This window comes from Perna viridis, chromosome 11 (assembly GCF_037379345.1).
Source record: "Perna viridis isolate PV_CMFRI_1.1 ecotype Kerala chromosome 11, ASM3737934v1, whole genome shotgun sequence".
In the NCBI taxonomy this organism is placed as follows: Eukaryota; Metazoa; Mollusca; class Bivalvia; order Mytilida; family Mytilidae; genus Perna; species Perna viridis.
The window spans coordinates 8,958,074-9,246,431 of NC_142455.1; the positions used below are offsets into that span (position 1 = coordinate 8,958,074).

Consider the following 288,358-nt stretch of genomic DNA (forward strand, 5'->3'; position numbering starts at 1 on the left):
ATACAGTTTTCTACAGGTCTTTGTAACAGCAGACACTGCGTCCACTCCCACAAGAACAAATATCCCTGTCTGCTTTAAAGTCCGGAGGACAGATAACAGAACAAAACCAGTTCCTATACTTCTTGCATCTGATTGTACCTAGGCAAAAAAAAATAAAAATAAAAAAAGAAGTAATTTAGTTTGAAGTGCAGTATCAATCTACCAGTAATTCTTTGTAGACTAACACTTATTCATATCAGTAAAATTAAAGAAAGAATTACTTGTGAAGGTTATCTCGTACTAAATTTGACTAGTGTTGTTTTTACACAGTATGCATGGGCCAAACAGTTATCGTAATAAATTTAACTATAAGTCAAAATATGTTTCTTCATATTATACATCGGTGAAACAGTTATAGCCAGTTTTGTGATATGTACTTATAAAACTGTAGATAGAAGATGTATGCAATATTAGCTCGAATGAAATAGACATTATGAATGAACATATACAGTACCTGAACCGATCCGTGCAACAATAATTGCGATCTGTCATCGATCAACGATCAGTTTCCGTCAAACCGATCCATTTAACTGGTGATCGCGTCAATGTATTTTACGGTTTTTGTTGTTTTCTTTGTCTATCCAAAACATATTTATATAATGGCATAAATTTAAACAGCAATTTATACTTTTATATTACCTTTCTTTTATTAAAAACAGATCTTACGTCATTTTACATAACAAAACTGCGATCAGATCGGCCACTGGTCATCGGTCATCGATCCGTCAGCGATCAATCAATCAACGTTTATCGATCCGTCAAATCGTTGCGTGGATCGGTTCAAGGACAGTAAGTGTATTCCAGAAAATCGGCCCCTTCCGGTCCGGGTGTCCAAAGAATAGGCCAGCAGCAGCGCTGAGCTTGTCGTAAAAGTCGACTCAATAGTGCTCAGAATCCTGGCCGGGGGCTATGGCGATCTGCCCACAGAGCTACTGGGTTGTGTGCCCCAGAGGGTGGAATAGGAAATCCCTGTCATGTTACATCCTGGAGTTCTCAAGCCATAATACGGAAAATCTGTCCAAAACCATAGTGATGCAAAATGTTGGGAAAGATGCTACGTTCCCCGCACGTTAAAGAACCATGCTGTGGTTTTCAATCGAAGTAGGAACCATTTGGCTCCGCCATAGGAGGCTAAATTGCCCGAACCTCACTACCCATCTCGCTCTATTTCCAGTGGCAATCAAATATTGTCGACCCTATTATCCTTGTGTCCCAAACCATATTAAAACATTTGAAAATAAAGTGTAAACCCATTATTTTCATGGCCAACAATAGATCATGCTTATGATAAGAATTATATTCCAAACAGGTTGCGGATTCAGAGATTAACACAAAAGAATAAACTTTCCTTGGGCCAAAAATACAAATAGAATTCACTTTTACAAGGCAAAACAACAAAGTGTTTAATTTCTTTATATCAAACTTAATGTATTTCTAATTTGATTATTTACTGTTACAGTGTATCACACAATTTGAGGTAAGGGAGATAACCATAATTTAAAATACTGACTCTGAGATTCTTTCGTTGAGTAAGAACGTTAGGTGCGTATGTTAATTATCCGATTGTCTCTAGTACAACGTATGAGTTGTGATATGAAAACTCCATACACAAGAGCTGAGGGGATGTTGCGACTGATGAAAGTAAAGTTTGTCGTTAAGTTTGGTAATGAGTTTCCTTTTCCATCAATCTATAAGTTTAGGTCAAGATATGAGGCCATCTACACAGTGTATGTAGTATCCTTTATCTGAAGATCCTTGGAAGAGATGCAATGTACAAAATCACAGAAACAAGGATTGTTTTACGAAAATACGCCATCTATATAGCGGATAACGAATTCAAATGATATGGTAAAACTACGTTCCATCTATCCATCTATTCTATCAGCTATAAAGTAAGCCTCTTAAGAGTGAAGGAATAAGTCGGTGAGTAGAGGAGCACAACACGTTCCCATTTAAATGCAGACCGCGTATTGTAAAACGCGTTCACTACACTTGACAATTGTGTTGTCGACAAAAAATTCTAGCTTTTTGAAAACATCTTCGGTATATTTGGAAGGTTAGTTATAATCGTCCCTTTACAAAGTAGGAGGAATTTCTACCAGGCACTACGTATCTGTATCTAGGTGTACAGTCTCTTCTTTAGTAGTAAAGATGCATATTATTTTTGAGACTAGAATTAAACTGAGTTTTAGGAATAGAGGTATAAAGGTTTGAAAAATCAAAGGTCCTGATTATTGTGTGTGTGGTATTCTGTTAAGAGTGGAGACCATATTTGACAGCTGTGAGTATGGAAATTATAAATTTTGAAAGCGGTTCATTATATACTATATGTACAAAAACAAAACCTTAAGTAATTACCAATAAAACGAAACATTACCCAAGGCGTTAAAAATTGGCTGGACAATCGCACATTTTATTTTTGTCAGTGAAAGGCAACGAAAGAAACTCCGCAAACATTGAAATACAATGGAACCATTGCTGAAATGAGAAAATAATTCTGTGACACCACCTGGTGTGAAAACTACTCGGTGTCTCCGATTTCTCTGTCGCACTCTTATTAGCTTGTTCGTGTTAACTTCGTAATACAACAGCAGAAAAAAAAGATTGTTCATCGTCTTCAAAACTGTTGATCGATGTCTCTTACAGAAACTGGATTCTACTTGCTCGACTAAAAACATTTAAAATAAAATAACTTTGAATTTTGTGCGATATATTTCTTAAACATTTTGATTTTATTTAGTTTCGAATGAATATTGAACATGATGCATTTAATAATAGTTCGTTAGTTCCATTTGTTTTTGTTTAGCTTAACTAACAGTATTCTTGTATAAAGGATTTTTATGGCGAAAATTATCATTGTAATAGTTTGGTATCCTGACCGTGTATTTAATTCGTGATCAACACAGTTTAATTACTCTAGGTCTTTATAACAGCAGACACTGCGTCCATTTCCACAACGACAAAGACCACTGTCTACTTTAAATAGTTGAAGACAAACATCAGAACAAAACCTGTTCCTGTACGTTTTGCATCTGATTGTGCCTAGAAAAAAAGGAGACTGTTTAGTTTGAAATGCAGTATCAATTTACAAGTGAGTAGTTTTTCATTAATTTATGTCAGTTAAATAAACAGGGAAATACCTGTAATGGTCATTCTACAGTAGATCTTTTCGCCATCACGTTCCAGATTTTATTGTCGTGTAATAACACCATTAATATGATATATTTGGGATATTTGATATATTTATGAAAACAGTTACGTGCCAAGTAATATGTACGTATAAAATGAAGAGAAATGATGTTTGGAGTAGTAGCTTGAAGAAAATATATAAAATATGTAATTACATGCGTTTCTTATTTTAAAAAAAAACTTCAACGTTTCTATGAGAAAAGTTGAGCGTATCGAAGCATAATTAAAAAGAATAAATTATCATAAATATTACATGAAAGACAATAATTTGGTAAGACCTTTGATATCTCTTAAGGTGCTTAAGGTTTTATAAAGTGTTCATCACGATCAATGTCATGTATTTGTTCCTTTTGGATCGCCTGTGTTCCACGTGTAGAAAATATGCAATGAATTTTCTAGGCGTTTTTGTTCCGATTACTAGATCGTATAAAAGAACAAAAATATCATATCATTCACTAGGTAAACATATTCTTATTGTTTCTTAACATTCATATTTATTTGTTGTAACAAAGTTAATTGCTGCAGATAATGTTATTTCCTCGGTAATGTTCAATGTACTCATAGGAGGTAGCAGTTTTTTTATATTTAGTCAGTAGGTTATCATGTATTTCCCCTATTTTAGCCACCGTCGTCTCTAGGTTGACATGATCGATATAAATTCCATTAGAACACTTCATTCAATGAACTCAGGCGCATACGAAATATGCAACGGGAGGAAACATATGCACAATTTATATTATACACATAATGCCTGTAGTAGAGAGTGTTACGCTGTAGTATCACACGAGGTTAAAATATCACACGAGACGAAGTCGAGGATGATATATTTACAGAGTGTGATACGATGCGTAACACCTTCTATTATATCGATCCACCAATCACTGTTCAGTGGGGGCGGGGCAAGTAAGACTGTACAGGGAAAAGACTAAAATAAGTCATCACCTATTACCCAATCAGAATTTAAGATTTTTGTATGAAGTGTAATATATAGAGATAAATAATTAGTTATACTTATATAATTTGACAAACAAACAGAAATGTGTTTCAAATTAATAAATCAATAAAAAAATCGTATATAGGTCTACACAAATCCCTCTGGAGAAAGAGGGAGTTATGCTGTCCCACAGTCTAAAAGAGAGTGGTCAGCTCACATTAATGCCCGTACACTCAATAACCAAGTAACTAAGTCTGTAATTATTTTATCATAGTGGCCTCTATTAACATATATTATAATTAAGTTTCATTAAATAAGTATGTATCAAACCCCGGACCTATATGTTGCAGTTCTATGCTTAATCGGATGGATAAGACAGACACTCGTATGATTAAACAGATGCAACTCATTTCGAAAGGCATTGGTATTGAGTTTTGCTGGAATAGGAATGTGGACCCGTTTATTCTTATAATGCTCGTTACTGTTTCACCATATATATTTATTAATGGCATATATTGAATCGAATATGGATTGTTGGTAAATATTGATACGTGTGTGCTATAAATAGGTAAGATGTTTTGATTAGTTAAAATACGCACGACTTTTTCGTGTCTCTTTAAATTGGAAAGTTATTGTAAGGTGCGAGGTTTTTATCATTCGAGCCATTGCAACTCAAGTGTTCTGGCAATTTTTTTCTCTTGAAAATTATTATAATAATTTTGTTTTCATTACAGATGTTCTATCATTCCTACAATCAGGACAAGCTCAAATATAAACGAACTTGACTTCAACCACACGTCGTGTTTCAGTATTTCATTTTTGTAATAAATGCAGCACTTTATGCTTGCAGGTGGCCCTTCAAATGTGATACATGTAGTTCGTTATTTAATTGATAAATATTTTATGTTCGTTTGAGCAGAGCGAATTAGGACATAACTTATGTTTTCATTACACGAATCAAATACAAAAAGGTCGACGTTGCTGACTCATTAATTTATCAGTGTTCAAGTATATATGCAATTGACATTTAAAAGGTTACAGCTTGAAAAAATAAAGTCTATAATTAAATGCTTGTTACTTTTTCTTTGTTTTGTTCAATATGTCGATAAGTTTATTCAAGATTAGTATGCACATTGAAATGATTCATGTTTTTCAAAGTTTACTCTTCTTCCTTTACACTTTATTTATAAAAAACGAATTTGATAATTGATCATTTTATATAGAAACAATAACACGGATTGTGAGTCAACACATTAGAGATGATAAATTGGATCCTTAGTTAAGTATAGGTTTGTATACCATTTATATCGTTGTTATTCCTTTATCAGTTACTTCTATTTTCAAAGAAATGCTTTTTTTTATATATAATCCGGTGAAGTAAAACTACCAATTATCGATGATTTAAGTGAATAAATACGGGGATAATTGATATATGCAATAAATACGTGGGCTGAGATACCTCCTCCCCCCGTGCATCCCCAACTCATCAACCAACATATCATGTTCAGGTACCTTTATTCTTCTAACTTCTTATCGTCGAAACAAAGTGCATTACATTCTATAGGTATCATCATGTAGCCCAATATCTCAGTCTTCCATTGGTACCACAAAAATTGCAGTAAAACTTATGGTTTTGGAGTGAAATGAAAAATATGACCCTTACCCCACCGACAAAATGCTTAAATTGACATATTTGTCAATATCAAATCCCCTAGAGTATTTATGTTTCAGTTTAAGATGTTTTATCTTAAACAATGTAATCAGAAACAATTGCAGGAAGATGTTACAGAAGACAACAGCGATAATCACTTCAATGTCTGTTAAACTTGCCATTCGTTATCTTGTTTTTTGAGTAATCAAGGGAACCAAGGTTATAGCGGTAATCAAAGAGTAATCAAGGGAACCAAGGTTATAGCGGTAATCAAAAGAATGTAATCCAGGGACAATGACCAGACATGGAAAACAGACATACACAACAAAGAACATAAAGTAACTAAAATCTTACTTACAAAGTAACAAAAGTAAATAAGCAACTCAGACTCCACTAAAAACTGGGAGCATGGACCAGGTGCACCGGTAGGGTAAGCGTCCTCTGTTTTTCTAGAAACACCCGCCGAGTTGCTCATAAAAAATCAAAAAGTTTAAGACAGAAATCTTAAAACAGTGTCTGGGTGTATAGTATTATTGTATACCCGACTTTTGGTTGTACTGATAATAGTTCATATTCCTTCATGAATATCTTTACTATATCATATTAATATTGTATTTCCTCAAAATTTATGTGGTCAGTCGATTCTAATTTTTGTCTCGCAATGGTCAAGTTTAACCGAGATCAAATAATTCAAACACTGAGTGTACCTACAGCCATCTAAAAGCTCTTCATATCAGTCCTGAAAGCAATTATAAAAAAACTATTTTATTTTTAGTAAGGTTTTTCTCATAAATTTCTTTGAGTTTGTATTTCACCTCAACCATAACTTTAGAATTAATATGTGTATTATCATCCGCAAGATCATGTATCCCCATTGAAGTTATAATGTTCTTCATTATTGCATCCTCGGATGATATAAGTTTTATTTAACAAGCCTTTGTGACCAATATTCTAATAATACATACAAATCTATAAAAAATATCAACCTGTTCTGCTTATGTTCTTCATACTACCTTTAATAATTCTACTTTTTTCTAGAGTATGCAAATGAAATTAACACTTGCCATCGTAATGTTTAAGCCATTTTAAATACTTATGTACTAGCTTAAAACACGACAATCTCGTGTCGTAAATACCGGTGCCATCATTAGTTATTTGTTTACTTAATATTCATTATACATGTACTAGATATGTTTAGTTGCTTGGCATGGAGGTACAAGGATTTTGGTCATTGGAAGCAGTATATTAACAATTGGGATAATTGCTTTTGGGCAATAAATTGGGCTCAGTTAAATTCACCGCACAACATCTCTTTTGTTTTGAATGGAGACGACAATAACTAGTTTTGTTGTATTGGTTTTTTTTCCGACCGCGTTCTGATCAACCATCTCTTTGTTTTGTGTCATCAGACCACGGGTAAGGGCGTGGGTTGGCCTTTTCTCTTCTATTTTTGCTTTAAGTTTGCATGGAACTCAATAAAATTCCTGTACTTCTTGCATCTGATTGTACCTAGACAAAAAAGTGGTAATTTTGTTTGAAATGCAATAATTATTCCAAGCGAGTAGTTCTCTGTTTATATCAATAAAATTAAAGAAAAAAAAAAGAAAATAAAGGTTATCTCGTACTATACGTAATTAGGTTTCATTACACAATATAGATAGGTTAAATCATTTATAGCCAACGTTGGTATAAAAAGTTTATCATGAAAAATGAAGCATGTACTATGATATCCATTGTTAGTAAGGCGTATTCTATTTGAACTTATGACAAAATTTTTATACCAGTTTTCGACGGTAGCACTTACAGTCTACAAAACACTTCCGTGGAAGAAAACAGTCAGAATGCCATAATTCGACAATAGTTCCTTTATCAAAACTTTTCATGTCTCTGGTGCTACACTCACCATTTACAACAGCACAAGAATGAGTACCTGCATCCCCTTTTGTAACAGAAAACGAAAACAACATAATCTTTGTTTTGTTGTGCCACATAATCAAAACAAGGATAAACATTACATAGTCAAGCATAGGTTACTTATATATACTGCAATAGTTTTCAGTAGTAAATACATGCGTTTTTATGGTAAAATATTATATTCAATAAACTTGTGATTGACTGGTAAAAAATAATTCCTATCAAATATCATGTCGGGGGGGGGGGGGGGGTTGAAATTATAATTTGGAAAGACATTCGATATATTTTTCTGTGTTTAACTGTTAAAGATTCCTGACGATGAATGAAGTTTTATTGTTCTCTCTGGATCGTCTATGTGGAAGATGAAACCGTTTCAGGTTTGATCGATTGTAAAAATGAAAGAAAACATTTCTCACAAGATAAGAAATTAAGGGAGATAATCCAGTGCAGTATAAAAGTATTAAAGTAGAATAGTAAAATATTTTTTTTTACTGTGCTGAATTATTTTGAATAGACTTACCGAACTGAACAAAACAAAGAAGCGATAAGTATAGAATTCTAGACATCATTTTCTCCAAACTTTAATTTTGTACCTGTTAAATTGTATATATATACATATACCTGAATGCTGATACATTGATGAGTCTGCAACGTCCAATTTTTATTATTTAATTTATGTTATGAATACATAAGATAAGTAAACAATAAACAGGAATACAAGAATGAGGTTTTATTCTTACACATGCTTAGAATTAGAAATAAGACAGGTAATTTGAAATTGCATTGAGATTCCTGTCATTTAAAAATAAATCTTTTGGCGCATCAATTTCTCAAGTCCATAGTTCGATAATTCACCAAACTTCATTAGTAAAGGAATAACTAAACAAAAAGGAACTGATAACAGTCTGGTGCACTATGGTCTGGTAATTTATCTTTTCATATCCTTGTTTTACCAACTGTCATTTGTCAAATGTTAAAATCGACATAGATTGCCAGCTCTTGGTAAACAGAATGGAAAACTAGATACTAAATGAAGAATGGCTTAATTATACCAATTGTTATTTTGTGATCTAAGGCTTTATCTGGGGTTGTAACATTGTACACGATGTATGGTCAAATTAACGACACACGTCACAACCAATAGATATGAAACAGACGTCTCAGAATGTGACATGTCTAATAACTTCATTTGTACTGCTCCAGCGAATAATTTTTGATAAACGGAAGATAAAGCAAGGGTTGTAAGGGGCTGAAAAAATTCTAACGGTGTCTGAAATGGCAAATCTGGGAAACAAATTTGTGGCATTTTCCTCTACGGGTACTACTGTGGCAGCAGTGTCTGTATATTGTCAAGAGCCTTAGATCAGCAAGTTAGGCTACATTTTTTGTAACTTAGTACACAATGTATCAAATATGATCCGATGAAGCAGGGTAGCGAAAGAAAAGTGGGTGTGTACTGGTCAGAAAAAATGCATAAGCAAATCCAATGTCGAGAAACTTAGATGTTGAAAAAAGTGCCGGTAAGTCATGACAAACATTCTGACGGAGCGTCAAATTATCAAATATTAACAGAAATAAATGAAGACTTAACAAAAGACAAGTAGAGATCATCACTGCATTATTATACTTGCCTTTTATTATCTTGTTCATAATTATCTACCAAAAACTACTTTGGTTAATAAAATACCTTTTAAAATGTCTTTTTGAAGTACCAATACTAACTCTAATTCTTTACTATATCTTTCGTCAAGTTTTATGTGGTCACTCAATTTCATTTTTCTCTTAATGACAAAGCTTAAATTTCTCTTATTACTAATTTGTTTTTTTTTAAAGATCTACCGATTCTTTCACTGATTTTGTCCACAGACAGTTATACTAAATACCATATTTACCATATTTTGACCTCGATTTAATGGGAGTGTATTGTATTACAACAGAAATATGGTGACACCGAAAGTCAAAACAAAAATACAACAAGAAAATTAAAAATTTCAATTTATACCTTTTATACTGTTTTATATTTCATAATTAGCATTTTAGGTAAACAAAAGTAACAAAGGGAAAACAGTTTCAAGCGAAAATACAAAAATGCTATCCAGGGATTAAAACCAGACAGGAACAAAAAAACAGAGACTCATAACAGGGAACACAAAATAACAAAGTAACACGTACAAACAACAAAAAGTAAATAAGCAACTCAGACTCCAAAAAGAAAAAAAAAGAAAAAGAAAAAAAACTGGAAGCATGGACAAAGTGAACCACGCTCCATCAATTGGAATTATAACTTTAAAGTTCTTATGGATGCCGTGGAGGACTATGCAAGAAAATGGATAAAACGAGAAGAAGACATTGATTCTCTGCCAGAGTGGTTAAAGGCAGTGAGGTCTTAAATTTTGAAACGAATGAAAGTTTCAAGTAGGTCAATGATTGCAAAAACTACATCAGTTTTCAAAAACCCCGATGTAGCAAAAACATTGTCTACTATACATGACAAATATGTTCTCGTACCAGCAGACAAAACCCAAAACAACATTGTTATTGTCTGCAAAACGTTTTACATTCAATGTTTATGATCAGAGATAGACGTAGAAAATAAAAGCAGTGATAAAACCTATACTGCTACAAAACTCTCCAAAGAATAGATTGTGGAAAACCACAAATTTGTGCTATCCTCTTTTGGTTTCTCTGCCAAGGACAAAGATAGTGATTTACCGTCTATGTACTGGATTCTTAAACTCCTCAAGTTGACCTTTCATTCAGAATTGTCAACTTTCCTTTCATCTGTGGCAACATCCTTTCAGCACCTGCTTTTTGTATCGCGCTATAACTCTAACAAATAGGTTTCTGGAACATGGTTATGCTGCTATAAGATTGAAGTCATCACTACAGAAGTTTTATAGTCGTCATCATGAACTCGTGGATCGTTATGGTGTATCCATCTGCACCATGAAAACTGATTTATTCAACGGGGCATAGTTTTCCTTTCCTCGTTTGTCTACCCCGGACTTGACTTTTTATGAGCAAGTTTGCGGGTGTTTCTAGAAAAGCAGAGGACGCTTGTGCTACCGTTGCACCTGGTCCATGCTCCCAGTTTTAAATGGAGTTCGAGATGCTTTATTTTTTTTATTGCTTTAGTTTTTTTGTATGTATGATTTTAGTTACTTTGTGTTCTTTGTTGTGTATATTTTTTCCATGTCTAGACTTTGTCTCTGGATTACATGCTTTTGATAACCGCTATAACTTTGGTTCCCTTGATTACTCTTGTAAAGATCATGTCGTACTAAATTTTCTCGTAGGTAATTAGGTTTCATTACACAACATACATAGGTTAAACCATTTATAGCCAACGTTGTGATACCTGCTCATAGAACTATAGAGAGTGGATGTATGTAAGATTAGCTCGAATGAAATATACAATATATTTGAGCAAAGTGTATTCCTTAAAAAAACTCACAAAAAAAAACAAAAACAAAAAGAATAAAACAAAACAAAAACCGAACAAAAACCAAAACAACATAAAACAAAAGAAAAACAAACAAACAAACAAACAAAAACAATATAGCAAGATCGTACTGAAAGTTTCTCATGAAAATTGAGGTACTCCATTTTTTATTAAGTTTTATTTCATTGAACATATAACGCTCACTTATCTAAATACCAGTTAACGACGATAGCACTTACAGTCTACAAAGCACCGCCGTGGCAGAAAACAGTCCGAATGCCATAATTCGACAGTAGTTCCTCTATCAAAACTTTTCATGTCTCTGGTGCTACACTCACCATTCACAGCAGCACATGATCTATAACCTGCATCCCCTCTTGTAAAAGAAAGTAAAACAAAACTTTCTTCGTTTTTGTTGTTCAAAACAAGGATAAACATAACATAATGTCTGTCAGGCATATCTACAACAACAATTTTCACTAGTGATTACATGCGTTTCTGTGGTTGAATATTATATTAAATAAACGTTTCTACGATGAGCGCACGGAAGAATAATAATAAAAAAAATCATTTATATCAAGGTGGGATTTAGACATACTAGATTGAAAAGACCCTCGATATCTTTTCAATTTTAAAGTGTTCATGACGATGAATGTGATAATTCCCATGAGTCGTCTATGTGGAAGATGAAGGCTACTTAGTTTTAATCGATCATGAAAATGAAAGAAAACAATTCTCACAAGATTAGGGATTAATGGAGATCATACAGTGCTGTATAATAGTAGGAAACTAGAATAGTATAATTCTTATCTTTATAATTTTTTATTGAACTTATTTATTTTGAATAGACTTACCGAACTGAACAAGCCAAAGAAACATTAATAGGTAGAAAATTCTACACATCATTTTCTCCAACCTATAATTTTGTACCTGTTAAATTGTATATATATATATATATATATATATATATATATATATATATATATATATATATACATTAATTTGCATGCTGATACATTAATGAGTCTGTAACGTCCAATTTTTGTATTTAATTCATGTTATGAATACATGAGTAAACAATAAACAGGTATGCATTAATGAGGTTTTATTCTTTTATATGCTTAGAATTAGGAATCAGACAGGTAATTTGAAATTGCAGTGAGATTTCCATCATTTAAAAAAAAATATGTTGGTGCATCATTTCAAGTCCATAGTTTTGATAATTCATCACGTTTCATAAAGAATAGAATAACAAAAAAAAGGACCAGTGAAAAGCCTAGCTTATAATCGACAGCTCATTGTAAACATAATGGAACACTAAATAGAAAATAAAGAATGGCTTAATTATACCATTCACATACGTTATATTGTGATTGAAAACTTTATCCAGGTTTAAAACATTGGACACGATGTATGGTTGTACATTAGACAGCTCATCTAGATGTTGCTATTTAGAATATAGAATCAGGGATACATGTCACATCAAATAAATAACATACTTAGAATCTGACGACACTATTCGCTACACAGCTCCATCGAATCAAGTTTGAAACAGGGAAGAAATCGGAATCATATTTGGGTCTGAAAAAATCCCAGTGATGTCGTTCGCTCCAGATCTCGATTTCACAAAAAGTCGTAAGTGTAAAGTTGATCGTAAGTAATGACGTCATAAACTAAAATAGCATTGTGACGTCATGAATTACGATCAATTTCACACTTGCGACTTTTTGTGAAAGCAATGCCAGAGGTCTCGAACTCGTCCTACTGTGACACCTTTCGCAAAACCACCTGCACTAAGTCCAGCTCCCGACTCAATTTATATTTTTTCTGACCGGACCATTCCTCTTCATAGCAAAAATCTAGGTTGGAAACTTAATACACAATATACGGTAGTACAGTGAAGCCAATCAAGGTGTTGTCCTCATATAGGATAAAAAATCAACTTATCGACACGTCTCAACCAATAAATATGAGACTAATGTCTCAGAATGTTAGTTAAAAAACTGAAGATGAGGAAAGGTTATCAGGGACTGAAAATGTAACGATGTTAGAACAGCCAAATCTGGGAAGCACATTTGTGGCGCCTTTCCCTCTGCTTCCGCTGGACCCGAACTCGTACTTCTGTGATATCAATGGCAGCACTGCCTGTAATTTGTCAAACGCCTTAGAAAAATGAGCATGTCTATGATAAAAGATGAGCGTATCGAAACAAAAATATAAGAAAAACTTAATCCTCAATATCATATGAAAAGTAGATTAAGAGACGAGGATTTGGTAAGATCATTAATATCCATTTACCTGTTTAAGGGATTATAAAGTGTTCATTACGTTTGATGTCTTGTATTTCTTCGTGTGGAAAAGGTGCAATTAATTTTCCATGCGTTTTTGTTCAGATTACTGGATCGTAAAAAAGCACTTAAATTTTACACCATTCATTGGGAAAGGTAGATAATTTGGTAAGACCTTTGATATCTATTTAAGTGCTAAAGGTTTTATAAAGTGTTCATCACGGTTAATGTCGTGCATTTGTTCCCTTTGGATCGCATGTCTTGCATGTGTAGAATGCATGTCTATGATAACAGAGGTGCAATTGCATATATACCGGAAAACTGATACATTAATGAGTCATCAAATTATGTCTCATATATACTTTATTTTGACAGAGAACACTTATTGCAAAATATATTTGGCTCTATTGATATGAAAGGCTAGAGTACCTGAGGAGGATGTGCAGCCTTGGTCGTCTTGACCCAAATGTTATCCGAAACATAGTGTGAACAGAAAAAAAGATTAGTTCATACCGACTAAATATAAAATAGAGCTAACTGCTACCTCTTATGAGTACATTGCAGATAGAATAACATTATTAAGGTAACCCCTGTGTACAGAAAATTAATGAATACAAACAGATAATCAACTCCAAAAACTTATTTGAAATGTGCAGCAAATAGCTTACTAGAATCTCTGTTTAACCAAACAACTGAAAAAAAAATATTATGAAACAATATAATCAAATTAAACGTAAACACGTTGCAGTTGCATGCTTAATCGGAGGGGGGGGGGTAAAACAATGCACTTCATTTCGAAAGGCATTGGTATTGAATTTTGCTTGGATAGGAATATGGACACGTTTATTCTTAAAATGAACATGTATGCATGATTGAGTTTTGTACACATTTTGTTTTTTTTTCTTATGTATGCCTAGAATTAGAAATTTAACGTGCATTTCGAAATTACGTTGAAAATTTCTGTCATTTAAAACGAAATTTGGTCACTACTTTGACGGAACGTCCTTAGCTTGTAAATTCCCATGTGATAGTAATACCAGTACCGAAATGTATAAAACTTAAAAAGAACTAGTTAAGCATCTGGTTTACTATAGTCTGGCAATTATCCTGTATTCCCCCTTACTTTATTAATCGTCATATCTATGATGATAGATCGATATAAATTCTATTTTTATTCCATTAACTTCTTAATTATTTTAGCAATGTTTTTTTCTCTTGAGGTTCGCGGTTTAAGATTAATCAAGGAAACCAAGGTTATAGCGCTAATCAAAAAAATGTAATCCAGGCACAAATACCAGACATTGAAACCAGACATACACAACATAGAACACAAAGTAACTAAAAGTCATACATACAAAGCAACAAAAGCAAATGAGCAACTCGATTTCCTCAATCTTGTAGCAACATAACCCTGTTTCAATAGCCTATTTGTTAGAAGTCTAGCGCGATACGAAAAGTCTGCGTGGTTTCGGCAAGCTCTGGCATAACGTGTGAGTTGTGATATGAATACTCCATACGCAGATGCGGAAGGGATGTTGCCACAAATGAAAAGAAAGTTGACAATTCTGAATGAAAAGTCATCTCGTTTTCGTTTGGTCAATAGTTTTCCTTTACCATCAATTTCTAAGTGAAGGTCAAGATATGAGGCTGACTTCACAGTGTCTATAGTATCCTTTATCTCAAGTTCTTTATGATAGATGCCATGTATCAAATCCCCGAAATTAGGATTGCTTTATGATAATACATCATCTTTATGGCGGAAACTGAGATTAAAATACTGCTTTCATAAAATGTAATATTGGTATCAACTTTTGTATTTAAACTTTCTGTGAGTTTGTATATAATCGTAATCAAACCTTTTGAATTAGGATTTGTATTATCACCTGCTGAAGGGATGTTGCTACAAACGAAAGGAAAGTTGACAATTCTGAATGAAAAGTCAACACGTTTGTCGTAAAGTTTGGTCAATAGTTTGAATTAGGATTTGTATTATCATCTACGAGATGATGGTTCCCTCTTCAAGTTATCATTTTCTTCATTATTGCTTCCTCGGATGATAAATTTTTATTTAACACGCTTTAGTGACCAATATTCTAAAAATACATGCAATAAGTATTAACAATGTTCTCCTTGTGTTCTTCATACTACCTTCAATAATTAAAAAAGTAAAATTCAAGAGTATGTTAATGAACTAGACACTTGTTATCGTAATGATTTAACCATTTCAAATACTTACGTACTGGCTTGAAACACGAAAAGCTCATGTTGTAAATCCTGGTACTATCTAATTGGCTATTTGTTTAGTTAATATTCATAATATTAGAAATGTTCAGTTGTTTGGCATGGAGGTACGACATTTTTGGTCCTTAGAGGCATTTCATTAACGGCTGGGAAAATTGCTTTTAGGCGGGAAATTGGGCTCAGTTAAATTTGCTGCATAACAGATCTTTTGTTTTGAGTGTAGACGACAAGAACTTTTTTGTTGTATTCGTTTTTCTCGACCCCTTTCTTTTAAACCACCTGTTTGTTTTATTTCACCAAACCCCGAGTCACAGCGTGAGTCGGCTTTTTCTCTCTTACTTTTGATATAAGTTTACTTGGAAATCAATTAAAAAAATCCCAAAATACGGTTACTTTTGTGCAAAGGTGGAATTGAATTCAATCCCGGTCCATGTAAAAGAACATTTACGCACGTAAACATATGCACTCACGTAGATATGTGGATATGTGAACATTAAAAAAATGGATGAAAAATTAATACAACTTAGCCAGAACTCAAAAACTTTACAAATACAAACTACGACCGTTACACGATTACATTTATTTTAAAATTTGTAGTTTAGAATATCAAAACTGATCACATAATATTATCTCATGAAAAGTTATTCGTTTACTTATAACTATACCGACTCAAAACTTTGAATAAAGCATTCTGGTTGCCAAAATGATCTTTGTATCCATTCGGTGTTTTAATCGGTATCCAAATTCTTGAACAATACAGTTTTCTACAGGTCTTTGTAACAGCAGACACTGCGTCCACTCCCACAAGAACAAATATCCCTGTCTGCTTTAAAGTCCGGAGGACAGATAACAGAACAAAACCAGTTCCTATACTTCTTGCATCTGATTGTACCTAGGCAAAAAATAAAAAAAATAAAAAAAGAAGTAATTTAGTTTGAAGTGCAGTATCAATCTACCAGTAATTCTTTGTAGACTAACACTTATTCATATCAGTAAAATTAAAGAAAGAATTACTTATGAAGGTTATCTCGTACTAAATTTGACTAGTGTTGTTTTTACACAGTATGCATGGGCCAAACAGTTATCGTAATAAATTTAACTATAAGTCAAAATATGTTTCTTCATATTATACATCGGTGAAACAGTTATAGCCAGTTTTGTGATATGTACTTATAAAACTGTAGATAGAAGATGTATGCAATATTAGCTCGAATGAAATAGACATTATGAATGAACATATACAGTACCTGAACCGATCCGTGCAACAATAATTGCGATCGGTCATCGATCAACGATCAGTTTCCGTCAAACCGATCCATTTAACTGGTGATCGCGTCAATGTATTTTACGGTTTTTGTTGTTTTCTTTGTCTATCCAAAACATATTTATATAATGGCATAAATTTAAACAGCAATTTATACTTTTATATTACCTTTCTTTTATTAAAAACAGATCTTACGTCATTTTACATAACAAAACTGCGATCAGATCGGCCACTGGTCATCGGTCATCGATCCGTCAGCGATCAATCAATCAACGTTTATCGATCCGTCAAATCGTTGCGTGGATCGGTTCAAGGACAGTAAGTGTATTCCAGAAAATCGGCCCCTTCCGGTCCGGGTGTCCAAAGAATAGGCCAGCAGCAGCGCTGAGCTTGTCGTAAAAGTCGACTCAATAGTGCTCAGAATCCTGGCCGGGGGCTATGGCGATCTGCCCACAGAGCTACTGGGTTGTGTGCCCCAGAGGGTGGAATAGGAAATCCCTGTCATGTTACATCCTGGGGTTCTCAGGCCATAATACGGAAAATCTGTCCAAAACCATAGTGATGCAAAATGTTGGGAAAGACGCTACGTTCCCCGCACGTTAAAGAACCATGCTGTGGTTTTCAATCGAAGTAGGAACCATTTGGCTCCGCCATAGGAGGCTAAATTGCCCGAACCTCACTACCCATCTCGCTCTATTTCCAGTGGCAATCAAATATTGTCGACCCTATTATCCTTGTGTCCCAAACCATTTTTTTTATTTCATCATCATTCCATATTCATCGCCTGAATATAGCTGAAATGTTGTTGCTCGGGCGTTTAACACCAACAATCAATCATTCTGACAACACAAAATCAGATAATTTCCACCATCGTACAAAGAGCATCCCATTGATATTATCTACGATATAAATTGTTGAGTAAGTTTTATTTTATTTGAAGCTAAAAAATCCTTTAACTAGCCGTTTACGACTATATAACTTTCAGTCTGCGAAACACTTCCGTGGAAGAAAACAGTCAGAATGCCATTATTCGACAATAATTCCTCTAGGAACTCTTTTGATGTCTCTGGTGCTACGTTCACCATTCATAGCAACACACGACCTAAAACCTGCATTCCCTTTTATAAAAGAAAAGAAAACAACACTATTGATTTTGATGTGCCACATGTTCGAAACGAGGATAAGCATAACATAACGTCATACATATATACAGCAACACTATTAACTAGTGATTACATGCGTTTCTATTGTTGAATATTATATCAAATATGACGAGCATATGGAAGAATAAATAAAATGTTTCATATCTAATATCATACAGAGAGGGGATTTAAAAATACTAATTTGGAAAGACCTTCGATATCTCTTTAGGTGTATAGATTTTAAAGTGTTCATGACGATGAATTGGTGTTCTTGTTTCCTCTGGATAACGCAGGCATTTCAGTTTTGATTGATCGTGAAAAAGAAAGAAAACAATTCTCACAAGATTGGGGGAAAAGGTAGATTTAACATTAAATAGAGTACAGTATACTAATATAAAAGTAGAATAGTATAATTTTGTGTTTTTATATATTTTTACTGTGTTTACTTATCTTGAATAAACGTACCGAACTGAACAATGCAAAAAAACAAAAAAACAAAAAAAAAAAACAATATGTATCGGATTCCAATTATCATTTTCCCAAACCTGTAATTATTTTTCGGTTAAATAATGTATATACCTGCATGCTGATACATAAATGCGTATGCAACGTCCGCCTTTTTTTATTTAATTTGTGTTATGAATACATTAGATGGTTAAACAATGAACATGTGTGCGTTAAGGTTTTATTCTTACACATGCTTAGAATTAGAAATAAGACGTGCAATTTGCAATTACGCTGACATTTCCGTCATTAAAAAAAATCTTTGGGCGCATCATTTCTATGATGGAAAGTTCTTAGATTACTTATTCCCAAAAATGCATATGCTAGTAATATTAGAATAAGAATAGCTTTAAAAGAACGAGTTAATCATGGTTTATAAAGTTGTTGCGATTTATCATATAATTCTCCTTATTTTAAAAACCCTTATCTCCAATGTGTCGTAATCTAAATAGATTGCCAGCTCTTTTTACAAACTAGATACTAAGTGACGAAAATCTTCATTATATCATTAACAGAACATTGCTCTTCTGAGAACTACGTCTTTATTTAGGATTGTTACTTTGGACACGATGTATGGTTGTACATTAGACAGCTCATCTAGATGTTGTTATGTATGATAGAGAATCAAGTTAAGGATACATGTAACATCAATAAATATCATACATATGTCTCAGAATGTGACGACACTATTCGATACATAGCTGATTCGAATCAAGTTTGAAACAGGGAAGATAACGTACACACATTAGGTTCTGAAAAATTCTCAACGATGTCAGATCTATCAAATTTGGGATGAAAATTTTTCGTCGTTAATTCCAGGGGTCTCGCACTAGTAGCGCTGTTACATCATTGGAAAAACCGCTTGCACTCCTTGCAGTTCAGTCTCCTTTTTCGACCATTCTGCCATCTAAGCAATTTAAACATAGCTTTTTCTGGGCGGACCATTTCGTAGGATAAATCTATGTTTGTAACTTAGTACGCGATGTATAGTAGTACAGATACTAATCTAAGTGTTTTCATATTGGATAAAGGATCAAATTAACAACATATGTCAAAGCCAATAGATATGAAATATATGTCTAAGAATGTGACGTCTCCATTTGGTTCACTGCTTCATCGAATAATACTTGATACAAAAAAGATAAACGATGTGAGTTTTTTTGTGTTCTAGTTATAAAAATGCATATGCAAATCCAATGTCAAAATTCTTAGATGTATAAAAAATTGCCGTTCAGTGATGACAAATCTTCTGACGGAGCATCCACTAAGACAATTCTAAAATATAATATCAAACAATATTATCAAAAGCAAATAAAGACTTTACAAAAAATACCCCCCCCCAAAAAAAAAAACAAAACAAAACAAAACAAAACAAAACAAAACAAAAGAATTTATTATCTTATTCATATATTTTCAAAAATACGGTAGTTAATGGTATACTTGTAAACGAAACCATTTTGTAGTACCAATAAGAGTTAATATTCCTTACTATGACATATTGATATTGTCTTTCGTATAGTTTAATGTAATCACTCACTCTTATAATAATTTTTTCCAAGATCAACCAATTCTCTCATTGATTACAGTTGTACAGTTCGTAAAGATTTTGTCGTAAAGATTGATCAATAGTTTTCTCGATCTGTAAGTTTAGGTCAAGATATGAGGCCGAGTAGAATACAGATTGTGTATTAAAAACGCGTTTACAGCACTGGCAAAATATGTCATCGACTAAAAATTTGAGCATTTTAAAAACATCTTTGGTATATTTTGAAGATTAGTTACAATCGTCTCTATACAAAGTAGGAGGAATTTCTGTCATGTTCCATGAATGTTTCAGGTGTACAGTCTTTTCTTGAGTAACAACGATGTATAATATTTTTGAGTCGAAAGTTTAACTGAGTGTTGTGAATGGAGGTATAAAGGTTTTGAAAATCAGAGGTCTTGATGTTGTTGTATTATGGTAAGACTGGAGACCATCTTTGACAGCTGTGAGTATAGAAAGTTTTAAAATATGCTCATCGTGTACTACATATCCCTCAGTTTTTTGTAATGAAATTTCTATTCAGCCTTGGTAGATTTCTCTATCTATCTCACAGATGATCTACATGCAACGTGGATCACAAAAACCCACCATAAGGAGGTAGACCTAGGGTAAGGGACACAACTCATGAAGCCAGTGATATGTTTGTATCATATTCAATTTCACGAAAGGCTATCAAGCTTTCATTTCACACAGAATAAAATCAGTTAAAGTAACTTTGACGCTTACATGACATGATGTAAAATGATGAATACAAACGTTCCGATGATATGTAAGGGTTGTGTCCCTTACCCTAGGTCTACCTCCTTAAGTAACTACAAATAAAAACATGACCTAAGGCGTTTAAAACGGGCTTTTTCGTTTTTTGTTCAGTGTAAGGCAAAGAAACAAACACCGCAAACATAGAAGTACAGAGAAAGCTTAGACGAGATGAGAAAATAATTTTGTGGTACCGCCTGGTGAAAAAAAGAATTGCTTTCTCCGATTTTTCACTTGCACTCTTGTTGATGTTAAATTCTTATATATCAGCAGAAAGAAAAAAATGATTGTTTTTCCTATTCAAAACTATTGATCGGTGTCTCTAACAGAAACTGGATTCAACTTGCTGGACCACAAACGTTTAATTAGGAATATTGATCACAATGCATTTAATAATTCAATAGAATTCATTCGTTTATATTTAGCTACACTAACAATAACAATATTCATGCATAAAGCATTTTTATGGCGAAAAAATATCTTTGTAATAATTTAGTATTTTGACCGTTTGTTTTATTCGTGATCAGCACAGTTTATTACAGGTCTTTGTAACAGCAGACACTGTTTCCATTTCCACAGTGACAAAGGCCCTTGTCTGCTTTATATAGTTGAGGACAAACATCAGAACAAAACCCGTTCCTGTAATTTTTGCATCTGATTGAGCCTAGAAAAAATTACTTATAATGTTTATTCTATAGTAAATCTGTTTACCATTTCTTTCCAGACTTTTCTGTCGTGTAACAACACAATACACATCAGATGTGTAGTTCAAAACAGTTACGTGTCAAGTAAAATGTACGTATGAAAATAAAGAGAAATGATTTTGGAATAGTAGCTTGAAGGAAATATATAAAATATTTGAGTAAAGTGTATCCTTTTAAAACAAATACAAGAATTTAAGTTAACAGAATTGCACCAATTTCTCATGAAAAAGAGAAACATTAACTATGATATCTTTATCCTGAGCAAGTTTTATTTTATTTGGTACTATAAAAAGCATTTATTTAAATAGCTGTTTATGACGGAGACACTTACAGTCTACAAAGCATTTCCGTGGGAGAAAACAGTCAGAATGCCATAATTCGACAATAGTTCCTCTAGCAACGCTTCTGATGTCTCTGGTGCTACACTCACCATTTAGAGAAGCACAGGATCTAAAACCTGCATTCCCTATTTTTTACAAAAAAGTTTTCCTATTTTTTTTTGTTATACTACTTATGCAAAGACGAGAATAAAAAGTACAAAAAGCCAAACATCGGTTAGCGAGATATACAGCTATGGTTTTCACCAGTAATTACATGCGTTTTATAAAAAAAAAAAACTTGAACGTGTCTATGGTAAAAGGTGAGCGTATCGAAGAATAATTTTAAAAAAAGGAAATCATCTCAAATATCATATTAAAAGCAGATTTAGAGACAATGATTTGGTAAGACCTTTCATATCTCTTTAGGCGCTTAAGGGATTATAAAGTGTTACATCACAATTAATGTCTGGCCTGTGTTACACGTGTGGAAGAGGTGCAAGTAAGGAGGTAGACCTGGGGTAAGGGACATAACTCTTCAAATAAGTGATATATTTGTATCATATACAATTTCACGAAAGCCTTTCAAATCAACAAATATCTTATTCTAAACATTATTTTCTCAAGCTGTAATCTTTTAAATGTCACTCGCTTATATACCTGAACATCTGAATTTGATTCGTGTAATGAAAACAGAATGGTTGAACATTAAAAAGGTATGCATAAATGAGCATTGTAAAAAAATATAATTTATTCTCATGCAGGCTTAGAATAAGGAATAAGACATGCAATTTGAAATTAGGTTGAAAAGTTGAAAATGTACGTCATTTAAGATCAACAGTGAAGGTCCTAAGTCTATATGACTAACGGTTTAAAAGTTTAGTGACCAACCGAACAATTTCATTTTAGGTCGCGAAATCGCGTAACCAGGGAAACCTCAAATCTTTTCGAACCTTTGTCAAATGGTACTGCCACCCGTTTCTGAAAAACATGGAGCTTTCGGTTTGTGTGTATCTACAACCGTTTACGAAATTTCCCAAAATTAGTTTTTCCACTACGGCCCAGATAAATCTGGAACGACAAATGATCACGTCTCTGAGGATGAATTCAAAAGTGTTATCTCAGATTGCAAAAGATTGTCAAAATCTTGTCGTGATACTATCAGCCAAAAATTTGGCAAAATGTCTGGCAAAAAAAAGAATAATAATAATCAGAAGAAATACAAGTTTTTGAAAATGTCGCCTATCGGTGTATTTTTACTGATTTCTGAAAATCGTCAAATTTGATCGGAAGTATGTATTGTGGCATATCATTGGATGTGAAATCATGCTTCTCAATTGATTAGAAATAGTTTGTGTTGTCTATCTTGAACCATATTGCAAAAATGGCAAAAAACATTTTTTGACACAGGTTTTGGACCATTAAAACAAATGACCTTGACCTTTGACCTTGGTGTTTTTAAGAAGAATTTATTCTCCTGTTCAAGAACATACATAGTCTGTAGATACTGTTATTAGAAATCAATTGAAAGAGTAATCAAGGGAACCAATGTCATAGCGGTAATTTAAAGAATGTAATCCAGGGTCAAAGGCCAGACATGGAAAACAGACATATACAACGAAGAAAATAAAGTAACTGAAATCATACATACAAAGTAACAAAAACAAATGAGCAACTCGAACTCCACTAAAACTGGGAGCATGGACCAGGTGCACCGGTAGGGTAAGCGTCCTCTGCTTTTCTAGAAATACCCGCCGAGTTGCTCATAAAAAGTCAAGTCCGGGGTAGACAAACGAGGAAAGGAAAACTATGACCCGTTGAATAAATCAGCTTTCATGGTGCTGATGGATACACCATAACGATCCACAAGTTCATGATGACGACCATAAAACTTCTGTAGTGATGACTTCAATCTTGTAGCAACATAACCCTGTTCCAGAAGCCTATTTGTTAGAGTTCTAGCGCGATACAAAAAGTCTGCGTAGTTTCGGGAATCTCTGGCATAACGGATGAGTTGTGATATGAACACTCCATACGCAGGAGCGGAAGGGATGTTGTCACAGATGAAAGGAAAGTTGACAATTCTGAATGAAAAGTCATCAGATTTGTCGTAAAGTTTGGTCAATAGTTTTCCTTTACCATCGATTTCTAAGTGTAGGTCAAGATATGAGACTGACTTCACAGTGTCTATAGTATCCTTTATCTCAAATTCTTGTGGGTAGATGCGATGTATCAAATCCCCGAAATTAGGATTGTTTAAAGATAATTTGTTTGTTTTGTTTGTTTGTTAGGGTTTAACGTCCGACCAGCAATATTTCAGCTATATTCAGACAATGAACATGAAATGGATGATAAAATGAACATGAAATGATAAAAAAAGGATGGGTCACAAGGACAACAGGGTCGACAAATTTTGATTGCCACTAGAAAAAGGGGGGATGGGTAAGGTCGGGCAATTTAGCCTCCTGTGGCGGAGCGCAAAGGTTCCTACTCCTATCGAATACCACAGCAGGGTTCTTTAACGTGCGGGGAACGTGGCATCTTTCCCAACACGGTGCACCACTATGGTTTGCGGTCAGGTTTTCCGTATTATAGCCTGACAACCCCAGCATGCAACACGCCAGGGTAACCCCATTCCACCACCTGGGGCACACATCCCAGTTGCTCTGTGGGCAGAGCGCCTAACCCCCGGCTAGGTTTCTGAGCACTGTTTAGTCGCCTTTTACGACAAGCTTAGCGCTGCTGCAGGCCTATTCTTTTAACACCCGGACCTGCACGGGGCTTAAAGATAATACGTCATCTATATAGCGGAAACTGAGATTGAAGGATCTAGCCAAACGATATTCTTTCTTTCTGATCAGATCAACTATAAAGGCTGCCTCATAAGAGTGAAGGAATAGGACAGCAAGTAAAGGAGCACAATTTGTTCCCATTGGAATGCCGACCGTTTGTTGAAAAACACGTCCACCACACTGGACAAATATGTTGTCGATTAAAAATTCCAGCATTTTGTAAACATCTTCCTCTGTATATTTGGAAGATGATTTGGAATTATTTTTTACAAAGTATGAGGAATCTCTTCCAAGAACTATATATTTGTATCTAGGTGTACCATCTTTTTTGGAAAATCAACAATGTATAATGTTTTTAAGTCGGAATTTTAACTGAGTATGGGGAATAGAAGTATACAGTGTTGAAACATCATAGGTTTTAATGCTATTATATTCAGATAATAGCCTTGAACTGATTGTCTCCAAAAGATCTTTCGAATTTTTCAGGATCCACATTGAATTAATACCACTACGGGAGTAACAAGTGTTGTTGTAGGACTGCAGACCCTCTTTGACAGTTGTGAGTATAGAAGTTAAAAGTTTTGAAAGAGGTTTAGTGGTACATTTTGCAGATGAAACGTTGTTTGTATGGATTATTGTGAAGTTTAGGAATCCAGTACATAGACAGTAAATCACAATCATCGTCCTTGGTAGAGAGACCAAAAGAGGATAGCACAGAATTTTGTTTTCCACAATCTCTTCTTTGGAGAGAGTGGTAGCAGTATAGGTCTTATCACTGCTATTATTTTCTACGTCTACCTCTGATTATAAACATTGGATATAAAACGTTTTGCAGACAAAAACAATGTTGTTTTGGGCTTTGTCTTCTGGTACGACAACATATTATATATGTCATGAATAGTAGACAATGTTTTTGCTACGTCGGGGTCTTTGAAAACTGATGTAGCCTTGGCACTCATTGACCTACTTAAAACTTTCATTCGTTTCAAAATTAAAGACCTCACGGCCTTTAACCACTCTGACAGAAAAACAATGTCTTCTTGTTCTCGTTTGATCCATTTTCTTGCATAGTCCTCGACGGCATCCATAAGAACTTTAAAGTTATAATTCCAATTTATGGAGCGTGGTTCACGGAACTTGGGACCTTTAGAAAGGATATTACGCACAGATTCGTTTTCGATAATGGTTAAATCTCCCGTAACGACGTGACCAGAAGGACCATATTTGAATGGAGAGGTTTTGCAAGAACAGTCAGGTGGTTTAGCCTTGAAGTTCTCAATCTCGAGGATCTGCAATAGCCTTTTATAATTTAAAATTTTGGATGCGATGGGTGCAGTATAGGATTATGAAATAATTGGTATGGATTTGTTCTTGAAATATGGGGAATTTTGTTGGTAACGTTTTTGTGATGGAGGATGTTAGCCAAATTAATTGCATCTATACCTTTGTTGACAAACGGCAGTGGAAGAAATGATTGTTCTTATTCATCTTGACTTTTCACACAAACTGGTTTAAAAAGTCACCAAAAGTACTTGTTTTTGGGCTATAACATCAAAACGCCTATTTTTTTACATACCAAAAGTAGATCTTATTTAGATACACATTTTTTGAGTGCTTCATTTTCTTCTGTCTCTAATGGTTTCGGAGTCCATCCCATAACAAGGCCAAGGTCAAATTTCAAAGTGACCTTTAAACTTGACATTTTTAAACATACAACATATCATCTAAGATCAACAGTGAAGGTCCCAAGTATGTACGACTTAAGGTTTTAAAGTTAGGTGACCAACCGAATTATAAGTCGCGAAATCGCGTAACCAAGGAAACCCCAAATCTTTACAGAACCTTGTCAAATAGTACTGCCCCTTGTTTCTGAACAATATGGAGCTTTCGGTTTTTGTGTATCTAAAACCGTTTAAGAAATTTTTCCAAAATTAGTTTTTCTACTACGGGGCAGATAATTCTGGAACAACAAATGATCACGTCTCTCAGAGTGAATTCCAAAGTTTAATCTCAGATTGCAAAAGATGGTCAAAATCTTGTCACGATATGATTTAATGCGAAGCGGGGAAATTGGGCGGCAAAAAAAAATAATAATCAGAAGAAATACTAGAAGGTCTTTCCATTGAAATGGGAAAGACCTTAATAAAGAAATTAAGGGGTTCATCCGGATGACCGAGAAATTAACATTAGCAGGCATATAAATTTAAAATGTGTTCACGGAAAGATGGCTTAAATCACCATAAGTATTTAAAATAATAGATGTGCTTTTTATGCATGCATATTCATCTTATGTAAGAAACTGTTAGAAATGAAACATAGAAACAAACTAAAAAATATTCCGAAATATTGCGTGAGTTCCACTCTTCTCTGTACTGTATAAAAAGTCATTTAATAGGAATATATCAAACATATATAGCTACGTGGATATGAACATTTATAGGTACGTGGATATGAACATATATAGGTACGTGGATATGAACATTTATAGGTACGTGGATATGAACATATATAGGTACGTAGATATGAACATGAAAATAATGAAATGAAATTTAATTGTTAATTAGCCAGATCTGGCATCAGGTTGAAAAAGAAAACAACTTAAGCATATGCTAATAGCATTATTACACTGATATTTCTTTTTTGCCACGTGAAATTTTATTTAACACACAGATGATCTACAGATTTTGTGAATCTGCCTTGTAAGAAAAAAAAAACCAAATGTTGATGTTACATCCTCAATATCTCAGCAGTCGGAAATTGATTATCTATAGTCTTTAAATCTTTGATCGGTATTTTTTAAAACTACATTGATTTTACTTACTCGAACACAAACAATTCACAAACACAAACTATGACTGTTACGAGGTAACATTTATTTTACAATTTAATTTGTAGTTTCGAATGGATATCAAAACTAATCACATAATATTATCTCATTATAAGTTCTTGGTTCATTTTTAACTAAACTGACAAAATGCTTTGAACAAAGCATTCTTGATTGCCAAAATAATCTTTGTAACGATTCGGTATTTTAATCGGTATCTAAACTCTTGATCAAAACAGTTTACTCCAGGTTTTTGTAACAGCAGACACTGCGTCCACTTCCGCATCGACAAAGATCCCTGTCTGCTTTAAACTGCGGAGGACAAACATCAGAACAAAACCCGTTCCTGTACTTCTTGCATCTGATTGTGCCTAGACAAAAAAAGTAATTTTGTATGAATTGCAATATCAGTTTTCAAGAGAGTAGATCTCTGTTTATATCAGTAAAATTAAAGAAAAAAAAAGAAAAAAAGAAAACAGTTGTAAGAACTTGAGATAAAGAACTTGAGATAAAGGATAGTACAAACACTGTGAAGTCAGCCTCATATCTTGACCTACACTTAAAAATCGATAGTACAGGACAACTATTGACCAAACTTTACGACAAGTGTGATGACTTTTCATTCAGAATTGTCAACTTTCCTATCATCTGTGGCAACATCCCTTCGACTCCTGCGTATGGAATGTTCATATCACAACTCATACGTTATGTCGGAGCTTGCCGAAACTACGCAGACTTTTTGTATCGCGCTAGAACTCTAACAAATAGGCTTCTGGAACAGGGTTATGTTGCTACAAGATTGAACTCATCACTACAGAAGTTTTATGGTCGTCATCATGAACTTGTGGATCGTTATGGTGTATGCATCAGCACCACGAAAGCTGATTTATTCAACGGGTCATAGTTTTCCTTTCCTCGTTTGTCTACCCCGGACTTGACTTTTTATGAGCAACTCGGCGGGTATTTCTAGAAAAGCAGAGGACGCTTACCCTACCGGTGCACCTTGTCCATGCTCCCAGTTTTAGTGGAGTTCGAGTTGCTCATTTGTTTTTGTTACTTTGTATGTATGATTTTAGTTACTTTATTTTCTTTGTTGTATATGTCTGTTTTCCATGTCTGGTCTTTGTCACTGGATTACATTGTTTTGATTACCGCTATAGCCTTGGTTCCCTTGATTACTCTTGTAAAGGTCGGATTGTGCTAAATTTTCTCGTAATTAGGTTTCATTACAAAATATACATAGGTTAAAACAATTATAGCCCACGCTGTGATATCTGCTTATAAAACCGTAGAGCGAAGATGTATGTAAGATTAGCTCGAATGAAATATACAATATATTTGAACAAAGTGTATTCCTAAAAAACTCACAAAAAAACTCACAAAGAAAACAAAACAAAAACAAAAACAAAACAAAAACAAAACAAAAACAAAACAAAACAAACAAACAAAAACAATATAGCAAGATCGTACTAAAAGGTTCTCATGAAAATTGAGGTACTCCATTTTTATTAAGTTTTATTTCATTTGAACATAAAACGCTCAATTATCTAAATTCCAGTTAACGATTGTAGCACTTACAGTCTACAAAGCACCGCCGTGGCAGAAAACAGTCAGAATGCCATAATTCGACAATAGTTTCTCTATCAAAACTTTTCATGTCTCTGGTGCTACACTCACCATTCACAGCAGCACATGATCTAATACCTGCATCCCCTTTTGTAAAAGAAAGTAAAGCAAAACTTTCTTCGTTTTTGTTGTTCAAAACAAGGATGAACATAACATAATGTATGTCAGGCATATTTACAGGCAACTCAGTTTTGATCGAACATGAAAATAAAAAAAAACAATTCTCAAAAGATTAAAGATTAAGGGAGATCATAGAGTGCTGTATAATAGCGGGAAATTAGAATAGTATAATTCTTATCTTTATAATATTTCTATTGTACTTATTTATTTCTATTGTACTTATTTATTAATTTCTATCGTACTTATTTATTTATTTCTATTGTACTTATTTATTTCTATTGTATTTATTTATTTCTATTGTACTTATTTATTTATTTCTATTGTACTTATTTATTTCTAATAGACTTACCGCACTGAACAAAACAAAGAAACAATAATAAGTAGAGAATTCTACACATCATCTTCTCCAACCTATAATTTTGTACTTGTTAAATTGTATACATACATATATGTACATCTATTTGAATGCTGATACATTAATGAGTCTGTAACGTCCACTTATTGTATTTAATTTATGTTATGAATACATAAGTAAACAATAAACAGGTATGCATTAATAAGGTTTTATTCTTTTACATGCTTAGAATTAGAAATAAGACAAGTAATATGAAATTGCAGTGAGATTCCCTTCATTTTAAAAGAATCTTTTGGTGCATCATTTCTCAAGTCCATAGTTTGATACTTCACAAAGTTTCATAAAGAATAGAATAACAAAAAGAAGGACCAGTGAACAGTTTAGCTCATAATCGACATTAATGTCCAGCTCATTGTAAACATAATGGAACACTAGATACTAAATGAAGAATGGCTTAATTACCATTCACATATGTAATGTTATTTTGTGATTGAAAACTTTATCCTGGGTTAAAACATTGGACACGATGTATGGTTGTACATTAGACAGCTCATCTAGATGTTGTTATTCAGAATAGAGAATCAGGGATACATGTCACATCAAATAAATAACATACTTAGAATCTGACGACACTATTCGCTACACAGCTCCATCGAATCAGTTTGAAACAGGGAAGAAAACGGAAGCATATCTGGGTCTGAAAAAATCTCAATGATGTCATTTGCTCCAGGTCTCGATTTCACAAAAAGTCGTAAGTGTCAAGCTGATCGTAAGTAATGAGGTCATAAACTAAAATAGCATTGTGACGTTATGATTTACGATCAATTTCACACTTGCGACTTTTTGTGAAACCAACGCCAGGAGTCTCGAACTCGTCCTACTGTGACACCTTTCGCAAAACCACCTGCACTAAGTCCAGCTCCCGACTCAATTTATTTTTTTTCTGACCGGACCATTCCTCTTCATAGCAAAAATCTAGGTTGGAAACTTAATACACAATATACGGTAGTACAGTGAAGCCAATCAAGGTGTTGTCCTCATATAGGATAAAAAATCAACTTATCGACACGTCTCAACCAATAAATATGAGACTAATATCTCAGAATGTGAGTTCAAAACGGAAGATGAGGAAAGGTTATAAGGGGCTGAAAACGTAACGATGTTAGAACAGCCAAATCTGGGAAGCACATTTGTGGCGCCTTTCCCTCTGCCTCCGCTGGACTCGAACTCGTACTTCTGTGATATCTATGGCAGCACTGCCTGTAACTTGTCAAACGCCTTGGAAAAACTTGAGCATGTCTATGATAAAAGATGAGCGTATCCAAAAAAAATAAGAAATACTTAATCCTCAATATCATATCAAAACTAGATTAAGAGACGAGGATTTGGTAAGATCATTGATATCCATTTACCTGTTTAAGGGATTATAAAGTGTTTTTTACGATTAATGTCTTGTATTTCTTCGTGTGGAAAAGGCGCAATTAATTTTCCAGGCGTTTTTGTTCAGATTACTAGATCGTAAAAAAGGACTTCAATTTACACCATTCATTGGGAAATATAGATAATTTGGTAAGACCTTTGATATCTATTTAAGTGCTTGAGGTTTTATAAAGTGTTCATCACGGTTAATGTCGTGCATTTGTTCCCTTTGGATCGCATGTCTTGGATGTGTAGAATGCATGTCTATGATAACAGAGGTGCAATTGATTTTTTTGGGCGTTTCTAAAATAAATTTTCCAAACATTCGCACCATTCATTGGGAAACATATATTCCATAAAATAAAGTGGAAAGGAAAAATAGTACAATTAAAAAAAATCATTTCTCTTTGCGAACTAATCTTGAATAAACGTACCGAACTGAAGAAAACAAAGAAAAAATCAATTCTAAACTAATTCTAGATATCATTTTTTCAAGCTGTAATATTTTAAATGCCAATTACATATACAGCGGAAAACTGATACATTAATGAGTCATCAAATTATGTCTCATATATACTTTATTTTGAGAACACTTATTGCAAAATATATTTGGCTCTGTTGATATGAAAGGCTAGAGTACCTGAGGAGGATGTGCAGCCTTGGTCGTCTTGACCCAAATATTATCCGAAACATAACGTGAACACATTAGAAGATTAGTTCCTACCGACTAAATATAAAAGAGAGCTAACTGCTACCTCTTATGAGTACATTGCAGATGGAATAACATTATTAAAGTAACTCCTGTGTAGAGAATATAAATGAATACAAACAGATAATCAACTCAAAAAACTTATTTGAAATGTGCAGCAAATAGCTTACTAGAATATCTGTTTAACCAAACAACTGAAAATAAATATTATGAACAATATAATCATGAATCAAATTAAACGTAAACACGTAAGCGGATGGGGATAATTAAAAAAATGCACTTCATTTAGAAAGGCATTGGTATTTAATTTTGCTTGGATAGGAATATGGACACGTTTATTGTTAAAATGAACATGTATGCATGATTGAGTTTTGTACACATTTTGATTTTTTTCCTTATGTATGCTTAGAATTAGAAATTTGACGTGCATTTCGAAATTACGTCGAAAATTTCTGTCATTTAAAACGAAATTTGGTCACCACTTTGACGGAACGTCCTTAGCTTGTAAATTCCCATGTGATAGTAATACCAGTACCGAAATGTATAAAACTTAAAAAGAACTAGTTAAGCATCTGGTTTACTATAGTCTGGCAATTATCCTGTATTTCCCCTTACTTTATTAATCGTCATATCTATGGTGATAGATCGATATAAATTCTATTTTTATTCCATTAACTTCTTAATTATTTTAGCAATGTTTTTCTCTTGAGGTTCGCGGTTTAGGATTAATCAAGGAAACCAAGGTTATAGCGCTAATCAAAAAAATGTAATCCAGGCACAAATACCAGACATTGAAACCAGACATACACAACATAGAACACAAAGTAACTAAAATTCATACATACAAAGCAACAAAAGCAAATGAGCAACTCGATTTCCTCAATCTTGTACCAACATAACCCTGTTCCAGAAGCCTATTTGTTAGAAGTCTAGCGTGATATGAAAAGTCTGCGTGGTTTCGGCAAGCTCTGGCATAACGTGTGAGTTGTGATATGAATACTCCATACGCAGGTGTGGAAGGGATGTTGCCACAAATGAAAGGAAAATTGACAATTCTGAATGAAAAGTCATCTCGTTTTCGTAACGTTTGGTCAATAGTTTTCCTTTACCATCAATTTCTAAGTGAAGGTCAAGATATGAGGCTGACTTCACAGTGTCTATAGTATCCTTTATCTCAAGTTCTTCATGATAGATGCCATGTATCAAATTCCCGAAATTAGGATTGATTTATGATAATACATCATCTTTATGGCGGAAACTGAGATTAAAATACTGTTTTCATAAAATGTAATATTGGTATCAACTTTTGTATTTAAACTTTCTGTGAGTTTGTATATAAGAGTAATCAAACCTTTTGAATTAGGATTTGTATTATCACCTGTTGAAGGGATGTTGCTACAAATGAAAGGAAAGTTGACAATTCTGAATGAAAAGTCAACACGTTTGTCGTAAAGTTTGGTCAATAGTTTGAATTAGGATTTGTATTATCATCCACGAGATGATGGTTCCCTCTTCAAGTTATCATTTTCTTCATTATTGCTTCCTCGGATGATAAATTTTTATTTAACACGCTTTAGTGACCAATATTCTGAAAATACATGCAATAAGTATTAACAATGTTCTCCTTGTGTTCTTCATACTACCTTCAATAATTAAAAAATAAAATTCAAGAGTATGTTATTGAACTAGACACTTGTTATCGTAATGATTTAACCATTTCAAATACTTATGTACTGGCTTGAAACACGAAAAGCTCATGTTGTAAATCCTGGTACTATCTTATTGGCTATTTGTTTAGTTACTATTCATAATATTAGAAATGTTCAGTTGTTTGGCATGGAGGTACGACATTTTTGGTCCTTGGAGGCATTTCATTAACGGCTGAAAAAATTGCTCTTACGCGGGAAATTGGGCTCAGTTAAATTTGCTGCATAACAGATCTTTTGTTTTGAGTGGAGACGACAAGAACTTTTTTTGTTGTATTCGTTTGTCTCGACCCCTTTCTGTTAAACCACCTGTTTGTTTTATTTCACCAAACCCCGAGTCTCAGCGTGAGTCGACTTTTTCTCACTTACATTTGATATAAGTTTACTTGGAAATCAATTAAAAAAAAATCCCAAAATACGGTTACTTTTGTGCAAAGGTGGAATTGAATTCAATCCCGGTCCGTGTAAAAGAACATTTACGCACGTAAAAATATGCACTCACGTAGATATGTGGATATGTGAACATTAACAAAATGGATGAAAAATTAATACAACTTAGCCAGAACTCAAAAACTTTACAAATACAAACTACGACTGTTACGCGATTACATTTATTTTAAAATTTGTAGTTTAGAATGATCACATAATATTACCTCATGAAAAGTTATTCGTTTACTTATAACTATACCGACTCAAAACTTTGAATAAAGCATTCTTGATTGCCAAAATGATCTTTGTATCCATTCGGTGTTTTAATCGGTATCCAAATTCTTGAACAATACAGTTTTCTACAGGTCTTTGTAACAGCAGACACTGCGTCCACTCCCACAACGACTCTCTGCTTTAAAGTCCGGAGGACAGATAGCAGAACAAAATCAGTTCCTATATTTCTTGCATCTGGATGTACCTAGTCAAAAAAAAAGAATAAAAAAAGAAGTAATTTAGTTTTGAAGTGCAGTATCAATCTACCAGTAATTCCTTGTAGACTAACACTTATTCATATCAGTAAAATTACAGAAAAAAATACTTGTGAAGGTCATCTCGTACTAAATTTGACTAGTCTTGTTTTTACACAGTATGCATGGGCCAAACAGTTATCGTAATAAATTCAACTATAAGTTAAAATATGTTCCTTCATATTATACATCGGTGAAACAGTTATAGCCAGTTTTGTGATATGTACTTATAAAACTGTAGATAGAAGATGTATGCAATATTAGCTCGAATGAAATAGACATTATGTATGAACATATACAGTACCTGAACCGATCGGTGCAACAAAAATTGCGATCGGTCATCGATCAACGATCAGTTTCCGTCAAACCGATCCATTTAACTGGTGATCGCGTCAATGTATTTTACGGTTTTTGTTGTTTTCTTTGTCAATCTAAAACATATTTATATAATGGCATAAATTTAAACAGCAATTTATACTTTTATATTACCTTTCTTTTATTTAAAACAGATCTTACGTCATTTTACATAACAAAACTGCGATCAGATTGGTCACCGGTCATCGGTCATCGATCCGTCAGCGATCAATCAATCAACGCTTATCGATCCGTCAAATCGTTGTATGGATCGGTTCAAGGACTGTAAGTGTATTCTAAAGAATCGGCCCCTCCGGTCCGGGTGTCCAAAGAATAGGCCAGCAGCAGCGCTGAGCTTGTCTTAAAAGTCGACTCAATAGTGCTCAGAATCCTGACCGGGGGATAGGGCGATCTGCCCACAGAGCTACTGGGTTGTGTGCCCCAGAGGGTGGAATAGCATATCCCTTTCATGTTACATCCTGGGGTTCTCAGGCCATAATACGGAAAATCTGTCCAAAACCATAGTGGTGCAAAATGTTGGGAAAGATGCTACGTTTCCCGCACGTTAAAGAACCCTGCTGTGGTTTTCCATCGGAGTAGGAACCACTTGGCTCCGCCACAGGAGGCTAAATTGCCCGAACCTCACAACCCATCACTCTCTATTTAAATTGGCAATTAAATATTGTCGACCCTATTATCCTTGTGTCCCAAACCATTTTTTTATTTCATCATCATTCCATGTTCATCGCCTGAATATAGCTGAAATGTTGTTGCTCGGGCGTTTAACACCAACAATCAATCAATCTTACAACACGAAATCAGATAATTTCCACCATCGTACAAAGAGAGTCCCATTGATATTATCTACGATATAAATTGTTGAGTAAGTTTTATTTTATTTGAAGCTAAAATTTCCTTTAAATAGCCGTGTACGACGGTATAACTTTCAGTCTACGAAACACTTCCGTGGAAGAAAACAGTCAGAATGCCATTATTCGACAATAATCCCTCTAGAAACGCTTTTGATGTCTCTGGTGCTACGTTCACCATTTATAGCAACACACGACCTAAAACCTGCATCCCCTTTTGTAAAAGAAAAGAAAACAACACTGTTGATTTTGATGTGCCACATGTTCAAAACGAGGATAAACATAACATAACGTCATACATATATACAGAAAGACTATTAACTAGTGATTACATGCGTTTCTATTGTTGAATATTATATCAAATATGACGAGCATATGGAAGAATAAAAAAATGTTTCTTATCTAATATCATACCGAGAGGGGATTTAAAAATACTAATTTGGAAAGACCTTCGATATCTCTTTAGGTGTTTAGATTTTAAAGTGTTCATGACGATGAATTGGTGTTCTTCTTCCCTCTGGATAACACAGGCATTTCAGTTTTGATTGATCGTGAAAAAGAAAGAAAACAATTCTCACAAGATTGGGGGAAAAGGTAGATTTAAATATATAAAAGTAGAATAGTATAATTTTGTGGTTTTTTTTATATATTTTTACTGTGTTTACTTATCTTGAATAAACTTACCGAACAATGCAAAAAAAAAAAAAAAAAAAAAAAAAAAAATATGTATCGGATTCCAATCATCATTTTCCCAAACCTGTAATTATTTTATCGGTTAAATAATGTATATACCTGCATGCTGATACATAAATGCGTATGCAACGTCCGCCTTTTTTATTTAATTTGTGTTATGAATACATTAGATGGTTAAACAATGAACATGTGTGCGTTAAGGTTTTATTCTTACACATGCTTAGAATTAGAAATAAGACGTGCAATTTGCAATTACGCTGACATTTCCGTCATTAAAAAAAATCTTTGGGCGCATCATTTCTATGATGGAAAGTTCTTAGATTACTTATTCCCAAAAATGCATATGCTAGTAATATTAGAATAAGAATAGCTTTAAAAGAACGAGTTAATCATGGTTTACAAAGTTGTTGCGATTTATCATATAATTCTCCTTATTTTAAAACCCTTATCTCCAATGTGTCGTAATCTAAATAGATTGCCAGCTCTTTTTACAAACTAGATACTAAGTGACGAAAATCTTCATTATACCATTCACAGAACATTGTTCTTCTGAGAACTACGTCTTTATTTAGGATTGTTACTTTAGACACGATGTATGGTTGTACATTAGACAGCTCATCTAGATGTTGTTATGTATGATAGAGAATCAAATTAAGGATACATGTAACATCAATACATATCATACATATGTCTCAGAATGTGACGACACTATTCGATACATAGCTGATTCGAATCAAAATTGAAACAGGGAAGATAACGTACACACATTAGGTTCTGAAAAATTCTCAACGATGTCAGATCTATCAAATTTGGGATGAAAATTTTTCGTCGTTAATTCCAGGGGTCTCGCACTAGTACCGCTGTTACATCATTGGAAAAACCGCTTGCACTCCTTGCAGTTCAGTCTCCTTTTTCGACCACTCTGCCATCTAAGCAATTTAAACATATAGCTTTTTCTGGGCGGACCATTTCGTAGGATAAATCTATGTTTGTAACTTAGTACGCGATGTATAGTAGTACAGATACTAATCTAAGTGTTTTCATATTGGATAAAGGATCAAATTAACAACATATGTCAAAGCCAATAGATATGAAACATATGTCTAAGAATGTGACGTCTCCATTCGGTTCACTGCTTCATCGAATAATACTTGATACAAAAAAGATAAACGATGTGAGAACAGTCAAATCTGGGAAGCGCATTTCTGGTCGTTTCCCCTACGGGACTCGAATTTCTACTGTTATGATAGCTATGGTTGTACCGCATGTACAAAGTCAAGCGAATTAGACCACTCGGCAAACTAGGCTGTATAAAAAATACCTTTCATGGCGGGCATCCTGCCTTGATATATCTGGGGTTGTAACTTCATACACGATCTATCAAATATGATCCAATGGAGAAGGGTATAGCGAAAAAAAATGTTTTTGTGTACAAGTTATGTTTTTTGTGTTCTAGTTATAAAAATACATATGCAAATCCAATGTCAAAATTCTTAGATGTATAAAAAATTGCCGTTCAGTGATGACAAATCTTCTGACGGGGCATCCACTAAAACAATTCTAAAATATTATATCAAACAATATTATCAAAAGCAAATAAAGACTTTACAAAAAATAACACCCCCCCCCCCAAAAAAAAAACCCAAAAAAAAAACAAAACAAAACAAAACAAAACCATTTATTATCTTATTCATATATTTTCAAAAATACGGTAGTTAATGGTATACTTGTAAACGAAACCATTTTGTAGTACCAATAAGAGTTAATATTCCTTACTATGTCATATTGATATTGTCTTTCGTATAGTTTAATGTAATCACTCACTCTTATAATCATTTTTTTCCAAGATCAACCAATTCTCTCATTGATTACAGTTGTACAGTTCGTAAAGATTTTGTCGTAAAGATTGGTCAATAGTTTTCTATTTCCATCGATCTGTAAGTTTAGGTCAAGATATGAGGCCGATGTCACAATGTGATATCTTTTAGCTTGAGTTTCTTGGAGGATCTGTGATGTATACAATCCCTGAAACTAGGATTGTTTCACAATGATAGCTCATCTATAAAGCGGATGGTACTGAGATCACATGATCTCATAAGAGTGAAGCGAGTAGAATGCAGACTGTGTATTAAAAAAGCGTTTACAGCACTGGCAAAATATGTCATCGACTAAAAATTTGAGCATTTTAAAAACATCTTCGGTATATTTTGAAGATTAGTTACAATCGTCTCTTTACACAGTAGGAGGAATTTCTATCATTTTCCATGAATGTTTCTAGGTGTACAGTCTTTTCTTGAGTAACAACGATGTATAATATTTTTGAGTCGAGAGTTTAACTTAGTGTTGTGAATGGAGGTATAAAGGTTGTGAAAATCAGAGGTCTTGATGTTGTTGTATTATGGTAAGACTGGAGACCATTTTTGACAGCTGTGAGTATAGAAAGTTTTAAAATATGCTCATCATGTACTACATATCCCTTAGTTTTTTGTAATGAAATTTCTATTCAGCCTTGGTAGATTTCTCTATCTATCTCACAGATGATGTACATGCAACGTGGATCACAAAAACCCACCATAAGGAGGTAGACCTAGGGTAAGGGACACAACTCATGAAGCCAGTGATATGTTTGTATCATATTCAATTTCACCAAAGGCTATCAAGCTTTCATTTCACACAGAATAAAATCAGTTAAAGTAACTTTGATGCTTACATGACATGATGTAATATGGTGAATACAAACGTTCCGATGATATGTAAGGGTTATGTCCCTTACCCTAGGTCTACCTCCTTAAGTAACTACAAATAAAAACATGACCTAAGGCGTTTATAACGGGCTTGACAATCGCAAATTTCATTTTTATTTCAGTGTGAGGCAAAGAAACAAACACCGCAAACATAGAAATACAGAGAAACCTTAGACGAGATGAGAAAATAATTTTGTGATACCGCCTGGTGAAAAAAAGAATTGCTTTCTCCGATTTTTCACTTGCACTCTTGTTGATGTTAAATTCTTATATCTCAGCAGAAAAAAAACGATTGTTTTTCCTCTTCAAACTATTGATCGGTGTCTCTAACAGAAACTGGATTCAACTTGCTGGACCACAAACGTTTAATTTATAGCACTATGAATGCTCTGCGATATATTTTTCAAATATTTGAATTTGTGTGGTTTATTAGGAATATTGAACACGATGCATTTAATAATTCAATATAATTCATTCGTTTATATTTAGCTACACTAACAATAACAATATTCATGCATAAAGCATTTTTATGGCGAAAAATTATCATTGTAATAATTCAGTATTTTGACCGTTTGTTTAATTCGTGATCAACACAGTTTACTACAGGTCTTTGTAACAGCAGACACTGTTTCCATTTCCACAGGACAAAAGCCCTTGTCTGTTTTATATAGTTGAGGACAAACATCAGAACAAAACCCGTTCCTGTAATTTTTGCATCTGATTGAGCCTAGAAAAAATTACTTATAATGTTTATTCTATAGTAAATCTGTTTACCATTTCTTTCCAGACTTTTCTGTCGTGTAACAACACAATACACATCAGATGTGTAGTTCAAAACAGTTACGTGTCAAGTAAAATGTACGTATGAAAATGAAGAGAAATGATGTTTGGAATAGTAGCTTGAAGGAAATATATAAAATATTTGAGTAAAGTGTATCCTTTTAAAACAAATACAAGAATTTAAGTTAACAGAATTGCACCAATTTCTCATGAAAAAGAGAAACATTAACTACGATATCTTTATCCTGAGCAAGTTTTATTTTATTTGGTACTATAAAAAGCATTTATTTAAATAGCTGTTTATGACGGAGACACTTACAGTCAACAAAACATTTCCGTGGGAGAAAACAGTCAGAATGCCATAATTCGACAATAGTTCCTCTAGCAACGCTTCTGATGTCTCTGGTGCTACACTCACCATTTAGAGAAGCACAGGATCTAAAACCTGCATTCCCTAATTTTTACAAAAAGTTTTACTATTTTTTGTTGTTGTACTACTTATGCAAAGTCGAGAATAAAAAGCACAAAAAGCCAAACATCGGTTAGCGAGATATACAGCTATGGTTTTCACCAGTCATTACATGCGTTTATAAAAAAAAACTTGAACGTGTCTATGGTAAAAGTTGAGCGTATCGAAGAATAATTTAAAAAAGGAAATCATCTCAAATATCATATTAAAAGCAGATTTAGAGACAATGATTTGGTAAGACCTTTCATATCTCTTTAGGCGCTGAAGGGATTATAAAGTGTTACATCACAATTAATGTCTCGCCTGTGTTACACGTGTGGAAGAGGTGCAATTAAGGAGGTAGACCTGGGATAAGGGACATAACTCTTCAAATCAGTGATATATTTGTATCATATACAATTTCACGAAAGTCTTTCAGGCTTCCCTTTGAAACAGAATGAAATCAGATTAAGTTACTTTGATGCTTACATATGGGTATAAACTGGTGAATACAAACGTTCCAATGATGTTTAGAGAGTTGTGTTCCTTACCCCAGGTCTACTACCTTTATTTTGCAGGCGTTTTTGTTCAAATTACCAGATCGAAAAGAAGAACAAAACTCTTACACCATTTATTTGGAAAACATATTTTTCATGGAAAACGTGTAAAGGAAGAATAGTTTAGTTTAAAAAAACATAAATCATTTCACTGTGCATACTAATCTTGAATAAACTTACCGAACTGAACAAAACAAAGAAAAATCAACAAGTATCTTATTCTAAACATTATTTTCTCAGGCATTATTATTTTAAATGTCACTCGCTTATATACCTGAATTTTTGTATTTGATTCGTGTAATGAAAACAGAACATGGTTAAACATTAAATAGGTATGCATAAATGAGAATTGTAAAAAAAAAATATAATTTATTCTCATGCATGCTTAGAATACGGAATATGACATGCAATTTGAAATTAGTTGAAAAGTTGAAAATGTACGTCATTTAAAACGAATGTGGTCACGTCACCACTGTGAATGAATGACCATAGCTTGTAAATTCCCAAAATTTCAAATGCTTGTAATATAAGTATCGTAAAATATAAAACTTAAAAAGAATTTATTAAACACCTGGTTCACTAGTGTATGGCGATTACCATGTATTTCCCCTTATTGTAACCACCGTCATGTTTAGGGTGACATTATCGATATATAATTCAATTAGAACATTTTATCCAATGAATTCAGGCGCACATGGAATACGCAACGGGAGCAAACATAAATACGCCTGTTTGCCGAAAAAAAATTAAAAGGTCAATTGTTCCAGAACAATTGAAAGGTCTTTCCCACCAAATCTCTCCTGACAACAATCATGTTCATGAGAAATGACCTTTGCCTCACGGCTAATGGCTTATTGTGTTCTAGCCTGTAGAGACGGCTCGATCGACAGTATTTATTTCTTATTTCTTGTATATACTTTAAAAGGAAAGATATTTGACAATTATTAAATTTGCAAAATAGTTCTAATTCTTATAAGAAAGATGAATTCTGTAGTAACTGTGTTGTAATAAACCTTTTTTTTCTATCAATTTTATCAATACAATAAATTGAGAACAAAATGAACTTGTGATTTTCATGAAAATAGATAAAATTTAATATAAAGGGAGATAATTATAAAGTATCCCAAAGCAAAGGTCTCAATTGTCACTGCCAGGTCAAATGGCCACCTCTCTATGAAATACTAAAAATATTTGACCTAGAATTATGCATTGTAAAGGTACTATTTAAGTATGTCTTGAACAAATGTGGTCAAAATAAAACTGATTGTAAACTCTAAATTCGTATTTTTAAGTCTCTACAAAAGTATGCGTATTGTGTGTAAGTGTAAATAATTTGCCTCCATTGTGTAAGTTGGAACAACAATGTCGGAACAAAGTGACTTTACAAAATTACTCTACAATAACTGTTTAAATATTTTGATAACCAAGAAGTCGGTCTCTGTTTTTGCTATTTTACATGAGTACTTTGATTTTTTTTCTATTTTAATGACAATTGTAAAAATTTTTAATACATGTTTGTTTATCGTGATATTCTCTCTATGCTATTGTTTAAATGTTAGGCCATACACGGGGAGTTTTTGCATTTAAAGATCGTAAATAGTGTTTTTTACTGATAAAAAGCTTGACATCCCCGATTTAGGTGCCGATGATAGGTCTAAGGCCACTTTTTAAAAAATGTATTGGAAGTATACTTTTAAAGACAGTTTTCAGAAACTAACATTCACGCATGTATTAACATTATTTATTTATTGTCTCATAATATATGGTTATTGCATGAATACTGGTGAATATTGTCCCTCGTAGAATATTATATTGCACTCGCAAGCTCGTGCAGTATAATATTCATGGAATAACCCTTTTATTATATAGTAATACATATTTCAGTTAACATTATACTAATTTGTTGGATATAATGCATTTTACAACGTTATATGTGTTTTATTGCACTAGTTCAAATATGATGCATAGTAAATATATGAACTAGTGCAATATGAATTTATGAACGTTTGATGAAATGTAGTAAAATTGAAAGGAATGGATATTATTTGAAAGAAAAATGGAATTACGATAACTGTCATCAAACTCAGAAATATGTTGAACAGTTCAAAACACATTTTAAGAGAGTTTTATTCCTGGGAACTGTGATAGATCCAGTGGAAGTATTCGGTTGAACTTTTTATGGGTGGTAGTAACGATTCAAAGTTCGCCGGGCGCTGACGCTGACCTTCAGATACAGATTTCTTTTTTCTGCTTTTCTATAAAATCTTTGACTCCTTGTCTGTCAACATTTAATACAGCATTATTTGCCTCTTCTTGTGGTATTTCTTCAAATTCCGTATTTCGTAACAACCTGTCAATATCCCGTTCAGCCATTTCTTTAAGGAAGCAGACGACAACGGTGCAATAAATTTAAAAACGTATTCGGAATGTCTCCGAATTTTTCCGGATACGAATGAAAGTTTGCGTGCAAATACCGGGATATATTGCATGCTTTGTTTTCTATTGATTTGAATAGGAAAATATTTATTACTATATAATAAGAAGATTTATCATTTCTCTGTTTAAGAGATGTCATGTCTTACTGCGGCTATTTTATAATATTGCACCATGGTTCATCGTTACTCAAGTATGGTACTTGATCTTGTTATTATTTTTATTTTTAAGGATGAGTGTGAGAAATCAAAATCATATTTTTTTGCAAACTTATTACTTCATTAATATTTTCAAAATAAAATAGTTTAATTTGTTTTATTTATCGAAACGATACGCAAATGGTGAATACATAATACTGGTAATACTAGAGGTCGCAACAAACAAATTAAGTTTTAATTAAACGATAGTCATCAGTTTGAAAAGAAATAACATACAAAGAAATTTAAACTTCATTATTCAATATTTCCGTGATTCATTTTTTCCACTTAAAATTTGGAGTTACGGCGCTTTGATCGCATATGTTATAATGATTACGTAAGCTGTTTCAAACAAAATAAATATTTGTCATGCAACTAAATATGCATTCATGGATTCATTTGAACCTTTGAATAAAAATCGTGAATGTTTCTGATTAAAAGCAGCTAAGAAATTACCCTTGAGCACAAGGCAATCATACTCCATTATCACATTTTCATTACATAAATCATGATTGTTGGATTACTTTAGAAAAATCTTTATCCATGTTCTTTTTTAGATTAGTTTTATAAAGAAATGCACTTATTACGGTAAGAACTGTTGTTTTCGTATCCGGAAAAATTCGGAGACGTTCTGAATACGTTTTTAAATTTATTGCACTGTTGTCGTCTGCTTCCTTAAAGTAATGGCTGAACGGGATATTGACAGGTTGTTACAAAATGCGGAATTTGAAGAAATACCACAAGAGGGCAAATAATGTTGTATTAAATGTTGGCAGACAAGGAGTCAAAGACTTTATAGACAAGCAGAAAAAGAAATCTGTATGTGAAGTTCAGCGTCAGCGCCCGGCGAACTTTGAATCGTTACCACCACCCATACAAAAGTTCAAGCGAATACTTCCACTGGATCTATCACACTTCCCAGGAATAAAACTCACTTAAAATGTGTTTTGAACTGTTTAACATATTTCCGAGTTTGGTGACAGTTATTGTGATTCCATTTTCCTTTCAAATAATACAAACAAAAATGCATTCCTTTCAATTTTACTACAATTCATCAAACGTTCATAAATTCATATTGCACTAGTTCATATATTTATTATGCATCATATTTGAACTAGTGAGCAACTCGGCGGGTGTTTCTAGAAAAGCGGAGGATGCTTATCCTACCGGTGCACCTGGTCCATGCTCCCAGTTTTTTAGTGGAGTCCGAGTTGCTCATTTACTTTCGTTAACCTTGGTTCCCTTGATTACTCTTTCAAGGTGTACACCAATCTTCAAAGAGAGAGGTGACATTCAATAACCAAAACGGACGTACACCAACCACTAAAGGAATTCGTTGTATAGTTCCAAATGTCGATGGAAAGTTTTCCTATGTAGATACATATTTGGACTGTAAATACTGTCTTACTAGTAGTTATAACTCAGATTATAAAGACATTAACAAAAATCTACAGCAAAAAAGTGCCTAATAAAGATTCAGAAATGACCCTACAAATGAGGTAAAATATCTGATCAAAGTTTGACAAAGAACCATGAATTGCATAACATACTGCAAATCATTTAAGATCAACAGTGAAGGTCCCAAGTCTATACGACTATCGAACAATTTCATTTTGAGATCGCGAAATAACATGACCAGGGAAACCTCAAATCTTTTCGAAACTTTGTCAAATGGTACTGTCCCCGGTTTCTAAAAAACATGGAGCTTTCGGTTTGTTTGTATCTAAAACCGTTTAAGAAATTTTCCCCAAATTAGTTTTTCCGCTACGGGGTAGATAACTCTGGAACGACAATGATCACGTCTCTCAGGGTGAATTCCAAAGTCTTATCTCAGATTGCAAAAGATGGTCAAAATCTTGTCGCGATATGATTTAATGAGAAGCGGGGAAATTGGGCGACAAAAAAAGGAATAATAATAATAATCAGAAGAAATACAAGAAGGTCTTCCCATTAAAATGAGAAAGACCTTAATAAGGAAATTGAGGGGTTCATCCGGAAGCCTCCGAAATTAACTTTTTGTTGGTATTTAACAATTCTTTGTATCCATGTTGTCTTCATCAGGAAATTCATTTGTTTTACCAAATTTCGTCATTTTCATGACACAGCCTTCACTATTTCTTTAATTCTGTGCTAGCACTGCACTCCGACAGAGATATTTTTCCAATAAATAATTAATCATTAATGCATGATATTCTAATTGAAGTCAGGCAAGTGAAAAACATACCAATTATCATTGATGTAAGCGAGTAAATACTTGTATAATAGGCACGTACTATATATAGTACTCGGAACATGCAAACTTTCAATTTTTTTGGTATATAGTGTTTCGTAAATAGTACATATAAATGATAAACTTTTCTTATTGGTCAATATAAAATTTTGTGCCGCATTTTTTTTATTGTTTACATTGAAGACTACGACTATTTGGAAATGAAAGCAGGCGTATACGGACATCTTGTAGTTGTATTATACTTTCTTTATACTACATGTATGACATATAAAGTCGCAAAAATGTACATGCCCATGTACCTCTACTTTCAATAGGTTACAATGATTGGCTCAATGGTATTCGTAGTCTCCACGGTGCACTTATTTTATTATCTTTGAATACACTAAACTTGTACAAAACCGAAATAAAACTATTTTGAGGTTGCCATGAACTGAATTGAAATATCCCAATTTTCTAAATTTTCTATTAATTGAGCAAAAATTTTTGCAATACAGCCTGTATTGTAAAGTTAACATTTTACGGACTAAATTAGATATATTAAAGGGTTTTAAAGGAAATAATATCACATCCATTTAAAACACTATAATTTTGTAAAAAAAAAAAAACAGTAAGTTTTTGCTTCAATTTCAGATTTTTAAGTTTCACTACTTTTAAGGGGTAAAAGAAGTTCTCAATAAACTGTTTTTAAGACTGAAATTATATATCGTGGAATTTTACAGACATTATAAGTTAACGCACCCACCAGATTTACTAAATGTTAGAAGAAAGGTTCCTTTTTGTATGATTGATAGTTCTATAACTTTGGTGATGGAATATCGAGTATACAATATTACCGAGCTTCAACAGTCTTCAACTGACACTGACAAGAAACTTGACTTATTAATTGTGAATAAATATTCCCTGGAACTTAGATACAGGATTAAATTTTGATTTCAAGAACTGTTTGCACAGTTAACAGAAAGAAGCATTTACTTGCCATAATTCATGTTTACATTATTGGAATTAGATGTATTTGTGAAATACAAGTAGTTATGTGTTTAATGAAAAGTGCATTTGAAAAAAGTTTTGTGCCAAATTGTGTTTAATTATAAAAGACTATTACAGAACCTCGAGATTGAGGACTCCAAGGCAAAACCACTTGACTGTTCTTGCAAAACCTCTCCATTCATTCAAATATGTTCCTTCTGGTCACGTCGTTACGGGAAATTTAACCATCATCGAAAACGAATCTCAGCGTAATATCCTTTCTAAAGGGTCCAAGTACCGTGAACCATGCTCCATAAATTGGAATTATAACTTTAAAGTTCTTATGGATGCCGTCGAGGACTATGCAAGAAAATGGATAAAACGAGAACAAGAATACATTGATTCTCTGCCAGAGTGGTTAAAGGCCGTGAGGTCTTTAATTTTGAAACGAATGAAAGTTTTAAGTAGGTCAATGAGTGGCAAGGCTACATCAGTTTTTAAAGACTCCAATGTAGCAAAAACATTGACAAATATGTTGTCGTACCAGCAGACAAAACCCAAAACAACATTATTTTTGTCTGCAAAACGTTTTACATCCAGTGTTTATTATCAGAGGTAGACGTAGAAAATAATAGCAGATAAGACCTATACCGCTACCACACTCTCCAAAGAAGAGATTGTGGAAAACCATAAATCTGTGCTATCCTCTTTTGGTCTCTCTAACAAGGACAATGATTGTGATTTACCATCTATGTACTGGATTCCTAAACTCCACAAGAATCCATACAAGCAACGTTTCATAGCTGGATCTGCAAAATGTACCACTAAACCTCTTTCAAAACTTTTAACTTCTATACTCACAACTGTCAAAGAGGGTCTGCAGTCCTACCACAACACTTGTTACTCCCGTAGTGGTATTAATTCAATGTGGATCCCAAAAAAATCATTAGATATTTTGAAGACAATTAGTTTAAGACTATTATCTGAATATAATAGCATTAAAACCTATATTTTTTCAACACTGTATACTTCTATTCCCCAAACTCAGTTAAAATTCCGACTTAAAAACATTATACATCGTTGTTTTTCCAAAAAAGATGGTACACCTAGATACAAATATATAGTTCTTGGTAGAGATTTCTCATACTTTATAAGAAATAATTCAAAATCATCTTTCAAATATACAGAGGAAGATGTTTACAACATACTGGAATTTTTAATCGACAACATATTTGTCCAGTGTGGTGGACGTGTTTTTCAACAAAACGATCGGCATTCCAATGGGAACAAATTGTGTTCCTTTACTTGCTGACCTATTCCTTCACTCTTATAGGGCTGACATTATAGCTGATCTGATCAGAAAGAAAGAATATCGTTTGGCTAGATCCTTCAATCTCAGTTTCCGCTATATAGATGACGTATTATCTTTAAACAATCCTAATTTCGGGGATTTGATACATCGCATCTACCCAAAAGAACTTAAGATAAAGGATACTACAGACACTGTGAAGTCAGCCTCATATCTTGACCTACACGTAGAAATCGATGGTAAAGGAAAACTATTGACAAAACTTAACGGCAAACGTGATGACTTTTCATTCAGAATTGTCAACTTTCCTTTCATCTGTGGCAACATCCCTTCAGCACCTGCGTATGGAGTGTTCATATCACAACTCATACGTTATGCCAGAGCTTGCCGAAACTACGCAGACGTTTTGTATCGCACTAGAACTCTAACAAATAGGCTTCTGGAACAGGGTTATGTTGCTACAAGATTGAAGTCATCACTACAGGAGTTCTATGGTCGTCATCATGAACTCGTGGATCGTTATGGTGTATCCATCTGCACCATGAAGACTGATTTATTCAACGGGTCATAGTTTTCCTTTCCTCGTTTGTCTACCCAGGACTTGACTTTTTTATGAGCAATGCGGCGGGTGTTTTTTAGAAAAGCAGAGGATGCTTACCCTACCGGTGCACCTGGTCCATACTCCCAGTTTTTAGTGGAGTCCGAGTTGCTCATTTGCCTCTGTTATTTTGTATGTATGATTTTAGTTACTGTATGTTCTTTGCTGTGTATGTCTGTTTTCCATGTCGAGTCTTTGTCCCTGGATTACATTCTTTTGATTACCGATATAACCTTGGTTCCCTTGATTACTCTTTAACTTCATTCCAATGACTGGATGGAGGTGTTGATGGAATCATATCCTATAGGACAGGTACAGTGATCAATGTGATTAACATAACTTTCTATAATTGTGTTAACACTTAATATTGTTGTGTATGTATACATGTTAAAAAAAATAATTCATATCAAAAATATTTTGCAAGGAATTTTGTTTGCAGTACATGTTCAAAATGTGTTTATTCATTAAAACATATCATACCTTTCCTTTTGCAATCTTAATTTGAACAAAAGTTGAAAACTCTGAAAATTTAAAGAAGCATGACCCTTCCTGTTAATCATACATGTATGTGTTAACTATGAACTATAAAACAGACCGTTCAGAAAGTTCATAGCCATATTATATAAGAGAAACGTATTGAATTATTGCATGAATATAGATGTACATGTATCAACACTTATCCCTAGCATATTTACACAAATATACATGTAGTGATTTAAAGACACATATAAAGCTAAATAACGCTAATTATGTACACCCTTAAAGTAATTGTTATATACATATATTCTTTGAATGATAATACTTCCTCCGCGACTATAGTGAAGTGTATTTGTGCATGTGTGTGTTTTAGTGTGTTTGTGTGTGTGTGGGGGGGGGAGGGGGGCTAAGTCAAAGTCACTAGATCTATGTCTTTAATTGAACTATTTTATCTCTGTATGAAGAAAAAACACCATAATGTTGTCTCTTCTTATTTGGCAAATTGTTCATCAACTTTAAGTTTCTATGGTGATACCTCATGTTCCTTATAAAACGAATACTTCAGTGTTCAAATTGTACATGTACACTCGTGCTATGTCTTAAACATATCACATTTACACCAAATACTATGCCGCTACATACTAAATTATTTTTACAAAAACTTTCTATATTCATTTATGTAGATTTCGGAGATTGGCAAGTCGTAACAAATTTCTGATGTAAGGAATCATTGCCACGGAATTGTTGGATATAGAATATTTTCTACGATACCATACATAAAAAGGGGGGGGTAAACCATGTTTTGTTCAACAGAAAAAGGAGACATCTTTAAAACAATTATTAATTTTTCTGTAAGTTATATTACAAATAACTACAATATTCAATGAAAAATGTTATTTATTCAAAAAATATGAAACTTGAAGCGTAGTTTGTTATCGCAAATAAATCGGTTATTCACACGTATCAGAGGTCGCCAGTGCGTTTGTTTCTATGTCGCCGCTATGTGCAAAAGTATATGGTTTAGAAAATGCAGTGGCATGCGCTATGTCGATTTACCTGATTTATACTTCATTTTAAAGAGCATATTTCATTTTACCAAAAAACTGCTGCGGGGAGTTATCTGTCGGTAGCGTTTTGTTTTAATATTCGTTAAAATACAAGGAAGCGCCAAAATATCTCATCTCATGCAAGTAACGAGCCATTTTTTAACTTCCATGTAGGTTTTTCAGACTTACCGCAGCACTTTTTGCAAAATATGCATATTCATTGACCTAACATTAAAATTTGGATCTACAAATTTGTCATCTTCCCACTGCACTTTTGACATTTATGTGGTCCGACCAAGGCTTGAATAACCGATTACGTGACTCATTTTCATTGCACATTTTGACATTTTATTGATCCTTTTGTGTTGTGGAAGTTTCATTTTAGCCCTTGTATACCTGAAATATGAACATCGACGAAATTAAGATGAGTTTAAAAGTAGCTTGTTTTCGTTGATGAAAATATGAAAATTTATGACATTTCTCCTTAACACCCCCGCGTTGTGACATGCATCATTAATTTGATCCTCTATCCTACATAATAACACCTAAATGGACTGTCCCGTACTATCATACATCGTGTATTAAGTTACAGCCCTAGATTAATCCTACGAGAAGGAATGACCCGGCCAGCGAAAGCTATATTTTTATATAGCCTAGCTGGCCGAGTGGTCTAGTGCGCTGGACCTTGTGCAGGCGGTTTTGTCATAGATGTCACAGCGGTACGCAAGTTCGAGTCCCGCGGAGGGAACGACCAAAATGTGCATCGCAATTCTAACATCGTTGGGTATTTTTCAGACCTTTCTATACATTTTCTTCCTGTGTTTTCTTACTCGTATGGCATGTACGTCATATTTGCCAAAACAAACTTGAATTTTCAGTGGTAATCAACATAATTTTCGTATTTTTTCTAGGTTACTGGTAGATTGTATTTAGTTTTTTATACGCATTATTATGGTTATATAATGTTATTTGTTCTGTGTAGGGACATCGTATTGTGGAATTTGTTTTCATACTGGTATGACATCTACTTCGTGTTTGTAGAAAACAATTGAACTGTCGTTATGCAGTAGTAATTTCCACATTTTTCGTTACATTTTTCTCTGCTACTATTGATGAAATGATATTTATGCAAAGCTTCATATGGGTTTACTTTATCGCGGAATGACTTTCCATACTCATATGACATATACGGTTTGTTGCTGAAAAACTTTAATTTCCGTTATATATGCAATGTAATATACACAGTTTTTGTCACATTTGTCAGGTACAATTAGTTATAGTGTTCCCAATTTATTGTATTGTATTCCTATAGGGATGTTTTATCATTGGATATATTGTTGTTATTATACCTCAGTATATAAACATCAATGCAAAATTTTCTACAGTAAAATTGCTATTATTCTCCTTTTTCCGTCACCGGATTGGACAAAAGTTTTATATATTTTCGGAACGCTCGGACTTCACCCTCTCTTAATGAAAACCCCGAAATTATTTTGGTGGATTTCCATCTGGCATAACAATTAACAATTCGACAGTTAATTTTTATGTTCAAAAGTAACTGGTTATAACTTTTAAAACACATAAGTGTTACATTTCATTGTTATTCAATAATATTGTTAACTCTTTATTGTTTTTATGTTACTCACTACTGCATACTGGCGCCCTCTTCAACAAGTCTTGCACTTTAACACAGATTAAATTGAATGTTTGCGAGACAATATTCAAATGTGCAGATTGTTGCTGTTCTTTATCTTACAGACACCATGTAATTGATGTTGAAGGCTACTTTCTGCAAATTCAAACTCCTATGAATTACTTGTGAAAAGGTCAATGAGACAACATTCAGATTAAAATATTGCCAAAAGATGCATGGTTTTCTGGGTTCTGAACATTTTGAGGTGATAAGGGGAAAATATCAGTGACATTCAAATTGAAAATATTGTAAAGACGTTTTTCTTGGTTATCATTTTGAGATGATCATTCAACTATGAACAATGGAGGGATATGGAGTAAATGTATTACAATTAATGTTTTCAGTATAATAAAATACTTATAGACTGGGTATTCGGGAAATAACAAGTTTAGTGTTCCCTTCGACTGTGACTATTGCTCTCGGCTACGTCTCGGTCTATACTCACAGTCTTGGTGAACAATAAACTTGCTATTTCCCTCATACCCAGTCAATAAGTATATATTATTCATATGACTACCTGTTTTATGAAAAAAAGGCATATTCTACCTCTGTTTTGTGTGTATGAAGAACTCTATTTATAAGCAGTAAATATGATTTATATTGGTCTATTTAATTTATTTCTGTCTTGTCTGGTCTTGTAGAGAAAATAAACCATAACATCCGAGGTAAAGAAAAAAAGTGCGAAGACCTCTGTGTGGGAATATCAAAAGATTCGTTGCGAAGAACCAAAATCCGAATTTATTTTTTCATTTCTCGATTGTTGCCAGATGCAACAGATTTCGAGACAATCAAATTAGAATTAGACCAACTGATTTGTCAGTGTATTTCGATGTTAATATGGAGATGCTTCAGGAAGACATCACTTTCATCAGTTGAGAAAATGCTTATGCACTATCTCAGTGATAAGTTCATTGAGGCACATGAACATTACAATCATATAAAGTAACAGATCTATGGAGACTCTAAAATCAGTCTAACTGTAACACCAACTGAGGTTAACCAAGAAGAAAACATGCGCAGTAAAACGATGAGTAATATGGAGAAAGTCGCACTTGTCATGGCGGCACCATTTATAATTCAAACAACATTGGTCAGTGCAGCTATAGTTGCGGTAACAAAGTTGCCGATTCGTACTGGAGTTTTCGTTAAAGATAAAATGAAAAATATGTATATTAAATATAAAGAAAATAAACAAGAGTATGCAAGAAAGAGGATCATAAAACCTTTTGAAAAAGTAACAGAAGAAAGTATTTACGAAGAGTTAATGCGAAAAGCTATTGAACAAGTAGAAGAGAGAGTTTCAAGTTTCTTTGATGACGAAATTCCGAAAAAAATTCAAGAGAGAAGACAGCATATTAAGCGATTACAGACGGATTCCAGAGAACCAACAGAAATCCAGCAACAGAACAGGTCAATAAGGAACATTGTTATGTCAATTTACGGTAAAGTGCTAATGGTATCTAGAATGTTCTTTGATAGTAACCTCCTCTATGTTCAGGAGATAAAAAAATCGAGGGATTTTGGGATTCAACCAGTGAATATTCATATTGACGGCAAGATAATAACAGCCATAAGTAAAATAACACGCTGTAAAAGTGAGCACCAGGACATATTCACAGCCGTTGCTGAGACAAATGAATTGACGTTAGCATTTGAAGTTAATTAAACCGAGTTATAGTTCCAAGTTTGATACTTAGAGTTTTACAACATATTTCAAATTTGGCGTACAACAACTTCAAATGAAAATTCACATTTGATTAAATTCATTTGTTCGATAGGTGATAATTATCTCAAAATCAATGGCATGCTTGATGAGTAATTTTAACTCACAGTTTTACAACATAGTTCTTAACTGAAACGACCAAAAGAAAAGACAGATTCTTCAAAAACATATGTTTTGTTTTTTTTTTTGTTTGCTCATAATTTAATCGTTTGATGTTATAATTATTTTGCCTGTCTGTCTTATTCAATCTCTCATGCGATGTTGGTAGTTAACATCGCCTTCGGTGTTTTGTTTTTGTTATATTCCAGAGCCTCGTTTTTATAATTATTATGTATGTGTAATTTAAGAACTCTTCGTCATGATAATGTTATCAAAGTGTATGGCTTGGATTTTGTGCAAGCTGGCGAGTTTACTGAATTGATGGTGTTCTTTGAAGAATTTGATACAACTCTCGAGGAGAAAGTGTTTCAAGAACATCTTAATTGGAGAAAAGGCAAGAGTTTCATTAAGCAGAGTCTTGAAGGACTCTCGTATTTACATCACTCAGGGATAGTTCATCGAAATTTTAGAATTGAGTCGATATTGGTATGTAATATTACTTATCACAGATATATTTACTTCAGTTTTCCATAGGACTAGTCATCGTGTCTTATGGAGTTTTCCAAAAGTGTGCAAATAGATGATATGTAGAATCATAATTTGTGTTACAAATTTATTTGTATGTACTGTTTGTATGATTTGGTTTTCATGTATTTTTGACACATCCATATTTTGTGATATTGCACACTTAACGTTTTGATTATAAGTAAAATTGTGTGGCTGATGTTAATTGTTTACATTCACAATAAAAGTGTTTTATGTAGCTAAATTATCAGAGTGAATATAAATTGGTCAAATATAGAACACATGTATCTAATAGGTATTTGCCGAAATGTGCTTACTTTGAAAAAAAAAAGCATACAAAAACAAATATATAAAGGTTTGTTTATACTTGACTCGACCATGTTAAATATATAGCAAACTACTGTCTTGTAAATAGTGATAAAGATAAACACAATCAGTGGGAAGTTCTTTAAATTATATCGATAAATATAATACCACAATTATGTCAAATTGGTGCATGCAGTATCATGTTTAATGGAACACTTAAAAGAGATATCGACCCCGGCAATGGGTGTGTCTCGGTCAATATATCTTTTTAGTGTTTCATAAAATATGATATCGCATGAACTGAGCTGCAAAATTGCATAAATATTTTTTTAGTTTTGATTTTGTTCTTTATTTATTTGGTTTGTTTATTTAAAACATATACAGAGTATGGCACATGTCAAAGTATTGTCCGTAATTTTGTGATTTGTTTATAGAACATACCCGTTCAGTTAATAAATAAGAAGTAAGCAAAATCAGCATTTAAATACATACAGCACCTGAACCGATCTGTGCATCAAAAATTGCGATCGGCCATCGATCACCGATCATTTTCAGGTCAGTCATCGATCTGTCAAATCGGTCCTTTAACTGGTGATCGCATCACGTGACCACAGAGCGGTCAATGCTTTTTACGGATTTTTTCTTTGTCACTTTTACACATATTTACGAAATGTTATAGATTTAAACATCAATTTATACTTTTATTTTACATGTCATTTATATAAAACATATCTTACGTCATTTTACGTAACAAAACTCCGATCAGATCGATCACCGGCCATCGGTCATCGATCCGTCAGCGATCAAACAGTCAACGGTCATCGATCCGTTAAAGCGTTGCGCGTATCGGTTCAAGGACTGTAACAACGCAATTGTTATCGTCAATTTAGAGCAGAATACATGCAATTTTCTTGAGATATTGATTAAAAAAATATATTATATCAACTGACACAAAACTATGGAACAGCATGTTATTTTTATATTCAAACTACACCGAAAGAATAAGCTGAATTCTTGGTCGAGGGTTTCCATAAGTGGATTCATGTTTATTTGGTGCGAAAACAGTTTTATTATAAGTCATTTAGGGTGAGTTATGCACTTTTTGTGATATTTTATTTATATCATAGATTTTAAGCCATTATTAAACAAAACGACCAAACAATGTGGCTCAAGTTAATAACATCCTTACTTTTACTTTACGTGTGAAAATGATAATTAAGTACAATTCTTTGGAAAAATTAGGCAATGGGTGGCATATAATAATTCTCAATTTTATGTCATAACAAATGTATTTATACTGTTTAATTGATTATCTTTAGATATAACGAATCATCCCTGCCTGGTTTGTAGACAGAACCATAATTAATTATATTTATATTTTCTTTATTTTGCAATTAATTAATTTATCTTATATTTTGTGATCCTTCATGTATGCTTAATGTGATATTTCACGTTATCGTTTCGTATCCTTCAAATATATTACACATTGGGTTTGAATGAAAGTACTAGTTAAGTTTTCATATCTGAAATAAAATCAGGTTTAGAACTTAAAACTAAATTATATGATTAAATTACATTTCTGATAAAATGTTACAAAAGAAAATTTTGAAGTTAATTTTGAATTTCCCTAAACATGACGTCTTCGAAGCCACTATCTTCCGTTTTTCATTAAAATAATTGCTTTCTTTTTTTTTATTTTGAATATCGCGCATAGTCGTAATCATTAATATGATTATATCGATTAGACGGTTGATATAAGTTGAAACTACTGTAAAAAGCTGCTTTTAATTACAGATGTGTGCCACAATAAAGTTTTGCTTTGATCGTGGTAAGTTGACATAATTACCCATTGGCCCAATGCAAACTATATGTTACAAGTGGTATACATGTCTAAATATCAGTATATTTCTAAAACATGAGACTTTTCTGGGAAACAATATATTATAAAAGTATTAATTAAGTGATCATTTATGGATACTACAGAAAATATATTTTGTTTTTGAAATTTTAGTGTAGAGGTAGGCCGTATTAATAGGTCATCGCAACCCGTTCTTTCGTTCTACATGAAAACAAAATTCCCATATGACGACATTTTGCATTTTACAAACTGAGCTAGAAAAATTTATATGAAAAAATTTGAACAATTTTAATGAAGTGAGTAGCGTTTTGTTTTTTACTGAATGATTCTTGTTGTTAATCGTTGTTATTGTAAGTTTTTTTTGGATTCTATTTTTTTTTTTTTTGTGAGTTTGTTTGTTTGTTTGCTTGATTTTTCTTATTGCAAAATGGGAGAATTATTTTGTATTGGAAAGTCATTGTTTTTTTTTTATTTTCATGTAGTAATTTTATTGTGATCTTTTGTTTGTCTTTCATACAACTTAGAAGTAATTAAAAAGTTCCAATACACACTTGTCTTTATTTTGATCATAACGCCAAACATTTGTTCATACATAATTTCATGTATTCTTTCACTTTTAATCTTTTCAGTACTAGCCACTCTCTGTTACAGATTCATAAACCTCTATTGTCAAACGTTCATTGCCATCACTTGGCGTCCATCGCCGTCGTAGTCCTGGTTCGTCGTCGTTAACAATTTTTCAAACCTTTACTCCTCTGACAGTACTTGACCAATTGGAACCAAACTTTGTATGAATGTTTCTTGGGGTATCGTGCATAGAACTGTGGTGGTGAATTTTGATCCGTCGAAACACATGGCCGCCGTAGGTCAATTAATGAGGCTGACTTCACAGCGTCTGTAGTATCCTTTATCTCAAGTTCTTTGGGGGTAGATGCGATTTCTCAAATCCCCGAAATTAGAATTGTTTAAAGGCAATATGTTATCTATATAGCAGATACTGAGATTTAAGGATCTAGCTAGACGACGTTCACCACACTGGACAAATATGTTGTCAATTAAAAATCCCAGCGTTTCGGTAAATATCGCTCTCTGTATATTTGAAAGATGATTTTAAATTATTTCTTACTAAATATATGAGAAATCTCTATCAAATTATATATTTGTATCTAGGTGTACCATATTTTTTTTGGAAAAAAACAACGATGTATATTGTTTTTAAGTCGGGATTTTCACTAAGAATACAGTGTTGAAAAAAAAAAAGGTCTTAATGCTAATATATTCAGATAATAGTCTTAAACTAATTGTCTTCAAAATATCTATCGATTTTCTTAGGATCCACATTCAATTAATACCACTACGGGAGTAACAAGTGTTGTGATATGACTGCAGACCCTCTTCTGACAGGTGTGAGTATAGATTAGAAGTAAAAAGTTTTGGAACAGGTTTGGTGGTACATTTTGCAGATCCAGCTATGAAACGTTGTTTGTATGGATTCTTGTAGAGTTTAGGAATCCAGTACATAGACGGTAAATCACAATCATCGTCCTTGGTAGAGAGACTAAAAGAGGATAGCACAGATTTATGGTTTTCCGCAATCTCTTCTCTGGAGAGTGTGGTAGCAGTATAAGTCTTATCACCGCTATTATTTTCTACGTCTATCTCTGATAATAAACATTAGTTTAAAACGTTTTGCATACTTTTTTCAGGCTTTGTCTGCTGGTACGACAACACATTTGTCATGTTTAGTAGGTAATGTTTTTGCTACACCGGGGTCTTTGAAAACTGATGTAGCTTTGGCATTCCTGACCTACTTAAAACTTTCATTCGTTTCAAAATTAAAGACCTCATGACCTTTAACCACTCTGACAGAATTCCTGTTCTCGCCTTATCCATTTTCTTGCATAGTCCCCGACGGCATCAATAGAACTTTAAAGTTGTAATTCAGATTTATGGAGCGTGGTTAACGGTACTTTGGACCTTAAGAAAGGATATTACGTAGAGATACGACATAAGCAGAAGGACCATATTTGAATGTAGAGTTTTTGGAAGAACAGTCGATTAGTTCAGCCTTGAAGTCCTCAATCCTAAGGTTCTGCAATAGCCTTTTATAATTGAAAATTTTGGATGCAATGGGTGAAGTATAGGAATATGAAATAATTGGTATGGATATGTCTTTAAAATATGGGTGAATTTTGTTGGTAACGTTTTTGTGATGGCGGATGTTAGCCAAATTAATTGCATCTATACCTTTTTGAGAAATGGTAGTGGAAGAAATGATCGTTTTCGTCGTCTTGAATTTTCACACAAAATGGTTTAAATAGTCTGTGGAGACTAATATTCAAAAAAAAAAAAAATCCAACAAGTATCTATAATGATGAAGTGGGTCAGAAACAAGAGTGTCAAGACTTGTTTTGCAAAGGGAGTGTAGTAGATTGAGAGGTATAGAATAAAGTTTAGTTCTAAGGTAATGAAGCCCAAGAGGTTTTTGTATGAAAGGAAGGAAATCATCTATGGAAACACCATGTAAATTAGGTGACGTATAGGGGCGATCGCTATGACTGTGGATTGGATTTTTGTCAAATAAATTCATCACATTTATGCTGTTGTTATATGTTTGAAAGGTTTCCTATATTTTTGATATTGTCATTGCATCCGTAAGGTATTGCAGTACCAAGTCTGCATATCCAGTACTCCTCACTTTCTCTACGATAGTTTTTATTTAGTACGGATGGTATTTTTTTTTCTAAAATACGAACTTTCATAGAGAGGATTGAATTATCTTGTTGATTAAAATGTTGATAAACTGTCGGAAATTTGGTGGAAAATCCCAAACGATGACCAAACATTCTTTTGTTTAATCGTTCTTGAATTTCTCTGACAGATACTAATCCACATAAGTTTTATTTTAATCCATATATTAAGTTTGTTGATTTGCAACTTAAGTCATCGTGACTTCTTGTATGGAAGGTTTTGTTTGTAAGGGAACTGGAGAAATTGAAGTCAGTTTTAAACTAGAATGCTGCATATTTTTTTCAATTTATAGTACCACAATTTGATATATATACTTTTATTTGCATCGTATTGAAGAGTTTGAAACGATGATAAACAAGTTTTTCGAAATTAACAGAAATACAATATGATATTATATGACAATAAGTATTATTCCAAGATCCATCTTTAGAGTCAGTTTAATTTAATGAAGCATGGAAGAGAGAAAATGAAATATGAAAGAATTGTACGCTGGCTTAAATCAATTCAGGCTGAATTGTTCAATTTCCTTTTTGATAAGCGAGTACTCGGTTTCACATGACAATATACTGCATACGAAGTCCTGAAATGACATGTTTCCTAGGTAGACACTAATGGTAATCGGATTTATGTCTATAGTTCTTCACCAGAAAACATAACGAACATCATCAATATAATCGCATGAACTAAGGAAGTGGATGCATGGATCAGATAATAATTTCCGACATCTGAGTTTTTTTAAGTGAATGGTTCAGTTTGTATGAGGTAGCATAATGAAATCACATAATGCACTTGTAAACGAAGGCTAGGATTAAGCTGTGCAACTTTCCAGACTGCGTGAGGTTTACACGAGGGATGAATTGTTTTAAACATGTTGAAATTGGGTTCAATGTTCATTCGAAAATTCTATTCAGATGAATCAATTTCGGACACGGCTAATTTTATTATGTTTTTCCACAACTACTTCGACGGAAATTTATCTTTGTGTATGAAAGTGTCAACATATTCGGTTAAATTTCATCTATTTAGTAAGTCTAAAATGTCAGTAAAAATCCAATATTTTTAGTGGTGTCATATCTGGTGTATCTGATCCTCCGAAGAAGAATTCTAAAGGAAAGTGAGCATTTTCAAGGTTACGAATGCGATTAATGGTTTCTTTCTCATAAATAAAGCTAGAGATTGGAAACCAGCCTAATAAAGATACACACATGTCACTCCTTGTTAATCTAGGGAGTCCTTGATTGACTTATGACTTTATATATGTGGTGCTGCGCTCTTTCAAGCACAACACATTCAGTCGATGATATTCTACCCCATTGTTCACAGCCATATATAGCTTTTGAGTACACTAGTCGTTCTATTATCTTTGAACACACTAATGGGTAAAGTATTGCAGTGTGAACGTCTAGTCGGATTGTACATGCAGGCAGAGCACGTGACGACCGACATGCTTTCATGGTTCTGTCGAAACTTTTCAAGGATAAATCGTGTATGATTCCTATATGTCATGCAGATTTGACAAGTCCAATATTGGTGTCATATAAAGAACGTTGGTGTAATAGTGCGATGCTTTCCCAATTGTGACCGTTTCCTCGTTGATGGGGAGAAGGAAAATCCGGCGAACTTGTTTCAATATCATATATGTTAGCGTCAACATTGGTTCATTAATAAGATCGCTTATAAATATGAGATATAATTTAGCTAAAAAAGCACTTCCCTGCCGAATTCCGCGTTTTCGTTCAAAAGTTTTTGATACTGATCCCTGTGATAAAACAGATCCACGGAAACTGCGATACATATTGTTAAGAAGTAACCACAGTTTGCCACATTCTCCATACTCATAAAGAATATACGTAGAGCATCATGTGGTACTGTATCAAATGCCTTGGCACTGTCTAGCAATACAACATATACAGTGCCATTACGTTCCACATGGTGATAAACTAACTCTTGAATGAGGCATTAATACAGCATAAATGTTTTTGATAGGCAACTTGTTGAGGGTTTGGGAACTCTCTCCGTATTTCAGTGAGCTTTATGTCTATAAGCTTTCCAAAAACTTTCGTTTCACATGGAACAAGAGAAATGCCTCTGTATGAGTTCGTATCAGTTTTTGTTTGGTATCACCTTTATAGGATGTATGATCATACTCTTTCGCCAATCATTCGATATCAAAGCGTTTTCCATAATGATGTTGGATAGGTGGCACAGATATTTCACTGAAAGATTACCCCATACCGTATGTGCTTATAGGTTATTCCATCGTGCCCACAGGCTTTGTTTGGCTTCAAAGTTTTGTAAATTTTCAGGAATTTATCTACCGAGAATATTAAGGCTTCCGAATTGTCAGCTTTTGCAACATCACGAATTTTATTTACCTGTTCAGATATGGTTTTTTCACGGTTTTTATCTTTATAGATTGTTGATGAAAACCTATCATAGAAATGTTCACACCAAATCTCGTTGATGGTCTCCGGTTCTGAATAAATAAAACTGTTCTTCCTGAGTTATGTGCACATCGGAGATTTCTTTTACCGCTTATTAATTATAGACCATACATGCTTCTGATCAAAAACAATGTCTGATTCAAGTTTTGCAGAAATGGCAGCCTGGAAATTATCGTAAGCTCTGCAAAATGATTTTCGGAAATTGACTTTTGCGTGTTTATACTTCGTAAAGACAGCACAATCACACAAATGGCAGTTACAAGTAGACTTCCAGTAGGAATGTGAAGTTCGTATTTCATTCCTTAAACAAGTCAATTCCTCGGACGAGCAAGGTTTACAATTTTTCTGTATTTAACATGCGGTAAAACTTCGTGTTAGGCTTTTGTTCATCGCTGACACTTTTTTTCCCAGTTCGAATCAATCGAGAAAGAGTTAGCATTTCGATCAGGAAATTCTAAAGTCCACATATTCTGAGGAACTGCAAAAGTATAATCTTCAATGAGGTTTTATCTATAGCTCGGTCCCATGCGACTTTATTGGTATCGGTGGTTTTTGACGGTTGGACGTATGAACATCCAATTTCAAGCGAACTTATGACAGGGAGACGATCAGAGACGCCAATTGCTACATCATTACATACATAAGTTTTTTTTAAATATAGGTAAATTGTCAGAGTTGATTATAATGTGGTGGATCCCTATTGCAGGACCATCTTCGCAATATTGAAATGTACATACTGGTCCCTTGCTCATCGCTAATGTAGAGGACAACATTGCCTTTAATAGTTTAAGAGATTTAGCAAAGATGTTCTTGTTGATTTTTTATATAAACCAACTTTTATATACCAACTGTCATCTTTCACATTGTGCGTAACAATAGACATGATAAAGCCAAGTCTACATTGAAATTTACCCGTATGATCCTCATCAATACCCGTTAAAGTACACCGGAGAATGTTGGGTACTGTATAAACATCATTTTCCTTTAATTTACTTTTGTTACTATGTATGTATGATTATAGTTACTTTGTTGTGTTTGTCTGTTTTCCATGTCTTGTCTTAGGTTAATAAATGTTCCTTTTTGTGTTTGTACTTTTCCATGTCTGGTCTTTGTCCTTGGAATATATTCGTTTGATTTCTGCTAGAATCTTGGTTTCCGTGATTATTCCATTACATGGTTATCCATTTTAATAGCGGAAACGTATGTATTAAGGAGTGAGGGCTCTCTAAGAAATTCCCTGGATGATTTTCTATAGTTTATAGTGTATTACTCTCCCAGCCTCCTCTTTTTAAAGTTTCAAAGCAACCCCCTTTTTGACAAATATACATTAATATGTGTTTGATCACTACTGACTGAAACAAACTTTGGAGACATCTGTAAAAAATAGTTTTTGCCGAATTTAATAATAAACTGTAGTGGAAACATTTTATCGAGTGTAGAGATTTTTTAAAATCATACGAAAAATATAATAATTTAAAAATAATTTTAATTATACACAAATATGTTTCCTCAAGTATTTGCCATTTACTCGTCTCCATTGCTGTATACCACTTTGTGTAATCACGAAGCAAATTTGAGCCACAGTTTAGTTTACTTGTGATTTTTGTTCCAATATGTGAGGTGCAAATTTGAATGATTAACAGATCAATATGAAGACTAAACAAATATAAGACTCAAACTACAAGTGACTATGCCATATCGTTTGATTTTAAGTAATCAACTGAACAATGAAATAAGTTAAACGATGTTGATTCATTTTTTTCCTTCTTAAATGCAACAGTAAACTTGATACATTCGTACAAAGATAACAAAAAAGCAATCTTGGTATATTCAAATATGCCTTGTTGACCTTGACCTATACTGATCGACTGCATCTTATTCGGTTGAACAGTCGTATTAAATCTAAAAAAAACCAAAACGTTAAACAATCAAAGAACTCGCAATTGATTAGGGTAAATAACAATAGATAGTGACAGATGAAAGGAAATAATACATATAGTGTAACATTCATATTTTTTCATTGGTTATCATGATCACGTGATTCAAAGGATATTCAACGGACGTGCAACCTTGTTTCTGCTTTAATCAAAAGAATACATATAAAGACTAGTGTCGAAATATATAAATTCCATACAAATTCTTATCTGATCAAAGAGTATAATAAAGTGAAAAGTGAAAGTAGATCCGAAATTCCACCAAAAGCAAACACTTAAAATGTAGATTCAGTAAAAAAAAACCCATTCCTTGTCCCCACCACCTAACATTTTACTATGCTAGCCTGATACCGTAATATTGTTGAATCAGTCGTTGCTACATGTAGACTGCTTTTTTAGTTCTATGTGAAGGACCGAGTTTGTGAGGTTTCATGTGCAATACTTCAACTACCATTAATTATTTACAGCTTTGTTCTATTGATACCCTGGTGTCTGTTTCACAAAATGTCGTAAGTGTAAAATTGATCGTAAGTAATGACGTCATAAACTAAAATATCACTGTGACGTCATGATTTATGATCAATTTCACATTTACGACTTTTTTTGTAAAACTGAGACCTGGTGATAGCTAGGAACAGTTACATTTTTCGTTTATAACAGTGTAACAAGTCCATAGTCACATGCAATAAGCTTCTCAAACCAAAAACAAAAACTTTTGTGCTGACACTAAATATGATACCAGTGGCAAAACGTGTCTTGGTTGTTCAGTTTATTCGCAAAACACTTTTTGAAAACTTGGTACAGAAATACAATAAAGTGAAAGTACTAAGATTTTATTTTGGGCAACACAGGTAGATTGGTTTATTCAACACAAATATTATCAATTCCGACTGACTGACCCAATGATCAAGAACACATTATTTTGGATACCTCAATGCATTTCATTGATTCTATGAAAATTTTGGTCAATTGTATTGAAAAAAAAATAGTGTCGCTGATTTTTCCCTGTGAGTTGCATAACATATAAAAATATTGTCTTTTTTGATATAAACATAAATACGCAACCTCTCAACAAAATGTGATACTTTATGTCACTGCTAGAACAACGAACACATAGAGTTTCGTTGGTTTTCCTTTGGGTTAACAGTACGACTGATATTCCATATTTTTCTTTTGCTTTTGTTACTTTGTATGTATGATTATTTTAGTTACTTCCTGTTCTTTGTGGTGCGTGTCTGTTTTCCATGTCTGGTCCTTTTCCCTGGATTACGTTATTTCGATTACCGCTATAACCTATAACCTATAAAATTACTACAGAATATGTATTTTTTGTATTTTTTTTCTTATTGACTTGCATAATTTTAACACATCAAAAGTCAAGATCGACCTATATCTCGGACTGCTAATAAAAGTTTTGTATGTCTACCATAAACTGCTGATTCGTGCATGACACGATATATGAGCTAACCTTGTGTGAAAAGATTGGAATAAGAGAAATAAGTCGTACAAAAATGATACATGTACATTATTTTCTTTTAAACATATACAGGTATGTAGATTTATTTGCTAAAATTGAAAAATGATAACATTATTTCTGGTCCTACGAATAGATGATACAAAGGACGAACAGAACTAGTTCGTTGACATAAAGGGAGCCAGTTTTGTATACAAATCAGCATTTGGATTTCCGGTTTGGGTAGAACGAAAAACTGGTGGGGTAATCGGTCTATAAAAATCCGCAGTTTCTGTCGCAGACCTAAAACGACCAGTTGATTTCAAAATTATATCCATTTTTTCCCATCTTTTTAGTGAAATCTTTAGTCTCGTTTCCATACTTATTTCTTCAAACTGTGGACGTGTAACAAGATTATCAAAGCATTTTTTAGATGCAATATCCACACACTGGTCTAGATAACTGACTAACTGGTATCTTTCTGCTTGTAGTATGTTCTTAACGATCTGAGCCGAGCTGATTCCATTTCCAAGTTGTTTACATTTTTCTGCTAAAAAATTATCTGCCTTTTCTAAGCTCCGTTTTGTGTTATACTCTGCTGCTAGTGGTAGTATATCATGGACTGTTTTGTCTAAAATTAGACCAAATAGACAATTAGTAGTCTAGCAAAGGCGTACGGACATACGACCATGAGCATAGCCCAAAACTACCAACTCAATTTTAATGAAAAATGTTTATAAAATACAGTAATACCTGCATGTGTACAAATGTTCAATATTTTGTGGTTTGATTACAGTTGTAAGACTTTACAATGTTGGTCACATGTTGATGCTATTTAAAAAAAACACGGTAGGGAATGGTACATTTGTATTTGCTGTTTTTGGATACATTTGCATTCAGAAAACAATTTCCGCGCCCAAGAAACAAATTTATATATTCCTTTATGATAAACTATGTCATAATCAATGTATTTAACAAATATGCAGTAGTTTCTTGGCCACCATCTCTTTGCCAGATAGTGACCTAAACGTACAAAAAAACCAACAGAATTTATGAACTTGGGTTCACTTCAAGCAATAGTTTTATTCTTCCGATGCATTAGATTTCGAAAATCTTTTTGTTTTCTCAATTCTTACGGGCTCGAGTCTCAAAACTCACAATTAACATAATGATTTCAGCTTTTGATGAGTACTTTCAGCCGAAATTTAGGTCAATAAGTACAATTACCGCCCTTCCTAATTTTGTTATTATAATTCATTTACGATATTACATACATGTGCAATTACTAAGAAATCTATAAAATACTTAAATACGAATATTATCTTATCTTATACCGGTAATCGTTATTGAGGATAATATCAAATAATAAAACATGTTTCATTTTTAATGTAACAAAGTAATTTGCCTTGGAATTTACCCGTGAGAGCCTCATCAATTCCCGATAAAGTACACCGGAGAAAATCGACTACTGTATTAAGATCTTTCCCCTCTAGGTCTAATTCCTTGTCTTCTTTCTTGTACTCTGCCGAGGACAACAAATCTTTAAACACTGGTGATTCAGTCATTAGTTGTTCCTTGTTGACATGTAGTACAGTATCGTCCACTTTAATTGCCAGATCTTGTTTGTGAAAGAGTGAAAGTCTTCTTAAGGATTCTTCCGGAGAGATTTGTGCAGTATATGGTTCAATTATGCTTTCTTCTACCTCTGGGGAAGCAATTTCTCCAAATACTAGTCGTGTCGTACTTGAATTAAAACTGAATCCACTAGCCTGTGGTCCAAACATCTATAAATAAAAATAGTTTTAAAAAATTATGTTAAAACCTAGCCAAAATTTATGGACAGCTATCGAGTGTTGAAATTTTTCTGAAGTATATGAAAATTATCATTTATAAAACGAAAGAAACCTTTTGATATTAATCACTTGCGAAGTATCCCTTATCTATCAACTACTTTCCTTAAGTAAACGCCAATGCATGCCATCAATTTAAAGTTTGGAATTCTTATTGATATCAAATGTGTATTTTACGGAGAAATTAGGATTGCATGTAGAAGAAAAGTAGTAAAATTTCGTGAAACTACAATTTGTTATGCCTAGTTATTTAGTTAGATTCTTCAAAAAAAAAAAAAAAATAGTTGACCGCAGTTGTATATTTCTTTACTATTCATTGTGTCTTACAATTCATATTTTCTCAGAAGATGAAAACAAAATCGGTTAAAATCTTATTTGGTTTGTTGACAAAGACCCACATATATAAAGATCGACTGGAATTAATTCGACTTGTCATGAAAATCATCTTATAGGTATAGGACAATACACAATTAATTAATCGATAATTTTTCATCAGCAATTTACATAAGGGTCTGACATTTTGCAATGCAATGTTAAAACTGTCGAATTTTTAGTGCAAATGCTTGAACGTAACCCGCCGGGGCTCGAACTCGTGTCATCTATGGCAACATCACCTGCAATAAGTCTAGTGCTCTGCACCATTCATCAGACAACACATTATAATCGAAATAACATTCGCTCAAAGGGTGATTATTCATATTAAGTTTAACCTTGGGTTGCTATGGAAACTATGTTATATAAATTTTCACTAGTTGATAGGAAAAGCCATGGGATATAAATTTGCACTTCCTCCTCTGTGTTTACAGAGTATACATATCTATTGATATTGAACACTGTGATTCCAAAAAAAAAAGGTCAAAATAAGCAGTAAAAGTAGGAAACGTGTTCAAAGTATAGAAATATAATCAAAATTTAATATTTTACCTTGATATTATCCGCGGAACTAGACTTTATATTACCATTTTCTGTAAACTAAAATAACAACTTTCTCTTTGTCATGACGTATTAAATCTAGTTTTAGTTTCACTATTAGTTCAATGACTTTCTGAAAATATACGTGAAGTACATTGTACCGGCCACCGTTAGAATGGCACATAAGGTGTTACATTCTATTCATTTTCTATAAGTGATAAAAAAACATGCTAGAGTAGTCATGAATAACAGGGAAGGATTCAGGCAGAGGCGTGGCGGGCGTGCCCCCATCCCCACAAAAAAATTTGCAAAGCATGGGTGTTAAGGGGTAGATTTATGCTGTTTTAGGTTGAAACCTTAAATTCTCGCTAATATTACCACAAAAGATATCTACATTGCACCTACCCTAGAAGAATATATCAAAAATTTAATTTTAAATGTGCCCCCCCCCCATCTAAAATCCTAGATCCGACCCTGAATAAGAGAAGATAAGATAAGAAAATACTTTATTACAGAAATACATTAATGCTGTAGCAGTAATACCATAAATCATTTATGAACAGCATGACAGTTTAAGACAAATCATAGCAGAGTTCAATCACAATATTATGTTAATTATCTGATGTAATAAATTCCAAGCATCTTTCAAAAAATATTATAAACAATTCACTTTCTAGCACATTTTAACAATGATATGAATTTATTCACATTTGACCATGAACAATAGTACCTTGGTAGATATTTCAGTCTAAGCTGTTTATAAGCTGGACAAATCATAAAATGGTATTCATTCTCTGTACACATCATATTACAACGTTTACAAAGTCGTTCATCACGAGGCATGTTAACGTGTAGTCTCTATGTTGGCCCAACATGTAGTCCCTTACGTTGGCCCAACGTGTAGTTCTTTATGTTGGCCCAACATGTGGTCCCTTACGTTGGCTCAACATGTAGTCGTTTATGTTGGCCCAACGTAAAGGACCACACGTTGGCCAAACGTTTAGTCTCTACGTGGGTCCAAAATATAGGATCTACGTAGGCCCATCATGGATTTGTTTAAACCAGATAATCAACTAGCACAGAACTGACAATGTTAATCTTCTACAGATTAAACACCAACATTAATCAAGTAAATAATTCACGTATTAACCATTGGCCAGAGTTGGGCCAATTTTTGTCTATATATTAGATTGAAAGCCAACTAAAGGCCAACCTTTTGCCAACATATCAAACCATTAGCCACTGTTGGGCCGACTTTTTTTGCAATATATCACAAAACAATGTGCTAATTTATCAAATTATGTTCCAATGTTGTGCCAACATATCAAACCTTTAAAAAGCACACTAGCTGTGATATTCCACTTGTAAGAAACTTTGTAATCTTCACCCAGTTGTAACAGAACCACTGTATGACAGATTTACAAGATCAAACTTTCAGTATTTATTAATCAACTTTTCATGCGTATGCAAACTGATATTTTTAATAGAACAGTTTAAGAATTTTGCTCATTGCCATTGTCATTTGTTTTCAATCTTCCCTTTCTTCCTCCACTTTGGTCCTTGGCGAAGCGAAGCCAATCTTTTGCCACATCTTCAATATCCTTGTCAGTAGCACCCAAGCATAGCCTGTTAAAATGTGCTGCCTCTAAAAAAATTAGAGAATAAAGAATTGAATGCTTGAACTTAAGGATATGAGTAATGTAATAAATGTTTACATTTTGTAAAATATTGGTAAAGTGGCCTCTCACAAACATTTCGTCAATCAACATAATGTATGTAATAATCTGCAAGTTTAATTGATGACGCTGATTTATTCCATTGTTTTTAGGTGCAGCTATTTTTAAAATAAGTTTTTTTTCTAAAGCGCATGACTTGTGTTAGCTGCACTTCATTTTATGTCAATTGCCTAAAACATTTTTGAGATTTATTATATGAGATGACAAATACCAAACGATGCTTGATACAATCCATCCACTAATGTTTTAAAGATGAGAAGATTTTTATACTTATTTGACAATAAAATACTTTGAAGGGTGCACCTTGATAAGACTACACACTTCAAGTCCTGAAAAGTTGGGTCAAGTATGGGCACATCAGTCAATCTTGATACAGATTCAATCGCAATTAAACATTCCACACAAGATGAAAATCTGACCAGTATCAATGTAGATCCTTATTCATATATGGTTCCAGTCACAACCCCCAAATCAATAGCGGCCTTCTTTTAGGTGTATAGCACCTTACAGTACAATTTCATAGACATTCATTCACATACATGTGTCGTCATGTTATTATCCAAACAACAGGAAAATGCTTGTTTTTTTTGTCTCTTTTTGGTCCCTCATTCCTCGACAGCTACAGTCACAACCCCCAAGATAAATCCTTGCTCTCCATGGTATGATTTTAAAGAGATCCGTTTACTCATGTTTATTTTTGTTCTAATGTTTTTCTATAAATCATTTAAAATACTCACTGAATAGGGCTTTCTTTAGCTTTAAGGTGGAAAAGGACATTTTATTTCCTTTTCCCATCCAGTTAAGCTTGATGGCTAATTGGTTATTGATCATAGCAGCCATAAGCCTCCTTACAGTCTCCTTAATATCTTTGCCACCAATGGTGTTGAGCAGTCTAACCTATAAATATTCATTCATTTTCTTAAGTAATATTATTTCAAAAGATAAAAATGAACTACATACTATATACATGTAAGTCTTATTAGACTTTTCCATTTCATCAAAATAAAACTACTAATTTGGAAAAAAATAACTCTGCAGGCATAAATTCTGGCCCGTACACTAAGGGTTGTGTGTGACCACTCCCATTTTTTAGGTAGTATTTCAAAATCCTAATGATGTTTGCATCAAGACCCCTTTTTCTTTTGTAATCTTCCCCCTCCCCCCCAACACAACATTTTTTGTAATGTACATGTAATTGCACCCCCTTCAGTCAAACCATGAACTGTACATTAAGAAAGCAATGCATCAATTATTGTGACTTTATCTATTACCAGTTAGTTGAAAATTTAATTGTAATTACATGTATTTTGATTTTCAAATGTACATGTATATGTTTCGTTTCCCTTCCAATTTCGAAAAACACCTAAAAAATTCTCTTATTTTATAGTATTACGATTTTGTCTTTTGCTGTAAAAATGCAAACTTTTTTGGAAAAATGATAGAAATAATAAAACATTATATTAATTTCTACATTCAAAGTCCTTGTGTCAGTAGAATATCAAAGTGTTTTCAAAGGCAGAAAATGGTTGAAATAATCAAAATACCCAGGGTCCGGTCTCTAAACTTATACCAATCAGGTTGTTTGAAATCCAAGATTGAAGAAACACTGATTTTTTTTTTATGAAACTGGACTCAGAAGGCAAAATATAATGAAGCAACTTCATTATTTACCGACAACTTTGTATTATCGACACTAGTGAATATGATGCATTTGCCATTAAAAAACATTGAACCTTGAGTTTGACCACCCCATTTATACATGGAATTCCCTGCTTCCACTACATGTTTTAAGGAAGTAAGTAAATGAACTTAAAATTTAAAAAAAAATCATTGTTTTATCTTAAAAGGATATATTTGTACAAATATATTTATATGTACATGTATGCATCCATTTTTGAATATTCCATAATACTGTCCTGATAAATGGGCAAGCAGAAATTCATTAGATACATAAGTTTTTTTTATCAAAAAAGAAAACTATTAATTCAAGATAATTACCAATCTTTTGTCGATTTTTTCATCATCAAGTTGTACCTCAGCTTGATGGATCTGATCAATTGGGGTGACCCGCAAAGTTGGCATATCTTCCTCGGTCACCTCCATGTCTGGTGATCCTTGTGCAAGATGTTGTCTGCTGTTGCTGTTGTCCAACCTTGCCAAAACATTTTGTAATAGTGTGGTGTTTTGGTGCACTTGTGTTTTAATCTGCTCCATACAAGTTAACAGCTTTATTTCTAACCCTGAAATTGCATTTATTGATGGAGATAAATCAAAGGTCAAAGGTATGACAAATGTCATATAAAAAGTTAACAAGTCTTGTATTCCGTATCAATTCCATTGTAAAGTGGACTAGTTACACAAAGGAACCAATATGACTTGTTTTTTAAATTTTGATACAAGTGCATGTACATGTATTCTGAAAACTATTTTTACAAATACTAGTTAATATAGATTTTTAGTACTGGATAACCGGATATAGATTTCCCTTTTTCTCAAAGATGACCTTAAACAAACGATGTGCTAAATTTTCATTTTACACTTAATTTTGAGATATTTAAGTCTTGAATAAATAGTTTTATGTGAGAAACTTCTTTTTAAATTACTGAAGTTTTGACAGTTTCAAACTCTATTTACTCATTACTTCAGTAACATTTTGCAAGATGACAGAGAAAAATTCTCTGAAATATAAGGTATAATCTACCTTAAGATACCAGTACACCAAACAGTTCAAAAGCTTTTACACCCCAACTATTTTATGTGCATATATACATCGTAGGTAAGTACATGTATATTTACCTTGAACTTGTTGAAAACCAGAAGAGGATGCTTCATTTCTTGCACTCCCAACCAAATCAATTATATTTGTTCTAGAGTCCTTAACTGATGATCCTGGAGATGGTGACTTTGGTGGACTGGGTGGTTCTGGACTTGGGAATTTCCTAAAAAACTTCTGTTTCCTAGGAGATTTTCTTGTTACAAGTAGGTCATTTCTTTTCTTCTTATGGAACTCTTCAATATCCTCTTCAGAAGAACTTTCATATCTTTGATTTGGTCTTAAAAAACAGTACTGGTACATCAAATTCAAAATAACTTAAAGATGTGAATTTATACATGTATTTGTCATTGTAAATGCTCTCTGATAGCATTTTTTGTTTGTGTTTTATTACATTGTATGTACGTAGCAACCATTTGATTTTTTACACAAAAGGTCATCCTGAATTTTATTTACCATAAGCTACCATCCTATCTTTTTCCAAATTTAATTATAAGCCCCCGTCCCTTTTCCCTCTAAAAATTAAATGGTTGCTCCTTAAGTCCATCTGTTGGTCAAATTAAAATTTATTTATTTGCTGAATTCAAAATTACTAGATGTTTAACTTAATCACATAAAATTGTGACATCATAACTGTTTTACATAATTGTAAAAGGTGAGATAATATCATACCAGTACATGTAACAATCATGCATTAGTCTCATATGTACAATTGTTCTCAGGGGCGTAGCTAGGCCTGTTTTAATTGTACGCAAAATTACGGCAAGGGGTCTTTGGGGGGGGGGGGTTCGCTCAAGGCCCCCAGTGAGTCATTGCATAAAACCTTTATTTCATCTTTAAAATGTGTGTTTTTATTTTTGTTACTTTTTCCGAAAGTACGTAACTGCGTATTTGCGTATAGGCAGCTACGACCCTGGTTCTCCTCAGTTTTTTCAAGTAACAAAAAATTTGGATAACATCTCTTCCTGTGAAATTAATAACTTGTCCTACTTGTGTTTCAGCTTGTAACATAATCTACAGGAAAATCAGTTCTCAAATAAAAATTGTATAACAATGCCAGCTAGTCTGGCAAATCAGCCGTTGGACGTCAGAGCAATCTCGGACAAATTGTCATGATGCCAAAGGCCTCCGGAGCATTGGTCTCTTCCATGCCTGCACTACTTTTGCCATTCCAGAATTAGTGGAGGAACGTCAACGGTACGGAACTGGAGCTGCTTTGGAGTTTGCATTCTTACGAGGTCCCGGTACGGGGTTATTTCCAATGTTCAAAATGGACCGGTAGTAAATGGATGGAAAGCCGTTTCAGGTTAACAAATGTTCTAAGTTCTTGAGATATGTGTCAGAAGAAAACTCAGTGAAATTGCTCACTTTTGCTTTCAAGTGTTTACTTTGATTTGAGTGATAATATGAATATTTTTAGCTACAAATGATAAATGTGCACGGCCTTGAATCTCGCACCCCTAACGACCCTGTTGAGAAATATTTCTTGTATTTCATAAGAAATACATTTTTCAATATTTTGATATCTCAAGCTAAAGTCATAATATAGAACATTACCTGTCAAGATACGTTTTAGTCATGGTTATCATACACTGTGAAGCTGTAATTTCAATAATGCAAATATCACATGCATGTCCCTGAAACTATGTTAAAAGGCTAAATTCTTCTATGCTCAGTATTCTACACATACATGTAAGCAACATTGCCTTCTTTAATAAAAAAAATAACATTTAAAGATTTTAAAAATTATGACAACTACATGTATTCACGGAAAAGGGGGGGGGGTAAACTCAACGGGTAAAAGGGTACTGGTGTGCGGCCCAGAAAATTTTTACCCACCCCATTTTTATATTCTGGCAATGAAAAACTGACACCTATTCATTCATATGTAATGTATTTATGTAACCAATTAATATATATGTATCGTTTTATTGTTATTCAAAGCGAACTTATTAAAAATATCCATCGCCATTCAGCAGATTTTTCTCTTTCATTTGATATTAATTTCATTTTAATAAATGCAATATTTTTCACAAACATTCAATGACAAATCATACATGTAATTTATGAACCTTTAAAAAGGTGATTTTTTTTTTGCTTTAATATGTGTCTAAAAAGACATTTTATTGAAATTTTGAAAATATTTAAAAAAATATTTGGAAATATTTACATTCCTCTTATTTTGAATAAATAAAAAATAAATGTGCAATTCTCTAATCTTTTATGTTTAATTTGAGGCATCACTCATCTAAGTCCATCCACTTGTTTTTACAAATACCCTTAGCAAAGTTACCCTATTTTCAACACAGAAGTTTGAGAAAATTGGCTAATAACCAGCCAATTAGCAACGGCAGTATTCTACAGTATATAGATTATTACAAGTGAGTTCTCCCTCTAATATACACTCCCTGCTATGATGTAGTTTGCACTGTGTAACGCATTTATGAATAGACCTACAAGAATTTCAGACAGGGACCTTACATTTGTATTACAGATTTTTAGTATATATACCGGGTAGTCCCTGTTTTTCGGACTAAAAATTTTGTTTTTCATGGCTGTCAACCAAAACTTTAATTCCTCCACTCCTCACAGTGGATTCACTTGCAGGGTAACTCCTCCACTGTGTCTCCACCAAAGTAAAAACTGTGATAAAATTGATCCATTTCAATAATTATCAATATTTTTTTTCTGTCCATTACTGAAATGTTATTAAACTGGCAGATCCTTTGAATATATCTTGGTCTAAAAATTGGAAAAGTAACCACAGACAATTTTTCAAATGGTGACTCCACTGTGTTAGAAGGAGATACTGTGACTTCACTGACAATACAATCTGTGCCCCATGTTTGGCTTTGACTTAGGATTTTGATAAAGTTCTCTCAGAAGATTTGAAACACAGATAGGCATAACCTCTCTCCTCACAACCACTACTGAGTCATCTACTCTATCTCTATTAAGACGACGACTTTTTTTTCTGAGGTACTGCTCATGACTCCAGGCTCCTCATTCTGTATCATTCTCCAAAATAGTTTCTATTTGGTTTTCCTAATAGCACTAATGTGAGCCCTTTGCCCTTCACATAGCCAACTTTGCCTTTTTGCATTGAGTACAAGAACATTCCAAACGCATATCCCAATCTACTTCATGCTCAATGTCTTCCTGATGGTTTGGCCCACTTTCATAGCTTTTGAGATTTTATAACTAATCTTTAGTAACAGCCAAAGAAAGTACACTTGCATTCTGCAGATTTTCTATTTTCACTGACGTTTACAAAGTTTATTTGTCATCATTTAACGAAGTGGGTCAGAATCAACTTTATGGGCATTTTGGGGTATTCTGTGGGTAAAGTGTCTATACAATTTACTATGAATTACTTGTTGGCCAAAGATTACCACATGTCACTGCTAGAAATTTATTTATCATTGTTCGTAAAACTTTATTTTCTCGGCAGATCATTTTTTTCATTATTAGGCGACTTAATTAAAACCTATCATCCCCTCTAATGAAACAAAAATGCATGACCTTTGACACCGAGGTTATAGAAGGATAGAGATTTTTAATCATTATCCCAATCCTCAAAACATTGCAACAATCATCAGATGGGAGGTATATACCTGTCAAAAATAAAATGTTTCGAAAGGTAATAGTAATCCTTACAAAATACATCAATTAATATGAATAAAATGCTTAACTATAAATTCCTTGATGGCCCCATATTTAAGTGGGAAATTTGTAACCGTCACAGTTTGGGGGGGGGGGATTTTGAACAAATGAAAATAAATGTATCATCATGGAAGCACTACGACTTCAGAATATTAATATAAATATAGAAAATAATCAACGGCCAGAAAAAAGGAAATACGCAAAAGATAATTTTAAAAGAGTCAAGAAGAGAAATATTGCCAGAAAAGATAAAGCAAAACCAACTGATGGAAAAATTAATTTAACATGTGAATCAATTGATATAAAAGACCATATATATATTTATATATATAAAATGGCCAATGACATCAAGTGTGCCATGGGTGGTGAAAGTCCTAATAGAACAACAAATAAAGACATGCATTTATAAGTATTTTCTTTTTATATAAGAAATAAATTAACACAAAATTTGGATCCTGAGAACCAAAATGATGATAATGATGTTCCATTTTTAGACTGTTTGTTTACAGCTTGTGAAATTGAAGCATCCCAACAACAGCATTCTATTCAAGTCTATTGTAGCAAACAATAATTAACTCTAAAAGTCTGCATATATTTACCTAGACAAACGGTCGGCATTCCAATGGGAACAAATTGTGCTCCTTTACTAGCTGACCTATTCCTTTACTCTTATGAGGCTGACTTAATAGCTGATCTGATCAGAAAGAAAGAATATTGTTTGGCTAGGTCCTTCAATCTCAGTTTCCGCTATACAGATGACGTGTTATCTGTAAACAATCTAATGTCGGGGATTTGATACATCGCATTTATCCAAAAGAACTTGAGATAAAAGATACTACAGACACTGTGAAGTCAGCCTCATATCTTGCCCTACACTTAGAAATCGATGGTAAAGGAAAACTATTGACTAAACTTTACGACAAACGTGATGACTTTTCATTCAGAATTGTCAACTTTCCTTTCATCTGTGGCAACATCCCTTCGGCTCCTGCGTATGGAGTGTTCACATCACAACTCATATGTTATGCCAGAGCTTGCCGAAACTACGCAGACTTTTTGCATCGCGCTAGAACTCTAACAAATAGGCTTCTGGAACAGGGTTATGTTGCTACAAGATTGAAGTCATCACTACAGAAGTTTTATGGTCGTCATCATGAACTCGTGGATCGTTATGGTGTATCCATCAGCACCATGAAAACTGATTTATTTAACGGGTCATAGTTTTCCTTTCCTCGTTTGTCTACCCCGGACTTGACTTTTTATGAGCAACTCGGCGGGTGTTTCTAGAAAAGCAGAGGACGCTTACCCTACCGGTGCACCTGGTCCATGCTCCCAGTTTTTGGTGGAGTCCGAGTTGCTCATTAACTTCTGTTACTTTGTATGTATGATTTTAGTTACTTTATGTTCTTTGTTGTGTATGTCTGTTTACCATGTCTGGTCTTTGTCCCTGGATTACATTATTTTGATTACCGCTATAACCTTGGTTCCCTTGATTACTCTAGATAACCACACGCGCATTTGTTTTTATTTTACACACAGCTGTTTGTTTAAGTACAGCCCACATGTCCTTATGTAATAAAACGTAATTGCGCGTGTTCCCCGATCAGGCTGATCGGATGCTGCTGGTTTAAGTGTAAGTTTTGTTTCGTAAGAATCAGGCAAAATGGGAAAATCAGAAACATGCATGTGGAAACCCTACCAACCTAACAATATCAAATCACTATCTTTCTCTATCTAATGATAAATATTATAATGACAAACACAAACTTTAGCTTGTAATCTCTCCTTTGAAATAGAAAAAAAAGCAAATGCGTTTATAAAATAAATTACTTTGAAAAATGATTATTGAAAATTTTATTTCGAAGATTGATGAAACTCAAATGGACTATATATTTCTTTGTATCATCTCGCCGCCATAAAGAATAGGAAAGAAGAACCCAAAAATTGACATCGCCTAGCTTAGAAGACAGTATGTCTTAAAACGGAAAACCTTTTCGGTATTCAGATGATTACAAATGTGAATATGTATATATTTAAGTACCAGTCCACATTAAATTTAAACACCGTCAAAGGTAAAGTGTTTCACTATGAAGATAAACCCACCGAAACAAACGATACCTTTTCAATCTACATATGCTATACCTTCACACAACGTTAACATTTCTGCATTCAAATCTGCACTTTTTAGAAAATCACACATTTATCCCCCACTAAAATCAACTACTTGCAAGGTTCAAATTGCAAGTATAATCTATATAATTTTTATCCCAAAAACGAGACAATCAAATGAAAAATTAAGACTAGTTATAAAATCAGTAACTGTTTCTGATCAAGGTCATACATATTTTAGTGTTATAGTAACAGGAATTAAGTGTTTTGTTCATTGATTCGATAATTGGGTCATTCTGGTTTATCACTTTCACGTATACATGTATACAACACTCTTATATTATATAATTGTTGACCTGTTCAAGCCCATACCCATACTTATGATACACTCCCTATAAGATATTTGTTCATGTATAGTCAGATAATAGAAACACATATATTTTATTCAGAAAATTAGCTAGAAAATTGAAGTATAATTCTAGTTTCACTTTCGAATTCTTATCGTTTACGACCAAAATAAGATGTGAATTGATAGAAAACAGGTTTTTTGTTGTTGTTTGTTATCTCTTCTATTGTTGATAATGATTTAGCGCTTGAAATTACTTTAGTACTAGAACGAACTGAAAATGAGAAATGAAAAGTAAATGCACGAGAAATGCCATGACCTTAACATACAATCATATTAATAAAATTTAGTACAATATACTTTACCTTTAAACTACGATATACTAGTAGAAATCAATACATTCAATTTTTCATAATAATTTATATCACGAGTTCCTAATAATGTTACATAATACAGGAAAGCGTTTTGTTCAACATATATTGCTTTGGTGTATAATGGTTAGTAATGTTATTAACCACTTCAAGCATTCTATGCACTATAATCATGCTGAAATTATTTCATGTGATAAAGAAAATTATGCGCCAAGCAAGATTTCGTGAGAAGTGGAAACAATTTTTTGACTTGTAATTTAACATAATCAAAGAAACTAAAAGTTAAGAACACAAACGGATTTAATTCAACCTATCTTTCTTCCAGAATATACAGTTTGTCTGTTCATTAGCTAGCAAAAATCGTAAATCTATCCATTTTCGATTATTTATATGATATTAGACAGGCTAAAGAATCTCGTCTTTGAATGACAATCCAATAGGGTGATGCTCGGTTATAGGTTGTTGTCTTATTCATATTAAGTCAGTACGTCTTATAAGTGGTATAACATTATGATGTTAAATACAATTTAGCGGAGAGCTTGTTAAATTGCTATGCAGAAGTGATGACAAATAACAGTACATTCGAAAAATAACATATATTGAAGATAAATATCAACACGTTTTCGTTTCTAGTTGATACAACTACATTCATTCACAGTATGCTGATAAGAAAACTTTCTCTAAATTGCGTACAAACCTTTTTAATTAGAAAAAAATAGTACAGTGTACAGGGAGTAGATAATGGAGAACTTGCAGAGGAGACATTGTCTCGGTCAACATGGAAAAGCAATATCCCAAATATCAAAGTATTCCAACAAAAGGAAGCGAACCTTAGAAATTTGTTACTTAAAAGTGTAACGGACAAACGGACTAAAATATGGTATCTTATATGACTATTTAAATTTAAACGACCCTTAAACGTCAGATATTTGCATCTAAATATAAACAGTAAACATAAAATATATGACTATTGACATGCTGATTGTTAAATACACCAATTATTTGCATGAAAACTACTAAAGCGATGAACAATATATTATTTACAATGATTATTATATTCAGAGTCATCACGCACTATTTTTACACTGTAAATGTTATATATTCGGGGAGCAGGCGTATGACTGAGTTTTAGTATGGGTCTAGCTGACAGACTGTTAGTCCTTTTATAAGCTTTCTGCCATTGTCACCAAAAGCCTTCCATATATTTGGCTAGCCGTTTCATTGATATGATGTGTTGCAGGCTGGTGAAGGACGTTAGTTGGAGTTTTCATAGATAAAAGAGTATCACAGAAAACAGTGACGACACGGTTCCTATGGTGTAGTCCTACTGGTATTGTATCAATGTATTTCGAGTTATATATAAATGGATAATTTGATAAAAGAAAAGTATAGATGACCATGACACTGCCGAAAGATCAACGTGATTACATCAAAAGTTTTACAACTGACAAATTTACATCTATGGAGGCAAATTTTGTCGACCATTATGACAGAATTGGTTTCTTTATAATGTAGTAGTATGAATCTGAATTCAACATTATTCTTAGAAAAGATGCTTTTAATACTGAGAGGGTGGATGACTGGAACTATTATGAAAAAAAAACAGTAAAATCACAATTTGATGCCAACAATTTTTGTCACTCAATCATGGAAAAAATCAGATTTTTCCCCCATTACTAATAATGTGGATTTCAAGTACAATTTTGAACTCCGACTTCTGCTGAACGAAATTATTTATTATAACTTTGCACGTGTGCAAAAACAAATCTCAGAAACTCAACATTTAATCCTGTCTTCCCGATATAAAAGAAGTCTTACTAGTATAAAATTTCTCCTCCCATAGGGTTGTTTGGTTTATTAACTACATTGAAACTTGGATTTCTTCCAAGGAGGTAGCATACAACTTTGATCCAGCGTTTTGCCTCACTTCAAAATTATAAAAGCCTGGTCTGACAGACGGATTCCGCAATATTGTATAGACTTTCTGCCACCGACGCTGAATTCGTCGATGTCTTTGGTTTGCCGTTTCATCACTGCCTGGTGTAGTTGGCCGTGGAAGAACGTTGATCGGACTTTCCTTGGATAACAATATATCACAGAAAACAGCAACGATGGGGTTTCGATGATGAAGTTCTACCAATATCACACCAATATATGTCGAGTTACCTGAAATAGGAGTATTACCACAAATCAAAACCTGAAATAGGAGTATTAACACAAATCAAAACCTGAAATAGGAGTATTATCACAAATCAAAACCTGAAATAGGAGTATTATTACAAATCAAAACCTGAAATAGAAGTATTATCACAAATCAAAACCTGAAATAGGAATATTACCACAAATCAAAACCTGAAATAGAAGTATTATCACAAATCAAAACCTGAAATAGGAATATTATCACAAATCAAAACCTGAAATAGAAGTATTATCACAAATCAAAACCTGAAATAGGAGTATTATTACAAATCAAAACCCGAAATAGAAGTATTATCATAAATCAAAACCTGAAATAGGAGTATTATCACAAATCAAAACCTGAAATAGGAGTATTATTACAAATCAAAACCCGAAATAGAAGTATTATCATAAATCAAAACCTGAAATAGGAGTATTATCACAAATCAAAACCTGAAATAGGAGTATTATTACAAATCAAAACCTGAAATAGGAATATTATCACAAATCAAAACCTGAAATAGGAGTATTATTACAAATCAAAACCTGAAATAGGAATATTATTACAAATCAAAACCTGAAATAGGAGTATTATTACAAATCAAAACCTGAAATAGGAATATTATCACAAATCAAAACCTGAAATAGAAGTATTATCACAAATCAAAACCTGAAATAGGAGTATTATTACAAATCAAAACCCGAAATAGAAGTATTATCATAAATCAAAACCTGAAATAGGAGTATTATCACAAATCAAAACCTGAAATAGGAGTATTATTACAAATCAAAACCCGAAATAGAAGTATTATCATAAATCAAAACCTGAAATAGGAGTATTATCACAAATCAAAACCTGAAATAGGAGTATTATTACAAATCAAAACCTGAAATAGGAGTATTATCACAAATCAAAACCAAAACGCATTCCCATTAGTTAACAGAACTTCAAAAACAAAAGTTGATGCACTTATTTATCATTTATATACAAAGTCAATCGAACTTAATAAATGGTTATAACCGATAACAAATTATATGACAAGAAAACCAGACCCCAAAATCTGTCCTTTGTTTAGAAAAAGACATACAGGTTATTTGTTGTTATTCTTAGAATATCTTAGAAGTAACATACATGTTTATTTGTTTTTCAGTTCTGAATGAATTTATGACCTGATAAACCAGACATCTGTAGTAATGCATTTTTTTCTGTCTAATTATCTAGTTTGCATAAAATGGAATGAATATAGTAGTACCAACAAATGTTTAGTGACTTCCAGTTAATTTTGGCCTACGTGTGTTTGTTCCAGGAACCATTTGATAACCGACGATCAGATTTTGGTGAAAATTGTTTGGTATGAGTAATCATGGGAATCAAGATTCTAGCCGAAATCAAAAGAATGTAATCCAGGGACAAAGCCCATACATGGACAACAGACAAACACAACAAAGAACATAACGTAACTAAAATAATACAGACAAAGAATCAAAAGTAAATAAGCAACTCGGACTCCAATTATAAACTAGGAGCACGAACCAGGTGCACCTGTAGGGTAATCGTCAAATTTGAAAAAGAAAATGCAATTGATATCACACATCTTATTGAACTAACCTGTTACTTCTTTGATACAAACTAATTTCATTCCGTTGCAGAAGTTTAGAAATAGAAAAAATATCCAAAGATGGTTTTTGATTTACTGCAGAGTACTAGTATCTTACGTTTAGTATGATTTGGCATATGCCCGAGTAAAAAATTGATAAAACAAAGTTAGATATGAGCAGGTAAAATGCAATATTGTGTGAATAGTGCCTCGTTCTTTACAGTTTTGAGAGTGACGTTATGGGATGTTATGATCATTTTCGATATATTTCAATACTACGGCTTAAATTCCATTTTACACATTTACATCAAGATACCTTTATCAAACTTTTTAAACCCAACTGGTAACATGCACTTATCAGTTCTAGCCAAAGCAATCAAACTTATTATTAAACCAATCAATGTTCGGCGGAGAACAGCTATAAATCCAATGATGACATGGTAGAAAAATGAGAAAAAAGTCAGCGTCATCGCCTGTAGAAAAAAATCAACTCTTTTATTCGTGCATTGCAGAGCTTAATAAAAACGCTGAGGTGACAACTCAATTATTATACTATACGAAATCATCGAATAATTTGCAATGTTATTTTTTTTTAACATAACTGACATGACTACGTTAACTATATGTAACATGTGCCATCTACAATTGTTTATAACGACTCTATTCACTTTACTTCCTCTATTGGATCAAACTAATAAAAGGAAGATAAGGTTAATATATAAGGGTCTGAATAATTCTGTAAGATGTTATGAGATCTTAAGGTTGTTTCTTAATCAAAACAATTCTTTGTTATTGCTAATTTTTAACTCATGCCGGAGCTTGCCATAATAACGCTGACGTTTTGTAACGCCCAAGACATCAAACAATTGGGCATCTTCATCAGGGTTGTGTTGCTACCAGATTGAAGTTACCACTAAATAAATTTTATGGTCGTCATCATGAATCGTGGATCGTTACGGTGTATCTACTGCACCATGAAAACTTATTTGTTTAACGTGTCACAGTTTCCCTTTCCTATTTCATCTAAACTAGACTAGGATTTTTATGAGCAGTTCGGCAGGTGTTTCTAGAAATAGAGATGAAGCTTACCATACCGGTACAACTGGTTCATTCTCTCAAATTTTTATTGGAGTCTGAGTGGCTTATTTACTTTTGTTGTGTTGTACGTATAATGTGAGTGATTTTAAGTTCATTGTTATGTGTGCGTGTTTTCCATATCTGGTCTTTTCCTATGATACACGCCTTGAATAGTTAACATTTCTCATTTTGGCGTTCATGCATCGTTTATCGTACGTTTACACATCGTTTGGCGTTTGTTTAAACGCACGATAAAGCACGATAGGAGCGTTCGTTTAAACGCTTGATACGAGCCTTCGTTTAAACGCATGATAGAAGCGTTCGTTTGTTTTTGTACTTTGATCATTTCCTTGATTTAACTGTTATTTATGTATTTTTTTACTATTATTTATTTATAAAATTTCATTATTTCTATTTTCCTTTTTTTCTGTCTTCATTATTTGTCAATATTATTAGTTTTTGTCGTTCGTTTATCGGTAAGTTTAAACGCACGATAGAAGCGTTCGTTTATCGTGCGTTTAGTGAGCGTTTAGCGTGCGTTTGGGTATCGTGCGTGCGGAAAACCTTAACGTCTCAAGAAGTGTAACATTCTTTTAAGTACTTCTCCGTCTAAGAATCAAACAAAATGTGCATAAGGTGTGGCAAATGAGGAAAAAAATGCAGAGATTGTATTGACTCATGCTAGTATTTATACCTTAAAATCTACAGAAATAACCATCAACATGTTTGCCTTTTTAGGATATTAATAGATCAAATTTAGAATTTAGTTGAAATACTCTATGGAAAGACGCGGGAAATTTTTCCACACTTTTTTCTTACACAACCAGTAAAAAAAATATCTACCTCACAGATACTTCAGGATAAATTTGAATAGCTTTTCGGTAGTTAACTAGATGTATTGAATATATTTGAGGCAAAAAGACTAATTTTAGAAAAAAAATTATGTGCCACCCATCGCCTGATTCTAAGACAGAATGGTACTTCCACCAGAATCTTGGTTCCTTTGAGTACGCTTTATATAGAAATCGATGTCAATCTCACAACACATTGGTCGATTCAAAGGTTTATAATTCATGTAACATATTTATAGACAGTATAGTATTAAAAGCTTATAGATTTGGGGTTTGTTTGTTCTTTTGTTTATATGTTTGTTATGTCTTATTTTGTTCACGTATTTGTTGTTGTTTTTTGTGTGTATGTTTTGTTTTTGTTGTTGACTTTTCCGTGTGTTTTTTGTTTACAAACCGTTTTATCTTCGATTTTGTTTGTTGGTTTGTTTTGATTTTATTTTTCTTGTACCGCTATTTTGAATCGACTTCTTGAAACGCATGTACCAAATGCCGCAATTTGCATAATGTATCAAAAAATGGTATTTTTGGTATTTTGCAACAATGAAATAGATACTCCTTAGACTGCTGTCACAATGGAAAATGTTTTATCATCATATACATATCATACCTTACCTATCATCTAAATGACCTCTGTGACAGCTTGCTATGGATCTTTTCTACAGAGTATTCTTGTAGAAAGAATTTCTTTGCTAGGAGACGATGGCCTCTGATAATTATTTGCGCAATCACGAACATGAACCTAGAATATGAGCTGTGGTTTTTGAAGCAAATGTTTGTTCGAAGTCAAGCAATGATTGGTTATTTTTCCTTAATTATCAATGTCCAATTCCAAACAGAATGGCTATCATTGCGCTAAGGATTGACATCTGATTTGTATTTTAGGTCATATTTCTCGAAGGCTAATATCATTCCTTGAACAAAATATAAATTTAAGGTTCGATGTTTTTTACCCTATACTACACCTGGTGCTTTTGTATTATTATAAGAATTATTACAACAAAAAATGTTTTATTGTCTCGAGGAAAAACGGTTAAAGAACTGTTTGACATATTCCTTCAATACAAACATTCATTAATTAATGCAATTTACAAGAGTTCAACCAAAAAGGAAAATTCGGTGTACTTACAAGAATCCTAAAACCCATTCGAAGAAGTATAATGGAACATCTCCTTTCAAGGGCAATACAACCATGTAAGCAACGAGACCACAGATAATAAATATACTCAAGTTGAACAAGATGTAACCTATAATATAAATGGAAAAGAATGCTAGAACAATTGGTGTCTCTATCATTGCGACAAAAATGGTACTGACTGAAAAAAAAAAACAGTATTCGGATAGTAGTCAAACCATCATCCAAGCACAACGTAGGAAGAAGTAAAATGACATACACAACAAAAACATGAAATAAACACACACACACACACAAATACCAACAAACAAACAAAAACGTGCACATAGAAACAAAAGGAACTATGAAACCCGGACTGAACTAGAAACTAGAGCATGGACTAAGTGCACCGGTTAGGAAAGCGTCCTCAGCTTTTCAATAGCATCCACTGAGTTGCTCGTTAGTCATGTCCAGGTTAGAGGAAAGAAAAACTATGAGACTATAAACAATCCTCTCGACAAAAACATTAATGATAAAAACTCGCGCTTTGTATGTGTTTCTCAAGATTGTAAAATTTAGAATCGTACTGTCGATCGCAAAGAATGATGCATGAAAAAATAACTCAATTTCAGTATTTGGACAAACATTATGAAAGTTGTGATATTCATAGTACGCAATAGAGAAAATATCATAAAAGCGTTGATTTCAAAAGGGAAATTATTTTGAGAAAATAAAAAATGATTATGAATTATACAAAGTATGAAGACTGTACGGAACTTTTCAGTTCAGTACGCATTGAAATAATAGATAAATTGACATTCTGATGAGTGTATGTATGGGTCCATAAGTTTTTTTTGGGAAGAACCTCAAAACTAAGAATAGTTGTATTATCTATACCAGTAAGATAATCACAAAACCGCAGAAATGGTACCAGGATCTAAGAAATTCCTTTTTTTTTGTGTATCAATATATTTTCAAGAAAGTAGCCATTAAATTGTTTATGAAACAATATGGTGTAGGAAAATCCACCAACAAAAGTTTTTTTTCAGTCTATATATGATATACTTATAATAATTCTGCATTCACTTCTGCACTATTTAGAAAATAATACATTGATCTACCACTAAAATCAACAAAATCGAATAAAATCAAGAACAATAACTCTTGCAAAGTGCTATTTCATGTACAATCTTTATACTCAAAAACGCAAACTTAAACCTACGCCAAACTAGTGATGCTGTTTGGAACCCAGCATACCGGAGACTTGCTGCCTAAAACAAAAATAAAACCATTTTAAGACGGATAAATCAATCAATAAGTTTATACAGTACCTAAACCGATCCGTGCAACAAACATTGCGATCGGTCATCGATCACCGATCAGTTTCTGGTCAGTGATCGATCCGTCAAACCGATCCATTTAACTGATGATCGCATCACATAACCACAGAGCGGTCAATATATTTTAACGTTTTTATGTTATTTTCTTTGTCAATTTCACGTATATTTATATAATGTAATAGATTTAAACATCAATTTATACTTTTATTTTACATTTCTTTTATCTAAAACAGATCTTACGTTATTTGACATAACAAAACTGCGGTCACCGGTCATCGGTCATCGATCCGTCAGCGATCAATCAGTCAACGGTCATCGATCTGTCAAATTGTTGCGCGGATCGGTTCAAGGACTGTATCAGTGAAAAATTGATCTAGGATTCAGTATATATAAGATGTTCTGGTTGTAACCAATAGCATTTCTAACATTTCTAAAATAAAATTGGGGACAAAATTAAGTTTTACATGGAAAACCTGCTATATGAAAAATTTGCTTTAAAATGGTAAAACAGAAAAGATTTTTTTTAGCAATGATGGATAATTAGAAATTATCGAGCTGATATATTCCAGGCAATAGTCAAAGTTCGTTTACATTCATTATAACAAATGACGAAATGAAGGTAACAAAAACGGAAAATTGGAAACCAATCAAGTGGTCCTGATTTGTTACATATATAGCCGATAAAAATGGTGGGTTAAACAAGGTTTTACAGTGCGGTTTATATTAACATCCTAAGTGTCATCAATATTTAAAATGCCAATTGTACATACATGTATCAGTTTTGTATTTTGTTTCTCGATCAAACAAAGTAAATATTTAGTTATATAACTATATCAACATTAAGTGAAGAAACCAAGTCATTCAGTTGTAATTTATGGAAGAAACAGGTAAGCATGACACATGCCTAATTTTGTTTCCAAAATTTCATATTTGAAATCACTCAATAATGTTGTCTAAAAACGGAAGCTGGTTTGTAACTTTTTGAAATGGTGAGAATGAAATTAAATACATAAAACGATACAAGAAACTACAAAAAACTAACAATTTCATCTGTTCAAAATTTAATTGATTTATAGCTCATCCAAATCTCTGTTCTTACTGAAATTGCATTGAATTTAACATGGGGAAAAGGGTGGGAACAATTTGACACTATGTCGTCCTTATCATAGAATCGGCCTGGTTTCTCATAAATCATGTAAACAGATTATACATTTAAGAATTTTAATGTATACAGAGATAACACTATTTCTGAGCATTTGTATTTGCGATTTAGGATACGTCTGAGCTTGTAGAAGATTCCAAAGGTCCAATTGGTTAAAAATTCTCTTTAAATTCTGATCGAATTTTGATTTGGGCTCAAAGGATAATCTGTTAACATGACTGGTTGAAGATCTTTTCAGAAGAACTGAATACGGAAGATCAATATCATAGAAGATAACCACCACATTTTGCCTTCCAGTTTTATACCTAAACCGGCCTGTTTTGAAGATAAGTCATATATAAGAAGTTAAGTAAATAATACTTACAACAAATTGATCATTCATTGTTTTTCTCATTTTAACTGGCAAGAAGGAGTAATCTCCCCTGTGCATTTTCTCTAGATCTTTCCGATAGTTTGCATATATGACCAGTATGTGCAATGCTATTAAAATACTGGATATTGTGATAGAGATGTAAAATCCCACTTAAATAAAAATACATTAATCATTTACATATTCATATGAAGCATGTTTCCTTTAGACAAAACAAACTACATTTTCTGCACAACAACATATACTATAAAACCCAGGCGGCAAAGTGCATGCTAAAATTTGTCATTTTAAAAGACTTAGCACTTTTAGTAGGTAATTTTCACGGTTATGTAATCAGAAGATATCTTTCATTATCTTATACCTAAATTTTAGGATAAAACATAACGATACATTATAATACCTCGAACATACTTTGTGAGGAATTGTCTTACGTATCTCTTAGTTAATTGCTTTGATTTTTTCTTATATTAAATATTTGACGCATATCTATCCATAACATTGAATTAAGCGAGGAATATCGTGTATTTACAGTTCAGGCCAGATAGGCTGTAATATGTTAGATTGAATTGGGATTAAAACTAAGTACAGTTATAGAAGCCAGTTCATCAAAGTATCGTTTAATTGTATGTTAGCGGAAAAATTAACGGTGCAAGTCAAGTGAACTTAAATTATATATACGTCTAAGAATTTTGTCTACTCAAATGGATACACTGATCAACAACACTATACTATACATCTCGTACTTAGTTACAATTATAAGGGCGTGTCACTCGATCAGAGAAAATTATACCTTATAGCTCCACTGACCGGCTGGTCTAAAGGGCTATTATTAGTATAGAGGATTTTTGTTCACAACCGGACTTGTGTGCATTGTTAATACCAATATTTAAACATCTAGTATTTACCATTTGTTTTATAAAGGGGTAAAAATCTTTGCTATGCTTTTAATTGATTTGCAAGTTGTCAGCATGGTCTAATGGGTTCGGAAATAGTCTGGTCTGTTCTTTTTGGACATATAAAAGTAATGAGGTCAAAGTATGCATATTTTTTTCCCTTTTTTAACTGTTATATGTAGTAACTGTGTGCAAAAACAAAAAATCTTTAAAATATCATACTTGCCATCTACTACAGTTATGTAGGTAGTAATGTGTTGTATAAAGGGTTCAAATGATGTGTTGTACAGTTGATTCGGAATATTAACCAAGGTAGACCTTAGTGAGGTAAACAATACCACTTCCTGTACTCCAAACTGAAACAAACTCCTTTATAAACATTTGTTTACTTATATCAAATTGAACAGATGAAATCCCAAAACGACATTTCGAAAAAAAGATTTGAATTCGTCTTTATTATGCTTATATCGATGTAAAATACTCATTCGCTGTACCTATGTGTAATGATGTTGTGTGACCAGTTGCAGCGTTCCTTGTAGTATGAGGGTTTCCTCGTTATTCATTGAAGACCCTAGGAAGGTTTTGGGCTGATATTTTCCTCCCAGTGAGATAATTGTCTCTTTGGCATATACACCATACCCAGTCTCATTATATTATTCCTAAGAACAACGTTTTATGGAATCTTTCAAATTCATATTTTAATATGCACTTTTAATATCTTAAAATTTTTAATATTCAAAAAAAAAATTGAATCTTAAAACATGTTTGGAAAGAAAAATTTTACAAAAAACACAGTTTTCATAATGAAAAAGAGAACTTGTTTACATGAAAAAAAACAAAACACTTTTTTGACCATTTAGATATAGATCGTTATATATCGTTAAAGATAACGATAAACTGTATTATAATTTTTTGCATATGTCTATTAAAATTCTACAATACAATTTTGCTGCACAAGAAATGTGTAATATCTAGTACATAGCCACATCAACGTTTTGATTAAATACATCTCAAGATAAAGGCTTACTGCTTCTTTTTTAAAATCTTAAATAACCTTTCTAAAGAACTGACAAGTCAAAGGAGAACTTAAAAAACAGACCTGTTAGTATTTGTTTCTTACAATTTGTTGTTTCAGTTAAACGAAGTACTTTTCATTATTGTTATTTACCTAATGTTCTTACCTCAAACAATGCGATGCTTGCCATCACAAAAGTTGAAATAACCCTTGGTGACCCCCGTATCTGGGAGTTAAAACCGGTACGTTCCTTTAAAAACGTTTTGAAAGATTCAAACCTAAAATATCAAATCAGTCTTATTACAAAACATCGAAAAATGTCAATTGTATAACCTTGATGCACAAGAAGACTGAAAAATAGATAAACATTTTAAGTGTATTTGATGTCTGAAACATGAATCGATAAATAATTTTTGTGTTGCAATTTTATTGAAAGTAAATGTCTTAACTAAGATTGCAAAACACAGATAAATTGTGCAGTGTCGAAAATATCTCACATCTTTCTATTGGCCAAAACAAAACATATGATAACATTGTAATGCACCTGCAATAACGCAGTCAAACAATTCGTCGTTTGAATACAAATATAAATATTTACGTACCATTAGAGTAGCGATCAGAAAGGCGGAGGATGCTTACTCCACCTGTTTTTCTTAAGTGGAGGCTGAGTTGCTGATTATAGAGGTTGCTTTCCCCACCTTTTTTTTCAGGTGGAGTCGAAATACTCCTTAAACGTGTCTTTGTGTGTTCCATGTTCTTTGTTTTATGGATCTGTGATCCCTGTCTCATCTATATCCAGGGAATATTTTTTTTTTATTTTCGCCCTTGATTATTATCTCACGCATCTTCACAAATACTATATCACATTCAATTGTTATATCAGAAATCAAGTTTCATTTTTTAAGATAAAAAGTATCGATAGTAGTGCTTAAGGTTGCTAACATATAGTTAACCAACAGCAAACATGAACTTCTTTAATATGTTATATCAAACACAAATTGCTTAAGCATGGTACATATAAATCATCAAATATCACTCTGCTTAAAAAAGCAAATCAAAGATATAAAATCAGCTTGCTTAGTCATTGTACATCATCAAAAGCACAACATTGTATATATGATAAGGTTCAACAAATTACAATTTAGTGAAGTTAATTGTGTACACAGCACACTACATGAATTAATGAATTAATACTTGGAAATGAAACAAAAAAAAAACATCCAAATCATAGAACTTGTCAATGAGATTTGAAAAAAGCAATCTTTTGTTGTCTTTTTCCAAAAACGTATGTTTTATATATCTTTGTGGTGAAATATTTAAAGCATTTTGCATGTTTGACCTCTAAAAAAAGGACAATATTTTTTTAATGTTCAACTATAAAAACGTTCATTAAAAAGGGCTTCTATAAGAGTAATCAAGGGAACCAAAAGTCAAGCACAAAACATAAAGAATGAAATCCAGTGACAAAGACCGGACATTGAAAACAGACAAACACACAAAAAACAACGAAAACAAAAAACAAAAAAAAACTTAAAATAACCAAATAACAAATACAAAGTAACAAAAATAAATGAGCAACTCGGATTGCTCTAAACACTGGGATCATGGACCACGTGCACCGGTTGGGTAGACGTCCTCGGCTTTTCTAGAAATACCCGCCGCGTTGCTCATAAACGTCAGGTCGGGGTAGCCGAACGGAAAAGGAAAACTATAAAATATTTTTGCGCGTTGCATAATCCATAAGGACAGGTATAGGTCCTTGGATTATCATATTTGTCTAACTTGCCAAAATCTTGTTCTGCAAGAACATGTGAACATCATAAATATTGTCTATACACGATCTACACAAAAGGTAATGAGTACGTTATCCTCAACGTCCCGATAAATGTCGGCAACATGACCTGTTTTTCTTACTAGATAGTAGAGCAATCTGCTTAACTCTATCCGTGCAAAATGCAAAAAATCGCCGTATAAGGACAGAAAGCTTTCAAACTACAGCAAATTCCAATAACAGATACCTGATACCTGATACATGCAACAAATTTGATTTTATTCATTTTTTTTTCTTAATTTTATAACGATGTCGAACACTAGATTATAGCAAAGATACAAGGGTATTCTGTCTAGATAAGTTAATAATGCCATGGACTACACAACTTATATATTATTCAAACAAACAAAATAATATCGATATATTCAACGTACTATAGTGGATGTCTTATCTGTTCCTACCATAAATGAAAAACACTTGTGTTCATATGATTATAAACAAAAATGAATCCACATGTAATAGCAAAAGAATGTGGATGCAAATATTTCTTTTGACTAGCTTTTTCGATTATGACTATCGTTCATGTTATGTGGTCAGTTTACGCTTCAGGTGATTTGCTTGTTAAAAACATTTTCTTCCATGACTGCAACAGCCATGGCCTGCAAAAAGCTAGCTCAGCCGCAGGATGTTTGTTTGCACTATGTTGTTGAGCGGTTTAAAGTCCGACAGTCAAGATAGTCTCACATTTCCTTAATCCAACGGGTTTTCCCTGAAAAAATTGAGTTGAAAGGTAAAAAAGCTGTTCATGTAATAAGACGATATTACCATTTGTAAAGCAATGTTCAAATGTATAGTTCTAATTTTTATTATAAAATACTGTAAATATGCCAATATAAAAAAAATGTGTGATGACAAAATCTAGAGAAGTATTAATGTCGTCATTAAAAAGTAGCAGTTTACAAGTTGAAAAAAACCAATTATCTTATCTTTCATATAATTTCGGTTTTCAAAACTTCTGTATTATTCATGTATAGAAATAAATCTACATGTAAGGCAGAAGAAGATGTTTCTGTTGTCTCTTTTTTATATATTCATTTAGGAGATAAAATGTTAGTAACTCCTGTAATAAGGATGATTAAGTAATACGATGTAATATATCATCCATTGATATAAAGTTTATTTAAAGGACGGCTTCTCTCTTGCTTTTTTTCTTAATGTTGCAGATAAAAATAATACATAATAAACATATATCCCTACTCCTCAATTCAAAATACCCTCTCCTCACATTAAATCTCGTGAAAAATTCCAAATATACCATAAAAGGAAAGTCAATGTCATTAAAGTAATGTAGGAATAGTCATATGGTCTGAATATCGTCAACACTATAGTAATTTCCAGTAAGTTGTTACAATATGGGAAGTTTCCTATTCTAATTGTTAAGATAACATGTCAATTTGACGGTACAAAATAATTTGTTCGTTTGGTTAAATTTTGAAGTGAAAATATGAAAAATTCCTTTTTTTTTAAATTACAAAAAAAATCATTACGTAAGTAAGATTCACAACAAATGACGACTTTTCAACATGTTGATGGACTTTTCCACCAATCAACTGAAAAGGGTATGTTGTTATTGCCTATGTGGAAAGGATTTATAGAGGCATTACCTGCTACATACATGTGTATGTACAGTATTCCAGATTTTTTTCATCTCTAAAATTTGTGTACACTGAAGAACGTTGTCCTTTTGCTTTGAATTTAAACTGTTTTGTGTAAGGGAATATAAACATTGACAAGTTATGTAGCTTAAACATAAATGTTGAAACTTTTCGCCCGAATTGTAGCAGACATTGTTGCAATCGTAGCTTTGGGGAATTCTGATAACATGAATCAACACACCACAAGCGTTTGGTTAAATGATTTTTTTTAAATAAAAACAATTTTATTTTACCTACAAGTTTAGTTTGTTTTTAGGTAAAATTAAACAATTAAATAAATCATTTGTTACACTTAATACGGTGATTTTTTTTCTTAAAAATAATAATCGTTTACTCTGTATTTGTTCAATAGTAATTGGTCTAGATCCCCAAATTTGCACCTAGCAGCATGTTAGCTTTGATCCAATATGACAATGTTTGAATATAAAAAAAATAAAATTAAAAATCCATTTGAAAACACTGAAATATATATTTATCCTACAGAATTCAAAAGTAACAACGATCATCGCATTTATACGTACTTAAGTTGTTGCGCCATCAACTTCGAAATAACAGACTTGACTTTTTCAGCAGATGGACGCGGGATCGGGTCGTTTTCCCAGCATCGCTTTATTGTGTCCATTAGCACACTGGGGGGAAGTGGAATATCAAACTTAGGTCTGTGTCCCTCCAAAACTAAAAGTGATATATCTCCAGATATTCCACCTGACACTCCTGATTCATCAAAAGCTCTTTTATTATACCAGCATTCCCACATAACAAATCCGAATTGGAAAATATCAGACTCATATCCAATTTCAGTTGCATCAAACACCTCTGGTACTTGTATAATTTGCTTTGTTTTGTTCATACAAGTTCCCTGATAATTTTCTTCTAATTCAGCAAGCTTTGCTTCACCGTTTTTTATCTGAAATCAAATTGTTGAATTTTGTTAATATGGCATTTAAAGTATTTCAATCAGAAGGTTCATTACAGACCAGGTGAATTGTTTTCATACTAGGGAGTTCACTTAACAGTCAGTAATTAGGTATTTACATTATGGACAACATGAATTTATTTCTTATATTCATTTGCTGCATAACACTTTATTATTGTTTCTGTAGATTGCATGTGTATATTTACCATGTGAAAAATAAAAGAAAATGCTTTCCATTTCTTATTGAAATTATTGAAGTTTTGATAATTCTTCAATATACAACTAAAAGAACGCCTGCAGTAACTTGAAATGACAACACTAGATTTTTCAGCTTTAATCTATACGATGGTCTATGGGTTAAATTTTCATTATAGAAAGGCCGTAGTTATAAAACTACTATAATGTTATGAATTTATATGATATTTGTTTTTACTTAACCGTTTAATTCAATGCGGTATTTTTTTTTTTTGGGGGGGGGATTTTAGTATCACAAGATACAAGATATGAAAAATACTATTTGCATTGTTACCCATAAAAAATAAATAACACTTCATACAAGCATAAAGTCGTCTAAAACAATGAGTTAAATTCAATATTTAAGACGGCATGTGGTCTATTTTCAAAATGGTATTCAAATTAAGAATTAATCTTCCAATACAAACGACGCATTATAACAATCCTACAAATATTCGCAATGTTAACAGAGTGAGAAAAAAAAACAGATGAAAATTGTCCGTTGAACGTCATATTATCGAAACATAATACAGAGAGATCTCATATGTATCGCTATAGCACAGTCTATTTCTTGATTTCTTTATTAACGCGTTGTTTTAATATAACATGAACCATTTATAGAAAGTCATAATAGATCTGTCAGGAAATCCACAATCATACAAATGTAATAAGTCACACAGAAAATGAGGCCTGCGACAAAAAGTACTAAATGTTGAAAGACAGGTCACTTTTGACCCATACTATATAGATCAATAGATCTATGGTGGACTGACAAGTATGTTGTATAAATCAAGCAAATACATTCAAAATGTAATCAACTGCTTAATTAATCATTGTTGGAATAGGCACACTTTTTATGTAAAATCACGCCGTTTGATGATGTATGGTTTAGTGCTCAATGTAATATTGTGGGCAATAATTCAAGGAACCAGTAGAAGTAGATAAATGTCAATTTATTTGGCAAATCAGATATGCCAATAATAGAATTAAATTCAATTAAATATCAAACAATCCACACAATATGCTTCAAATAGATATCTAAAGGTTGGAGGGACAGTGCATGCTAGTATATGCAAATTTACCTAGAGACTGTACAGGATTCAATCAGCTGATTGTAATAACCACGTAACAACGAACGCCTTTCCAAAAACTAACAATCATTTAATAGTGTCTTTTTACTCAACATTCCGTTCGCAACCCCAAATTACTATATTCGGTTAACAAGGTCAAGGACGTAAATTGTAGTTTTGGAAGTAAACAGAACGGATTCACAATGAATATCAATGATTAAAATATAATAACTTTGAAAGAAAATCCAGCTCGTAGGTAAACGAGTTACTGACTCAGATCATGTTACTAATAAATTTCACACGCCATATATTGAAAACAACAATGTTACGTCCAGGAATGACAGAAGTTCGCGGAAATGTATATTTGCGGGAAATATGAAACTGTCTCGATGCACACAAATAAACTAATCGAGTATCAGATTCATCCTAGCACAACATAAGGTTTGCTTTGAGCCTAGAGGAGCAATTTCATATGAAAAGCATCAACGTAGTAATTGATACTTAGATGTCTAATCAATCAAATGAGTGTTGAATGGTTTGTGTTTTTTTACTAATCCAAACGATGTTTAACCCCTTGGTTCACACTTCAAGTTTTCATGATAGCCGAGGTTTCATTTTTTGTTGGTATAATTTGTATAATTTTATAATAATAAATCTTGTAATAACAGTAAAGCTGCGCATTAAGTTATTGCAATGCAGGCAATATTGACTGTCTGTGTATTTATATTTTCTTTTGTTAATTTATTTGTCTTATTTGATACTAAATTAATGATATGTATAATTGAGGGCTGGTCTCTTATTCACATAATTAAGTGTGAGAATCTGATGATTTGTGTATTTATACCAAAATAATATGATAATCCTATTTTCCTTGTGAAGATTTTTTGACAGATTTAGACCAGTTAAAGAGCAGCTTTAGAACTGAATCGTTTATATGTTAAGTTATATTTATTTGCGATTATCTGGGAATAAGACAGTGGGACTTTGACGACAGGAAATAATACATAAGGCGATTGGGCATTGAAAATATGAAAATCAAATAAACCGTATCGAGCACTGTTGTTAACTACTGGTAAGTACGGAATTTTATTATTCTTACTTGAGGAGAAATATATTATGCAATAAAGATTTACCTACCAGTATTGATTCTAATTGTACTTGTTGGTGAACTAAGCCATTCTTGTGAAGAAACGAGAGTCCATCGAGAGCATCCAGTAAATATCGAGCGATGTCATCCCATTTCATCTTGTTCAAAATCGCTTCAGTGAAAAGATCCTTTTCCATATTTTCTACGAAGACATTCAATTGTCTGCTAAGATTCGATTGTTCTAGGACACTAACTCCATACACTTTCCGCAGATTTTTGGGCTGACAATTCCTTAATTGTGAAAAGAAATATTTAGTTTAACAAACGTTTATAAATGTTCCCTCTAATATCAGGAATAGATGTTATTGCCGAAAACTAAAATATATTACTACTAATTGAATATCAATCTCGAAGTATGAATTTCAAACTTTAACGAATATTATATAGTTCATATTCGTAAAGTATATGGCATACCTAAACTTAATACCACAAATTCATTGTGTGTACCTTACCTGAAAGAAGTTATATCTGCAAGATATGACCATCCTATACTACTGTTGTCATCGATTGGAACTTTCTTGAAAGCACAAGTGACACTAAAACTCCCCAGGTTAATTGTTGCGGTAAGCCCTTTTCCCTGCTCCTTGATATCAGTTAAGTCGTTTGGGTCAATCATACCTTCACCAAATACATCCATATACACAAACAAGATTTGCCCATAGATGGGTTTAACAAGACTTTCAACATAGTGACAATGTCTACGTACTTCAATTGGTTTTGTGATATCTTGTTCAAGGATTTTGACCAAACTTTTAGCACTCTCCAGCCTTGCTGGTAGGATTTGGTTAAAGAAATGGTTAACACTTAACTGAATGTTTTTCAAAAAAGATCTTTTCATCTGTTCAATGAGAAACTCGACCGTTATTTTGTTTAATAATGTTTCAGCCCTTTCTCTTGCATATTTCACTTTGTTTTGCTTGTATAAAGAAATTTTTCTGTATTGAACGATCGCATTTTCTAACATGTGATACTCATTAAATGAAAGAAAAATAAAAGAAAAAACACTAAGCAGAACCTGGTATGGCGCTGTATTTGTCTTTAAATCTGTTTGGACAAAAGGAAGATTTTTATAACTATCTCCGATAAAAACCGCTTCCATTTCATCGACTTCCTTGGTAATTTTGTAGAATTGTTCATTAAAAAGGAGATTAATGAAGTTTTTAAGGAATTCAATTTCCTTAGACTCAATATGTTCTTTTATTTCTCTAGTAATAGCATCTTGTATTATTTGATCAACATTTGTTTGTACGTTAAAAAAGAAGGATCCGTCGGGAAGATTTTCAGGACTCCAATTAAACATATTATCTTTAACGCTGGGTTCATTGATTCTTGCATGTAATCTCCTTGCTACCTCATCACATTTTGTTGAGGCGTCATCAATTAATGTTGAATATCTCTAAAAAAAAAGGACATTAATAAACATTCTATGTTTGATATCTTTAAATAGTCTTTTGTTTTAAAAACCGCCATTTAAACATCTCTATTCTTATATCTTACATATTCAATTCATATTGAAGATTTATGTTGTAATTTTGTACTTGTTATTATTTATGTCCTAGCAAATTTTTTTCATATCGACCTTATATCAATTATGAATATGAGTAAAATTAAATATAACAAAAGGAATAACATTGTCTTATATATTCTTAATTAATGAAAACAAGTATATTTACGTTGCGACTGGGTGTGGAAAAAAATCGAAACTTTAATTTTGTGAAGGGCTTGACGGACGTACGAGGATTCTGACCACAAAGACGACAGGTTTTAAATCCTCTTTGATTGTTTATTTTGGTAGCTGTTAAGTTTTGCAATTTAGGCAGACAGTGAAGGAGTAATCAAGGGAACCAAGGTTATAGCGGTAATCAAAAGAATGTAATCAAGGGACAAAGACCAGACATAGAAAACAGACATACACAACAAAGAACATAAAGTAACTAAAATCATACATACAAAGTAACAAAAGCAAATGAGCAACTTGGACTCCACTAAAAACTGGGAGCATGGACCAGGTGCACCGGTAGGGTAAGCGTCCTCTGCTTTTCTAGAAACACCCGCCGAGTTGCTCATAAAAGTCAAGTCCGGGGTAGACAAACGAGGAAAGGAAAACTATGACTATGAAAATAGGTTAAAAGTGGCGCCCGCGATAACTACCCGCTAAACGGTATCCGATATTTTCTTTGCAATTTGTAGGAAAAGAATGCTTAAAGTCAACTAAGTAACAAGTAAAGAATCTGAAATCCGAAAGTAGCACTGTTTTATCCAGTGCAAAGCAAGTGTTTCATGTTTTGTGATTTACAAAAAAATCGACACTATCTTCAAAGTTCAAGAAGGTGTGCACGATGTACAGGTGAGATGCAAGTTTTAGTAAGAAACAAATAGCATGCTATATGAAGATGTTATGACAAATATTCATGAAGTCTCTTTTGCTCTTCCGACCGACTAAATATGGGCATAAAAACAAAGCGTCATCAAGGAGAGAAATCAAATATACATACATAGCATGAAAATGAAAACAAAAAAATCAAAGAGAATCCGCATACATAATGTTGCAAACCGAACAAAACATAACAAATAGAACTGAAGATAAAGAAAACAAGAGGTAAAACCAAAAAAAAAATAAGATAAAAATTTTAAAAAAAATAAATAAATAAAAATACAAATAAAATACAAATAAATAAAAACAAAAATAAAAATAAAGCAGTAGCAATATGAACTCCCTTAAAAAACGAAAGTGGCACCAAATGCTCCGGAAGGGTGTGCATCTTCTGCACTACAAGTGACACCCGTCATATTACAAGTGAGAACAAATTAAATTAAAATAATAAAAAATTATCATAAATCATTGGACCATACCAACTACATGTTGAAGATAAGTATAAAGGCTGGTTTCAAACCTCGTTGACTACCGTATGTCAGTTTATTTTGGTGGCGGTTAAATTTGTATTTATTCAATTCGCGTTAAGTGTTGTCAGTAAAGTCTACATTATGTTCAGTTGTCCATTTAAATTAACTAGTGAATAAAATTTGGTTCAGTATGTTTCTGTATACGGAAATATCAATTTGGTTATCTCCCTTTGACCACCAATATAACTTATATACATTAATTAGTCGTACATGTAACACCGAAAATTCGTCTGCTACAATGTAACATTTTGTTAAATTGATCAATTGCAAATATGAAAATTGAGTTTGCCAGCTTATTTTGCATATCCTAAACCATTAAAAAAATGACTTGAAAGAGATTATTCTGATAATAAATCTTTTTCTGTTCAAAGATTGGTTACATATAAATATATATTTGCTCAGATATATAGGCTAGAATTTCTTCAAACGTATTGATATAGTGTCCAAGCTATACCATAGGATTCGAATCTATTTTGACCACTGTTATAATGTCATTTTGTTAATCTTAAAGTTCTTGCAATGAATATTTCCTTATAGGTCTTTTCTGCTGCACAATATTTTACTATAGATTCTAAAATATTTCTTGGTACGTACATCTCCTGTGCACCTTTTACAAACTTATTATGTATTAGGTGAATCAATCAGACTGTAATTGCATAAGAGATCGTATTTAAAACATGTTTGTTAAAATATTTTGGAATCCGGAAATTCCCCAAAAGGGACTCGTCGACAAGCTTTAAATGAAATGCCCTGGTAATTTCCAGTGTTATTCAGTATTGTGGAGTAGCTTACTATGATTAAATTACTACTATTATGACGGTCTTGAATACATTTTTGGGTCTCTCACTCACGCTATTTTAAGTTGATTCTGTTAGTATATCTGGCTGCAAGTAGATACCGATGGTTGTAGCTGGAAGAACCCAACCTTTGGGATAGATTAACGAAGAACTCTGTCAGTAGCGGTTGGCCTGATTCCAGCCCCTACGTGGGTTCGAGAGCGTTTTCCCATGCTTACTTTCTGGGAGTACGTCAAACGATGAGTGTGATTAAATAATTCCTATGCGTACATTATGTATGTAGTGTATTCTATTGGTTTAATAGGCATGTACCACAAGTTTGTTTAAATTGACCACGAGTTTTTTCTTCATTGCATGGTCACTCAATATAGGTTTGAAAGGGGAGACCTTTAAATCAACATTCTACTCGGAATCCTATTCGTTTTCTTTCAATCCTTTATTACAAGCGTAACTATAAAACTAAGTATTTACATAAGGAAGACTAGCTCGCATTTAAATTGAGGAAGCTAGCTCCCATTTGGTAAGTGTAATGCCAATGAATCAAATGGGAGAGAGCATGCAATAGACTATAGTATGTTATCAGTGTGTTGTCATGGAAATCAATTCCCTAATGATTAAAAAGTAAACATCATCTTAAGAATACTATTAAAATGTAGCTAAAATGAACAGCACAGCTTCTCACACAATGACTATCATAAGCAATATAAACAACAAGACACAACATTATATTTTGATCTGCGTCGCTTGATGTCAACCCTCCTTTTTATCAAGTGCAAGTTACCAAAGTTCAATGAAAATAGGAAGTTTTATGAATAAAATTTGATTTTATAACAATATAAACAATATTACTTCGGAACTGTTTTACATTAAAAGTTACCCTTTGAATGCTTTTGATGACTAAATACAATCACGAAAACAGCGACCAAATAAACACAGCATATACTGTCTGCTTAACTTATTCTTGAAAATGTAGTTATTAGTAGTAGGATGTTTAAATACATGTATTTTATGTTTAATTGGGTAAACTGAATTGAACCAGGGAGTTAAAAAAGCCCCTTATTAAGCTTTGCATGGAATTATGACTAAACCCAAAAAAGAAAGCCCTTCATTAAGAAATATTACATGATATACGTAACATGATATAATTGTTCTACTCGATTTACTACTGATAACAAATATAACTGATGGTAAAGAAAACAAGAGGTAAAACCAAAATAAAATAAATAAATTAAAAAAAAAACAATTGGAAAAAATAAAAAAAAAATATAAAGCACAATCAATATGAACTCCCTTAAAAAACGAAAGTGGTTACAATTTATATTTCGAGCAACATTTTAAAGTCCCGTCGATAAAGTGGTCATCGAATATATTATATAAACACTCAAAATGTGAATCTGTAGAAAACACAACTATACCGGTATTTTCGTCATTTGACAACAGAAAGTTTTAAGATTTATTGGTTGAAATTTTAACTCGCTCGGACTTTGATGCGAATCTATCCGACTATTTGGAAATACGTAATATTTATATTATTTTTCTTTCGCATTTACCAATACAATGCACGTGAAACATTCTTATGGTCTCAAGGATCTAAAACGGTTTCTACGAAGTCTAGGAGCTCAAATCGTGTAAACTACTTTCTTTCTGACACCAATATACTATTTTAAAAAAAAAAAGGATGATCCTCGTATCAGTATTTAGCCGAAACTATCATTTTAACAAAAAAATAAATAGGTTCTTGATCGTAGAAACAACGCAAATCCAACACAGACACAAATACAAACACCAAGGGACTAGGATTACTGTGATTTGCTGTTAGAAAGTTCAAACATTATAATAAAATATGAGCAAACTGAAACGAGTACTATGATGCCATTTTCTGGTAATAAATAAATTAGTGATACATGTAGCTTGAATAATTATACAACCATTTTATTTGCTTTTAATGTAAGAAAGGTGAGATATTCCCCAAATCTTTACTAAAGTCAGATGTCAAAGAAATAACTACGAAAACGCATTAGAGGCACATTAACTTTTTATTATGTTTTTCAAATGATTCAAAATATAACAAATATTGTTTTTCGTTTTCGTGTTATTATAAGAAAAAAAAAGAAATTTCGTTATGCAAATCAGGCTCTTGATATTGTCAATTTGAATGTTTAGATGTGGCTTGCCCCTTTTAAATAAATGAACTTGTTAAATTAAGAAACGAAATGGCTTCCTTGCCACTTGGAAACAAATCTATTTTTAACTGTTTTGTTTTGATATTTCAGGAAATAATTGTTTTTTTCTTATTCAATTATTCTTTTTCAATTTTTCCGACATAAATTTGCAAATATATTATAAAATTATTTAATTTCATTATCAAAATATATGAAATGTATAATATATAAAATACTTTTTATCATTTACAGTTGATATTTTCCATAAAAATTTTTCCCTCCATTCCTATATATTTCTTGTCAGTCAAATTATCGCTGTTACAAGTGTGTGTGTGTGAACTCCAAATGACTTTCACAATAACAAAAAAAACCCTCCTATAAAAATCGATATACAACAATTAAAAGGTCAATTGTTCAAGGTCTTTCCCATCCATTCTTAATCTGCTCTGCTTTAAAGTATTTGACTTAATACCACTAACCCTGTAAATATAGGTACCATATCCAATAATTCCTGAAGTAGGCAATGGGACATGTCATGACTTATCGCTTGCATATAGTCTAAAGTCTAATCTCAGATTGCAAAAGATGGTCACAATTTTGTCGTGATACCATTTAATCATCAGTGGGCAAATTGGGCAGCAGAAAGATAAAAAAAGAAAAAAAGAGAACAATAATAAACAAAACAAATACAAGAAGATCAGTACCATAGTAAAATTAACATCAGCCATTATGTGGAAACGTACACAAATTGTAACGATGTTACATAGATATGCCAAGTAGAAAATTTGATTTCAAAATTGTGCTTTTTCTTGTCTGAACTTGATAAGATACAACTTAGAATATTGTATTGTTCGACGCTAAAGATCTGCTTAGGAAAGGCTTAGGAACAGAACGGAACATACAGACTTAACATTTTAATCTTTCTGTTTGCGATATGGGAAAAAACATTGTATTAATTGACTCAACAACAAATTTAAGAAAATGACAAAAAATAACATTGTGTTTATTCAAATTGTAGTTTTTGTATCGAGGCACTAAGTGTCACCAGAACTTTGAAACTGCATCATATATTAAAATGAAATCGTTTTCGTCTTATATGACCACAGTTACATGTATACAAAATACAATATTGGTTGAATACTTTCTTTTGGGAAAAATATTGTTTATCATAAATTGATTGAAATAAGGAAAAATTTCATTTGCGACAATTGCAAATATTGGGGATACACTTTATAAGTGGAGTAGCGGTTGAATGAATGCGATGAAATAAATCACATCATGCTGTTTAATACGACATATTTTTCGTACAATACTTAAAATCAAAACAAAAATAATACTTTCCAAAATTAATAACAACGAGTTTTCAAACCGATCTTAAGACAAACTGTGTCTTGTACTCCGTCGTTTCAAAGTCTTTTAAACAAACTGCTTTTTAGTTTAAACTCGTGATAATACCTTAATAACTTGTTGTTTTTATTTTTTTCTATATAACAGTATGTAATTTTGTTATTCTGACCTGTTGAGTTTCTTTTTCAATCTGTGTAATTTTTTCCTTCATGCTTGCAATCATTTCTATTTTTTCGTCTTTTGTCTTCATTGTAAATCTAATTCTTCCTGTCAAATATTTTTGAGCGCTATGTAGGAAATTGTGTTGTTTCCTAAAATAAGGTTGTTTTTAATATAAGTACATATATGAGTAGTTTCAATTTAGTACGATATTAATTTTTTGACGGTCAGTAAAATTGAAAATAAAATCTAAGTAAATATGACAACAGTCATATGGCATTATCATAATAAGCTGAAACTTATAAATATATACTGGGCATTTTAACAGTAGATTTTTTAAACCTGAACATTTCCTTCTATCTTTTATGGTTTGCCAAATATTAAAAAACTTTTCATTTGTTTTATATTATTCAGGGTAATACTACTAATACAATTTCTCACCAATTAGACTGTCGTAGAAGCAGACCTAATCATTTCAACAATTTTAAGTGTCAGAGGTATTCTATCGAAAGTGATACACAATTACATTATGTACTAATATTCACGATCTAGATTATTTACGCGTAAGCATCTACATGTTAATGAAAGTATATTGGCATTAAGCCTGGTTGACCGAGGGATCTAGAGCGTTGGACGTAGTGCAGGTTGTTTTGCCATGAATGTCAGAGTATAGAAGGGGTTCAAATCCCGCTGAGGGAGCGACTAAATTTTCATCGCGAATATGCACTCTTTCATTAATTCTAGAGTTCAGATGTAGCCAAAATTTGACTACATATTTCTATGCATCTTCGTATCAACAACCTGCGTGGATCCTAGCCATTCATACAATATCTCTACATTTATATAGTTTTTTACAAGCAAGATGGTCAAGTTTTCACATCCCATTATACGTGTATTTTACTTTGCTTGGCTTAATATATATTTCGTTGCAGATCCTCTGCTGTCTTTCCAGATGTCGAACGAGGTTGTCCTATCAAAAATCGCTATACAATTACATCACGTGCTAATGTTCACGTTCTAGATTTTCTGCGTTCGAATTTTAGTTGGAGTCCGCCGGAAAGAACAACCAAACATTTGCTTTTATACCTCGGTTGACTTCTTACAATTAGGCTTCATGAACTCAATCTGCACCATGAAGACAGACTGATTTGTTTACCATGTCATAGTTGTAAAACGATTCAAAATCATTTTGTTATTTTATTTTAACAGGACGTAATACGAAACATTCTAGGACATTATTAGTGGAGAAAGTAAGGCCAAGGTATGTGGACAAAGGGAAAATTATTGTTATATACCCCATGACACTTCCGGACATGGGAGCCACAAATTAATGAGAATTAGTTTTTTTCTTTTTTTCTTCATTTTTTTTATCTATTTTCTTGTCAAAGAATTAAGATATTAATTCATATAATTTTTAAAATACTTTATATGACGTGTTAGTTTCTCCTCTATAGTGGCTGGAACCATGTTCTGTATTGCATCTAAAACTGCACTAAATTCAGGAGTTATTCTTTTCTCCGATGTACTGTTTGCCATTTCCTTTAAAAATATGACAGATATAACAGCAGAACAAAATGTTGAAATTATATAACAAGGGGCTCCCAGGAGCCTGAATCCCTCACCTAATTAAATGTTTGGCTTTCAAGAGTAGTAGATGACGTATTATCTTTAAACAATCCTAATTTCGGGGATTTGATACATCGCATCTACCCAAAAGAACTTGAGATAAAGGATACTACAGGCACTTTGAAGTCAGCCTCATATCTTGACCTACACTTAGAAATCGATAGTAAAGGAAAACTATTGACCAAATTTTACGACAAACGTGATGACTTTTAATTCAGAATTGTCAACTTTCCTTTCATCTGTGGCAACATCCCTTCGGCTCCTGCGTATGGAGTGTCCATATCATCAACTCATACGTTATGCCAGAGCTTGCCGAAACTACGCAGACTTTTTGTATCGCGCTAGAGCTCTAACAAATAGGCTTCTGGAAAAGGGTTATGTTGCTACAAGATTGAAGTCATCACTACAGATGTTTTATGGTCGTTATCATGAACTCGTGGATCGTTATGGTGTATCCATCAGCACCATGAAAACTGATTTATTCAACGGGTCATAGTTTTCTTTCCCTCGTTTGTCTATCCCGGACTTTAATGAGCAACTCGGCGGGTGTTTCTAGAAAAGCAGAGGACGCTTACCCTACCGGTGCACCTGGTCCATGCTCCCAGTTTTTAGTGCAGTCCGAGTTGCTCATTTGCTTTTGTTACTTTGTATGTATGATTTTAGTTACTTTATGTTCTTTGTTGTGTCTGTTTTCCATGTCTGGTCTTTGTCCCTGGATTACATTTTTTTTATTACCGCTATAATCTTGGTTCCCTTGATTACTCTCTAACAAGAAGTTGGTGGACAATTTTGACTCCATGAATCCTTTGGTAGAACTTTTCATAAGGATCACTTCTTCAACTGAAAATGTCGTTTTATCTTTTATTATTTTCAAGATATTGGCTGAAAACAGCTCAAAAACATATTTGTTTGTATTTCAAGAGCAATGAACTCTTACACGGAATCATCTGACAACTTTGTAGGCATTATAAGAATCATTTCAGTAATTGAAAGTTTCATTCTGCCTATCACAGTTTTCAATATATTGGCTTAAAACTGTAAAAGTCATATTTCTTCTTTCAAAGGCAATAACTCTTAAATGGAGTCATCTGACAACTTTGATCCCTTGGAGACTTTTACAGGCCTTATAATAGGGATCATTTCAGCAATATTGGCTAAACCTAAAACATATATGCAAAGAACTACTATCTGACTACGATTTTTTTTAGTAACGGCGGCCATGTTTTTACACGATCAAAAGTCCAAACGGCCATTTTGTTTAGGATACCCTAAAAATCAAGAATACCAATTTTCATTGCATTCTGTATAGTAGTTTCTGAGGAGAGGATTTTTGATAGTAATAACATCAAAAACAGCAAAAAGTCCAAAAAGGGCAATAACTCCAACATGGTTCAACAATTGTTTACCAAGGTTGACCACAGAGAGATCTCATCATGCTGAATATTTTTACTCTTGTGGCAGAATCTGGCTTGAAGTTATGGATATATATGTAAAAATCTGCTGTCTGCTCATGCTCTATTTTTAGTAAGGGCGGCCATGTTCATCAACTGATCAAAAATGTAAACGGTCAGTTTGTGCAGGATACTCTTAGAAACACTCATCTTAAGTTTCATGCAAATTTATTCAGTAATTTCGCCAAGTGATTAGGACCAGTAAAAATTAATCGTTGTTGCTTACACAAAATAAAAAAATATATAAAGTTAGTACAAATTTTGACATTAGTAACAACCATTGAACATTAGCAGATTAAACAATCTGTTATTTTCAATAACTGTCTGCTGTTAAAACATCAAGAAAATGAAATTGAAGCACGTGGGTTGGAGTATAAAATTTATCTATTTCAAAACTGAGGAAAAACCTATTTACATTGGTACAATGGGTATTTAATCATAATAACTTTACAAATACATGATTGGTAACTATTTTGGTATCAGTCTTGTATTACATATTTCCGAGCGGGTACACTTCAAAACATGGAGGCTAAAAAATGTGGTGCGCTTTCTTTTTGCCTTTTCATGTTTTTGTTTCTTTGCAAATGATTATCATTCTTCATCAAAAGTACAGGGTAAATATCAAGAATGACAAAGAAAACTTGCTTTTTTTAAGGAAAAACAGGATTTTTATGAAAGTAATGCTTCAGACAAGGGGTCTATTTTATGAACTCAAATAAAAGTGAAAGTAGAAAAAGTTTATTTTAGTTCCACATGTCCTGGTGTACAAAAGTTCGTGCCTTTTTTTCTAAAATTGTCTAAAAATTATTTTTGACATTTCCTTAATGGGAAAACATGGTCAAGTATTAGAGTAAAACTCCTAGTCCATTTTTTGAAAATCATGAAATTTTAAGGTGTACTATAGAAGCCTGTGGGGCAAAGAATACAATACTGAGACCAATTCTAACATTCAAGCATTCTAAATTCATAACAATATATATATGCATTATTGAAGCAAAACAATAACTTACCTTACTGACACTTAGCTTGAACAGTTTTTCTGGATTGAACCCGTACCAGTTTTCTTTCAATTTATTTGAAATGATCTGGAATATCTCATCAGGTTCTTCATCGTCAGGTATTTGGTCCCACTTGTTACAAATGAAAATAGCTCTTCCCGTGTCGAAATAAGAACATGTTTTATCTTCTTGACCTTTTCTAGCGAGTTCTCGTTGAATCCGTAGAATCTGATGAAAAGGTGAAATATGTAATCATTGTCCTATATTTTCTATTTCTATCTTCATCTGCTCATTACAAAAAGCAATTATATTTGTTAAATAATGCAATTAATTAACACGTTTTTGTTATTATTATTGCCCATGAAGCTAACAATAATAACGAGAAATAGATATTTTGTTAAAAAATACTGCAAAAGGTTTTGCGAATATTTTTCATTATGTCATGTTTAGGCTTTAGAATGTGTTTGTTATTCAAATGAAAACATCAAAAGATAAATGACGAAACATTCAAAATATGAGACAGGTGTAGCATGTAAAAGGACGAAATTGATATTTTAAAAACTAATCGTAACTGTAAAAGCTTTATTAAATGTGTTAACTGAAATTTGGAAAAATCATCAAATGATGTAGTCCATTGTTTATTACATTTTCTACAGGAATAAGGACAATAACTTTACACTTTATTATAACAAATTTCATGTTTTGGAAAGCATTTTGAAAGAATTTTCTGCATTTCACCAACAGCAAAATCTCACAGTAATTACAGTTGTACAGTCGATTAACCCTTTCGGTTTGCAAATATAACTTATGACACAAGCTATAAGATACATGTAATTTTCATTTAGACTTAAAGGTGTCGAAAACTTTAAAGATAATATCTGCTTAGTTTGAGAGTATCACATTTAATTTCACACGTAAATATATCAACCTTAGAAACATATATATCTTCCCTAATATATCTGTATGTTTTGAATGCGCTCAGTCGAACATCAGCATAATACGAAAATGTTAAAACAAACAACAGTAGCAATAAACATAATTTGGACATGCTTACCCTGTCCTCTTGTACACCCCCATTATTTGATGAATTCAGGACATATATAAATGCCAGAGCATTTGGTAGAAAGTCGAACAGTTTGTCAGTGAGTTTTGGATTATCCGGTCCAATTCCTGGCGTATCCACTATCAAAATATCTTTCTAAAATATGATTTTATCAAAATTAGTTTTGAGACGTTATCATTATATGTTTTAATTCATTTAGTAAGATTTAAAAACAGTTTTGTCTTTATGGAACAAACCACTGCACCACCCACAAAAAGGCAAATAAAGTACATATACATAAAAAATAACACAAGTGTGTGTGGAACAGTATGACTAAATTAAGAAAATTTAACCGGGAAATAACAAGAAAGACAAAATCAATAAGGGAATATTTGTAGAATCTACTTCTAAATCGGCTCTATAATCAAGTTTAAAGCTTACAGATAAACCATCAACTTAGTTGTCATTTATACCATTATATCAAAATTATGTATTTCATCATTAGTATTGACGATTAATCCTAACAAACACATATAAGAATAAATATGTTAGAAGAAAATATAGACAAAACGCATAACCAAAGTTCGTTTTTTTGAAATTTTGAAATTCATATTCGCGACCATCATGTTATCATGTGTTTTGTACTAAAAGATTGGTTTAATATCAATTGCAAACTGCTGTTCAATTGACTTAGCTCATGAAAGAAGTATTTTCCATGAGTTGCACTTAGTCTGATGACTTTGCAACTATGTTTTGCAGTGTTGGTCAAACCATAAATTCCAAATGTATAAAAGAGTAAATTTAAAGATTTGTATAAGTTAGCTTATAAGTAAGCATGTATAGTTTGTGTTTCAACATTCGTCCAAATGAAACGTGATGACCTTTCATCTGTGGCAACATCCCTTCAGCTCCTGCGTATGGAGTGTTCATATCATCAACTTATACATTATGCCAGAGCTTGCCGAAACTACCCAGACTTTTTGTATCGCGCTAGAGCTCTAACAAATAGGCTTCTGGAAAGGGTTATGTTGCTATAAGATTGAAGTCATCACTACAGATGTTTTATGGTCGTTATCATGAACTCGTGGGTCGTTATGGTGTATCCATCAGCACCATGAAAACTGATTTATTCAACGGGTCATAGTTTTCTTTCCCTCGTTTGTCTACCCCGGACTTGACTTTTTATGAGCAACACGGCGGTAGTTTCTAGAAAAGCAGAGGACGCTTACCCTACCGGTGCACCTGGTCCATGCTCCCAGTTTTTAGTAGAGTCCGAGTTGCTCATTTAGTTTTGTTATTTTGTATGTATGAATTTAGTTACTTTGTGTTCTTTGTTGTGTATGTCTGTTTTCCATGTCTGGTTTCTATCCCTGGATTACATTCTTTTGATTACCGCTATAACCTTGGTTCACTTGATTACTCTTATACCCCCGTCCAAGGCCGTAAGTCTGACTTTTTTACCTTTAGATCTCCTAATTTATCATCATTCACGTTATATTTGTCAGATATTTGTTCTTCGTTCTTTTGTTAAATTTTTATTTTTTTAGAAAACGAGTCAAAGTTCACCTTTATGTCTAACAGGTAGCTACCCACATCATATTAGGCTCGGTATAATTCAAAGATGGACACGTATTAGTCTACAAAAGTATTTTTGTGTCAGATTTTTAATCTATTTTTGTATTTAAGTTGAAAGCATATATTTTCGAGCATTTGGGCCACTAAATTACCGAATTAATCTTTAAAGGTTCGAACACTCGTCTTAAGGATATACTTTACTTACTGGGATGTTTTCATTTGGCCACCATACGTCAACATACTGTATTTCATTCCCCTCATACATTTTATCCTTTGCAGTTTCGCTGTAATGAACTTGCACATGCTTTTTCATATATTTCTTCATTTCTACAAGACTTATGTCTTGTTTAATATTTAGGTCTAGCTTGTTACCATTTCTCTGTGTAAGCACCACTTTCTTTTCTTCGCTGTTGTGAATCATACATATTGCAGCAGTGCAAGATACTGCTGACCTTGGGAGAATATCAACACCCAAAAGCAAATTAACAAAGCTGCTCTTACCAGCACTCGTTTCTCCTAGAGTAGAATCATGTATGTATTTATGATTTATTTTCAATTACACATATTTTCATGATCTTTATATTCTATTGAATGTCATATAGCAGACTATCGATCTTTGAGAATGTAATGCACCGGAATATAATAAGACTAAATTATATATCGATGGAAAGCTAATTTCAAGCTCTATCGAAATATCTATGTGGTACGCATCGATTATGGTCACGTCTTTTACAAAATGGGGTCAAATGTCAATCATGATTTTCAAAGAAATAATGTGTCATTTTTGTATGACCGCTTAAATTCCATCTTCTACAAGGATTAATACTATATTTAATAAAAACTAGCAAATAGTGTCGTCCGCAGCAGTTTTTGGTAAACATGACAAAAACTTATTTTAGCAGTTCAAATCGAAAGGCCTACCTTGACCTTTGAGGTATCGAAATGTAAAATTAGAAAGTTAATATGTCCATAAAAAAATTCTGAATTTATTTTTAATATCTAGCATTTGCAGTAAAATATCGAATTTTCTATTTAAGTAGCAGATTTGAAAGTATCATTTCTCCATTAGTGCAAATACAAGTTCCCAATTGGTCCATTTTGTGAATATTTCGTATATTTGCAAAGATAATCATATAATACTAAGTAAAACTTTTTAGTACGTCTAAGTTTTATATAATCTTTATATCTATATATGTCTCAGTTCGTGACAAAATTTGTGATCAAAATGGAGTCTTAATAACTCAAAAGAGCATCAGCGAAACTGCTTATAATTCATGCTGACCTAGGTACAACGAAAGCTATCATTTTGTTGAAAGCATGTATTAATATACAAAAGACAATACCAATAATGCAAAAATGCAACTCAAAGAAAAAAAGCAAAAATAACACTTCTTCATCGGTTAAACTTGATGTTATTGCACATACCAATGCTGTGCATTATTGTATCCTATTGATTTCGTATTAGTTTTTGTTTAATACATATATTAGCGAATATATTACAAACGTATTACGATATTCGTCTTAGAAATGCCAGTTCAAGCCAAAAGAAGAAATAAAAAACTTTCATTGTATTGTATTGCAGTATCAGGTTTTTGAAAGGTCATGAAATGCGACAAATACTACACCGCCAAAACATTTATTCTGACGAGTTTGATTATTTGTGTCAGTGGCAAATTTATTTCGGTTTGAAAGGCTTATTAGCCATTAATGTGGAACACTTTCTTTCAAATAAAAAAAACATAACTGTTACTAATAGTACCCAGGTGTGGAAAGAAAAGGTTTTTAACAGAGTTAAGTGAGTAAAAGTATTGAACATTCTAGCAATAAAACCCGTACCCTTCACATCTAACTCCTAGTTAGTTTGTCTCTGCGTGTTCAGTTTATGTTCCCTTTGAGTCTAATGGTAAAGCAAAATGGGTTTGCTACATGTAGCATCAAGTAAAACAAAAATATTACGATATCAGACCGACATAGACCTGACAATGGTTTTTTATTGCTTTTTAAAGCGTTCGTTCGCTTAGGTATACAGTGGATTCCTGTTAATCGCATAACTAATTTGTCAGAAATAGAAACTATGCAGGAATATGCAATTAAAAGAAATGATCATTTTCCGGGGATTTTACTTAGTATTTTCAATGTTTAAGTGTAATATATATTCTTTTATCATGTTTAATTAAGATTCATGTCTTAGTGTCTATTCACAAGAAAAAGAAAATAATGTTGTTAAAACAACATTCTTAGGAAACTTTAGGTATTCCACTTACAGTGTACGATTTACTATTGTAATTTTACACATTTAGATACTTTTTAGTAAAGTTTGAAAAGAAATTATGCAGTTAGTAGGAATTTTTTTTTATCTTGTGTTATGCAAATAAGAGATTTTTACAATGATAATATGGGAAATGTTTTTGTTTTTTGAGTGTCTATGCAATCAACAGGTATGCAATTAAGTTGAATCCACTGTATTACGCTCGGTTATTGCATGCATAAGCGGCAGAGAATTTTTAAATTGCAATTCCTTGTTTCCTTGTTTATAAATTTTATAATGAGATAAGATTCGGTTTATTATACAGCTACAATTGCAAATAATATATGGAGTCCATGTTCTTCACAAGATACAAAAAAAGTACTTTAGAGAAAAGGGGGGCTTCTAATATGTTAGAAATTTGAAATATCATGCACATTGATTTTTATAATACGGAATTAAAATGTATCATAGTAAGATTAGTCCGAGTATTATAAATGTCACTTGAAAAAAAAAGCGGATATCCAAAAAAATGACACGAATAAAAAAATCTACCGAAGACTTCTTGCAAACTAAAGATAATAATCGCAGCTAAATAAATAGTACGCAACATATCATTAGCAAAATGCAACAATACAAGAGTGTAATTTTGACTTGTCACACTAGTTATTAACAAGGTACAATATGCGGTAGATTATACACGGAGCTCGTGAAATTCCGCATTTAAGAGGTAGCTTATACAGATATTGACCTTTTTGTTTACTAATTAAAATACTTCTTATCATTACAAAAAAAAATGAGAGTTCATTCAGAAAGTACCTGGTTACCAAATCTATACATTTAAACCCACTGTGGTCAATGAACGTGCACGAGTTTCAAACAATTGACGAAAATTGGCTTAAAATTAGCACACAAATACGGTCCGCAATACTAAGTCAATATTTTTTACATGACAATTTTCAATTAAAAAATCCAGCTCCATGTAATCCTTAATGCTTACTTTGAAAGACACTTAGATCATTAACAAAATTATATTACTTTTTCATTATCAAAATTGACTTTTAACAACCGGTATTTGTGAAGAAAAATAGGGCGCCCTCACAACACGCAAAAGTTTAAATTTGTTTCCACAATACGTTTGTACGACAATTCTAATTTGAAAAGTAGAATAGTTTTCCTAAACAATGATACCATAAATAGCCGTATTATAGTTCGCTGCATTAAACTTCGTTATTTGAAGACTTTTTAAACCTCTGCTATCCTACTTATACCAGTAACAGTAAGGTTCAATAGTTAATTGTAGTTCACCACAACTTGTTTATAAAAATAAAATCAGGGAGTACATTGATTTTTATGGTTAACTGAAAACTAGTAGTTCCAGCCACTCATATTACAACTGGAAAAGTTAAAACGAGGCGATTCACAATCAAGTAACGTTAGCGAAATTTCACTGATAGCATTATAAATTCGACAGAGGCTTGAAACAAAATATTATTTATAAGTAATACCTGCAACCACAATAGGACACAAGTCATCTGAAATTTCCTCAACTCCTTTTGCTAGGAATTCATTTAGATCACCATACTCATTCATCAATTCATTTCTCAGTTGTGGGAAAAAGGACTGATTATCCAATAGTCCTCGAAGTTTGCCATATATTTCCTTTAGTACACGCTTTGCCTTTTGTTTTTTGCTTACGATTCTATCAAACAGCGCTGCAACCTTCCTCTTATTTGAAAAATGAAACAAACTATTATTTTAATATATCAATTGAATTTAACAACCAGAAGAAATAAGAGTTTTTAGAATTATTTTAAATTGTGGAAATAACTAGCAATGAACATATTTCGTATCAATGCAACCTGTATAAGTGAGACTGACAGACAGCTTCACTAATGATGACACAATACATTGTACATGCATAAACTCAATCATTTTATAACCTTGTCAATTTAGTTTGAACCGTCGGACTACTGGATTATATAAACACCGTGGATTGCATTTAAAACTTATTACAGAAAACAAAACGTTTTGTCGTAATTAAATAATTTTTTTAACTTTTTTAACTAGGGAATTAATCTCTGCAAAAACACAACCAGAGGCGTGGAATTTTTTTTCCGCATTTTCTCGGAAAAGAAAAAAATGTGACTTGTGTAATGAATAGCAGAGCAAGTGAAAAACGGAAGACTATCGATATCGATGAAATTTATAGACCTATCAAAGCAAGCATTATCATAAAATCAATCTTATCTCATTATATTACAAGTAATACAAGTGAACACCGGTGTTGAATGATATTTTAACCCAATGAAATTTTGACCTGGGTGTAATACTGGAACTTTGTTTTTAATATCATTTGAAATATTGACCCCTTCGGGCAAATTTATCATAGAGGTTAAAATATTACAGCACGGGGTTTATTCATCACAGCAAGTGGGTAAACAATCACTATATGGTGTTATCTTTCATGGGGATGGGGTATATTTATTGTAACAAGGGGTTAAAATATTGTAAAAGTGAGTTAAAGTATTGCAACTGTTAACCTATCACACCGGGAGGTTGAAATATCGTAACATGGGTTTCATTTTTTAACAGCATGTGGTATATAAGGGGAATTAAACCATTGCAACAGAGGTTTAATTAATCATATTGAAGGTTAAAATTTCGATTTAAAATATCACACCACTGCATAATATCGCAACCAAGGGGTTCTGTCAACACAGCGAAGTTGAATATTTGCAGCATGAGGGAGTAAACTGGGAGGTAAAAATACTGCAAATGTCATTTTATGAACTTTTGAGATGATAGTATAGTTAGTAATTTTTAGTTAATGATATACTTAATTTAATATTTCAAGAATTTTAATATTTTTTTAATATTATTATTTCCACTTTCTACTGATAATGACAATATGGATGTGAAATTTTGATTTGGACAGATAATTGAATGAACTCAAATTACTTATACCATGTAGAATCAAGTGTGTAAAAATTTAGCTTTTCCTTAAAAACGTACAACAGAAATGAAAAGGTCATTCACATTGACTGTTGCGGCCATGATTTCTCATTATGATTACTATTTTTCCGATAATGAAAACCTGGGCAAAAAATACATTGCTGGTCCAATATCTACTTGTAAACGTATGTTGCAAGATATTTTGAATGAACATCATGTATTGGAAGATAATGAAATGTCTAGACAAATTTTGTTTAATGGAGTGTTAATCAAAATATATATTGCAAAGATTTGACATTGTCTCAACTGAGGAAGATTAAAACGGGTGCGATATGTTCACTTCCCTGTAAGACAAATCAATCCCTTAACTTGTTTTATGGGAGGATAAACTATCATAAGGAGAGCAAAATTATGCCATCAATTCAAAGTTACTTTTTTTCTTCGTTTGAATGATTTTTCTCGTTGCCTTTACAAGTAAAATTTTTCACGCTATCAAAGTTGTTTTTACTTCCTTTATAAAAATGCCTTAAAGTGCATTATTTGCATTAAATATGTGTAATGCAATTCTACACCTGCTATACTATTTAAATCTGACATGATTTGAAGATAACATAAAACGGGATTTCTAGATTGAAAGATTGGTGTATACGTGAATATGTATTTAAATTTCCAATCATGTGGAATCAAAAGGTTGCTCCTGCTTTTATCTAATGTGACGCATTTTATGGTTCATGATATGATTCCATAAACAACCATATTTGTTAAAGGTGCATAATGGATATTTGAAATTGATTTGATTATTTCTACACTTGAAATTAATTGAGCTATTGGTTGCACTCAATATACAAGATAAAGAAAGATGTGAAAAGTGATCTCTTTGTATAGGTCCGTCTCGTTTAATAACGATTATATCTATGGCACATCTAAGTCGATCAAATTCCGATTTCTTTCTTCTTAAATTAAAAGTTTAATTATCAACGTTTCATCAAATTAATACTTACACATGCTGTTTCTTTAATTTCATCCTTCAAAAATGATAAAAAAAAAACATTACTTATCAAATGACACATTTCCATAGGTTTTAAAGATACTTCTGACAAAAGTTCTCGTCTTCTATAAAGTAGCTCAATGAAGTTTTGAAATATTCTTAAGACGATCATAATAACAATTGAAATAGTTAACGCAAGTGAATAATTTAATATCACAATTGAAATGATAGGGTTATACTGACATCAAGCAGCTATGTAAATGTAGCGTACTTGACTGTACACTACTAAGTTATATAAGTCTGAATAGGGTACATTTTGTTCTACCTTGTGATAACTCTGTCTTAAATTCTCTAAATATATCTGAACAATACTTGGATTGTCTCGACTGAGTCTCACCATGTCCAATCAAGCCTCAAAAAGTCTTGAATGTGTCTCGACTTGTCTTGACCCAGTCCCGACCTGTCTTATCTTGTCTTGACCAGTCTCGACCAAGTTTTAACCAGCCTCAACCTGTCTCGAATAGTTTTGAACAGTCTTACCAGCCAAGAATAGTCTTAAAGAAGTCTCGACCAGTCTCAAATGAATCTCAAACTGTCTCGATAACATATATTCAATAATCTAGGACTGAATACAGTCCTAATTTAAGAATTCAAAGATAAAACCACTGTATCTCTTTTATGCATGAACTGCCTTTTGCATAATTTTTATGAAGACAGTTACTTGATTATTCAGGTTATAGGAAAGAACATTCATAGTGATACTTTGATATGGAAAACATCAAAGTTTGGATGAAAGAACTTGAAAAGAAAGTCAAATATAAATAGTTTAATTGAAAAAGTTGATGTTTCCTCGCTGCCTGTCAAATAAAAAAATATATTAAATAGAATTTACTCTGCCTAATTTAAATCAATGCATGCATACAAACATTTACAGTAGATAACAGATTCTACATACTCTTAGATTTAAACAGCAATAGTGTGCTGAGAAATTGAATCAGTAACAACTGAAAAAATGTAAAAAATTGGCCAACATTGTGCAGATTATAGCTTGAAAACCTATTCGGTATAACCTCTGAAGCCCGACTTTGGTAAATACTCCTATTCAGTCCCGAAGTTATTATCAAAAAGAATCTGAATCGTTTTTCGGTGCATCTTAACACCGCTCAGGAGTACTGGGTGCACACAGGACCAGAAAAAAATTCTAAGTACCTGTATGTGACGTTCATCATTATACTAAAGATAATTGTATACTAGTATTTACGCTATACAGCCAATATACAATATACCGTGCAACCGGTCCAGGCGTTTGGCATTTATTACAATCCTCGAAACCACAATACACATATAACTTTCATAAATTTTGAACTAAAAAATGTGCAGATTATAGTTTGAAAAGCCTTTCGTAGTATCATCTGAAGCCAGTCTTTTTTAAACACTCCTGTTCAGCCCCGAAATTATTTTTTAACAAGAATCTGAATCGCTATTCGGTGCATCTTAACACCGCTCATGAGTCCTGGGTGCACACATGACCAGATGAAAACGCTAGATACATGTACCTGTATGTGACGTTCATCATTATACCAGAGAAAATTGTATACAAATATTTACGCTATTCAGACAATATACAATATACCGTACAATCGGCCCGGCACGTGTCATTTATTACGATCCTCGAAATCACAATACTTACATGAACACATGTACCTGAATCACATAAGCGATAAACATGGTACCGTATAAAATGATAATATTGTATCATTATTATACAGATTTATGTTGATATATAATGTTCGTGTGATAGATTAATTACATAAAAATAATAGAATTCTTCTTTTCTCTTCTTTTATTTGTTTTTTATGTTGTGTGTGCATTTTTTATGAAAAACAAATTATAGTTTATAAAAGGATGTATATAGAGAAGGAAATGGGTTAAAATCATGCCTGTCAATAATAGTATTATCTTTTTAAATTAATTTGCAATTAATTGTCTATATCTTAAGTACATCTATATTTAGTCGGAAGTGACACCAAAATATGTTTTAAGCATTTTAAAAAATAATTGAAGATATGAGAGATGCGAGATGCATCCCCTATTGCATAAGGAAGGAAGTTAGTATGGACTGACGGAAGCACGGACACCCTACATCTTTACATAGTCTCGCTTTGCAAGATTAGGTATAACAATATTCAAATGCCTGACCATTTAATGATATGGTTTAACGTCTTTTGGCAGAAAGGACGAGAACGACTTTACCAATCGAACAGGCCCTGCTTTAAACTAGTCGTACAACTAAATAAAAGAAGTTCACATTCTCGGTTGCATCGAAAACAATGTGTGGCTGTCTTTTTTTGTTAAGATGTAACTTGTATAAGTATTACGAGATATGTATTCAAAATCTGTAGCGGATGTTCCGCGTTGATGTTGTAGATGCATAATTTCGCATGATAACGCAAAAAAATATAATAAAAAACAGTTTAGTTGACGCTAATAAGCCTCTGTGGTTATATGTACATGTTTGACATAATGTACAAAAGGTTTATGAACTTTTTCAATTTTTAATCTAGTAATAGATAAGTGGCATGCAGCAAATTTGTATCAGTTTCATGTTTACCAATATACATGTTATATAAACATGCAATTATTGACTCCTTTTAGTTTGGCTATGAATTATAAAATCGAATGTTTGAATTTGTTAACAACAAAACAGAGTCATCATAATCATGTGAGATGTAAGCAGGTTGTTTCTATGCTTTATAAGCTATTCTTTTTTAGACAGCAGTTTCGGTGTAATACTTAGATCGATTTTATTTTAAACGAACATGTGTCTACTGGTGTTAGAGAGGAGCCAGTAGCGCGGGGGTATAGAGGTGAAAGATGTCTTTTCTGACATTTGTATAGTTATTGACCTGTATCAAAATATGAATGACTTCGTGTATGTACATGTACATGTATGATGAATTGTTAATGTGAACATTTGTATTACTGTTTCTCTATATAGTAATCTTTATAATATACAGGTACTGTGTATGTTTTATCGCTAAATTTAGGGCGATCCTTTCTTGGGATAGTCCCAATATCATAAAAAAACCTTAGTCGGGGGCTTATTATTCCTCAATTAATTAAGTTTTTAGAATTTAACATAAAATACATGTATTTAGACACATGGTAGTTAGCTGACAGTTGATAAGTGACACGCGTGTATATTGCGTCTTCAGTGACATTATACAGATACTGAGTGGAATTATTTATGTAATTCCACTACTAGAGGTATACTTGTACATGTATATATCGTTCATTTTTGGTATCAAAGTATTGTTATAAAATCTAGTACTGACCAAGTGAATCGAAGACGAGAAATATGAATAAAATTTAAACCTTATACACATGTACTTACACTTGTAACGACGAATTTAAAACAAAATGATAAAATTCCGATCTGAATAGAGATTTAAGGCTCTCCCCTTACTCCACTTTTACATGTATAAAATTTACGTGAATATTTCTATTTAAAGATTAAACAGCTCAACTATAAACGTACAAATTACTTTAACGATTAATTATTTTCATTGTGTGATTATTGGTACGGAGACTCATTTCCTTTACATCACATGTATCGTACATGTATAATTCACAAGCAAAATTAATATGCGCGCTGGGTTACATGGGCTATGAATGCATGTGTCTAAAGAATATGTGTTTATATCGAATGAAAAATAAAGCGGAATTGGCGAGAAAACAATGCAAGTTTTACAGATGTCTCATTGGAATAAATATAAAAATAGAACTGCATATATTTCAGTGATAAACCCACCTCTACAATGCAACCAAATTTGAGATAATTAATTAAAAATTTGTTTACTTGTAATATTAGACTCAGAGCTTGAAACTAGTATTTCTATATTTAATAATTCTTTTAAAGAATGACGGTTTGTGTCGATTGTGCTACAACCCTGTTGTCGGCTATTTATTTTATATCAAGCATCAGACTTCATTTGTAGTTAATTCAAGGGACGATTTTCCCTCAATTAAAGATAGCGTGGGCAGCTCCTTTTTATCTTTTCGCGGTTCGAGGATCTGTTGACACAGGTCTGGGCTTGCAATTAACAGACAGGTATACACGTACGACTTCATATGGTGCAACATGATTATTTAATTATAAAACAAGTTGCAGAGTTTTTAAATCAGGAAAACAATACGTTTTGATCTACCGCAGTGGTTTAATGTAAATGTTTCATAACAAGAACAATGAGCATTTTACAAGATTTTTTTAAAATATGTTTTGGGGAGGAAAAAATTGTCACGCAAAATCTTTCACATAAGAGTTGAAATCAGGGAAATCTCACCTATACCGACTGTCAAGTTACACGACCTCAAGTTAGGGAACCCCCGCATGTTTGGGATACTACCCCTCATATGGCAGTTTTTAAGTTCATTGTAAAACTTAAAAGTTATCTAAATACATGCATGCAATTTGTTAAAAAAGTGGGAATGTTAATTTGTGTAAGTTAATGTGTAATTTTAAGTAACTTTTGAAAAAAAAGTACATTTTTATTTTCATTATTTCATAAGTTACCGGCCCAAGTAAAACGCAATATTTCAAGGCCCACAATTATTTAGATATATACCGGGTAGGAAAAATAAGAATATTATATGTTTGAAGTAGCTCAAATAAAGTGTTAATTACGATAACGAATAAGTGAACAATAGGCACTTTTGAAAGGTAAACAGGAACTACATAAAACGAATATAAATTAAAGGTACAAAATTGACAAAATGACAATATGTCGTGAAATGTTAAAGTAAAGGTATATCTAATATTTAGATATTAGAATAAAAAGTATCTTTATTCAGAAAAATATACTTCAAATACAATAAACATTCCCACTTTTAAATAAATTAAGACAATTTCCAAACATTCTAATGCTATAAAGGATGAAAAATTCATGTCGAGACTAATAAGGTTGTTTAGAGCTTTGAATTAAATTGCTGAGACAGTTTAAGACTTAGTCGAGACTGGGTGAGACTAAGTCGAGACTAGTAAGACTGTTTGAGACTGGTCGAGACTTGTTAAGACTTGTGAAAACTTGGTCGAGACAGGTCAAGACTGTGTCAAGACAAGTCGAGACATGGTCGAGACTACTTGAGATTAGTTTGACAAGGTGAGACTCGGTCAAGATAATCCAAGTATTTTTTAGACATATTTAGAAAAGTAAAGACAGAGTTAGCACAAGTTAGAACACAATGTACTCTATTCAGACTTATATAACTTAGTAGTGGTAGCTATAGACGACATGACAGATTGCTGCCAAATGTCTGTCGCCCTTTTTCCTTTTACATCAGTCTAAAGTACTATAACATTATTGATTTTTTCTTCATTAAAAACTCTATACCCATTTTTCTTTGTTATTAAAATACAATGGCCCTTAAAATACATGAACTATTCAAATATTATTCAAATGTGTTCATTCAAGGAGGTATAAGAACCAATCAAGTCAACCTCTCATAATGCATGTTTTTATAACGAGTTCTAAATGTATGTATTGTTTGAAAATAAATACCACACTTTGTTGTCCGATTTGAAAAGAAAATATCTAAAATGTATATGAAAGCAAATTAGGAGAGGTTGGTATTGCTAATTTTGTAATGATCTAGGTGATCACATATATACAAACCCAAATGTCAAACAGTTGCATTGGAATGCTCGCAATGAGTTTTTGGGTTATGATACAAGAAAAAAAGGATTCTGGCAAAATAATTCAAAAAGCTGGGATTGGCTTAAGAAGGAATTCGTATATCTATATATATTCCTTAATAAAAAAATACATTTAACTATGTCAAAATTCATGCAGTATATGAAAAAAAATTCATGTCTATTAATATGCATTTTATGAAACTTAATTTAGATAAGCCGAAATATTTTAGACATTTGGTGCAGTTTCTAAACAATCTTGAATCTAATACGTACATGATGCAGTTTTAGATGTCTCGCATGGATGAACTCGAGGGTGCTAGGATACTTAGAACTTAAGAGAGTAACAAGCGACATGTGAGTGCATTTTGAAATTATATTATTAACAATTTATAGTCAAGTAATCAAGGGAACCAAAATTCCGGTAATATTTCTCTTGCAGTTTGCGTTAGCTTAAGTATTAAGAAATGTTATGTTAACTCAAAGGGGGAATGATGTAGGGTGTAATTTGAGCTTGATATTGATATTGAGGTCACGTGGTGAAAGAGTAATCAAGGGAACCAAGATTCTAGCCGAAATCAAAAGAATGTAATCCAGGGACAAAGACCAGACATGGAAAACAGACAAACACGACAAAGAATATAAAGTAACTAAAATAATACAATCAAATTAACAAAAGTACATGAGCAACCAACTCGGACTCCATTAAAAACCGAGAGCATGGACCAAGTGCACCGGTAGGGTAAGCGTACCCTGGTTTTCCAGAAACACCCGTCATGTTGCTCATAAAAGCTCAAGTCCGGGGTAGAGGAAAAAAATCATGATGACGACCATAAAACGTCTGTAGTGATGACTTTAATCTCGTTGCAACATAACTCTGTTTCAGAACCCTAATTTTAAGAAGTCGATACTAAAAGTCTGCATAGTTGTGGTAAGCTCGGGCATAATGTATTATTTGTTATATGAATACTCCATACGCAGGTGTTGAAGTGATGTTGCAACAGACGAAAGATATGTTGATAATTCTGAATGAAAAGTCATCACGTTTGTCATAAAGATTGGTTAATAGTTTTCCTTTACCATCGATCTCTAAGTGAAGATCAAGATATGAGACTGACTTCTCAATGTCTGTAGTATCCTTAATCGCAATTTCTATGGGGTAGATGCGATGTATCCAATCCCCGAAACTAGAATTGTTTAAAGATAATACGCCAACGATATAGCAGAAACTGAGATTAGAAGATCTAGTTAAACAATGTTTTTTAGGATCAGATCAGCTATAAAGTCAGCCTCATAAGAGTGAAGGAATAGGTTAGAAAGTAGAGGAGCATCATTTGTTCCCATTTGAATGTCGACCGTTTGTTGAAAAACGTTGTCGATAAAAAATTCCAGCATTTTGAAAAAAATCCTCTTCTGTACATTTGGAAGATGGTTTGGAATTATTTTGTACAAAGTATGAGGAATCTCCACCAAGAACTATATATTTGTATCTATGTGTACCATCTTTTTTGGAGAAACAACGACGTATAATGCTTTTGAATCGGGGTTTTTAAAGAATATGAGTAATAGAAGAATACAGTGTTGAAAAAACATATGTTTTAATGCTATTATATTCTAATAATAAAATTGAATTGAGGGTCTCCAAAAGATCTTTCAAATTGTTCAGGATCCACATTGAATTAATACAATACGGGAGTAACAAGTGTTGTGGTAACATTACAGACCATCTTTGACAGCAATAAGTGTAGAAGTTAAACGTTTTGAAAGAGGTATTGTGGTAAATTTTGCGGGTCCAGCTATGTAACGACGTTTATATGGATTCTTGTGGTGTTTAGGAATCCAGTACATAGACAGAAAATCACTATCATTGTCTTTGTGGAAAGACCACAGAGGATAGCACAGATTTATGGTCATCCACTATCTCTTCGTTGGAGAGTGTAGTGGCATTATATGTCTTACAAATGCTTTTATCTTCTTTGTCTACCTCTGATAATAAACATTTGATTTAACACGTTTTACAGACAAAAACAATGTTGTTTTTGGCTTTGTCTGCTGGTACGAAAACATACATCGGGGTCTTTGAAAGCTGATGTAGCATTGACACTCATTGATCTACTAACAACTTTCTTTCATTTCAAAATTAAAGACCACACGCCCATTATCCACTCTGACAGAATCAATGTCTTCTTTTTCTCGTTTTATCAATTTTTTGCGTAGTCCTCCTCGGCATCCATAAGAACTTTAGTTATAATTCCAATTTATGGAGCGTGGTTCATGGTACTTGGAACTTTTAGAAAGAATCTTACGTAGTACGTTTTCACAGGAATATGAAGGAATCGATATTGGTATGTCTTTGAAATGTTGTCTGTTGGTTACATTTTTGTGATGAAGGATGTTAGCAAAATTAAATGCCTCTATACCTTTATTGACAAACGGTGGTGGAAGAAATAGTCACTTTTTTGCATCTTGTCCTTTTACAAAAACTGGTTTAAAGGGTCTGTGGAAACCAATATCCAAAATGATGTCAACAAGTCTGTATAATGATGAGGTAGATTCAGAAACAGAAGTGTCTAGACTGGTTTTGGTAAAGAAAGTGTAGCAGAGTGAGAGGTATAGAATAGAGTTTAGTTTGAATTTGATGAGTCCAGGAGGTGTTTGTGTGAAAATAAGTAGACCATTTATGGAGACATCTTGCGGAATCGTCAATTAAATTCATCACATTCATACTGTTGTTATATTGGTTTGAAAGGCTTCCTATACTTCTGATGTTGTCGTTGCACCCTCAAGGTATTGCAGTACGTAGTCTGCGTATCCAGTATTCCTCTCTTTCACTACTATAGTTTTCACTTAAGACGGGACTGTTCGTCGGATGGAATTTTTTTTTCAAAAATACGAACTTTCATTGAGAGGATTGAATGATCTTTTTGATTAATATGTTGATATACTGTCAGCAATATGGTGGTATTAATACCTGAATGATGACCGCACATTCGTTTGTTTAATCGTTCGTTTGTTTCACCGACATAAAGTGGACCGCATAAGTTAGACCTAAGGGTTTAACATTTGTTGTCACTACTTCTCGTATAGGCACTCTGTGTGTTGGATTTACTGGTGTTTTACTGTTCATGTGTCCGAATATTGTATTTTAATTACTTGACATGTTTTGATGATTTTTAACCTGTTGAAAACTATAAAAAAAAATTAAAACCCAGCTATGGTGTCTGTATGTTATGATCAATTGGTCGAAACCATAATATCCTAAAATGTTTGAAATACTGGCAAAGAATGTGATTACTTAACTACTCAATAATTTGAACTCTTTTACATTGTGTTGACGTTTTATAAGAATTTTGATTTTTTTTGTTCAATGATCTCTGATAAATATACAACCTGCGAATATAGATCAATCATACGACGCTATTCGTATTGAAATTTCAAGATCAGATATTATTTTGGCGGTCTTTATGATTTAGATAAATGTACAAATACGACAAATGATTAGAGTTGTTTAGAAAAATAAGTCAAAAAAACAATAAGGAAAAATGTTCACCAGTGCCAGATATAAAGGGGGGTTCCGGGGGTAAGAACTACCCCTTGATAAAGTATCCTCTGAAATTGTTCAAAATGTGGACAATTAGTGCACGATGACCTGGACCTTACCTTTTTGATAAATGTCTGGACAAATCATCTTCTTTTATAAATTTATAAAATATATTGTATCTAGATACTCTCTAACTTCTCTAGTTAGCCATCAAAGATTGGGAAATCCTAACATTCTTTCTTCAGATACAAACGCTTGCTCTTTGTTCTTTTTTCCGTCTTCCATTCCGGGATTAAATATGATTTCAACACAGAAGCACTCATTTTGTAATGACTGATTTTCATATATAAACAGATGAGATGCAGAAAAAAACAATGGGTAAATTATGACTACGACATTAAATGCCCTTTAAATAGAAATTTCCACAAATTTTACGGAACTTGCCGAAAACGAACGCAACTCAACAAAACTCGCCCTAACAGAACATTATGCGACAGACCGTGAACGACGGGAGATATTCTTAATAATTAGTGCAGATAAAAATCGTGAACCATATTCATATCTATTTCACAGTTCATGACTTTATAAGAGATCAACAATATTAACACAACATTTTGAATGTCATATTCTTTGCAGTTCTTCCGATAAGCAAATCTCGTGGTTAAAAAATGAGGGTAGACGGGAGAATAAGCGGGATGCAAGGGTATAAAAAGCTTTTTTTGTCCTAATTTTGCATAAACTTTTCGAATAAAAAAAGTTTCCAAACATCGGACCCCTTCCGGCTCCGCCACTGCGATAATAAATGTAAAATACATGATTAACTTAAGTCATACCTATTTGGTTATAGTCTAGAATTAGTCATTTATCAACCTGTACGTAATTATATAATAATTTTTGGCGTTTTCAAAGTAAAAACTATTCTGTTTTCTTACACTATTTTTTTTTTTTTTTTTTTTTTTTTTTGAGTTTGGTTTTATTTACTGTTGCTTCTTTCCTATAAATACTACATGTGCACGTGTATTGGTTTAAATCACCAGCTTCCTATACATTGCATTTTTGTCCGAAAATAATTCAAATTTCTTGTTTTCAAACCTAGATCTTTCTGATTGCTAAGTGTCCGCATGCGAGTAACTAAATACAAATGCGCTTAATTTTAGCAGGCTGATCTCCTACTAAAGTGTAGAATAAAGTTATGAGTATTATTTTTGAATAAACATATTTAAGCAGATTAATGAGTCGCAACACACTACATAATATGTGAGGTAATGCATTCAGGCGCGGATCAAAGGTGCAAAGGCGAAGGCCCATTCCCCCCCCCCAAAGAAAAAACAATATGGGGAAGATAATTTTATATGCATGAAATCCTAATTTTTCACGATATCTACATCCAATCGTATTTTGGCTCGTTTCGCTTGACAATGAACACTAACCTGAAATCTTTGATCCGCCCCTCGCCTTAATAATTTTTTGAATATGGTTTAAGTAATGAAAAATGAAAAGTTACCAAAAAACAATCAAATAAAACAAAACAAAAAACTACATCAAAAAACAACAATGACAAAAACTATTACAAAAACAACAACAACAAACCAAACAATTATGCATCGAATTAGGACTCTTTTGTGTTTTTGACTTATTCATGTTCATTGTTGGTCAAGTAGTTCATGCTCATCACAGCTGAAGATTGAACTTTTTGTTCCTTTCTCATTGCTACGTTTTTTTTTAAATGATTTCGCTGATGATAAGATATTTATTGTAAATAAAAATCATCGGCAATTTCCGCTCCACTGAAATAACCCTATACAGATCATATGTATATATTTCGCTCGAACTGTAACGACTGAAATTAAAAGATAGCAAATAAACTTTTCGGAAATACACCCAGACAAATTCTTGAGAATTTGTGCGAACACGAACATAGATATATTCTGTATAATTTAACAGACATTGACTGCAGTTGAGGGAGGTATCCGTGCACTATATCGCCATATCCAGACTTTATCTCGGGTGATTTCTCCCTCCGTGAAATAATTTAGTACCAAATTAGTCATTCACCTAGCTATACATATTTACAAGATGTGACAACGTACCCTTATCAAAACATCCGTGTTCAACGTAATAACATCGTGCAATGCATCTTGAGCAGGGCTGACTGTAAAATGCTTAAACTCATGAATTCATGGACAGATCCCATTATTGGATATATGTACTACATGTCTATACGATTAGTTCAGATGAAAGATAGCCAATAGCAACAACAGTAACTAAAAAGATTGATAATGACATTCATAACTTTTATATATAGTTCCACACATTGCCTATATATTGTGTAGCTTTTGCAAAGGAAATACAATTTACATTTTGGAAATTCAATATACATTATTTTTTCTATTCTAGTAATATAATAAAATATAAGAAATATGAAAAAGCTATAAGGAAAATGAATAATGATCAGACATAATGGGCGACAACTAACATTTTAAGGTTTCCTACTCTTACATAATCCTTGGCATATGTTTTTCTTCGTTACCGATCGAAAGATACGTATGCTATTATAACTAGATTTTCAGTCTAATAAATAAAAGGCCCAGTTTGTAGAGGCATTACATTAAATTTGATTATAGTTTCAATAAAATCGAAATAAATCAAACCTTAGTTTGAGCACTATTTCTACTATAAGTGTAGTCATTCCACGGAACAAAACAGATAATTCCTATCGGTACGTCCGTCCGTTCGTAAATTTAGTGTAAATCTCATTTAAGTGAAGAACTCCGAAAAATATTATAAAACATTCTCAAATTGAGTATTTCCGAGCTGGTGGATTGGAACAGTAACATTAAAAAAGACTTTTCCAAAGATCCTTATCTATTTCCTTATCGTTTGTGTAATTTGCAGCGTATTTGCAAACCTACCCTTTGAAGAACTTGGCAATTTTCCATCAAAACATTTATCAAAAGTATCTGGATTATATCTTGTCGGATTTTGGTCATTATTGTGGAAAGAAATACAAATGAGTGTAAGTTAAATATCGCAAAAATCAATTAGGAATAACTGATTTCAACAGTAGCTAGTTTGTTATGGTGTTAACATAAAGCGAGTTGAAATTTTGCAGTGATATATTTTTATTAGTTATAAAAGCTTTTTTCCTATGATTCCTACAGAAAGTGTTGCTACAAGATTGAAGTCACTACAGAAGTTTTGTTGTCCTCATCATTACCTCGTGGATCGATATGGTGTATCCATCTGCGCCATGAAAACTGATTTATTCATTGTGTTATAGTTTTTCTTTCCTCTTTCGTCTACCCCGGACTTGACTTTTTATGAGCAACTCGGTAGATGTTTCTAGAAAAGCAGAGGACGCTTACCCTACCGGTGCATGTGGTCCATGCTCCTCCCAGTTTTTAGTGTAGTCCGAGCTGCTCATGCTTTTTTTACTTTGTATGCATGATTTTAGTTACTTTATGGTCTTTATTGTGTATATCTGTTTTCCATGTCTGGATTACATTCTTTTGATTACCGCTATAACCTTGGTTCCCTTGATTACTCTTTCTAGCTATGGTACATCTCTGACGTCACCAATACTGTCGGGAGAACAACGTCGCTTCCGCACAAATCATCATTTTGTGAATCTTTTTTTTTTTTAAACAATCACGTCTTATAGAAAATAATACACAATCACACAACACATAATAACAACGTCGACTTGTTCATATCACAAGTTCGTATCACATTGTTCATGGTGTGATATCGCAAATAAGTCCAAGAAGTAGATAAAACGACATTATCATAGAAAAATGCTTCGTATTTTAATTTGTATCCACGTTATGTCAGTTAGTTAAGTCGGTTATGTGGCTATTCTCTACGAGAGACTTATTGGTTATTGAACTAACGTATGTATAGAACATTGTTCTCATAAACATATATTATGTATGCTATGAAATACACTAGGATTGTCTTCCTATTGCAACAAACACTGACTGCAAAGGCTGAGCACGTAAGTCATGTCAATAAACGATTAATCTCTCTTACGGTTCCACTAAAGTCAACATCTTCTAAATTTCTTGTTGAATTGTTTACATTCATCATTTTAACTATTCGTTTTACGTTGCTCCAAAACTTTGCTTTATATATCTCAAAGTTTCATTCGACAAAAAAATACACATGCTACTTTCTGGGAATTTAAGAACAAAGCTTATTTCACAAAAGATAAACCACTTTTATTTAGAAAAATCTGCAATATTCAAGTTTCAAATAAAATGATTGAATTTCAGTTACTTTTGATATTAAATGTATTCCACAAGGCAGGCGGACACAAAACGTTTCTTTTCACCATAATTAAGTAAATAGTTTATGCTGCGGTCAAGCTTAATACCAACATCAATTATCGCAAAAAATTACAGTTTTTATCAAAACTTTTCTTTCAATTAGCATGAGCATTTCTAAACAAAAATATGCCTTGTATGACTTATTTCCCTTAACTGGTAAGAAAACTTTCAAACCTTTTCACCAGATCACTTCAAATTCCATCTCATACAAGAATCAACAGCTATTTTTTTACGAAAAACTAGCAAAAAGTGCCGTCCGAGGCAGTTTTCGGTAAACATACAAAACACTCTCAAATTATAGCAGTTCAAAATGAAAGCCGACCTTGATCTATGAGGTATCGAAATGTTATATTAGAAAGTAGATAGGCAAAAAACACTTTCTGAAAATATTTTTTTAATATCTAACATTTGCAGTAAAATATCGACATTTCTATTTAAATAGGGGTTTGAAGTGTCATATTTACATTAGTTTTAATACACGTTCCAAATCGGTCCATTTTGTGAATACTTCGTATATTTGCAAAGATAATCATATAAAACTAGGTTAAACTGTTTAGTACCTCTTAGTTTTGACAGGATTTGTGATAAACATGGAGTCTTAATAACTCAAAAGAGAAAAATCTGCCTACAATTTCTTTTTGTCCTGGCTACAACTAAAACTATCATTTTATTGAGCGGAAAGCATATATTAATTTTGAACAAATAGACAATACCAATAATGCATATGATGCAATAATGCAACTCAAAGAAAAAAAAGCAGAAATAAAACTTTTTTATCGGTCAAAGTTGATTTTCTTGCACATAAAGAAACAATGCACTATTGTATCCTAATTGGTTTCGTATCAGTTTTTTTAAATAAAAAGACTTTCAGTGCATTGCGTTGTGGCACCAGGTATTTTAAAGGTTATAAAATGCGGCAACCACTACACAGCCAAAACACTTTTTCTGACCACATTGATTATTTGTGTCAACGGAAAGTTTTTTTTTTCGGTTTGAAAAGTTCATTAACCATTGATTTGGAACACTATCTTTAAAATAAAGACGCAATGGCTACTAATAGTGCCCAGGTGTCGAAAGAATAGGTTCTTTAGAGGGTTAAGCTGTCGTAAATTAAAAGCGCGTAAAAGTATTAAACATTTTGGCAGGTAAACTCGTACCCTTCACACCTAACTATTAGTTAGTTTGTCTCTACGTGTTCAGTTTATGTTCTCTTTGAGTCCAATAGTAAAGCAAAATGACGTTTGCTACATGTAGCATCAAGTGATAAAACAATATTATGATTTCAGCTTGACTTAGGTCTGACAATCATTAGTATGGTTTTGATTGCTTTATAAAGCGTTCGTTCGCTGAGGTATAAAGTGAATTCCAGTTAATCGCATAATTAATTTGCCAGAAAAAAAATTATGCAATTAACAGGCATATGTTGTTAAAAGAAATGATCATTTTCCAGAGATTTTACTTAATATTTTCAATGTTTAAGTGGGATATACTCTTTTCTCATGTTTAATTAAATTTGTGTCTAAGTGTCAATTCAAAGGATAGAGAAAATATTGTTGTAAAAACAACATTTTTAAGAAAACCGAGGTATTTCACTTACGATGTACTATTGTTATTTTACCCATATAGGTACATTTTTGAGTAAATTGTGAAAATAAATTTTGCATTTAAGAGGAAATTTTTTGGTCTTATGTTATGCAAATAAGAGATTGTTTTACATTCGTAAGATGGATTCTGTTTTTGTTCTTTGAGTTTCTATGCAATTAACAAGTATGCGCTTAAGTGGAATGCACTATATCACGCTCGGTTACTGCATGCATAAGCGGCAGAGAATCTTTAAATAGCCAAGACTTTCATGTTTATAAATTATATAATTAGATAAGATTCGTAATTATTTTTATAATACAATTATATTTCCAAATAAGAATCTGCTTACAAAAGTTATGACACACACACACACACACACACACACACATATATATATATATATATATATAATGTCTCAGAATGTGACGACTCTATTCGCTACACTGCTCTATCGGATAAAATTTATACAGGGAAGATATGTAAACGTATAGAAAGGTCTGAAAAATTCCCAACGATGTTAGACCTGTCAAATTTGCGATGCCTATATATTGCGATTTTATATAGCCTAGCTGGCCGAGTGGTCTAGGGTACTGAACTTTGTGCAGGCGGTGTTGCCATAGATGTCAGAGCGGTACGAGTTCGAGTCCTGCGGAGGGAAAGACCAAAAATGTGCATCGCAAACTTGAGAGTTCTAACATCGTTATTATAGAGAAAAGGGGGTTCCTAAATGTCGAAAGTTTGAAACCCTATGCGCATTAACTATTATAATCCGGAATTAAAACGTATCTTAATCAGATTGGTCAGATTCTATTAAATGTCACACTTGAAAAAAAAATAAGAACACGAATACAAAATTCTATCGAAGATTTCTTGCTAACTAAACAAAATAATCCCAGCAGAATAAATAGTACACAACATATCATTAGCAAAATGCAACAACACAAAAGTGTAATTTTGATTTGGGGTACTAGTTATCGACTGGTCACATTATGTGGTATATTATATACGGAATACGTGAAATTCCGCATTTAAGAGGTAACTTATACCATCGATATTAACCTTTTTGTTTACTAATTAAAAATACTTCTTGTCATTAAAAAAAAACATGAGAGTTCATTCAGCAGGTACAAGATATATACATTTAAACCCAATCTTGCCAATAAACGTGCATGATATTAATCATATAAAACAGAAACTGAAGTTTGTAGAAGAATTAAAAAATATCATATTGTTCACAGAAAGCGGCCAGTGGAATTAAACTAAAGCTTTGATACTCATGAAATTGTCTGTAAGGTCTGTTAAAAAATTCCCTTTCAGTGCACGTTATTGAATGTGGGACAACAGATAAGCTTACAAAAGGATGCTACATATTAAAGGAATAAATGACATTTTGTTTTTCTTAGTGACATTATCACGGTTCATATAAGGTGAGCCCGATAGGGCGAGCCCTGACATTGGCCGTGATAAAGTCTCTATCTAAAACAAAATGTCATTAATTCCTTTTATCGGTAGTTTGCTCTTTATAAAAAGAATGATGCTCGTTATATAAAATATGTTAAATATAACCCAAAAGCATCACTATTTTATCGAATTACCATTCTTCCTCCTGATTTGTGGTACGGTCCAGTTAAAATTTAGCATGTGCGTCAAGTGATGAAATAATGTGACAAAGAAAGGTTGGCATACCACAAGATTAATTTGTTAACATCTGTTTTTCATCATTATCAGGATTATTATAACGATTATATAAAGTGTACTATGAAGACTTCCGATTTTACTAGTTATTTTGAAAATAGCGTCACTCCTATGAGAAATTTTCGAGATCCAAAGGACGTTAAGCATAGTCAGTTATCTAGTTAACATCTGTTTGCTATATTTAATTTGAAATAGTAATTTATAGTAACTAGTTAATAAGACAGGATTTACATCAACTACCTAACTCGTAAAAGCATCATTGATTTTTTCAATTCTTTTTTCTTCAGCTCGAGAGCAAAAGATGTTCATGTAAGAATGCAACAAATCATCATTTTAGCTGAAGTAAAACATACCGTATTGATTTATCATACAATTATACCATTTATGGATAAATATTTTAAAAGCTATTTCGTAGATGTAACGTATTTCTTTTGTACATGTTTAAAAATATTGTATACAGTAACGGTTGCAAGTACAAATCATTGCAAGGGGTTGCAGCGTCATAGTAAATCACAATTGCATTGACCTCCTCCAACATGTGATCCATACACGGGTAATCGGACCATGTTCATTGGAAAACCCGATAATTTCTTGTAAATTCAAGTCAATTTGCCGGTCTTAGCATTATCAGCAAATAAAAATCAAAGGAATTTGCTAAAATTATCAATACATGTTCTTACATGTTCTTCTCTTGTCTTGTTTAAACAGCCTTTATCGTAATGCCCTGGATCTTTGTTTTCATTTGGTATCTTTTCAAAATCTGATCCGTTGTCAGAACAATCGTCTTCCGTCTGTCTTTTCAAATGTTTAGTCCCATCTCTAACTGGGCTATCTACGTATCAAATAAAACCAATTATATTGCACATTTGAATTCAAACTGTGATAGAGCCATTTATTAAAATTACGTCCCGAATCAATTATATTTCTTGGCTGAGAAGGAAACACCGGGATAAAAGATGTTGTGAAACAACAAGAACTGTCCTTTGACGAAATGAGACTAATCGATCATTTCAACTGCGAAATGACAATATAACAAAAACATTTTTACCAAAACAAAATAGTAATGATAATATTTTTTATTTATTTATTTAAATAACACAAAGAAATAGTATATGCGATTGTCAGGCTCGACCTAAAAACCTTAACTCTATGGATGAAACTCTAAATTGTTCAAATATAAAGTCGGTTTGACTACATAGCTAACAAGTAGTAATAAGCCAGGTTTTATGCTTCTTTATTTTTATCATCAAAAAGTTACATTTTCATTTAAAAGCACATTACCAACCACCTTGCGCTTAGGATGATGTGTTTGTCTAAAATTTACAAAAATGCAAACTCAGTACAGAGTATTTGCAGTGCTGCTTCTTTGGAAATTCCCGTTTCTAAGTTTTCAATTTAGAGCAAAAATGAAAATGTATTTTCAACGACTTATGTTGCTTACTTTAGAAATATTCCTTCATCCGATTTTTCACAACTTTATATTTATAGGAACAATAAGGTTTTTTTTCCCGATTCTAATGCAAATTTCGGATATTTGTACAATTGACCCTAATTTTGGTCAGACTCCTGGGGACCAAGGTCCATGTTCTTTCTGAACAACGTCCCTATTACCTCACAAAATGCTATCCATAACAAAATAAAAATGAGGCGTTGCCTGAACAACATATCATTAAATTCTTACTTTTGAAATTCGCTCTGGTTGCATTTAATATTGTCTTTCTATTTCCAAATTTCGAGATACCAATTTGTTCTAGTTCACCGTCCGTCATCTGAACTAACTGTTGAAGGGAAATTTCCTCATTTTTAAAATTATCTGCCAGATGCTCAAGCTGAATGTCTTGTAAAAACATCACCAAATCATCCATTGTATTTGATAACTGAAATATCATAAAGAAAACCACTTTTAACAGAAAAATTACACATTTAAATGCAAATGAAACATAAATTATAACGAATGTTTATATTATGTGAATGTGTTTGAACATTGGATGTTAAAGAGAACCGAAGTTACAGCAACTGGCTAGTTTAAATATTTAATTAAAATTAATGAAAGAAAGCAATATTCAAAGAGTTAAAGAGAACTTAATACAAATAAATTATAAATAAAAAGTAATAAAACACAAAAAGTGTGGCCCAAATTTTCGGATACAAAATGATGCAAGAAACATTGTCGACTTAGTTTGTGCAGACATGGTGTCCTTAAAAATTGATATTTGTCATTGCGGAAATGACGCGTCAAGTTCAAGATGAAAATAATGAAACTGCAGATTTATGAAAAATGAGGGAAAACTGTGCTATGATAACTGAAACATGTAGGCGTTCACATTATTCAAGGGGATGGGCAGTCTCAAGAAAACTGAAAATCTGTTTTTTCAAGGAACTCACAGTTAAATGAACATGTTTCCAAAGACCAGTTACTTTTATGCCATTAACACTTAGGTGGCCTCCCGAAAATGTTCATTGATCGGACAATCTTTTCCATTGTGACGCTTTGTATTTGTTCTACAAAACGACCACCATACCTCCGACTAGTCTTGTCCGTATAAACCATGTTGCAGTGTTTGAAAACACAACGTAAATGACGTTTAATGAAACCATCTTTGAACTTTCAGAAGTGGCTGCTACGACGAACAGAATGATGGCTTATAGTGTAGTTTGCTTTTGTAGCTGACAGAAAAGCGTCTAATGGTATTTTTGAAAGAAGTCATTACAAGGTGCGAGTTTATAATCTTACCTTTTATACGGGGAATAATTGGAAGCGAATCCTTAATACTGCTGTCAGTATTTCGTTTATGAGAAATATAGATTTAGGATTCTGGATTGCAAAATTGTAAGGATGGTAGGTCGAAACAAAAGGGACACCATCATTGGTGTTTCTCATCCGCTTTTTCATAGACTCAGAAATAACGGTCCAGGAAACTGATGTGATGGCTTGATCTAAAACTCTGCTATGACAACCTTTCTTGACAAAGGAAATTTCATCATGTCACATCATGAGCCCTGAAATTTTGGTCACCGCTGAAAATATGACGAAGTCTCAGACATTGAGGCTTTGGAATGCCATTTTTATGATGAATGAGGATGACAGGACTGATTATTTAAGTAACAGTCTTTGTCCCTGGATTACATTCCTTCGATCTCCGTTGGGGCCTTGGTTCCCTTGATAACTCTTTCAAAATAGATTTGTCGGCCGAGATTTACTTTCAATGTTTGCCAAAGTTAAGAAAAAATATTTTCACAGACAGTTACATTATCAATTTTCCATTATGCTTGTGCAAAAGGAGCTTCGGATTTGGGAATATGTTTTTTTTTCTCTCACAAGGACAAGCAATTGCAATTATCGGCCATAAATCGGCTTCGGTGTTAGCAATTGATCAACGTGTGTCTTGTAAGGAAAAAGAAGTAATGGGCGATGATATACGGTGTGCCATGAAGGATCAACCACAGGCTTGAAGCTAATCCCGTCTGTAGCTACTTCCGCTTAGGACATTTCATTTGCCGTTAGTTTCAGATTCAACTGCAGGTCACCAATACAATGTAGTGGCTTCGGGTTTTTCTAACGACCTTGATGATAGGAGTATTTCTGACCGTTTCAACGACTTTCATGCACGGAAATCAAATAGCAACTTCTGTATCCAAAAAAGTAAAGCTAGTATTTTATTCAACACAAAGTGAAGATTGGCGAGTAAAAACACAAACCGTTGGGGGTTTCTTTAAATATTTGTTGATTTAATTGATTAGGTTTATAAAAACATTCAGTTTTATTATCTGATTCAACCATCATTGGTGTTCTCTTATTACACTTTTATGTATTATCAAAATCAATATTCAAGAGATAAATGGAACATCCACACAAACACAACACTTTACATACAAACAACGATACATCAGGGCACACACAAAATTATATATACTCATTACATATATTATATGATATTGAACCATCAAAACATAATTGATTTACAACACTTAAACTTTATTGACTTAAAATCGAAACATTCCTGTAAAAAATATTTGTTTTTCGGGATCATCACTGTGGATACGGCACAATAGTCCCAGTCTGAGTTTTATATCTCTTTCACCTGCGACTCAAGGAATTAAAAAAACAGAAAGGGAATATGATCCTGTATCCCTCGTAAAGATCCTTAATAACATATAATACGGCAAGTGTTTAGTAGTAGTGTTGAATCATTGAATCGCAAATGTATAATTGTATTGTTAGTATGGAAAATGTTCACGAAAGCGCAGATCCAATAACTCTGTGATATGTTAATTTTATTTGTAAACATTTTCGTTTGAATATAACTATACATAATAATTTTTATACGTTTCATAAATTAACAATGCAAAACAAAAACGATTCGTATATCTCAATTTCACACTGTTTTATATTAGACGAATATTTTGTCGATTGTTTGTATTGTTTTGTTTTTTTTTTTTTTTTGTGTGTGTGTGTGTGTTTTTGCTTTCTTTCATTTCATATCTTACGCCGTATGCATTCTACGATTTTCATAAATATTATTCAAGAAGTTGTCAAGTATGAGACAAATCTATTAATAAGAGATATTTTTTTTATATTACAAAACTAAAATGCATCTATGTCACACCGGTACGAGTTCGAGTCCCTCGGAGGGAACGACCAAAAATTTGCATCGGAAGTTTGACAGTTCTAACATCGTTCGGGAATTTTCCATACCTTTCTAGCTATACGTTTACGTATCTTCCCTGTATCAATTTGATCCGATGGAGCTGGGTAGCGAAAGAGTCGTCACAATCTGAGACGTTTATATATATATATATATATATATATATATATATATGTGTGTGTGTGTGTGTGTGTGTGTGTGTGTGTGTGTGTGTGTGTATTTTGCATGGCTGTTAAAATAGATAATAGGACACAAATGAATGATACTTCTCTTGTAAAACATATGCTCGTGCACTTACCTTTCCTATCTTGCCTTTTAGTTTAGTTTGTTCAACTCCGTCTCCTTCCGACATATCTAAATATATACGACGTTCGCATTGCTCTTTTGTAGCATATTTAATATAAATGCATATTAACATAGAAAAGATAATTATTATTTTAGAAAATTAGACTCCAGTAAAGCAGCCATTTGTTTATAACATTTTTTTTGTCGTATTCGAAAGCTTAGTTAGTGTTTAAACAAAATAATTTTACGTTTTTATTCTAGAATAAAAAAAATAATTTTGTATTTTGAATCTCATGTGCCGTAAACAAGGGTGTTCACAAAATTTATTCTGGTGATAAAGTTTACACCTGCTACATGTTTAGGACAAACAATGCGTGCATCCGTTTTTTATCATCAATATCATTATGATCGTGATATCTTTAATCGAGTGATAAGTTGATTAGCAAATGTTTATCTTATGCAACATTGGCCTTGCTTTTATAAAGAACATTTAAGTACATAAAATTCAGACACTGCTCTTACTAAAATGATTCATGGTGAACAAAAAACCGCCAAGAGAATAAGGTTTATTTTTTGGTATGCATATGCTATACTTTTACAATACGATTATCCTTCTTGTATTAAAATTTGTGGTTTTTTGGGGAAAAAAACACATTTATCTCCCACTGAAATCAACATAATTAAACCGATTCAAGAACGGTAACTAGAGCAAACTGCCAGTGTCAAACACAAGCTACAACTTTTTATTTCAAAAATTAATGAATCAAGTTACAGATTAAGACCGTTTCGTGGTCTGTAACCGCTACTAAATTAGAATTAAATGTGAGTCATGGGTTTTTTTGACATGCATGCATCACCTCCTATTTAGTATCTTTAATTAATTAATTTTCATTTAGTACAAGATCATAACGAACACGACATATAAATGACGTTTTCGACTATATAAAATCTTAGCATGTAATGTAATGAGAAATCAACTTGACGAAAATAAATTAAATTGGCAAGGTAAAATATTTGTAAATGCTCTCTTACGTTCTCAGTTATATGTTAAACAATGCAACGATGCTGTGTGTAACGCATCATAAAATAAAAATACATGTAAAACTTTTATAGACTGAACATATATCGTCGAAGCATTCTATGACCTATGTAAGACGCATTCGAATCTAATACAGTATATTTCTACATGTAGCAACTTGCAATTGCTATGATATTTTGTTTTGTATTACATTGTTAACATCATGTAATATACAAATATAGTAAAAATAAATAATTATCATATTTGAATGCAAAATTAGAAATTTGTTGACATTTTGTTGAAATAACTACTTTCACACGATTAAAAGATTATAATGAGCTTATCGTTGACAACTCATTTTTTATTACATCTTACCTTTAAACTTCTTTGGGTTCGTTTCAATTGCATCTACTATAGTCTTTCTATTTCCAAATTTCGTGATACCAATTTTTTTCAGTTCATTGTCTGTCATCTTAACAAGAATGTCAAAGCTAATCTCCTCATTCTTGAATTTTTCAGTCAGATGCTCAAGATGAATGTTTTGTAAAAACGTCACTAAATCATCCATTTCGATAACTATGTCATATTGTAATTACAAATAATTTTGTACTGAAATACAAAAATAAACATAAAAGAAAAGAAATAAAATGTCTAATACCAGCTTATTATTATTATTATTATTATTATTATTATTGGAAAATATGATTAGCATGATCAATATTTAATAATAGGAAAGTGGACATTTAAAACAGATTCTAGTTTAAAAAAGTAAGGGTAAATATAATGAAAAACGGCTGTTTCGAGTCATTCGACAAAAGAAAAGAAATATCTTTAGTTTTAAATATTTATGTCGTCGTTATTTGCCATGATCACTTTTCCATAAATATAAGGTCTCAAAGGCTACCTTCAATTCTCTTCTAAAAGGGAGTTTTGTATCCGAGTGTAACCCAAAAAGAGGTCTTTTAAGTGGTACGCATAAGTAAAAATGAGATCTATACTGTTAACATCAATTTGGAGAACCAATTTCGACACTTCGTTACTACTTTTTATATCATTCATAGAGGTAAAACAGCACCCACATACAATAATTCAGTTTACAAAATCATAATCAGAATTAATCTGATGAAAAGATACTTCATATTTATTTATATTTGTAAAAATAATATCGAACTTGACATGTTACCTCCACAATGTACTTGTGCAAGTGTTTGTTTTGAGGTCGCCACTGTCAAATATGAGAACTCATTTGTCAAACAGTAACATTTGTAGATCGTTGCATGCAAAACAAAGAATGAGGGTCTTCTTTGTTTAGTTTGTTCATTAGCTTATGTATATTGTGTCACTTTATATTGTTTTTTTTAGTCATACATTCATTTTAACGAATTCAAAAAAAAACCAGGAAAGGGCTCGTTTTGAGCTTTTGTTTTTATAACGGGAAATGGTTGTTGTGATTGTGGTTTGTTATTTCTTTCATGGTGTGTTTCGTTAACAGGACAAGTTATTCTTTTCCGCTTATTTTTCTTTTAACTAGTCGCGGTTGAAAGATGTCAAGTGTAGAACCCTAGTTAACATGTTCTAAAAAACCCAAGCACTAAAACATACATATTTGACAAATCTCTATCCCAAAAAAAAAGGACACCTAACTAAGATGTTTCTTCAACATTGAAATAAAAATATGAAATGCAATCGGACAAAGGAAAGTTAACTATCCTCTAAAAAACAACTGGCTTTTAATATGTGCGGTGCGGTCATCCCTACATCTATTGTGCAGTAGACTCCACTCCTACTGGAGAAGGTGACGGATCCATAAATGCCAAAACGGAAATGGGGAACTGACTGGTCTTAAAGGTCCATATATTTGATCAACAATCAACCTCCATTTCCGAGTATAAGGGGGCGATAAATTCCCGGGATCCGCCTATTTGGTGTAGGGATATTTACAAAATTATTTAATTACGTTAACCAGCAACAAATTATTGTGATGTATTAAAATGGATTTCATCATTAAATAATTAGTTAATTTTTAGAGATATTAGTGTATGACCTTTGAACCGATTTGAATAGCCCCGTGCCCATATTCGGGAAATAACCTTACCGAGAACGCCTTAATGAACATTATTTTCAACCGGATCGAGAACTGATAATAAAATATTTAAGAATCATAATATCATCAAACCTACCAGCATTAGAAATAATTGGTCACTACAGTTCCATTGAGATGGATTTGGAGTAGTTACGTCAAGTACTAAATAGGCTCGATGTTGTGCAATACTCAAACATGATTTGGGTTTGCAAGTAGGGGTCGAATATCTATTTGTGAAAACAAATGGAATGATGCGAACAAACCGACTTTTGCAACTGTTCTGGGTGGCAAACTACTAGTTTCTTGTGAGTGCTTTACTTCACTTGTAAGGAATACAAATGAACAATAATATCGTGAGCAAATACTGTATCATACAATATAAAGCATTTTTAACACATTATAGTATTTGCTATTTTGAGACGTTGTTAGTGTTCAACCACAAGTTATATATATACTTCTTAGTTACTGAGTATCTACTACATCTGATCATAAGTTGAAAAAAAACGCGGGATAACTGGAGATTACATAAATTATAAAAAAAGCTTCAAGCGTTTTTATTAGTTGCTAGTGATAATTACTTCCTAATCTTTCTCTCATTTTTCCAATATAGCACAAAAAAAACTGATGTGTTATCTCCGCAGTTGAAGACAAAGTATACTAAATACGACGAATAGTATTCCTGCTATAAATAAGTTCATTTAAAATATGATATGGAAGTTCTGTTTGTTGACTCTGGATAGATATAAATATATCAAAGTCAATCATACCCATCCCCCTTTTTTATATAATTTTAAACAACAAATCTTTCTTTATTAACCAATTCAATTTCAAGTTAATTTCTTTCTGCAAAATTAATTATATTCAAAACCGAATCTATTGGTCATTTGTTTTTATAATGATGCAAAAATATCAGAATAACCTTTACGTTGCTAAGTAAGTTTTAACTCAAGACTTATCAATGATGATGTTGAAAAATTAATTGTAAAACTTGCCTTTACAAAGTCCATACCTTGCCTTGTCGTAGGTTTCCATTGAAGTGCGAAATTCAATTTTTAAGTGAATTTTATATTATCTCCCTTACAAAGACATAACGATTCATTTCTACTCCTGTCATGTGATTTGACCGATTTATCTCATAGTGTCGGTGTCCTTAATTTATAGATAAACCAAAATATACTATTCGCCAAACGTTAAACACCAGTTACTTTTTTTAGATACGGCAGCGATATACTGGATAACAGTTCAAAATATTTTTGCATCACTTAAGTACGTCTTAAAACAAACAATATATTTGATTTGGAATTTCCCAAATGTTAAATTCTTATGCTGCCAGTGACGGGTTGCCCTTTGACAAAATTGAACACTGTACCAACACGTGTAATACAAGTTTAAGAAGATTACTTTTTGGTATTTTGCAAGCGTTCAGAGGACAGATATATAATATATCTTGCAATTTATTTCAAATAATCTCAATGTCGGTTTTTTATCATACATGGCGTTGCAAATACACAAAGATACATTTCATTTCCCTCATCAATTAAATTAATGACACGATGTATTTTTTTTTCTTTGTTTTTTTTTTGCATAAGATAAAGATCAAATGTTATGGCGTTTTTACATGTATATAAATGTAGTTGGTTAATAGTTGGTATTTTTCTATGTTTTATGGCTACTTTTCCTTATCTTAACTTAAAATCATGACTTTTTGTTGAACTGAATGATATCAGCCATATTTGTGTTGTTTTTATTAGACGTCTTTGCGACTCGTGTCGTATAGCTGCATTGATGTTTCAAGATTCTTACCGGGTTACCCTTAATGTCACTATGAAAGGTGTCGCTGGCGGAGACCATCATAATACATATAACTCTTCAAGAGTACCTAATGTCAATCCTGTTTTTTGTGAAAATTGATATTGCTAGTGCTACGTTTTTTCGAGTACATCTTGTAATCCTTATCACCAGTATTTAAATGCTATCTATTTTATTATGTTCGCTACTTGTGTATGAAGATCATATCTTTGGTTTTCACGCTCTTGTCATGCATCTGAATTTGAAAAATTTGAATTGTCCTCTTGTTTACACTGGTACTTTGTGTCGATGTCTAGAAATACAACAATTCCATTCGCAGAGATTAACCCCTACTTTAAGAAAATGAAAATCATGTTAACCCTCTAGTTGAATAATCTATTCTTGTTGTAGAATGTCAAGTGAACTAAACCTATATTTTAGAAAACTTACATGTTCGGGTTGTCTAGTATCGTTACAAACATTATTAGTACCAATATCTATTTCAAAATATGTTACTTTTTGGTGGATTACCTCGCTATGCAGCAGCATATGCCTATGTTATAAACGATTAAAACGTGTAAAAAAAACATACTAAATTTGTGACTGTGTTGCACTTCTGTTTATTTCAAAATACTAAAATGTTCAACATAAAAATTTCTTTTTGCTTACAAACATTTTGTAAACGTCATGTCAAACCATTCATTTGTTTTTCGTCCAGAGTATCCAGCAATGAATATCTTACAAATTTCTTGACCCCTTGGTAGATATGTTTACAAAACTTGCCTTTTATCAATAGTAAGTGGTCGTTCAAACTATCACTTTGGTGTTATCTTAAGAGAGTGACCGCTTTCATAAGAAGTATTGTAGAGCTTTTAACCGGACTAACAGGATACACAAAGTAAAAGTAACTCAGAGTTATACATTATTGTGATAACTTTCCTTGTGTGTTCTCTGAGAAAAAACATGTTCGTAGCAATATATATACACTTGTACAATGAAAAGAGACTATTTTTTAATTTGCAGATTTTTTTCCTTTGATACATATAGATATAAGTGTCCCATAAAATATTATGTGCAGTTAAATGTATATTCATATATGTAAAATATATTAATATGATTATTTGTAACAGCTTTGTGAGGTTTGTGAAAAAGATAACATATGATCATTTCAATCAATTTTTGGACGAATAGCTGAATAGTTCAACGAATAGCTGAATAGTTCAACTAAGTTAATCTATATTAATACATTGTCAACAGTTTTTGCATTCAAAATTACCTAACAAAACATGCAAATTTTAAAGTGTATTTAACAAGGTTGAGGTTGTTATCCCATAACTTATTCATTGAAGTAGGGCGTTACCATGGTGTTGACAGAACTGACGGAAAATATGTTTGTAATTTGAACACTGTCGAAGAACAGATTCTCCTTGTATTACAATGCCAATGTTATTCAGCATTAAGGTATAAATATTAAGCATTATTATTACCGCCATTATTCATCGTTTAAACAGATTGAGCTACTTTGTACAGAAAACGTAAAATATATGCGTAATCTATGTAGATACTTGATGTTTGGTTTAAAGCTTAGGACAGAACCTTTTGTGAATGAAAGAACAATCAAGGGAACCAATGTAATCGAAAGAATGTAGTCCAGGCGAAAACACCAGACATGGAAAACAGTCATACACAACAAAGAACATGATGTAACTAAAATCGTATATACAAAGTAACAAAAGCAAATGAGCAACTCTGACTCCACTAAAAACTTAGAGCATGGACCAGGTACACCGGTAGAGTAAGCTTCATCTGCTTCTCTGAAAACACCCGCCGAGTTGCTCATAAAAAGTCAAGTCTGGGATAGACAAACGAGGAAAGGAAAACTATGACACGTTGAATAAATTAGTTTCCATTGCACAGATGGTAACACCATAACGATCCACGAGTTCATGACGACGACCATAAAGCTTCTGTAGTGATGACTTCAATATTGTAACAACATAACCCTGTTCCAGAAGCCTGGTAGAATTATAACGCGTTACAAAAAGTCTGCGTAGTTTCGACAAGCTCTATCATAATGTATGAGTTTTGATATGAACACCCCATACGCAGGTGCTGAATGGATGTTTCAACAGATGAAAGGAAAGTCGAACAATCTGAATGAAATGTTATCACGTTTGTCGTAAAGTTTAGTCAATTTTCTTTACCATCGACTTCTAAGTGTAGGTCAAGTTATGAAAATTTTTAATCGGCACCAAAAATACGTTTTTCAAAAACTGTCGGCATTCCAATGAGAACAAATTGTGCTCCTTTACTTGACCTATCTTTTCACTCTTATGAAGCTGACTTTATAACTAATCTGATCCGAAAGAAAGAATATCGTGTGGCTAGATCCTTTAATCTCGGTTTCCGCTATGTAGATGACGTATTATATTTAAACAATCCTAATTTCGGGGCTTTGATACATCGCATCTACCCCAAAGAACTTGAGATAAATGATGCTACTGACACTCCTCCAAGGCATCAATAAGAACTTTAAAGTTATAATTCCAATTTATGGAGTGTGGTTCATTGTACTTGGGACCTTTAGAAAGAGTGTTACGCAGAGATTCGTTTTCGATGATGGTTAAATCTACCGTAACGTCGTGACCAGAAGGACCATATTTGAATGGAGAGTTTTGCAAGAAAAATCAGGTGGTTTAGCCTTGAAGCCCTCAATTTTGAGGTTCTGTAATAGCCTTTCATGATGGAAAATTTTGGATGCAATGGGTAAAGTATAGGACTATATAAGAGTAATTAAGTGAACCAAGGTTATAGCGGTTATCAAAAGAATGCAATCCTGGGACAAAGACCAAGCATGGAAAACAGACATACACAACAAAGAACATAAAGTTACTAAAATCATACATACAAAGTAACAAACGGAAATGAGCAACTCGGACTACACTTAAAACTGGGAGCATTGACCAGGTGCACCGGTAGGGTAATTACTAATAAATAGTATGGATTTGTCTTTGAAATATGGGTGGAATTTTGTTGGTAACGTTTTTGTGATGGAGAATGTTAGCTAAATTAATTGCATCTTTACCTTTATTGACAAACGCTAGTGGAAGAAATTATCGTTTTTCTTCATCTTGACTCTTCGCACAAACTGGTTTAAACAGTCTGTGGAAATAAATATCCAAAATGATGATTAGGTAGGGTCAAAAACAGGAGTGTCAAGACTTGTTTTGTAAAGGGAGTGTAGTGGAGTGAGAGGTATAGAATATAGTTTGTTTCTAATTTGATGAAGTCCATACGGTTTTTGTATGAAAGAAAAGAGACTATCTATGGAGACGTCATATAACGTAAACATTTAGTGTCGATGGCCATGACTCCTTTCCCGTCTTGGATTTTTGTCAAATAAATTCATCACATTTATGCTATTGTTTTATTGGCTTACATGTAAAAGGTTTTCTATACCGTTGGTGTTGTCATTGTATTCGTAAGGTATTGTAGTACTAAGTCTGCATATCCAGTACTGCTCTCTTTCCCTACAATACTTTTTTACTTAGAACGGGACTGTTCGTTAGATTGTAATTTTGTTTTTTCTAAAATACGAACTGTAATATAGTAGATTGAATGATCTTGTTGATTAAAATGTTGATAAACTGTTAGGAATACGGTGGTGTTAATTCCCGAACGGTGGCCGCACATTCTTTTGTTTAATTGTTCTTATGTTTAACCGACATATACTAGATCGCATAAGTTGCATTCTAATCCATATATTAAGTTTGGTAACTTGCAACTTAAGTCATCGTCACTTCTTGTATGGAAGATTTTGTTGGTGAGGGAACAGGAGAAGTGAAAGTCGGCAACTTATTTACATGATATGCCTCTCTGATGTTATCATGAAAAATTGTATTGACATAGTATTAATGCTAATTTTATATTGTTATGTACTGATGAATATGATTAGCTAAAAGTTATTATCACCAGGGTATCAATACAGCAAGACAGAAATTTGATTGGTTAGCTACACGTCGCTCAAAATCCAATATCCCCGGGCGTTGTTAAGCCATATCCCCGGGGGTTGCTAGACATTTCCCCGAGGAACGTCACACGCGCTGCTGACAGTATAGTGTCCTCAATATACGCATAAATAACTGAATTCAGAAATCCACTCTCCAGAGTTTACTTAAATGACTTGCTTAGCAACTTTGATTCTGTTACGCAAATGCCGGTATTTCAACATCAACATTTACCAAAACAAATGAACATGAACTCCAATTTTAGCGCAAAATTTGATGATGATAAGTGATTGAGTTATAAAGTTTTTTGTAGGATTACTTGAAATTCCTCAATGAATGATGAATTCAGTACACTCCATATATCTCGAGTAATTAAATGTCGTGCCTTTTAAACGAATTAATCCTTTGATGCCATTAATTTGTCCTATTTTTCAGATTGTTACGCACACGAATTTGCTTCGTTGTCATCATCGTCAATTGCATTCCTGATCTAGTTTAGTTTCGACGTCACATCTCTGACCCATGAACTTTAGACGTCTGTGACGTAGCGCTCGGGACGTTGACCGGCAAAAACAACATTGTCGATTTCCATTGCTGTTTCAATAAAAACACCTTATATTTTGGTACCTGTAGGATTCTACCAAAGGTAGTACCCTACATCCGATGGAAAACACCTAAAATTTGCATATTTCACTATATTTTTCAAAAGTACTTACTTACAAAAACGTCACATTTGCGTTACATGATGTGTTGAATTCTTAGAAAACGTAAGTTTAAGCTTGAAACCGAGGATAAATCGTCATCTATCTTTCAGTACTACTGTACACCCTTCGGCTTCGCCTCAGGATGAACTAACGTACTTCAGGGATTTAAAATCTCCATATCTACGGATACCAACAAAGATAACGTAATAAAATAATTGAATTGAAATATTCAAGGTCTGTACAGCTTTCTTTCTTTGATTAGATGATCAACGTCTTGAGGTACATATCAATAATAACTGAAAATATAGGCATTTCACGAACATACAAAACGTCATATATCACATATACTGACGAAAAAACCACAAATAGCATAAATAATGAACATAATGTTTTATATACACATAACTATTTAGTTAACTCGACACTTCATGCCCCATTACCCCACATCCCATAAAATTGGAAGTTTATCCCATACGACACTGTAAGCTACAATCGTTTCGAATTCATTTGGCAACACAAGTTTGTTTGTTTGTTTGTGTGTTTGTTTTTGTTGTTGTTGTTGTTGTTGTTTTTTTGTTTTTTTTTTAATAATTGTAATTGCGTCGTAATGGTGTCATGGTTATTCGTCATTTCACAAAACCTACTAAGAATTGTAAATCTGGTGGGTCGATTTTTTTTTTTTTTGGGGGGGGGTCATATTTCCTTCCACAAAACTGGATCCACATTCTAGAAACATCGGATGATAAATTATGCAATAATGAATGTATTTGCGATATATAAAGTTGTGCCTTGGTTGTGTACACCAGAAATATAACATGAAAATGACAAAAAAAGTACAAACATAACCAAAAAATCTGAAATTCAAAGTAATTTTTTTTTTGGTGTTATAATGCAAATAATTTCCTAAGTTCTTATGTTTTCTTCCTTGTTATGGATTCAAGTATCTCAATTTACAATAAGACTTTCAACACAAAATTGTTTACTGACCGTTATGTTTTTAACCCAAAGAACAATGTATGCCCTTCTCATTTGATTGACCGTTGTTTTTATATTACACACAATGATTTTTAATGAATATATTAATAGCGTAATTTGTGACATTTTTAAACATGGATACTTATTATGAGTGATTTTTTTTTTTTTTTTTTTGACATAAGATAAAGTTTTGGTGTGTTCATTGTCACCATGAAAACAATTTTGTTCACAATGTATGAGTTTCTCTCGTTTCTTCTAATATTGATTTGGCATCACATGAGCAAATAAATTGTTGTTTCTAGAAAAGCATAACATGCTTACCCTACCGGTGTATCTAGTCCATATTACCAGTTTTGTTTTAAGTGGAGTCTCTGTTGCTCATTTACTCATTAACTTCATTGAATTCTTTGAAGTTAGTTTTAGATATTAATAGTGTTTTCGCCTGTATTAATTTTTAAGTCTTTATTTCAGGGCATTGGATTCGGTTGCGGGTTTTAATTATTGACTCCTTTCTATATTTTTTCCGAAGTAAAAGTGTAAATCTATCAGAGAAAATATCAAACATTTCTATTACAATTTATATATTTTTTTCATTGCAGAATTTTGACAACATTGACTACAGTGAAACGTGTACTTCATGCAGAGAAGAACTATACGACTTAGATCCAATTACGTTTTGCCTAATTTTCGGATTATCGAATTTCGGCCCCATTGACGGATTTTTCAATAATGTATAGACCTTCTGCCACCGACGTTGAATCCGACGATTTCTGTTGCTGGTATTTCCTTTTGTGTATTGTGTTGTTAGCTTGGGATATTTCTTGGAAATTAATGTATCACAGAAAACAGCAACGACAGGGTTTCGATGGTGTAGTTCTACCAATATCATACCAATATACGTCGAGTAACCTGAAGTTAGAGTATTTTAACAGTCAAATTCAAAAGAAAACAGCACATGGTTATCGGCAAAAAAATATTTTAACCGTCAAATTCGAAAGAATACAACATATAGTTATTGGCAAAAAATTTTGTTAATCCGTCCCTTGTGGTAGATATATTAGTTGCAATTTTATTGATCTGGGTTCGATCTTTAATTGGGAATTTCTGTACCAATTATAAGATTTGTATTAAATGTTGATGTTTAGACTTAGATAAATTTATCATATACATTTTAATCAACAATCTTAACTAGTTTTGGAATATTGAGCTACGTCTAGAAGTCTTGTTTAACTACACATAGTATTCTATTTCCTCCTTTGAGTTAAAAAACGAATGTTTGTTTTAGATAACGTTTGTGGTAGTTAGCATTTTCTGCTTTTGAATCTTCAAAGAAACCATTTAGTAACTTAATCAAAGTATGGTTTATATTATATATGATATTACGTGTTATATATTTATTGTAGTTCATTGTAGAATCATTCAGATATTGATATATATTGGAACTCCTTTTGACATTTAAAGATGAATTGCATGTTTTACGTTACACATACCTCTATCAAATTTTTCAAATCCAACTGGAAGCATGCATTTATCAGTCCTGGCCAAAGATATCAATCCGATAGTGAGGCCAATCAATGAGCGGCTTAACGCAGCTACGATTCCAATGATAGCATGGTAGAAAAAGGCAAAAAATGTCAGCATATTGAAGCATCGACTGTGAAAAGACAATAAACTTCTTGTCAAGTGTGATAAAGCTAAACGGTTAAAGTTTAAAGCTATTGTTATATAACAGTTTACGTTGTGAAGAAACAACTCTTAACTCTTTTCAAAATTATTCGTTATTCACAAAATATAAAAAAAGTTGACCAGGCTTACGTACTTTTATTATTACCTTTATTCATGTTCATTAGCTGAATTTTCATTGGTTCATTACGAGGGTAAAATTTTGCTCTTTCATATGTCTCAGAGGGTGATTTTTTTTCCTTTACCCTCTAGTGAATAACTAAACTGGTTCCGGGAAATATTTTGCACCAGTTTTGCAAAATCTACTATGTGAATCTAGATTTCATAATGTATTTGTCAAATTAGATGGTGATTCAGCTTTGCACTGGAAAAGAAATTTAATGTCATTGCCATACGCTAAATTTTTGGCTTCTTTCATTTCTGTTTTGTTAATTCTGTATTGTAAAAAAAGACCTACTGTAACAGTCGGATTAAATAACTATACACAAGAGAACTTTTAAAAGAAACAACAACGTATTGACACGTTTGTGAGCAGGAAAATGGTCAATTACTGTTACATTAAATAAAGGTTGCAAAAGGGGGTTTGATCCACAGTTCACGTCAACATAATAATTTTTTTAAAGAAAATTTTTAAAAATATCAAAGAAGAAAATAGACAAACATGTAAAACTGAATTTTAGGGTTTAATTTGAAAAAAAAAGAATGACAATGGAATGCTTAGTATACAAACACAATATTTTCAAATGATTTTAACACGACTTTTACGTGATTTTCAACTGAAATTAGCAATTAATATCTGTTACAAACTTAGTAATTTGAGTGAATCGAGCTTTTACTTAAATTTTCCCATGAAGTTCACGATATGTAAATTTCATGTCGAGTGAAATGAAATTCACGTGAACAATATTTGCGTGTGTAACATTAAGACAGCAATGGGTAAAAACGAATGATATATCAGTTGAAACTGCTATGTTTCAGGGTTAAATACTTTATATAGTGTTTGGTTCTGTATCCATTTGCAATTCGTTTTCATCGTTAGTTATTGATTATTCAGTTTCGAATAAGAGAACAAGCATTCCTCTTATCAATGTTGTAGATGATATATGGTTAAATGATATGAGACACTGTATGGTTCTTTTTGTTTTGTTTGTCCCAAACAATATTGAATTTCGTCTCGATACTACTGGTACAAAAATAATATGTAATTACTTAAAGAATTATAGTTATATTTTTTGGCGTATGAAAGAATAAACTCATGAAATCAGGAGGTTCACATACCAGCCATTCTTTATAATGAAATTTTTATACCAAATTTCAACGAGTAAATCATTAAAAATGTTGATGACGTCACAGTTACATTGCAAATTGTGGCCAATAAGATGATCTACAAAAGGTTTTATTCGATCAGATAGAGTGCTTCTTCTAAAATCTTATTGTAAACAAATAATATTGATACACAAACTTACGTGTTATCTAAGGCTAGTGACCTCTGTGTGACATTGCCATGAATCTTTTCTACCGAGCACTCCTGCAGGAAATATTTCCGTGACAGGAAACGCTGTCCTTTAATGAGGATTAACATAATCATCAACATGAACCTGCAATAATGAATTTCATTTTCTGTTACATTAGCATTTAATTTGTATAGAGGTACATATGAATTCCCATTTCGGCGTAGGCCTTTCCTTCGGATCCATTCTAAAGATTAGTAATATACTTTCATTCTAGTTTCTTTTCGTTGTAAACAAGTATAGTCTATTACATAGTTATATTTCCTTTAGTTGGGATTTAAAGGAGAATTGTACTGTTTTTTTTTAATATATGTTTCATAATTCCAACCGAAACATATTTTCTATAAACAATACATGTACCTGCTTTTCCGGAGAAAACAAAGGGATAATTTACAAAAAGCAGAGAAAGCAATACTGAAGGCTCAATCAAGAAGCTATTCGTTGAGTGGATAAATATTGCCTGCAAAACCAAGCATTGAACTCACAGGACACTACGGGAATAAATGATAGAAGCAGGCGAATGAAAGGTTTTAGAAGCTGTATACTAAAATTATTTTTCAAAGGGTGAAGTTTAATATGTAAGATACATCAATAAATCCAGCGTGAATTCTTCCACAACTTTTGAAGTTTAAGACCTTACTTTTGTGTTTTTTGTGTACTAGAAAGCAAATTGCGAGGTGCTCTATTTTTATTAGCATTTGTATTTATGTGTTCACGCTAGCCACAAAATAGTGAAATACATGTACGTCAGTCTTTCATCAAAATCATCTGTTATCTGTTGAGTTTCATAAAATCGAAATTCTCTTAGACCTTGTAATAAGAAAACTTTTTAATTTGAACGTTCCTTTTTACCTTCGATCAATTTAATGTTGTCATTTTAACGTTTCAAGAGCAAATACAGTATATGTCATATTCTATCTCTTATTTTAAAAAAAATGTCAAATTTTATATACTTACAAGGCCGTTAATACTGGTTCAAAAACATAAAATGGGACATCTCCTTTCAGTGGCAATACGACCATGTAAGCAACAACACCACAAAGAATAAAAACAACCAGGGAGCACAAAATATAACCTGAAATTTTTAAATATTTTAAAAGTTTCACACTGAGTAGTTTTGAATGGCGTTCCGTCTGTAGAATGAGTTATATACTTTATCTATATAATTCTGTCCAATAAATATGACACTATAGTTCAAGTTATTTACGAATTTTGTAGACAACAAAGATGAAAATCATACGTTTCATAGACTTGATATATAAGTAAGCATCACCCGCGTATTCTCCAGCTTATGTGTACAATATGCACATCGAGCACATGAAATGTGAATATGTGGGTCAAAAATATTTACACTTTAATATGCTGACAGAGTGGTATAGTTTTTTATTTTTTTTTTTTTTTTTATAAAATGCCAATTTCAATTCTTACAGTTTGAAAATAGTAATTCTATCATTTCTTTGCTTGCTTGTGTAAAAAGCGAAAAACAATGAAACATTTGTCAAAGTTGTTGAATGTCAATGCAACTAATATCGTTTTAGAATTAATGAGTTAGCATTGATTCGAGACAAACTATGGTTAGATAAATGAAGGACGGAATGTCTTGACCCTGTTACAAATATTACGTTATAAACGATGTTATTTCTTTGAGTTTTATACATACACCAAAGTAGGGACGCTATCTGGAATCCAGCATATCGGAAACTTGCCGCCTAAAACAAGTAAAAATGAGCATCAAATAAACGTAGCAACTATATGATATATTTTTTTCAATTTCCGGAAAAAATATAGACTTCCAACCAATTATAAGTATATTTTATTAATTACATAGTGGAAAGGAAAAGAAACCTGGATAAGAATGAAAACAGGATATTAATTGAGAATTTGTATGTGAAAAAAAATCACATTCTATGGTATATAAACGAATAAGAATTGGGATATTGTTAGGGGAGATGGGGATTTTAAATAGAGAGGATTGGAAAAAATGTTTTTGAAGTAATTATTTATTTGAAAAATAAATCATATCTTATTGATCATAACTTTTTAAATGTTGAAGAATTTAAGATTATTATGAGAGCCAAGGTTCTAGCGGTAATCAAAAGAAAGTAATCAAGAGACTAGAAAACAGACATACACAACAAAGAACATGAAGTAACTAAACTAATACACACTAAGTAACAAAAGCAAATGGGCAACTTAGACTCCACTAAAAAAACTGGGAGCATGGACCAGGTGCACCGGTATGGTAAGCGTCCTTTGCTTTTCTAGGAATACCCGCCGAATTGCTCATTAAAAATCAAGTCCGGTGTAGACGAAAATGGAAAGGAAGACTATGACACGTTGAACATATAAGTTTTCATGGTACAGATGGATACACCGTAACGACCCACGAGTTCATGAAGACGACAATATAAAATTTGTTATGATGACTTCAATCTTGTAGTAACATAACCCTGTTCCAGATGTATACAAATGTACCCAATGTGATGCAAAAAGATAAAGAATACTACAGAAAATGGGAAGTCAGCCTCATATGTTGACCTACGCTTAGAAATCGATGGTAAAGGAAAACTATTGACCAAACTTTACGACAAACGTGATGACTATTTTATTCAGAACTACCCTTTCATCTGTGGCAACATATCTCAGCACCTGCGTATGGCGTGTTCATATCACAATTCATACGTTATGCCAAAGCTTGCCAAAACTACGCAGACGTTTTGTATCGCGCTAGAATTCTAACAAAAAGGCTTCTGGAACAGGGTTATGTTGCTACAAGATTAAGGTCATCACTACAAAAAATTTTATGGTCGTCATTACGTACTCGTGGATCGTTATGGTGTATTCATCTGTACCATAAAAACGGATTTCTCCAATGTTTCATAGTTTTCTTTTCCTCATTTTTCTACCCCGGACTTCACTTTTTATGAGCAACTCGGCGGGTGTTTCTTGAAAAGCAGAGGACGCTTACCTTACCGGTGCACCTGGTCCATGCTCCTAGTTTTCAGTGGAGACCAAGTTGCTCATTTGCTTTTCTTACTTAGTATGAATGATTTTAGTTACTTCATGTTGTTTGGTGTGTATGTCTGTTTTCCATGTCTGGTCTTTGTCACTGGGTTACATTCTTTTGATTACCGCTATAGCCTTGGTTGCATTGTTTATTATTTTTATATGAATTTGATTACCGCTATAGCCTTGGTTGCATTGATTATTCTTTTTATATGAATTTTATATTTTATGAACGGCGCATTGATATTCGTGTTGTGAAGTTTTGGCGGGAGAAAGTTGGAGTGTGAAATGACCGAATCTATTTCAGAGTTTGAATTTTCGATTTTGTTTACACTGGGAACATTCGGTAAATCACGGCTATATATATAATGATAACTCGTTATCTGTTGATGATATATCAATAAGAGAATTCCTAGTGAAAAGTTGTATATCAAACTTTGTAAATATGGACTTGGTACAGGTAAAAGAAGAACAAATACTACTGTTATGTCAGAGCTTAACAGATTTCCTATACATTTTGATATAAAATCTATGTTAAAATACTGGCATCGACAATACTTTCCAGCACTAATAGATGTCTACATTGAATTCGAAAGACTTAATGAGATAAAAGAAACATTTTTGTATGGGTCATTAATTACTGTGAAAAAAAAAGAGTAATGTTATAGTTCAGAAAACTGTTTTAACCAAATGTGTTACAAAATCATTAGAACATGCTACATTAACCAGTGGTACAAACGAAGGTCTGTAGATCTAGATGGAAAACTCTTAATTCTAACTCATATTCTAAAGACACCTGCTGTAGTATTTGATAGGAGTAGGAACCTTTGCATTCCGCCACAGAAGGCTGAATTGCCCGACCCTACCCATCCCTCTTTTTCTAGTGGCATTCTAAATTTGTCGACACTATTGCCCTTATGACCCATCTCTTTTTCATTTCATCATCATCATTTTATCTTCATTTTATCATTATTTTCACGTTCATCGCCTGAATATAGCTGAAATATTGCTGCTCGGGCGTTAAACCCAAACAATCAATCAATCAAAATTAAAAACAACTTTGGGAGTGAAAAATGTCTTTCTTTAATAAAGAATTTTCAGATTAGGAAAAACCTAACCAAATTAAAAATATCTGCACATAATCTTAGAGTAGAGGCCTGAAGATACCCCTGATGACTTTTTGCAAAAATAACTACACGTTTGTTTGCATAATGCAGGGGGGTTATTAATAGAGAAAAATTATCCCTTATTTTCTGTTGTACACAATTCAAATGCCTATCAACCAATAGCGAATCCCAACTATCATATTATGTACGGCATAATTTATCATTTCTTATAAATTTACTGACCTAAAAAATTGCTTTTTTTATAATACGGTATTGTGTCATTAATCATTGTTTGAAAGCACAAATACACTTATATGTATTTTCTATATCCTGTTTTGCATAAGGTATATTTGAAATTGAAATGTGATGATTCCCTAATGTACTCTGCTATGACGCCGTCGTGTTAATGAAAAATAAAGACGAATTCTTACAACAATGTGATCATTCATCGTTTTCTTCAGCTTTATATGTAAGAAAGAGTAATCTCCCCTGTGCATCTTTTCCAAGTGCTTCCGGTAATTGGAGTAGATATCTATCATGTACAATGCAATGAAAATGCTGGAAATTGTAAAAGATGTGTAATATCCCACTGGAAATAGAATAAGGTTGAACTATTAATGTGTGATAGGTTTAACTTGAAAATGGAGAAAATAGTGGCCAGAAAGGCCGTATCGAGAAGTACATGTTTGTCATTTATCATTCTTTTGTTTTTAATTTTATCGTCTAGTAGACTTTGAACAAGTTGTCTGCGGTCTGTTGCTTCATATTTTTAATTCATGGTTGCACAAAGTATAATTTCTTACGCTTACCCTACCGGTGCACCTGGTCCATGCTCCGTGTTTTTAGTGAAGTCCGAGTTCATTTACTTTTGTTACTTTGTATTGTATGATTTTAGTTACTTTATGTTCTTTGTTGTGTGTGTCTGTTTTCCATGTCTGGTCTTTGTCCCTGGATTACATTCTTTTGATTACCGCTATAACCTTGGTTCCCTTGATTACTTCCTTAACAGACTTAAAACATACACTCAGTGATTCTTACGAGGGTAAATTTGCGATTGTTAAGTGACTATATAACATGTACAAACCCGTGCTTGATATATGATATTGCGCTATTGTGTACCTATAAGATGCTTAAAAACTTCTGTCTACCCTTCTGACATGCTTTTGTATTGTAAGTAAGGTTTCTATTTTTTTTTTTTTTGTCTTAAAGTGGTTGGTCTTCTCTATCTAACTTTCGTGACAGCCAGGTGACAACTTATCATTAACTATGCGTCCTCCTAAGAAAGTTTTTTATTTTAACTTAATTAACAAATGTGAAGTTTTTTATATACCATAGTTTTGTTTCACCTTTTAAAGAGATTGGACTAATTCAAAAAAACACTTCACAAACAGACTTTTTCCCGATTTTTTAGGAGAGGCTGGACCAAATATTTGTTCCTATATAAACAGGTCGTTGTTTAAAAAAAACCCTTTCAAACATATGAACAATTCTTGAAGGCCTGCTATAAAAACATAGATGAAAATCATTATATAGATATGAAATATAACCTTATTAAGTTGACTACTTGCCAATTATAACATGAATAAATGTTTGTATGTGGGGTTCAAACGTTGTATTGTGAAACTTCGACGATAAGATATATATGTTGTCCTTGAATACGGGAAACAACACTAGTTGTTCCACACCAATCTAAAAACAATGATACATGTTAGTTAACATTTTCTTAATTTGTTACAGCTCTTGAATAATTTAAACTTCCCATTTACACCACATGCAATTCCCAATTCCCCATGCCATATTGCTCCAATCCCATTCCCCAAGGAAAAGTCCCAATCCCCGATAGAATCCCCTTTGTATTTTTCTTTATCAAATATTTACATTATCCAATTAAATTTTATATATTTGTAAATTCTTCGTTTAAAACTGTCACTTTTTATTTAATTTAAATACATTTTTTCATATAAATAAAACTTGTTTCCTTATCCTCCCATTTCGCCATCCGTCTATACACTACATGTATCCCCTTCCCAATTACCCAATATCCCTTCCCCCATGTACCATGGAGTGGGAATTTGTTCCCATACAAGTACTGTGATAATCATTCAAGAAATAGTACAAACTACCTTTTGAAAATCAAAATGGCGGAGTTTATTTATCATGTTCAGATGTTTCTATGTTTTACATGCTCCTCATATGTTTCCACAATTTTTTCTAATTCGGTCAATGTTTATTGTTTAACCTTTGTATGAAGATTTGACATCATACATAGAAGCATGATACATGTAATATACCTATATATGTATCACTTACTCTATTGTTTCATTAGAAATTACACAGTTAGGTCAGTTCTATTTATGTATTTAAGTACCACCAGAAGAGGAAAGAAGTATGTAATGCAAACAAAAACATAGGTCTACCAAGGAAAAAATCAAACAAGAGTCTAGAGTCTATATTTGTACGTAAATATAACAAATAAACGTAATCTTCTTATCTTTTATAGTATATAAGTTAGTTTTGGATTACTTTTTCGTTCTGGAGCACTCACCCGAAACAGTGCAATGCTTGCTACTACGAATGTTGAAATGACACGTGGGGACCCTCTTAGTTGAGAATTTAATCCAATTCGTTCCTTCAGCCATTTTACGAAATACTCTAACCTAAAGGAATAGAACACAATTATTTAAATCATTTTTTCTTAAAACGAATATTTAGAATCAAGGTACAATAAGCAATGTATTTGATTACTTGATTACATACATTACATACATACATACAGTACTGAATATGTGAATGATTAATGATGATGGCTGATGTAGAACTAATGAAATTTGATGTGTAGAAGACAGAAACATACCTATATTAAAATGTCTCTGAATTGATGTAACAAAAAATAATAAATTTTATATATAACTTAACTAATACCCATTTTATTTTAAGTATGTCATCATATGACTGGTTATACTTCCGGATTCATGAGATTTTAAAGATTTGATTTTAAATGCGCAACCACTTTTTTTTCCAAGTGTTCATCTTTTCAAGTTATTTTTTTTTTGCAATTACAACCATGACCTGTATTAAAGTCTTACCATTTATGCCTTATTAATATTATAATTTATGAAACACTACACAGGCAGATATTTTTCACGTGAAATTCATGTTAAACGAGTTCACGAGTTTTCATATGAAATTCACTTAACATGAATTTATTCGAACAATTCGTGTGAATTTCACGTAAAAGCTCGAATCACATGAATTTCACGTGAACTCTGTCACAAAGTTTATTTTCTCAGTTCGGGTGAAACTCATGTGAAATAATTTTGCCTATGTAGTAAGCAGTTATTATACAGGCCAATATAGACATTCATGTCACAGTTTGGCCTAGAACTAATCTAGAAGGAGAAATGAACAATAAATTCTCATTGATAAAGCTCACTTTCCCTTTTGTCTTTGATTTGGAGACGTATTTGTAATTGATTACCTAAACAAAATGTGAATACCGTTATTTGTCAAACATAATTGACTAAAACTTCTACTTGTCATCGATGAATAGATTACGTCTTGTCTGCTACAGTATGTGAATCTGTACAACAGCTTAAAAATCGATTAATAGTCCAATCGACAGAAAACAAAAGATCTGTTTGTACCTTCCCATTCAAATTTTACCCTTTTCGTTTTTAATTGCTAATTTAAGTATCAGTTTTTTTTAAGAATCATGCAAATTCTGTAAAATGTAATACATCTCCAAAAAGGTTGCATATTTTTCTTTTTGTTATTTAGTTCATTTATAGGCCTATATGATGAAATATATAATTATTCATTCCAATCTATCTGCTCTTAGGAGATAATCCACATTGAAAATCCAACAGTCTCTATTGTATATTACTGTCATTTACAGAGTTATCTCCCTTAAAGTTGAATTCTACAGTATATTCTATATAATTTTCATTTCCTATCAACAGGGGTTATATGAAAAACCACATGTTAATTTCTGATTAGTATAACACTTTAAACAAAATATCAAAAAAAAATATGTAGGCTTCTTACTATGAATTCCATTTTGCGTGATTCTTAACTGGACTACTACTTAAACGAGAGTTTATTGAAGTTTTTGTTTTATAAAAAGGAAAATATTCTCCGCTCCTTGGCTCTAGCTCTTTTTTTCTAAAGTAGAATGTAATAATATAATCGCTTAATTTTCTACAAAAACAAGTAATGGCAAAGTCGGCGTATATCAAAATAACCTAGCTCTTTATGTAAGAATTGGTTCCATTGGAAGTGTTAATAATTCCTTTATTGAAAACTTTTTCTATAGGACCCTCTGTCAGGTAAAAATAGCACACCAATGCCGAAATAAGTAATAGTTTCAATGAAGATACGAAAATGAAAGGGATATATCATGAACTTACTTACCTTGATAAAGTTTTGAATTGATCTTGCACGTTTTTCTTTTTGAGCAACCATCGAACATATTCATACTGATGTCGACTTGCACACCGCTAAAACATATATCATGTAACATATGCATCATTATGTGCAAATTATTATAGAATCAGTAATCATAAAGGGTAAGTAACCAAACTTTTATAACAAATATCCACAAATGTCAATATTTAACGATAGTGTGATGTCAAAGCATTATTGTCACGAATTGTTATTTTTTATTATTTTTATGCACAATGACTAATTTAATATACAAAAAAAACAATTTGTGTTCTTGTATTTTCCAAATACATATCAAATTCTGTGTTCGGTGGATTGATGTTCCAAATATTTAATTACGTAGCATAAACTTGACATTACAAGAGACGGGTATTGCCAAACTTTAGCGATGGAAAGTCCATGACTGAAAATACAGAATTGTTTTTAAATTTGAATAATCAAAGTTATTGTAACGGAAACATTGGCTTATTCACATCTGCCTATAGAGTGCATTTCTGATTTTATTTTGACAAGAGAATATTATGTTCCTTCTTTGTACGTTTTTGGAAAAGATGAAAAATAATTATCAATAATATGTCATATTTCATAATTTGTGTATGCCAATATATTCATAATTCTTTATACAATTTAAATAATTAATCACAAATCATAATGTCATATGTAAACATTGCCGGAAAGCAATGATTCTTAATGCATTTTTTGAAATAAACTGTCTAGTCACAAATATAATTTTTTATTGTTTAAAAATAACAATTGTTGAAGTGTATGCTTTCTATTTCTTTGATTGAAAAAAATTGCAGGTAGATATTTGATTTTTGTATACTTTAAAAACATGAAAACTTTGTTTTTGTCTTTCTATGGGAATAGTATTTCTTTGGCAAGGCTATTAAGTTTTCAAACAAGTGAAGGGTAAAAAGTTAGTGAATAATCAAAACATAAAGCGTTGACAAAGCATTTTAGACTGCATGACATAAATAAAACACACCTGTGTTTCTTATAAGAAGAATATACAAGGCAATCAGTATCCAAGAAATATTATCAAAAGTAGAAAATATACCATCTGGATGTCCTCGTGGTCCTCGTCAGGCGACGTTTTGATTACTCGTACTATGTGCTGGTATACCTTATATACATAGTACACGATGATAACAGCATAACATATAATTGATGGTACGAACGATACAACCAATGATGGATAAGGATTTTCCTAAAGTGCAAAAGATAAAATTATACTATTCTTGTTTGCAAAAGCAACTTTTGTTGGAAAGCATACGTTACGTAGGTTGGATGCTAATGTGTAACAAATACATTTTCGGGCCCTAAGGAAAGAAGAAAGTATCAAAGAAGGGTAAACAGCACAAACCCAAATAAACGAATATAGTGAATTCAGGTACTATAAATGTGTTATCACTGTTTGCTTCTTGTGAGACAACTCTGGAATGACTTAATGTTTAGTTTAAATGTTGTTTAGCTTGTTTTTATTTAGGGGGTTGGTATTTTTTGGGGTTTTTTTGTTGTTTGTTTTTTGTTTTTGTTTTTTTGTTGTTTATTTTGGTTTGTTGTTTTTTTTTATTGTTTTTGTTTTTTTGTTTTTTTGTTTTTGTTTTTTGTTTTTTGTTTTTTGTTTTCGTTTCTTTGTTTTCTTTTTTGTTTTGTATTGTTTCATAAGAACAAAAAAAAAAAATTAAAGAAAACAAACAAACAAAGATTTTGGACCTATTTTTGTTCTTACGAGATGGAACGGCAATAGCCAAATCATAATAACTGTATTGATACACACGCTATTACGTTTCACCCGATTATAATTATAAGTTGATATAAGTTTATATCAAAATGAAATAATATAATCAAAACAACTAGCTGCTGTAATATACTAACGTGAGGTTGTTAATGATATAGTATTGTAAGTAAATTTGAATTGTTTCAAGTTAATTTTCCTTGCGTTACATTACTAACCTTCAATGTTACATCTATCTGGTAAATATGGACCGCAAATCTGAAAAAAAGGTTGCCTATGGTTAAAATATTTATATAAGTGTCGCTTACGAAATAATTGATAAAACGTGTGTACGTACAAACGCACCTCATATTCCTTAACATTCGAAAACAATCATCGAACAAAAAGAAGGTTCGATGTTATATTTGTAATTCAATAATCAAACAAATTTAGCTCAAGCTTCGTTTCCATATAAATGATATAATTGAGTAATTCACAAAAACTAAGAGTGTATTTAAACTGTAACTGGCAACCTTATGCAAAATTACATAAAATTTTAGATAAATGAAGTTTTAAGCTAAATTGAATGGCGTCTTGGAGACTAAAATTACTTCCTTTATAGTCGCCTTTCGAATGTTTGTGTGTACTGGATTATGCTAAAGTAAAATAAGAAGACTTACAATATATTAAAAAAACTCACATGACACCAGTATAGAAGAATCCAATTAATGGCTCGACAATTGTCCTTTTGCATCTGATAACAGCAAATAGCGGGTAAAATTTCAATGTCACCAACAGTGACATCAGGAGCCACACAAATACTAAAAATGAGAAACATCACAACCGTCAAACACTATTTTTATTACAAGGATCTCAAATACTTCATCACATTGCATAATAAGAGTAAGGATTATACTAGTACCAAGAGAATTTGCTTTCCATACACGAAAGAAAATTGTTAGCATTTCCAGTCTATACTGTTTTAAGACTATATGGATGAAAGTCATACTGTATCCTTTAACATTTTGCAAAAATGCACAGGCAATTTTTGGTAACATTTACCTGTAAAATAAACGATTAAAAATATGAACAGACATTCTACAATGATTTTCTTATTATTATTTCATCGTCATGTACCATCACTAACAATAAACTTTACTATTAAAACTTACATCTCAGCCAAGGTTTAGCCAGTGTGGGAATAGACATCGTTTTAAAGATGTCATTTTTGTTGAAAACGAGGTATAAAACCTCGTCTGCTGTACAACCAAATGCTGCTGCGTACACGAAAGTCAGGCGATCATACTTCAGAAAATCTATTGGGCTTTAAATATAAAAAAGTAAATAGAAACTTATTTCGTTGATTATGCCTAAAAATCATACAGATTACATTCATGGACTATCGCTTGATAAGCAATTCTAAATATGTAAATGAACAACACCGAGAACACCGAATGTTTAACATGGGCAATCTGTGGACAAAATATTACAAGAATACCAAAGATACACATGAGTGACAATCTGTAGACGAACAACTCCAAGAATACAAAAGGTACAAAGGAAGGACATATATGTAGACGAATAACACCAAGAACACCGAAGGTACAAACGAGGGCCAATCTGTAGACAAAACAATGCAGGCAACACATTAGCTACAAATGAGGGACAACCTGTAGACAAAATAACTCACAGAACATCGAAGGTACGAAAAGGGACAAAATAATGCAGAAAACCCCGGGGTTACAAACGAGTGAAAGTGTGTAGAAGAACAACACCGAGAACACCGAAGGGAAAACAAGGGACAATCTGTGGACAAAACAACACCGAGAACACCAAAGGAACCAACGAGGACAAATCTGTAAAAAAACAACTCACAGAAAACCGAAGGTATTTAGGAGGTATAATCTGTGGACAAAACAAAGCAGGAAACACCGAAGGTACAAAAGAGGGACAAACTGTGAACAAAACAATGCATGGAACAATGAAAGGACAAACAAGTGACACTCACAATTTATGGACAAAATAACTCCGAGAACACTGAAGGTACAAAGGAGGGGCAATCAGTGGAGAAACGAGTGACAATCACAATTTATGGGCAAAACAACACCAAAAGTCAATCCAGGGCAACCTGTAGATAAAACAACTCCAATAACACCGTAAGTACAAACGAGTGACAATGAATGGAACATCAATTGTCGTAAGACGAAAAACGACATAACATATGAGTTGTGATATGAAAACTCCGTACGCAGGAACTTGAGGGATGTTGCCACAAATGAAAGGAAAGTTGACAATACGGAATGAAAAGTCATCGCATTGTCGTATAGCTTGGTCAATAGTTTTCCTATACCATCGATCTCTATGTTCTTTAAGTGTGATGCCGACTACGCAGTGTATGTATTATCCTTTATCACAAGTTCTTTGAAGTATATACAATGTTTCAAATCCTAAAACTAGGATTGTTTAAAAAATATTATGTCATCTATATGGCGGAATCTGTAATTAAAGGATCAAGCTAAACGATATTCTTTCTTTAGGATCAGATCAGCTATAAAGTCAGCCTCATCAGAGTGAAGAAACGGGCAGCAACCGGAAGAGCACAATTTGTTCATATTGGAATGCCGACCGTTTAAAGAGTAATCAAGGGAACCATGGTTATAGCGGTAATCAAAAGAATGTAATCCAGGGACAAAGACCAGACATGGAGAACAGACATACACAACAGAGAACACAACGAGTAACTAAAATCATTCATGCAAAGTAACACAAGTAAATGAGCAACTCGGACTCCACTAAAAACTGTGAGCATGGACCAGGTGCACCGGTAGGGTAAGCGTCCTCTACTTTTCTAGAAACATCCGCCGAGTTGTTCATAAAAAGTCATGTCCGGATAGACGAAAGAGGAAAAGAAAACTTTGACACGTTGAACAAATTACATCAAAGTCCCGAAACATGGCCCTACCGTGAACACATCAAATGGACACAATCTACATACATAAAGTAGCCAATCAAATAAAAAGATTACACAAACAAAACTAAAGATAAAAGACACAAGACGTCATACAAAATAAAATGTCTTAAAGTTACATACATTACAATTCCAAATCGGCCTCCTTTTTTGTTCTTTTCCAACGCAGCCAGAAGAATCGTCAATAATAACTGTAATGTAAAGGGAAATTGCATAATACCTGGCTTTCGCTTAACCACGTTCCTTAGAAGATTTGTGTCTCTGTTGTTGCGTTACATTAATTACTCTAAAATTACAGTTCAACCCACACGTATCGCCTGATAACATATCTATCCGGACTTTCTAAACTTTATATATATAAGTAATTCAATATGATAGAAATTGATGATGTCATTCATTACGTTTATATATCAGTATTGTTTTGAATTTAACTAAAGTTTAACAAAATTGACAAATCATAGTTAAAATTGACATGTATATGTAATTACATTCTCTACAAAGTGTTCTTTGTAGTTTTTGTAAAAATACGATTTCTTTAGTGAAGTTTAAAACAAATCACTCCTGTTCTATTTTTTTAATCTTTCAAACACACATTGCCTCTTAAGAAAAATGCCTACACAGTTTAATATTATTAAGCACTTAACTTTACAGCATTGTGTTATCTTTGCTTTACAAACGGCCGCGCTGATATGAAATATTGCTGCCCATGGAATTATCGTTCGATTACGTAATTGTACTATGCAAAAACCAATTTAAAAATAATCTATCTTAAGAGTGAGATTTTAAATGATGCTTCATTTTTTACTTGTTTGTAATTACTGCATAATATATAAAATATTTGTAAAGTCAATTAAAAAAAAAACACGCGTCCATCTACATTTGCTGTAAAAATGTAATCTGGAATTAAGATGCTATTGAGGCAAATTATTTAATCCATGACATCGACCATAAAATATGTTTTCATATGATAATATTTAGGGTGGTACTCACAGCGACAGCATAAATGGAAATTGAAAGACTTGGAATACTTGATGTACTGTGCGGCTGGAGTGTTTTAGAATTTGGTGACCTTTATTCAATCCATAAAAAAAATAAACAACCGTTAATTAGTTATTACTAAAATTGTGCCATAGTGACGATGACCAAGATATATTTGAAATATTATCAGTGATAATTTATTAAGTTTGTTTACATACATACAATCTATGGCAACACCGCCTGCACAAAGTCCAGCGCCCGAGACCACTCGGCCAGCTAGGCTATATATATATACGTCTCAGAATGTGACGACTCTATTCGCTACACTGCTTGATCGGATCAAATTGATACCGGGGAGATAATGTAAACTTATAGAAGGGTCTGAAAAAATCCCAATGAAGTTAGAACTGTTAAATTTGCGGTGCAAATTTTTGGTCGTTCCCTCCGCGGGGCTCGAACCCGTACCGCTGTGACATCTATGACAACACCGCCTGCACAGACCACTCGGCCAGATAGGCTATATAAAACATAGCTTTCGCTGGCCGGATCATTCCTTTTCGTAGGATTAATCTAGGGCTCTAACTTAGTACACGATGTATGGTAGTGCGGGGCAGTTCATCCAGGTGTTATTATGAAGGATAGAGGATCAAATTAATGATGCATGTCACAACAAATCAATATTAAACAAACGTCTCAGAATGTGATGACTATTCGTTACACTGCTTCATCGGATCAAATTGATAAAGGGAAGATAACGTAAACTTATAGAAGGGTCTGAAAAATTCTCAACGATGTTAGAACTGTCAAATTTGTATATATATATATATATATTTAAATCAAAGTTTAACATGTTAAATGAAAACGCTTATTGTAGAATAGAATAACCTTTATTATACGTATACGAGCAAAAAAAAAGACATGCGTGGTTATCGTTGTATCCAATGTAAAAAAATATAGAACCACTAAAAGTTAAAAATACGTACATTTCTTTCTGGTTATTTTACAAATCTCCTTAAACTTTAAGATAACATGAAGTATGTACTTCCTGTTTTTAATAGAATAAATAAGAAGGTATTTTATGCAAATTTTACCTGTATTTTTAAAGCTAAGTTAGACTTGTTGGTGTGTGATAAAAATTTATTTTTTATTGATTTCAGGTTGCCTTCGTAAAAGTGTATATGTTTTACTTTATCAACAAACCTGTGTGTCGAGGGATGGATATAATCTGTAAACATTCAGATTTTTAGGGTTTTAAGGATTAATCATCTTATCAAAGTGTCATGTCGAATTATATTTATATTTTCATGGGCTGATTTTTTAGTGGAGTCCTATTAATTGGGAGATTTTTATAAATATGATATTTTAGTAAGCCTTCACATTCGTTTCAGTCCCTTGTCCCTTGTCTCTTGAGTAATTCAAGAAAAATGTCTGTAAAGATCTTTACAATCCTAACGTATGAAGTTGAAGACCTGTAGAGATACAATGTGAAAGAAACGCTTTCGTTTTGTTGAAACAAACAACACATTGTGGAAAAGTGCCATACCGAGTTGTTTTGAAATATTATATTTTGTAAGAGTATCAATGGAACCAAGATTCGAGCAGAAATCAAAAGAATATAATCCAAGAATAGAGAGCAGACATAGAAGACAGACGCACAAGATAAAGAACATGAAATAACCAAAACAAACACTTACTCCACAAAAAAATAAGGAGCGAGGATCAGTAGCATCGTTAAAAAAAGCATCCTTTGCATTCTAGAAACACCCGCCGAGTCCGCTGTAAGGTGAAATTTGTAAAATGATAGAAAAAATGTGCTGGATAATAATGAACTGAACCTGAAATTAACTTTTTTCATGCAATACATAAAAAAACTTTAAAATTTAAAAAAAAAATATAAAAGTCAAATATTAAGTACTTCTCCGTCTAAGAATCAAGCAAAATGTGTATACAGTGTGGGACATGAAGGAAAAAAACGCAGATTTTATTGCCTTAACCACGTATTTATACCCGATAACCTCCAGAAATAACCATCAAATTGTTTGTAAAATTTGCCTTTTTAAGATAATGATAGGTCACTATCTTTTTTTTAAATGCACTATGAGAAAATGGCGGGAAAAATTTCCCACACTTTTTGCTTACATAAGCAGTCAAAAATATCTACGTCACAGATGCTTCAGTATTGAATTTGAATAACTTTCCAGTTGTTATCTAGATGTATTGAATATATTTGAGCAAAATAAATCAAATTAAGAAATATGATGTGTCACCCATTGCCTGATTCTTATACAAAATGGTACTTAAAGGTCCTGTAAACACTATCGTTTTGTTTGATAATGTAGGTAACATTCTCCCAATCATTTCTTGTATTTTGTATTGTTTTTATTTGTTTTATTATTTGTTTTTTGTTTTTTTTGTTGTTGTTTTTTTTTTGTACGAAGTGCTTAATCCCCCCCAATTAGTGACCCGCGATAGTAAAGCTACTATAAACTGTTAGTTCCTGCCAGGGTAAGAAGATATGCGGAGCAAAAGTGTATATCATAAAATATATATATAATATTAATACATTTTGGTTGCTAACATTAAACAATGACAGTATAAAATTACTTTAATTGTATGTTTGTTAGTTTGTTTGTTTAACGCCAGAGCAGCAATATTGCAGCTGCATTCAGGCGATGAACATGAAGTGGATGATAAAATGAACATGAAATGATAATGAAATGAAAAATGGAATAGGACACAAGGATAATGGGGTCGACAAATTTTGATTGCCACTGGAAATAGGGAGGGGTGGGTAGGGTCGGGCAATTTAGCCTTCTGTGGCGATGCCCTATGATTCCTATTCCGGGAAAATACCACAGTAGGGTTTTTAACGTGCGAGGAACGTGGCATCGTTCCCAACACGGTGCACCACTATGGTTTGCGGTCAGGTTTTACGTATTATAGCCTGACAACCCCAGCATGTAACACACCAGGGGTACCCCTTTTCACACAACCCAGTTGCTCTGTGGGCAGAGTGCTCTAGCCCCCGGCTAGGGTTCTGAGCAATATTTAGTCGCCTTTTACGACAAGCTTAGTGTTACTGCAGGCCTATTCTGTTGACACCCGGACCTGCACGGGTCTTTAATTGTATGTGTGTTGCATCCAAAGAGAGTATGTATTTGCCTTTAATGTTACATTGTATATCATTTTATTCTTATTGTGTATTTTTGATTTTTTTTTTATGAATTTATATGTTCTTATATCTATCAATCGTTTGGCCTAACACTACAATATTACGAATGATGTGTGTCCGTTTTCATATATCATATACATTAACTGAAAGTACAATTGAAATCATGCTATAATGTTTTAATCATTTCTTCATATGCATCGTTCAGTGCAATAACTACAGCGCAACTACATATACAACATCCGAAGTGCTGTCATATGTTTTAGATTTGACTTCAGGTCTTATTGACGGATTGTTTATCAGTGTATAAACTTTATGCCACCGACGTTGAATCCGACGATGTCGTTGATCAGCTGTTTCTTTAGTAAGTGCAGTTGTAAACTGAACATTGAAGTTTGTCGGACCTTTCGACGATAACAATGTATCACAGAATACAGCAACGACAGGGTTCCGGTGATGTAGTTCTACAAGTATCATGCCAACGTACGTATGGTAATCTGTAAATACAATTTGATATAAAGATGTACGGGTCACTATTCTATCACTATTGCCAAATATATCAGCATTGTTGTAAAATCGTAAAACAAGTTCATAAAATAGTAATTGTATAAATATTAAAAAAATGTTTTGTGGCATTGGTTCTTCGTATGGATGTCAAAATGACGCCACAATTATATGTGATTAAGAAAAAACGTTTGAATTTTTTTTTAATTTGTTTGTTTATGTGTTTTTTTGTTTTTTTGTTTTTTTTTTGTTTTGCTTTTTGTTTTTTTGTTTTTTTGTTTTTGTTTTTTTTTTATTTGTTTTTTTTTTTTCGGACAAATTTACATCCATCAAACACTCAAGAAACAACATGATGCCTTTACACTAGATAAACTATGTAACAATAAATGAATTCACTAAATACGAAGTTGTATCTTGAGTGTGGACGGAAATTGACCGGAATAAGACCAAAAAGAACAGTAATGACAGAATATCTTAGTTTGAGTCAATTTCAAGCACTTTTTTTCTTTTTTTAATGTAGGAATTATCGGAACTATTTTGTTATTTCATTTGCTATGGATTCAATAGTCCGAATTAACAATAAAATCTTTCATTTATTAATGGTTAGCTTCCGGTGGTATATAAGACTAATGAGAGCCTTTATCGCCCCTTCTTCTGTGTTCATGAGTCATAAGATTGCTTTTTGCAAAATAATATATTTTTTGTTCAAGTTGTAAAATTCAAATTCATGCATTAATTCAATTAACCTATGTCCAACTTTTCAAATCCTAGTGGTAGCATACACCTATCAATCCTTGCCATAGCAACTAAGCCGATAAGAAGCCCAATGAAGACTCGATTGAGGGCAGTTACCAAACCAATAATTGCATGGAAGAAAAACGCTAAAAACGTCAGTACATTGAAACTTCGTCTGTAAAAAGAAGAGTGTTTGCATAATCTTTTAACAATACACCGTGTTAACCATGTTTTAGTAGACAAAAATTATGTTGACGTACATTTGTAAAAGGAAACAATAACTGATTGATTGTTGGGGTTTAACGCCCGAGCAGCAATATTTCAGCTATATTCAGGCGATGAACATGAAATGGGTAATAAATGAACATGAAATGATGATGAAATGAAATATAGGATGGGACACAGGAATAATGGGGTCGACACATTTTGATTGCCACTGGAAATGAGAGAGGTGGGTAGGGTAGGATCGGGCAATTTAGCCTCTTTTGGCGGAGCCCTGTGGTCCTACTCCGGGAGAATACCACAGAAGGGTTATTTAACATGAGAGAAACGTGGCACCTTTCCCATCACGTTACACCACTATGATTTGCGGTCAGGTTTTACGTATTATGGGCTGACGACCCCAGCATGTAACACACCAGGGGTACTCTATTCCATCACCTGGGGCATACAACCCAGTTGCTCTATGGCAGTGCGTCGTAGCCTCCGGCTAGGGTTCTGAGCACTATTCTCGCCGTAAAACGAAACAAAATATCTGCAAAATTTGCATCTCATTTTAATATAATGAAACATAAAATATCTAAACATATGATAAAAGTTGACGGGTACTATAAATTAGTACTGTTGTCTTCATATTTCATATATGTTTATATTACAAATGAAAGTACGAAATGATTGAATTTACATGTACAAATATTACAAACTGTATGTTAAACTACTATCAACACAATATCCCTGTTTCATAAAGTCAAATAATTTAAATGAGCACTCTGATCATAACTTACGTGTTATTCAATGCAAAAGATCGCCTGGGTGGATAATTATGCATGGTTTCTACAGATAACTCTTGCAGGAAGAATTTTCTTGACAGAAAAGTTTGGAAACCTCGGATGATCAGTGTAACAATAATGAACGGCCTGTTGATAAAATAATCTTAACTTATAACTAATCTATGAATAACTGGAGTATGTTAATGGAAAAGAGCATAAGCACATATCCATATCTGACTTGATATTAGCGTGAAGAATATGGAGTAATACCTAATTCTGAAATAATGTATCGGAATAACGGCGATACGTACTTATTACCCAGTAAGCAAAAAAAATAAATTGGGGAAGGCTATCTAACATTTTAAATAAGGCTTGGCATGATAACTGTATATTCAGTTTGACGTAACTATTTTTTACCGTAGTATCATACAATAAGTAAAATCAATCACTGAGGGATTGTTATTTGTTTACTATTTATACTGGGATTCAATGATATTTAAGTATTTGTCTTTGCGAGAATCTTGTAAATTCTGTAATATGTGATCGATACACCCTTAAAAAGGCTACATACATTTTTGTAAGTAAGTTGTTTTATGGGTCTATATTATGAAATGAGTAATTATTCATTCAAGCTGCCTGCTCATAGAAGATAATCAACATTGAAAATCCAATAGATTCTGTTATATTTAAGTGTCATTTTCAGAGTTATCTCCCTGTATTTTGAAATATACAGTGCATTATTTATCATTTTTATTTCCTAAGAACACAGGTTATACAGTATCTGTATGGGATACACTTCCCATTTTACGGGGTATGGGGCAATGGGGGATGGGGTAATGGGGGATGGGGCAATGGGGCATGGCTAATGGGGAATGGGGGTTTGGACAATGGGGGAATGGGGCAATGGGTAATGTGGCATTGGGAATGGGGTAAATAAATAGGGCAATGGGAATGAGGCGAGGGAATAATTTTGATTGGTCAATCAAACAAATTGTTCTGCCTTTTTCCGCAAGCAACGTACATATCATAATTCTATGATAACAATCAAATTAGTTTTTAAACAAGCTTATTTAGAGTAATTTTTAATTATTACAGGTGTCGCAGTTCATTATTCATTGACATTTTCTTTAAATATTAACCGTAAGTACATTTGTTATTGATTGAAAATGTTTGCGCTCATACGATTTCTAAACGTAACTCATTTATGAAAATTTATAGTGAAATAATTTTGTGTCGGAGACACTCGTATGATTTCAATATTGACAAATAAAATGCATTGAGCGAAAATAACAAGACCTTTTAAAAAATTAAAAAAATGTTAATTCCCTTTCATTTGGGAGAAATATGTTATTCGTCCCATACTCGAAAAAGGATAATAATATTGCCGTTTTTAATATTTTATACAAGATTTTTTTACCATTCTTGAAATTGAAATTGTTCGCACCCATACAATTAGCAGAAATATCTCATTTTCAAGAATTTGGTCTGAAATATATGTATCATAGCCATCAATTTAATAGTTGTATAGAAAATTTTAACATATTTTACTATAATTTTGGCCTAATAGGTATATTAAAAGTGTTATCACACATACACTTATCAAAAATATGTCATCTTGAAGATTTTTGACTAAAATATGAGTGTCGCAACCGCCAACTGGATACTAATATTGCCATTTTTAATATTTTTGACAATAATTTTGGCCCATTTTTTGTAATTAAAATTGTTAGCACCCATACAACTTGCAGAAATATGTCATTTTGAAGATTTTTGACTGAAATATGAGTGTCACAACCACCAACCAGATACTAATATTGCCATTTTTAATATTTTTAACAATAATTTTGAACCATTTTTGAAATTAAAATTATTCCAATCTGCAGAAATATGTCATTTTTGAGAAATTTGATTGAAATAAATGTAACAACCACACATATGATTCTTATTTTGACAATTTTAACATTTTAAACAATAATATAAGACCATTAAGGTAATTATAAGTGTTCACACTCTTTTAATGTGCAAAACAATATCTCATTTTCAAGAATTTGTTCTGAAATATATACATCACAGCCATCATCGTAAAAATGATATAGACAATTTTAACATTTTTTACAATAATTTTAGATTAATAGGTATATTCAAATTGTTCCCACACATACACTTTGCAAGAAATGTCTTTTTGCAGATTTTTGACTGAAATATGAGTGTTGCAACCACCAACTGGATACAAATATTGCCATTTTTAATATTTTTTGCCCTTTATTGAAATTAAAATTGTTCGCACCCTTACTATCTGCAGAAATATGTCATTTTTTGAGAAATTTGATTGAAATTAATGTGTCATAGCCACAAATTTGATGCCTGCGTTAACAATTTTAACACGTTAAATAGTTATTTAAGACCATTAAGGTAATTTTAAGTGTTGGCACTCATTTAATTTGAAAAAATATCTCATTTTCAAGAATTTGGTTTGAAATATATGTATAACAACAATCAATAAAAACCTTATTGGGACAATTTTAACATTTTTAAGAATAATTGTAAAAATCAAATTTATTCACAATTTAAACATATATCTATAGTTTTAAGAATATTGTGCATGATCATTTCTCATGCCGCTCGGAGTGGTGATAATACATGTAAGCAATGCAAATATTGTGTGATTTCGGTAATTCTCCACCTCGCCGGCGAGAAAATCAATATTAATTGGACAAAACTTTTTGCATCCTAATACATTATATGTGTTTGATAAAACATTTACTTTACTTTTTGTTTTCGGAATGGGGAAAGGCATTTGACAACGGGAAATAAGTCGATGCAATGGTGGATGGAGCAATGGAGAATGGGGCAATAAGGAATAGGGTATGGGGGGAAGGGGCTATGGGGAATGGGAATATGGGGAATGGGGCAATGGGATAAGGGACAATGGGGAATGGGGGATTGGGCTATGGGGTATGGGGCAAGTGGGAAGTTTATCCCTTACAGGGACTGTATGAAAAACTAAATGTTAATTTATGTTTACTGTGGCAATTCAAAGGAAATATAAAAAGTAAAAATATGTAGGCTTTTCAAACATGTATCACAGTTTGCATGATTCTTAGTTGGAGTACTACTTAAAGGTTATAAAACGTTATCGTTTTCGTTGTAAAGCTCCGATGCAAAAATTCTTAAATACCACAAGCCGGCTACTGACTAGATAAGTTTTAGTTGTACCTTGGGTTTTTGCAAGCAATGCCAACACTTTGTGTATGCCTTTCTATTGTCTTAAATACTATGTAAAAATTAGTTTACTGTCATATCAGAACCGAAGTAATTGAAACCCGACCTATGTTTTAACATTTGTTGGCCATTTGTGTTATTCGTTAGAGCGTAATGGCAGTTTATAGTAAACCCTGGTTGTTTTCCATTCATTTGTACCAACGTTTTTTTCAAAATCTAATTCCAGTTCATCTGGTTCGTAGTTTGAGATATACCACTGAGTAGAAATCAAAATTTGAACCCAAATATGTTGTTCAAATTGAACGAACCATTTAATAGAGTGTCCAAGGAACGGATTATCAACAAAGCCTTTTTTGTAACATCACGATACATATACTACCAAAAAGAAAAACCGGAAAGTCACTACCTTAAGCATGGTTGCTGCTCATGATCATACATTTTTGTTAGATTTTCGGACTCTTCTGGTTTTATCAATATCATTTAATATATATTAAATATTTAATATCTAATATTTTTTTGCCCAGTGATCCCCACTTATCTTTTTATATTTTCATCGAAAGCATTTTAAATGTAGTTTGAAAAGATTTTATGAACTCCATGTTATTTCTTTGGCATGGGTGTTTTAAAAGCTATAACATACTATGTCAAAACCTATGGAAAACCCAGAATAAGCCTTTTCCTAAATGTAAAATGCTTATATTTCAAAAACAAACCCACTGGCCCATCAATTTTCATCTAACATTGTTCTAGCATCAAAGTTCTTAAAGCCTTATAAATACTGGTCATTCTTAAACTGAGAATCAAATATCCTTATCTTAGTCTTTTATACATACAAAATGCCTTTATTTTGCACATCATGTTTAATAGGCAGAAATACTAGTTAACGTTAACAGTTTATAAGAATGTGTCCTAGAACTTACAAGTAAACCAGCACAGGTTCAAAGAATGAAAAGGCAACGTCCCCTCTTAGCGGTAAGATAACCATGTAGGCTAAAGCAACGCATACAATAAAGACAACCATAATTAGCAAGAGGTAACCTGAAATTAATAATTAACATGGATAGTATAATAAGTTTTATGGTCGTCATTATGAACTCATGGATCGTTACGGTGTATCCATCTGCGCCATAAAAACTGATTTGTTCAACGTGCCATAGTTTTTCTTCCCTATTTTCTCCCCTGAACTTGACATTTTATGAGCAACTCGTCGGATGTTACTGGAAAAACAGAGGACCCTTATCCTACCGATGCGCCTGGTCCATGCTCCAAGTTTTTGTGGAGTCCGACTTTCGTTACTTTGTACGTATTATTTCAGTTACTTTATGTACTTTGCTGTGTATGTCTGTTTTCCATGTCTGGTTTTTTGTCCCTGAATTACATTCTTTTGAGTTCGGCTAGAATCTTGGATCTCTTGATATCTTTTTAACAGTAGGTCTCGTTCTATCTTGACATATTGTAATATATCTATATTCATATATAGATATAACATATATATTACATACCAAGAGTACAAGTTATAGGCGTCTTTCTTGTTTAATATGAATATACATTACATACACACTTAGTCTATACGGTGTTGAAAACCAATGGGACCACAGAGAAGCTTTTTAATGAAAATCATTCATAATTCTTTAGTGGTTTTAAGAGGAAGTACATGCAAAAATCAGACAGTAGGTGGTACATGACATATTTTGTTTTCAAAACATTTTATCCATTCCTTATTTAAACTTGAGACTTGGTTTTTGATTTCCGAAAATGATTACAGATAAATAAAGTTTACAGTTTGTATATGGAAAGCAAAGAAAAGGCGATAACTCTTTAATTTAAGCAAATTTTGGTTGATTGTTACGGAACTTTAAAAACATTTTGTGTTCCATTCATTCTCAATTCAAAACGAAGTTAATATCATTTGACATACATATGATATATTTATAACATAGGGACAAAGATTTAAGTGGGATAAAATGTATCTAGTGCCACCAGTATCAAAGAATCTCTCTGATCTTTACAAAAACAGACTATTAATAGATAGTTATTAAAATCTAAAGAAATCCTTTCCTCGGCAAAATTTTAAGTGCTTATATCTCAAAAACAAGTATGAAAGATATTAAAAGATTTCACAACCTTTTTGAAATCCTTTTTATTCCTAAATAGAGCAGTGAAATTCTTAATCTTAAAACAAATTGCTTCAGGAGGTAGACCTTAGGTAAGAGACACAAGTCTTACAAATTATTGTAACGTTTGTATTTAGCATTTCACATCAATTTCATGTAAACACCAAATTAATTTTGATTTATTTCATTCTGTTTCAAACGAAAGCTGGATAGGGTTCGGTAAAGTTAAATATGATACAAACATTTAACTGATTTCTAGAGTTATGTCCCTTACCCTATGACCCTATGTCTACTTCTTTAAATAATGTTTTGATTTGAATTATCGGTCGAAACGATTTAAAACATTTAACATTATCGTACTTACACCACACCAGGAAGGCTATCTGGCAACCAGCATATCGTAGACTGGCACCCTAATGACAACAACGAATCCTATATCAAATCTTGTTTTAATTTCAATTTTTATACTTCATTTTTTATGTGTTTGTTACTGAGTATTTGAACATGTAATTACCTTTATTTAAATACTGAAAATATTTCTTATGAAGACATGCATGGTTAAATATCAAATGTGACTCTTGAAGATTAATAAAAAAAAAAAGGTCAGACTCAACTGCAACTCATAGATGTACAAAAAGACGCCCTTAAGCGGAGACCATGCGAGGCCAGTATTTGGAGTAAACGTAGTTGAAATCCAACATGCATTAATGGCGCGAATATTTCGGTTTTAGGAACTGTCAGTATGTATAATTAGATTATATGTATACTTTCTCTACAGAAAATGTCTAGTTAAAACAAAGGGAAAAAAATCGTATAATAATATTTTTGTTGACGATTGGCTCAGATTTTAGCCAGTTTGTATTGTAAGGCTTCAAAATAGCTATAAATATAAGAAAAAAGAACGGATATGCACCATATAACCTAAATACATTAAAGTGAATACCTCTCAGAGATCAAGAGGTCTACAACAAGTGTAAACACGCGTTGAAGTAACATCTGAAAGGCCCCGACAACAATAAAATCTATGGTTATATAATGATGACTATTCAAAATGCACTAAAAAACAACACAAAGACCAGATTGTAGACAGGTACATAAAATCTGCGGTTGAATTTAATTAGCTCTATAAGGCCTTAAGCAACCATATTTCAGGTAGGGTAAAAAATTAGCAAACAAAATATCAAACAAGCATGCCATAACATTCACTCGAAAACACATCTAATTCTCTCCGTGGAATACCTCAACTTACACCATAAAGACAAATTTGGTTATCTACTTAAAGAACGCTCGCAGTTACTGGACGCAAGCTCAGTATTAGTGAGTAACAATACCATCAAAACTACAAGTAATAATATCGGACGCTACAGAGGACTGGAATTGAAGGATTAACAAATTTACAAAATTTAAAATTAACAAAATAGGCAATATGGTTTTTACGTAGTGGTCGAATATCTCTATTTGTAAAAACAAGATTCAAAAAACTTTAAAAGTGGTTTACATAAATAGATTTATTAAGGTTAGATAATAAACCAAACTGGTTTTGTTTGTAAGAATATGTTTTATAGGCTATATTTTTGTAAAAAAAAACTGAGTGTGCATTATCATCTTAATTTAGAACCTGCAAGTATTATATTTTTGTATCAAAGTTTTCTAAAGGTGAAAAAACTAATTAATGATTTTGGAATTTTGGGATATCGATACCCATAGTTCAAAAGAGGTTCTGAGATAAATTTGTTGTGTTCAATAAAACTTGACATTTCATTATAAATATGAGCAAAGCAGACTAATAAAGAAATATTAAAGCCATTACCATAGATGGGTGGTGCTTCAGGACTGTCACCATGTAAAGAAGTATATTAATAGATACAGCTTACGTATATAGTAGTTAATTTCAATTCTTTTAAATAGAGAGTAAGCATAACTTACAACAAGGTCACCATTCAATGTTTTCCTCATCCTAATTGATAAGAATGAGTAATCACCCCTGTGCATTTTCTGAAGGTCCTTTCGGTAGTTCGAATAGATAATGATCATGTACAGTGCGATAAAGATGCTCGATATTGTGATTGAGGTATAAAATCCAACTGAAATAACAACAAACTTACAATTGTGGGATACTTCAGCTACTAAATAAAAGATGTAGATCCTATCTTCTATGGAAAAGGGAGACAGTCCTGGTATATTTCATTGTACAAATATTTCATGTTAATGTTGATTTTGATAGTGTTAGGTACGTATGTTTTGTCAGAAATTGCAATTCTCTATTTGCTTAGTTGAGTAATATGAGTTGTGCACTGCGCTCAACCAAGAATCGCACTTTTAGATATTAAAAAAGGGACGATAGCTGAGAAAGGGTAGGTAAACGGTTGTCCTTTTTTTCATTAATACAGCGTACTACCCGATTAAGATATAATAAATAATAGTACATAATTCTTTTTTATTATTTTTTAATTTCTGTTTTTTTTAATTGCATTTTTTTAGAACATTTTAAAATCTACTTTCATTTTGAATTGACTTCCCTGACCAATATCTGCGGGCCTGTCTGATATCTATTCGTATTTGACTGAACGTCTATCGTTAGCCTGGCATGTTGTGCTCGGTATCACTGTGTTAGTGACATATGTAACGTATTACATTGATTGGTATTGGCTACATGTGTGAAAATTGCTTACCATAAGAATAGTTACTTACCATCACATACAATTTGTAATGTCTTTATAAATGGTCCTAAGCTTGTATTGTAAACTCGACTTCCTACTTCAATAAAGGCCAAATTACAGAATGCTGAGTATAATACAACCAGCTGAATTCCAACCTGACAAATACCATAACAGACCCTTTCGTGCTTATTTAATTAGAAGACTCAGTTGGTACGTCCGCAAGGTAAATACTACACCTTCCAGGAAAACCTCTACAGTTTTCATCGAGTTTACTGGAAAGTGAGGCATCTACTTTCCGGAGGTATCTGCTCAGAAAATTCGCATGAAAGGGTCAATTCTTATTTTTTCATTGAATTTCCTTATGTTTAACGTTTAAGAAATGTGATGACTTTTTCATTGAATTTCCCTTTGCTTTCCATTTATGAGACATTTTAAAGATCTTTTAATTGATTCATCTCCTTGTTTTTGCTTCCAGAGATATTTTAATGATGTCGGCACCATGTAGAAGTGTAAGTACAAAACCAAAACGGTAAAAAAGTAGTACAAATTTTTAAGACTTTTAATATTAAACAGCAATGAATGACAATAGCTTAAAAATTGGCTTTTGGTGATGTGTAAAAGTCTGGTTGGAGTAATGAATAAAACTATTGCGCAAAGGTTGTTGGTTGTTTTCTTTCATTCTATCTTATGCATTCAAGATTTAAATGGAGTTAACTTTTCGTTGTGTTTTGTTTTGCTTTGTTTTTGTTTTTTGTTTTTTTGTTTTTTGCTTTTTTGTTTCTCTGTTTAATTTATTTTTGTTTTGTTTTGTTTTTTGTTTGTTTTTTTTTTAATTTTGTTTTATTATTATTATTATTATTATTATTATTATTATTATTATCATTATCATTTCCCATAATCACCTCATATAGAACAATACAGGATACAACAAAGGTAGATATCACCCGTGGTGACCCTCTCAGTTGGGAATTTAATCCTAGTTGTTTCTTTATCCAGAATGTTAATGATGGAGAGTCCAATCTGTTCAATCTGAAACGTTCAATTATCATAAACTCAATATGTTATACGTACATTTCCTTCATGCATAGAAACTTCTTGCATGATCAATTCCAAATGCAAAGTCATACGACGAGTACTCACTCCTAAAAGCTTGTTGGACCCTGTCTTCACCAGAAACTTTGAAAGTCTCTTCATATAAATCTTAATGTATTTTGAAACTGGTTAAATCGAGCACTTGCCTAAACCGGATTATATTTATCAAGTCAAAAAGTTTTGTTTTTGTCAGTTTTACTTTACAATGTATACGGAAAATCACAAACCTTGTTGGGTGGATTCCTTTTTTAATTTTCGGATTTCTTCTTTTTCTCAATAACCATTTCAAGTACTCATACTGGTGGCCTGTAGCACAACGCTAATATAAAACGACACTTTTATTTATTTCTAAAATATTTTACAGTACATGTAGTTCCTTTAAAGAGCCGTTACGAATTATGAATTTAGAAAGCCAAGTGGCAAAGACTAAGCTTAGAAATACGGATATAGACAAAATTTATTTCGTACAACATACGAAACACATATTCAAACACCTAGTTAACTTAAAGTATGAACATAAAAAATATGTGGCATAGACTCCAACTAAAACTTTAATTAACATTTAAGCAAGTTTATTTATGACTAACAGTATGTTTAATTTAATTGTAAATCTATATCAACAGTGAAACCTCTATAAACCAAACACTGAATATCCGGAAACATTCTAAACCAGACGGTCCTTATATTTTGAAGTTGTCATCGAAAGTAATTTTAAGTCCAAGACGGTTTGGATAGCTTTCATTGTATAATAAATTACGGATGAACATCACCACCATTCCGTCAGTTTTTAGAGAAGAAAAATTATCGCTCTCAGTTATTTCTTTATGTTAATTTTATTTTTATTTGCGCTCCATATCTTTACCATAATGGCTTAAATAACCTCAATTTTGAAGGTCGGAACAGAAAAAAAAACAATATAATCATAACAGCAACACAGATACATGCAAGTTGTGCTTCTCGTGTTGTTTACATCTACGACATTTTATCTACAAAATTACAGTAAGTGTGATTCAACGTTAAATATTTAAATCGAAGTGTAAGTTCTTATTCCCTAAAATTACATATAATGTGGTAAATTTACCTTTTGTAAATCAAGAGAATCCTCCCCTTTGCAAAATAACCCTCGAATATGTTGGCATAGTTTATACAGGAAGTATGCATTTATCATAAAGTAACATATAACTGCAGGAATGTAAACTAGATACAAAGACGGATACGGAATATTCTGAAATACAATATGAAACAGGTTCACGAATATGGGTAAATACGTATCTCTTTTGTATTTTAGGATATATATATGTGAAAATCGTGAGAATTTCAGTTTTATAATATAATAGATACATTTTGTATAACGAGAATATGTATGGTGTAAATATCAAAGAGACAACAATCTCACTGGGATAAAAATATTATACAAATGCCAACCCTTATTTCATGAACGGCAACGAAAGCCTTATACCACAGGGCAGACTGCAACTGGTCCCAAAATGTTATTATACATAGGTAAAATGAAATATTTGCCCCTATATACTCAATTAACATAAACAAATAAACTAAAGGTGAAAACGAAACAAGACATACAGAGGCCAGAAATTCCTGACTTGGGACAGGCGCAAAAATGCGGCGGGGTTAAAGTATTTTGGAGTGATCACAATCCTCCCTTTTAAAATCTGGCCACTGTAGAAAAACATAATTTATAATGCTTATTTAACAAAAAAAAACAGGTTAAATACTTTGACACCATTATTAATTTGATATTTAATACTGCTGAAGCTTATGTGAGTCATTTTGTATAGTTTTAATTATTTTGAGAACAACAATAAGGATATGTTGTCATCAGTTTGAAGACCACGTGTAAAAAGCTCTATGGTTGTCATTATTACGAGACTGGCAACTATAAAATGTCTTTTTTATATGACCAAGGACCTCAGCCTCCCTCTTCATTGGACTAGACCTTCAATAAATAAAACATGTTGAGACTTGCAAGAAGCAGGAACGGACTATTCATCTTTCAGGTGTATCTGCCTTCAAAACAAGTTTTTTAGCGTTGCTTTAGTCGTTTGTTTTCCTGTGAGTACAATGTTTGGTTCCTTTGTGTCGTCTGTTTTGTTTTTCGCGTGCTATATAATTGAGTTATTTCTCGATTGCACTCAGAAGTGCAAAAACGGCTGTGGATAATAATTTTGAACTATAGCTTAAAAGAGTTATCCTATTATTGTGAGTTGTTTGGTATGGAAAGGGATATATCAGTGGCCGATCCGGGAGTTCCTGGGTCTGAACTCCCCCCTTCCTTTTTGAACCCTTTTGTTAATTTCTTGTTTTCAGAGCAAAGGTCTCCTCATTCCAAAGTATCTTGACCCGCCCCTGTTACATATATATACATGTGACTTGTGCATATTTTTTATAATAGGTTCTTACCCTCAACTGGATGTCTATTGTATAAATAAAAACTGCATATCTAAATAAATATAAACAATTATATTGTTAGATTTATTATACATTTTCTGATCAAATAACACAATTACTCGCGGTTTTAGTGGTGAATTGGGTTTAATTACATATTTCAATCATTGCAAGTAACAAGCACTTTCTGTTACATGCTTATTTTTTTAATCTCAAATTAGGAAGAGTTTCCTTAAAATTTAAGTGGTACAAAATTGAGATCAGGACGATTTAGAAAGATATATTCAATTAGAGGTTTGCTGAAACCTGGCCCAGTGGCTGAACCGATTTTAATTTTAAAAGAATAAAACCTTTATTAGAACAACCACAATATAAGGACAGTGGGTACACTTAAAACTTAAAACTAAAAAAGTTGTTTATCTTTAACTAATGTAAACTTGTTAGATTAAATAGAAATTTTTTTTTTGTTATGTTAAAATCAATTTAAATTATTCATCAGAAATTTATGGGCATTTTGCATAACTATGTATATGAAAATCGTTATACTTCAATGGACTACATTATCAGTACAAAATGTGCGAAATGTATGTAAATTTGTTACACAATCATTTAGTACCGTGACCATAAAAAGTCGCTGATATCTTAAAATTAATTGAAGGTATGTTCATATTGTTGTCAATTACCTTTGATTTCAGATATTTCTTGTTCTACCTTAGACTTGACTTTTAAAAGCAACTCGGCGGGAGTTTCTGGAAAAGCAGAGGACGCTTACCCTACCGGTGTACCTAGTCCATTCTCCCAGTTTTTTAGTGGAGTCCGAGTTGCTAATTTACATTATTATTTTGTATGTATTATTTTAGTTATTCTATGTTCTTTTGTTGTGTTTGTCTTTTTAACATGCCTGGTCTATGTCCCTGGATTACATTCTTTTGATTTACGCTAGAATCTTGGTTCTCTTGATTACTCTTCGACAATTACTAGACACTACTTGTTTTCATTCGTTCAAGTATATTATCAGAAATACCGTGTATTGACATTTTCCTACGAAGGTGACAATTGTGGTTAAAGAGAAACAATCCTGATATTATCATTTATCAAACAGTTTATGTTAATGTACGTACGTTATGTGAATAAATAGTAATTTTCTATTGACAAAGAGCAATTTACCGTCAATAATTTGAATACGACTGAGCTACTTTGTCTACAAAATATCGAAATTTGCAATATCTATTTATGATTAATATTTGTGTATTTTATTATGCATTTAATTTATTAAATCTTTGTCATGATTTGTAATATTTGGTTCTAATGCTGTTGATGCGAGGTTACTCTATGAAACACATCTACAGTATACAGAAATATGTAATATTAATACGAGTCATTTCTGTTGTATTTGTATACACATCTTTGCTTTACTTGTAGAATACCATCTAATTCATTTACCAAAGTTACTAACAGAAATAATTTCTGCTGATGTCTGTTTCACTTGTTTACTAAATGCAGCTTCGAATTAATGAATATAATTATGTTATGAGATGTACATGTTGTTTCATTAAAATTCAATACCATTGTTGTTAACAAATATGCTGTTTTTATTCATTGTATAGCAATAAAATTTCCCCATAGAAAGCAATGCAACGTCAGCTTGAAATTAATTTCCATATTGCACTAGTGCAAATAATTAGAAATTGTGACATTATCCGTGACAACAGTTCATTTCAAACAAGACTAAATTTCATGGCAATATATTAACAGGGTTATTGCATGAATACTGGGGAATATTATACCGAGTAGAATTTTATATTGCACGAGCTAACGAGTGCAAGATACATTCTACGAGCGATGATATTTTTCAGTACTCATGCAGTAACCTTATAGTACGAAGAACATTAAAACAAATAATGTCTAATGTGTTCTTAAGCGGCAGTCTTTATACAAAATCAGACAGAGAGTGATTCATGCATGTAAAAAAAAACACCAATTCACATTTATTTCCTGTTCAGAAAGAGTTAAAGACCGCAAAACTAGCCTTTAGTTAGTTTTTTAAGTATGTTGCGCTCACGAAATAAAGAAAAAATATAGATTTAGTATGAAATCGGCATTATCGTTCTTGATTTGGTTTGATATGGTTAATTTTAGTGGGATATGACAGTTCGGCTTTCTCAAAAGTGCAGATCAAATACAAAAGGACCATTGTGACACAAATATATAGCACATGTAGATCGAATAAAAAACATCATTTGTTTGGTGGGTTTTTCTACACTATGAATCACCTATACTATAGGCAAAGACTGATTTTGATATGGAATGATACTTAACTATCTTTGTAAGAATCATGCTTAATCTGAAAATTGTGATACACCCCAAAAAAGGCTACATATTTTTATTTTTATAATTGAGTTGTTTTATGAGTCTATACTATGAAATGTGTAATTATTCATTCAAATCTGCCTGCTCTTAGGAGATAATCAACATTGAAAATACAATATATTCTATTGTATTTGAGTGCCATTTACAGAGTTATCCCCCTTAATTTTGAAATCTACAGTGCATTCTATATACTTTTTATCTCCTATGAACATGGGTTATATGAAAAATCACATGAAACTTTAAGTTTACTATGACATTTCAGACAAAATATCAAAAATAAAAATATGTAGGCTTTCCAACCATGAATCATATTTTGCATGATTCTTTGCTGGAGTGCTACTTAATATGTTGTTAGGTTTAATTTCAAATAATAGTAATTTACTTACATAAATCCAGTATAGAGGAATCCGACCAATGGTTCGACAACGACTCTCTTGCATCTGATCAAAGCAAACACTGGGTAAAACTTTATCGCTACCAACAGCGCCATAAATAACCACACAAACACTGAGGAAAAACAAAACAGCAAATCATATAAACTTGTCAGTGAATAAAAGTCGATCATATGTTTATAGATAATTTAATTAAGTTGTTGTGAGTATGTTTTAAATATTTTTTTCTAATATCCATTTGTTTAATTACTATTAGTATTGGGTTAATGATGATTGTATTTATTTTTGTTTCAAAAGTAACACACTTTTTGGATAGATAACAGTTATTCATAGACAAAATTTTGTAATATGACAGTGAAGTCATCAATCTTTTTGATGATCTACTAGTTAAATTTTGATGCTAAAACCCAATTACAAGGAATGACTGCTTTGAAAGATATTATGTTGTACAGGACGTGCTTAGTGTTATAAATATGTGTATCCTCCGAGATAGAAAAAAATATAGCAGCCATTCTTTAAGAACTGTTTCGTATGATATGTATATAAACGTTTAATATTATAGATTTCTTCCTTTATCAAAAAAGTAAAAACTTTGAATTATATTATTCCGTATATTGGTGTAATTAAAAATTGGTAAGTTCAAAACAAGCGGAAATTTTACTACTAGTGACATTTGCATTATGGTTACCGTAGTAATCATTATTACAGAGTGGCATCATTATTTATCGCCAGTGTGTCGATATGTCTCTTCTCTAAAACTCACCTCTCACCCATGGCACGATGTATCTGTGTATTTTATTTAATTGAAACAACGCATTTCTATTGAATATGAGGCAAACGACTTCTGATGATGTGCAACCAAACGCCGCTGCGTACACATAGGTCAGACGATCGTACTTCAGGAAATCTATAGGTCTGTTAGAATATATTGTGAAGCCTATACATACAGACATTAGTTGGCGTAAAACATAATCTAATGCAACATTTGTTGTAATGTGGAATTTCATTGGAGAATACCGTTAATATTTCAGAGTGTCAGTTTCATGACTGACTGTCCCAGTTTTAGGCCGACGTCATTTATAAGATGTTTAATTGTTATATGCAAGGATTTATTTGCACAAGTTGCATCATTAATAATGAAGATAAATGTATTTTTATTGAAGGTTTAGAGGCATCAGCCGTGAATTCTTTTAATTCATGTCGTTTAATTAAATGATAAATCCCCAAAATCGTCTTTTTTTGTTTTTGTTTTTGTTTTTTTTGTTTTTTTTGTTTTTGTTTATGTTTTTTGTTTTTGTTTTTTTGTTTTTTGTTTGTTTTTTGGTTTTTTTTGTGAACAAATATATACTACGAGCACTTATGGACAGTTTAGGTTATGTTCTTTTGTACAATGCGAATGTTTCTACAAAAGCGGAGGACGCTTGCCCTACCGGTGCACCTGGTTCATGCTCCCAGATTTTTTAATGAAGTCCGAGTTACACATTTACTTTTACATTTACCCTTGATAACTCTTGGATTTAACAGTATGACTTGTATTCAATGTTTATTTGATAATCTTTTACAAATACATGTATACGAAAATTTGTTGAAAGCGCCTATATCATCATTATTTTAATTAAAGTGGAAAAAAATTGTCTTTAAGTCGCCGATCCGCGGGAGATTTCCTTTATTTTGAGCTGAGACGAACAGAGACATGTGTTGTTGGGTTTATGGGACAATCAATAATTATCACAAATATAAGAATAAACCATGTCGTTTGTGCATTTGCTAAGCTTATCCTTACATTGTAAGTATTTGCTACTAAGTGCGACCTTTGCAAATATTACAGGAATGTACATGTACCTCGGATTTACCGTAAGTGTCCGCAACTTAACAAAAGAAAGGGATTTAAAGGAAATACAGTGCTTGAAGAAAAAGATTATAAATTAATCAAAATTACAATTACACAAACATTACAATGAGCATCTACATAAAGATACTTTTGTAACATACATTACAACACCAGGTCGTCTACCATTCTTATTTCTTTCAAAGATAGATAGCATCGCTGTAAGCAACACCTTAAATAGAAAAAAATGTTTAAAGACTCAAAGAAAATACAGAGAGTTGATTATTCTAAATCAAGCTGTAATGAAACAGGCATTAAAACGTTCGCATGTTTCTGGAACAATTATATATAAGAGTCAAACTATTCTTAGACTAGTGCTGTTTTATTGTGCTTTTGTATACTTAAGTAGCACTCCAGATAAAAATCATGGAAAATTTAATTCATGGTTGGAAAGCTTACATATTTTTTTATATTTGTTTAAAATGTTATAGTGAACAGAAATAATATTTGGCTTTTCGTAAAACCCTTGTTCTTATGAGATGAAAATTATATAGAATGTACTGTAGTATTCAAAATTAAGGGGGATAACTCTGTAAATGACACTAAAATGCAATAGAAACGGTTGGATTTTCAATGTGAATTATCTCCTAAGAGGACACAGATTGGAACGAATAGTTTTACATTTCATCGTATTGACCTATAAAACGACTTAATAGCAAAAATAAAAATATGTAGCCTTTTTTAGGTGTATCACGTTTTACAGAATTTGCATGCTACTTAGATGTGTAAATACTTGCTGAAGTACTCTAAAGAAGGTGAGTGAAGTGACCTACAATGACAATGGTGGAAGTTTTTATTGAAATTATTTGAGTGGGTCTGGTTTCTTCGTAATTTCCCGAAATTTAAGTAGCAGTTTTTGTATGAATCATGCAAAATCTGAAAAATGTGATACACTCCAAAAAAAAAATAGGCTACATATTTTTATTTTGTAATTAAGTTCTTTTATGGGTCTACATTGTGAAATGTGTAATTATTCATTCATGTCTGCTTGCTCTTAGAAGATAATCAACATTGAAAATACAACAGATTCTATTGTATTTGAGTGTCATTTACAGAGTTATCTCCGTTAATTTTGAAATCTACAGTGCATTCTATATAATTTTTATCTCCTATGAACATGGGTTATATGAAAAATCACATGTAACTTTAAGTTTACTACGACATTTCAAACAAAATATCAAAGATAAAAATAGGCTTTCCAACCATGAATCACATTTTACATGATTCTTATGTAGAGTGCTACTTAAGTCGTGTATTTGATAAAGTAACAAGCAGATATTTTTCAGCGGCACTAAGTATATTTAATGTTACATCTATCAAATGTGCAAGCTTCAGTGGCATACATTTTTCGAAAATGTCGGAGACTTGCATATATATAAATATGACGTCAGTCATACTTTCGTTATTTTAAAACGTTCGATAATCAAGAAAAATTTCTCTAATTGATGAATGTATTGAATTTTTTATTTACTTACAGAGACTATGATGATGGAGATTCCCAGGGGTACAACATAAGAATCGGTCTGCGATTGGTTAGTTTTAACCTTAGTTGACCTTCACAAATTATAAAAAGACAATAATTACCAGTTACAGAATGGCAATTGAAATTCTAAAGGTTGACTAAAAAATACACCGTGTATAAATCTGAAGATTACAACGTTAAAAAAAAAGAGTGAATCGACTTATGTTTTAATATTTTCATACAATCACGTAATTATACAATAAAGAGAAGCATAATTTGATTTTAGACTTCCCCCATGAGGTACAGAGTCATGTATGCTCATATAACGAAACTTCTTTTACTGCCCAGATAATATTTTCGTTCCACAAGTTTCTCTCAAATATAACCCGGGTCACCTGTGACGTCTTCTGTATTTGATTGGCTGAGCGGTTATAACGCTTTTTTATTTATTTTTACAAGTTTTTTTATTCAAATTTAAAAAAGACCCGTTAAAATATTCTTTTCAAAATACTTATGTCATCTTTCGATATAAAAGGGCAATTATAAGTTAATTCAGATAATTTCATCTTGGTTTTTACTTTTTTCATAAGCGGCAATTTACTCAATGACATATATTGTGCATATGTATTGGTTGTGACCTGAGTCTTTATTTTTTAACGATCCCAGGGTCGCTTATGCTACTGATAAAGGAACCAGATAAGTTCATAATGTACATGTATTAACAGATATAATATACTCTCACCTCTTGTAAATTTCGCATCATTAACCCTCATCCCCTGTATAAGATACTTACACTTCTTGTTTCAGAAACTTAAATGCCGCCATCAAAATATTTTTATCAAGCAGGACAATGAACATAGACGGGCTCTCTACATCATCTGCAATCGAAACTTTTTCCATCTTTGCTGGGCTTGAAAATAAATATTGTGTGTTTCCTGAAACTAGCCTCGACTAAACATTTGAATTTCTGGTATTTGAATCAACATCTATATTCACAATAAAATAAGAATATGAAAGACTAATCAAGGGAACCAAGGTTATAGCGGTAATCAAAAGAATGAAATCCAGGGACAAAGACCAGACATGGATAACAGACATACACAACAAAGAACATAAAGTAACTAAAATCATACATACAAAGTAACAAAAGCAAATCGGCAACTCGGACTCCACTAAAAACTGGGAGCATGGACCAGGTGCAACGGTAGGGAAAGCGTTCTCTGATTTTCTAGAAACACCCGCCGAGTTGCTCATAAAAAGTCAAGTCCGGGGTAGACAAACGAGGAAAGGAAAACTATGACTCGTTGAATAAATCAGTTTTCATGGTGCAGATGGATACACCATAACGATCCACGAGTTCATGATGACGACCATAAAACTTCTGTAGTGATGACCTCAATCTTGTAGCAACATAACCCTGTTCCAGAATTAAACTTTTACAGTTAACCACACCTTCAATGAAGGGCACATCCCGTACCATAGAGCATGCTGTAAAAGGCCCCCAAAAATTAAAGTGAAACTATTCATTAAAGACGAAAATCGACCTAATCTGTAGGGAAAAAAACAGATACGATTTTTAATCAATATAAAATAAAAACAACGTCAGTCACTGGACTACAGGTTCATGTCTTAGAACAGACACATGAAGTATGAGGCGGGGTTAAATATGTTAGTGAGCGCTTTACGCACGCCCTCCCCCTCACTTTATATAAATATATAACAATAAAACGAACTATGAAAATCTGTTGAATTCGGATCTAACTTTGGAGATCAATACAGAATACAAAGACTGTAACAAACAGGACAAAAGGCAACAAGCTGTATCTACCTCGAAAGAGTAATCTTAAGGTGAAATTGTTTTCTTTTCTTTTCTTTTCTGTTCACACCCGGAAAACACACTCTTGCAAACAACAAAAAACAAGCCTCCTCCTAACCGAACATGATTTATATGTTCTTCCTAATATCAGGATTTCAGGAGTTACTCGTGAAAGTAACGACACTGTGTCTTATTATCTCTTAATTATTGGAAATGGACTAAAATGCAACCACTTTTAGTAATTTTATTTTTCATTGACTAAATAGTCAACTTTTGTCGGAAAAGGTTTTTTTTTATTTTTGAAATTATATACATGTGATCTTTACATATTACTTGTTTCCCGATCCCTACAACGCACAATTTTACTTAAATCACTTATATAAGGGTATTGTGTTCGAAAGATCTTTGACCCCTCTTATTAATGCAAAGTAGCAGAAAAATATATCGCCTTTCGGTTAGACAAGAATGACTTTCAAAAACTAAATTGATTTATCGTTCCTTGCCAAATGATATAGCCGTATTCCCTCCATTAAAGTTCTTAAAATCTTTAGCCGTCCGCTGCACTTTGACAGTGAACTCGCTTATTATGAAATGTATTTAAGTATATTTTTTTATCTAAATTTCAGTACTTTGTTTGTCGTTCATTGGTGTGGTTACACTTTGAAGACCTTTTGGTGATCTCTTTTGTATTCCCAGGGCCACTCATTGGTCTTCAATGAACGACGAGAAAAACCTCACACCACTGTGCAGGCTGCAGCTGGCCTAAAAACAGCATTATACACAGGTACAGCGAAAGAGTTTCCCCTATATACTCTAGTAAGTAAACATGAAAAAAAACAAATTAAGGTAAAGACGAAAGAGATATACAGAGGACAGAAATTCCTTATTTGGGACAGGCGCAAAAATTCGCCGGGTTAAAGTACTTTGGCATGATCACAACCTTCCCCATTTAAAATCTGGCCACTGCATGGAAAAATATTACACAATTATCAACCTAAAAATCAGTTCAAAAATGTCTACGTACTTTGTTACAACGGAAATAAAGAAAACGAATATCAATTATACAAATGTACAAATTAAGGGCTACAGGCATGCTGTTAACTGACAAGCCAGCTCCAGACTAGTCTAAGGCACAAAAAGTTACGTCCCCATCGTATGTAAAATCAATCCCAATTCTTCCCATTCAGGGTTGAGAAACACGGTACATCATAGTCCATACAATAAGGACACAATCCACGTCATGTCAAAAACTGTTTTTAAATAGAGTGTTTCAATTTCTTTGTAAAGACCCTTTGAGTGAATCAATGTTAATGCCAATAAATGCTGTCCTTAACGATTTGACAAAAATATCATGACTGTATCCCTTAAAAATGAGCCTATTCAACGGTTTAGTTAACTTATTTGGAGAGTAACGAGTTTTTCGTGGAAAACTACCTTAAAACAAGGGGTGACAAAAGCAAAATCCGAAACATTGTTCCAAATACGAGCAAATCAAAACAATTGTGATAGTTTTCATTACTAAAAAAATGATCTAAAGAGAATTCGAACAAATATATTCATATATATTGATAAGATATGTGAATTTTTGTTTCATGAGATTATGTGGAAGCGCGAAATAATCAAAACTTTCAACAGATTCGAAAGATCCCCATGGACATGTTTTTTAGTTTAGTTGTAGACCAATGATTTAAAGAGGATATGAACTTATCTTTATTTCTTTCTGTAGAATTTCAATATAAAATTTACGTCAAATTACAATTACATTATTTGGAGCTTTATCAACAGGAACAAAAACAGATTCCTTGTTGAGTTCTATTCAATTTGAGTTTTATTCGGGAAATACGGTTTGGATGTTGTTTATGATCAGTAAAGTGTTCCTCAAAATGTTTTATTCGGATGTCAACTATTTTGACAACTATTTTAAAGAAAGAATATAATGCTTTCTTGTCTACTTTCTCACGTTTTATTCGTTTTATACAACACGAATGTAGTGAATTCTAGATGATATTACCACATTCATTCTAATAAATTGTGGCTGGAGGACGATACTTAGGTCCTTTTTGAAGAAATGTTTTATTCTCGGTCGAAAACAACATTCAGATTACCTGTAATAACTGCAAACTGGGACCATAAGTATATTTTGAGTTACTTCAATTTCAAGATATGCTTTTCCTTACTGTTCACATATTTGCATACTTCACTATAATTAAAGACATATTAACAATTTCATGTTCATTTTATCATCAATTTCATGTTCATCGTCTGAATATAGCTGAAATATTGCTGCTCGGACGTTAAACCCCAACAAACAAACAAACAAACAAACAATTTTGCTTTTTGTAAAGTTAGCAAATAGAGGGGAGTTGCGTATTATTAAAATAAGCAAGGAAGTCTTGATGAGAATGGCTCACTTTATCAAGACTACAGAACAGTTGACCATCATACCATTCACAAACTGGATATAGATTTTGGTGGAATTTGTTCCAAATTCTACATACATGGGGTACTACAAGTATTGCACTGTGGTTAAACATTTGAAGTAATCATCTGTTAAGAGTAGATTTTATAACATTTCAGAACTATTTCTGGCCCTTTCAGAATCATCATTATAGACTGAAAAGTCAAGACTACAACCACGACCCAACTTCGGTCCGAGCTACAGTGTACCTTAAATCCTGATCCAATCACCATTAAATCATAGAGTTGCTTCTGTCACATGATTTAAGTGAAACAACAATTCTATACCGTAATATGAGGAAGGTTTGGCCTTAAGTGAGAGCTAATCATGAAGGACTTATTTTCCTTTTCAAGACATAGACTTCATGCCATATGCCATTTATCATTTTTTGCAGAGTTTGATTAGAATGTTTTCACCAGTTAGAGTCAGTCACGGACATTCAAGATATCAATCAAACAGTTTCGGATCAGGCATAAGAAGCAGGGTTTACTACGATCTCTTAACCCGAAGTATAGACTATTTTTAATTTCAGAGTAGTTCCGATATAATAACATTGACGTCTTTAAAACGTTTTTACACTCCTTGAAACGTTCACGTTTCCCATTTTAGCGGTCGTGCATCGTTTATCGTTCGTCAAAACATCGTTAAACGCACGATAAACGCACAAAAGAGGCGTTCGTTTAAACGCACGATAATAGCGGTCGTAAGCGTTTAGCGTGCGTTTAAGTATCCAGGGGGCCCCGGGGCTCACCGCAACCCCCTCCCCTTAGAAAAAAAAATGTTGAAAAATTGTGTGTGTTATATCATGAAAAACATTCACTACATGATCCTTACCCGGTGATCCTGCCAAGAAATTGTTTTGCCTCCCCCCCCCCCCCGCCTTAAAACTCTGACTCTGGATCCGACTGTGATTCAAGGCTGTATCTCGTGATGGGCGTATGATTAAGGTATTGACCGCTCTCATGTTCTTAGATGAAACGAAAACTGACGCCAATGTCAGAAAAAAGGTTATATGTACACGAAGCTACATTAATTGATTAAACGTATTACATCAATACATTGCATAATTTATTGTTTGAATATTTATTAAAAAAGATGCAAGTACAACTCAGTGGGACGGATATATTAATCATACAGTAATATTGCGTAATCGCTGATTTGTAATGCACTTATAGACCAGAAAGGCTTTCAGGCATATCAAGGGCCAGACAGAAGGAGGTTCCAGCATCGCCGCTTTTGGTGTGATTTTTTAAAAGTATAAATACATAAAAAAAAGTGTTTAGTCTAATAGTTCAAACACGGTTTACACAAGAACTGCCCCTTTTTTATACTGGCATGACTTTCGGAACTCCTCAAGAGAGATTTTTCCATCTCCGTCAAAATCAGCACTTCTCATAATACCACTGACTAGTAAATTGGTTCGTTGCATTTTGTTTCTGTCCATTGCTTTTTCGAGCTCATCTTTTGTAATAAATCCATCTCGGTTCGCGTCAAACTTCCGGAAAATTGAAGTGATCTCTTCCTCTCTGCAAATAAAGTTTAGAAGTTAGAGAGATAATAAACAGTTTTTTTATTGCATGTTTGACACGATGTTTGGTAGAGAAGGTATCTGAGTTTATTTAACTTATTATATTTAATTTTTTTTTTTTTTGCTTTGTATCCTTATACTGATTTGTGTCGAAACAAGATTTTGCCTGGTAAGAGTGAAAAAGAAACTGTTCTACCAAAATTTTTGCCCACCAGAAAAAAAATGTTTTCAAAATTCTTCTATCAATCATTTGAGGGAGAAAAATAATCTAGTTCGCATAACAATATCACTCCCGCTAAATCGGCAGTAAATCGAATGGTCCGTGTCTCTCTCTTTATATATATATATATATATATATATATATATATATATATAATTTAATTCTTGGTTTTCATCCACTCTGTGCCTTAACGACCATTTTTCAGCTCTAAAGTTTAGCATCCGGTTCTGTACGACTGGACAAGAAAACCAAGTGCATTTGGTAGATGGTTATAATAATGATGCAATGGCCATGTAGAGCATTTCCGGAAAGACATCAAAATTATATCAAGGCTATTTCTTATGTTTTACGTATCATTGAAACTCGCCATGATAGATAAGTTTCCATGATTTCGTTACATGTGTATGTTATACGTACGACATTTTCCTGGGATCTTTTTTGGTCATTTCTATCATAAATTCGTGGATCGTCAGCTCCCCATCAAAGTTAGTATTTATATCAATAAACATTTTCTGGAATAAAAAAAAAACATGAATTAATTCTGTGTCTAAGATGCAACTGTTCAACTACATGTAACTTCCGGGCAACCGGTTTGTAGATATTTACCAAAATTGAGCAAATAATTGTATAAAGCCCTGTCATTTTCCTGATACCTCTACAACCCCCTTTTCCAAATATTTTAATGAGTTGTGATAGATAAAGAATGTAATTGTATAATTTATTATTTTTTTTAATTGAAATATTTAATTTTACCATTTTAAGCAGCAATGTTATTTGAAATTTCACAAAACGTCATCTCAAACGTCAGTATGAGGAAACTGCACATACATGTACATGCATCGCTATCAAGTAATACTGCTATAGTCTATCTTCTAGAAACAAATATGCTTTATTAAGCATTTTACGAGTGTCTGCTTCTGGAAAGAAGCATATAATTAAAATGAACATTTCGTATTTTACAGTTTCTATTTAAACAATGTATATCTGACACACCCAAATTTTGTGATATTGCACGCTTGGCGTCTTGATTACGAGTAATGTTTCAGCTGTACATATTCATTGTAAAATAGTTTTTTTTTTTTTGTTGTTGCAAAATTATCAGAATCAAAGTCAGTAATATTAATTGGTTAAATATCTACTTGTAGGCATTTGCCTAAATTTGTTCAACTTTAAGAAAACATCAAAAAAAAATTAGATAAAAACACTGACTGTACGTACTTCATTCGACCGACTTAAATTTTGTATACCGAGTGAATATATTTGTTTTAAAAATCAAGATGCAGAGTAACACACTGAGTGGGAATTTCTTTAAATTTCTACAGAAAAATGTAATAAAACAGTTATGGAAGCTCATTGCATGCAATGTCATGTTTAATGGAGCACTTAAAAGAGATATCGACCTCAGCCACGAGCCTTGTTCAATATCTCTTTTTTACATAACTGTATATAGCCATCCGTCCACATGTCCGAGGGCTTAAGAAAATCTAATATCAGTGATATTTTATAGATCTATTTCTATTAATGTTTTAGTATACACGTCAGTATATATTATTTTACTACACTATTTTTTGCTCTGAGTGCTCACTTTGCCATTTTGTGGTCATTGTCCTAATGACATACCCTTTAATAAAGTGGGGTGTTTTATTGTCGATCCTGACCTGTCATTGGATATCATTAGGAGCGCTTTGGGTGTGTAAAGTATAGGTTTTAATTTAGCGTTGCTTTACGATGGCTATGATAAAACTGGGTGTTATACCTACTTCAGAACCTCTCCAACTACTTATCTTATAGTAACAGGGGTAAGATATCAAAAGGTCACCGTTTATAGAGCTGGTATAAATATGACATGTTTTAAGTGCGGGGACAGCCAAGGTATTCAATATCGTATTAATTGTTTTATACAACCCTTAAAAAGTTAATGTAAAGTCAATGCCATGATTTAAACTAAACATTTTCCACAATCATAGTGACAATATTAACGCTGGAATGTTACTCAGGGTTCCATTTTACATATCCAGTTTTGTTTCTGGCATTCAGGTATTTTACACCCGAGTATAAAATATCTTTTAAGTAGCTGTCTTTGTAAGAATCATGCAAAATCTGAAAAATGTGATTCACCCCAAAAAAGGCTACGTATTTTTATTTTTGTAATTAAGTTGTTTTATGGTTCTATATTGTGAAATGTGTAATTATTCATTCAAATCTGCCTGCTCTTAGGAGATAATCAACATTGAAAATCCAGTAGGTTCTGTTGTATTTGAGTGTCATTTACAGAGTTATATCCCTTAATTTTGAAATCTACAGTGCATTCTATATAATTTTTATCTCCTTACAACACGGGTTATATGAAAAACTGAATGTTAATTTCTGCATATTACATGTATGGCAATTCAAACAAAATATCAAAAATAAAAATATGTAGGCTTTTTACCCAAGAATCAGATTTTGTATGATTCTTAGATAGAGTGCTACTAAAATATAATAAATATGGTTCATTTCTTACAGGAAAACCTGTCAAAATCAAACCTTTAATAAACCAAAAACATGCCACATCCGAGCACTTTTGAATGTTTCTATCTATCTATCTATCTTCAAATTTCCGCACTCCGTCATTATACTGACTATTACGTGCCGTTTCAATGTATGTCTAGCTTAACCGATCACCTGTCTAAACCAAACAAACTCTAAAATCCAAAAGGGAGGATGGTTCGGTTTAGACAGGATTTCACTATATATAACAACGTTTTTCCAATTAACTTCACTGTAAACACAATGAACGCGGGTTTTTCAAGGAATTTTTTTTTTTATTTTTTTTTTGGGGGGGGGGGGGGTGGGGGGGTGTCACCACTTTTGAAACACACACATACATCAGATACTTTTAAATGAAAATTTCCCCCCTTTTTATCTCACTTATAAAACGGATACAAAAGTGTAGTAACGAAGCACTATAATATATCCTATTTCTTTTATATTTCAGACTTAATACATTTTCAATTTACGGGCTTTTAAGATAATATTTATTACAAATATCAAACAGATATTAAATGCCCTTAAAGAAGTCACGATAAGCAGGACAGTATCACATACTGATAAAACCAGACCATAAAGTCTTATATATGGGTGTGCATGTATCTATAGTAGGCACGAGGGGCGTCCCGGAGGCCACCCCCTTTTCGTAATTTATGGATCTGCCATTATCCTACAGTTTTCTTGTACATGACTTGTGATACCTCAAATGTGTTAAAGGGGTGCATGTACATGTGTACCTATACATATATCTGCATAACGAACACTATGACTTGCAAGATAGCATTAGGGAAGATAAATGTACAATCGAGACGAATTTAAGCCTTTCTTTGGCAATAGTGTTACAGTAGTCAAGGCTGATGACTGAATTATTTTTTTAATTACACTTGTCTGAATATAGAACCTGTCATTTTTATTAGAATTTATGTATTTGCATTGTATAATACATGTATGAATCGAGATTACATGTGGGTAGCTACTCATTGTTAAGGCTGCATAATTCATTAGGAGAAATCAATATAAATTGTGTTACATAATTTTGAAATGAGATGCCTCTTAAAATATTATTGCTTTTAAGAGAGATGTACTTTATCATTGGCAAATAAAATTAATGAATGCTTAAAAATAATCTCATGTTACCTTTGGTGTTCCCACTACAATTAAAGTAATTAATACTCAACGGTGGGAGCTTTTCACAAAATATAAAGTGTCGACGCATTATAATATTTTTAAACTTCTTCCCAAACAATTTACGTATGCATTGACCGCCCTAGAAACGTCATGCAGTTCTTCCTTGCACTATAATGTACTAAAAACTAATAATAGAAATTGGCAGGTATTCAAAAGTTGAGAGAAATGAACGTATTTTCCATTTTGAATGTAACACTGGAGAAATAGAAGACAAAGTCCATTTTTAGTAATCTAAAAAAATTCCATCTTTCAAGGAAAGTTTAGTTTGATAAGCCTGGAAATGAAGTCCAATAACCTTGATGGTGAACAGAAATTTATTTATTTATTTTTATCTGAATATCCAAAGATTTTTAATGCAGTTGGAAATTTATCTATGAATATTTATAACATAATGTAGCCTTCTTTGATACATTATGCATGTATATATATATATATAATTAGGAAAAATGGGGAAAATAAGAAACATGCATCTCAAAACCCCACCGATCTTACAATAAAATATCAATCAAGGACGCTTTCCCTATTTGATAAGACCATCATTTGATCTCTGCACCATTGGCTTTGTGAGAAATTGTTCAATAGAATCTTAAAAATGAAGTTTTCGACAGAGTTATCTGGCCTTGAAATGTTCATTTTCAGTGCATTTCAATGAAATTGTAATTCAATGGTCCAGCATGATATGGAAAATCTTATCTGTTTTCCTTGATTCTGATGATGCAAATAGTCAAACTACACTATTAAAATGATGGGTTTGTTCATACCATGTTTCACCTACTGCCTGATTCTTACAGGGACTGACACTTAGGTATTATTATATTGTAAGTTGTAATGCTCCTCACTACTAATGTATCTAATCAATGTTTCTTTTCCTCTATAAATGTATACACATGTATACACTTGCTAAAATTGATGAAAATAGAACGAAGGAAAGAGTACAGCAGAGTAAAAAACTATTTTCGCCCAGTGTCCTCCATGGAACGAAGTGGATTTAGTCAGGTACCTGTAAGTAGGTCATACAAATGTATCTAGTATGTGTGACCATTGTTATGGTTTATTAAGTTGACCTTATTTGACAAGGTAGTTAATCAATATCTTCATTCAAATCACTATGAATGCCTGTGAAACCATAGAAGAATGGACAAAAGTACATTGAAATTGAAATTGAAACTATGATTGTGTTTGTGCGTCTGTGTGTCATCCTCCCAACTCAGGGGTTTGAGTCCTCCTTCGCTGTGTGTAAAGTGTTACAGAATATGCATGCAGAATATATGTTCAGGTACTTCAGGCTTATTAAAATCGCTTCCTTGCCGCAGCATAACCAATGATTTTTCAGATTTAAAGTAAAAAAAGATATTCTTGCGCCATACTCTATTGTATTGTTTCATATTAAATGAATTTACCCGTAACAGTAGCGTAATTTACCCGTAACAATAGCATAATGCACACAAAAAATGTAACAGCACAAGAACTTCTCTACTCTATATTAACTGACTAACAACTCTTATCTAATCCGATTTTTACAATGGAAATATTTCATGCTGTGTCATGCTTAGACGGTCGAGCCGCTGTCTTGATATCGTTCTTGTCAAAAGCGGTGACTCGTCAATTTTAGACTTCGCATGCGCTTTTCAAATGTAAGGTCACACAATACAAAAAATCTCTTCATAAGCAAACATATGAGAACATGTTATTCTCGGGAATTAGTTTGGGCTCATGACATAAACATGACAACCTAGCACAGTATAAATACAATCAACAAAATTAATGATGTCGATTCGACTCCACGATAAGGATATGGACCACCTGATTTTCTTGAGGAAGGTGTTATATTTAGGATATTTTATGCTGGGAAGATGATAATTTTTCAATATGATCACTTTTAGGGGAGAACAATATTACAAGACGAAAATCAATGCCAGGTTTTCCATAAAAAATCGAAGGTCATGAAGCCCCCCCCTCCCTTATTTTTCTTTTCGCTGGCGTAAAAAAATAAATATACAATTAGATATAATGTGATATAGATTGAAAATAACCTATGTACAACAGCTTCTTAACATCGGACTATGGCCCCGTGCAGGTCCGAATGTTAAAAGAATAGGCCTGCAGCAGCACTAAGCTTGTCGTATAAGGCGACTAAATAGTGCTCAGAAACCTAGCCGGGGGCTAGGCGCTCTGCCCACAGAGCAACTGGGATGTGTGCCCCAGGTGGTGGAATGGGGTACCCCTGGCGTGTTACATGCTGGGGTTGTCAGGCTATAATACGGAAAACCTGACCGCAAACCATAGTGGTGCACCGTGTTGGGAAAGATGCCACGTTCCTCGCACGTTAAAGAACCCTGCTGTGGTATTAGATAGGAGTAGGAACCATAGCGCTCCGTCACAGGAGGCTAAATTGCCCGACCTTACCCATCCCTCCTTTTTCCAGTGGCAATCAAGGTTTGTCGACCCTATTGTCCTTGTGTCCCATCCTTTTTTTTTCATTTCATGTTCATTTGATCATCCATTTCATGTTCATTGTCTGAATATAGCTGAAATATTGCTGCTCGGAAGTTAAATCCCAACAAAAAAAACAAACAAACAAACATCGGAATATGAATAAGAAGTGCTATCGCTAATTTGGTACATGTACAACAATTAAAACGATTTACAAGTCAGAGGAAACGCTTACATTGTTCGGAACTCATCAGTCATGCACCGAAAATGAGCCGAGGAAAAAGAAAAGCATTTGGATAGTCAAATGCCAATTAAGGCTCAACGGGGAAAATGAGCACGAAGAATCTACACGACTACAAATTGCCCAAGGAGTTGTGAAAATTATTTTAAAGGTCATTGAGAATTTGAACTGTGTTTTGAACATAAGGTGATTGTTTATCTGACATATTTAAGTTGGTTTATACTTTGTCTAAATATTGTCTATATTATATATGAAGACATTTCTTATTGTTATCTGTGAAATATTTCAGTAGAACAGAGGAGGTCATGTATGTATAATCATATCAAACAAAAACAAAAATAGTTAGAATTAACATTTTTAAAATTCTATAACTGACAACAAACAGATTTAAGTTGTAGCTTTAAAAACCTTGAATATTTTATATTGAAGCAATTATACAGTGTTTTTTTATAGAAATAAGTTAATGAATTGATAAGTATGTAGATTAGCTATACTTTGTTTTAATCACAGTATTTTACTACATGTAGTGTGACTACTCCAGTACAATATACATCATTTTTCCTCGTTGCTTTATATCTATATCGTCTAGTCATGTCGGTGTTTCATAATGGTGTTTTAATCTGATTTAGTTTAAACTGACTGAGACTGCTTGATGCAACAGTACAATTTGATGATTGCTTAAAGAGGTAGACCTAGGGTAAGGGACATAACTTCTTGAAATCAGTGATATGTTTGAATCATATTCAATTTCCGAAAAGCCTATTATGCTTTCATTTGGAACAGAATGAAAACAATCCAAGTTACATTTATGCCTACATGAGATTGATGTAAAGGGCTTTACACAAACGTTCCAATGATTTGTAAGAGTTATGTCCCTTAGCCTAGGTCTCCCTCCTTAAGGTAGTACATCTACAGTATTTTTTAATGATTGTAAAGTTCATGTTGTACAGTTTGTTCATACTAGTACAGTCCTTGAACCGATCCGCGCAACAATTTGACAGGCCGATGACCGTTGACTGATTGATCGCTGATGGATCGATGACCGATGACCGGTGACCGATGCGATCGCAGTTTTGGTATGTCAAATAACGTAAGATCTATTTTAGATAAAACAGATGTAAAATAAAAGTATAAATTGATGTTTGAATCTATTACATTATGTAAATATACGTGAAATTGACAAAGAAAACAAAAAAAAAACATTAAAGTATATTGACCGCTCTGTGGTTACGTGATGCGATCATCAGTTAAATGGATCGGTTTGACGGATCGATGACTGACCGGAAACTGATCGGTGATCGATGACCGATCGCAATTTTTGTTGCACGGATCGGTTAAGATACTGTACATGTCTCTTGGTAATGATTTTATAACATGTGTCGTTTCAATGTGTTGATGCTTCTATTGTTATCTTCCTCATGGTTGAAAAGTAGATGTTAAAGAGCCTATTAACTATGCTAATTACCATCTTGTTAATGATTGAAGTGTTTGTTAATAGTGTAAATTGCAATTGTTGGTATCATGTTAATGGTTGCAGGGGCGTAGCTAGGCCTGTTTTAGTTGTACGCAAAATTACGGCGAGGGGTCTTGGGGGGGGATGTCGTTCAAGGCCCCCAGTGAGTTCGGCAAGGTAAAGCCCTGAGGGAAACTCCTGAGTTTTAACGATTTTGGAGCCATTTTTTCCGAGCCTATACTACGTTCATGGTATGCATATGTGATAAATAACCTTTATTTCATCTTTAAAATGATGTGTGTTTTTATTTTTGTTACTTTTTCCGAAAGTACGCAACTGCGTATTTGCGTATATGCAGGTACGCCCCTGGGTTGTATAGAGTTTGTTAATGGTCTTAATTCCCATTGGTGGTATATTGTTAATAGTTGTAGAGTTTGTTAATTGTGTTATTTGCCATTGGTGGTATCTTGTTGGTGGATTTGGAATATTTAGAGCACTGATATATTAATAGTTTTGATTGCTTTTGGTTGTATCTTTTTGATAGTTATAAAGTTCGTTTACCGTGTTGATATCTTGTAAATTATTGTTTAATGGCAGAGTTTAGAATTATTAGTTATATTGGATGCTGTGGATAGAATCTTTTAAATGACTGAATGAAAATAAAGATTGAGAGCCTTTAGCGTTGTTTGTACATTGCTCTTGGATAATATCCCTCGATGATTGTATAATGGTAGAGTTTGCTAACGATGTCGGCATTGGCATTATCAAAAGTAGATTTTTAAATAGTGATGATATTGGCGATAAAATAGCATGGTTAAAGTCAATAATGATATTGAAAAATCAATATGATAATGGTTCCAAAGGTGGCAATAATATTATCTCATTCTTAAACTTTAACATGATAGTAGCACACTTACAGTGCAATATGACTCTCTAGTTGACTTCAAATCATACGTTTTACGCCATCTGATCATTGGTTTTATATACGTACATAGTTCTATCGTTAAATTTTAATAACATATGGCTCTATACTATCGTATGGACTCGGTACACTATATAACCGACAGGACGAGTAAGTGATATTGTGTTCTTCGAAAAGAAGGCTGTCTGTCTGTATCAAAATGAGTAGAATTACAAAGCACAATTATGCAGTTCTTGGAAATGTAGTCAATCAAAGGCCAGGAGGTATAGACACGACACATACTAACTTCTGGGAATTACACTGTAGATGCGGAATCATAATTAATTACATGCCACTACGTTTAATAAGATTGTATTATCAGTTAAAAGGAGGTAATCAGACAACAGAAATAGATTTCTTCGAAAAGAAGGCTGTCTGTATTAAAATGGGTTGAAAGTAACGTGTGTTTTTATAAAGCACAATCATGCAGTTCTTAGAAAAGTAGTCAATCAAAGACCAGGGAGTATAGATACGACACATACTTACTGCAGGGAAATAGATGCCGGACCGTAATTAATGGCATGCCATGATATTTAAGCTTGGTTATAATTACCAAATCCTTTCTGTTAAGACAAAGTTTAACTAGTTATATAGATTCTCGGATCTTTACAATTTATTTCTGTGAATTTTTCCTTTTCTTTTCTTTTTTTTTATTGGGGAGGTTAATTCACAGTAACCCTTTATTGCTAAAACTATTGTCAGTGGTGTCGCTTCTATGGAGTCAATCGAAAACAGTTGATGTTGTCCGGGATAACAAATGTATTATTGCATCAGATGTTGAAATCAACCAATTGACAAATCATATAGTTAAGCTAGAATTATAACTGACGGCCTCGGGTATACGACCAGGGGTTCCAGCAATGGGTTTCCGGCTTACTATTGGTCATACATGTATTCAACCCAAAAACTCCACAAATGAAAACAAAAAAATCCTATAAGGGGTGGGATCCAAACCCGGAAAATCGAACCCCACTTACCGCTGGACCTGCCAATGTTACTGTCATTAATATGTCTTTAAAAGGGAATCACCATTTTATGTATCAGAGATAATTTTATACAAAAAAATAAAAATGATAATCGTTCAACGATAAAGGTGTATATAAAATGTGAGAAATGGTATGATTACCAACGAGACGTCCATCCACCAAACGTCAAAGCAACGAAAAATAAACTATAAAACTTCTACAAGTCACTACATGGTCTTCAATGATGGGCAAAACCCATACCATTAAGCAAGCTGTAAAAGACCCAAAAATTAAGTGAAACTATTCATAAAAAACGAAAATCGACCTTATATACAGAAAAAAACGTAAACATCGACAACTACTGGACTACAAATTCCTGGCTTGGGACAGGCACATAAAGTATGTGGCGAGGTTAATCATGACTGTGAGCGCTTACTCCCGTCACCCAGGGCCAGTTCAAATTTGGTGGGGGAGGGGAAGTTGTTTATTATACCCAACTTTCCTTTGACAAATGATTTTTCAATGATTTGTTAAGTTTGGAAAGAACAGAGGTGGGTAATAAAGGTAACAACAAAATTACCGAACACATATCCGATTCATAATCAAAGCGAGTCCAAAATAAATCTGACAAAATAGATAGTACATGTACATCACCGGAGCAGCTGGTACCGCAATGGTCTTGACTTGGTACAGGCATTTCAAACGAAATGTTGCAGATCATATCTAGGTTTTACAGCGCGCTAGACCTTCCACTTCCATTGTGGCGGGAATATACCGATAGTGATTAAACATTTGCATGCTATTGTCATGATCGGTAAATCAGTGGTCAAATAAGCACAAAGAACAATTTACAATAAACAATCATTACTCATCAGTTTAGAAGAAACTGACTTTTTTTCAACCAAGGACTGATATTTAAAAAAGAATTTGATTAGAGACCTTTGAAGACGCATTTCCTCATTTCCTCATACCCCTGATTCAGGAGTCTGTTACGCAGATGTATATGGCGTTCAAGAAAGTCAGAGTAGTTAGTACTTGCTCTAGCGTGGCAAATCAATTGTAAGATATTAACACCATATATTAAGCAGGAGATAAAGGAATATTGCTGCACAGGTAAGGAAAATTAATGATATTAAAACTAAAGTCAAATTCGAGATGTATGTCCAAACAAAGATGCAGAACTAGTTGTATTTGTAGTATCATTTATTCCGAGCTCTGGTGGATATATTGACGGTACATGTGACTATTTACCAAAAAAGGATGTTGATGGACGATACATGACCAATTTATCTGTGTGTAAAATTGAAGGATTTAGCATCTTTTAAATGTTTATTCTTTACGAGATTCTGTCGCGCATGAATATAAAGAGAAAATAGCTATGAGAGGAGCACAGTTAGTATCCACTGGAATTCCAACTTGTTGTTGAAAAAAAGCGCCTCCATATGTGACAAATATGTTATCAATGAGAAAATCAACCATGTCGCAAACCTGCTTTTCTGTGTAGCACATTTCGCCCTTCTGCGATGTTTTAGAAAAAATATTTTGATTTGTAATCAAGAACAACATTATTTTTGGAAACAGCAAAAGATTTACAAATATTAAGTCGTTTCAAACGATATTTCAATTTATCATGTGGTAACGAAGTGTCAAGAGTTGAAAGGTCAAAAGTTTTGAGAGAACTTATTTTCGAAAAACTGCGGGATTTTAGGTTTTGAAGTAAATCTTTAGAATTTTTAAGTAACCACATATGATAAATACCACAACGAGAATAGGTGGTAATGCAACAAGCTTGCTCTCTATCCTTTACATCGAACAAAATCTTTGTAAAATACAACAATAAAATGAACTATAAAAATCTGTTGAATTCGGATTTCCGTTATTAACAGTTACCAGTCCTATCATATAGTGGAATTTTAGCTTACCCACTAAAAAGATTTATATGTACCTACATGTGTTTGTGTAAAAAGATGTCTTCAACCCAGACAAAATAAATTTACAAGCTGCTACAATATATTAACGCGTCAACATTACTTCACAAAGTACCGTTTCCATTCCACATTCAATAATTTCTTATAACAATTGAGAGGTTTTTGTGTAGATTTTCAAAGTTCGAAAATATTGGCCACAAGCTTCAACAGACTAAATATTTTGTCAAAAGTTTTTATGATACAATAGCCTTTAATGGTTTGAATATTTAAGTTGTCGATGTATGCGGCAAAAATCTCCAGCAGAGAAAAATATAATGAAATTACAGTTGTAAGTGTTTTTACCAATTTGACAAAATTTACACATTTTGGCTCTAATTTTACCCTAAGGTTCCAAGTTGGGCACAGATAAGCTGCAAAAAGTTTTGCCGACAAAATAAGCGCACAATTTACCCAATTTTTGCAAAATCTATACTGATTTTACTAAGTTTATTTTCAGGGTCGACTATAAAAGAAGAGAATATTTTTTTACAAGTCTACATTATCTTAAAATGTATAAGTTTGCAAATGTATGAATGCATATAAATTTCTATCTTTTAAAGACCAGAATATTCTCTTTATCTTAGTTTTTTCATAAAATAGCCGCTATACTTACTGCGAGAGCTCTGTCGGTCCCATTATAGCCTAATTTCCGAACAGCAGGGGCAAATCTCTGAATGGTTAAGAAGCCCACATTGTCTACATCGGCCGTTTTAAAGAAGTTGATTAATAACTTTTTATATGCATCTGAAACATGTTTGTAATTTTTCATTATTTCTTCCTCAATTTCTTTGGTGATCCCCTTTGGTTTTTCCTCTCCGTCCGATTCCTTATTTTTATCATTTTCCATTTTTAATACTTCCTTTTCGGTCTTTTCTCCCATGTCACTTTTACTAATGTTGTGCAAGTTCAGCTCATTTTCGGCTTTTATTATATCACCGTTCGGAACATTTTTGCTATCGGACTTCTTTGTCTTTGGACTGTTCTCTGGATCTATCGTTTCTTTGGTAGACATGATACGACTCCCTCCGATAGATAACTGGAAAGTGTATCTCTGCATTTTTGTTGGTCATTCAGTCTTTTATACCCGAGACATCAATCAATTCCCATAATAACAAAACAAACAAAATTGAAGTTTTATATGATTGTTAAATATTTCCGTCACTATTTTATGATCTCTAAAATTATCCCACTAAGTTGATAACTGTCCACTATACGCCTCCAGAGTCGCACTAAAATTTAACTTTACAATTTAAACATATATGTCACAAAATATTTAAAACCTGTTTACGGACATGTCAACCATCCATACACATGCTAAAGGTGTAATAAGACCTCGGAATAAGAATAAGACTCCTCACAAAGCTAATCCTTTCAAGGACCATTGATAAAATCCGGTTATTGAAGACGATTGATTCCAATATTGTTTTCGTACGATACCGTTACACACAAAGCAATTAATCAAAAGCAATTACCAAGAAAGAATTTTGATCAGGTATATACCTGACAGGTGATACCTTTACCTATAGGGTACATTGATGGATTTAAACCTAATGATTCTGTTCGTCAAGGATATTGCATATTTAATCAAAATAATTAGTTTCTTTTTGTACAACAGATCAGTAGGACGTGACTTCAAGCCATTCATAGTTCATTTTCACCCGACCTTTAAATTACAAAATTCTTTCAGAATGTTTGTTTTATGTATTTGTATAGCACTCATTTACTAAATTTGTCAGGTTTTAAATATATGTGTATATAATATACATATGTGAGTTTGTTTTCATTATATCCTGTGTTGGATTAGTGTAGTACACCAACGGGCTTATTATGTAATATCTCTACTTAAACCAGCTATTGAAAATTATACAAATATTCATATTTTGTAAACATATTGATCATATCTGTGTTGCAAATTATTTCCCTATCCGTATACATGTATATTCATGGCCGTTTGATACGTTGTTTTCGTCTTCCTACCGACCGGCTATACCTCCGGTGTAATGGGGGCACCCTGCAATGAAGGATCCAGAGGTTTCAGAAAATAGAGGGTCGTTCAAAGCTTTCATTTGCTATTTATTCCCCAAATTTTGCACAAAATCAACAAAACATTCCAACAAAAAGGGGTCCAAAGAGGAAATTCGATGGGAATATTCATTTTAAAATAGATAGATGAAATATAACGTGTAAAACTATTAAATCCAGGTCATCACTGGGTTCTAATGGGGTTGTCCCCTCTGCATCAGCTACCGTTTCTCAAAAGTACACAATTTCGCATGGACCATCTCAATACGTTTGAAAATCCTGAATAAATTAATAGAAAATGTGCATGCTCATTTATGAACATGCATGATATGCCTGCGTACTGAATGGGCTGGGATGTTCATACGGATCCGAAAGTTTTTTGTTCTTTTTGCCTCCTTCATAGGCTATAATGTCTTATTTATATGGTTGATACAATAACTCGGTTTTTTTTATGGGCAAAATGTGGGCCAAAATATTTTTTTTATTCTAAATGCTTCCAAAAACCATTGTTTTATAAAGGAAAAAGAAAAATAAACAAATCAAAAAAACAAAAAAAAAACAAGGATGGGAGATGATATATCCAGATCTATGTGGAAAATGTCTTTTCACTGGGTTCTGATTGACCTTTTTGTCTTTTCGTACACCTACTGTAGACATCAAATGTACCTGACAACCTTTAGTACTGTGTTTGGGGTTAAAGGTTGCGAAACATTAGATCACATTTTTATGTAGAATCATATCAGCAGATGAAATTAGTTCTTACATGTACCTCTCACAAAACTGTTATAGAAGAACCGTTCTATGACAGATTTAAAACAGTTCTCAAACAGTTATGGAGCCAGCTATTCTGATGGATCTAGAAGAGCTGGTTCTACTAAAACTGTCTTCGTAGAGTCGGTCTTGGTTGAACCGTCAGAAGAGCTGGCTCTAGAACTGTTCAATGACACCATTAGAACTGTCCTAGAGCCGGCACTTCTGACAGTTCCCCTGAGAGGTTAGAACTGATCTCATCTGTACCGCTTACAATAAAATTGCTACTTCAGTGTCTTTCTTTAAGATGCAGTCAATATTCTGTCTTCTCGAGCCACTGACCAAGTTTCTGAATAACATTTTTTTTGTTTACTTTTCCTGAGCAGTATTTTTGGTTTGTTTAAAAGACCCATTCATGCTATCTTTCTGAGCAGGCTCCCAGAGGTAAATACTTTCCCGTAAGATTATAACAGTGTTCAACAAAACCTTTACAGGAGAAATAGTTTCTTCATGTTAACTGTGGGTAAATCAATGAGCATGTCTAATGTACACTTTTGCAAGGAAAATATTTTTGTTCCACCCCAAGCCCTTCCTTGCGAAAGGACATGTATATATCACGCATGCTCATCGACCACCCTACAGTTAACTCGAAATGGTCTGTTGAAGAATAGGACAAATACATATGTATCAACTTAGAAACCCCATAATAACCAAAATGGTTAGCATGAAGACGTTTTTAACTAGAAACTTCAACTTTTTGGTATGACTGTCTAGAGGTACATGTTATAGTGTTATGTACGCTGGTAAATATCTCATCGGTCACCATGGTTACATGTAATTACCTAAATAACGAGCACTATTCATTAATTTCATTTTTCTTTTTCTTTTTTTTTTTTGTCTAAATGCAAAAAAATTGTGTAAAATAAAACATTAATTGCATGTATCTGAAGTGATGTTGGTCGACTATTTCATGACTTTTGTGATTTTCTAATAAAACAAAAAAAAATACATGTAAGTCACCTAATGAATAGAGAGTTAATGGTTTTAACGGGCTAAAACGAATATGCAACGAGTATTGCGCATAATTTCAGAACGAGTTGTAACGAATAGAGAACGAACATGAGAGCAAACACCGAACGAACACCAACATATACATTGTACGTATTGCTAACGATTTGAACGCTCTGAAAAAGAGTAGATTACGAATGGAACTAGTAACGTAAATCGAATATAAAACGAATCTTATTGAACTGCATTACATTGTACAAAAAGATATCTACCTTTGATTTCTGCTTACCTTGATCAAGCAGACATGCAAGTCGAAATGCAAATTACAAATTACAAACACTCACACACACACACACTAATTACACGTGAACGCTAACTACGTTCCTACAAAAGAACTTATATTACCTTATATAAAGTACATTTGATAATAAACTTTGAATTGTAAATGATACAATGTCATTTTGACGCTAAATAGCACAATATATTATCCTACATAATCTATGAATTACTAAGTTTGTTTTACAGTAAAATAGCAATTTTTTGTAGAACTTTTAACAGATGGGCAAAGTCATGTTCCTTTGTATCATCAAATAATGGATTAAAATTGTAATACAAAAATTTGTTTAAATGGTTGACTTCAACTTTTTAACAATAATTTTCATAGTGTTTGGTTTTTGTTGGGCAGCAGCTTTCTTTACTACAAATAAAATGCATCGTTTACATTTTTGTTATTTTTTGATAAAGTTCAGTACAATGTATTGATATTTTCATCAACGAAGCAAAAATGTGGGGAAAATATCCTTGAGACAGCTACCACGTAATCATCGACATTGGGTACTATTGGGTTTTTAATTGTCAGTCTCTGTAAGATTCAGGCAGTGGGTGAAACATGGTATTACAAAACTTTAATTTGATTATTTGCACCATCAGAATGAAAGAATAAAATAAGATTTTCCATATCAATTTGATAAATTGAGTTATAATTTCATTGAAATGCACTGAAAATAAACAATTCAACGGCAGATTACTCTGTAAAATTAATTCTAAAATTTTATTGAAAAATTCCTGAGTAATTCCAGTGATGCAGTGATCAAATAATGGTCTTTTCAAATAGAGAAAGCATCCGTGAGTGAAATTATATTATCAGATCGGTGGGGATATGACATGCATGATTCTAATTTTTCCCATTATGCCTGATTCTTACAAAAAACTTCCACTTAACACGGATTTCACCTCCCACAACCATAGAAGCTCATCAATTGAAATTGAAAAGATGTTTTCACAAAACCAACAATAAAATATATATATATGTCAATTCGAAAACAAAAAAGAAGATGGACAACCACTTAGCCATTTCCTAACTTGGTATGAGTACATGCATAAAGATACAGTATATGATTGCATAATTATGTAATCTTACCTTATCCCTACATGTCTTCTATTGCATGCATGTTTAACATATTGACCTACATGTATACAACGCCATACCATACAAGCCACCCCAGATTTTATCAACTCATCAAATTAAAAAAGTCCGATTCACGAATCAATTTATTGGTTTTTTTTTTTTTTTTTTTGTATTCCCATTAAATAAAAAAAAAACAATTAAGATTTTCTGAGTTGCCCTTAAGTTCGAAGTCTTCCTGTACTATTTACCATTAATTATGGTAACTAATTAAATGTAACTGGACTACAATATAACCTACGAAAGCTGATTAGGGTCATTAACTAATTTGTCATAACAATGTAATATGAACTCGGTTAAACAATTTATTAATTTGTTATAACAACTTATTAATTTGTTTTAACAAAATGAATAAAATTGCGCAATGTTCCTAATCAGCTTCCGTAATAACTAAAGAACTCGATTGTAAATCACTTTCGTAAGATAGGACGGTAAATCCATTTTTTCCATGCGTAAATGTTTCCAACAGTATGCATGTGTGAAAAGTCGTACATTTCAAGTATATATATACAATATTTATATATATATACATTGAAACCTGTCCTGATTGACCTCACTCTACACGTTGACGTACTCCCAAACAGAGTTAGGAAACGCTCTCGGACCCACGTGGGGTCTTGGAGTAGGCCACAGCGTCAACACAGCAGCCCAGTCGCTAGTAGGACTGGTCAGGTATCCCTAAGGCTGGGCTCCGCAACCAACAACAGTTGGTTCTACTAACCCACTAACATCGACCGTGAGAGGCCTGTTTTGGTATTCAAGGTCGTTAAATACTCCCAATCATCTTGAGTGACTTTCCAACGGATAGAAACATTCTGGTCTAATTCGACAGATGGTATTTGTATACTGGTAACTTTTACATAGAATGCACTACATAGGGATATTTCTATCTTAGCCTCTTGATACAGGTTATTGCTAGATACATGCAGGAGGTGATCGCAAATAAAGTACTACAAGTACCTTGAGCTGTCGTAGCCTCATTTGGTAACGTATTTCAGTGAAGCTAAGCCGAAAGAATAATCAAGAGAACCACGATTCTATCGGAAAGAATTCAGTCCAGGAATAAAGACTAGACAGAGAAAACAGACATACACAACAAAGAACATGAAATAACCATTATGACATGCACAAAGTAACAAGAGAAAATGAGCAATTCGGACTCCGCTGTAATCTAGAAGCAAAAATAAGGTGCACCGGTAGAGTATAAGCGTCCTCTGCTTTTCTAGAAAAACTCGCCGAGTTGTTCATAATAAGTCAAGTGCGGGGTAAACGAAAGAGGAAAGAAAAACTAGGACATGATGAACAAATCGGTTCTGATGGTGCAGATGGATACACCGTAACGATCCACGAGTTCATGATGGTGTCCGTAAATTTCAATTTTGTAGCAACATAATCTTATTCCAGAAGTCTAATTGTAAGAAGTCTAGCGCGGTACAAAAACTCTGCGCAAGCTCTGACATAACGCGTTATCATGATATGGAAACTCCACACGACGCAGGTGCTGAAGGGATGTTGCCACAGATGAAAGGAAAGTTGACAATACAAAATGGAAAGTGAAAGTGATCATTGTATCGGTTGTATTTCTGTGAAGATCATAGTGAGCGGTAATATGGGATGTTGACCAAAGTAAGCTCTACCGTGAACGCATTCACTAATAATTTTATTTTATGAGTGTCCACAAGTCAGCGGCGGATCCAAGATTTGAGTTGGGGGGAGGGGGGAGGCGTACGCCCGGCACACCAGTCCTTGGATCCGCGCCTACAAGTGTTATTATGTCCATTACAGTATATCATACTCGTGTATTGTCTCTGACTATTATCTGGTTACATGTATATCTAAACATCTAAAACTACATAACAGTTATTATGGCTTATCTTATACATTCATAGTTAATTTAGACCATTCAACCAAAGGATGGCAAACTCATACCTAGACTACCCTATACCGGTAATCATGTACATGTACCCGACTCTTATTGTCTAGACTGTAATAATGCACATGCCCGGTCAGGCTGTATAACCTGGCGCGCTCGAAATTGACGCAGATTGTCTATATATGTTAAGACTGTCAACAACACGCCCGATGAAGCTGTGTAATGTGAGTAATGTATCTGACACATGCGCATGCACCTTTGACTGTCAAGTCTATAAACAAATGTAAAAGCCGGTCGCTAACACCAAAAGAAAAAAAAACGTGCTTTATATCATTCGAATGTAATAAAAGGAATACAATGTATAATTGCATAGATGCATAATTTTTTGTGTGCGTCTGAATTGTTGTATGTTTACTGGTATTTAAAACATGTAAGAAAACTTATACCAGCAGCTGGCAGATAGAGTCATGTTTACACCTACTGAATAATTTAGATGTACACATATATTCTCGTACACGGATTCTTCGTGTAAAATAAACTGTTGAAACGGATAGCTTTAAAGCACAATCATATTGAATTAGCAATGGCTTCCAGAGCAATTATTAGAATTACGTAATATTGATGTGTGACATTTAATTAGCAATGCAGTCTCGATTGAAGACTTTTACAATATGTCTGGTTATTGAATTTCAATTTTAATATGATACAAGCACATACATGTGTAAACGTAACATGGTTTCAAAACCTGTACTATTTCAGTCCGTTTCAGAGTCACTCGTTCACTTTCAAGAAAAGGGCCAGGATGATACACTGCCAAACCTGTTTAAACCGACCATAAGTTACATGTAACTAAAAACCAGTTTAAACCAGACACATTTTGATATTTTCATATCAGTTTAATAATTATATTTTTACTTGGGTTAACCGAACACCTGTCTGAACCAAACGAATTATTCTGTCTGAGATAGATTCGGTTTACGCAGGTTTCACTATAATTTCTCGTACACGGGTTCCTTAAATATATCGTAATAGTACGATGTGCCTTTAGAAAACAAAATAAATAACAATGCCTTCCAGTGCAACTTTTACCATTATAACTAGCGTTACGTAATATTGAAGTGTGATACTTTTAATTTATCAACACAGAATGCAACCTTGATTTAAGACAATTAAGAATAATCTCTGGTTAATGATGTTTTGGAAAAGAATTTCAATATGATATATTCACATGCATGTGTGCATGTAACATGATTTCAAAACCTATTCTGATTAAATCCGTTTCGGGGTCAGTTGTACACTTCTAAGAAAAGGACCAGGATGATGTACTGCCAAACCTGTCTAATCCGTCCCTAAGTTAACTAAAAACATGTTTGAGACAGACACTTTTTGAAGGCCTTTCATATCAGTTTAAGATAATTTTACCTGGGTGAACCAAACACCTATATGAACCAAACAAATAATTCTGTCTGAGAGATTTGGTTTACACAGGTTTCGCTGTAATTTCTCGTACACGGGTTCTTTGGTAATAACTGCGTTTAGAAAATATATATTGAAATAACAATGCCTTCCAGTCCAATTTTCACCATAATAACAAAAGTTACGTAATATTGAAGTGCCATACTTTAAATTTATCAACACAACACAGAAATGCAGCATTAAAACGGAAGTCTCGATTGAAGACAATAAATAAATACAAATTGTGTTTATAATTATAACAGATTATTGATGTTTTGAAGAGTATTTCAATATGATACATGTAAATGCAGGTTTAAATGTGACATGATTTTAAAACTTGTTCTAGTTAACTCATTTTCAGGTTTAGTTGTACGCTTTCAAGAAACGGACCAGAATGATATATTAACATAACAGTTAAATGATTGTGCCCAACTGGCAAGGGTAGTAAAATGGACCACGAAAATTGATACATTGTATTAGCCGAGTCGTAGGCGAGAGGCAGTTTCAGTTTTGTAGTCTACATTTTGTGATATTATCCTTACCATTATTTACTATTCTGTTTATTGCATTAAATCATTCCCTAAATATACACTACCGTAACATTTTGCCTCAATTTGTTCAATTGTATACCTACATTATATATTATAATTAGCTGGTTAGTTATAACTGTATAAAATATTGCAAACTTTTTTTTTACATATGCATTATTAGGAACTGGCAGACGGTCGGACAAATTGAAAACAAAAGTGCTAACTCGATTGCAGTGCTCTGAGCATTATCATATTTCCCTTGACTTCACGTTTATTTATAAACACTATTTTTTAATACATTGTTTGGTTTTTGTTCTGTTTTGTTTTGTTCTTGTTTTTGTTTTTGTTTTGAGATGTTCATTTTTCTTTTTTTTCCTGTATTATGTTGTATACTCTTGCCTGACATAGTTCTGTCGTCTGCTAATAACAGTTACCAAGGGGAATAACCAAATACCGGTCCAAGTTATGTTCACTACTTTCAATGCACATCTAGTGATCAACTTTTAACCAATAGATTGTTAGGATTTATTACAGATATGCAGTAGATATGGATAAAAGGAAGATTGCACCTGTCCACAGTCGGACTGTGTTTGCCATTAATTTCTGTTTGTGTCGTTATATTACTTTTATTTTGGTTTAAAATTTGAAGAATTGTCACCGCTTTTTATTGTCGATTGTGAGATTATTTACAATTACGTGTTTGTTTACACGAGTTTTGTTGACCTTTCGGTTATTTCTGAAAGTACATGCCACTGTATATAATTATACACTGGTGCATTTGTTGTGTTTCACCATGCAGTTCTTTTTCCATGATAATGATTAACATGGGGAATATGCTCAGCATTTATATGTTTAATGCCATCGGTACTCCTACTCCCTCGGTCATTGCAAAAGATTGGAAGCCTTTATTATCTGCAGATTAAGAAAAAATGGTTGTACATGTTCCGGTTGATGGTTGTACTGTATATCTTCAGGATGGTGGATTGTATCGTGTATCTAGGCTAGAAACCACTAATTCCACTTCCCATAGGCTTCTATGCTAATTTCACAATATTCAATGGCTTCTCTGGACTTAACCTTAACTTTAACCTGCAGAGGACTATAAATCAGCATGATTCTACGTATGTCAGCTCACAATCCTCAGAGTGGCATGTGGGGTTAGCAGACTTGCAGTGCAGTACTGGTCACCGGAAGTGAAGGGTCTATAAATATCATGGGAAATCCCAGTGTTTTCACAAGATAGGGGTATATTTAGAAATCATTATGGAGATTAGGCTTCACATCACAAGAAGCAAAATGCACATATAAAATGTACAGAAATGTTTTTCCTTTCAGAACTGTTTAAATTTTTTAAATAAGATGAGCACTATTTTTCACAGCACTATGAGGAACAGGGGTAATTTCTGCGTAGGACTATTTTTGAGTACGTTCCAAATGCTCATTGATTGAATTGGTGGTCTGTAACCTAAAGAGTCACTTTCTGTCTTAGAAAAAATAAATAACTATACAAGTATCTTCCTATACACATACTGAATGCATTTGCAAAGTTTCAGTGAAATGTGACAAGCACTTTTTTAAATATTTGATTTTTAAATATAGGGTAACGAAGTTGCATGAGCAAAAAAGTCACAATATTCTACCATGATACTTAAATGCATTAAATATTTGCAAAGAACTTTTTCTGACTTTTCAAATAAAAAAAATCAATCACGACTTGTTTTTTAACAATATTAATAAAGAGATAGCCTTTAAAAGTAATCATTTCCTGAAAAATTGGTCTATTTTTAAAAATTCATTTCTGTCATGCCTCCCCCTTTTTCTTGATCACATGTCAAAAACACTAAATCTTTCAATTTTCACAGAAGGTGATATCTTTGGCTTCATATTTGTAAATACAGTGTTTTCACATTAAAACATGACCAGTAAAGGGCACCTAAAGCAAAAAAAAGTACTCAAAAATGGATTTTCCATGTTGCCATAGGGAAATGCTTATATGTCCTTAACCTCAGTAATGAAAGTGAGTTTTTCCTCATTTCTAACCAAATTTTTGCTCAAATCTATACAAAACTTGATTTCAAGTGCTGATTACCACCATATTTAGGTAAATATAACCCTCAAAGTTTAATATTTGATATTTTTACTAAACTTTCTACACTTTTTACTGGATAGGACATAAAAATCAGCCAAAAAGACCAATTTTCCATAATTTGGACCTATAACTTAAAAAAATGCATATTTTGAAGGATTTTTGTAGTGTATTCCTCTCATGGCAAAGTTTGCAAGATCTTCAAGTAGTTTAAAGCTATTCCAAGAAACTTTTCATTTTACCATGGCTTCATCTTCAGGCTAGAAACCACTAATTCCACTTCCCATAGGCTTCTATGCTAATTTCACAATATTCAATGGCTTCTCTGGACATTACCTTAACTTTAACCTGCAGAAGACTATATATCAGCATGATTCTACATATGTCAGCTCACAATCCTCAGAGTGGCATATGGGGTTAGCAGACTTGCAGTGCAGTACTGGTCACCGGAAGTGAAGGGTCTATAAATATCATGGGAAATCCCAGTGTTTTCACAAGATAGGGGTATATTTAGAAATCATTATGGAGATTAGGCTTCACATCACAAGAAGCAAAATGCACATATAAAATGTACAGAAATGTTTTTCCTTTCAGAACTGTTTAAATTTTTTAAATAAGATGAGCACTATTTTTCACAGCACTATGAGGAACAGGGGTAATTTCTGCGTAGGACTATTTTTGAGTACGTTCCAAATGCTCATTGATTGAATTGGTGGTCTGTAACCTATCTACAGGTTGATGGGTTGTACCGTATATCTTCAGGAAGGTGGATTGTATCGTGTATCTACAGGTTGATGGGTTGTACTGTATATCTTCAGGGTGGTGGATTGTATCGTGTGTCTACAGGTTGATGGATTGTACCGTATTTCTTTAGGGTGGTGGATTGTATCGTGTATCTACAAGTTGATGGGTTGTACTGTATATCTTCAGGGTGATTAATTGTTCCACATTTTACCATGAAAGTGGAATGTACCTTAAATACTCAGGGTATTTGGTTCATTAAATGTATGTGGATTGAACCATGTATCTACCGGTTGGTGGTGGTCTGAAGCGTAGATCTTTTGAGTAATGGGTTATACCATGTAAGTCATGGTGGTGGCGTGTGAACCGTGAAATCAGGGTGTGCACTGTTTGTCATTTGCGCGGTTGGCTAATACATTGTGATCCATAGTACGTTCAGGACGGTGGGTTGAAACGTATATCGTCAGGTCGTTAGGGTATCGTGTACCGTGTACTATGTATCTTCAGGGTGGTATTTTATATTGGGTAATTTCAGGGTGGTTGGCTGTATCTGGTTTCTTATAATAACTTTACTCTCAAATCACCAAAAGTACATGGTATTTAGATGCATGGATGTAATGCATATAATTACATACAGATATACTAATGTGACGTGCTACAAAGCTCTTTAGGCCACAGCCATGACAAAAATTAAGAAAACACATAACCAACATTTCGTGTGCAATGCATAGGCTGTGTCTTTTAGAATCGAAATAAAACACGAAAGCTCCATTTTATCATTGTTCTACCACGGACTTGCCATTTATGCACTATCTGAAATCAAGCCAGTGTGTACAGTATTCGGGTTTCCGGGACTACATGTAAGTGTAAGGTATTAGCTACATTCTATACACTACACTCTGTATATATATGTTCTGCGATCGAGAACCAGTCTAGCGTTATAGCGAATTTTGCCTTGTTAAAAAGAGCAGATATCAATTAAAATTGTAAACGATGATAATTGTTAAGTTAAACCTTCCGTAATGATTCGCTTTTATCATTTTATTAACTTTGTAGGTGCAATTTAAGATATAATGGAAAACAGAGATATTCGCGTTATTTAATATCTTTTCTAATTAGATTGAATTTATTTTTCTCTCAAAGTAAGAGTATCAACTTTCAATTGTAAATGTGTTTGATAAAAAGACGTTCGGTGTTAAACAATATATCAGAATCATCAGTGGCTGATCAAGGGGAAGGGTACAGAGAGTTACGTCTCTATTCTTTATTGGAAAATTTGTAATTTTTGCGTGTAAAATTGACAAAAAAATGGTAAATAATTTCCTAGCACCCCCTTTTTCCGAGGAACCCCGGCTGGTACCCCTCCTTTTCAAAGAGTTTGTATCCGCCCCTGTATCTGTTCTCGAAATCAGAGGTATATGATTTGGTTGGTTGATAGATAAATTCATTTCGATCGTTTCTTTATTTGCTGTTAGTAATAAGGTACATGTTTGTAAAATGTTTTTTTCAGAATTCATAAACTTTTAGGATTATAACCCCGTAATTTGTGGATTGCAGAAGAATGCCTAGATGAAAATTATGACCAAGCTGCTGTTCATTATACATAGTATCTTTTACAAACAGTTTACATCGTGATTTGTAAACTACCCAAATACTCATTAACTTTATTGTACTTAGACACTGACCAGAGAGCGTCAAGAAAAAAGAACCCGGATGGACAGTTCTGAACTTGGCAAAGACCGATACTATTGTCACTTTTAAGATAACACACAGAGCCAAAACAATATCAGAATTAGTGTTTCGTATTACTATCAATTTCCCGAGTGCTTTTAGGATTAACTGTATGAAAATGTTTATTGGCAGGTGCTTGTTTTGTAATAGATGGATGCACATAGTAATATCAATGATTATTTAGATAGTATCCGTCCATGGACATTCTATAACCAGTCACTGACTTTACGAAATTGTTTCTACATAGCTTTCTATTTTTGTGTTTTGTTTTAACACTTGATAACAATAGTTGACACCCTTCCGTGCTCGTGGTGGAGTTCTATTATGTTGTAAATCCTTAAGGACGTCGGAGGCGTTCGGTCTTAATAAAAATTGACTTCTTTCATGATATTGATAATCATTGTGCAAGAAAGCGTTATGTAAAGTAACAATCAGTTATGAAGAAAGTCTGGATAAGCTTCGTTTTTCTTCTTCTTGTCGGTTTATCTGATATGAAACCTTTTGATGATAAAAGCAAACAAGGAAGCATAATGGATTCTAAATTGAATGGTGAATTAAAACAGAAGCCGAAATATTGGATAAGCAAAGGAAGAATAAGAGTTTCAAAAGTGAAAAAATCCACGGACAAGACGGAAGTGGAAAAAACAACGGAGAAATCAGCATTTAAAAAACCAACTGACGAAACTGTAGCTGTCAAATTAACTTCAAAACAAGTTAAAAAAGATACGAATTTAGCAGACCTTACATGGAAATCAAGAAACGAAATTAAATGTGATTTACAACGCAGTAAACCGGAAGTAAGGGTTCTTCATAGTGACCGCATGGCGGTTGACAACACTTTAACGATTTCGGAAGACGTAACAAATTCTAAGTTAGACAAATTATTGAACATGATGACTGAGAACTGGGATACTTATATGTGGGAAAAATCTATGTTGACGGAGATTGCACAGACTTTGTCATATCTGTTTACAGAGCTGAGACAGCAAGAGAAGCATGTTAAAAGATTGAACAGGAATGTAAGAAACAGCCTGAAAGTTTTATTTGATGGACAGGATATTAATCAGATTCTCAAAAATAAAAGCGGATGAAAATGTGCAATAATACTTGTTATCAGTTCGTTTATAATACAAAATGTACTTCGAATTATTTTATAGATTATTCTTTGTTTCGTGCAACTAACATATATGAGAGATAGTTTCGATATTCAATCATATTAATTTTCGAGATCCTCTCGATAATCCTTTCACTGTGACTATGAACTCGTGCAATCAGGAGATTACTAGAATCATCGAACCTAATGTAGATTTTCATGAGCATGGTTAGTACGGTATGGTTGGCGTGGCTGACTTACAATGTAACTTATGAACTGTAATTTGAGCATTAAAGAACTGTGAAAAAAAAATATATAAAAAAAAACTCTTGTGTTTTTTTACCCACATTTCGTGCCAATCCATCATTTTATATTATGTTTCTTTTCGGTCGATTCTATTTTTTGTGCCCGCAACTAAATATTGAGGTGGGGGGCTCATATAGGCATTGCCTGCTACCCGATCCTATTCAGTCTTTATACTGAATAAAATATTGTTTAAACTAAATGTTGGGGCATATTGTTTTACACATTATAATGAAACTTTTAGAAGACGTTTATCATTTGTAGGAAGTACCCTTTATTTTCAACTGCTTAGGTAGGCAATAAAATGAGTATTTTCCGGTCAGTGCTGTTTTCTATCAAGGATGCATATCTTGAAAATCAAGCACATTTCAAATGAATATGATTATTTAAGAAAATTATTTTGATCTTCTGAAAACACGCATCTCGGTTTTGATTTTTTTATTTAATAAATGGTAGTCTACCAAAGAATTTTTGTGACTGAGGAAAGATAGTATGTTACCACAAATATGTTAAGAAAATTTGGGCATAACTTTTACAACAGAAATATTCAACAATAAAAAAAAACTATGTACATTGCGGAATGGAGGGAAGGGGGCATCGTAGCACGGGCTAAAGACTATTTCAAGTGTAAAACAGATCGATTTATCATTCAAAACAACGGATATTTTGAACCACCAGTCAACAATTTAGCAGTAGATGCAATAAAAATAATAAAAGGAATTATATTTCAATAAAAGCAACGAATTCAAAGTAAATGTCGATACCATCGATATAGTTGGTACTAATAGATTTCATAATCTGTATATGCAACACAAACTTTCTGTGAAAATAAGCCGACAACTATTGTTGAAAGGAACAAATTTTTTAGTTAGAAAGACAAAGGACCAACACGAGAAGACCTGGATAGAAATAGAAAAGAATTGTCCATACAAATCATCGTTGGACTCGAAACAAAAAGAAAAAATACGTTTCTTCTACTTTTCATTCAAAAGATTGTATTACCAAACTAATTCCATATATTAATTGCAATGAGTATGCTACGATTTGTATACTTAGAATAACCATTGTGTTTTTTCTGTTGCCAAATACCGTTGTCCAAGGCCGCTTTAACGAAAGTTTGCTCGTCGTAAATAGCATTGGCATATGATTTCTGTAAATTTACATTAAAGGTGATTGTCAAATAGAAAAGAACACGTGTATTTTGTGTACCCGTCCTCGCGAAAACCTAAGATTGTGTTGAAATAATGCCAACACTACAATTGCATGCACTTTCGTTTAATCCTTCTCCGACTAGAGGACGGAAGTAGTACAAAATGCTAGTTTTTATACCTTTTTATTAACTCACCTGACTCAAGGGGCCAACGTGAGCCTTTGTCATCACTTGGCGTCTGTCGTCGTTAATAATTTTTCTAAACTCATCTCCTCTGATACTACTGAACCAACTAGAACCAAACTTAGTATTAATGCTCCTTAGGATAGTCTACATAGAGATGACGTGGTGATCATTGGTCCGTCGAAAAACACGACCGCAGTTACTATGAATATATGAACATAAAGGTCAGACAATAGTTTTTCTCATCTACAATGTACATGCATCTCCAAAACCATTTGGTGAGGCAACATTCTGGCAAGGTTAAAGTATTATGCATGATGAGTTCTATCTGTGGTCAATTTTATCATTTTTTTTCTATTTTTTTATGCTATTACTTTAAAAAAATATTCTCCTCTGACACTACTAAACCAGTTTGAAGAAAACTATAGTAGATAGAAAAAACTTTTAATTACAGAAGTCTGCATTTGATCAACGTTGTCGCAACATTGATCCAATGCGGACTTTTGTAGTTTGTTCGTTCTACTACAGTCTTGAAAGTAAAAAAATGATGAGTTTTTTTTTATTGGCAGTTTTCAGCCTATATCTTGAAAACTATAACAGATAGAACTTTCAATTGATAAAAAAGCTCCATATGATAAGTCCTATAAAAGTCTTTTTTGGGGGGTCATTATTGTCGGGCAACTCGTTGTTAGAGTTATTGTCATTGAAAGGTGAAAAATGATGATGTTTGCAGTTTTAAGCCAATATCTTGAAAATTATAATAGATAGAAAAAGACTTTGATTGATGAAATGCTCTTTATGATACACGTAAGTCCTACAAAAGTCTTCCTAAGTTAAAATTGTCGGACAGTTCCTTTTTAGAGTAATTGCGCTTGAAAGGCAAAAAATGACGGGTTTTTTTGTTTTGTTTTTTTGCAGTTTTCAGCCATTATTTTGAAAATTATTACAGATAGAAAAAACTTTCAATTGATGAAATAATCTTTTATGATAAGTCTTACAAAAGTCTTCTTGGGTCAAAGTTGTAGGACGACTCCTTGTTAGAGTTATTGCTCTTGAACGGCAATTATTGAACCAGGTTAGCGTTTCAGGCTCCTGGGTGCCTCTTGTCTGATGTTCAAAGAACAACTAATGAAATAAAAGTAATTTTCAAATGATCTTTATATACAATTTCACGAAAAAATAAATAACAAAAATAAAAAAACACGCTATGCATCAATCCAAAGAACAAATATCGTACTACAAAATCATAATCATGTAGATTTCTACGGTCAACACCCCGCCTCCAAATACAATTTTTGATATGTAAGTATATTTTGTTTTATTTTATAATACAAGATGCTGCTTAACAGGCATTTGACATGTGACGTTTATTCTAAAGAGCTAGTTAGTCACACGTTAAAACTTCATATATAGTGCTGCCCTACTGATGTCTACATAAATTGTTTAAGTTTTTCATTGAATCAGAATGCACCCCTTTTCTTTTAATACAATATAAAAAAAATTCACAATTTTGATATTCCACACCTAAATAATCTTCAATGTGTATCAATTAGTTAAGAGCATAATTTGCGTCATGTTTGTCAGATGTGTATTTACGGTTTTACTTGGATTTTGCACTTCACAAAGAAGAGGCGCTTGTCCAAGTTTGAGTTATCTCTCTTTGAAGGTAGTCATCATCTTAGTATGGTTTGTAGTTGTGACCGTTGCTGGCCTTTCTGATTATGTTCAGTTTTACTACTGAAAATTGATTTATTGATAAACTAATTATTGCTCTAATATGTTAGTTTAATTTGCAGTTGAAATTCTAGTGAAATCACTTTTTACACTTTTCTGTCGTATTTAGATTTTGCTTATCATTGAATTATTATTGGGTATTCAGATTTCTGTCTTATTTTTCTTTAGTTGGATATTGTCAGTTTTGTTTATTGTTCTTAAATTCCATTAGAATTTTTACTTAACTAGATCATATGATTAAGTAAAAGATAAGCTCCGGAAGGGCGTATGACTTTCGAAACTTACTCTACAAGCTGCAGACATCCGTCTAAAATGCAAGAATTTTCCAAAGTCAAGAAAAGAGTAAGTGATTTTGTTTTGTTATCTGATCACAAAACCAAAGCCTTGCTGTAGCGGTTAGTATGAGAGGGGACGAAGTCTGCCACATTTTGGGGCTTTTTCAAGGGCCGACATGATGTAGTATTTTCGGTTACTCTTTGGTAAATATTGTGCTTATTTCATCTTAGTTACTTTAGTTAAACATATTCCTATGGATTCTCAATTTCATTTTTTCATGGAGTTATCATTTATTTGTTTTATACATCTTTGACCTATTTCATAAAGTAAGTGCAGACGGTTTTGATATTTATCTCTTTTAGCTGGAATGCAAACGTTGGTACTAGCCAAAGTCTTCTCAAACTTAAGGTATTCTACATCATTGTAATTTGTGTTTTAATTCGTTAAAATGTAAAATGCGAATTTCGTTTTGATATCAAATTTCGAGCATTTGATGGTAATTTGCGAGTTTTGTTTTTTCTCTTGAATGAATGGTTTAATATTTCATATGGAAAAGTCTGAGGACAGTTACGTATATTTGTCTTTGTATGGCGTTTTGTATTTGATTTTATTATTATTAGTTATGTTTATAAATTTTATTGCTATATCAGAGACTTTCAAGTTATGTCAATTTATGTCATTTTACGTGAAATGAAGTTAAATCAAATCGATCAGTCTCCCTATAAGTGTGTGTAGAAAAACAACCAGTTTGTATATACAACCTCAAAGAAGACACTATCGAAATACTGCTGATACACTAGTCTTTTTTGCCGATAAACACAAATGTCATGTCCAATATTTTTTATCCTGAAACTAAGTTTTCTTCTACAGAAATAAAGAGTGTCGAATAACTCCAAGCTTTATTCTTACACTGCATAGTATCATCTCCTGGTTACCTTTTCAGTTATGAGCGACGTCAAAAATAGAAAATGAGTTTAAATGTGCCCTCGCCGACCGCAATGAAACTGCGACCTTGACATTGCTAGACAGACAATAAAAAGTGCGGGAAAATGTGTTCCTCGAGTTATACTAGTATGGCTGCATATCCAGTAGAGGTACCGGTTAGATTGATATCAAATTTCGAGCATTTCTACGACTTCAGATAGTACTGGATTTTTGTGCAAAGTTTCTTAAGAATTAGTCTTACGGTCTCAGTATCGTATTAATTTTCCCATAGACCTCTATAGTGAAGTGCATGTTTTTAGGATTTTTTAAAAAATATGTAAATTGATTCAATAAAACTTTCACTTATGTAGCATTTCTAAGGACATGTGAAAAAATAATTTCCTGCAAAGAAAATAGGGTGAGTCCACGAAGATTGGACAGAAAAGTAGTCTTGAACTATAAATAGCCATTTTCCCTATTTTCACTTTCGTTTTGCACTCACCTAACCAACCTTTTCAGTGGAACATTTTTATGATATTATGTTAGATTTTCTTTTAAAAAAGTTCTTCATCTTACAGTGTGATGTTTGCTCTATTTTTTAAGTCATTGTTCATGTCTTTTGACAAAACATTAGTTTGTAGAGAGGCAAAAAGAAAATGCACTATATTTTTATGGCATCCATGTTTTGACGTACACCCGCTCAGGGATATGCAATACGATACTGGTACCTATTACTAATAAACATTTCAATATAATCCTAAAAGTTGTTGTTTTTCTGCTAGAGTATTCATTTCCATACTGAAAATTCAGAATATCATTGCCCTGCTACAAACATGAGTTTTCTATTAAAATTCTTATATAGGTACCCTATTCCAGGCATAAGACTAATATCTCAATGTTAGCCAGAAAATATTACTTTTGATAAAAAGCTGCTGCATTAATCAAACTAAGCAACTTTGTGGTTTATTCTGACATGGTAGATACATAAGCTGTACTATGAGTTCCAAATCATTATTTAATCCCCACTTGTGAGTTCCATATATGGAAATATTAATATCCGAACCTCCTTTTTTGTCTTTAACTCAAGGGAGCCTCTTGTTTAAAGTAAAGTATAATGACCGGTACAACCAACTGTTTTAAACTATAGATATGGTCATTTCAATTATAATAAATCCAGAAAAAATTATACCAATATCATAGTTTTAAAAAAATATAGCTTTTCATATGCAGAAAATACAGATTGTAAGCCATTTTGGTACCCCAGGCAGATACAAATGGACCTCAATGTCACAGGAAAAGGACTTTTTCTTTAAAACAGATAGCTATGATGCAAGAAATATAGTTTACTGGTATAAATATTATAATAACAATTGTCTGCTTTAGATACTTTTTGAAAAAATTCAGTTTTTATATGAAAAAACACCATTATTTTTCTTGCCGCATTAGAATCTGTCCATTTGAACCACTAAAAAAAGTCCACTAAAAAATTGGCTGATGACTTTTGTGACATTTCTGTGTTTAAATCAACCACACAGTTATATGGCAACTCATTTTAGCTATTTATTTGAAAGAAAAACAAAAAATAAAAAAAATATTCATTTTTTCATATATAAGAGGCAATGTATGGAAAATGACTATTTTCAAGTCCTAACCACATACTTAAAATGTGTTGTAACTTGAAAACTATCCTTTATGCAGGAGTATTACTTGCTTTAGGTTACCTGAATATAGATATGCTCATCATAAATAGTCAAGATAATAATTTTATTGAACTGATATCCTACAAATTCATGAAAACAAAATGCATTTCCAAATTTGGTCAAGATTAACCATAAATGCAAAAAACCAGAGCTACCATAAAAAATCAGGTTCAAAAGTTGGCTAATTCATCTTAAAAGTGTTACCTGTATTGGGGTACTACTTTTTCAGCTGGTAAAGACCACTTGCTGAATATCCAACTTTACTTGAAAAACTGGCTTACTAGGTCTCAGTATCGTATTAATTTTCCCATAGACCTCTATAGTGAAGTGCATGTTTTTAGGATTTTTTAAAAAATATGTAAATTGATTCAATAAAACTTTCACTTATGTAGCATTTCTAAGGACATGTGAAAAAATAATTTCCTGCAAAGAAAATAGGGTGAGTCCACGAAGATTGGACAGAAAAGTAGTCTTGAACTATAAATAGCCATTTTCCCTATTTTCACTTTCGTTTTGCACTCACCTAACCAACCTTTTCAGTGGAACATTTTTATGATATTATGTTAGATTTTCTTTTAAAAAAGTTCTTCATCTTACAGTGTGATGTTTGCTCTATTTTTTAAGTCATTGTTCATGTCTTTTGACAAAACATTAGTTTGTAGAGAGGCAAAAAGAAAATGCACTATATTTTTATGGCATCCATGTTTTGACGTACACCCGCTCAGGGATATGCAATACGATACTGGTACCTTACGGTTTCTGAGAATTTTGCCGGGAATGTCATTGATACGAAGACGGTAGATGGCGGAAAAATAACAATAAATATAATAATAGCGAGCGCCGCGAAGCGATGTGAGCTCTACCGTTATTACGTGTACATTCTAAATTTCCTTTAAGGTTCTCCAATATACTAACGAAAAAAAGTCATGTCCCGGAAGTAACAAAAAGTGACTGTCCTTACGGAGAAAATTCATCATTTCCTTCAGTCAAACAAATAAAAAAAATATAGGTTAAGATTACGTTTCAGTAAAAATAGGTTCATCTTTTCTGATAGTTTTCAAGTCTTTTCTAATTTGTTTTGCACATTTAAAGAAGTGAATGTTATGTTTATAAAACCTTCGGGAAAAAATCTCGTGGATGTACGTACGTGTATCTCTGCTGTTGCACTGTTGCTGTTGTCAAGAACTTAACCCACCTCGGAAAAAGATATAACACCGATTATTTTATCAAAATCGAAGCATAGCTTTTCTAAGATAGGAAAGGCAAACATTTGTCGTCTGAATTTGGTTTACGTCACATGATATGTGTAAAATATTCCCACCAATCGTGGAGAACTGTAATATTTCCAGTATCTGTACAGATTGATCTGACAGGCCACAACTAAAATGGATGTTGCTAGAGATGCCCTCAAGGGATAAAAAATGTAAAGCATTGCGAAGTGCTATAAAGTTATTGACCATTTTGAGAGCGAGGGGAAAGGGGGTATGGGGTTGGAATTTTTTGGGGAAATTTTTCAAGTTATTCATTTAAAAAACTCCCCCATTAATTATCAAGACTTACTTTCAAATAGAAATACTGATTTTGCTTGCTGGTTAAATATAAATAAAAATATTGCACTTGCGAAGCAAAAATTTTCATCCATATCGCCCCCCCTCTTTTATGTCCATTATTATTTTTACGAGTCTCGCACAGACGGTACATATATAGTAAAGCTAACGGTGCTCGCTGATTTAGGCACTGCCTAACTCATATTAATAATAATAATAATAATAATAATAATAATAATAATAATAATAAACGAAGTAAAAACAGTAAGTCGCCGCAAATCGTGGTCGGTAACAACAATAGGACACGTTCAAGGAAAATTCGGTGTGATTATTTCCCTTTCTCATGGAAAGATGTATCATTGTATTGTTTTGGAAACATTAAAAACATAATTGTAATAATAATAGTAGTGTCAAAAGGCCAATTCTACACCATCCCTACTTTTCAAGGGAAAATCCTGCATAGGACCCCCAACCCCGACGGTCAGATGCAAACGGACGGCATTCCTATTGAGCATAGGGTAAATACAAGAATTATGGCGTTCGTACCAAGTGGAGATGACCTCATCAGTGAAGATGTCTTCCAGGAAAAGGTTAAAAAGCGGAGTCAGGAAGCTCTGAAATGGAAGGACTTACCCATCGGGGTAATCTACAAGATTATGGAGGTGATAGAGGTTGATGGAAAGTTTGGTAAGTCAAAGATCCTCACCTTGAAGGACAGACAAGGAGAGAGCACCAAAGTATGGGCTTGCCCTACGCTCAACAAAGAAAAAGATCCCTTGCAAGGAGCATACGTTCGGAGCACGGGATTCAAAGTGAACAAAAAGTCCAAACAGGAATACCTCTCCTACGATTTGGTGAGGAAGTAAAAAAAATAACCGAGGGCTAAGGGTATGGGGTTCGAAAGTTCCCAATCCAAATTACTGGATTGGGATTTTTTTTTTTTTTTTTTTGGTCACTTGAGACTTTGGAGGATTCTGGAATGAACGGGGAGCGAGGCGTAGTCAAGCGAGGCGCGATTGGAACAATCCTCCCTACGGCGCATGCGTAGTAAGGTCTTCACTAAAAGTGGTTGTGGAAGGTTTTCGCAGCTGCTGCCTTTCGTCGTAGTAGAAGACAAGACATTTCACAACCCTTGCAAATTCAAATTCACCAATATCATCATCCTCCAGGGCTTTGCTCACTGCATCTTTGATCTCGGATTGGAAGGATCTGACGATACGCACGGTATCTTTATGCTTTTTACGCTTTTTGCGGATGCGCTTGACTAGCACCGACAATACCACCATCAAAATGGAATTCACGACGCCTAGGGAGCTCAAGGGAGGCATGCCACTGCTCCTACTCCAGTGGCGGCGGTGCTGAGGGTGCGGTGGTGCGAATGACGTTGAGTACGGCACACGCACCCAGAGCAAAAGATACCACTTTATCCACTCGTTTATAGGTCTTCGATAGTCGGACGTACTTAAGCATTTCGGATTTGAGCTCTCGCTTGATCGAGGCAATCCTAGCTTTACTATAGGATTGCTACCCATAGTCTACGGAGTCCATTTATTTATACCTAGAGGAGCATGCCCAAGATGGGGATGCCTTTGAAGGGGCTATTAGGGCCTAGGATCAGTCCTTACCATCGTAGAATCGACGTCCGCTCTTCAAGTACAATCCATCGCCGTAGGTATTGGGAAGAGTGCCCGGGCTGAGATACAAGCCACGACCCTGAGGTTTCACGCAGCACACTTTTCCACCCTTCTTGAGGTACAATCCGGAACCCATGCCCTTTTGGATGGCTGCACTACCCAAACCGCTCAATGCACCTACGCCCAAAGCAGATAGCACGGTTTTGAATAGCACGGGTAGCGCAGCAGAGGCGAGTCCTGCGAGCATGGGGAAGAATCCACCTTCTTTCTGCACGTTATACCTCACCTGCTTCGGACTGATCTCCAAGACCGTACCACCCTTACCACTCTGCAACAGCTTGGTGATGCGCTGGATCTGGCGGTGATTGAGGAGATTCTTATGCTCACCGGATAGGTTTGCATGCAGCAATCGGCCGCATACGGGGCAACCCTTCTTTGCCGCACGCTGGATCTTCCTTGCCTGACCCTTCGTCAAGTTGAAACTGTACTCTTGATAATCCATTTATTTATACCTCAAACAGATGGAAGCGGATGGTGAAATGCTCCCCTCGCAGATCGAAGGGGCGACCGTCATGATCGGTCAGATACGTCTGCATGCGGTCGATGGCTCTCAGGGTCACGGGTAAGTAGACTAGATTCTTAGGGGTCTGGATGATCTTCATGCGAGGATCAATCGGAGGAAAGAAGCTATAGATGGTGGACTGCTGGGTGCCGTTGACGTAACTTCCGTGGATGATATCACTATTCACCAGGATGCTATTGATGTTGATGATATTAAAGATATTCTCACCATCCGCGTTACCGTTAGTGTCACGGTCGTATGCATACGTCTGACGCCCAAATCCCAACACGCTGCCGATGCTATTTAAGACGTTGAAGTCCACTTGGTAGTGCCAGGCAAGGGTCAACGTTGCTCTCAGGGTCGCACGATTGGCATCGATAAGGACCATAGCCTTGTGCTTATTGAGCCGCAGCTGCCGCTGGATCTCATCGTTGATACCGTAGGAGCCGGTGCTCAGCTCGACGGGAAACCAGTTAGCCCCATCATCGGGAGAGTAGCGGAAGGAATTATTACCTGCATGAATATTGGGGATGGAGTAGTAGGTCTCCAGATTCACGAGGGCCATCTCGAAAGATTTCTCCTCGCGCAGTTGGAGGGGTGGGTTGAAGGAGTCAAGATCTGGCTATCGTTCCCAGAGACGATGAAGGAAAACCCATGCTTGGGTTCGGTATTGGTGGCGATTTTCCGCAAATGTGAAACGTCCATTTATCTAATCCTCCTCAGAACACGACGCTCATCTTCTGGCCATCTGATTTGAATTGGAGAATTCGATCGGAAATGACCAGGGCGAGGGCTTTGATATTGGCAGGTACGTTGCGCTCGAAGTCGGCACGGATCTTGATATCCACCGTCGACTCTTTCAACCGCTCGGAATGATGGCTCACGTCGATGAAGTCAAAGGGATTGATGCCGCCATTGCTTAGCAGATTTTCCATGCTATAGAATTTCTTGCGGAATTCGGCGGCCTCCTTATAGACCCTGGTGACCCTGCATTGGATGAAGCCGGCATTGAAGTCCACGGCGGGATAGCGTTCAGCATTGAGGGTCACGTAGTTATTTCGTAATCGACAGTGGTCGAAGACAGTGGCATTATGCAGCTGGTCATTACCCCTTTCGGTCTGAAAGGCGACGATGATCCATCGCGGTTTTTCTCGCCCGCTTTTAGCGGTTAGACGCCAGTGAAATTGCGAAGTCTGGGGCACGGCGATGGAGTCGCACTGCCTCATGCGAAATCCGCAATCAATTTTGGTCTTGCTCTGGATGGTCTTGTAGAGGCGCAGCTTCTTTTCGTCGGAGGGGATGACGTGGGGGACGAACAAGGAGACCTTGCTCAAGACTACGTTGGCCACTACGTTGACGGCGGCGACTCGGAGGATGGTATTGGCATCCGAATCGCGCACCAGGGAGAGCTCGTGCTTGAATCCGTAGACGATCTTATCGTAGTCCTCGGCAAAGCCAAAGACGTGCTTTAGCGGGATGGAGAAGGTAAAATATCCCTTATTGGCTGGCTTGGTGATGATATACCCGTGGCGTGCTGCGAATCCAACGTTATCTGCCTCGGCATTGGTCGTGGAGTCTTTGAACCATAGTTGGTTGAGGCCTTGCGATTTTGAGAAGTCGTCGGGGTACGTCAGCATTCCTAGCATGGTGGTGGCGATGCCGGGGGTCGTTGAGGTGCTCGATCTGCTGGCCGGAGAGTCGGTAGCTGATGCTACGAAATTGATACATGGCACCGTTATGGACGAGCGGTACCAGATCGCCATCGCCATACGCGGTATCCTGGGTCTCGATATTGATGCGTATCTCAGCGCCGGCATTATTCATCGAAAGTCAGTCCTTCGGTGATTTTAAGCATATCGGCCATCACATATTTATCTATAGCGTTGGACGAAGTTGTGGATGGTGGCGATGCCGCCGCCCAAAAACGTCTTGGCGGTGGGGGAGGTAAGCACCCGTCTGGCAAGATTGGCGATGGTATCGAAACGGCCTCGTCCGCCGACTTCATACCTCCGGCGATAACCGTGATTCACTACTAAAGGCAGCGTAAATTTTATGTAGAGGAGCTTTCGATGCAGCTTCTCATACTCATGACTGCTAACATGACCCTCCTGACATCGAGGATGACCACAATTTCGTTGCGCACCCCATTATTTCCAGCATGGTAGGCGGCAGTGCAAAGATCGAGACCGTCCAGCAATTGGTCAAAGCACGTGGGGAGGAAGACGGTCGATACTCCACTCCTATACTTATCCTGTTTATAGAGGCAGGGGTAGGAGGGGAAGGGCAGGCACCAGGGCGGGTAGAGCGAGTGGGTATCTTCGATCTTTTTGGTGATCTTGGAGGCGGTCTCCTTTTGTGTCTCCACCACGGGCTTGAATATCTTGGAGAGGTCGCGGCTGAGTCCGAACTTATCTAGGCGACGCTGCATATCGGTAGCCTAGATGCTGCGCTTGGTCTCCTGCAAGTCCCTAGCAAGCGCCTCACGCTGCTTGGGGTAGGTGATCTTGATGAACTTTTATTTATAGCATCGCCAACACCCCTAAGCGTGTGATTGAACGCCCCCTAGCCAGCGACTCAATGACGACGGAACCCCCAAACCTTGGTCGAGACCCGTCAACCGAGTCGATGAGGCTGCCTATCACAACGGTCTTTGCTATGCCAAGCACAAGGATACGGCCGCACGTAATTCGATCTGCGATAAGACGATAATAGCCTCCCTCGATACCATCCCCAATCCCTCCGCGCGTGAGCGCTCTGAGCTTGGTATCGTCAGACCCATCATCGGTACCAAAGCACGATTTTGGCTAGGCGTGGGGGGAAAAGTACGATGGTCGGATGAGGTAGCCGAAGAGCTGCATAAGCCAGTCCGACATAAATTTCAGAAGCGTCGCGTGGTGGTAGGTGGGGTGGACGAGACCTGGGCTGCCGATCTCGTAGATAGGAGCGCCTTCTCCCGCGATAACCGAGGCTTCAAGTATCTCTTGAGCATCATTGACGTCTTCTCCAAGTACGGCTGGTTGGTGTCGCTCAAGGATAAGAAATGTGCCACGGTGCGAGATGCCTTTCGGACCGTCTTCAAGGATCGCACGCCCGAGAAGCTATGGACCGATAAGAGGATTAAATTTTATAATCGTTAGGTGAAGGATCTGCTCCTGAAGCGCGATGTCGAGCTCTACTCCACCGAGAACGAAGAGAAGTCAAGCGTGGTGGAGAGCTGGAATCGCACCATGAATGAGAGGATGTTCAAGTACTTCTCGGCCAATTCCACGCGCACCTATCTTCCCAACCTTAACGATCTCGTCCGCCAGTATAATACCACCAAGCATCGATCCATCAAGATTACCCCCTCGGCCGCCAGCCAGAAAGAGCACGAGACCAAGGTCTTCTGGAATCTTTACGGAGACCTTCCACTCATGCAGCCGCAGCGATTCGACGTGGGTGATAAGGTCCGGATCACCAGGAAGAAAGGCACCTGCGAGAAGGGAAATACTCCGCACTGGACTGAGGTCTTTACAATTGCCCAGGCCTTGAGTACTCAGCCACCCACCTATCGTCTCAAAGACTACGAGGGTGAGATCCAGGGTTCCTTTTACGAGCCCGAGCTCCAGCGCACTGACCAGGATGTCTATCGCATCGAGAAAGTCTTGCGCCGTCGAACCCGGGAAGGGACGAAGAAAATCTACGTCAAGTGGTGAGGCTATCCCAAAGAATTCAACTCCTGGATCAAGAAGTCCGACTTGCAATGATCCCAAAGCAAGCTTTCTGGTCTCGATCAAGGGAGACCGGAAAGTTTTTGACTATGCATGCTTCAGTTCGGCGAAAACCCTTAATGCGTCCAGATCTGCCAGCAGACGATCGTAAAGGGCTTCGATGATAGGTTCGTTGTCAGTACGGGGAAGTGGGATATTTAGCAGATGATACTTTTGCATGTCTAGGTCCGCATTCACCTTGCCGCCGTTGGTCGAGACGCAATCTGACTTATCGACTTTGCCATCTTCTACGGCGATCAGCTTTTTGGTAAGGTCTTTGATCGATGCGTCATACCCTCTCTGCATCCCCTTGATGATCATCTGGATCTACTTACATTCCGAATCTAGCTCGTCGATGTCTTTCATGCCATCTCTCACCTGTTGGTTGACCCATCGCTTTGTTACGGCGTCCGAGCTGTCTTGGGGCAAACCGAGGCTGGTGATCCGATTATCGTTCATATCGAGATCCTGAAGCACACGCCAGATAGACATGCGCTTCCTCGAGTGAGATCCAAACTTATCCATTTATATATAGTCTGAAGATCACCTCCTCGAACGTCCGACCTTCCGATAGGAGCTTCAGTACGTGCAAGCAAAAGTGCACGCAGACCACGTCTCCTCGCCGCTGCAGCGGTATTATATCGCATCTCTGGCCGCAGATAGTCGATCATCTCATCGGGTTGGGTAGGCCGTAAGGATAGAAGTAGACTTTGAGTCCTCCGCGCTTATGCCAGCACGTCCAGTGCGTGCCGGGGCCATTGCGATCGTCGTGATTCAGGATGCCGCACTCGGTGGGTTGGGGATCGGGTGGTAGGGCATCGCGCATGGATACTCCTTTGAATCGAGGGATGCGTAGGGCCGTGGCAGCTTCTTCGAGCTCTACATTGGAGAGGGGCGTGTGGAGGAGGATGCCATGCCATGCGTATGCTGCTTATTTATCTAGGGAGGGATGGGCATCCGCACCCGTCAAAGGAGGGGAGGGGAGGGGTGGGGTCGACCACCTCAGCCTTGGGTGATTCGGTAGTGTCCGTGAGCGAGGCTGCTGATGCCGTCTGGGAAGATTTGACGCTTATCGTCCTTGGCCGAGAGAGCGATCTTGTTGATCTGCTCGGCGTAGATCTGGTGGAGAAGGCTCCAGATGATATTCATCGGTCGGTGGATCTCCTGCTGGGTGTCGAGGCATCGCTTGTAGTCCTCGAAGGCGATGCTGCGCTTGATGACGCTCTTGGTGACGCCCTTCGCCTTCTTGTTGGATTTACTGTTGTCCATCTTGGAGGCGTATAGCTTCGCCCAGAGCCCCACGAATTCGGTCATGGCCTTGCCGCCGCATTCGTCCTTCAACGTGCCGATGATCTTCTTATTCACGGCGGTGGGGATGCCGGGGGGATGCTCGGTGGGGTAGTTGCACGTATCGAATTTTTCCTGAACGTGTGGCGCGATATCGTGGTAGAAGTCGGCGGTCTCGATCTCGTAGGCCAAGCTGTCGGTGTCGGTTAAAAGCAGGTGGGTCTTATCGCCGTATGTCTTCTTCACGAAATCGTAGTGAAAGTCGTACATCAGGAGCTTCGAAATATCCAAGATGCACGCTCCCAGGTAGACGGGCTTATCAAACTTGAGCTTGGTCTTCTTCATATGGACGGCTGCCAGATTTTCAGTGAAGATCACTCGGCGATCGAAGTTAGGCTTGGCCACGAGCTTAAGGGCCTGCTTCTCGGCGGTGACCAGTCGGACGTCGACGCGCTTCCGGATATTTTCCATCGTCTTGCCAAAGACCGAATTATTCATGAGCTTGAAAAATTCTTTTTCGGAGTCGGTCTTGGCCGCGGCGCGAAGATTGGTATTTAGCTCGATATATGGCTTTAGCCATGGGGATTGCCTGAACCCTATGATGCGGTGGACTTTGACGAGATTCATGCCCATCGATAGGTAGAGCTTGAGATTTCGATAGTGGAGAGCATATTTTTCGCGCTTGCCTAGATGAGGCAAGAGTTTGTGCACCTTGCCGATCTCCACGTTCTCGGGCGCGAGAGGGTAGTCGTTATCGGCGTCGTGAAGATCCTGCGGGTATTCGAGGTCGCATTCTACCATGGCGCCATATTCGTGGTCGTCGGGATACTTCAGGATCTTTATCTTAATCTTCCTACCATACACATGCCACATTCAATGACCCAGGATACCTTATGCTTCCAATTGAGGAATTTTTCATCCATATAGGTTGAAATTATAACGTTGATTTATGCATGGAATTTCCTACTGCAAATTAGCTGTGAATGTGAAAAAATGTTGTGCATCGCCAATCTACAGTGAAAAATTCCATGTATTACAAATTATTAGCATTAACGGTAGTTAATTTATACCCTTTTTGGGGGAATGACCTGTGGCGTAATGGTTAACCGTGCTCGACAGCGGTTGCAATGCTGATGGTGCCGGAATGAGTAAATGTTTTGTTATAAAGATAAGGCATATTCAAAATATTTATATACCTCCTCTTTTCCAAGCAAAGGGAGATAAAAGTTGGAAAGTTATGTATCGAATATTCACAAGGTTTATTGCAAACTTAGTATCATACAATTTCAATAAGGTGTATTATAAAAGAATGCATTCAAACAAAAATTATTTAAAAAAAAAGAACAAGCGAGAAAAATTGCTATTACTAAAACTGTAAACTTTTCATTCTTCAGAAACAAGTAGAAACATATCAAAAGAAATAGCAAACAGATTGCATGAAAAAATGAATTCTGATGAGACAAAGAATAAAATGTTCAACTAGCAATCTGAGAAATTACCTGATGGAAGTACATTTAAACATGTGCAAACGAAAATTGACGAAATTGTAAAAGCAAAAATTACAAACGAAATCAGATATCCAAAACCACGAAATAAGGCAACTTGAAACTTTTGTTGGTCGTTTATTTCGAGATGAATGTTTTAAGTTCGAAAAGGAAGTAGATTAAATTGAAAGGATATTGATTGGCGATGAATATGATTACCTTGACTTGAAAAATGAAGATGACGAAGATGATTTTGACTTCGGTTTAGAAACGAAAGGAAAGATACATCTAGCAGTTACATCACCAGTTTTAGTCCCTACAGCCTATGCAGTGGGACTGGTTGTGGATCTTTTATTTTTGCCAGTTGGAACGGGATTCGTCATAAAAGATCGGATCATAGTTTTCAAAAAATTATCCAAATACCGAAAGGATAAGGCTGCGTTTGCAAATAAGAGGGCTACACTATACATTGAAAAGTGAGATGAGTTAGAAAAGCAAATGACAGAGTACTTGATGGATGACATCAACGATAAAATCACTGAGTTTTTTTATCAATGACCTTCCAAAAAGATTGTCAAGCGCCACAGAATTGATAAAGAACATCGAGAACGACCTCCGAGAACCTATATCTATACGTAGAGAAAGTCGTCGTGTGGAGAGGCTAGTAAAACCAATTTACGGAAAAGTGATGCATGCCTTCATTGATATCTTTGGTGAAAAGTCTATAAAAAATAACGTTTCCAATATTCACAAAAACGGTGAAATGATTATAGCGCGCCTATCATACAAAGATTCAATTTTTAATTCTGCAGTGAAGAAGTTTCTAATGGGTGAAAGCTGCGAAGGGGATGAAGATGAGTTGTCTTATCTCGCCGATATTAGCGCTTTCAGGTCTGTAGAGAGAATTTTAAATGTACCTTTGTTTAAGTAAATGATTTTATCTTGATTATAATATCTAGAGTATACATGGGATGAAGAATGGGTATGGATATGGGATGGTGATTATATATGAAGAGAATAAGGAGAGTGATAGAATGATATTTTTTTCTGTTTTATAATTATGTCTGTGCTCTTGAATTAATGCCATAGCTTTACATTTTAAAATTGTTTTGAATTTTAGTCTAAACATAATTGAATGTTCTGAAAATATGTCCTGTATTCGAGGTACACGTATATCCATACCTAGGTACGGATAAAATAAAAATAGATGCTTCGACTAAACTCATTTTATTTAGTACTATGAAAGTACTTAAATTCGTGGATACCAATTTTCGTGGATTAGGGAAGAAACACAGGTTCGTGGATTCTTGAATTCGTGGGTTTGCTATTTTCAGTATACAAATCAAAGGAATTCTCCTTTTTGTTGGGAACCAAATTTCTGGTTTGGCCTACCCACGAAAAACACGAATATTGGTACCCCACGAACAATAGTACTTTCACAGTATTTGAAAAACATCGTGCTTTCGTATCGAGACTTATCGAGTAAGCGTAAATTTTGATTATTCTTATTATTCGTCCACTTTACGCTCCAAAAGTTTGTCCACCATTTTTCTTTGTAATCGAAAAGCGGGTTCTTTTTGAAACTTTACACAGACATGTCCTATCTGAAGTTTTAAAGTCTGCCATTTTGACAAATTTTCAAAATGCTCTAATTTTTTTTCTTTTGGGTGAAAACGAAATTCTGAGTCCAAAATATACAAAAGTGGCTTCAAAATGCGTTGATTTGGATTTTGTTTTAGAGAGAAAATCATATGTCGAATCCAATTTTATCAGTTTTAGACTGTTTAAAGTCACAAATGAAGCGGGTTTAGGGGACCTTCTTGATCTTCAGATTAAAATCATTTTTTGTTAGGTCTCCCAAAACGAAATTAAGGATCCATATTGATTTTGCTCTGTTTCTTATTCTTTTTATGGTTGTCATTAGGACTCCCAAAACAAACGAAGTGTGGGATCCCTATCGCTTTTGCTCTGTTTCTTATTATTATGGCTTCTTAAACGAAATTTGTGATCCCTACTATTTTTGCTCTTTTCTGGTTTCTCTAGTTTCTTATTTGTTCGATTTTTTTTATTTTTTGTTTTCAAAAATATTCAGGATTTTACAAATACCCTCTACAAAACCACGTGACTAAGGTGTATGAGGGTTTTACAAATATAAACATAAAGGCAGTTTATGAAACCTTACAAAGTATATAGAGTATTTCTGATATTTTGGCTGTGTATTCTGTTTCATTATATCTCAAAAATATATTTATAATATATTAAGGTACCTGCTCTCATACATCTACCGCTCACATATTCATTCTTGTTTATCTTTGTGTCTTTATAAAAATATATATGGCATAATAAAGATATACATGTAATTATATATAATCTTCTATTGTGGGGGGGGGAATATGATGTAGCGAAATCATTGAATTAATGTATAGAGTGTTTTCTTCCTGCTATGTATTCCTCAAAGGAGTGATATTTCTTGATTCTATTTATCAGTTCTCTGATAGTGGGCATTCTGAAAATAAATTTACATTTGTATATAAAGTTTGGCATCCCTATTGTTTTTTATTTGTTTCTTATTATCATGTCTCCCAAAACGATGCTTGGGATCTCTATTGCTTTTTCTCGGTTTCTTATTATTCTTATTATTATTCTACTTTCCGCCTAAATTTGTCCGGTCAAATTCCAAAAAAAATAAACCGGAGTCTTCCGAAAGTACCATCAGATGTGTCGTAAGTTTTGAAAATTCTAAAAAGAGCCAACCCTTTTGAATTGTTGTCCAAAAAAAGGGCAAAGGTCAAAATATAGGACTTCGAAATGCCAGAAAGTGGCCAAGAATTTGATATTTGGTACAGTAGTAGAATTCCACATGAGAAACAAATTACGCAAAAAAGAAATCGGAAACTATGTGTTGCCCGTTGCCGTGGCAACCGATTTCCCGTAAAAGTTTCAAAATGCTCCAATTCGGATTAATTTCGGTTTTTTTGGGTAAGAATGATATGCCGAGTTCAAATTTTCAGATTTCGCGACGATTCAGAAGTCACTGTTACTATAGCGAAAAAATTTTCAGCCAAGAATTCAGAATGCTTTGATTTGTATGAAATTAGGTTTTTAGGATGAAAATGACAGGCCAGGTTCGAAATTTCCGGGAATCAAGACGATTCAAAAGTCATCGTTGCTATGGAAACCAATTTTTTGAGAGGATTCAAAAACTGCTAGCTGTTATCGTGGATTTTCCCGCCAAAATTTCAAAATGCGTCGATTTGGGTAAAAGTTGATTTTCAAAGAGGAAGTCATATACCCAATCCTAATTTTTCAGTTTCGAAACTGTTTGGAGTCTTAGATCAGGCGGGTTTTGGGGCCCTCCACGATCCTTCATATCATAAATATCTCTTGTTATTAATATAATAATTATCATTTATCCACTTTCCGCTCCAAAATATTGTCCGACCGCTATTTCAAAAATCATAAAGCGGAGTCTCACCAAACTTTTCACACATCAGTATCACCACCTGACGTACAGTCTTAGCATTTGAAGATTTCGAAAAAGACGGCCACTTTGAAACGGCAGCAGAAAAAGTGAAAAAGTGAAAGAGGTAACAAAAAGCAGAGATACCACTGAAACTTAGGTGGCCAGGAACTTAAAATTGGTACACTTGTTGAATTTGTCAAGCTAAACAGGATAATTCAACAAAATAGAAACGATATGTTGTTCGTTGCCATGGCAATCGATTTTCCCGCCAAAATTTTCTCCGATAAATACAAAATTTGGATTCTACTGTGAAAATGACATGTCAAGTCTGAAATTGGAGGTTTTGAGATGATTTGAATGTTGTTGTTGCTTAGGCAACCGATTTTCCCACCCATATTTCAAATTGCTCCGATTAGTAGGAATCTCTTTTTTTTTTGGCGAAAAATGAAATGCCGAGTCTGCATTGTAGAGTCCTTCTTGATGCTTCAAATCATAATCATCTTTTGTTATTATTATGTCACCAACACGCGAAAGGTTTTTCAACTAATTGTATCTGCCCCGTTTTTTCTTCTAATAATTTCATTATTAAGTCCCCGAACACGAGGTGTTTTTATGAGGGGATTTATGTTTTTGCACCGTTTCTTCTGTATTATTTTTTTTACTGGTGAACTTATCTCCGCATTTTCTCGAAAACTAATGGAGAGATTACAACAAAACTTTCTCATATGTGCACGCCACAAAAAAAATTTAAAGTAGGAACGCTTCGTTAGAAGACGGGGTTGGTCATAATATAGGTCATTACGATATCTCGGCAAAGAACTTGAAAGTCGGTCTGATGAGCTGCACTATGTTTTTAAACTGATTATATATATAGAACACGGTCGAAGATTCCAAGTTTCCGATTTTTATGAAAATTGATATATAGGTTTTTAAAGCCGTCCCGATACATAATCTGCAACTGAATTGACAATATATGTCTCAAAGATAGATCCGGAATCGGTAGACAACTTCTTAACGTTTTACTGAAACTTAAGAATGCACTAATGGGATTGAGGTGCACTGTTTCGTACACAAAACTGACCCGGTCTAATTTTGTGAACTTAAAAATAAAAGGTGAAACTTGGTGGAAATATTGATTGTGGGTAGTAGAGCCTTCGTCCATAAATAGGTGCAATACTTGTGAAGGTAATGAGGTATAACATGCATGCATTAAGCTATCTGGAAAGATTTAGGTCCTCACTGGATTGGGTTTTCTTAAGTGCACCAACTGGCGGTTTTTCAAAAATACAAAATTTTGCACGAGCTTTAAGAATTAAAATCATGCAAAATTGAGCTGAAAAGGTACACTTTTTATTTGTTTTTTTTTTTACAATAATACCATGCCCGCTTCCTTTTTCTAGCAGTTTTAAAGTGCCTGATACTTTTGAAAACTTTTTTTTGACGATTAATTTTGGGAAAGCACCAAAAATGTGTTATGAAAACTTATATATATTATTATTATGCTACCATGGCTACAGATTTTCATGACAAAATAGAAAAGAAAATCTTTTTTTTTTCATGGATGGCCATAGTGAAAGGTTTTGTAAAATATATACTTTTTTACGGAGAAAAATGAATTTGCTTGTTGAAGTGTCTCAAATCAGCTTTATTCCCACAAACTGTCATAAAGTTGTCTGCAGTGACCTATCTATATAGTGGAACATAAAATTTTAATTATTATGTCGCCGACCATTAAGTTAGTTGGAGTCTTATTGTTTTTATTTCGTTTCTTATTAAGTTCCCGAACACGAAGTTTTTACCGGTGAAATTGTCAAGAAACGTTCTCTGAAGTTGGGCCATACCCCATAGATGTAAACACCACTAAAACATTTTGAAAGGAGGGGTGCTTCGGGGGAAATGAGATAGGTCATAATCTAAGACATTGCAATATCTTGGAAACCTAGGTGGCCAGAAATTAGACAATTGTTGTGGTGGAAGAGTTTGATGAGCTCTGTAATATTGTTCAAAAGAAAATGAATCGATTGTTTTTGCCGTGATAAAAAAAAACGAAATATTTCGCCAATTTTTTTTTGTGACGTTTCATATTATTTTTTCTTTAAGTAAAATACCACTAAAATTCACTAATATTAATAGATATATAAATCGATCTAAATGTGATTGAATGCATATATCTTATTATTATTTTAAAATGGCCATCATCCAAAATGAGGTGCCGCATTGGACAATAGTGTAAATGTCATAAGAATTTTATGAAGCTTGATATTTAGGCTTAAAATTGTATGCTTAATTCAAAATATTTGGTTCTCTGAACATTTCGGAAATGTTTACCTATAGATGTTCACACTACACAATCTTTTTGAAAGGAGGGGTGCTTCGGTTCAAAAGGGGGATAGATCATAATATAGGATATTGTTATATCACATAAATTTAAGTGGCCATCAACTTGAAAATTGTTGTGGCGGATAGTTTGATGATCTCTTTAATATTATAAAAAAGCATATCGATATTTAATGTGTTTCCATAGAACGAAAAAAACGAAAAATTTGGTCGATTTTTGTGATTTTTCAGATGTTTTCCTTTATGTAGATAAAATAACTTAAGATAACTTCACCAAACTTTACGGATATATAAAAGTGTGAATTAGGTTCAAATTTTGAATTATTATAGATAGCTGTCTTGGAAATGGCCGCCATTCAAAATAAGGTACCCCCTTCGAAAACAGTGTAAATGACATCAGAAATTTATAAAACTTGGTATTTAGGAAATAAAATTGTATGCTGAATTCAAAAGTTTAGGTTTTGTGATCATATTGGGAACGTGAGTGGACTTACATGTGACAACTAAAAACTTCTTATTATGTATCCCAGACGAATGTATTACTATTGTACTGTTTCTTATTATTAAGTCCCCGAACACGAAGTGTTGAGGACTTATTGTTTTTGAACGGTTTCTCTTGTATAATTATGTCGCGACATATTGCTATTGCTCTGTTTCTTATTCTGTCGCTCCAGACGAATGTCGGGCGACATTTTGTTATTGTACTGTTTCTTATTATTATTATTATTATTATTATTATTATTATTATTATTTCTTTCAATTATTTTTGTCCGGAGTTTTTAGAGAGCATCTCCAAAGGGGATGAACTGAAACATGGTATAGAGGTAGGTAGTATTGAGCAGGGATGAATCGGAACTTTTGGCGAAAAAATGGCTACCTTTTCCATGGAAACGCGAAAAGTCCATAATCTAGGACATTGTGGTATCTCGAAAACCTAAGTGGCTATAAACTTGAAATTTGGTATGGTGGTAGAACTCAGTGAGCCTAATGATGCAAAAAAAAGTGATTCTATATGTTGTCTGTTAACATGGTAGCGACAATTTTAAGCGTGGATCCCAAAATCCACGCTTATAACTTTTTTTTATTCAGTAGGCTATTTTAATGAATCTATTGTATGATGCGTCTCATATAAATCTCAGAATTCATATAACTTTTTTTTCACCAAAATGCCACCATTTTCAAAATTGCCGCCAAAGTTCATAATCTAGGACATTGAAATATCTCGGTATACTAGGTGGCTAGAAACTTGAAATTTGGTATGGATGTAGAACTCAATGAGTCTAATGAGATTCGGTAAAAAAATGAATCGATATGAAAAAAATGAAAATTTCATGGATACCAAAACCCACTTTTTTCCTTTCAGTCGTAATTTCTTTATTCAATAGACGATTTTAATGAAACTTGGCATTATAATTTGTCTCAGTTAGATCTTGGAATCCAAGCCAAAATTCTGCCGAAATGCTATAATTTTCAAAATGACTGCCTGAGATCACAGTCTATGATATTTCATTGTCTGAACAACATAAGTGGCTACAAATTTGAAAATTAGCATTTTGATAGATGTGAATAGGCATAAAGGGTAATCATTGGAACCAACGTTCTAGCGGAAATCAAAAGAAAGTAATCCAGTGACAAAGACCAAACATTGAAAACAGACATACACACCAAAGAGCATTAAGTAACTAAAATAATACAGACAAATTAACAAAAGTAAATTAGCAACTCGGACTCCACTAAAAACTGAGAGCATGGACCAGGTGCACCGGTTCTCATGTGCAGATGGATGCGCCTTAACGACGCACGAGTTCATGATGAGGACCATAAAACTTCTGTAGTAATGACTTCAATCTTATAGAAAATAACCCTGTTCCAGAAGCCTACTTGTAAGAGTCCTAGCGCGATACAAAAAGTCAGCGTATTTACGACAAGTTTGACAAAACGTACGAGTTGTGGTTTGAAAACTCCATACACAGATGCTGTTGGATGTTGCAACAGATGAAAGGAAAGTTAACAATTCTGAATAAAAAGTCATTACGTTTGTCGTAAAAGTTTGGTAAATAGATTCCCTTTACCATCTATCCCTAAGTGTAGGTCAAGATATGAGGCTGCCTTCACAGTGTCTGTAGTATTCTTGATCTTTGGGAATAGATACGATGTATTAAGTCCCCTTAACTGGGATTGTTTAACATTAATACGTCATCTGTATAGCAGAAACTGAGATTAAAGGATCTAGCCAAACGATGTTCTTTCTTTCGGATCAGAACAGCCATAAATTCAGCCTCATAAGAATGTAGGAATATGTCAGCAAGTAGCGGAGTTCCCATTGGAATACCGATCGTTCTTGCAAAAAACGCGTCCACCACACTGGATAATATGGTGCCGATAAAAAATTCCAGCATTTTGAAACCATCTAACTCTGTTTATTTGGAAGATGATTTGGAATTATTTTTTACAAAGTATGTGGAACCTCTACCAAGAACTATATAATTTTATCTAGGTGTACCATTTCTTTTTTATTTATTTTTTTTTTGAGAAACAACGATGAATTATGTTTTAGAGTCGGGGTTTTAATTGGTTATGAGGAATAGAAGTATACACTGTTGAAAAACCATAGATTGTAATGCTATTATATTCTGATAATAATCTTGATTTGATTGTCTCCAAAAGATCTTTCGAGTTTTTCAGGATCCACATTGTATTAATACCACTACGTGAGAAAGAAATACTGTGGTAAGACTGGAAACCCTCTTTGACAGCTATTAGTAAAGAAGTTGAGTTTTGAAAGAGGTTTGGATGTTCATTTTGCAGATCCAGCTATGTAACGTTGTTTCTTGTAGAGTTTAGGAATTCGGTACATAGACGGTAAATCACAATCACCATCTTTGGTAGAGAGACCAAAGAAGATAGTACAGATTTACGGTGATCCACTATATTTTCTCTTGAGAGTGTAGTGGCAGTATAGGTCTTATCACTGCTATTATTTTCTGCGTCTACCTCTGATAATAAACATTGAATGTAATACGTTTTGCAGACAAAAAACTATGTTGTTTTGGGATGTTTGTCATATATAGTAGACAATGTTTTTGCTACAATGGGGTCTTTGAAAACTGATTTATTATTGGCACACATTGACCTACTTAAAACTTTTATTCGTTTCAAAATTAAAGACCTCACGGCCTTTATCCACTCTGACAGAGAATCAATGTCTTCTTGTTCTCGTTTGATCCATTTTCTTGCGTAGTCCTCCACTACATCCATAAGAACTTTAAAGTTATAATTTCAATTTATGGAGCGTGATTCACGGTACTTTGGACCTTTAGAAAGGATATTACGCAGAGATTCGTTTTCGATGATGGTTAAATCTCGAGGTTCTGCAATAATCTTTTGTAATTAAAAATTTTAGATGCAATGAATAAAGAATAGGGAAAATGCAATAATCGGTGTTGATTAATCCTTGAAATATGGGAACATTTTGTTGGTTACGTTTTTGGGATGGTGAATGTTAGCTAAATTAATTGTATCTATACCTTTGAGGACAAATGGTAGTGGAAGAAAAGATTTTCTTTTCATATTGACTTTTTACATAAACTGTTCTAGAGAGTCTATGGCAACAAGTCTATATAGAGATGTGGAAGGTTCAGAAACAGATGTTTGAAGACTTGTTTTATAAAGGGAGTGTATTAGAGTGATCGGTATAGAATAGAGTTTGGTTCGAATGTGATGAAGTCCAAAAGGTTTTTGTATAAAAGGAAGAAGCGCATCTATGGAGACATCATGTATCTTAGGTGACGTATAATGGTGATGGCCATGACTCCTTTCCCGTTTGGATTTTTTGTCAAATAAGTTATTGCTAAATTGGCTTGAAAGGTTTCATATACTTCTGATGTTGCCATTGCACATCTTGTTGATTAAAATGTTGATTAACTGTCGGGAAAATTACAATATCAAAATTGGGAACTAAAACTGCTACCTTGGGCGACATTCGCTATTCCTCGCAATGGCAATTATGGTTGTTATTATTATTATTTGTCTTCTAATGATTTTTTGTCCGGACTTTTTAGAAAGCATCACTGGCGATAATGAATTGAAACTTGGAGGTTGATGGAATTGAAAAGGGGTGAATCAGAATTTTTGGCAAAAAAAATGGCTACCGTTTACATGGAAACGCTGAAAGATCATAATCTACGACCATACAATAACTGGGAAACATAGGTGGATAGAAACTTGAAATTTGGTATGGCGGTAGAACTCAACGAGCCTACTAAACATATGCAATAAAAGAGAATCTATATGCTGTCTGTTACTGTGGCAACAAAAGAAACCTGACATTTCACGAATCCCAAAATCCACTTTTTTCTCACGCTTGTAACTTATTATTCAGGGGGCAATTTTTATGAATCTTAATTATTTGCTGCGTCTCGTTGAAATAGATATAATTTATTTTTTACCTAAATGCCACCATTTTCAAAACGACCGCCAAAGGACAGAATCTAGGACATCGCAATATCTATGAAACCTAGGTTGCTATAAACTTGAAATTTGGTATGGAGATAAAATTTTAATATGAAGTCCTTTACAGGCTTTGATACCAACTGTGGTCGATTTTCGATTGCTATATACACAACACGCGACTTATTGGGCATGACTTGTTTGTGTGTGTAAATTCCTGTCCATCTTAATCATGTAAACAAACACACGTGACATTCCTATGTGTAACAACTGTTCTCACTCACTTCAGTAGCGTGAATAAACATCGAATTTATATTTAATAAAAATGTTAAACGTTATGTTTTAGAAAAGTTTTATTATATTCCGCAAAAATCACTTACACATATACTTGGTAGCATTAGCAACGTGACACGTTTGCCATCATGTATGTAAGCAAACAGTTACAATCGTCAGTTTTTGTGCCCAATTCAACAATATATATTTTAACGTCAATAGAATGTCAATATTTTTTTTTCTTTCAATCTCTGTTGCGATTTCTCGATACCCGAAAAATTAAAAACAAATTTTAACATAGAACGACCTGCTCGTAATCGTTTTCTGTTTACTAGTCGTCCATCCAATGGTAAGTATCATAGGTCAATATCAAGAACGCGATTTATTATATAGATATCAGTGATTTATCGAATGTTCCCGGTGTAAAATATTTCAATAATTCAAACTGTGAAATAAATTCGATAATTTCACTCTCGCACTTTCTCCCGCCAAAACGTCACAATACGAATATCAATCCGCCGTTCACAAAATTTTAAATTTATGTTGAAAATAGCAACCAATAATTGAGAAAATCTATATGATAAATAGGATGATCATTTGGTTATCGTTAAAAAACAAAATATAATCACTCGTGCAAGAACGCTCGAGGATTTAACTTGTGCGAGGAACAAGTTCTGCCAACTCTGGGATCTAGGCGTTCTTCGGAACTCGTGCGACAGACAATACCTTAAATAAATATGCGTCACGTTGACGTAATGCACTACGCAAGCGCTAAATATATCTCTGTTACTAGGGAAATACAATTAACCGTACAACACCGTGAGTAACCACAATATGATCACTTGTGCGCTGAACAAGTTCTGCACACTCGTTAATCTAGGCGTTCTTCGACACTCGTGATCATGTTATAAATATTCACTCTTTCCAATTAATTATCCTATTATTATTGTTAGACAGTTATACATACTCAACTGAATTAGAATGCACTTGTGATTCAAATCACTTGGCTAGTAGGAAAAATAAAGTGCGTCCCCCATTATGACGCTTCAGAAAAGTCACAGCGCTAATTAAATGTGTTTCATTTTAAGTGTAATGTAATCATTTAATATAATCACTTGACTTGTGCTTTCATGACCTTAATCACTATACGTTGTAGGCATAGTTTAGGCCCAAACCTATCCCTTTAATAATCTTGTCTTCTGTGTTGAATATTTGTGTCGTATGAATCCGGTAGTTTTTGATTTATTTATCTTTATATTGACTTTTATATAATAAGGCTTTATGATTAAAACCTGTTGCTGAATATTATGTACATGTACTCTTTACATTATTTGAAAGGGTAATCACGGGAACCAAGGTTATAGCGGTAATCAAAAGAATGTAATCCAAGGACAAAGACCAGACATGGAAACAGACATACATTACAAAGAACATAAAGTAACTAAAATCATACATACAAAGTAACAAAAGCAAATGAGCAACTCGGACTCCACTAAAACTAGATTTTGTATTTTCTTACAATGCTAATATATATGAGTCTGTTTAGTATTCTCCCAGCTGAAATTATATTTTTTGTCATGTACAGTACAATATATATCATCTCATTTAAAGCTGTATTAGCTGCCATATTTGTTCAGTTTTGATTCTACTGAATTTTGCTGATAAAATGAAATAAGTTTGTATTAATGCAACTGAAGCAATAAATGTCGATAATACCTACAAAATATTGTAACAACAACGTTTTTTTCAATCATAGAAGATCGATAGCTCAGATCTAATTGTTTTTCGCCATTACTTCCGAAGATTGCCGACAGTACATTAACCCGGGTTAAAAATGCTTTAACCTTGGTAAAACAACTAACAATAACGGATACACAGGTAACCACGTGTCTTGTTTACATTTCATTTCATCTATTTCTTGATTAGTTTTCAAATAAATAATGACGTTTACTGACCAAATTTGAGCCCCATTATATCACAATACGTAAATTTCAAAAGGATCCTTGCATTATATGTGCAATTTAGTAGAATTAAGGCATATTTTAACAGAATTTTTTTTACGAAAATGACAGATAATGCAACTTTATTAATTAGGCAATTAACGACTTTGGGTGAGGTTAAGATTTATCAACCAGAGAAATATAATAATTACCGTCACCATCGGTTGATATGATTACAGATCTCGAGGGTTGATAAATTATTATATCATCTGAAATCCAAAGTTACCATTTGTTTATTATATGACTAATCGGTTCTGAAACTTTCATCTTACAAGCCCATACACACTTTCTGAATGAAGGTATTATGCTCAAAAGTTAAATTCAATAAAAGGATCCAAATGTAAGCATTTTGGCTCATTATAAGAGGTTACTCCGTTGAAACACGTGTACAGCATATCGAAATTTGCGATATGTTTGGTATTTTTGTTGTTATAATCACTTGGTCGATAGAAGATCTAGTGGACCAAAGATTTCCGAGGGTACTCACCAACCCAGTAGTCAGACTTGTTGGACCACGAATTACATCATATTTTATGTATCAAAATTTACAATATTACAAATTTCAAACTACTTTAAACATTGAGGCTTAATTCCTTGTATTGCACGTGGCAGAATCTTTTGGTATTGGATTTGGATTTCTACTACGAAAGTTTTAGTTTTGAGTGTTTCTTGTTTACAATTTATATTTTAATTTGGATATTCCTATCTATTTGATTCTAATGATGCTTATAAATGGTTTTTGTTTGTTTGGTTGTTTGGGGTTTACTTTGGGGGTGAACCATATTTTTCCCCAACTTCTCGGATCAGCTGCAGGTTAAGCCATTGTTGAAGGACGGTATAAACGTTAAGTAAGAAGAGCGGCGGTTTTCCTAAATTTAGCCGTCTGAATATATCAACCAATTATAAACTATAGGACTTTTTATACAGGTGATGAATACTTTTCGGGGTTATCATCATAATTTGCGAAAGACTTTTAAGTACCGATTGAGACAATCGAAATTATAGTTATTTATAGTCATATAAAAAGAATTAATATTTCATTCTATATCAAGTACTTTTCTGTGTAACCAATGATATTGTATTATTTGTACATGACATCTATGCTTGTATAGTATAGTTAGTTAGTAATCCGATGCCACGAATGATTGTTTAAAATAATTATTAATTCAAAATTAATCCATCAAGTTAACATTGTACTTCATGTATGAACATATTATGTTCTTTTAAAATTAAATGCACCGTAACATACATGTATTACGAGTATTAAAATTGTCATTTTCATTACATATATTGAGCTGTCCCGTTCGAGGCACATAAAATTATAAAAATATTTGTTTGTTGACGTTTCCAATAATTTTAAATTGTCCGTTCAGTGCACAAAACACTGTAACGCACATCCTAAAATAATGTCCTTGAAAAACTAATATAGGAACTGGCCAAAATGCAAATAATGATTTTAGTACTCAATTAAAGACAAACATCATTGAAATATCATTGATGTCCATCCAATTACTATACATGTAGCAAAGCAGAAGATAACGACCTATAAAAAATCTATCGGTGGTTACGAGTGCGATCACAGCGTAAAGAGTAATCAAGGGAATCAAGGTTATAGCGGTAATCAAAAGAATGTAATCCAGGGACAAAGACCAGACATGGAAACAGACATACACTACAAAACATAAAGTAACTGAAATCATACATACAAAGTAACAAAAGCAAATGAGCAACTCGGACTCCACTAAAAACTTGGAGCATGGACCAGGTTCCCTTGATTACTCTTTGTATGTATGATTTTAGTTACATTATGGTCTTTGTTGTGTGTGTCTGTTTTCCATGTCTGGTCTTTGTCCCTGGATTACATTCTTTTGATTACCGCTATAACCTTGGTTCCCTTGATTACTCTTTGTATGTATGATTTTAGTTACATTATGGTCTTTGTTGTGTGTGTCTGTTTTCCATGTCTGGTCTTTGTCCCTGGATTACATTCTTTTGATTACCGCTATAACCTTGGTTCCCTTGATTACTCTTTGTATGTATGATTTTAGTTACTTTATGGTCTTTGTTGTGTGTGTCTGTTTTCCATGTCTGGTCTTTGTCCCTGGATTACATTCTTTTGATTACCGCTATAACCTTGGTTCCCTTGATTACTATTTGAATCTTTTTCGTCTTTTTATAAGGCTCTGTTTAAACATATGAAGTAACGCTATGGAAGGAAAATCAATGTTACTAGTATTCTAACGATAATTAAAAAGAACATTATAAAAGGATAAGTTGTTACCCGTTCATTTGTTCATAAAATTTCACGTCCGGGATAGACGAAAGTGAAAGGAGAATGATTACAAATAAAAAAAACCGTTGTCATGGAATTATCATAAACAAGCTTTATAATCATAGTCCTCTCATTAGAGACTTAAACCGTAGCAGCTGTTTCATTGCATATCGTTCAACCCTTTTCTCTTCAAGAACTAATTGTACTTTTGTAATATAATACGAATAGATAGTCATTTCTGAACATTCCTTAATGTCGATAAGAAGCAGTGGATCGACAGATCGAGATGTAGCGTCTAAATTTAATTGGCTGTTGTACGAACTGTGTAAATATATCTGTGAACTTCATTAAAAAACTGCCCTTGATCCCATATTTGGCGTGAGCGGGAGATCTGTTAAATGCATAGTCATTCAACACAACAATATCAAGACAGTTTGCATTGAAACGGGCAACAAGAGTCAATGAGTAATTTATTCAAATTATTGTTATATTGTATTTTTACCAAGATGGCCTATTCTGGATTGCTTTAAAAAATTATCGTTAAGTTCATTGTCTTTACTAAACCGCAGGTGTGAAATGGTTATTCAGTCAAACATTACTACTCATGTCTTGTAGATCTGAAGGCATGTCTTAAGATGAAGGAAATTCCAGCTTAGGTTTAACATGAGGAAAGATTAAGGAACTCAAATATTTTTTTTTCTTTACACTTCCAACATGTTTTACCAGCACCGCTGAAATACCTACTCAACCACTAAAAAGGAGACACGTTACAAGTTACCATCCAAATCAATATACTAAACCTTTAAGTATTCCCTAATACAAGCTGAGAAATATGTTACGAAAAGTGTAACGAATGGACGGACAGACGGACAAGGTTAATGCAATATAGCTCCATTTTAATGAGTGGGGATATAACGACATTTTTTAACAAAACTGTTGTAATAGTAACTCAAAATACCACATTTTCATTCAAAAGTATTATACATTTCTTTTTTCATATATGACTTCCATACACTGTACAATTTGCTCTCAGCAATGTGAAGTACATAAGTCTCAAGTAACGATAAACGCAAAGGTGATTCGTTGGGGTTATCAGAAAACTGATAAAAAGTACATTTTTGTGCAAATCACGTCTTAAGACGGTTGATAAGTTTTGGAATTGATACTTAATATATGGGCGGTGGACGAGGTATGTTAACAATTGTATACAACACATGATACTTTTTAAAACAAATTGCTAACACGTTTCGAAACATAACTATGATCGAGATTCGATATTCTTCAAAATCAAGCATGAATGCAATGCACAATGCTATGATTATAATTCTCTTTTCTATCTTTTTACGTCTTACCTACCGTCAATGTCATATTTGTATTTATAGAATATCAGTAATTAGAATCTACAGTACCTAGAACGGTATTATTAATGCATATATATTTAATAATGAAAACATGTTTTACCATTTTACCATCAAATACTGAGATGAAAGTTTGTTCTGTAAATAGGAGTGAACAACTATTCTAATATACTTCTTAAGGTGATATGAAAGTTAATCTGCATCTCTGCACTGTTGTAGTTTTGCACGTAGCTAACACAATTCAGTAAAAAAAAATGCATATCGCAGCACGTATTGTTATATGTTTAGGATACAAATGGCTATTGAGTTAGAAATATTTAAATGGATTGATGATTCGCGTACTGTTTTCTTCTCATGTCTTCTATGTGTACAGTATTTGGACCCAATGGATGATTTGGTGGAGTTTCTGCATAACATTCACCTGGAACACCTAGCTGAAATATTCAAAAATGAAGAGATATCTCTCGACCTTCTTCAGAAGATGACGGACAATGAACTGAAGGAAATTGGTATCACAAAGTTTGGAAATAGGAAGCGTATACTCAATGCAGTACAACAAAACAGCGATCCGCAAGGTTTCATATTTAAAAATTATTAATTATTCGTGTCTAAATTCAGGAAACAAATCCATTGTTGTAATTTCAATTTTTTTTTATTTCATCACTGCACGATATTATGATTCAAATGAGAACAAATATGTATCACTGAGATAGAATCCATCTCTATGGACACCACTGTATTTAAAATGCTGCACATCAGCCCAGCATAAAATCCTTTGATATTGACGTCAAATCAAATGACACCTAATTTAATACGCAACACATTGTCTTGAACAGATTATTATTCTTGTCAAATATCAAAAACATACACTAAACGACAAGAAGGCAACAGCCGTGACATGAATGCGTCATGCAAAAATCATGTATTTGACCAGGAGGTCAACATCAATGGTCAAAGGTTACCAACTCTGGTATGCAACACATTTTTCAGCTTAACTACCTTAAGGCTCAATATTAAAAACCAACACCAAAAGACAAATTATTTACGGTCTAAACACAATTTGATACCGATGGACGCAAGGACAAGATAATCAATATAGAGTGTGCGCAACTTTTTGTTTCAGGATCCTTATAGTATATGTAATAAAAGCCTCTATAGCCGTACCACTTTTAAATTACCATGTGAAATGTTTTTGTCATCCTTTTATTCATTTAAATCTAACAATTTAGATTGATCTTTCTCTTCAATTATGGTGATTTGTAATAAGATCGACTCTTAGACTTTTTTTTAATCAGATACAACGAAAGACATATCAAATATGAAATCTTAACCATGTACACAAATATCAATAAATTTCACTTTTCTAATTATAGATATAGGTACTAGTAAAAAGTACGGTCAAATATCGGATAGTAATGGATACGAAGTGGTTGGAGAGATAAGTTTAGAACGTGACGAATACTCAGCTGGCGAGGACGAAGAACCGTTGTATGAAAATATGGACGAACTTGCTATTGAGCAGTCTTCGATAATAGGCAGATGTGATCAGGTTTTTAACAAAAATATATTGTTATATAGAATGCAGAAATTCTACCAACTTACTCCTCGTGCATATCCTTTATGTCCGGGATCGATCGACATTTATGTTGACGCATTAATGAATATTAATATATTTAATCAAGTCTGGGATCAACATTTATGTTGATGCAATAATGAATATTTATATAGTTAATAAAGTCTTAAAGTCCATCCAAAATCGGAACCCTTCTCTTCTTTGACATCTGTTGCAACAGCGCATACACTCTCTGGCCAAACGTTCAAGACAACTTGGCTAACCATTCTATATGAATTTATAGCTGTCATTAACCGGGTTATACTTCCTCCTAAGTAAATCTAGAGCGTGAACGGGACTATACTTGTGAGTGTTTTCGATATGACATCCTTCATGCTTGCACACTTTTCAAGAAATTATCGACATTCTAACGGGCTCATATTGAGTCTATCACCTTGCCGATCTATTCCTAACTAGACGGGTATTTAAAAAAAACAGGATGCTTCCCCTACCTGTGCATCTGGCCCATTCTCTCAGTTTTAATTGGGAGCCTCGTTTCCTTTTTGTATAAATGTACGTATAATTTGGTTATGTCATGGTCTTTGTGATGGTTGTCTGTTTTCCCTTTCTTGTCGTTATCCTTGGATTATGTTCTTTATATCTAAACGAATACTGAATCCTTTGGTGTTCTCTATCCTATGAATCGGAATTTCTTCAAAATTTTGTGAAAGACAAAGAAGTAGCCAGACTTTTAACTTCACATCTTGATATATTGATGATATTCTGTCCATTTACAAGCCTCATCTTAGGGGAATGGCTTCCCATCATTTCTCCACAAGAACTTTAAAAAGACTACTGACTAAATATGCTCTGCGTCATTTCATTTTTAAGATCTTCACACCAAATTGGACGACAATAATTATCTCTGTACAAAAATAAATTACGAACGAGACGATGTGATTTTAAAATTATATTTTTTCTTGTATATGCAATAATATACCTGCTTTTCCTGCATATAGTCAAATATTCCTATTCAATTCTGACCTGATTCAGACAATAAAAAGAAGACCAATACCTGGATGTCGAGCAAGAATATCAGTGACACTCATTTCTCCGAGTGATTATCTTCAATCTTGTAGAAAACTCAATACGCAGGTGCTGAAGGGATGTTACCACAGATGAAAGGAAAGTTGACAATTCTGAATGAAAATTCATCACGTTTGTCGTGAAGGTTGGTCGATAGTTTTCTTTTACCATCGACCATACACTTTAAGTGTAGGTCAAGATATCAGGCTGACTTCACAGTGTCTGTAGTATCCTTTATCTCAAGTTCTTTGGGGTAGATACGATGTACCAAGTCCCCTAAACTAGGTTTGTTTAACGATAGTACGTCATCTATATAGCGGAAACTGAGATTAAAGGATCTAGCTAAACGATGTTCTTGCTTTCAGATCAGATCAGCTATAAAGTATATATAAGATATACGATATGCTAAGGAATGCTAAAGATAGTAGCCACTATTAAGGTTTCTTAATAAGCTATCGTTGCCGCATTAGTCTTTTAGATCATGCTTATTTAATAGGTGTCGATATATATATATACGCTGTCTGAATTGTTTTATGATACTAGTAACCAGATTTTATTGAGATAATCCGTATGAAACAAAATATAGACGATAAATTTTATAATGACATTTATATAATTTTTTGTACTATTTTGACTACAGATTTTATAAATTTATGATGCAAGGTTGAATAAACCATAAACCATCAACTGTCATGGAACCAGGGGATTTTGCGTGCAAAAATACCTGGTTTGACCCACCATTTTCATTGAAATGCCTGTAACAAGTCAGAACGAATGTGGTTGTATCCAACTTTCCGGTTATTCCGTTAATATTGTAATTTGCTGTACGGACTTTCCCTTCCACCATTCATCTCTTTTATTGCCAAGAAAGTTTTCTAATTACCCGTTTATTTGTTTCAACATCTTATGTTTAGACAAGTCTAGTTATAAATTAAAAAATCAAGATGATAGGAAATACACATGCTATTTAGTTCAACATAAGACCGTTTTCAGTGTTAAAAAAACAAGTCAGTTAAAGATAATTTGGTCACTACGTAAATTCACATACGTAATTAAGTGAACAGCGCGTATTCTGTTTTGTTTCTGTTTGTTTGTTTTGTTTTGTATGTTTGGTTTTTTTTGTTTCGTTTTTTGTTGTTGTTGTTGTTTTTTTTTTTCCTTTTTTTTTGGCTATTTGTTTCTTCTTTGTTATCACATGATAAAGTGATTATTTGAATACAAGCACGTCTGACATAAAGCTTACAATTTAAGATATATTACCTGTTATAGCAAGTAGCAGTTCAAACTAGTAATATAGTTGAGCAGTGTAGAGCAGAGGAAATACAGGCATCATTCTTTGGTAAACAGGCAAGTAACATGCTATCAACTAACATCCGATTGAAGAATTTATCAGTATTCCGTACTTTCTTTTTTTTTTTTTTTTTTTGACTTTGTTCACGTACACTTTTCAATCAGATAGTGGAAGTAATTGTAACGTCATCAGATCTTTAGAGTTTAGAATTTTTGCGAGGCAAAGTATCCTAATAACTTAATGTACAGTAAAATATAATTACAAATACAATAACTGGAATACCGATAAATAGAATTATAGTTGATAGTTACTTATGGTTTTGATATTGTCAGCATTAAGGTTGAAAGAAACTGTGCAACCACGAAGATCAGAAATTGGCATAGTTTTCTCAAAGTATAGAAACAAAACATGGGTTAAATACAACACAGAAAGGCATAAAATTAAGATTAGAGTAGCGTTTAATTAATTAGTGAAATTTTAAAATAAAAGCTAGAAATAGCTACATAGAAATAATTACTGAAAACTAGATTAATATCCAATTAAAACATGCAGGATGAGTAAGCTTTACATTGTTATACGAGGTTTTGTTAACCATTGCGTGCATCCTTCCTAGAATCTTCGTAGACCTGCAACCTCTTCCTGTATTATTACGTAACACTACGCTTATATTTTTTTATATATATATTTTAGTTAATCTTTTGCTTATCTAAACAACTTATGTCATTTTAAGCACCAGTACAATATGAATATAATTGTTATATTAATTTAATTTACAGGATTACATACACAGTAGTAATCTGTATGGAACTGCGTTTGTAGGTATTATTTATAATTCTAAACAAACACTTCACTAAAGACTCAGCACGATTCATATCTTTTGTTTAAATCTGTGTAAAATGTTAAACGTGATCATTCTAAATTTAAGCCTACGAAATGATTTTGTGGACAATGAAAAAGAAGTTCTGCCATTAAAGCATGTATTCTAGGCATTTTATAAATTTACGCCTTGTTTATACTCATTGAAGCTTCGTATTTTGAATAATAAAAATTAATATATTTTTTTTAATTTACAGGAGCAGGTTGAAGCTCTATTTGAAGGTGTGTCAATTAAAAAACAAAAGGCGAAAAATCTTTTTAAAAAGTCATATGATGAAATCCTTGTATTACTGGCAAAAGAGGAGTTTTTTCCACAGCTAAGAGACGAATTATTTAAAGAGTATGGTGACGTCAGACGATATATAAAGGATGGTATCAAAGATTTATACGATGATTCATGTCCAATTGTTGTTACAGGTATTGAATTGGTATCAAATGATCATTATGACCTCTCTCATATACAATTCAACCTTATTCGATGAATGGATTTCTGGAGAGAAACAAAATCGTTATTTTTCTTTTAATAATATATTGCACGGATGGTCTTTTTATCAATGTATAACCGAATTCAGTTTTCTTTGGCTAAAAATGTTCTTGAAAGTATACATTTGTTAAAAGTGCTTTGGTAACATATACTTGTGTGTCTTAAGCTTCATTCTTTAATGATATCAAAAACTGCAAGGAATGTTTTCTTTTTCTATGCCAAGACGGGTCTTTATCGAGTTGTTATAAAAATAGATACAGATATATGCAAAATCAGAACATACAAGTTTTTTTTTAATTCAAGAAAGAAAGGAATTTATTTTTATCTATGAACAAACGAAGAAGCAATTTATGTTGATTTTTGAATATTACTGAATATTGTCGGCCGTTGCCAGTCAATTTAAATAACGCAGTGTAATAAATGTTAACATATGATATTGGTTAGTGTATTTAACAAAATAACAACATCGCAATAGTTAATGTAATAACCTAACATAATGTGTTGGACACGTTCATTTCTCAGTAATATTGAGGTTGTGTGTGTTAGTTAGTAAGCAGCTTGATCAATTATTTGTTTCTTAACGCGTTGAATGATTCTACACTACATTAAATAATTGTAAATTAAGGAGGATTTGATCACTTTGTATTGTAAGATTAGAATCGGGAGAAAAATATTAGGATTTGTTCTCGGTGTATTTAGGAGAAACCAGTGCTGGTAAGAGTAGTTTTGTGAACCTTCTACTTGGTGTCGATATACTACCACAGTCATCTCTTTCCTGCACCGCCGCCATATGCAGGATCCATAACAGTGAAGAGAAAAAGGTGACACTCACGTACAAAAGTGGAAAGCAAATAAAACTTGACATTGAACCAAACATTGAACCTGCTGAAATGAGAAAGCACCTAAAACAGCACGTTAGTGCCCAGTCAGGCCACGATGCTACTCGTCGGGCAATGGACGGTGAATTGCTACAGTTTGTTGATATCTGGTGGCCAATTAAAATCATACCAGTACGTAAAACACCTCTTATTTTACCTTTATAGATTATTTCCAGGTTTTCTTTACAATACAAAATACACAATGCATTGGTGACATTATAAAAAAAACACTATCTTGCGTCGAATATGTGTAGTTTATTATTATAAAAATAAAGTAAATAAAAATCAATCAATTCAAATTGGGGGTTGTTGTTCGTAAGATGAAGCAGCCACATCTATACTTTATCACATTCACAATCTAACTTATTAACAATTCAATTTATCATTTCCTTATTCAACCATTTATTTTCCACTGACCAATATATGTACTGGGCTCGTTAAATTTTTTCACGGTGTTTTATTTTCGCGATTTGCTTCGTCCAACATTTAGCGTTAGGGTAAATATCGTGATTATACAGTCCGTCTGGTCAATTGCACGGATACGTCGTTACAGCAAATGTAGAGACACGTAGTTATTTGTATTACATTATCTGCTGAATTAGTTATTAATAAACGGAATTTCAGAAAGACCTACTGATAGTTGATACACCAGGGGTTGGACCTGATGATCCACATCTCACTGACAAATTGTATGAGTATCTGCCGAACGCACTGGCCTTTATATACATACTGAATACACCTAATGCTGGTGGTGTACAGAAGGATAGGGTATTTAAATGTATTAAATATGATCATTATTTTATTTTTACATATTTGCCAAAGGTGTAATCAAAAGTGTTGTCATGGGCAAATGTGTTGAATATAAATAACCAGGAACAAATTAAAAATAATACAAAATTACTGAAGCAAAAACAAAGAAAGACACTCTAATGCTCAGATTTCACTACAATGTGTAACCATGCAATCTGCAAAGTAAATTACTTTCTACGATAATCACGAATATCATTTCGACTGTTCTTGTTAGGTTTTGCATTTCAAGTACAGACTAAAATTGTAGGATTTATAAATGCAATAATTTGATTTGTCAAAAACAACTATATCAATGGTTTGTTTTCGTTTGTTTGTTTGTTTGTTTGTTTGTTTTTGTTTTTTTTTTACTCCGTTGATGATATTTCTCAGAAAGAATAACCGGGTCTCAGCACAAACACATTAAATTCCTTGATGTATTACATTATTAATTACGACCATCAATTGTAAATCGTAACCTTTTAAAAAATGAATAAAATAATATCTGCAAAGAAATTGATTATATATCAATTAATGTACTTGTAGATTCTGCAGGTCCAAGAAGAACTAGCTAAACATCAGAGTTCTGATGACATGTACTTTGATACCAAAAGGGCAATATTCATATGTAACAAATGGGATAAAATACATGGTGACGAGGAAGAACCGGAGGAAGTTTTCAATACAATTCAACAAAAACTGGTAGAGGGATGGACTGGATTTGATCCCAATAAATTGTTCAAACTAAGTGCACGTCTGGTAATTATAAATCGTTCATGTTCACTCACTCTTTCTTGAACTTGACTTTTTATGAGCAACTCGGCGTGTTTTTTTGGAAAAGCAGCGGACGCTTACCCTGCCGGTGCACCTGGTCCATGCTCCCAATTTTGCTTATTTACTTTTGCCACTTTGCATGTATTGATTTAGTTATTATATGTTCTTTGTTGTGTTCGTCTGTTTTCCATTTCTTGTCTGCGTCCCTGGATTACATTCTTTTGATTTCTGCAAGAATCTTGGTTCCCTTGATTGCTCTCGAACAATTTTTTTAGCTTAATGATGATAAATAGTACCAATAACACAACTCGACTTATGTCAGCATTTTCGTTCAGTTTGTTATCATGTTAGCAAACAAGGTCGGTGTATGATGAGAGGTTACTTCTTGAAGCATACCAAATTTCCAATATTTATATGGTACCTATGCACAGTAAATGTATTTACATCATGATGAAGTCCTTCTTGGTTTTTCAGGAACTTACAAAGTGCAAAGAAGGAAAGACCATTTCCCCTGAATTTAAGGCGGTACTTAATGGGATAAAGGAAATGATTCCAGCCACTGTTGAGGAGAAACTAAAACGCCATGTAAAGTAAGCCATTTGTTGTTTCAATCGATAAAACAAATGTTTTGTTACAAACAAAACTGTTTAACTTGACGACATATGTACAAGTACAAATTTCATTTCAAAAGCCATGGTTAAAAATCATAAGTGTATATGTACATATTTCTAACACCATCGACAGCTATATTTGTCACTATATTCAGTACATTGATATCTTATGACAATTATGCAATATATAAGATATGTTGTTTGTAGCATCTAATTTTTCTTCAGAAAACAGCAAGGTTTTCTTGAAAGCATTCAAAAGAAACTGACTGCTAGAATAACCACTTCCATGAAGTCCAAAGATGAAAAACTTTCCATGATTACAAGGATTAAGGAGAGAATATCTATCATCGAAAGCAGCAGTCAAATGGTAATATTCTCATAAGTAAGGATGAAAATGTGTAAATGAATAAAACTGTAGGTGTTTACTTTCTAGGGTCATGTGTCAATTTCAACTTTTGATAACAGTTCAAGACATATTTCATCAACAGAAATCTGAGTCTTAAATGTAACCTCTAACGTTTCCATTACTTTACATTTAAAAAAGTGATAGTTTCGCTTCTAGCCAATGCAAATTTTGGAAAGTAAGACTTTCAAACTCGTACAATGTTCGTAAAAGTTTTTCACTAAATTTACTTGAATAATTAATATTGAAAATCCCCTTTTCTGCTAACTGGCAGCACGGAGAAACATAACTCACACATATTAACAATACTCATACACTTTAGTAGTAAATTACAATATTATTTTAAATTACATCCTGTCAGCAAGTTTTGACAACTTTTGATCAACATACACACATATTATATACAATACAAAGATCTAAGTACATTGTGTTTTTGGCACTATATAGAAGTTGGTCTTTTGATCCGGAAGTGGCAAGGGAACCCTGAAGAAACATTTATACATTCTATATTAAAAATACAAAGCTAAAAAGTAATCAAGGAAACCAAGATTCGAGCAGAAATCAAAAGAATATATTCCAAGGATTAAAAACTAGTCACGGAAAACAGACACACACACAACAAAGAACATGAAAAAAACCAAAGTAACAAGTACAAACGAACAAAAGCAAATGAGCAATTCAGTCGCCACTAAAGGAGTATGGACCAGGCGTCGGTTTCACAAAAAGTCGTTAGTGTAAAATTGATCGTAAGTAATGACGTCATAAACTAACATAGCATTGTGACGTCATGACCTACGATCAATTTCCCACTTACGACTTTTTGTGAAAACGACGCCAGGTGTACCGGTAGAGTATGTGTCCTCTGTTTAAATTGCGAATTGGCTTGATAGTTTATAGCAAATTTACTTGTCAATTTCAATGTTTCAGTGAAATTATCTGGTCTCTTTTGATAAAAATGCTAAACGATAATTTTTTTTTCAGAACAAGGTGTCTGCAATTGAAAAGGCAAAACACGAATGTAAAGACATGGTAAAGAGGCTACATTGTCAAATAAATGATCCAGATACAACCAAGAAAATGTTCAGTTGGTCACCTGAAGATCTTCCGGATGGGAGCAATTACTCACAAATTTTAGAAGAAGTTGATGCAATTGTGAAAAAAACAATAGCTAATGAAATCAAAAACCGCATCCAAAATAATGAAACAAAGAGGCTTCAAAACTTTGTTTGGCGATTATTTCGTGATGAATGCTATTCAATTGCTAAAGAAGTTAATGAAATGGAAGGAATTATTTTTGGGGATGATTATGGTTATGTAGATTCCTTCAACAGAGAGGACAAAAATTCTAACGAATTTGACTTGAATTTAGAAACGAGAGAGAAGGTCTTCTTAGCAATAACTTCACCAGTATTGGTTCCTACAGCCTTGGCAGTTGGGGCCGTTGTTGGTATATTGCTGCTACCTGTGGGTGCAGGTTACCTCTTGAAGGACAAGGTTAAAAACTTTAAGAAACTTTCAAAGTACAGAAATAACAAACCAGCACTGGCAAAGAAAAGGGCAAAATTATTTCTGGAGAATAATTCAGTAAAGGTACTTGAAAAAAATATGGAAGACAGCTTAATGAATGACATTTTAGAAAAGATAAATCATTTCTTTTCAGATGTAATTCCCAAACGATTGTCAAGTGCCAAAGCATTGGTTACAAACATCGAGAACGATCTCCGGGACCCAACTGTTATTCGGAAGGCTAGTCAAAAAGTTGAAAGTCTGGTTAAACCAATCTATGGACAGGTTTTAGCAGCCACAATGGAAATATTCGGGGAAAAGATGATCAAAACTAGTGACGTTTCGAACGTCCACCAAAAAGGAGATTTGGTGATCGCTCGATTGAGCTACAAAAAATCAAATATCCTCTCCGTTGTCAAGAAATGTTTCTATGATGAAAAAAGCAAAGCCGGATGGAAGTATCTTGCTGAGATCCATGCATTTAGGTATAGTTAAATATAACTTGTTGAAGAGGGAAAATTATTTTATACAATCTAAGTACCATACACGTTTGATGCTTCATTTAGCGGATAATAAATGCTTTGAAATGAAATCGAGTAAAGCAACCATGATAAATATAATGGAAAAAAGGAATCGAATAATAAAAATGTGTGCAAAGCTCTGATAGTCTGAAATTGAATCAAACGATATGGGATATGTCATACCTATATAAAGTTTTACTTAAATTATCATATGGCTGCAATATGTAATTGCACAGGAAATTGTAACGGAAATGGTGTAGACACAATGATCACTATATACCGCCGTTTTCAAAACGAATACATACGAGGAAAAACAAAATAAATACAGAATTTTCTCTAATAATTTTCATGATATTTTCATTATCATTTGAGTAAACACAAGTATTGACTGCATAAATTAGGCCATCCGTCTGGGGCAACGTTAAACTAACTAAAATGAATCAAATAGATACCGGAAGTGAAAAGGACTTAATTTTCGGAATAGCATCATGAGCTATAAAAGGTATAGATTTTGGTAAATAAAGTCATCTAGGATTTGTAACTGAATTGATTTGGTCAAAGAGTAATCAAGGGAACCAAGGTTATAGCGGTAATCAAAAGAATGTAATCCAGGGACAAAGACCAGACATGGAAAACAGACACACACAACAAAGAACATAAAGTAACTTAAATCATACATACAAAGTAACGAAAGCAAATGAGCAATTCAGACTCCACTAAAAACTGGGAGCATAGACCAGGTGCACCGGTAGGGTAAGCGTCCTCTGCTTTTCTAGAAACACCCGCCGAGTTTCTCATAAAAAGTCAAGTCCGGGGTAGACGAAAGAGAAAACAAATGTCAAACAAATGACAAGAACGAAACTCGTATAATAGCAATTATGGCTTATTAGATAATTTGATTTTACGCGGCTGCTGGTGCACATGCTCGCTGTTTCGTTCAGTTTAAAATCGTTTGATTTTCGTTTTTGGACTACACCCACAGAGCTAATTCGTACTTAACGTCAATGTCACTGTAATACAAATTATGTCGACCTATAAAAGACAAAATATTGACTTATTCACAAAATGTACTTATATCATTAATACACAATAATTGTATTAAGTATCAGTCCATAAAAAATTCAAATACTACTAATGATATTGATGATTTATGGTGTAGAAAAGCCCACCGAACATACAATACTTTTTTGGTCTACATACGCTAATATTACGTAATGACAGTCATTTCTTTATTCAGATCTGTATTGTTTTAGAACAAAAAAAAACATTCAACTCGCACCAAAGTCAACAAAATCAAGAACAATAACTCTCGCCTCCTGCCAATTGCATACACAGTCTATATAATTTTTCTCTCGAAAGTGCAAAAACCAAGTAAGACTGGTAATTTGACCTGTAAGTGTTTCTGAATTAAAAATGAAAGTTAATTTGGTGAGTTTTTCTACCTTCATGAATCACCTCCTGTCTAAATTTTATAAAGACTGCTAATGATGAAGCATGAACTAGTACGGGTACCTGAATGAAGGTCATGTTGTTCGTTTTTCTGTATATATTTCCGGGACGTTGAACGGTTTATTCTTTGTGTAGCGTCATTTTGGTACTGAGTAGATCTTTTCATCGATATTTCCCCGTGTGTGTACCTTCTGTATCAGAACTTTGTCGATGAATGCATTTCTCTTTCTGAAATGGGTAAAATATTTGCGCAACTCAAAACTAAAAGAATGTATAAGTATATTATCTTTTTAACAAAGGAGGTGCCGTCATCATAACCTGTTGCAAGTGTATGGCGTGTGTGTTCCTGATATCGGTGACGTCAGGAAAGAGTTTTACATCTTACAAGAAATATATGAGAAGGATCTTACATTTGAGGTCATACAGAATCGTGGGAGTTGGGCTGACAACAAAAGATATTTAAGTGATGCCCTGGAAGGACTATCCTACCTGCATCTTAGTGGTATGGTACACAGAAATATTCGATTAGAAACTATTCTTGTAAGTAAATATACAGTCCGATATAAGGAATAAATTGTATGCGTTTTAAACTTTTCAATAATGTTCAATGTTTTGACATTACATGTAGTTGAAACCGTGGTATGAATATTAATATGATTGAGCTTTCGGATGGACACGATGGTCACTGGAAAAAATACGGATATAATATCTTTTTTTACATATTTTTCGACGGTTTGGTTGTTTTCCTTTTGCATAATCACCATATTTTTAGCTTTTTTTTACGTTTTTTTAGATTACTGGTTCAGAAGGGAAGCTTGCTGAATTAGGGGACCAGAGCTATGGTTCAACATTTGTTGTAAAAGCTCCAGAATCACTCCAGCGGAATGAGTTTGGCTATGAATCAGATATTTTCCAGTTCGGAATTGTTATGTGGGAATGTTGGTACAATAGAAGAGCTTATGAGGATTGTGAAAACAATGGAGATGTAGCTAAATGCATTATAAGAGATGAAAGACCTAAGATCGAGTTTCCCTTTCCAAGTGAAATCGAAACATGCATTAAACGTTGTTGGGACCACGACCCCGATAAAAGGCCATCTGCTAAAACTGTTCAGTCCGCCTTAATGACATCTCTCTACATGACTGCTGTGTAATTTGAACACTTTTTTGCTTTCAAATACAATATTGAAGTTGTATCAGATGTGTCAGTTCTGATTCTACTGAATTTTGCTGATACAATAAAATAAGTTTTTTGTAATGCAATTGAAGCAATGAATGCTGATAATACCAGCAGAATATTGTGCAAACAACGTTTTTTTTCTTTTTTTAATTAAAGGTCGATAGCTCTGATCTAATTATTTTTCGACCCCTACAGCATATGCGCGAATTAAGGTCACCAGAAGTTACATGCATACGAATTTATTTAGGTTGATTTTATGTCTTGCAAGACAATAAATTTATCGACACCTATTTCATGTATTTAATGCATTTTATTTGTGGATATCAAATAAAATTAAACAGGAAAAGTTCAGTTTAATAGAAATAATTCAAAGTTAAGGCATATTTCAGCAGAATAAAAATTTACGAAAATGACAGCTAATGCAGCTTTAAAAAAGAAAATACAAGATTAATATTTGTTCGTCTCCTGTTTCGAGCTTTAGTTAAAATACAAAATCGCAACATGTCAAATAGGTTCTTTCGAGCTATTATTAAATAAATCTGTTGACAGTTGACAGCAAAGAACAAGTTGATAGTATTAAAAAAGAATTGTACGGTGACTCAAAAAAGATGAACTTCTTGAGAAATATAAATTGTGAATGTGAACGAGCCCTTGACGTATTTGGGGAAATCGCAATGAGATGGATTTGGAAGTTGATCCCGTTTGAAAGTTTACCTGTTATAAACCAAGAACAAAACAAAAAATAAACTGAATATCAGTTTCCTAAGGAACCTAAAACATATACGATATACTTTATTTCACCGTACCGGTGCACCTGACCTATACTCCAAGTTTTTAGGGGAGTCCGAGTTGCTCATTAACTATTGTTTCTTGGTACGTGTTACTTCTAAACTAACACTACCTTAGAGAAAATCTATAATAATTTAAACTTATTTTATTTGCAAATCAGAGTTGCGGTGTAAAAAAATATGTTTTCCATAAGTGGACATCATCTTTATTTTGGCTTTGGCAATGTACGTTTTCATCTAAAGTCAACCACATCAAACCAAAGTACAATAATTCTCGCAATGTGCCAATTGCATACACAATCTACATAATTTTTATCTCGAAAGTGCATCAACTGACAAACTAAGACTGAGAATGTGATCTGTAAGTGTTTCTGAATTAGAAATAAAAGTTAATTTTAGTGGGTCTAATTTAAATGTATGAATCACCTCCTGCCTGATTTTTATAACGACTGCTACTTAAAAAGCATGAAGTGGTACCTCTTTTGAGTGCCTGAGTGAAAGTCGTGTTATTCGTGTTGTTTGTTTTTTCTGTGTATATTGCCGGGACGTTGCACCGTTTATTCTTTGTGTAGCGTCATTTTGGTATTGAGGAGATCTCTCCATCGATATTTCCCCTTGTGTGTACCTTCTGTATAAGAATTTTGTCGATGAATGCATTTCTCTTTCTGAAATGGGTAAAATATTTGCACAACTCAAAACTAAACAAAATGTATAAGTATATTATCTCTTAAACAAAGGAGGTGCCGTCATCATAACCTGTTGCAAGTGTATGGCGTGTGTGTTCCTGATATCGGAGGTCATACAGAATCGTGGGATTTGGGCTGGTAACAAAAGATACTTAAGTGATGCCTTATCCTACCTACATATTAGTTGTATAGTACACAGAAATATTCGATTAGAAACTATTCTTGTAAGTAAATTTACATTCTGATATAAGAAATAAATTGTATGCGTTTTGAACTTTTATATAATGTTCAACGTTTTGACATTACATGTTGTTTGAACCGTGGTATAAATACTAATATTGTTGAGCTTTCGGATGGGCACCGTGGTCACTGGGAAAAAACTGATAGTAAAAAAATGTATTATGACATTTACATAGTTTTTCATAAGATATGGATTATTTTTTTTACCTATTTTTGACGGTTTGGTTGTTTGCCTTTTGCATAATCACCATATTTTTAGCTTATTTATGTTTTTGGATTAAAGATTCAGAAGGGAAGCTTGCTGAATTAGGGGACCAGAGCTATGGTTCAATATTCGTGTTAAAAACTCCAGAATCACTCCAGCGGAATGAGTGTGGCTATGAATCAGATATTTTCGAGTTCGGAATTGTTATGTGGGAATGTTGGTAAAATAGAAGAGCTCATGAGGAATATGGAAACAATGGAGATGTAGCTAAATGCATTATAAGCTACATTACATGTTTTTTAAACCGTGGTATGAATACTAATATGATTGAGCTTTCGGATGGGCACGGTGGTCACTGGGAAAAAACTGATATTAAAAAAATGTATTATGACATTTACATAGTTTTTCATAAGATATGGATTAATTTTTTTACCTATTTTTGACGGTTTGGTTGTTTGCCAAAGTGGTATGGTACACAGAAATATTCGATTAGAAACTATTCTTGTAAGTAAATTTACAGCCCGAAATGACGAGTAAATTTTACATGTTTAGGACTTTTTAATTATGTTCAACGTTACAACAATAGATTGTCTATACCATAGCATTAGTATATATATAATATATACAATATTTCTAATCATACTAATCAGATTTGTAACAAAGTTACTGGTCAGTTATTGATTCTCTTATTAACTATTCATCGTTTGGTACTTGTTTCAAAATATAACTAAATCGTTAATAGGTACATGACATGTCAAAGGCGTATATTATAAATAACTGTCTGTCACTATAATCAGTACTACTTCAAAGGAATATATAATGACTCACAATCTCACAATCTTGTGATAAGTAACATTTGCTGTTTATGGCCTACAGGAACTATATATAAGGCCATGTATTATGGACTACTAAAAAAGAAAAAATCCAGTCTGAAACCGAGCTTGGACGTTATTCTGATTCTTGACTTGAATCGAACTCTGGATTCTATAAACTTTCGACTTTCGTATAACACAATGTTTAGTACTTTATAATGTTTCGATATAACTTCGATAAAATAATGAATTTATAAACTGAACACAACGCGAACGTATGTATTGAAACAGTAACTCTTAAATCTATATTCCTCATGTAATAAAACTCTATTCAAATATTCAGTGTTTGATTGTGTTACAGATTGGCTTATCGAATGGGAATGGTGGTTCATATGTACCTAGTTAAACATAAGATGGTGTGTGAATCTGTTTAATTTTTGTATGTATGCTTCGACAGATTGTTTGTCTTCCGTTTACTCACAATATTGAGATAAAAAAAATCATGTTTGTTTCTAGATTAAAAGTTCAAATGGGAAACTTGCCGAATTAGGGGACCATAGTTATGGCTCAACATCCGTCATGAAAGCTCCAGAATCACTACAGTGGAAATAGTTTGGATATTAATCGGATATTTTCCAAGGATGGTTTTGTGAGAATGTTGGTACTATAGAAGGGCTTATTGGGATTTTAAAAAGAATGAAGATGTAGCTAACTGTATCATAAATGGGGAACGACCTACGATTCCAAGGGAAATCGAAACATGCATTAAACGTTGTTGGAACACTAACCCGGATGAAAGGTCATTTGCTAAAAATTTCCAGTCCGTCATTATGACAGCTTTCTATATAACTCCTGTTTAATCAGACTCCACACATGAACCAGCAAGACCAAAATTATGCGGCTGATTATTAACTTGTCTGCAGCTTACTAGTGAATACATATACATGTACTTCTAGGTACATCATAAATACAATTGTGAATGTTATATTATATTTCACTTTCTTGGCGTGAGTAATTATAAAAATTATATGATAAATACTAACTATATATATAGTGGATGTAATGGTCACAGTTCATATCTTTTGTGCAGGAAGGTATGCTATACACTTATTAACAAAGAATGCTTGAGCTCCGAACTGGGAACAATTAAGGAACTCGGTCCACCTGGTACATTCAGATGAGACCTCAATACTGTATGGGAAAACACAGAAGTACCTCATCATAATATATGTTTGCTGATGTGCGATAAGGGACATGACCCATCACTTCATCTTGCCTCATCCCACCTGTACTGTGATACCGTTTTAATATAAAACATTTTTGAACATTAACAATATCAGAACAAAATGAATGAATAACAATTAACTGGATGTCAGTCTCGTCAATATAGCTGTTTATATGAACAAAAAAGTTCCCTGAGTGATTAACTGGAGAGGTTACTTTATAGCTTGAAAGATGTAGAGTTCATTTATCTTATTTACATATTAGTATACAAGTTCTATTTGAAAATGAAAGAGTTGCACAAACCAATGATCGTTCTATATATTATAAAGGAGAATTAGTCTGTTTTATTGTACGGTCAGTAAAATTGAGGTCCTTTTTGCGTATTCTTTCTTATTCATGAGATGTCCCGATCACATTGGGTCAGCGCAATTCTCGGGTATGTGAATGGACTGATGTGTATCCAATAAATGATTCCAGTTGTAAAGATTATCGCCTTGCGTTTCTGAAATACATAATCAAGAATAACAGCAGCAAATGCTCTAACAAAGAAACCCCACAAAATTAGGTAGGAGGAGAGTAAAATAAGAGGATCCTAGGAGTCTGAATCGCTCACATGCTTTTCAAGGGCAATATCTCTAGCAAGAAATTGCCCGACAATTTTGACTCCATGAAGATTTTGGTAGGACTTATCATGAGGATAGTATTATCAATTTCATTCAATCTATTATAATTTTCAAGATATTGACTGAAAACTGCAAAAAACGTTTTTTTTTTGGTTTTTTTTTTTGTTTGGTTTTTTTTTTGTTTTTTTGTTTGTTTTTTTTTTAATTGCCTTTCAAGGGCAATTACTCTTATATGGAGTCGTGTGTCAACTTTGTTCCCTGGAGACTTTTGTAGGCCTATCATAAATCCAAATGCCCATTTTGTTAAGGATACTCTAAGAAACAAAAATACCAACGTTCATTGAATTCTGTATAGTAGTTTCTGAGGAGAAGATTTTTGAAAGTAAGAACATCAAAAACAGCAAAAAAACGTCAAAAAAAGGCAATAACTCCAACATGGGTCAACAGATTTTCACCCAAAATTTGACAGATCTCACCATTCTGAATACTTTTATCAAGTTAGAATTTGGCTAAATCTAACGGTTTTGGAGATATATGCAAAAACCTGCTATCTGATCCTTTTGTTCTATTTTTAATAATGGTGGTCATGTTTTTTAAGAGATCAAAAATCCGAACGGTCATTTTGTTAAGGATACCCTAAAAAACAAAATACCAACTTTCATTGAATTATGTATAGTAGTTTTTTGAGAGGATTTTTGAAAGTAATAATATCAAAAACAGCAAAAAACGTCAAAAAGGGCAATAACTCCAACATGGGTTTTTTGGAGATATATGCAAAAATCTGCTGTCTGAGCCCTATGTTCTATTTTAGTAACTGCGGCCATGTTTTTTAACCGATCAAAAATCCAAACGGTCTTTTTGTGCACTCTAAGAATGATACTCTCAGAAGCAGTCATTATAAGTTTCATGAAAATCTATTCAGTAGTTTCAGAGGAGAAGAAGTTTGAAGAAATTGTTAACGACGACGAATGACGCCAAGTGATGGCAATAGTTCACATGGCCTACGGCCAGGTGAGCTAAAAAGGGGAGGGAATGGGTCGAACAAGTTACAAGTGTGCACACTGATCAATGTTGAGCGCTCCGTTGAAAAACCTTAAATTGTAAAAATTCAACTAATTAAGACGGCAACAATAACGGAAGAATTTTATGTATAATTAAAACTTAACACACAATATTGTCACTTCGATTAAATCGGTTTGTCTATTAGCTGATAAATTTTAGTATTTTGACCCTACAGTGACTCAAAGAGGTGAACTCTCTGTGGAAAGTAAACGGTTAATGGGAATGAGCCCTTGATCATGATATAATCGCAATGGGGTGGACAATTAGGAGTTAGGGGATTTGGAAGTTCATCCCGTACAAAAGCTTTTCCTGCGATGAAGCAAGAACAAACCCAAAAAACTGAATATATGTTACCTTTAGAAACTGAAAATATATTCGATGTCATTTTACCGTTCCGGTGCACCTGTTCCACGCTTTAAGTTTTAGTGGAATCCGAGTTGCTTTGTTTCTTTGCATGTACGTGTTATTTCGGTCATTTCATGTTCTTAGTTGTGATAGTCTGTTTCCCGTGTTTGGTTTTTGATTACATTCTTTTCATTTCTTGGTTCCCCTGATTACTTTTCACGTTTCAGAAGTAGGTAATCGTTTTGTTTTCAGTCCCACCTAAGGTACATGCAATTGTACACAAAGAATGATCCATGCAGATGTTCCAAACAAAACTATTTTGACTTGAAAAACTTTAGCATGCTTAATGAGCGATTTTTTCAGTTAAGAAAGAGTCATTACTAGTTTGATTTGGTAAGTATTTGGAGCTTTCCACCATCGTAGAGTACGGAGGAGTAATCAAGGGAACCAAGGTTATAGTGGTAATCAAAAGAGCGTAATCCAGGGACAAAGACCAGACATGGAAAACAGACACACACACACAACAAAGAACCTAAAGCAACTAAAATCATACATACAAAGTAACAAAAGTAAATGAGCAACTCGGACTCCACTAAAAACTGGGAGCATGGACCAGGTGCACCGGTAGGGTAAGCGTCCTCTGCTTTTCTAGAAACACCCGCCGAGTCGCTCATAAAAAAGTCAAGTCCGGGGTAGACAAACGAGGAAAGGAAAACTATGACCCGTTGAATAAATCATTTTTCATGGTGCTGATGGATACACCATAACGATCCACGAGTTCATGATGACGACCATAAAACTTCTGGAGAAAGTTCCCATCAAAATCTTATCTTTATTTACACCTAAACCTGTCAAAATTATCTCGTAAGATACAGCATTTCTTGGAAAACAACATTGCAGGGATTATGTCTATGGTCTGTTAAATATGATTATGTTACTAGGGATCAAATATCAAATAGGTGATATGAATAACCCACTGCATGATTTATGATAACCATTCTCAGGCGCGTAGCTCCCCATACGCCAACATGCACGTGCGTGCACATCGGAGAAAAAAAACGTCTTCTATCAATCTCTTCTTGATGATGTTTATTCTGATATATATGGGGTTAGATAATTGACCTGGGTTATGTCTGGCCGATGTGAAATCAGAAAACCCTAAATGGAAATCTGTAGACAGTTTCTTTGCTACTACGGCGAAGAGATCTGATACCACAGGAGGTATTACACAGGAACCAATTTCAACGGAGAACTTGTCAGAGTCAGAGAGAAATAAAGACGCTGCTCAGTTCTCTGCAGCAGCTGAATCATCTAGCAAAATGTTGTCCCTGAGCCACCTCACCCAGATATTTCTGGATCTACAGGACTCCCAGTTAAATTTGACCGAGGTTAGGATGCAATAACTAACAATAGAATGGAAAGATGTGAGCAATTTTGTTTCCAAGCAAGGTAGACTTTTTTAAATATTTACTTAGTTGATTTCCGATGCAAAAGTAATTTAAAAATGTGTCATTTTAGTTATTTTTTTCCGCTTTGAACTAATGAGACATCTTTTTGTTTCGTCTTTCCGTGATATTCGTCTGTCCGTCACACACATTTTGCTTCTCTGAAACGTCTAACGAAAAAAATAGGATTGTATTTCAAAACATGGTTAATATAATACACACCAAGCTGGAGCTCTGAAAATCCAAAACACTTGTTAATGTCTGTCTGTTTGTCCTAGCCCGTCCGCATAACATTGAAAGCACCAACTGTCCATCCACTACTGTAAAATGAATTTCGAGAAAACTTTACATGAAGCTCAGTATCTTCCACGTTTTTGGCTACAAGCGTGTTCGATCAAGATTTATTAAGAAAAGCCCTTCATAAGCAGTTATATGTTTTATTTTTGTTTTAAAAATGAAGAAATATTTGGGTCGGCATGATTTCCAAATCTTTTTCTTTAAAAGTACATCTTGCAGTAGCTATTACACAATGTATTATATATATTAGGGGTTTATCCGAAAAAATAAACAAACTTGTAATGGTTAGGGTTTTAGGAAAACAAACTTGCGAAAAGCCGGTTTTAATTTTGCTGTCGAGTGACAGTGTCTTGTCTAGTTTGAAACGTAATAATTAAATAATAATGCTGGTATCGATACTAAGAAAATGAGAGCACAAGGCTACCACGGCGCCGCGAACATGTCTGGAATATATAACGGGGTTCAGACTAGAATTCAGCAAACAGTTCCAGTTGTTGTGTATGTCCACTGTAAATCGCACTGCCTCAATCTGGCAAAGTCCATAGTTGTAAGGATGCCTCAGTGAGACATGTTATGTCTACCATTCAGGACGTTGCATTTGCATACGATTATTCTTCGTAGAAACTTCAACCATTTTACGAAGAATTGGATGCTGATGTAGCTAAGAAAGACAACATGGGCAAACGAACCAAATTACGCACACTATGCGAAACACGTTGGACGAGTCGGGCTGACGTACTCTATACTTTCCAGGCATCATTCCCAATGGTCGTTCGTGCACTGGAAAACCTATAAGGCCTAGGATATGATAAGGCAGGTCAATACTTGGCATCGATATCAAGGTCGTATTTGCGATTGGTCTTGTTGTGTCGGGTCATATTTTGCAGAGCACCGTCTACTCGTCGAAATTTTTGAAAGGAGTAGAGTGTGACTTGCTTCAGACAACAAAAGAGAGCAATACCATCACTGAGCTATTACGTGGAGAACGTATGGATGACACAGTTTGGGAAGCATTGTACCAGACGGCTCTTGATATGTCTGAATCGCTTGACATAGTTGAGGGTATGCCAAGGCGATGTGGACGGCAAACATTAAGGGCCAATCGCACTGCAAATACACCGAAATAGTACTGGAAAGTGTCTTTGTACTACCCATTTATCGATCATATTATCATTGAATTAGTGTCTCGTCTTATCAAAGCCGAAAATCGCTTCTGTGCTCTATATCTTCTTCCACGATGTTTAAACAACCTTATAGATAAGCAAGTTATGACATTGTTCGAGACATATCAAGTGAACCTTACTTGTGACTTGGATGAATTTAAGGGAAAGGTCGCCTCGGAACCAGATGCCCAATACACTTTATGAAATACTAGACACAGTTGACCCTGTCCTGTATCCTTCCATTGAGACAATCTTTTGTATAATGCTTACAATGCCGGTAACAAGCGCTACAGTTGAAAGATCGTTTAGCGTACTTCGAAGATTGAAGACTTACGTTCGATCTACGATGAACAATGACAGATTAGCAGCACTTGTGTTGATGCATATCCACCGCCAATTTCCAGTTGATTTAGACAAAGTGATGGAGAAGTTAGTTTCTGTCAAGACACGGAAAGCAGATTTTGGACAGTTCTAAGAAACCAAGTAATATCTAATAAAAATACAAAATTAGCGTATTACTTGTTAATCACACTGAAAACTTCATTTGTATTTTGAGGTACTCTTCTTCTTAGGGCCTGACGATTTTTGGTACCACCCTAAAGTAATCACATTTTTCGTTAATCTCACTGTCCTTCGTATGATAACTCAAAAATGGAGAAATTTCTTTTAAAAAATGGTTATTCCAGCAGTAGTTTTTAGGTCACAGGAAATGGCGAGAATGCAGGATTTTGCACCATTTTCCCCAGAGCTTCCGTAAGGCTTCCCGACCCTGTGTGCATATCATTTAAAGCCAACTACACCCCTGATTCTTGGTTTAGAAGTGAAAGTACAGTCGTCTCTCTATTAAGTAGCAGTTTTTGTAAGAATCATACAAATTCTGTATTATATGATACATCCCAAGGAAAGGTTACATATTTTTTTTATTTTTGTTATTAAGTTGCTTTATATGTCTATATGATTAAATGTATAATCATTCATTCCAATCTGTCTGCTCTTAGGAGATAATTCACATTGAAAATACAATGGTTTCTGTTGTATTTTAGGATCAATTACAGAGTTATCTCCTTTTATGTTGAATTCTACAGTACATTCTATATAATTTATATCTCTAATGAACTAGGGTGATATGAAAAGCCACATGTTAATTTCTGTTTAGTATAACGGTTTAAACAAAATATCAAAAGTACAAAATGTAGGTTTTCCAAACGTGAATCACATTTTGCATGATTCATAGCACGAGTACTATTAAATATGTCTCTTATATAAAACTAAGCAGGTACTGCTTCGTAGTTTCAAACATTCAGGACATCTGCAGGAAGAATTCGTCCTATTTAAGCGACTGGTCTATGTTTTAACGCGCTGGTCTCATAGACCCAACGTAGGTCTGCGATCATTCTTGACTCAAGCCGTCTTACATGTGGGCCAACTGAAGAGAAAATTACACCATCACTCTGTTCGTCAAATTATGGTTTTAACCATTGTTTCAAAACTGTCGATAGCAGCATTTGAAAGCTGGCATGTTGAAAGGAAAACGGAACTGTCTAGTAAAGAGAAATTATCTTAACTACATCTACCTAAAATAGAATCTATGATAATAATTTAAACTTTTTTTATTTGCAAAACAGAGTTGTAATTTTTTAAAAGAGTAATCAAGGGAACCAAGGTTATAGCGGTAATCAATAGAATGTAATCCAGGGACAAAGACCAGAAATAGAAAACAGACATACACAACAAAGAACTTAACAGTAACTAAAAACATACATACAAAGTAACAAAAGCAAATGAGCAACTCGGACTCCACTAAAAACTGGGAGCATGGACCAGGTGCACCGGTAGGGTAAGCGTCCTTTGCTTTTCTAGAAACACCCGCCGAGTTGCTCATAAAAAGTCAAGTCCGGGGTAGACGAAAGGGGAAAGGAAAACTATGACACGTTGAGCAAATTAGTTTTCACGACGCAGATGGATACACCGTAACGATCCAAATCATTAAAACAAATCCATTGCATAAAGAGGATACCACTTTCATTTTCGCTTTAATTGGCAACGTACGTTTTCGTTCATCATGCAAGCTGAAATTAAACATCTTTCATGCCTGTTTATATATCTTATTTTAAAAAATATGAAAACATATGACATGATTAATTGAAACCATAAGAGATTTTTATATGCAAATATATCGTCTTTTTTTTTAATCTATATTACATGTATTTAAACCTTTTAGAATTACCAATATAGCAGTCTCTGTTCTACCCAGGAATAGTGTCTATATATCCAAAATGTTCCCGAAATTTCTAAGATACAGCGATAGCTGTAATCAGTGTTGCATAAATTTGGGACAGACCCAGAAATAATTAAATTCATCTTCAATCCTCATTCCACACTCACATTCAGATCTCTCAGACAGATGTCACCTAAATAAATCGGTGGCGGATCCATAGTTTTAGGTAGGGGGGGCAAAAGAAAACTCTTGACAGGATCACCGGTGAGGATCACGAAGTGAGTGTTTTTCATGATTTAACACACAATTTTTCAACAATTTTTTTTCTAAGGCCCCCCGCTCTCCTCCCTGGATCCGCCAGGGTAATGGTGTTTAACCGACTGTCTTCATTACGAAGCTGGCAATAAATAATGTTCACAGTTTTCGTGGCGCGATGAAAAAAAAATATATTGGAGGCTTTTCCAGATCTGGTCAATGATCTATTTTATTTTTAAATAAAGATAAAGACCGTATAGCTTTAAGTATCAACACCTAATGTGTTCCATGCATCTAAGACATGTATATGGTATATTTCAAAAAATGGGATTTCTAAGGAAGAAGCGACCATTGATATTCATTTGAGATAGGAAACGTTCGGAAAAATAAGAGTAGGGAGGTCCCCATGTAGAACCTTGTATACATACATTTTTTTTTTTTTTTTTTTTTTTTTTTTTTTTTTTTGTTAACGTCACTCTTGCAATGAGTCACAAACTAGTAATATCATTTTACAGAGAAACATGAATAACATATAGACAAAAATATTTTGATATTTTGGAAATTAAAAAAAATAAATGTTCGTTAAATGGTTAGAACATAAGTTAACGAATTAGAAAAATGAAAATTCAATGTTCATATGTATCTACGTGACAAGTACTTGTATGTATGGGAGATGATGAATTGAGCGACATTTTGCATTTTTTTAATTTGAGCGACATGATCTTTTCAGCGACAAAACACATATAAATTGAGCGACTTTTTATTTTTTAAATTCAGCGACATTTACCTGAGAAAAATACTTATTACCTCTTCCGTTAGTCAGTGTCCCCTGCTCACCACGGGGAGGTGGAAGTAGGATTTTGAGCAGGATATAGTGTTTGTTTATTGTTCACTGAAACCACATAGTTTATATAAAATACTTTACAATTGTTAAAAATAATGTACTATTAAAACCTTCTATGTACACAATCGTTATAAATTGATGACCGGCTGAGACTTGTATGCCATAAGTTTAACGAACTCAAGTCTTGAGATATCGCCTGCTCTGTACTGTTCCTGGAATTCACGCATCTGCTGCACATTTGACTTTTCGTTAATAGTCAAAAGCATTGGTCGCATAGAAGCTCTTATCTTAAGACTGTTGTATGTCTGGATAAGTTTGACCTTCTCCAAAAAATCATAAATGTTCGGATGATGGCTATAAAACATTTCACTAAACTGCTTGTGAAAAGACTCGCATCCGTTTGTTGTCCGTTTAACATCAAGTCTTGGTTCTGACCAAATCATCGGAGGATAACGTGAGGTTGCCTCTGTATAGTTATGCACAATATAATCTGCAAATTTTGTAGCACGTGGGTCTTCAGGTGTATTTGAGCAAATATCAAAGGCCATGCACTCCTCAATTTCAACATGTGAAAGAAAACTGAGACCGAAAAATACTTTCAACCATCTCCCTATAACGGACTCTGAACATTTGTATTCCTGAGCAAGTCCACGACTTTGTATTTTACGCCACCAAGCTTGGGACAAATGGAAATGACAACCTGAAATTAGATGTGCATGTTTTAAATTTGATACGTACATAACATCAGTATATATTTGTCGTTAATATTTTAAATTACATGTATCTGTCTTATCTTACAATAAAAACTATGCTTAAAAAATTACCTCTAATTAAACCTTCTGGCCAAAACTCTCTGGCAGCTTCAAAAACAGCATCTTCAAAATCCAAGTGGATAGAGGTAAGTGTAAAGTTCAATCCTAAATCTGTTACTACTGTAATAAGATGACGAAACATGTTGATATAACACTCCTTTGATTTTGAAGGAAGCAGGAAGAAAGCACATGGTATGTAGCGTCCGTGTTTATATCCAAGCAATGTGTAAAGTTGGTAGAAAAACTTTGGACAATATTTGAATGTACCGTCACCAAAAATTTCCACAATGGGCTCACAAAAATATTCCATATTGCTTTTTGTAGTCAGCATAATAATACCCGTTCAGCATCATTGACGTACATCATTTTCTCTAAATTTGTAGACATCAAATCGTAGTCCTTAAGATTTTCGTGGGTTTCCTCTCTTGATTTTGGTAGCTTTGGCGTTGTCTTTCTCCTGAAAATATAAACAAATAAATAATATTAGGAACTCATAGGATATGGAATAAATTTACATGACACAAAATCATTATATATGTTTAATAATAAGATAAGCAATGGAACAACACTTTTGTTGTTTTCCTCATTTTTAGTAATCATCATCATATTATAATACTTTTATTGAACATACCTTACTCTTACTCAGCTTGTCTTATCAGGCCAACATCTTCTGGGACTAAACTAGCGTTCTCTGTTTTCCCAACTTCATGTACTATTAGCTTGTGTGGCCGTTCTGTTATGCTGTCTTCAGCTTTTCTCTTGCAAGCTTGTCTGATGTTGTGTCTCTGTATCTTTCTTTCTTCTTCCTTTTCATGGTTATGCTCATTACTTCCATCCAATATCATCAAATCCGTTAAATCTGTCTTGCATCGGGCTTTGCATTTGGCTTTTATACATCTCCAAAGATGTGTGGCACTATATGATTTGTCAAGCCTATACTTAAATCCATCAACAACTATACCTTCTTTCCCTCGATTCGTTGTGTACTTCTCAATCTCCATTTTAAATGTATTTCACTAATATATTTTTGTCTTTATTTATTGTCGTTTAATCTTTTGAGTAATATTCAGAAGGGAAAATGTACTGGTCGATTCACTGAAGTTGAACTAATACATTCGAGAAAGGGCTAGTTTTGACCAGTGCGAACTGGTGGACCGTTTATGTGAATTTTATGTACATCTGTATTTAATCAATTAAAAAATATGTCGCTGAATTTATATGCCGTTTTTATATTTTGTATTGATTTGATGTCGCTCAAATGATATACGCAATTACTCAAAAAGCGTCGCTCAAAAGATAGTCGCTGAAAAGACAATGTCGCTCAATTTATACGCACCCGTATGTATGGTGTCATCCTAGTTTGCCCACTTTTAATCAAAGGTATAATTAAACATAAGGGGTTATGTTGTTTTAACAATTAAAGTTTGTTTCTGAAATGTACCTGTATTTTACCTGTAAAGTATTCTATCATTTATTATTGAATTAAGTGAAATATGCACATTTTTAACAATAAATCTTTCACAAACTGTAAACATTGTGCTTAATTTTATCAACAAAATTTGAGAACTTTTACAATTTTGACGAAATACTTTACAAATTTGCTAAAATATGTATATTTTTGGAGAAATATTTTTTAAGTAGCTGTCCTTGTAAGAATCATGCAAAATCTGAAAAATGTGATATACCCCAAAAAAAGGCCACGTATTTTTATTTTTGTAATTAAGTTGTTTTATTGGTCTATACTATGAAATGTGTATTTATTCATTCAAATCTGTCTTCTCTTAGGAGATGATCCACACTGAAAATCCAGTAGATTTTAATTTTGAATCTACAGTGCATTCTATATAATTTTTATCTCATAAGAGCACGGGTTATAGGTTACAGACCACCAATTCAACCAATGAGCATTTGGAACGTATGCAAAAATAGTCCTACGCAGGAATTACCCCTGTTCCTCATAGTGCTGTGAAAAAAATTCTCATCTCATTTAAAAAATTTAAACAGTTTCTGAAAGGAAAACCATTTCTGTACATTTTATAGGTGCATTTTGCTTCTTGTGATGTGAAACCTAATCTCCATAATGATTTCTAAATATACCCCTATCTTGTGAAAACACTGGGATTTCCCATGCTATTTATAGACACTTCACTTCCGGTGACCAGTACTGCACTGCAAGTCTGCTAACCCCACATGCCATTCTGAGGATTGTGAGCTGACATATGTAGAATCATGCTGATATATAGTCCTCTGCAGGTTAAAGTTAAGGTAAAGTCCAGAGAAGCCATTGAATATTGTGAAATTAGCATAGAAGCCTATGGGAAGTGGAATTAGTGGTTTTTAGCCTTAAGCTGAGGCCATGGCAAAATGATAAGTTTCTTAGAATAGCTTTAAACTACTTGAAGATCTTGTAAACTTTGCTATGAGAGGAATACACAACAAAAATCCTTCAAAATATGCATTTTTTTAAGTTATAGGTCCAAATTATGGAAAATTGGTCTTTTTGGCTGAATTTTATGTCCTATCTTGTGAAAAGTGTAGAAAATTTAGTAAAAATATCAAATATTTAACTTTGAGGGCTATATTTACTTAAATATAGTGGTAATCAGCACTTGAAATCAAGTTTTGTGTAAATTTGAGCAAAAATTTGATTAGAAATGAGGAAAAACTCACTTTCATTGCTGCGGTTAAGGACATATAAGCATTTCCCTATGGCAACATGGAAAATGCATTTTTGAGTACTATTTTTGCTTTAGGTGCCCTTTACTAGTCATGTTTTATTGTGAAAACACTGTATTTACAAATTTAAAGCCAAAGATATCACCTTTTGCAAAAATTTAAAGATTTAGGGTTTTTGACATGCGATCAAGAAAAAGGGGGAGGCATGTCAGACATCAATTTTTAAAAATAGACCAATTTTTCAGAAAATGACTACTTTTAAAGGCTATCTCTTTATTAATATTGTTAAAAACAAGTTGTGATTGATTTTTTTTATTTGAAAAGTCAGAAAAAGTTCTTTGCAAATATTTAATGCATTTAAGTATGGTAGAATATTGTCACTTTTTTGCTCGCGCAACTTGGTTACCCTATATTTAAAAATCAAATATTTAAAAAAGTGCTTGTCACATTTCACTGAAACTTTGCAAATGCATTCAGTATGTGTATAGGAAGATACTTGTATAGTTATTTATTTTTTCTAAGACAGAAAGTGACTCTTTAGGTTACAGACCACCAATTCAACCAATGAGCATTTGGAACGTATGCAAAAATAGTCCTACGCAGGAATTACCCCTGTTCCTCATAGTGCTGTGAAAAAAGTTCTCATCTCATTTAAAAAATTTAAACAGTTTCTGAAAGGAAAACCATTTCTGTACATTTTATAGGTGCATTTTGCTTCTTGTGATGTGAAACCTAATCTCCATAATGATTTCTAAATATACCCCTATCTTGTGAAAACACTGGGATTTCCCATGCTATTTATAGACACTTCACTTCCGGTGACCAGTACTGCACTGCAAGTCTGCTAACCCCACATGCCATTCTGAGAATTGTGAGCTGACATATGTAGAATCATGCTGATATATAGTCCTCTGCAGGTTAAAGTTAAGGTAAAGTCCAGAGAAGCCATTGAATATTGTGAAATTAGCATAGAAGCCTATGGGAAGTGGAATTAGTGGTTTTTAGCCTTAAGCTGAGGCCATGGCAAAATGATAAGTTTCTTAGAATAGCTTTAAACTACTTGAAGATCTTGTAAACTTTGCTATGAGAGGAATACACAACAAAAATCCTTCAAAATATGCATTTTTTTAAGTTATAGGTCCAAATTATGGAAAATTGGTCTTTTTGGCTGAATTTTATGTCCTATCTTGTGAAAAGTGTAGAAAATTTAGTAAAAATATCAAATATTTAACTTTGAGGGCTATATTTACTTAAATATAGTGGTAATCAGCACTTGAAATCAAGTTTTGTGTAAATTTGAGCAAAAATTTGATTAGAAATGAGGAAAAACTCACTTTCATTGCTGCGGTTAAGGACATATAAGCATTTCCCTATGGCAACATGGAAAATGCATTTTTGAGTACTATTTTTGCTTTAGGTGCCCTTTACTAGTCATGTTTTATTGTGAAAACACTGTATTTACAAATTTAAAGCCAAAGATATCACCTTTTGCAAAAATTTAAAGATTTAGGGTTTTTGACATGCGATCAAGAAAAAGGGGGAGGCATGTCAGACATCAATTTTTAAAAATAGACCAATTTTTCAGAAAATGACTACTTTTAAAGGCTATCTCTTTATTAATATTGTTAAAAACAAGTTGTGATTGATTTTTTTTATTTGAAAAGTCAGAAAAAGTTCTTTGCAAATATTTAATGCATTTAAGTATGGTAGAATATTGTCACTTTTTTGCTCGCGCAACTTGGTTACCCTATATTTAAAAATCAAATATTTAAAAAAGTGCTTGTCACATTTCACTGAAACTTTGCAAATGCATTCAGTATGTGTATAGGAAGATACTTGTATAGTTATTTATTTTTTCTAAGACAGAAAGTGACTCTTTAGGTTACAGACCACCAATTCAACCAATGAGCATTTGGAACGTATGCAAAAATAGTCCTACGCAGGAATTACCCCTGTTCCTCATAGTGCTGTGAAAAAAGTTCTCATCTCATTTAAAAAATTTAAACAGTTTCTGAAAGGAAAACCATTTCTGTACATTTTATAGGTGCATTTTGCTTCTTGTGATGTGAAACCTAATCTCCATAATGATTTCTAAATATACCCCTATCTTGTGAAAACACTGGGATTTCCCATGCTATTTATAGACACTTCACTTCCGGTGACCAGTACTGCACTGCAAGTCTGCTAACCCCACATGCCATTCTGAGGATTGTGAGCTGACATATGTAGAATCATGCTGATATATAGTCCTCTGCAGGTTAAAGTTAAGGTAAAGTCCAGAGAAGCCATTGAATATTGTGAAATTAGCATAGAAGCCTATGGGAAGTGGAATTAGTGGTTTTTAGCCTTAAGCTGAGGCCATGGCAAAATGATAAGTTTCTTAGAATAGCTTTAAACTACTTGAAGATCTTGTAAACTTTGCTATGAGAGGAATACACAACAAAAATCCTTCAAAATATGCATTTTTTTAAGTTATAGGTCCAAATTATGGAAAATTGGTCTTTTTGGCTGAATTTTATGTCCTATCTTGTGAAAAGTGTAGAAAATTTAGTAAAAATATCAAATATTTAACTTTGAGGGCTATATTTACTTAAATATAGTGGTAATCAGCACTTGAAATCAAGTTTTGTGTAAATTTGAGCAAAAATTTGATTAGAAATGAGGAAAAACTCACTTTCATTGCTGCGGTTAAGGACATATAAGCATTTCCCTATGGCAACATGGAAAATGCATTTTTGAGTACTATTTTTGCTTTAGGTGCCCTTTACTAGTCATGTTTTATTGTGAAAACACTGTATTTACAAATTTAAAGCCAAAGATATCACCTTTTGCAAAAATTTAAAGATTTAGGGTTTTTGACATGCGATCAAGAAAAAGGTGGAGGCATGTCAGACATCAATTTTTAAAAATAGACCAATTTTTCAGAAAATGACTACTTTTAAAGGCTATCTCTTTATTAATATTGTTAAAAACAAGTTGTGATTGATTTTTTTTATTTGAAAAGTCAGAAAAAGTTCTTTGCAAATATTTAATGCATTTAAGTATGGTAGAATATTGTCACTTTTTTGCTCGCGCAACTTGGTTACCCTATATTTAAAAATCAAATATTTAAAAAAGTGCTTGTCACATTTCACTGAAACTTTGCAAATGCATTCAGTATGTGTATAGGAAGATACTTGTATAGTTATTTATTTTTTCTAAGACAGAAAGTGACTCTTTAGGTTACAGACCACCAATTCAACCAATGAGCATTTGGAACGTATGCAAAAATAGTCCTACGCAGGAATTACCCCTGTTCCTCATAGTGCTGTGAAAAAAGTTCTCATCTCATTTAAAAAATTTAAACAGTTTCTGAAAGGAAAACCATTTCTGTACATTTTATAGGTGCATTTTGCTTCTTGTGATGTGAAACCTAATCTCCATAATGATTTCTAAATATACCCCTATCTTGTGAAAACACTGGGATTTCCCATGCTATTTATAGACACTTCACTTCCGGTGACCAGTACTGCACTGCAAGTCTGCTAACCCCACATGCCATTCTGAGAATTGTGAGCTGACATATGTAGAATCATGCTGATATATAGTCCTCTGCAGGTTAAAGTTAAGGTAAAGTCCAGAGAAGCCATTGAATATTGTGAAATTAGCATAGAAGCCTATGGGAAGTGGAATTAGTGGTTTTTAGCCTTAAGCTGAGGCCATGGCAAAATGATAAGTTTCTTAGAATAGCTTTAAACTACTTGAAGATCTTGTAAACTTTGCTATGAGAGGAATACACAACAAAAATCCTTCAAAATATGCATTTTTTTAAGTTATAGGTCCAAATTATGGAAAATTGGTCTTTTTGGCTGAATTTTATGTCCTATCTTGTGAAAAGTGTAGAAAATTTAGTAAAAATATCAAATATTTAACTTTGAGGGCTATATTTACTTAAATATAGT

General features: G+C 33.4%; 10 protein-coding genes and 1 long non-coding RNA gene across 22 annotated transcripts; 2 read left to right on the top strand and 9 right to left on the bottom strand.

The window, feature by feature from the left end:
• Positions 1-27,570: 27,570 nt before the first annotated feature.
• On the bottom strand, positions 27,571-29,762 carry LOC148602883 (uncharacterized). Its single transcript, XM_088553242.1, has 3 exons — positions 29,640-29,762; positions 29,123-29,257; positions 27,571-27,915 (listed from the first exon to the last, which is right to left on the bottom strand). Exons 1-3 carry the CDS (start codon positions 29,689-29,691, stop codon positions 27,785-27,787), a joined length of 318 nt encoding a protein of 105 aa, XP_088409368.1. The 5' UTR covers positions 29,692-29,762; the 3' UTR covers positions 27,571-27,784.
• A 35,211-nt stretch (positions 29,763-64,973) lies between these two features.
• Positions 64,974-67,823, bottom strand: LOC148602884 (uncharacterized). Of its 2 annotated transcripts, none has more exons than XM_088553202.1 (3): positions 67,697-67,823; positions 66,340-66,706; positions 64,974-65,553 (listed from the first exon to the last, which is right to left on the bottom strand). In XM_088553202.1, exons 2-3 carry the CDS (start codon positions 66,704-66,706, stop codon positions 65,102-65,104), a joined length of 819 nt encoding a protein of 272 aa, XP_088409328.1. In that variant the 5' UTR covers positions 67,697-67,823; the 3' UTR covers positions 64,974-65,101. The 2 variants fall into 2 exon arrangements, with proteins under 2 accessions (XP_088409328.1, XP_088409327.1); XM_088553201.1 differs by having other exon boundaries at positions 66,328-66,706.
• Positions 67,824-68,753: 930 nt separating this feature from the next.
• Positions 68,754-73,773, bottom strand: LOC148602885 (uncharacterized). Its single transcript, XM_088553340.1, has 5 exons — positions 73,751-73,773; positions 72,217-72,473; positions 71,419-71,660; positions 70,158-70,317; positions 68,754-69,329 (listed from the first exon to the last, which is right to left on the bottom strand). Exons 1-5 carry the CDS (start codon positions 73,771-73,773, stop codon positions 69,178-69,180), a joined length of 834 nt encoding a protein of 277 aa, XP_088409466.1. The 3' UTR covers positions 68,754-69,177.
• Positions 73,774-78,692: 4,919 nt separating this feature from the next.
• Positions 78,693-91,043, bottom strand: LOC148602886 (stimulated by retinoic acid gene 6 protein-like). Of its 3 annotated transcripts, none has more exons than XM_088551494.1 (7): positions 90,444-91,043; positions 88,364-89,618; positions 86,720-86,768; positions 85,513-85,630; positions 84,999-85,125; positions 82,775-82,931; positions 78,693-80,848 (listed from the first exon to the last, which is right to left on the bottom strand). In XM_088551494.1, exons 6-7 carry the CDS (start codon positions 82,926-82,928, stop codon positions 80,544-80,546), a joined length of 459 nt encoding a protein of 152 aa, XP_088407620.1. In that variant the 5' UTR covers positions 82,929-82,931; positions 84,999-85,125; positions 85,513-85,630; positions 86,720-86,768; positions 88,364-89,618; positions 90,444-91,043; the 3' UTR covers positions 78,693-80,543. The 3 variants fall into 2 exon arrangements, 2 of the variants coding, with proteins under 2 accessions (XP_088407620.1, XP_088407621.1); XM_088551495.1 differs by lacking the exon at positions 82,775-82,931.
• A 151-nt stretch (positions 91,044-91,194) lies between these two features.
• Positions 91,195-143,378, bottom strand: LOC148602887 (uncharacterized). Of its 7 annotated transcripts, XM_088551489.1 has the most exons (17): positions 143,255-143,363; positions 142,343-142,472; positions 140,538-140,771; positions 139,158-139,213; positions 135,895-136,090; positions 134,894-135,045; positions 117,393-117,416; positions 114,945-115,164; positions 111,397-111,707; positions 109,629-109,772; positions 108,587-108,802; positions 105,923-106,038; positions 104,510-104,651; positions 97,583-98,526; positions 97,121-97,361; positions 94,285-94,670; positions 91,195-92,817 (listed from the first exon to the last, which is right to left on the bottom strand). In XM_088551489.1, exons 3-17 carry the CDS (start codon positions 140,728-140,730, stop codon positions 92,799-92,801), a joined length of 3,360 nt encoding a protein of 1,119 aa, XP_088407615.1. In that variant the 5' UTR covers positions 140,731-140,771; positions 142,343-142,472; positions 143,255-143,363; the 3' UTR covers positions 91,195-92,798. The 7 variants fall into 7 exon arrangements, with proteins under 7 accessions (XP_088407615.1, XP_088407612.1, XP_088407614.1 ...); XM_088551486.1 differs by lacking the exon at positions 142,343-142,472 and having other exon boundaries at positions 143,255-143,378; XM_088551488.1 differs by lacking the exon at positions 142,343-142,472 and having other exon boundaries at positions 143,238-143,374.
• Positions 143,379-150,283: 6,905 nt separating this feature from the next.
• Positions 150,284-168,226, bottom strand: LOC148602888 (stimulated by retinoic acid gene 6 protein-like). Of its 2 annotated transcripts, none has more exons than XM_088552216.1 (16): positions 168,112-168,226; positions 167,141-167,219; positions 166,274-166,341; positions 164,355-164,506; positions 163,883-164,003; positions 163,422-163,461; positions 162,523-162,672; positions 161,436-161,521; positions 159,571-159,682; positions 158,594-158,714; positions 157,457-157,614; positions 154,574-154,622; positions 153,871-153,988; positions 152,869-153,000; positions 151,210-151,373; positions 150,284-150,628 (listed from the first exon to the last, which is right to left on the bottom strand). In XM_088552216.1, coding segments are annotated over exons 1-16 (1,845 nt in total). In that variant the 5' UTR covers positions 168,114-168,226; the 3' UTR covers positions 150,284-150,335. The 2 variants fall into 2 exon arrangements, 1 of the variants encoding a protein (XP_088408342.1); XR_015916464.1 differs by lacking the exon at positions 150,284-150,628 and adding an exon at positions 151,551-151,766 and having other exon boundaries at positions 151,237-151,373.
• A 2,026-nt stretch (positions 168,227-170,252) lies between these two features.
• LOC148602889 (stimulated by retinoic acid gene 6 protein-like) lies at positions 170,253-186,889 on the bottom strand. Its single transcript, XM_088552200.1, has 12 exons — positions 186,773-186,889; positions 184,032-184,071; positions 182,695-182,838; positions 181,841-181,932; positions 181,424-181,550; positions 180,553-180,676; positions 179,788-179,945; positions 178,226-178,274; positions 176,668-176,785; positions 172,541-172,672; positions 171,548-171,711; positions 170,253-170,794 (listed from the first exon to the last, which is right to left on the bottom strand). Exons 1-12 carry the CDS (start codon positions 186,874-186,876, stop codon positions 170,514-170,516), a joined length of 1,533 nt encoding a protein of 510 aa, XP_088408326.1. The 5' UTR covers positions 186,877-186,889; the 3' UTR covers positions 170,253-170,513.
• Positions 186,890-190,139: 3,250 nt separating this feature from the next.
• LOC148602890 (uncharacterized) lies at positions 190,140-212,051 on the bottom strand. The gene is made up of 3 exons (XR_015916460.1): positions 211,957-212,051; positions 190,922-191,038; positions 190,140-190,220 (listed from the first exon to the last, which is right to left on the bottom strand). It is a non-coding gene; the product is annotated as an uncharacterized LOC148602890 (long non-coding RNA).
• Positions 195,458-209,394, bottom strand: LOC148602891 (uncharacterized). Its single transcript, XM_088553162.1, has 3 exons — positions 208,501-209,394; positions 196,568-196,662; positions 195,458-195,928 (listed from the first exon to the last, which is right to left on the bottom strand). Exons 1-3 carry the CDS (start codon positions 208,942-208,944, stop codon positions 195,706-195,708), a joined length of 762 nt encoding a protein of 253 aa, XP_088409288.1. The 5' UTR covers positions 208,945-209,394; the 3' UTR covers positions 195,458-195,705.
• A 9,242-nt stretch (positions 212,052-221,293) lies between the features above and the next one.
• LOC148602892 (uncharacterized) lies at positions 221,294-222,909 on the top strand. Its single transcript, XM_088553389.1, has one exon. It carries the CDS (start codon positions 221,986-221,988, stop codon positions 222,637-222,639), a length of 654 nt encoding a protein of 217 aa, XP_088409515.1. The 5' UTR covers positions 221,294-221,985; the 3' UTR covers positions 222,640-222,909.
• A 32,147-nt stretch (positions 222,910-255,056) lies between these two features.
• LOC148602893 (uncharacterized) lies at positions 255,057-268,892 on the top strand. Of its 2 annotated transcripts, none has more exons than XM_088552256.1 (14): positions 255,057-255,157; positions 255,700-255,901; positions 256,700-256,875; positions 259,234-259,311; positions 260,032-260,070; positions 260,329-260,548; positions 261,315-261,625; positions 262,118-262,261; positions 262,826-263,038; positions 263,528-263,643; positions 263,890-264,031; positions 265,049-266,058; positions 267,843-268,083; positions 268,337-268,892. In XM_088552256.1, exons 2-14 carry the CDS (start codon positions 255,712-255,714, stop codon positions 268,694-268,696), a joined length of 3,240 nt encoding a protein of 1,079 aa, XP_088408382.1. In that variant the 5' UTR covers positions 255,057-255,157; positions 255,700-255,711; the 3' UTR covers positions 268,697-268,892. The 2 variants fall into 2 exon arrangements, with proteins under 2 accessions (XP_088408382.1, XP_088408383.1); XM_088552257.1 differs by having other exon boundaries at positions 256,706-256,875.
• Positions 268,893-288,358: the final 19,466 nt, after the last annotated feature.

What these genes read in the sequence shown, in the direction of transcription:
- LOC148602883 (XM_088553242.1), bottom strand. Translation starts at nt 29,691, where the DNA reads ATGATGTGTAGAATTCTCTACTTATTATTGTTTCTTTGTTTTGTTCAG. An exon ending in TCTTTGTTTTGTTCAGTGCG is followed by an intron (nt 29,258 to 29,639) that starts GTAAGTCTATTA and finishes CTTTTACAAAAG; the next exon opens with GGGATGCAGGTATTAGATCA. An exon ending in ACGGCGGTGCTTTGTAGACT is followed by an intron (nt 27,916 to 29,122) that starts GTAAGTGCTACA and finishes TTTTTTGTCTAG; the next exon opens with GCACAATCAGATGCAAGAAG.
- LOC148602888 (XM_088552216.1), bottom strand. An exon ending in TTCTTCTATACTGGTGTCAT is followed by an intron (nt 163,462 to 163,882) that starts GTGAGTTTTTTT and finishes CCTTTTTTTCAG; the next exon opens with ATTTGCGGTCCATATTTACC. An exon ending in GATAGCGTCCCTACTTTGGT is followed by an intron (nt 153,989 to 154,573) that starts GTATGTATAAAA and finishes TAAAAATTTCAG; the next exon opens with GTTATATTTTGTGCTCCCTG.
- LOC148602893 (XM_088552256.1), top strand. Translation starts at nt 255,712, where the DNA reads ATGGATGATTTGGTGGAGTTTCTGCATAACATTCACCTGGAACACCTA. An exon ending in ATGTCCAATTGTTGTTACAG is followed by an intron (nt 260,549 to 261,314) that starts GTATTGAATTGG and finishes CGGTGTATTTAG; the next exon opens with GAGAAACCAGTGCTGGTAAG. An exon ending in GGCCAATTAAAATCATACCA is followed by an intron (nt 261,626 to 262,117) that starts GTACGTAAAACA and finishes ACGGAATTTCAG; the next exon opens with AAAGACCTACTGATAGTTGA.
- LOC148602889 (XM_088552200.1), bottom strand. Translation starts at nt 186,876, where the DNA reads ATGGCGCTGTTGGTAGCGATAAAGTTTTACCCAGTGTTTGCTTTGATC. An exon ending in GAACCTGTGCTGGTTTACTT is followed by an intron (nt 172,673 to 176,667) that starts GTAAGTTCTAGG and finishes TTTTATCAACAG; the next exon opens with GCCGTTCATTATTGTTACAC. An exon ending in ATTTGAAAAGTTGGACATAG is followed by an intron (nt 170,795 to 171,547) that starts GTTAATTGAATT and finishes TTGTATTTACAG; the next exon opens with ATTACCATACGTACGTTGGC.
- LOC148602891 (XM_088553162.1), bottom strand. Translation starts at nt 208,944, where the DNA reads ATGCAGAGATACACTTTCCAGTTATCTATCGGAGGGAGTCGTATCATG. An exon ending in GGACCGACAGAGCTCTCGCA is followed by an intron (nt 196,663 to 208,500) that starts GTAAGTATAGCG and finishes TTTTTATTCCAG; the next exon opens with AAAATGTTTATTGATATAAA. An exon ending in AAAGATCCCAGGAAAATGTC is followed by an intron (nt 195,929 to 196,567) that starts GTACGTATAACA and finishes CTTTATTTGCAG; the next exon opens with AGAGGAAGAGATCACTTCAA.
- LOC148602892 (XM_088553389.1), top strand. Translation starts at nt 221,986, where the DNA reads ATGAAGAAAGTCTGGATAAGCTTCGTTTTTCTTCTTCTTGTCGGTTTA.
- LOC148602886 (XM_088551494.1), bottom strand. Translation starts at nt 82,928, where the DNA reads ATGACGCTGACTTTTTTCTCATTTTTCTACCATGTCATCATTGGATTT. An exon ending in GTTTAAAAAGTTTGATAAAG is followed by an intron (nt 80,849 to 82,774) that starts GTATCTTGATGT and finishes CTCCTATTTCAG; the next exon opens with GTAACTCGACATATATTGGT.
- LOC148602885 (XM_088553340.1), bottom strand. Translation starts at nt 73,773, where the DNA reads ATGACTAAAACGTATCTTGACAG. An exon ending in ACTAAAACGTATCTTGACAG is followed by an intron (nt 72,474 to 73,750) that starts GTAATGTTCTAT and finishes CTGTTTTTTAAG; the next exon opens with ACCAAATCAAAGATATGAAA. An exon ending in TGGTTTTCAACAAGTTCAAG is followed by an intron (nt 71,661 to 72,216) that starts GTAAATATACAT and finishes ATGCAATTTCAG; the next exon opens with GGTTAGAAATAAAGCTGTTA.
- LOC148602887 (XM_088551486.1), bottom strand. Translation starts at nt 140,730, where the DNA reads ATGGATGATTTAGTGACGTTTTTACAAAACATTCATCTTGAGCATCTG. An exon ending in TAAAAGGCAAGATAGGAAAG is followed by an intron (nt 136,091 to 139,157) that starts GTAAGTGCACGA and finishes ATGATATTTCAG; the next exon opens with TTATCAAATACAATGGATGA. An exon ending in ACAAGACAAGAGAAGAACAT is followed by an intron (nt 117,417 to 134,893) that starts GTAAGAACATGT and finishes TCATTTTTGAAG; the next exon opens with GATGAAATTAAAGAAACAGC.
- LOC148602884 (XM_088553201.1), bottom strand. Translation starts at nt 66,706, where the DNA reads ATGTTTGGACCACAGGCTAGTGGATTCAGTTTTAATTCAAGTACGACA. An exon ending in TCTCACGGGTAAATTCCAAG is followed by an intron (nt 65,554 to 66,327) that starts GCAAATTACTTT and finishes GTCTAATTTTAG; the next exon opens with ACAAAACAGTCCATGATATA.